Source organism: Phodopus roborovskii, unplaced genomic scaffold (assembly GCF_943737965.1).
Source record: "Phodopus roborovskii unplaced genomic scaffold, PHOROB, whole genome shotgun sequence".
Lineage (NCBI taxonomy): Eukaryota > Metazoa > Chordata > Mammalia > Rodentia > Cricetidae > Phodopus > Phodopus roborovskii.
The window spans coordinates 6,606,729-6,893,006 of NW_026126651.1; the positions used below are offsets into that span (position 1 = coordinate 6,606,729).

Genomic DNA, 286,278 nt, shown 5'->3' on the forward strand with positions numbered 1-286,278 from the left:
AGCACAAAGCCAAAAAACCTCTTCCTTCTCATCCCAGCCATTCCAAGCCTGGGCCCACAGCTCCCTCACACAACAAAGCTAAGGGTTCAGGTATCAGACAGCCGGGCAGTAACTCTGGCTCAACTCCTGGGCGACCTAGCCCAGGCACAGCTGGGCCCACCCTTAGTTCTGGCGCTACGCCTAGGCGCCAGAATGGCAGCTCCAGCTCAGGACCTGAGCAACCTGTCAGTGGGATCAGAAAGCTGGCCAGCAGTTCGCATCCTTCTGGACGGACAGTCAATGGCACAAATGGTCCTGGACGACCTGTGAGCAGCTCAGCTGGCCCTGGGCGACCCGTTAGTGGCCCCAGTGGTTCTGGAAGACCTGTGAGCAGTTCTGGAGGTCCTGGGCGGCCTGCAAATAGTCCACATGACATTCGACGACCAATGAGCGGCCTCGGCTCCCCTGGACGGTCAGTCAGTGGCCCTGGGAGATCCGTAAGTGGTTCCGTTCCAGCAGGACGACCTGCCAGTTCAGGTCCTGGAAGACCAGTGAGCAGCTTAGGACCCGGACGAACAGTTAGTAGCCCAGGCCTCCCCATAAAACCCAAGTGCACTGTTGTCTCAGAAACAATTTCTTCAAAGAATATCATTAGTCGGTCAAGCAATGGACAGATAAATGGAATGAAGCCTTTCCCGTCTGGCTACAGATCTGCGCAAGGTAAAATTGGCCTTTATCCTAAAGAGTGTGTCACCAGACCATCGGGAAAGTACCTAGCTTTATATAACCGGGGACGCTGCGACCACTTCCACGGGCCCTGTAACAGTAGAAAAGAGGCTGTTCGTACCGCCACCCTGTCCTCTCACGAGGCAGGTGATGCGGTGGCTAGGGTAGAATTTTACACCAATACCACAAGACTCAGAGACGAGGGGATGATATGAGCTCGAAGCCATGGTGCTGTGTTCATTAAGCACATGTTACCTAATACCTATCGTGTCCCGGCAGCTATTTAAGACTGTCCTGAGTTGTGTCCCTTTAATGGGCAGCGTGAGGAGCCTTGTCACTGGTTCAGAGTCGTGGATGCCTCCACCAGCTGCTTGCTGTAGCTGCTGCATGCTGCTCCGACACTTGTTAAAGTATTTGTTGGAGTCCATAGAGAACAAAAAGAAACCGATACCCAAATCCCTTGCTTTAGATTTCAGAGACTAGAAGGCTGCTCTCGGACACTGGTCTGGAGCTCGCTGTACAGCTGCAGGCGACCTTTAATGTCTGATCCCATCTCTGCCCCGAGTGCTGGGATTATAAGTGTGTGCCACCCCGCTGCCCTGCTGTAGAGCTGAGATCCAGGCCCAGGGCTTCTCTGCTGAGCTACATCCCCATGCCTTTTTTTTTTTTTTTTTTTTTTTTTTTTTTTTTTTAGTTTACCCGGCAGAAATAGGATAATAAAACGAGTTTTTCTTGCAGTCATACTTTTTAACTTTCTTTGAACAATTATAATTCTAAAAATGTTTTATACGTGGGACTTTTTCTTTTCTAAGGTATGGCTCTGGCTATGTTGCCCAGACTTTCAAACTGCTGGCTCAACCTCCAAGCCCAGACAGCTGTAGCTACAGGCATGTGCAGGGTTTTGATTTTTTTTTTTTTTTTTTAAGAGAAATACAAGAAAAATAGGGAGCTGCTTCCGGTGTCTTTATTTGGCAGAATTAAAAATTAATGATTCTGTGGCAGTTTGTAACTTGACTCCGTTTCAGAAATCTTACTGCTATTTCAAATCCCAGAAGTATGTGTAACTCAGCCAAACCTGTGACAAGGTAGTACAGCTCGCATGCCAAGTGCGCCCCTTCTGATACTTCACCCAGCAGGGATGGCGCAGCCTGTGCGGAGAGCCGGCCGAACGCTCTGCTTCCGTGGGTGCCATCTATTTGGGTTTTCTAGACAGGGTTTCTTTATGTAGCTCTGGCTGTCCTGGAACTCACTCTGTAGACCAGGCTGGCCTCGAACTCACAGAGGTCTGCCTGCCTCGGCCTCTGCCGCCCCAGTGCTGGGGGTTAGAGGCATGGGCCATCACTGTCAGGGGTGCCATCTTAATGTCTGTTTCTCTGACTCCCAGGTGACATAGTCCCCTCCCTGCAAGAAATGCTTTGCCATATAATGTCCTTCTTATAAATAATGGCTTTTGTACGTAGGTCCTCAAAGGCTCCCCTTCATTACTGGCTACAAAAGGCCTCGAGGGTATGAAGAAGAAGATGATGATGATGAATATGACTCGGAAATGGATGATTTCATCGAAGATGAAGGAGAATCTCAGGAAGAAATATCCAAGCACATTCGGGAAATTTTTGGCTATGACCGAAAAAAGTAAGCTGAAGATTTACCTGAGTGTCAACTTTTTATCATTTATAGGAGAGAAGCGTTAACAGTAGAGGCATTGGGTGCTTAGTTAGAAACCTTTGGGTGGTGAGGGTCCTAAAAGGATTTAGTCTTAGAGCAGGTGCTGACTAGTTTTTAATGTCAACTTAACATTAGAGTCATTTGGGAAGAGAGAACTTGAATTGAGAAAAATGTCCCCTGCCAGACTGACCTCTGGGCAAGCCTGTGGTGCACATTCCTGATTGATGGTTGATTTGGGAGGGTCCCAGCATACTTTTGGGCCTAGAGGTCCTGGGTGTTATAAGAAAGCAGGCTGAGCCAGTTGTGGTGGTGCTTGCCTTTAATCCCAGCACTCAGGAGGTAGAGGCAGGTAAATCTGAGTTCCAGGACAGCGACAGAGGGGAGGGGGAGGGGGAGGGGGAAGGGAGGGGCTGAGTAAGCCAGTAAGCAGCCTCTGCATCCCTTCCTCCCTCTAGTTCCTGACCTGCCATCCCTGGATAATGGACTTATAAGTTGTGTGATAAAATAAACCCTTTCCGTCCTAGGTTGGTTTTGGTCACAGCAATAGAGACTGTAACTAAAATAGTGCACATCTAGTTTCTAGTGAATTCAGGGTGTTTTGTGACGTTGTGAGTGAAGAGGCTTTGCAACCTCATGTTGAAGAAATAGATAACTTTGAAGTCAGAATCATTCACAGGGCACAGTAAAAGTCATTCTGATATGACACCTGCTCTTGTTTGGGCTGACGCTCTGCTCCCCTGAATGTGGATGCTGGTGACCTATATGGGACCGTCACCATCACTGATGTGCATGCCTAGGAGCTTATTAAAACCGCAGGCTCTCAGACCCCAGCCTTAGTCCTACTGACTGCACATGTTTTATAAAGCCCCCCCCCCATAAGGGTGTGTGTGTTTAAAAAGCTTGTGAACCATTAATGTAAAGAAACAAAGCTTCACCCTGTAGTGTCTTTACTGCAAAACCAGTTTCTACCCAAACGAGGTGGGAGGAACCCTCCCACTGAGCCGTTTACTTGTAAGCATGTTTGGCTGTTTGTTTGTTTACTAAGAGGCCGTGGCTCGTTAAGGAAACTGAACCTCTGTTCATCTTTGACTTTGCTTCCCTGCCAGGTATAAAGACGAAAGTGATTATGCCTTACGTTACATGGAGAGCAGCTGGAAGGAGCAGCAGAAGGAGGAGGCCAAGAGGTGAGCAGGAGAGTTGGGACTTACGGAAGAGTGGCCTAACTGAAAAGCCTGCAGCCCTGGGGGTTGGGATGGGGGCTGGACCACGGAGGCCTCCGCATGGCAGTGCTGCTGGCTGCCTGTGTAAGCCTTAGACGGTGCCTTTGCTGGTCCAAGGGTAAAATGAGGGATGGCTTTACTCACTTTAGCTCTGTAGGGATGCGGACAGTCTGTAGCCGCGGGTCTTGCGGTGTCTCGTGTAATGTACGGTAAAACTAGAGGTCTCTCTGAGTCTGCCACGGGCTGTGTTTGTTTCTTTGCCCGTCAGGCTTGTCTCGGTCTTGGAACTCGTGGTTTTATTTGGTTCCCTCCACCACCTTCTCGTTTAGCTGCCCAGTCATGAGACTCTGAGAGTTTCTTGGGTAGGGGCAATCAATGATGACTTTGCTTATAGTGTTAATAATTTATAATTCACCTCAGTTCCAACACAAAACGGCTTGCTTTTGGCCCTCCTTCCTGTAACTACATAAAATGTCAAGTGTTAAAGAAGAATATGGATTGTTAGTAATGAATGAGTGAATTGTACACTCGAGTGTGTGTGGGTCGGTTCCCTTCTGCTAAGGATCAAACTCAGATCATGAGGTGTCATTATTTGTAAATGTTTTTGAGACGGATGGTTCTCAGTGGTTAAGGAGAACTGGCCTGTGACTTCAGCTTCATGCAGCCTGCCCTCTTCTGGCCTAGACAAGCACCTGAACTCACGTGCACACACCTAAAAGTGGGGGGAGGGGTCCTCTGTGTAGTCCTGGAAGTCAGAGATCTGCGTATACCACCTTACCTGGCCTCACAGCCAGCCCCCCCTTTTCAATTTGAGGTAAATGATGTCATTTTAAATGTAGATATTAAGGCTTTGTCATTCTCATTGTAAAATCTTTGTGTCTGTGACCCTGTTTTAGATCGTGCGTTTTATATATATATATATATATATATATATATATATATATATATATATATTTGCAAACCTCCCTGTTACATGAGCAAGCTCAACAGGAGAGATGCCGGCCTTGCTTTTTGTATTAACAAATATCCTTTAACACAATCTCTCTGTAGTTTAAGACTGGGTATGCAAGAGGACTTAGAGGAGATGAGGCGTGAAGAGGAAGAAATGAAACGTCGGAAGGCCAAGAAGCTGAAGCGACATTAGCTGCTGCTGAGTCTGGAATTCTGGGGCACCGCTGGAAGATTTCCGTCTTCAGACGGTTTAGATTTCCTTCTCAGTTTAGATTTCCGCGTGGACACTGGAGAGGAAGGGATGAAGGAATGCCGGCTGTCATTTGAGTGAACAGTGTCTTCAGATAGTCCAGGGTGGAATCTGTAAGCAGACGATAGCTACGCCGCTTGCCGTGTGCTCTGACGAGTTCACCATTCACGGGGCTGGCTTTGATCCCGAAGAGCTCTGCTATGCATACCAATGCGGGGCCAGTCACGTCCGCTGCTCTTGTACTGTTCCTTTGCTACTTTAAAGGAGAAAAAAGATTGAAGTGTGACTTGTCCCTCAGACCTGCCCTCATGAAGGGCCCGGCCCCGGCCCCTGTGAATGCTGCCAGCAATAAAGTGGCCTGTCCCAGTCTGTTTGAATTGAAAACCCAGGGAAGAGTAGGCTGTGTAGGTATTAATTACATGGTTGCCATCCCTGTGATTTTGACGTACAACATAGAATTAGATTGTATTCAGCATTATTTGTGCATTGGATGCTAAGCATTCTTGATTTATATGATTAGGTAATAAAATTTTTCTAAGTTAAAACACAAATTTTGCCAGAACAAGAATATTCTTTCCCAGTTCTCCTTTCAGGCTTTCCCTGTCACACTGACCTTAGCGTGACGTGGGTGAGGGCCCTACTATTATTGTGTTGTTTTGTTTTTGTCCTTTTTCTTTTAATTCCTTTTTATATTAAAGAAAGTTATTCAAATATTAGATTTGAAAGAATAGTAGTTTAAAAATCAGCAAGTGACATGTGTATGAACCCTGTGCTTTATTCCCCCCATTATAAAAGATATTTTGGGACCCTAAAGTGCCCCTGTACCTCTTGATGTTAATAACATTGCTTCATTTTTAGCTTAAATTTCTTAGAAAGCGTTAATGACCAAAAAACCAAAAACGAAATATTTAGTGTGTCAAGAGCACCACCTTCTCTGTATTGCACTTTTATTTCTAACTATGCACTGTGACGAGACATTTTCCCCTGTTGTTGGTGTTTTACTGAGCTGTGAAGCTTCCTCAAGTTCTACCCTTCCTAAAGTCGGACCTGTGGACTTTATGTCACTTAGGCCGAGAATCCATCCGGGCTGATCTAGGGTCTGGCCAGAAGGAAGCCATGTCTCAAGGACAGTCAGCAACAGAAAATGAAGTAGGATGCTAGAGACCCAAGGGCTGGGGGCAGTCAGAATTGAGTTTGTGGGACAGTTCCACCGTTAATCTGGCTGTCTTCAGCTATTAAGCCATGAGGGATGGGGCGCTGGAGAGGCTGTTCTACAAAGAACTCTTACTTTTTAACAGGCCCAGACTCCATGTATTTTGTCTATGATGACCTCATTCTTTAAGCTTGAGTATTATGACTGATTATTTTTAGCCTTCCTTTGTGGGACCATTTGACCCAGTCCTTAAACCGTGATCATTTTGAATTGAGTTTCAAACTTTGAAAGTGCAAGGATTTAATTTTAGAGGTTCTAATATCCTAACTCTCCATGTAGGCTTCTATATACTGGCAGCAGACAGCTGTTGACTTTCCCTTCTCTACCTTGCTGTTAATTTAAAGGGAGTATGATCTTCCATCTGATAAAGCAGGTTTGAAACATTATTTTATTGCTATCACTTGCGTGTTTCCCCCCTCCTTCGTGACTTTCTTGGATAACCTTTTTTTCACTATTCATACTTTGGAATTTATAATTGCGGTCAAGGGTTTTGGTGACTGAAAGTACTGTACTCAGTTTCAGGGTGCAGCTATTTGCACAGAAAGGAGCCATTATGCTAGATTAAAGTTTCAGAACTTGGTAAAGAATCAGGTTGTAATGTCTGTCGTGTCTGAATGCATTTCTGTAACAGATATGCATCAACTTTATGTTGGGGGGAAAAAAACCCACAGGAAAGAGAGATTGTAAGTCCAAATCATGTCTTCCGTTTTTCTCTTCTGTATTTCCTGACCACTTAGAAAAGCTCACAGGCCTGTGAAAAGACAGGAGCAGGCTATTCTTTTTTCAAGGTTTACAAATTAAGTGCTTGATTTTTAATGTATGCTCTCCACTGTTTTGATTTTGATTCAATGTTTGAAGATGTGCCTTTTATTGGGTGATGTTAATTCTCGAATGTAGTAATGTTTCACGATTGTAATGTTACATGATCATGGGTGTGGCATTTTCTAACAAATTATGTGACAAGAAAGTAGTTTTCATAAAACTTGTGGCTCTGATTGCACAGTTCCACTTGCTAAAGCAAAGGGCACTTTCTTTCAAGGCTACTTCAGAACTGGTCTTTGTACTTTCTGTATGCAATGGAAGCAGTTATGTCCACATGTCATGGGCAGCCCTCTGCGTACCGTGAGAAAGTTCAAAGACTGTTGACAGAAAGTCTAAGGGAACTCGGAATTTCATTTTTGTAATGGTAACCCCCCCCCAAGATTTTCTCCAAGAAATAAATTATTTTGTATTTTATAACTTAAAAGCAGCTAGTAGTACATTTCTGAGATATAGCAGGAGACCAAAACATTTTTGGAAAGAGAATAAATATATGAACAGAGACTGGTTGTTTTATTTTCAGTGTGCTGAGTAGACTATTTATTTTGTGAGTGGATGTGATGAAGTAAATATTCAGGTGTTCAGTTTATGATTAAGAGTGGAATATAGATTTCTTTGGAGTTATTAAATCCACAATGTCTTTCACATAACGGACAGATCAAATGTAAAAGAAGAAAATTTTCACATAGCTTAGCTTGGTTTCTGGTGCTGTTGACCTGCAGAAGAATATACTTTTGCAAATACAGGTGAATGTTTTGCAATTTGTGTATATAAGAAATTGTAGGCATTAAAATATTTTATTGATAATTTTTACTGGTTTTCATTTATTGATCTAAACTTGAAGCTACTCCTTATCACCTGGAACACTGCCCCTGTAGACTTGGTAGGTTCAGAAGTCAGGCTTGTCCCTTACATTCTTGAGACTCTTCAAGCTGCCCCCGATTTCTCTTCCTCCAGCTAGAGTGGGTGCTGGAGAAGTAGCTCAGGGTCTCAGAGCGCTCTTGCTCTTGCGGAGCACTCCGGGTCCAATTCCCAGCACCATCGCGGTAGCTCACAACCAACCATGCGTGATGCCTGTTCCAGGGCATCTGACACCGCGTCCTGGCCTCCGCTAGTACCAGGGGTGCAGGCAAAACACTCAAAACAAAATAATAACTGAAAGTGGTTAGGGCAATGAACTCTCGCTTTGTGGCTCAGGGTTTTGAAAGTTTATTGACATGAAAGACAAACAACAGAGCTGGTATGTAATTCCTCTTGTCAGAATTATCAGGTTCAAATCCCCTATAACAAAGTAAGTTTGAGGAGCTGGAGAAATGGCTCAGTGGTTAGAGCACTCGGTACCACCATGAAGACAGGAATAACATGTAGAGCACCACAAAATGAGCACCCTGCACCCACTTGTAAGCCCAGCTCCAAGAGTGGCAGAGACAGGGTTACTGGGGCTGACTGGCTTTCAGTGTAGCCTAGAAAACAAAAGCCTCCAGTTCAGGAAGAGACTTGGCCTGGAAGGCATAGAACAGTGATAAAGGAGGACACCCAGGGAGTGCCTTGTGGCCTTCCTCAGTATGTGCACTCACAGGATGGATGGATGGGTGGATGGATGGATGGATGGATGGATGGATGGATGGATGGGGTGGGGGTGGATGGATGGATGGATGGATGGAGGGGGTGGGTGGGTGGATGGATGGATGGATGGATGGGGTGGGGTGGATGGATGGATGGGTGGATGGATGGAGGGGGTGGGTGGGTGGAGGGTGGGTGGATGGATGGATGGAGGGGGATGGATGGATGGATGGGGTGGGGGTGGATGGATGGATGGATGGATGGATGGATGGATGGATGGATGGATGGAGGGGGATGGATGGATGGATGGGGTGGGTGGATGGATGGATGGATGGATGGATGGATGGATGGGGTGGGGGTGGATGGATGGATGGATGGGGTGGGGATGGATGGATGGATGGGGTGGGGGTGGATGGATGGATGGATGGGGTGGGGGTGGATGGATGGATGGATGGATGGATGGATGGATGGATGGGGTGGGGGTGGGTGGATGGATGGATGGATGGGGTGGGGTGGATGGATGGATGATGGAGGGGGATGGATGGATGGATGGATGGATGGTGGATGGATGGATGGATGGATGAATGGATGGATGGGGTGGGGGTGGATGGATGGATGGATGGATGGGGTGGGGTGGATGGATGGATGGATGGGGTGGGTGGATGGATGGATGGGGTGGGGGTGGATGGATGGATGGTGGGTGGATGGATGGATGGATGGATGGATGGGGTGGGTGAATGGATGGGAGATAGTCCTTAGGAAAGCACACGGGGCTAGTGGACACACCCATGCATACAGAGAACGCAGATAATCTGACCCACTACAACGTGCTGATCTAGGTCATGTGAGAAGCATCGTGTCTAGAGTCCTAAATTAGTAAGAATTGCATTCATGGATCTTGGACTCTTTTTCCTTTCCACAGGAAGGGCAATCTTAGGGGCTAGGGCGATGGATTGCTGTGTAAAGTGCTTGCCAACAAGTGGGTCTGAGTTCAGGGCTGCAGCCCGCACATAAAGGGAGGCATGGTAGCATACATCTGTGACCCCAGCATGGCATTGCAAAGGGGTGGATTTTGTGGCTCACTGGCTGGCCATGCTAATCCAAATGGCAAACTGCAGATTCAGTGGGAGACTGTCTCAAAAATAAGGTGGAGGATGTTAGTTAACACCACACGTTGACCTTTGGTCTCCATGCAGGTGAGTGCACAAATACACAGCATAATTCCTGGTGCAGAACCTCTTAACTAATGGTAAGAATGCCAAATGAAATGTTTTCTGTGCAAAGTACAGGGCTGCTTTGCTGGGCACATCTGTTCTCTTGAAGAGTGGAGCCATCAGTCACCAAAATACGTCTCCCTCCTTTCTCCCTTCCCACCAGCACCTCACCCATCGCATTTTCAGAAGGTTTAAGATCCCAGAGCTCAGATTCCTGACTTACTGACTGCTTATCATATGCTTAGCTTCCCATCCCTGGACTCAAATTCACTGCATCGTGTTGAGAGCTGAAGTTAGGTTTGTGTCTACGTATGTTGTCTTTAAAACGGTCATCAGAAGTCTGGGGTGACTTGGGTTAAGAGCACAACTCCCCAAGAGCTCTTGGAGAGGATCTAAGTCCATTCCCTGCACCCATGCTGGGCAGCTCACAAGCACCTGTAACAAACTCCAGGGGCATCAGAGGCCTCTGGCCTCTAAGGGCATTTACATTGGGATGTACAGACCTACACATATGAACCTATAATTAAACATAATAAAAATCAACCTATGAAAAGAATCATTGGACAACTTCACTTTGGAGGTGAGGGAGATACTCATCCAGCAAGACTGGTCTTGTTTGACCATTGCTTAGGGAAAAGGCATGTGTCTGCATGTCTGCTATGTTCAGGTCTGTGCTGGCAAGTCACCTGAGCCTCTCAGCTCCTCTTCGGCCACTTTAGAGTGAGGCAGTGTCCAGCTTCAGCTGATTTGCTAAGGGTTAAACTAACACCTTAGCTCTGGGAGGTGGTGGCACATGCCTTTACCCCCAGCACCTGGGAGGTGAGTTTGAGGCCAGCCTAGTCTACAGAGTGGGTTCTAGGACAGCCAGGACTGTTACACAGAGAAACCCTGTCTTAGAAATAAATAAATAAATAAATAAAACCACTGTAACATCTCTCCTCTGTATTTAAATGAGCCTCCCATGGGGCAATTTTTACTTTTGGGTTCTGGATTTGGCGTATATTATTTGGGAGTTGGGTCTAAAGCTCATTACTTATGATTACCCAACAGGGGACAATTCAAGAGTTGTCTTTGCCTTAGAGGCTTTGACAAATAGGACCTGGTCATCACCCACTCACTCCCACGTACCAATTCACCCTGTGTCTCTGGTCAGGAGAATATTGTCTTTGTTCATCTTAAAAAGTGTGGTAACTACACAGAATATGACAAAATAATGTGCGATTACTTTATGTGAAACCTACAACAGGAGCCGTCCAGTCGGGTGGTCCTCACAGCTGCATGACTTCGCCAGGGTCATCTTTGTTTGCTTCCAAAGGGGTCTAGGAGGGAGGGGGAAAACACACACACACACACGTCAGGAGACTGTAGAAGTGATCTGATCCCGTTACCCCAAAGCTCTGATGCTCGCCACCAGCGAGTGCTCAGCCCTGTGGGGACTGTCAGCTCAGCACAGAGGTGTCTGCCACCCGAGCCCCAGTTTGGGTTGGTTCCCAGAAGCGGGGTGATGTAGGAAATACTATTGAAGGCTAAACATTTTTTAAAGGTCTTGTCAGCGCTACGCAGATAAGCTTTGACCTCGGGCCACAAATACTCTCAACCTCCAGTGTTTGAAACATAATGTACGTGAGCCTGGGCGTGGGTGGCGCACGCCTTTTGTCCCAGCACTTGGGAGGCAGAGGCAGGTGAATCTCTGTGAGTTCGAGGCCAGCCTGGTCTACAGAGCGAGTTCCAGGACAGGCTCCAAAACGATACAGAGAAAGCCTGTCTCGGAAAACCAGAAAGTATGTGTAAAGTACATGAGATGCTTTGGTGTGGTTCACATGATAGCTGCATGCAGGAGGCCCGATAATCTCAGCAGTCAGGAGGTGGAGGAGGACCAATGCTAGCTCATCCCACTCACGTCGGATCTTTAAAAGTACATGAAAGAAACCTGGAAAGCTCCCAGTTCTGCGTAGCTAACAGTGGAAGGGAGCAGGCAAGTTATGTTATGGGAACTTTTCCTCAAATACTAAAGAGAATACGAGTTACTAGGGTTACATTTTCATGCTTCCTGAATTAATGCCAGGGACTCTTTGGAAGTAAGAAAAAAGTCAAAAGTACACTTACCCCTCCTGGGGGATATTTATATCCCTTCCACATCGTTCCTGCAATGAGAACCATCCATAAGACAACGATCATTGTGGGCCTTCTTGGCTGCTGCTGGTGGGGAGCGGTTATTGGAAGTCCTGGTTCTATTCACAGAGTCCTGGGAATCTGTCTGGCTTCATTCCAGACCAGATGGTGGGTGGTCCAGCATGGCAGTTCCTGACCGGTGAACTTTGCGGTCTAGTCTAAACTAAATTGGCCATTTTGGGAGGCAAAACTCAGACAACAATTATGACATCAGTTCCTGTGACACTGAGGCCTCAGGGTGAGAGCGCCAATGGGTTGGCCGGGACAGAGGTGCGTTTGGATGAGAGAAACCCCAAAAGGGGGTACTCTCACACCTCAGTTTAGAACTTTCATAAGCCATTACATGATACGTATTGGCTTAAACTCATCAAGGGCAGGAAGAGGCTGTTGTGAATAACACATGAAAACCAGCGGCATTTATTGGGGGATGAACGCACTAGGTGGACAACAGCTTTAGGCTACCAAGTTATCTAAAGAAGTAACCTTGCACTTTGTAAAATGGCAATCCAGCCCTCATGCGGCCTAACCCTCCCTCCTAGACCCTCCCCTGGAAAGGACCAGAAGGAAGACATTGGTGACTTATGATGCTCTTCCACAGCGGGGGAAGCAAGCACAAAATAATTTCAGTGGCTTAGAGTCACATTCTACGACAGTGGCTTGGCTAAGCAAGTGTCACGTCCCCCCCCCCCCACACCCACACAGTGTGACAGCATTGAACCAATGAGGCTGAAGGAGAACCAGAAGCCAGCTATGGTTTCCTTACTACTCCCCGGGGCTGGGGCCTCCATCCCCTGCCTTCTGCAGCAGCTTCGCCCCAAACCCTTCTGCTCTTGGGTCAGCACAGTAAGAGTTCCAAGAGGACCCAGGTGGCGGTGGCGGATGCCTTTAATCCCAGCGCTCAGGAGGCAGAGGCAAGAAAGTAGATCTCTGTGAGTCTGAGGCGAGCCTCGTATTCAAAGTGAGTTCTAGGACAGCCAAGGCTATGGCAACTGCTCTGAAAAACAGATGAAATGGACTGCTGGAAGCCCAGGAGAGGGTTTGCTGAAAGGCTATCACCCTCTGTTTCCAGTGTGAGATGTTCAGAGGTCTGGCTTGCACACTCACACACACACACACACACAGATGGTTGTGTGGTGTTATGTGTACCCAGTACCCAAGGTCCCTGTCACCAATCAATGCTTGCTGATAGGTACGCATTTCACTGAGTTAAATTTGTAGTTTACTAATATTCATTTGGATCCCCAAATGTGATGTTCACAAAAATAGTAAACGATAAAACTCACACTCAGAGGATTTAAGCCTCTCGAGTTCACACAGTAAGTTGCAAAGTTAGGTGTTGATCTCCGGTTTATGTCAACAACAATAGTTTCACAAATCCCCAGATGGGGCATTACACGCGCTAACCCTGAAATGATCCGTGTGAGACAGTTACTAACAACCATGCTGACCGAGCCGGTTAAATGCCTGTACATCTTTCTATCGAGGCCATACCAAGAGTGGGTTTAAGCCTCCAAAATGTCTCTTGATGGGAGATGTCATTCTGTATATGTTTCTCATACTGGTTAATAATAAAGCACTGTTGGCCAATAGGAAAGGAAGATAGGAGGGACTAGAAGACAAGGAGGAAATAGGAAGTAGTAAGGAGGAGTCAAGATGGAGAGTCTGAAGAAAGCAGTATGCCGCCGGCTCCCCGGTAAGAGAAATACATAGATCAGCAGAAATGGGTTAATAATTAAGGCAGAGCTAGCCGATAAGAAACAAGTAACCGGGCCAACAGTCTCTTAGTGCCCAGCTCCAATGTGCAGTGCTTCCAAAGACAAAAGCCACAATTCCATCAGTTGGGGGGGCGGTCACAGCAGTGAAGGATTTGGGGTGACCTAGTAACATCTGTTCTCCTGCAAAACTCAGCATGTTTTCAAGATAACACATGACATTTTGATTTGCACTTTATCTCAGTTTCAGCTTGCACAAACATAATCACTCTGGTTAAAATGTCTGGGTCACTGTCGGGAAGTGTCGCAGGATACGTCTATTATGGCTGTTCCAGGGTAGAAGGCTGAGGATGGTCAAAGTAGGCACAAAATAAAGATGTGACAAGATGGCATATTCCTGGTCATTTCAATCTGAGCTGTGTATGACTATATCCCTGACACTCAGGAGGCTAGCCTGACGTACGTAATGAGCTCCAGGGCTACATGGCGAGTCCTTGTCTCAAAAATGGAAGAGAAAAGGAGTAAGGAGATGAGAGAGGAAAGTGAAAGTAAAGAGAAAGGTTTCCACGATCAAAGTCTGCTATACACATGGGTATATGGACTTTAATATACCTGTTATATGTGTGTGTGTGTGAGATGAAATGTTTCATACAATTAACACATATGCTACTATCAAATAGTGTCTGTGAAAGAGTGGAATAAAACGGGGGATTTGATCAGAAGGAACCCTGTGAGGGCATGGTTATTGACAGGAAACCGACTCAGCCTGCTTTCGCCAACAGTACCCCCAGTCCTTTGCCCTGACTCACATCTCACGCCATTCCCCCTCCTCCCCAAAAGGATAAAACGTCCCCGGAGACTGCAGAGCCTTCTACGGATGGGGACTCAGCCCAACAGACCTGACTCCCCACTCACAGCAGCAGCAGCTCCTCCTCCAAAGCTTGACTCCTCCGTCGAGCCTTGTTCTCCCATACAGGCAACCTCTCTTTCCACCTTAGAGTCGGAGGCTGAGTCAGAAAGAAAGTTAGAGGTAGACAGGGCCCCACTCACTGACACCCCCCCCAGTAAGTCAGTGTGACTGGAGGAACTCCTCAAAGAATAACCCCCTGCCCCCAATCAGTGTCTGAAACAGAAAGGGACTGCTCAAAGAATAACCTACCCCTCCCTCACCCCCAATCAGTGTGCGAAACAGACTCCTCGGCTACGTGACCTGAACCTCTGAAGTTAAGTCACTGTGACCAGCAGAACCACCAAAAAATGCTGTTAAAAAGAAAAACAACCAAAACAAACAAACTTGTAAAAATGTCACAAAGCCTGGATACAAGCGACATTATCCAAGCAGGCGGGCAGCGGGGGACATTAAACCCTCCAAAGAAGGATGCCCCTAGGAGATGAGAATATACTTTCGCATCCTGACTTCCAGTTGGTTAAAAACCCTCAACTACCTTTTCCTGTTTGGTCAGAAATCCCAGGATGGGGACACGAGGCTGGGCCAGAGGTAGCAGGGATGCAAGGCTTGTGCTTACCATCGCCTCTGGAAATGTACCCATGTAGGATGCAAGCCCAACAAAAAGCATCCAGCCCAGCACGATCATCACTAAAAGAAAAAAATAATTTCTGAGCCACAATCACACGGTGAGGAGAGACTGTCCGCCAAGATCTTGACAAAGGAGCGAACTCATGAGACCTTCAGTTGATACACGTGTCGCATATTAGTTCTATTCCTTGGTTCCAAAGGATCCGAGACTCTCTAGTGAAGAAGTCGGAGTCTGAGAAGGCATTGTGACATCACTGGTCCTGTAGCTTGGATTCAATACGCCATAAATACATTCCCCCAGGCAGCCCCCCGGCACCGTTAAGTTCGCGTCCATTGCTGCACGGCACTACCGATTGGAACAACCCCATTTCACTAGCGGGGGAATCAAAGTTCAGAGAGCCTAAATGACTTACACCGGGGGCACCAGGGTCCACTACCATGTGAGAGCAGATTTGCGAAGCTGTGCCGCTGTGACAGATGCCAATGAACCAAACCGAGAGATGTCCGGGAGAAGGTACACCTCTCTTGTTTTATTTTATTGTACTTCATTTTGAGACAGGGCCGCATGTACTCCAGGATGACCTCAAACTTGCTGGATAGGTGACACTGTCCTTGAACACCCCAGCCCATTTCTTCCACCTCCCTCTTATTTTTATTCCTACAGGACCTCTCCTCCTGTCTTTAAGATGGGGTTATGGGATCAAAAGTGTATCAGATTACTGGGGCTGAAGAGATGGCTCAACAGTTAAGAGCACGGGCTGCTGTTCTAGAAGGATTTGATTCCTAACATTCAGAGGGTTCACACCTGCTTGTAACTCCAATCCCTCTTCCTTCCGAAGGCCCTTGTACACATACGGTGCATATAGACTCTCAAAAGCACACATAAACACGAACGAATCGTTTATTTCTATTTTATTTGCATCAGGAGGGGAGTTTTGCCTACATGTATGTCTGTGTACCACTTGCAGACTGTTGTGAGCCACCGTGTGGGTGCTGGGAATTGAACCCAGGTCCTCTGGAAGAACGGGCAGCGCTCTTAACCGCTTAGCCATCTGCCCCAAATAAATAAATTAAAAATAAAAAGCCAATCAGATTACATCACTCTTTTCTACTTAACTGTCTCCCAGTGGCTCCTCTTTGTTAGTGATGGCTGAGAAAGAAAACAGCAGTCCCTGACATATATATGAAGCCTGATACACACACACACACACACACCAAGCTTATTACATAGCCAAGGGCAGCATTGACGGAATTCGACCTGTGGCTTCCAGCTGGATCAGTCCGTCCTACTAGTGGACAGAGACATCCCACAGAATACTAACACTAAACAAGGTCCCTGAGACCATGGTAAAGTGAGACACAGCAGGGACACTTGATCGTCTTGCCTAAACAGAGATGGCAACAAGGAAATACGAAACAGCCCCCTTTCCACTAAGCTACACGAGTGCTGCTACCCCGCCAGTCAGAGCCTTCTCATCATCCCATCATCTTATGCAGGGTCTTCATCCGCAAATTACTTCATCGGCACACAGCCCACAGGGAGTCTCCTTTCCTCACAGCTAAGTGTCCAAATCCTGTAACAGAATTCGAACGCTTCACTCACCATCTGCATGAGCTATACTAATGTCCCTCACCAACCAGTGTATGTGTGTGCAGAAATATACAAGGCATAATTAGAATCTTATGTGGCTTGAGGACGGATGATCTATAACATTGATTTTTAAATGTGGTGGTATGCTTTATTATCTATAGGATAGGATTACCCTATGGTAAGCGGTGTTATAAGGTCGTTTGTGAGATGAAAGCCATTTTGCCATGCATAGGCCAACACAAGGTTGATGTATTTTGATCCTAAGCATAGCTTACTAGCCATTGTAACTATCTTGTTTGCGACACTTGTCAGGGAAGAGGATCTAACTTCCGCGCACTTGAGTTTTGGTCAGTCATGTCAAAATTATCTTTAATTTATTATTACTTTATGTGCTGCCAAGTAAGTGTATGTAAGCGCACCACGTTCATGCGGTGCCTGTGAAGGCGAGAAGAGGCCATGAGGTCATCTGCAGCTGGAGTCACAGACGGTTGTCATGCGGGTGCTTGAGAATCCAACTCCTCTGTCCTCTGGAGGAGCAGCAAGGGCTGCTGAAACTTCCTCTCTGCAGTCGAAATTCTTGACTCTTAGTAGGAGTTAACCAGTCTTTTTATCATCTGCCTCAGTAGCTCAGGTATGACAAGACTCCTCTAGATTTCTCCCTGTCTACTCCGAAACTTTGATTCTGAACATCCAAACCCAACTACAATTCTTGGCTTTGACAGTTGGTTCGCCGCTCGCATTCTGGGCTGAAACCAAGTCAAGTCTTCCCGGAAATTCGCACGCTTGCTTGCACCTGTTTGCTCATGGGGTCTTCCCAGCTAAGCTTCCCTGGGCAAGCAGGGGTGTGTTTTGCATTTGTTTTTGTTTTGTCCCTCCGGCTTGCTTCCAGTCGCCTGCTTTTGGGCGAAGCCTGGGCTCCGGGTACCGCCCGGGCGTGCATCCTCACGGGAGTGCGCCCGCGGGAGGGGCGTGGACCGTCCTGTGCGGATGTTTGGGCCTCGGCGGCCCCCGTCCGCGGCGCGGCGGCTGCGCGCGCAGGGCGGCGGCACTGCCGACCATGGAGTTCGACCGCGAGGGCGTGCGGCGGCTGCTGGGCAAGGTGAGTGTGCACGGGCGGCGGGAGGGCGGGCTGGCGCGGCTCCCACCCGCCCCACGGCCCCCTCCCGCGTCCTTTCCCCCCCCCAAGCCTGGACACGCCGGCTCACACTGCCGCCCGGGCTGGCCGCGAAGTTGCGGCCATCCTCCTGCCTCAGCTCCCGGTGCTGGGGCCCCCGGGCAGAGGTGGGGAGTTCTCTGCTCCGTCCGCATGCAGTCCGGGCCCCTTGTTAGAAACCCCGCCGGTTCGGATCGCCCTTGCAAGAGCTGGCTTTCCTGGCCGTGGGCATCTGAGAGCTCCAAGAGTTAAATCCTGGCCGTAGTCGGTTCAGACAGTTGGCTTTGCAGTCCGAGGTGTGGGTTGCTTGGTTGCGTTTGGTTGCCCCGCAGTGTGGTCAAGGCTGCATCCCCTCCAACTCAAGGCAACACTTCTGCCTCAGCCAGCCCTGAGCGTTGGGGTTGCAGGCTTGAGACACTGGGCGTGGTGGCCACGCCTTTAATCTCAGCACTCAAGACTCTGTGAGTTCCAGGCCAGCCAGGGCTACATAATAAGAACTTGTCTCAAAATACAAAAAAAAAAAAAAAAAAAAAAAAAGAGAGAGAGAGAGAGAGAGGTCTCCCTTTTGAAGCACAGGAATGTTTATAGCAGAATTATATGAAAATGAAGTATCTGAAACAACCCAAGTGTTCTCTGACAGGAATGTTCTTTAGGAATGTTCCCTAATTGCTATATTCTATTTCCTGATGAACCATCATAAAGCATATATTTAGCCCGGACTGTGGTGGCATACACCCTTAATCCCAGCACGTGGGAGGCAGAGGCAGGTGAATCTCTGAGTTCAAGGCCAGCCTGGTCTATAGAGCTGGTTCCAGGACAGCCAGATTATTACACAGAAAAACCCTGTCTTGAAAATCCAGTGTGTGTGTGTGTGTGTGTGTGTGTGCATGCATGTGTGCGTGCATGTATGTATAGACACATATATATTGAATGCTATTAATTTTAGATGTAACCAGTGTATGTGTGTGCTACTAGGGACGTTATAGCGAAGGATATAGTGCTAGAGTACCACAAGTCTAGGGAGTGGATATTATTTCCCTTGGCAGGGAAGAAAAATAAGTTAAAAGAAGTTACATGATGTCTGCAGGGCTACAAGACAGGCAGGAGGAGGCAGTTCTCCTCTTGTGGCAAACTTGCTGATATTGATTTTCCCCTAGCAACCTAGGATACAGGACTAGAGGTGGGAGGGAGAGTCAGGATGTCTCTAATGAAGGAGGCATTCCAAAGAGAGTCAGGGACCCACAGGATGGTTAGACACCCGCCACGACCATGGCAGCCTTGAATTTGGTCCCAAATGGTGGCAGGAAAGAACCAACTCCCGGAAGTTGTCCTCTGCCCTCCACATGTCCACCCACGAATATAGAACTACACTAAATAAATAAATTAAAATGTAATTTTTAAAAAAATACATGTTTCAGTAGTGATGAGTGGTTCATCCTGTGCTGTCTCTTTGGCTTTCGGGGATACTTAGAGGCATTTAGATTGTACTAATCACGCATAGGTGTTGGGGTTAAGTTTGGGCTTTACTACTTGGGATGTGACTTTGCAAATTGCATGGATTCTCGGGTTTTGTTTGTTTTTATAAAGTAGAGCAGTTGTAAACTCTCCTTACTCCTTAGCACTTGGTGATGCACACCCGTGATCCTAGCGTTTGCGTGGCTGAGACAGGGAGGTGGCCGAGACAGGGAGGTGGCCAGCTCGAGGCCAGCCAGAGCCACAGAGTGAGGGCCTGTTTCGATTGGTAATGAGTGGAACACTGCTGGCGTCTGCAGCGGTAAAGCCCCGCGCAGGGCCTGGCGTACATCAGGCCTGAGTCCTGTTCACAGCTCTGTTTTCATCGCGTGTTCATGCTTCTCGTTTCAGTACAAGTTCAGGGATCTGACTGTGGAAGAGCTGAAGAATGTGAACACGCACTTCCCACACTTCAGATATTCTGTGGACACCTACGGTACAAGTAGCATCCTGCACCGCACCCTCTAATCCTTGCTGCCTTTTTTAGATTACTAATTACTTGGTGTAAAGAGCTTCCAAATCTCAGGACTTGCCATGTAGCCAGGGATAGACATGGACTTGTGATCCCTGTCCTCCATCTCCTGAGTGTTGGGATTGCAGGCAGACACCTCCATTCCCGGTTTTCTTTGGTCACGGAGGCTGAAGCCAGGACTTCATACCTACTAGCCAAATACTCTACCAACTGAGCTACGCTCCGGCCCTTTTGTGGTTTTGAGATGGATATGTACCCCCTGGCTGGCCTGGTACTCATTATATAATATAAGCTGGCTTTGAGCTCGTGGCAATCCTGCCTGTACCTCTCAAGGGCTGGGGTTACAAGTGTAGGTCACCATGCCTGGCAAGCTGCATGCCTCTTAAGAGGGGAAGCTGGGCTTCAAACTTGGATTTCAGTGTCCAAGTGTTACGTTCTTACATTTCTCTCTCTTAAGATGATCTATTTAGGCATTTCTGTATGTGCAGTCACATCCTTTAATTACTGTTCACTCTGTTCCTCACCGACATTTTGGAACTTTTTTTTTCTTCTAGTTTTCAAAGATACTTCCCAAAAAGACCTGCTGAATTTCACTGGGACAATTCCTGTGATGTACCAGGGTAAGCACAGGGGCTGAGGGAACTGGGACCTCTCTGCGGGAGCAGCCCACTTAACAGGAGCTTCGTTCCTTGAGGCACACCGCTCTGTTCTTATGTGCGCCTGAGATCTGTCAGGGAAGGCCTGCATTGATGTTAATTCTGCTTACCGAATGCTCGTCAGTAGTTGTTCAGTAGGCTGGTAGGGTCAGCACAGAAGAAGCTCCAGTTAAAAATAGCTCCCTGAAGCAGTGGCCACGGTCCCACCGCTCTGCATTTGCTCTTGCTCTGTGTGAAGTAGGACGTTTGTGATCCTGGACCCAGAGCTCTGAGACGGGGGAGTCTCAACAAGAGAAATGTCATTCATTCATTCGTGGTACAGATCAGCCCAGAGAGAGCACCACCTGGAGTGACTAATACATCATAACTAATGCTAGAAATTCCCAGTAAGTGTTCCTCCTGACTTAGTTTACTTGATTGCTGACTGGAGGGCATAGGAGTAAATGAACTCGACAGGAGGAGCTGGTGCCTGAGAAGAGGATTTTGGGAGACCCAGTCAGATAGGAAGAAAAATCTCTAAAGAAAGGGTTCAGCATTGACAGTGAGAGTTTGGAGGACTTTTTAAAATATCATGCATTTCCCTGTGTTAATTTCTTGACCAGGGCAAGCGTACCTACTTCCTGTCTCCCCAGCCAGTGATGTGTGGAGGCTTTTTTCTGCCTATGGTTGGAGATGAAAGCCTTGGCCAGAGGCTGCAGAGGCTGCAGAGTGGGAGGCAGGGCAGGCAGGGCACATCTGTGTTTCCTTCCTTCTCTCCTGCCCGACCTCAGCCGTTTTCTGCCTGTCACTCATGCCTGTGAGTTGTGTTCCCTACTTTCCTTGGTTAGATGCTAAGAAGGAAGGGAAGGGAATGTGTTGAAACTGGTTCAGGTCATTTATTTCGAGTTAGAGGATACATTTTTTTTTTTGTCTGTTTTTGTTTTTGTTTTTTCAGGCAGGGTTTCTCTGTATTGCTTTGGAGCCTGTCCTGGAACTCTTATTTATATGATAGACTTATTTAGCAGCTAGTATATTAGGCATGATACCTGATGTTGGGGATATAGAAACAAATGAGAGAGAATTTACGCTGGAGTAGGAAAGCAGGCTTGATAAGTAAATAATTCCAGTGTAGAATACATACAGAAGTAGAGGAGCTACAGTATCTCTGCTTGGGATGGGCAAAGGAACTACATGGGAAGTATTTTGTGTCCCAGGCTTACAATACAGCACGTCCTGTAAATTGCTTCTGAATTGAAAAGTTGACTGCTGTTGGTTTCACTGTGTTAATGCTGGTGCTGTGGTGGGAGCCTCTTCCCAATGTAGAGAAGATAAAAAGCAGGATGATTTCCACCCATCCTTTACATACAAACTTGGATACCCTTTTCCTTTTATTTCAGTACTTAGGATTGAACCCGGGCCTCACACACACTGGGCAAAGGCTCTACAGCTGAGCTACATATCGGCCCCCTTTTTATTTTGAGGCGAGGTCTAGACTGGCTTCAAACTTGCAACCCTCCTCCCTTAGCATCATTAGTAAAATTGTAAGCTCTTACCGCCATGCCTAGCTACCTACTTCTAAAATCCCATCTAGCTGCATTATACATGCATACGTATATGTCACGATTGTTTATTTGTCTCAAATAGGTAATACATACAACATTCCCATTCGCTTCTGGATCTTGGATTCTCACCCTTTCGCTCCGCCCATTTGCTTCTTGAAGCCAACTGCAAACATGGAAATCTCAGTGGGAAAACATGTGGATGCCAAAGGCAGAATATACTTGCCCTATCTCCAAAACTGGAGCCATGTAAGATCAACCTGGATTTTCTCTAAGTTTTATTTTTCTGATTATTTATCTTTGATCTTGGTAGTACGAGTAAACATACAGTGTCTTCTTTCCTTTCTTATTGTTGTTTTGTTTTTGAGTCAGGATCTACCTTGTAGGCCGACCTCAAACTCAGAGATCTGCTGCCTCTGCCTCCCAAGTGCTGGGATTAAAGGCGTGCGCCACCACACTGGGATAATCTTTCAATTACATTCTTCATATGATCTTTAGAAATAGTTTGAAGTTAAGCTCTCTTGAGTCTCTGACGTTCCCAAAACACTGATGACATTCCCTGTACAGCTGCCTTCTCCAGGTCTGGGAGCCAGCCAGTGTTGTTTTATTATCATTTACCACTTAAGGGGGGGGGGTCTATAAAAATCTGTTAGCAAAATACTGGAACTCTACTTCCTAGTTCCTGCCTATTAATAATTCTTATGCTATGTAGAGATATGTGTAATTTTGCATGCCTTTTAACTTTGTGTAAGTTCATCATACACTATGTAATCTGAAATGTGCTTTGTTTAACTGAGTGTGTGTGGGTAATAGAGAAAGAGGGCCTGAAGCATGATAGGCAAGCACTCTGCTGCTGCGTTTTGTCTGTACTGGCCTTGGCCTGTGACCTTCCACCTCACTCTCTGAAACAGATGTGATTACCGTACTCCAGGCCAGGCCTGTACAGTCCTGTACTCCAGGCCAGGCCTTGCTCATTCCAGACAGACACTGTACTGCTCAGTTACACCCCTACCTGGCATATTATGTATTTATTGCATGTGTTTATATGTGCACATATGGTGTGTATATGACATGGCATGTGTGTGGAAGTCAGTTGTTCATCATGTGAATCCCAGAGATCGAACTCAGATTGTCGAGCTTAGCAGCAAGCACCCTTGCCTGCCAAGCTCTTTTACTGGCCCCTTGTTGTTTGTTTGTTTGTTTGTTTGTTTGAGGCAGGGTCTCACGCTGAACTGGGGTCTTCTGATTGGCTAGGCAGGCCTGTCATCAAGCTCTGGGGATTCTCCTTCTCCAGGGTTAGCAAGCACACATTGTCACCTTAGCTTTCAAACGGCTGCTGGGGATCTGACCTCAGGTCCAGTCTTGTACAGCAGACGCTTAGTTGCCTGCGCCATCTCCTCAGCCCTGTCTCTTCTTTTTGAACTGTTTTCATAAAACCGTCTTCAAAATATATTTCGATATCTGTGTTGTTTCAGGATCTTCCCTTTAAGATTTATTTTATAGGGGCCAGAGGAGTAACTCAGCGGTGAAGAGCACTGACTGCCCTTCCACAGGATCTGGTTCAATTCCCAGCACCCACATGGCAGCTCATAACTGTCTGTAGCTCCAGTCCCAGGGCATCCCCCATTCTCATAACTGTCTGTAGCTCCAGTCCCAGGGCATCCCCCATTCTCATAACTGTCTGTAGCTCCAGTCCCAGGGCATCCCCCATTCTCATAACTGTCTGTAGCTCCAGTCCCAGGGCATCCCCCATTCTCATAACTGTCTGTAGCTCCAGTCCCAGGGCATCCCCCATTCTCATAACTGTCTGTAGCTCCAGTCCCAGGGCATCCCCCATTCTCATAACTGTCTGTAGCTCCAGTCCCAGGGCATCCCCCATTCTCACACAGTCACAATAGCAATGCACAGAAAACAAAAATAATACATGCATCGTTTAAAAAAGATATATACATATGAATGTTTACTTGCATATATGTATGTGAATCCCATGTATGCCTGACACCATGGAAGCCTGTCTGGGCATCAGATCCCCTGGAACTGGAGTGATGGGCAGTTGGGTGAACCCCAGTCCTCTGCAAGAGCAGCCAGTGCTCTAACTGCTGAGCCGTCTCTCCAGCCCCTCCCTCTTTCTTTTGTAAGGGAATACACAGTAGAAGATTGAGGGATAAAGGGCTCCCGTCGATAGTTTATTTTTGCGTGTTTCAGGAAATAGATGTGGGGTAGAATGAGGGTTACCAGCTGGATGGCAGATCTGTGCTATTTTTGCAGCTTCTCTGTTAGTTTAAAATGACTTCAGTTCCAGGACAGCCAAGGCTACACAAAGAAATCCTGTCTTGAAGAGCCAAAAAATAAAGTAAAAGTAAACCACACATGGAGCCACTTACATGCAACAACAATGTAAGCAAACATACAGTTAAAGCTGCATAAAGTGAGCTGTACCATGTAGAATATTATTATACCATTGAGGCTTCCCTCTGCTTTTAGCATGTGAAGTTTCTCGTGGCTCTCTCATTATTTAAAATTCTGTGAAATACTTAAAAAAAAAAAAAAAGACATGGGATGGCTGCCAGGCATTTTTCGCTATACGTAGATCTAGCATGCAAAGTGTGTGCTGTTTTTGTTAGTGGTATGACCTCAGAGGCTGTGGGTGTAGCTCAATGTGAAGTGCTTGCCTAACACACACGAGGCTGTGAGTTCGGCTCCCGGCGGTGAAGAGGAAAGAAAACAGGCAGGGGCTGTAGTGAAGGTGAAGAGCAAACAGGTCCTCCATAGGAAGGAAGTCTGGGGGGAGTCGGTATGCATAGGTTTTCAACTGCGCATTGTTCAAAGATCGCCTTGACTGACTGACGATATAAAAGCTGTGTTCTCTAGAAAAAGTGGTGTGTAACTTTTCCCTTTGCCTGTATTCTTCAGCCTAAATCTGTCATTGTTGGATTAATTAAAGAAATGATCGCCAAGTTTCAAGAGGAACTTCCTCTTTATTCGGTGGCATCATCCAGTGAAGCCCAGCAGGCGGACTTGCTGGCCTATATTTCAAAACTCACTGAAGGTTTGTATTGTCAGTCAGAGCACCATGAAAGTAAAGGAGTTAGTTCCTCAAAAAAAAGCATTCTGTACTCTGTGCTACTTAAATTCAATAAATAAGTGTGTGTGTGCGCGTGTGTGTACATAAATAAATTCCTGTATATGAGTCATAAGGCATTGCCACAGAGTTCCAATTAAAGCTTGTGAAAATATAAAAATGTTACTCTTACATAGACAGATAAAATAGTTCTTGCTTTGTTCAGAGCCCCTTATAAATTAATTATCCAAACCTTTGTCATTCATGCTTCTGTAGCTTTTTGGCTTATTCAGTATATGGAACCAGAGTCTGAGTTTTCTTTTTGGGGGTAAGACCAACTACTCATGCCTAGAAATTTTCAGTAGGATTTTTGTGAATGTTGAGGTCAGAGGTCAGTGTCGAGTGTCTTCCTCCGTCTTTTACTAGCAAATAACAATTGGGCATAATATGGGCTTTCAGTATGACATTTTCATACATGTAAACAATGTATTTATTGGTGTTTTGTTTGCATGTATGTCTGTATGAGGGTGATGGATCCTGCGCTCTTAACCAGCCCCAAATAAAAAGTTTTAAATGTTTATAATACTGTCTTTAAAAAGGAGACCCTCAATGTAAAACAACATTCAATATAAGGCTCCCGTTTTTTCCTGGGGAGAGGGAATGCAATGTGTTTGTTAGTTTGAGATGGGATCTCAGGTGATTCTGACCGGCCTCAAACACTGTGTAGCTGAAGATCACCTTGAACGCCTGACCTTCCTGCCTTCTCCACGTTGCTGGGATTACAGACATGCCCGGAAATGCCAGCCTCCTCCCCTTGCGCCTCCTGCTCCCTATACAAGGTGTCACCATGCGCCCCAGGCTCAGCCTCAGTCTCCCGGTTGCTGGGATTGTAGGAGTGAGCTGCCATTCTTGGTTTCTGTCCTTGCCTTCGTTAGTTCAGCGAGTTGTTTATTTTTTTAATCTATAGAATCTCTACCAGAGCTTTTGAAGTTTGTTTATTTTTAAGATGATAGAAAGGGTTTTTTGGAGGGAAGGGACAGGGGAACAAGTCATGCTATGTGGTTCAGGCTGGTCGTGAACTTGCAATCCTACCTCGGCTTCTTGAGTGCTGCGATTATAAATTATGCCACCTCACTGAGCTTGTAAAATGTTGAAAAGATTTTTTAATATTACTTTTAATTTTCAAGATGAACTTTTTTTTCCCTCTAGGTGTTTCAGACATAAATTCAAGGGGCTGGACAAATCATGAGAATAAAATGCCCAACAAAATTACTGTGGTCGGAAGTGGAGATTTGGGTATTGCCTGCACATTGACAATTTCAGCAAAGGTAGGTGAACCTAGTGGCTGGAAGCGCTTCTATACTTTTTCATTAGACTTTAGTTTTTTTTTTTTTTTTCTTTTTCCATTTTTCATGCGTGTGTATATGGAATGTGTGTCTAGGCATTTCTGGGAATGTGTAAGTACACATTGTACACATTGTGGTACTTACACACGTGGTACATGGACAGAAGCGTTTTTATGCATTTGGAAACCTGAGGTTAATGTCAGTCGCTGTTCTACTTTATGCATCAAGGAGCAGGGTCTTTCAGTCAAACTCAGAGCTGGACAGTATGGCTAGTCTCACCAGCCAGTTTACTCTGGGAACCCCCTCTGCCTTCTGAGGCTGCAATTAATTGTGGGCTGCCATTTCCTGTGCACATTTATTTGCATGGGTTTCTGGGGATCAGAACTTATAGTCCAGATCGTTACCAGGGTTTTGCTGTGCAGCCCTACCTGCTCTTAAATAGTCTTCCTTTCTCAGCCTCCAGAGTGCTGGGACCACAGCATTGACTGCCACGCCTGGCTTTCAGAGTGGCGACATTGGCATCCCCTAAGAATTGGCTAGAGATGCATCGTCCTCTGCTAGATCTTTATTTTCCTACAGCATGGTGATCAGCACCTCACAGGTGACTCGGCAGTCCGGTACAGCCTGAGCCCCCTTCTAAAGCTCTGTCTTGTTTGAAGCTTCTTGTCTTGTTTGAAGTGAATACCTGGGGGTCAGTTCTCATCTTGAGTATCTATACGTACTGTGTTATTTTTCACATGCACTAGTACTAAGTCTCAGACAAGCCTAAGAAAGACAAGGACAGTACCAACAACAGATACTCTGGCATTAAAAGTCAAAATTCAAAAGGAACGGTAGTGTACCTACCCAGTGCACCATGTTCCCTCTGCCATTCATTCCATGAAGAGAAGAAGTAGTTTGCCCCCTGAGTAAGCCATGCCACTCCAATAATGGTGTCTCGTACATGTCCTTCGTCACTGTCGCAGCAGGCCTCCTGGAGTCTTTCTCACTGAGCTCCTATAGAACGCGGTTCTTGTTCTAATTTCTCCACACAGGGAATTGCAGACAAGCTGCTCCTTTTAGACCTCTCAGACGGGACTAACCAAGGGACGATGGACCTTGATATCTTCAGCCTGCCTAATGTAGAGATCAGCAAAGGTTTGATTATTGTTATGTTACTTGCTCTAGCAAGTGAGTCTTACATTGTTTATTTATGGGACTGGGATTTAAGTCCTAGATTTTTTTTCAATAAATATAAATATATTTTCAATTATATTTTTACCTGTGGGACATGGGCACACATGTACCATAGTATCGTGTACCTCTGAGAGCTGATTCTCTTCTTGCACGTGGGTCCTGGGATCAAACTCAGGTTGTCAAGTTTAGTGGCAGAAGCCTTTATCTCTCAACATTGTAAATTGAGTTTTGGGGCTGGAGAGATGGCTCAGAGGTTAAGAGCACCGCTCCTCTTCCAGAGGTCGTGAGTTCAATTCCCAGCACCCACATGGTGGCTGACAACCATCTCTCAGGGTCTGATGACCTCTTCTAGCATGCAGGCGTGCATGTGGACAGAGCACTTACACATTTAAAAAGAGAAAGTGTGTTCATGCGCCATCCCCCGTGGTGCATACAAGAGTGCTAAGCCAAGACTAACAAAAAACACTCATTTCACGTTGTCTGTACTCAAACCATGCTTATCGTGAGCTCTAATGAGAACAAAAAGGTTGTTGTGTTATTTTAGGCAGTTGGAGGTATAGAACAGTGGTAGAGGGCTCACCTGGGGTGTATGAGGCCGTGGGTTCAATCCCAGCATCCACAAAAAGAAAAAGAAGTGCCTTTTTGCTGTGTCACCCTTTTGTGTGTGTGAGCCTCAGTGTGGCTGTTCACCTGCTCCTCTCCTCCCCCCATTTAGTGGAGACTGTAGGCACCTACCACCTAGGCTGCTCTTCTGCCTTTTAAGAAGGCATCCTTTTATAGTGTATGAAACGTCATATCATTACAGGTATATTTACCTAGACCTAGGTAAACACCATGTTTAGGGATGCAGGTTTAAGAATATCTTACCGGGAATGCATAATTTTAAAAACAAACCCACCAACCCTGGAGAGCCGTCCCAGTGGATGAGATCACTTGCTGCTCTTGCAGAGGACCCAAGTTTGGTTCCCAACACCCAGATGAGGCAGCTCACAATTGCCTGTAGCTCTAGCTCTAAGGGTCCCAGCTGCCTCCGTAAGCACCCACACATGTGGCATACACACAGATACATAACATTAAAAGTGAATTTTAAAAATCAAAATAATAAAACAGGCCATTGAACAAATGTGTTTCCCAAAGCATTTCTACCAGTTTATAGAAAGACCCGCTTGTACATGCCACAGTGGTGTGGGCATCTTTTGTTTTCCCTGAGGTCTCCTATATTCCTTGACTGTTTTGCAAATACTCTATAGAGCAGTCCCACAAACTAGGATGTACTGATTGATGGTGGTCAGAGGAGTCGGCTTGTCTGTCTGTTCTAAAAACAGTACATCAGTGTTCAGCAAACACTCTGGTCCCTGGAGGAGACAATTAGCTCGTTTTCCTCATCAGAGAGAGCACTGCTCTAATGGCCGTGTAAGGCTCCTTGTGGAGCTGGGTATTCTCTTGTGTCCATTGTTCCCAGCCCTGAGGTTCCTAAGGGACCTTTTAACTCTCCAGACCCTGTAGGATAGACTCTTAAATGCCCAGTCCTAGAGGCAGAGGCTCTGTGTGTGTGTGTGTGTGTGCGCGCGTGTGTGTGTGTCATTAGCCATTGATAACTGGTGAAAGACTTGGAATAATTGAGACAGGAGCTTTGGAAGAAATGTACAGTACATGGTACTTGCTGCCAAGTAGGGACTCAGAATTACCTGTGAGAATGAGGACATTTGTATCATTCAAGGCAGAGGAAGCCAGAGGAGGAAAAGGAGAAGGATTCTAACAAATTGGGTTGAAGCCAAGGTGTAGTTTTCAAATTGAACTGGTCGCTGGTTTGGTTTGGTTTGGTTTGGTTTGGTGTGGTGTGGTGTGGTGTGGTGTGGTGTGGTGTGATGTGGTGTGGTGTGGTGTGGTGTGGTGTGGTGTGTGGTGTGGTGTGGTTTTTTGAGGCAAGATTTCTCTGTGTCGTTTTGGAGCCTGTTCTGGAACTTGCTTTGTAGATCAAGCTGTCCTCAGCTCACTGAGACCCACTTGCTTCTGCCTCCCAAGTGCTGGGATTAAAGGCGTGTGCCTACGCTGCCTGGCAGTCACTGACTTTCCTAACCTCTGCAGCTACCAGTTTTCAGTTTTCCAAGGAGGATTAATAGCATACATGTGAAGCCAGACTCCTGGGCCTGAGTCCCAGCCCCTCTGCTGACTCGCCTTCACTCCTGTGTCCTGTCCTCCCGTTCGCCCTGGGTTGTGTCACATCACTTTTCAAGGGATCCAGTGGCTGCCGGCTCATTTTACCCATAGCATATTACTCATTTCCCCTTTAAGAATTGTGAACTCCATAGAAAATTCGGTCTTCGTGTACTGTGCTGGCTCTTTCTAACTCCTGCCTGTCTTATTGTGTATCCCAGGCTGGCCTCCACTCTGAAACCATTCTGCTTCTACCTCCCAAGTGCTGGGTCACACACAGCTGTGTATCATCATGCTCGGGCCTGGCGTCTGTGCTGTTAACTCTTCAGCATTCTGATTGACAGCTATAGGGGATGCCTACAGGCTCTCTGTTCATAGAATAGAGAAACGGTTTTATCGTGTACTAGCATTAATTTATACTACGTTGAACTCAGACTGTTTCTTTTTGTTCATCAGATTTGTGTGCCTCTGCTCATTCCAAGGTGGTGATCTTCACAGCCAACTCTCTGGGTGGTTCTGAGTCCTACCTGCATGCTGTGCAAAGCAATGTGGACATGTTCAGAGCTCTTGTCCCAGCTTTGGCACATTATAGTCAACATGCTGTCTTCCTTGTTGCATCTCAGCCAGGTAAAAGGCTTTATTCTAAATTCAGGTGATGGCCCGGATCATCAGTATAGTTGCTAGTTTTATAAAAGGGTTATTCAATGAGACTAATGTTACCATCAACAGTATGTATGTGTATATTCTGTCAACTGTTATTACTGGGGTTACAACCCAGTTTTCATAAAGTGTTGCCAAGAGAACCAGCTCTCAGCAGGTCAAAGACACCAGAGAAGAGGTGTGGCATTGGTTAACTGCATACACACATAGGCTTTTCTGAGGGCCAAAGCTTAATCCCTCATTTTACTATTTTCTGTCTGCTGCTTTTTCTAGTCTATATTTCCCCCTTATCCCTTTTCTACCAGCTAAAACAGAGACCTCTATGCAAGGAAAGATTACCTCATAACCACAAGTTACATATTTTCCAAAAGCAAATTAAAATCTTTGCATAAGAAGAAATCATATTAAGATCACAAGTTACATGTTTTCCTTAGACGCCCACAAGTAGGTAAACATTTTCCTTTGTACTGGTTTTCCCACCCCAAAGCAATGATTCTTTTATTACCGATTAACAAAGTTTTTAGCAAGCCAAGTATATTTCGGCCAGCTCATGTAACGGATTCTTACCCTATACAAAACTTTAAATGAGTGGTCTAGCTAACCATCTACACTTTTAATTCTTTCCACACAATGGAATCATTTAATTTCCTTTCCAATGTGCATACCAACACCTGTGATTCATTCTGTAAACTACATCACCAAGGAACTCGGGTCTAACCCTGAGTGTAGGGGCATAAGGGGAAGGTGACTACTAGCTTATTTTTGTCTTTTTTGTATCTTTTATTGGAACAATAGGCAGAATAGCCTAAATCATTTTCCTAGTCATCTTTACTAACTGTCCCAAGCACTATTTTTTTTTTTTTTTTTTTTTTTTTTGGTTTTTTCTGAGACAGGGTTTCTCTGTGGCTTTGGAGCCTGTCCTGGAACTCGCTCTGTAGACCAGGCTGTGCTGGTCTCACAGAGATCCACCTGCCTCAGCCTCCCAAGTGCTGGGACTAAAGGCGTGCGCCACCAACACCCAGCTTTCCCAATCACAATCTTTAGGCTGACCTGTGATTAAATTGCCCAGTGTGGAGTGGGATTTTCTCATGAAACAGATACAGTATACTAGGTACAGTGGGTTCCTTTCATAGAGTGATCACCATGCCAGAAACAAGAGGGAGCCGGCAGCTTCAAGCAGGAGGACTCACAGCAGAAGCAAGGGAGGGGCATTCTAGAGATACACCTGCCCCCGCCCCCGCCCCCGCCCCCGCCCAGGGCTTTGCTTCTCCAGGGTTTGCTCCTTGTGGCTTTGCTATTCTGTGACTTGAACTCCAGAAGTTCCATTGCTGGCTGCAGCTTCTCTGACATGGCCACTGACAAAATGCGGTATGTGTGTACGCACCCACTGTGTGTGGATGTCAGGGGACAGCTCTGCCTTCACCCTGTGGGCTCTGGGCATGGAACTCAGATGGTCAGGCTTAATGGCAGCTGCCTTTCCTTCCTGTGCCATCACCGTCATCTTTAGCATTTTATATTTTGCAGATTGTTTAAAGACGTGAATGTTTGCAAAGGGTTAGGTGGGTAGGGCTCAGTCAGTGAGTGTGTATTTGAAATGTTCCAGAGTTCTCTGTTTCATTTATAATTGTCAGAGACGTTGCTCTCTTTGACTCATGGGAACCTTTTGTCAAATAAGAACAAGGCAAGTTGTGAGGTTTTTTCTACGTGCTGTAGTCATAACAATATATGAACTGGTATTTTAATTTAAGCCCAGAACAAAAGAAATTTATCAGTGAAAGAAGATTATTGGGCTGGGGATATGGCTTGATGATACACTACGTGCCTCGAATGCATGATGCCCTGGGTTCAAAACCCTGTATGTGAGTGTGCATGTACACACACACACACACACGCACACGCACATACAGTACCAGTGCTTTATTGAAATGAAATTATTATTTTCCTATTTTCTATACCCGGTTTTCACTTTTCTTGCTTAACTGTTCTGGAAACTTACTGGTTTTCTACCCCTGTTTTATGAGAAAATAATACGAAAATGCCTTACCCTAGCTAGTGTTTTCAATGTACTTTGGAAACATACTACCAGCTCTGTAATCCCAATACTCGGGAGCAGAGGGAAGAAGATTGGGAATTCAAGGCCAGCTAGACTATATAGCAGAGCCTGCCTCAGAAAGTCTAATGCTTCAGCGTGCAAGACTTTCAGAGGCTCTAACACGTTCACTAGTGAAACAATACTTTCCTTGTGAGCTAGGATAGAAACCTTTTTTTTTTTAATCTTTAAATTTTCTTTCTGTGTGTAACATTTAGTGGAAATCATGAGCTATGTGACGTGGAAACTGAGCACATTTCCTCCAAATCGAGTGATTGGGATTGGATGCAATCTGGACTCACAGAGATTACAGTACATTATTATGAATGTTTTGAAGACACAGACTTCAGGCAAAAAAGTATGGGTTGTTGGTGAACAGGGAGAAAACAAAGGTAAGTAAGTACATTGTTATTAATTTTGCTGCTGATGCTGTGAAACTCATGGCATTCAGATCTATTTGGGACTTAAGAATTAGGCAGCTCAGTGATTGCCTTTTCCGGGGTCATTTGCTGGCTGTGTGTATGTGTGTGTGTGTCTTGGTTGCTGGGAATTCAATCTAGGACCTCAAGTGTGGTTAGGCAGGTACACTACCACTGAGCTAAACCTGGCCCCTGTTATACTCATTTATTTGTTTTCCTTGAGCTTAAGACCCCTTAGTCAAATTTTATATTTTTAATTGCATTTTGGAGTCTAGAACTAATTTAAAAGTTTTAATTTTCTATTTAAACATTTCAAAACACCCGAAGCATTTAGAAGTCCCCATTACCCTCTCCATATATTTTTCTAGACTCATCTTTCTTCCTAAATGAATGCCTCCTGTTTGTTTGTTTGCAATGAATTTTCAGCCTGTGGTCCTTTTAACAAACCCCTACTTCTCTCGCTGTTACAAAAGCATCACTTTTGAGATGCCTTCCTTGCACCTTGTTCTGTGTTGTGAGCCAGGCTGGTCAGGAGCCAGCGCGGCAGCTGCCCTCAGTTAATCACCTGCACCCGTGTGACAGCCTCTATGCTGTGCTGGCTGTTGCACTAGGTGCCGTGTAATGTGGAAGGGTTTAGAGAGGAGACATGTCCCTTCTTTTAGCTGACAAGGCACAGGATACTCCTTGATTAAGGATTATTTTGGTGCTTAGACGTTTACACATTTGACATTGGTTGAAATCGTTAGGAAAAGAAGAATAATACCTATAGTGCCTTGAAATCAGGTGAAGGCGGTCACTGAACTAGGTGTTGGAAGAGTGGGTGGTGTTGGAAGAGTGGGTGGGATTTGAATAGATGTGAAGAATGGTGAAAACATCCCAAGAGTGGGAAATCAGAACCAGGCAGAGGCACTAGCCAGGAACTGCCCACAGGTGGTGTTAAAAATGGTGTGTGTATTTAGCCAGTGCCACTAATAAGATGATGTAGTTCTTCATGTATAATAAATATTGAGTTGAATGAGAACAATTCAAGGCCAGGCAGTGGTGAAGCATACCTTTAACCCCAGCGTGTGGGAGGCAGAGACAGGCAGATCTCTGCCAGTTCCAGGCCAGCCTGGTCTACACAGTAAGCTCCAGTACAGCCAGGGATGTTATACAGAGAAATCCTGTCTCAAACCACCACCCCCAGCCCCCAAAAAGAACATTTCAAGGTACATTGTCTTATGGAGTTACTACGTGACCTATTCCTTCTCTGTCGTGTGATCAATAAACTATTCCTAACAGCAACATAATATGTGCACATGTACAGTAACTCACAAAATCACAAAAACATACATATATATAGGATGGTGTCACTCAGTAAATGTAGCTGTTCATCTTCTTGTACTCTGTCTAGTTGAAGGGAGGAAAATGTATTTAATAGAATTTGAGTTCTTTAAATAATAATTTAAAATCTCCTTAAAAAGTACTTTGTTTATTAAGTGCCTTTTATTTCAAATATAGGAATTTATAGCATGTCTCTTTTTTTATAATTTATTAAACTTTATTTTATCCACATTGGTGTGAAGGTGTCAGATCCCTTGGAACTGGAGTTACAGGCAGTTGTGAGCTGCCATGTGGGTGCTGGGAACTGAACCTGGGTCCTCTGGAAGAGCAGTCAGTGTTCTTAACCACTGAGCCATTTCTGCAACCCCAAATGTAGGGATTTACTACAAATGATCACCTGTGTTGCCTGAGATACTGTGGTGACCACTAGTGACTCATCTGGAAGCTTAGAACTTCATGTAGGAGAGACCACCTATCCATGCAGGATAGGTTTATTGCCAAGAGGCAGTAAAAACGTAGGCAATAGACATGGTACTTCTAACTTCCGTTCTCAGCTGAGAACCAGGAACAGAAGAATATAGGAGAATGCAAACTGGGATTATTTAAATACAGTGTTGTATATTTGAAATGTATGTGTATAAACTGTCTTTTCCAGTGCCAGGACCTATTCCAGGGATGCTATACTTATTACACAAACTAACCACAAACCTATACCTTTGTGCAGTCTTCAACACTTGGTTCACAGTGGTCCTAAAGGCAGAAATGGATCAAAAGCTCCCTCTGCTGGCTGCGTATTAATACCAACTGATGATAATTTTTGCATAAATGACAACAGTAATATGATAGAATTAATTTTTTTTTTTTTTTTGGCTTTTTGAGACAGGGTTTCTCTGTATCATTTTGAAGCCTGTCATGGAACTGGCTCTGTAGACCAGGCTGGCCTCAAACTCACAGAGATCCGCCTGCCTCTGTCTCCCGAGTGCTGGGATTAAAGGTGTGCGCCACCACTGCCTGGCCTCTATGGCTAACTAGTATGGCTAGCTTTGCACTCTGATCTTCAGGCATAAACAAAATATCATCACACTACAGGCAGTATTTTTACTTAATGAATTTTTGAGACAGGGCCTGTACCCAGGGTAGCCTTACCTTGGTGTGTGGCTGAGGATGACCTTTGAGCTTCTGACCCTCCTTTCATTACCTTCTTAGTGTGCATTCCACTGAATAAGCTACAGCCAGTGTCCCCTATGGGCATTTTTTTTTTCATTGAAATTTTTGGAGTCTGTTTTTGAGTGTTGGGGAATAGATGATAAAGGTGATTAAATGCATTGTTTTAAATGTATTAACCAAGGGTGGGTCTACCTCAGAATGTAAAGGATTGGGCAGTAAAACTCCTGACTGACTTTATTTTGTTATAAGCAGGTTTGAACACTAAACATTTTAACATATGAGTCAGGGCTTCTGTAGAGGAAACATTAAGAGGTTTGAGACCCACAGGGCTGGAGAGCTGGCTTGGAGGTCAGGGGCACTTGTTGCTCCTGCAGAGGGCTTGGGGTTGGTCCTGAGCACCTCAGGGTGGCTCACAACTGCCTGGAACTCCAGCTTCAGGGACTCTGATGCCCTTTTCTGGCCTCTTTGGGCACAGCTTCTATGCACACACATGGATGCAGGCTTACCTGTTAAGAACATTGGCTGCTCTTCCAGAGGTCCTGAGTTCAATTCCCAGCAACCATATGGTGGCCCACAGCCACCTATGTAGGATCTGGTGCCCTGTTCTGTCCGATGCCCTCTTCTGTCATGCAGGCATACGTGCAAAGAGAGCATTCATATACATAAATAAATTTTAAAAAATTAAGTACAAAGAAGTATATGAGATTCCTATTTATCTTACCTGTCCCATCTTAACTATGCATATTGGAGCAATACTCAAAATTTTCTGGTTATTTTATCTCCTTTGTGAACCTTTTTTCATGCCTATCTTACTATTTTTTTAGTTGTCTGTTTTGTTTTGTTTTTCGAGACAACTCTTTACAGTCTTAGAACCCTTTCTGTAGACCAGGCTGGCCTGGAACTCACACAGATCCACCTGCCTCTGCCTCCCAAGTGCTGGGATTAAAAGCGTGGGCCACCATTGACCTGCCTACCTTACTATTTTCATTTATCCTTTCAAGATATTTAATTACTGTATTTCAGCTAGCAAACGTTTTCTATGCCTCGGTTTTTAATTATTGTTAATATATTAATAATACAACAGAAAACTTAAGTAAATAATTCTTACATAACCACCTAAGTAGAACATTTTTAACATTGCTTGGGCTTGGCATGGCAGCTTATACATTTAATCCCAGCACTCAGGAAGCAGAGGCAAAAGGACCCCGGGAGTTCAAGGCCAGGACCTTGCCTCAAAAACCAAAACAGTAAAAATCATTATTGAAACATTCCTTAGGCTCCTGTATGTATTTACATTTTCTTGTAACAGTTTTTGATTTGTGTTGTTTTTTACTTGCACAGTGGACCATGGGTTGTTTGTTTGTTTGGTTGGTTGGTTTGGAGGCAGAGACGACAGGACGTAGATTTTAGTGGTGGAGCACATGCCCAGAATGAGCAAGGCCTAGGTTCAATCCCGGCATTGTAACAAAGCTTGAAGCTTCCCCGTGTTTTCCACGTTAACTATTACACATCCAAATATAATCTTGAACGGTGTGTGTGGTTGATTGTTCCTTAGCTTCTGTGTCCACAGCACCATAATAGAGACATAATAGGCACAAAAGAGGAGGAAGTGGTCCCTGCCCCAGGGAGGCGTCTGCACTCTGCCAGATCCATAGTCACTGACACATCACTAAATAGTCCGGTCTTGTTGTTTCTTTCTAACAGTTTAGAGTATGTGACTCTTAGACGTGAGATATTCTTCTATGGCCAAATGTGCTTTTGCTTTGCCTACCCTAAAAGAGATTTTCATTAAAGAAGTTTTTATATAGATGAGTACTGGAATGGTTCAAATGTTGCAATTTCAGGCCAGTAGTAAAAAGCAGCACAGATAGCCAGTTTGTGGGTGCAGCACAGATTCCGGTTTGTGGGTGATTCGGATGCAGTGCCTTGACAAAGTGCATGCTTACCATGTGCAGAAAGAAGGCTTCAAGTCCCCTCATGCTTTAAAAACTGCTGCTTGTTTGTGCTGAATCAGGGTTTTTAATTTTCTTATACATTGGTTAGAGGATGTGGGTAACCTAGAAAGTGTTGCTTCTCTTACAGTCGTAGAAATTCCATCCTGAAAGTTATTCTTTAGTCAGTGTTCCACAGCAGAGCAGATGTCAAGGTCTTCTAGCATTTGAAAGCCTGCTATGTGCAGCCACCTGGGGAAACACCTCTTCCTGTGTGAACAGTGAAGTGGCCCGTGGATCTTTGCTGATGAGTGAGAACAGGCAGAGAAGCCACTTTAGGGATCACATTTTTAGGAGATTTAGAGTCAAGATCTTTCTTGGCCCAGCACAGAAAATTCAGTGCCATCAATTGAAAACTAACTGCTCTTAAAGGACAAAAAAACTATAAAAAGATTGGGTTCCTTGACTGGTTGTCACACTTTATGTATTTATTTTTTTTAAAATCAGTGTTTCACCTGTGTATCCCTGGCTGTGCTGGAACTTACATAGATCAGGCTGGCTTTGAACTCAAGGAGATGTCTTTTCCTGTCTAACTCCTGATGGCTGTAATTAAAAACATAAGCCATCGCTCTCAGTCATATATCACATCTTAGTCTTAAGAAAATCATTGGCAAAATATAACTAATTCCTTGTTTAATTTTAGTGTGCTCATGGAGCGGCCAAGACGGAGTAATGAGTCATAGCGCTCAGGCAGAGCTGTCCAGCAGGTAACAGCGCCAATTTTCCAATATCCAACTGAGTCACGTGCTTCGTGGCTGCTCAGGCAGCTATGTACACAGCAGTTCTCACTGGCTGCTGTAAGCAGGGTTAGCTAACAGGAAGTGTGGCCGCACGAGGGGCAGTGCTGTGCAAGCTTGTTCAGGCATTTAAAGTGAGGAGCAGTGCACTTACTTGAGACAGTAGTTTGCATCCTTACATCTAATCATCTAATGCTGTTAATGTGGAAGAGGATCCATCTGTGCAAGCACCTAGAGGTGGATATAGACTGAGCACACACAAATCCATTTGGAAATCGGCCTAAGACCAAAGGGTTTCATATTCTTATCAGAGGGCAGTGCGGGACACAGACACTATCTGGAGGCCCTCTGCGGTTGGCACATAGATTATTTTCAGACCATTTGTCATTTGTCCATCACTCCTTAAGTCTGGCAGGGTAGTAAAGTGTAGATGTGCAAATCTTCAGTTTGGGAGTTTTAGCACATGTAACAGTAGTAAGAGAGGGAATGTAAAAACAAAACTGCATTGTTGCATTACAGATTCTTCTATTTTGTTGTTTTGTGGTTTTGTTTTGATGGTGCTGGAGGTTAAACTCAGAGCCATGGATATGCTAAGCATGTGTTTTTACCACTGAATCATGCTCCCTACAGTTTTTAAATGGGATAAATTTAGTTTTAATTTACATACATTTTTTTAACAAAAAGTATGCCTATTATAAACTTCAAACATCACAGCTGTTTATAGAGTAAAAAGCTGAGATAATTCCATCTTCTAAAGACAACTAGTTTAATGTCCACATATCCCTACTTTGTAATATTTCTGCATATACAGTGTTTATTTATAATAGATTATACTGTCTGTACCATCCTACAGCCTGATTAGTTGTAAAGTTAAATACCTTTCTATAATGTACATGTAAGTCTGTTTTCTTTTTTAGGATTTATTTTGATTTTATATGTATAAAGATTTGTTTGCATGTGTGTGTATATATACATACATACATACACATTACATGTGAGTCTGACACATGTGCAGGCCACACAAAGATATCAGATCCCCTGGAACTGAAGTTACAGGCAGTTGGGAGCCGCCAGCTGGGTGCTGGGGACCAAACCTGGGTCCCCTGTGCCCTTCACTGCTGAGCCATCGCTCCATCTCTCCTAGTGGCCTCTGTTTTGTTTTGTTTTAGTTTTTTCAAGACAGGTTTCTCTGTAGCCCTGGCTGTCCTGGAACTCACAGAGCTCTGCCTGCCTCTGCTTCCCGGGTGCTGGGATTAAAGGCGTGGCCCGCAGTGCCTGTCTTCCCAGTAGACTCAGTAAGAGTGTGCTCTCTGTCAGACAGAGCAGCCGCAGCTTTGGTGCAAGACACAGGAGGGTAGTATTTTAGCACATCCCCAGCTCCGAGTTTAATCCCCAGTGCCACCCAGACAACACAACGTGGAGACGCCTGTTAACGCCGTCACCCCTGTCTCAGCTGTTGCCCGTGCTAGAGCTCACCGCTGGTGATGTGAGACGCTGCACCTTACTACCACGCCAGGCGGGACAGCATTGTTGACGGTGGGACAGTGGTGCCGGCCTCCCTTCTTCCCTGCGATGTGCCTGTGTTGCTGTATGTGTGTGCGTGAGGAGGGTGTCTGCTCCCCGGGGCTGCAGTGACTGGCAGTGGGAGCCTCCTGGCACCTGAACTCACTCGCTCTTCTGGAAAAGCCGCCTGTGCTTTACACCAGCCTCTGAGCCATCACTCCAGCCCCAGCCTAATTTTTGTAAGGGCCGTGGTGGTGGGGCATGTGGCGATGATTCGTTTAACCAGTCCGCTTCTCAAATGCAGCAAACACGATCGTATGCATGCCTTTGCACGCTTGGCCCATGGGACAAAGGGCGAGGAAAGGGGTTTCTGCATCCGTGCCGCTTTATGATCCGAGCAGGGCTTATAACTGCTGCTTTCTTCATTCAGCAACCAAAACTAGTTATCAGTCCTTCCTATCATTGTCAGCGTTGATAGGCTGAACGCATATTTACATGGCTTTTGTTCAGTCGTTTTTGTTGTAAGGCAGAGTTAGCCCTGTCTTCCTGTACCCCCCAAGTGCTGGGGTTAAAGGTATATGCCACCACACCCAGCTGGTACTTACTGTTCAGTACTATTTAGTTAAATCTTCATGATGGTGAGCATCTTTTTTGTTTTATGAGGGTATTTGTGTTTCCTCTGTGAACTGTGGACCTGACATCTTAGGAAAAGCTTAAGTAATAATTACATTATCTGCAAGCCTTCTTAAATCCTAACATTTTTTCCCTCTCTCTTGTATTCTAGAGCCATGGGACTTTTGAGAGTTAAAGGTCAGAGGTCGTGGTCTGTTGGACTGTCTGTGGCTGACCTGGTGGACACCATTGTAAATAATAAAAAGAAAGTGCATTCTGTATCAACTCTAGCAAAGGTAACTTACCTTCATTCAGGCACTTTGGTGTCTTTGGTATTAACCGTATGAAGGCAGCAGGCGTGCAGTGTCAGGACCAGCAGCTTTGGTGTAAGACATGGAAAGTCTCGAGTTGCTTCACTGTGGGAATCTGCATGATGAGCTTGCCCTTTCACTCAGGTGTGGCTTGGGAGACATTTCCAAGGTGTTCGTATAACCTACGCTTTTCCTGGTAGCCATCTCTCTCCTGTGCCAGCAAGTCACCCAGCAGCTTTCTCTCCTTTACCAGAGCACAAATTCTGCCCAAAACACAGCTAACGTGAGGTATACATGCTAGGGAAGATTTTCTTGAATACCAGGAGGGAAATACAGTATGGGGAGAAAAAAATTTAAAATAATCTTTTGTAGGCTGGAAAAATGGCTCAGCCGTTAAAGGCGAGGCTCACAACCAAAAATATAAAATAACTTATTGTGTGTGGCTGTGCCCAGAGTCCATGCTGTGCTCCCCAAAGCAAAGACTCTACTGTCCATCTCTGGGTTAGCCTCCAACTACTGACCATATTGCAGACAGCTAGTTTACCTCCCTGCAAAGAGAGTGTCTCTGACAGGCTTCTCCTGTCTCAAACACTTTCTGGGGCCATAACTTGAGTTTAGAAAATCAGTAAAGGGCTGGAGAGATGGCTCACAGGTTAAGGGCACTGACTGCTCTTCTAGAGGTCCTGGGTTCAATTCCCAGCAATCACATGGTGGCTCACAACCACCTATAATGAGATCTGGTACCCTCTTCTGGCCTGCAGCATACATGCATGCAGAACACTATACATATTAAGGTTTTGTTTTGTTTTAAAAAGAGAAAATCACAAATTAAGTTTAACTTGTATCACTTTGTAATAGAACTAGAAAATCAAGGGAGGAAAAAAAATCAAGGGAGAATTCTTTTCATTATTTTGTTTTTTAAGTTTGTTTTTATTATTTTTAATTATGTATATATGGCAAGGGTTGTGTATGTGAGCTGTAGGTGCCCATGGAGGCTGTACCTTCTGAAGCTGGAGTTATAGGCACTTGTGAGCTGCCCAACATGAGGGCTGAGGATGACTCAGATCCTAGAAGAACAGTACACACTCTAACTGTGAACCATCTCTCCAGCACCATGATTTTAGTATTTTGTGGTAATTCAGCTTTATTATAATCCCGACTTTTTCATTTCAGGGATATTGTGGTTTGGATAATGAAGTGTTTTTAAGTTTGCCATGCATCCTGGGAACCAGTGGAGTATCTGAAGTCGTCAAAAGCACAGCAGCAGAAGGGCCAGTGACTGAGACACTCCAGAACAGTGGGTCCTCAATCCACAGTCTCCAACAACAGCTGAAACTGTGATTCCAGAGTGCAGTCACCTGAAGGGGAAGCCTACTTAATGCCACAAACACACATAGTTTTGGGAGCTTTTACAAATTATTGTAAAATTACAAACAGCCCTTATAGTAGATGGCTTCTTGGCTAGCTTTTTAATTTGAATCCTTGAGAAGTTAGAGGGTAGGAAAAGATACAGTTCCTTTTGGAGTTTTTAACATACCTATACTGTTGTTTAAACCTACAGCAGGGATAAATATTTGTTTGTATTATATATCATTTATAAATTGCATGTCCTAACTTAAGGCACATTTAGCACTTTAGAGATTTTCTGAAAGAAACTCATTTCTTAAAGATTTCTATCAGACGTTTATTTAAGCATGGTAAGCTCAAGGAAGGATGGGCACAAAAATCTGTGGTCGGTACACATTCAAAGATGCCTGCTTTATGGGTTAATTTGCTTCTTTTGCAAGATCCAACTGATGGTAATGGCAAAGCATTTTATTTTCTGTCTTCAAATTCACTAGCTACCAAAAATTGGAAAGGATTTTAACATGCATTTTAAGTTGGTTAAATGGAATTTTAAATTTTAAATGAAAAATAATATGCGATTTAATTTCTAATGAAATGTCCTTTCTGAAAATTTCTATAATAACCTCTTCCTGGGCTAGAAGACCTCAAATGTATCTTAAAACTGTATTAGTAGAGAAGAAGAAATGTGTTTGTCTATGGCCATAGATAATAATAGCCAAGCAGTATATTTTGAGACAAAAATATGAGGCTTTCCTAAAGAAAAGTTGGTCTTAAGGGAAAGAAGCCTTGGTCCGCTGCTTCTGGACAAGCCTTAGTCATTGCAGAGGAGAGTTCTGACTGTCCTTGGTGATTAGTCAATCAGTATTTCCATGGCGGGGAAACAGCATGGTGGCACCTTACATTGCATAGTGAGCTCCTTACATTGACTGGCTGAGGTAGGGACTGCTTATCCTCATTTTAGAGGAGGAAGTTGAACTTTGGTTTCTAAGACTGCACAGGTTCTAAGGTGCATTTACTTGCCTGAACAGCATCTACTTTGTATAGGTAGCAACGAGAGCTGAGGGGAGGCCTTGAAGCCTAAAGCCAAGTTATCACAAGACACAAAAATTGAGGCTTGGGATATTATGAAAGGATTATTTTCATGTATAGGTGCTTTTTTGTTTTGTTTTGAGATAGAGCTTTTATGTAGTCCTGGCTGTCTTGAAGCTTACTATTATAGAAGTATAGGTCAGGCTGGCCTTGAACTCACAACAAACTGCCTCTGATACATGCTAGGCAAGTCCTCCACTGTTGTAATTAATCCACAACCTCGTTTCTATAATCTAACAACTCTTGAACAGTAAACCCTCTGCAGAATCTTGTAACAATGAACTGCCAAGAACTATGTTAATTATGGAAAGAAATGTCAACATTGAACACTTACTGTTATTCCAAGTGTTTTGTTAAGAGTTTGACCTCAGCCTCAAAGGGCCATGGTACAGAAGTCACTTTCTGTAGCACACACTTCCTTGCGTTAAGCAGCAATCCTAAATTCCACTTGCTTTGATTTGGTGACTATGTAACAATCACAGGGATCTTGTCTGGTGAATTTCATTTTCTCTGAAGGCTTTAATGATGTTGACTTGACTAATCTATATATTGTATCCATCTCAGAACCAGTGGGAAATGTTCAGTGTTTATGTATTTCTCATCTGAGGCACAAGAACAAGACCTGTAGTAGTGCCATTTCCTAGGTAATATCTACAATCTGGTAAGATTCAGTTCTATATCAAGTTATAAATCCTAACTGATTTTTTTACATTATGTTCTGAAATTCAGGTTTTTGTGGAAAACTAGTGAAAGATTTATTTGCTCATTTAAGGAGCACTATGTTAAATGAAAGGTGTTTTCTTCTTTGCCATCTGACAGGGTGGGGGAGACTTTAACTTTCCCAGAATCATGCAGTACCTCATGGTTTTTAATGGGGCTTGGATTAAAATATTTTTTGATACTGTAAGGTATATTTTTCATTTTCCAATTTACATTGTTTTCCTTAAATATAAAAAATAATGGACCAAATAAACTTTGACTTTAAAAGGACATGTGATGTCTGGTTAACTGAAAGAAAAATACATTCAGATTAAAGTGATTTTTTTCCATGTCATTCTCAGAGCACCCACATCCAGTATCCATGTAAGTGGCTGAAGTGCAAAGTGAAGAAAATGGCCTTTACCAGTTGTTTACAAATTAAAAAAACAAATGGTTTGGATAGAAAACTTTAGAAAGAGAATAACGTTGTATAGCCTATGCAAGACTCGATCTTTTGATTATCTTGCCTTAGCCACCCAAGGACTTCAATGACAGATGGCCACACCTAGCTAAGAAAACTTCAAAAGCAGTGTGTTACTTAGCACTCCCCAAATCCACAGAAACAGTTGCTCTAGTTAAAGGCATTTCTAAGTTAAACTACAGCTTTAAGAGCATTTTGGAGTATTTTAAACGCATGGGGGAAGGAGCAGGAGGCATTCGGTGTACTCCTCCATCACTCCCACTCTATTCCTCCTCCTGAACCTGAGACTCACCTGAGTCTTTGCCCCAGAGGTCCTTCTTACCCCTCTTGACGCCAGTGCTAGAGATGTTACAGGTGTGGCTAGGAATACCCTGTGAAATCTGAACTTGGGTCCTCATACTTGTGAAACATGTACTTTTAACACTAAGCCATCTCTCCAGCTTCCAGTCATGCTTTTAAACAACCCGAAACAATGGGTACAGCAGGATAGACTGAGGTTTGTCAAGGCTGATGTTACCTATTGGGATGAGCTCTTTTTACCTTGGGCCTCTTGTTCATGACATTTGGCTTAGAAGGGAATCGATACCATTGCACTATATACACAGGACCATCCAGATCTCCTTCACTACTGTCTCTCCTAGGCTTTACACTTTGGGTGACTGTGCTTATAAAATAAGTAGGAATTAATGGTTGATACGGCACTAACACTTCTTTGAAGATTATTTTATGGGTATGAGTGTTTCGTCTGCATCGTATATATGTGTATGTACCATCTGCGTGCCTGGTGCCCACTGAGGCCATTGCATCCTCTGTAACTGGGAACCTAAACGTGCCCCTCAGCAAGAGCAGCAAGTGCTCTTAACTGCCGAGCCATCTCTTCAGCCACTATGACAAACTTTTATTGGAAATGGAAATTCAGCTGAGCTCAAATACCACGTCTTATAGTCTACAAGGTAATTAAGGTCTGACGGTAGGAAGCCCCCACTTTAGGCTTCAAAGCCATGTTATAGTAAAGACAGACTAGGTTTGTTCCTGGTGGTTGTGATTGAATACGTTACTCCGGGATTGGGCTTTGCCCCGCCTGTAACTCCAAATGGCTCTGCACCGACTCTTCCGGGATATGGCCGCGTGTCGTGACCACCTTTTTTATTTACTTATTTCTATTTCGTGTGCATTGGTGTTTTCGCCTGCATGCATGTCCGCATGAGGGTGTCAGATCGCCTGGAACCGGAGTGGCCGGCGGCAGGCTCGGCCGCCGGACCCTGCGTCCCCGGAAGTGGCGCGCCGGAAGCGGAAGCGCGGCGGGCGGGGCGGGGCGGGGCTGCGGCGATTGTCTGGCGGCCTGGGCCGGCCCGTGGCGCTGACCGTCTGCCCGCGGGGACGGAGGCGCGCGCCATGGCGGTGTCCGAGAGTCAGCTGAAGAAGATGATGTCCAAGGTGAGCCCGCCGCCGCCGCCGCCGCCCGCCGCTCCCTCCGTAAACAAAGGCGGCCGGGCCCGGCTCTCCCCTCCTCTCCCCTCCCCTCCCCGGCCCCGCTCTCCCCTCCCCTCCCCGGCCCCGCTCTCCCCTCCCCTCCCCGGCCCCGCTCTCCCCTCCCCGGCCCCGCTCTCCCCTCCCCTCCCCTCCCCGGCCCCGCTCTCCCCTCCTCTCCCCGCTCTCCCCTCCCCTCCCCGGCTCCGCTCTCCCCTCCCCTCCCCTCCCCGGCCCCGCTCTCCCCTCCTCTCCCCGCTCTCCCCTCCCCTCCCCGGCTCCGCTCTCCCCGCTCTCCCCGCTCTCCCCTCCCCTCCCCTCCCCGGCTCCGAAGCTCTCGGTGCAGTTGATCGCTGCGCTGCAGCAGAGCAGACAGAAAGCGTAGACTGCCAGCCCCTCCCCACTCTGGAGAACTCGCAGCCCGTTGGTTCCATTGCCAGCATTAACTGTGCTTTACTCGGTTGTTGGCTTGTTTACTTTGACTGGCACCGGAATTGTGTCTCCTTCCCTTTTGAAAAAGGGCTTTTTAGATAGCATACATCCATACATACATACATACATACATTCATACATCCATACATACATACATACATACATACGTACGTACATTTTTTTTTTCTTAGTTTGATGATCACACGGGGCGCCTGCTCCAGAATGCTTTTTGTAATTTGCCAGATTTAATTGGGATAAAAATCTGGGCAGTGGTTGAGCCCTAACTCCTCCAGTTCGTCGACTTGGCTTTGATACTTTCTTAAGACGTTTTCATTTACAAGGAAACACTAGTACACTGGGCGTGGTTGAGCAGGCCTTTTCATCCCGGCACTCGGTAGGCAGAGCCGGACAGATTGTGAGTTGCAGACCAATCTAGGAAATACAGACCCTGTGTCAGAGCAAACAGAAAATGATGTTTTAAAAAATGAAAAACGTAAAAAAATAAACGCTTTTAATCTACTAAATTCATGCCCATAGTCCTTGAAGACCAAACCTCTTAAGTGTCTTAGTTGTCTAACCGTATCTTCTAGGCGACTTGATTTCTTTTTTCCCCCTGTAGTTATTCCTAATAACAGGCGGGGTAAGGGTGAATCTTAGTGTGGCTCTTGTAAGATCTGTATATTAACGTTTATCGTCATTTCTTTGTCAAAGCTCCTACGTTAAGTGTTTAGAGCAGTGATTCTCAACCCCCTCATGCTTGCCCTCTTTAACACAGTTCCTCGTGTTGTGGAACCTTAAAATTATTTTGTTACTGCTTCAGTAATTTTACTACTGTGGTGGCTTGTCACATAAATATCTTGTGTTTTTCAATGGTCTTGGGTGACCTTTGGAACGGTTCATTTGACCCTCAGAGGGGTTGTGACCCAAAGGTAGAGTTTTAAAGGAACTTGATGTAGCCTATTAGCTTCATCTGATTGGGGACTCTCAACCCTTATCAAAATATTCGGCCCTTGGGGGAGGGGAGGAGAGTTTTAATATTACTACAGATCACTTTTCTCCTTTGATGTTAATCTTAAACACATTTTTTTGTTAACGTTGGTTGTGATTTTTATCAATTAAGTATATTTCTACTATTAGTCCATCTCACTTTATGCAAATAATTTTGTTCATACCAGCAGCCTTTTGTTTTATGCATCTCTATTAACTGGGTAGAAAAACGTGGTCACATTAAAAGTTGCTGTTGAGCTGAAAATGGGGGCATACACCTTTATTGATTAGGAGGCAAAGGCAGGCAAATCTGAGTTTGAGGCCAGCGCCTAATCTTAATAGTGAGACCCTATCTTTAAAAAAAAAAAAAGGTGCTGTGTACCATAAATTGTGAACAATTAGACTCAAATTGAGCTTCTGAACTTAATCACATAGACACTAGTAAGTATCAAAATCGTGGTAATAATACTGAAAGGTTGATAACAGCTTTTGAGGAAAGAAAGTAAATCAGAAAGAAATAGACAACCATGATAAGGCCGTAGTTCTCGGTCAGGTAGTGAGGGGAGAAGTCCTACTTGAACAGGAGCCTGACAGTAAGGAAACGAGCTTTGGGGCGCTCTGGGGCGAGAACATTCTAGGAGGGAGGGAGGAAGAATGCGTGCACAGGCTTGAAGCAGAAGTCTGGGCAAGAGTGGTGTGGCGGCTCACTGAAAGCAGGGCAGGGAGAATGGGGTTGCCAGTGCGCATGGGTGATGTGGGGACCGGAGAGTACTGCTGCCAGTGACGACTTCATTTCACCGGGTTATGATAGTAAACAGTTGAAGATTTTTAAAATTGTGTGTATGGAGCCACATGTAGTGGCCCACACCCCTGTGAGTTCAAGGCCAGACAAAGCTACACGGTGAGACTCTGTCCCCCTTCCCCTCCCCAAAAAGCAAGTGTATGGGGTATGTGTACATGAGTACAGGTGCACACGGAGGCCGAAGGTGTTGGACCCCTCTGCAGGGTTACAGGCTTTTGTGAACCACCTGAGCGTGGGTACTGGAAACTGAACTCTGGTCCCCTTCAAGAGCAGTATGTGCCTTTAAGCACTAAGCGGTGTCTCTAGCTTCCTCCTCACCCAGGACCAGACTGACCTTTAGCAGAAGCCCACCTGCCTCCGCCTCCCTCCCCTCGGAGACTAAAGGCCCAGCTGATGTAAATTGTAGCGGGATTGCTGTGGGTGCTATGGTGGGACTAGGGTGTAAAGTGGGCTTGAGACAGTTGCTGCTGCCTTAGACCAAGGCTATAGCTGTGAAGGCAGAAGTCAGGTTCTGGAGATGGGTGTGTATATGCATGTGTTAAAGGATTTACTTGTAAGCGTGTGTGTGTGTGTGTGTGTGTGTGTGTGTGTGTGTGTGTGTGTGCGCGCGCGCCTGCAGAAGCTAGAGGAGGGCATTGATCCCCTGGAGCTGGAGTTACAGGCAGTTTTGAGCCTCCCAGTGTGAGTCTTGGGAATTGAACTTGGTTCATTTACAAGAGAAGCAAATGCCTTTAACCGCTGAGCCATCTCTTCAACCCAAGATTTTGGATATATTTTGAAGGTAATGCTGAGGAGGATTTGCTGTGGATTGAGAGAGATGCTCAAGGATAATTTCCAAGGTTTGGTACAGCTGCAAGAGTTAGGATGAGGTAAGAATAAAATTAGGAGGATGATAAGGAGTTTTGTTCCTGATCATTTTAATGTTCATTAGATATGCAGCTGTCAACATGGTAACTGGTGTATTGTATACAGCACTCCATTTTCTACCCATGGGCAATACTTTCCAAGACAAAGCAGACACATTGAACCTGAATATATTGTGGTTTTTTTTTTTTTTTTTTTTTTTTTTTCTTCCTCTGCATGCATCCATGTGAGAACATTTAACTTAAAAGTTAACAGCTGGGTGGTAGTGGTGCACACCTTTTGTCCCAGTACTTGGAAGGCAGAGGCAGGCGGATCTCTGTGAGTTTGAGGCCAGCCTTGTCTACAGAGCAAGTTCCAGGATAGGCTCCAAAATAATACAGAGAAACCCTGTCTGGAAAAACAAAAAACAAAAATAAAAAAAAAAAAATTGCAAGTGAAATGTAGGAGGTTAATAACAAATGTAACATGGTACAGCAGTATATAAAATATATTCTAATAGAATATCTGGAGTTATTATCCTTGAACTTCAGGCCCACTGAGTAAAATAGTTCTTTGAACACAACACCGGACACTTGATCTTAGCCTGTCAGTCACTAACAGATGGGGTAGCCTATGTAGTGTGGATTTGCTAGTTAAAGAAATGACTCACTTCCATCAAGATACCACACTACTTAGAAATGCAATTTAGCTAGATAGTGGTGGTGCACACCTTTGATCCCAGTCCCAGCATTTGGCAGAGGCAGGAGGATCTCTGAGTCCCAAGACAGCCAGGGCTATACAGTCTCAAGAGGAAAGGAAAAAAGGGAAGAAAAAAAAAGAAGAAGAAGAAGAAAGAGAAAGATATGCAATTTAGCTTATATGAATTATTTCTAGAATTTCCTATTAAATATTTTAGAGTTGCGGTTGACCATGGATCACTGAAACTGCAGAAAGAAAGGACTACTACACATGTCTGCTGTTTATAGAAGAGGTTCAGAATGAAAGGTTTTAAAAAGATGTGCATGTGTACAGTGGTGCACATATGCCAAGGTGAGCATTTGAAGGTCAGAAGGCAAGCCACCAAAGTCTGTTCTTCTCTCCGCCTGCCTTGTGCGTTCTAGGGATCAAACGTGGGTGGTAACCTTGGCCAGCAAGCTCCTTTTCTTACTGAGCCATCTTACCAGCCCTTTATTGGAAATCTTTAATGTGGGAGTTTTAACATTTAAAAACACAAGTGAGAACACAAAGAAGTAAAATTAGAGAAGACAGAGTCCTGTGGCTCAATCATAATTGATTAGAAGAGAAGGATGAAAAGGAAGTCAGGCTTTGATGCTTTAAAAAACAAGTGGACATGTGTCCTGTTCTTTTTACTTTTTCAGTACAGTGTGTGTGTGTGTGTGTGTGTGTGTGCATGCCCTCACACATGCGCGCGCACGCGCGCGCGCGCACACACACACGTGTGCACTTACACATGCAACAGTGATCATATGGAGATGACGGTATAATTTGCCGAGTCCATTCCTTCTTTCTACCTATGGGTCTTGGGGGATTAGATTCAGACTTTCAGGCCTTAACCTACTGACCCATCTTACCAGTCTGAGAACACGGTTTAAAAGGAAGAAATGAACTTGGTCAAATACCACTTAAAATGAAGGCAGAATTGGACACACCATGTAGCAGGTATTGGTGACTTTAATAAGCAATTTTGATGAAGGTTGATGTTGCAAAAATTATAGAAGCTACCCTTGAGCCTCTTTTCCTGTCACAGAAAATCCTACCTCACTATCTCCATGGTAGAATGTTCAAAACTGTAGTAGGCTTAAACACAGTCGTTCTAAACACTGACCAGTGGTTGCTGTCACCACAGAAATTCCCAGACATGCCTCTTCCCAGTGAAGAACCGTGACCATTTCTGCAATGGACTTGCTAACAAGAAGAGAAAGCATAAAAATCTTGGCTGTCATAACTTTTAGATTAAAAAACTAATTCAGAGAACCAAGCTTAAAGTGATGCTTGCTGGCTATAAGTAAACTTTGCAATGTTTTCTTTTCAGTACAAATACAGAGATCTGACTGTCCGTCAGACTGTCAGTGTCATCGCTATGTACAAAGACCTCAAACCTGTATTGGATTCGTATGGTAAGTCTGCATCGAGCATATCCATCACCATGATCCAGTTTGTTCTTTGTGTTTTCCTTTCCAGTTTATTTCCAATTGAGGGGTTGACTTAATCTAAAGTGTGAGGAAACAGAAGAGTATAAATCTGAAAAGGGGTCTGTTGAGTGCTTCCAAGTCTTGAAAAGCTCTACTTTGACACAGTACTACACAAGTTTAGGCTTAGGGGACATTTGTTTTTCTGTGCTAAGGTATCAAACCCAGAACTTCCTACAGGCATGCATACCTCCAGCCCATAGGAGGGAATTTTAAAGATAATTTAGTTTATCATTTTCCAAAATACTGAGAGTGGGGTCTGTGTGTGTGTGTGTGTGTGTGTGTGTGTGTGTGTGTGCGCGCGCGTGTACACATGTGAGCACGCTACAGCATGCATATGGTGGTCAGAAGACAGCCTATAGGAGTCTATTCTCTCATCATGTCAGTTATGGGGATTACACACAGGTCATCAGGCACTGCAGTAGGTGCCCTTACCCAGTGAGTCATCTTGCCAGGCCATTTACCAAAGTTGTGAAGATGGTTGCTAAGAGCAGCTTTGGGGTAGGTTAAAGGTAAAATTCTGTGGTTAAGTGTTAACAGTTACAGATTAAACAAAATTAAATGCATATCCTGGAAACATGAACCTGAGAGCTCAGCTACTCAAGCTGGAATATGAGGATTACCTGAGCATAAGAATCTAGGCCAGCCTGGGCAATAAATGTCATTCAGTCAGTCTGTCTCTCTGTTTCTGTCTCTGTCTGTCTCACCTCCCCGTCATCTCTATTAAGACTCCAGTTCCAGGGGACCCTCCATGAGTGCACGCATATATGGTCCACTTACATGCAAGAAAACACACACACAAAGGTCAATCCATGTTGAAAGAGGGTGTTTGTATTTAACTGCAGACACCTCTGTTTTCAATACTGTAGTTTGAGTCCCCCTTGGGATTGAGAATGACGGGATTTCTGTGTAAATGAGGATGGTCTTGAACTTACTGATATCCTGTCTTCACCAAGCGCTAGGATTAGAGGCTTGTGCCACTGTGCCCAGTTTATACAGTGCTGGTGATGGAACCCGGCAATTCAAGCACCTAGACGAGCACTCCCAGGCCAAGTGAGTAGGCCTTCTAAAGTGAAATGATGGGACGCTAGCTTTTAGTACGGCATCACTTGGCAGTGACCTCCTCCTCATTTTTAGTGGCATTAGGCAACAAGCCCAGAGTCTTGATTTTAGATAAGTGCTCCATTGAACTATACTCAGCCTTGATGGTGGTTTTTATTATTTACTGACCTATTCTTGAAATTGTTAAAAAAAAAAAACAACTTTATTGAGAACACAATTTTGGCATATCATTGGCATCCATCTCAGGCCTACAGCTCAATAACTTCAGACTGTTTAGGGCTTTTTGTTTGTTCTTTTGGTTTTGGTTTTTCAAGATAGGGTTTCTCTGTGCAGCCGAGGCTGTCCTGGATCTAGCTCTGTAGAACAGGCTGCACTCAACCACCTACCTCTGCCTCTGCCTCCCAAGCGCTGAGATTAAAAGGCATGTGCCACCACCGCCCAGCCTAGAGTGATTTTTAAATGAGCTTAGAATCATGTTAGTTGGAGACCAAAAGCTCATATTTGGAAATGCGGCACTCACATCCATTTTTATAAGTAACCCAAAGCTTTTTAAACTACATGCGTTAACGAAGGAATCTTATTACTGAACACTGACAAGCTAATGTCATTCCATAGTCAACTGGTGTTTCTAAAAGAGTAACTTACAGAACGACCTCTACAAAAATGCTCATGATTAACTTTTGTTTTTTCCTTTCAGTTTTTAATGATGGCAGTTCCAGGGAGCTGGTGAACCTCACTGGAACAATCCCTGTGCGTTACAGAGGTAAATAACACATTTATATTTTCATGGTAGATGTATCTGCTGACAAGGAGTTAAAAGTACATTTAGTGTCCTTCTAACGGTCTTGACGAAATAGGGGTTTTTACCTTCAGTTCTCCTTCAGCTTTATTTGGCATCACCACCTGTCAGTTTGTTTGGTTTTAACAAAACAGGCTATCTTGTTATGTCAAGATTCAGCATCAAACAAGGGCCTCGCACTACAGGAGGGAAACAAGGGCCTCGCACTACAGGAGGGAAACAAGGGCCTCGCACTACAGGAGGGATTTGACGTTGCATGGAATCATAGCACTGTAGAGGGACCTTAGCCGTCTGTCATTTGCTCCCCTCACCATTCACAGCTTTCTGACCATGGGAAGCTGTAGTGTGCAGCATCTGAGGTGATACTTCAAAGTCGGGACAGAGTTAGGTTTGAGTTCCTGCTGCGCAATCTGTTTTATGACCGTAGGCGCCCGCTGCATTTGGGGAGTAGTACCTAGCTCTGGTACTGACGGTTCATGGAAGTCACACATGGAAAGCTAGGCACATAGCCTAGTCTGTCTGTCCTAAACAAATTGTAAAAGGCACCTACCTGTTACTTATGGTTGTTCTCTTGGTAAGGATGGGTTTGGATGACTAGTCTCTGTTGTCAACCAGTCGACTCTCTGCTAAGTGCTAAGTGAGGAGTGAGCATTCAGTTTCTTGAGTCTGTTCTGCTCTGGGACAGTCGTGTTTGTCCTAGGACATATATGTCCCCAGAGAAGGGGCCTGGCCAGGGACCAGAACAACCTTGCTCTGTAACCGAGGCCCCAGAATATTGCCATCCTCTGGGAAACAAGTGTTTAGAGCTTGGACCTGTGGGGCCGTTACATAGCAGTTCTGTGATTGCTGTGCTGTGCGGTTAAAAAGGAGAAGGGCACATGGGAAGATCGACCATGACAGTTGTGGCTGGCATAGCCCTAGGGGAGAAAGAGTAATTAACTGAGAGCATCTGTGATGAACGGAAGCTTAATTACTAATTTCACCATTCTCTGGGGAATGAGCTCTGGTGAGGGATGCATGTTGTGGAAGTGTGTATGAATATTGATTTCATCTAAAGTAAGTCTCCCCTTTTCCTCAACTATTCTTCATGAGTCAGAACATACAGGTCCAAGTTACTGGAGGATTTGAATTTTTTTTTTTAATAGAAAGCAGGGAATTCTGGATGTTGGTGATAAACCTAAGGCTTTATGTACTAGAGTTACACATTGTAGATGTGTTTGGGGGCTGAGGAAGAAAATTGAAGCTCCACTGGTATCTGATTACTTTCTGTGAAACATGCTTACATGTGTCAGTGTGCTGTACATTGTAAAGATGAAGCACATGTAAGTTTCTCCAGTGTTGAAATGGTTGCTTGGAACACTGGGCTTGGAGAGCACTAAGGAGTGGCTGCTTTACATTTAATGTGGTGACTGTTGCATCTTTTGAGGTCCTTCCCTTTGACTGCAGGTAGTCAAATTTCTCAGTGGAGATTCTACTTCATAAACAAGAAGAGAGGATAGCAAAAGTGATTCTGAGTAATTACCACTGAGACCGACATACACACAGCACCTGTGAGCTTTGGAGAGTAGAGACTGGCTTTTGGAAGGGAGTGGGTACACCCATCCCTTCTCCTTTCCCGTCAAGGCTCTTTTAGCCGGAGTCAAGAGTCAAGCAGCAGACATTAGACTGAATCAAAAGAACGTTGTCCGTCAGTAAGTAGTCACCACGCTTACCTTTCAGCTGTGGCTTACAAGTCAAAGCTGCAAGAAGCACCTTAGAGGGAGGCAGACAGTACTGCTGGCGCTGGGGGTGATGCCCCTGGAAAGTAGTAAATGTACAGTAATTCAGGTTTCTTCTTCCCACTCAGGTAATACATATAATATTCCAATATGCCTGTGGCTGCTGGACACATACCCATATAACCCCCCTATCTGTTTTGTGAAACCTACTAGTTCAATGACTATTAAAACAGGAAAGCATGTGGATGCAAATGGGAAAATCTACCTACCTTATCTACATGACTGGAAACATGTAAGTAGAATGTGGTTCTTTGAAGTGATTGCGTGTATTTTCTGCTCAAGTGATTGTGTGTATTTTCTGCTCTCGAGAGTCTGTCTTCAGTTAACACTTCAGGAAGATGCCGGGGACGGTAGTTAAGTTCAGATAATGGACTAGCCACTGAACTGACTCAGTTAGAAAAGGCTCTCGTTTAGTCCTTTGTTTGGTTTTTGGTGGTGGTGGGGTTTTTGTTGTTGTTGTGTTGTTTTGATAGAGTATCATCTAGGCTGGCCTCGAACTTGTAGTGATCCATTCTGTCTCAGTTTCCTAAATACTAAGATGACAGATAGGAGCTGTAATGCTAACCAGCTGAAAAGGTTCTGTAACAATTTATAATGCTTATTCACCATTTTATTTATTAAGCTTTGAAAAACAGACAAGGTTCAGAGGTAGATTATTATTTTCAAAACTAGGTACCCCGGTGGGTTATGTTTATGGAACTCAGATCTTAGCTTCAAAGCTTTGCTGTCAAGGATAACAGCCGGGAACTTGTGATTCTTTGCTGATAGTGGAACTGTCAGAGCAGTATAGTAATGATTTTCTCTAGAGGAACAGAACCAATGCAGTGAATTTGTTAAAATGGAAGTTTTGTTGTTTTTGTTTGTTTGTGTTTTTTTTTTTTTTTTTTTTTTTTTTTAAGATTTACTTATTTTAGTCAGGCATTGGTAGCACAAGCCTTTAGACCCAGCACTCAGGAGGCAGAGGCAGACAGATCTCTGTGAGTTCAAGGCCAGCCTGGTCTACAGACTGAGTTCCAGGACAGGGTCCAAAGCTACACAGAGAAACTCTGTCTCAAAAAACAAAACAAAAAAAGATTTATTATTTTATTTGTGTCTGAGTGTTTTGCCTGGGTGTGTATCTGCACCACATGTGTACCTGGCTCCATGCTGTCGTGTACCCATTGTCTGAGTTAAATGTTGGTGTGTCCAGGCAAAGAGCTGGGCCAGGCGCATGATTTTGTGATAAGGGCACAGACCTGGTGCTGTGAGTTTGATTCCTAAACTCAAGTGAAGATGGAAGGAAAGAATTGGCTGCGGAGTTGTCTTCTGCCTTCTACCAAGAGATAGCCAATAAATAGCCAAGAGAGAGAAGGTTGTCAGACTGGGTTAAAACTAACAGCAGCAGCAATGGGGGAGATGCCAGACCCCGGTATTTTTCTGAGTAATCGTTATAGCTGACATGATTCCTTGGGTTTTAGCCACGGTCAGAGTTGCTGGAGCTTATTCAGATCATGATTGTGATATTTGGAGAGGAGCCTCCCGTGTTCTCCCGGCCCACCGTTTCTGCTTCCTACCCACCATACACAGCCACGGGGCCACCAAACAGTAAGTACAGTCACGGCCAGCTTTTGAAATGTATAGAAACAAACAAGCAAAAAGCCTTGTACAACTCTTAAAATAATCTTACTTTGCTTTTTAGCTTGTCATGTTAGTGGAGCTTTTGGAAATATCCTGAGACCCCATGTCTGCATATACAGGTTCCTACCAAAGACTGGCATTTGGGCTTCCATCTGTGGGTAGAAATCAAAGTGTGGATGTTCTGGATCCCAGAGTGGAAGAGATGATGCCAAAGAGAGCTAGAAGTTTTAAATTATGCATGCCGAGGAAAAGCCTTTTTAACCACCTGGAAAGCAAATGTAATTTGAAAGATAGCCTGAGGCCTCTCTGTGACTCCAGGACAAGTGTTGTAGAGAATAATTGCAGTCAACAGCTCATTCCCTTGAGCTAGCTATTCTGGGTATACACAATTGGACATCTAGCTCTGGGGTGCTTCTCTATGGTACAGCCAACTTTGTGACTACCTTGTTGGCAGGGTGGGGGCATGGGGACAGTACTGGTCCACCCCTGGACAGCTCTATCCCTGTTCTGCTACTTCAGATTCACCCTGGGTAATTGGGAGTTGGTTGTACTTGCTTGTTTTGATGTTTTTGTTTTGGGATGATTTTATTGTGTTTTAAGTTGTGATTCTGACAAGCTTCTCTTTGAAGACTAACTATGTGAGCTTTATTTCTTTCTACCTAAAGTCATCTCTTGAGTCCGTTTTTTAGTGAAGAGTATCGTGATCCATGGGCAGAATGGGACTGTAAAAGAAGTGACTGCTCTTCTGTCCCTCCTCTCCCTCCCAGGCTAAGCTTGACTTTAGGACTAGTGCTTCCGTATTAGGAATGTTGATTTTTTTTTTGTTTTGTTTTTTTGTCTTAGTAAGTCTTGTTGACTGAGTGTTTTTACTTTAAAGTACCAACTATTTCCTAGTCTGATCCCCTCATTTATTTGCTCAAATAACTTAAGAAACATTTCTGTATTTCTTTCAGTTTCACATTGCCTTTGGAAGTACAGTATTCCACAAAGAAACCACACTAGTTAGTGTTGCAATCCAGTTATGTACTCACTCTTTCATGAAGCACCCAAGAACTAGTTTAAGTAAATCATTAAGAGAGCACTGTGCTGTCCGTCTATTCCAGTTTTAATGACATCTTAGACATTTAGGCAATGTCCATCATTATCGTCAGGTGTGACTATGAACAAAGATATGTATTGCTCCCATGCATATACTAAGTAATAGCTAAGAGGCTTTGATACACATTTGAATAAATATTTAGCAGTCGAGAAATCATTGCTCAGCATTTTTTTAATCACTTTTCAAGGTAATTTTTGAATGATGAGTCATGTTACAAACATTGTTGAAAACAAGTACGATATTGTGTGCCTGTAGTTCCAGACACTTTGGAGGGTCAGCCACAAGAATCGTGTGAGCCTAGGAGTTCAGGGTCGATATATCTGGGCAGCACAGGAGACTAAAAAGTCAGCGTTGCGGACTAGAGGGACACCCCAGCCATTGGGGACACTGGTCGCTCTTGCAGAGACCCCACATGGCTGCTCTCAACCGTTCCGCTTCTCAGGGATGCAGTATCCTCCTCTGACCCTACGGGCACCAGGCACACATATGGAGCACATGTGCAATTGCAGGCAAGACACTCAGACCCAAAATTAAAGCCGACATTCTGTCCAAACCTCAGTTTTTAACAACAACAATAAAAGATTGGTTTTAACCCTGAGTGTGTCTATGTGGGTATGTGCACATGAGTGTGGGCGCCTAAAAGGCCAGAGGCATCAGATCCCCTGTAACTGGAGTTGCAGTCACTTGTGAGCTGTCTGGTGTGGGTGCTAAGAATACAACCCAGGCCCTCTGCAAGAGCAGTACTTGCTTTTACTTACTGAGCCATTTCTCTAGCCCAAGCTCTGTGGGGAGGGGGAGGGGGGGAGGTCTCTTGACCATGGAGCCATCTCTCCAGGCCCTGAAATAACCAGTTTTTAAGAAAAGGAAAATTGCTTTAATTATGAAGAAATTACAACTCTGAGATACTCGTTTGTACATTGGAGAAACTAGCATGGAAATGAGTAATATTGACCGAGTGTATTGCTAATACTTAACTGTGGACTCGCCTTTTCTAAGAGATACCCATAAATGTCAACTGTGCCTCCTGCTTGGAAAGTGTCTGTGTGTGAAATGGAATTGTGACATTTGGGAGCTTTTTTGTTTTTTAATGACATACTGAATTTCATCCTTCGTTATTCTTAGGGAAAGTATTATAGCATCTGCTGATACATCTAACAAGGCGGCTCCGACCCTGATGTGTCGGGCTGGTAAAGGCTTGCAAGCCTGTCGTTTAGCCCAGCATACTTCTTGCACGTGCTTATGTTCTGTCCTCTAGGTCATTCTCCACAGGCTCTGTGTCTCTTTCCTCAAGTTTCCATCTGTCAGCTCTCTACTAGATCACTTCTGCTTTCTCGACCTCTTAGATTTAGATTAACCCTTTCCTGGATGATCCCACGGATCATCTGTGCTTTCCTGTAGGCACGCACAGTTAACAGAACATGGCCACTTGTGACTCTTTGTCTCCAACTAGATTCTAAGCAACATGTGGCCAAGTGTTCCTTCTTGTCTCGTGCCGTCCCTTCTCACCACCCTCTTCTTTATTCTCCCCTTTCTCCATCTCTCCATCAAATCCCTGGTTGCTGTCACATAAATGCAATAAAACGTTTGTTTATTGATTTATGCGCTGAGTCATCATTTAACTAATTAGGAAAGTTTGAGTAAAATTGACTCTGAAGGCAAGTCCTTTTCCATCGAGGCCAAAGTTAGCCTTTGGCACCACTGGCCTTATGTAGTTCTGTGAATAAGTGAAGCATTCTTGAAGACTAATGGCTTTTAACTTTTTCCCCCATAGTATTTCCAAGCTTTTTAAAACGGTCTAGATGAGTGTGCTGTAAGTTTTTTATGGGGTTTCTTACAGTGATTTGGAGTCTTAAGTTCTCAACAAGCCAACAAAACCAGCTGTGCAAATCAGTCAACATGGTCTTCAGTGTACCAAGATTTCTTAGATGCGGAGGCAGGCTACCTCCTAAGAAGCAGGTCTCAGAGCAAATGGGGCAGCGCTACCTTCTAAAACACATGAACGTGAGGCTGTAGAGCTGACCAAACTGACCTGTCTGCCAGTCATTTCCTGTTGGGATTTGCATGAGTGTTACCACTCACGTTTAATGATCTGGGAACTAAGTGACTTCAAAATATTTATTCCTTAAAGAACTGTTAGTTCCTTAAAGAAAGACAGACGTTGGTTTTGTTTTGAACCTGAGTTTGGATGCATAGTGTGAAATTTTGCTGTGGTTTGACAGTGATGCATGTTACCCTACAGCCTTTATATCCAGGACTGCGCACATGACTTTAAAATGTTAAAAATTATTTTTAGCCTCCTACATGCCAGGCATGCCGAGTGGAATCTCCGCATACCCATCTGGATACCCTCCCAATCCCAGGTAATGAAAATTCTATTATATTTGGAACCAAAATAATGCTAACTGGGGGATTAGATAAGGTTAGTTGAATTTCAGTGAGAGGTTGGTTTATTGGTGTTTGTTTTGAAATAGGTCCGCTCTGTAGATTCGAAATCCTAGTTGGGCCTTGGAATTAATAGGCCTGGGCTGCCATTCGTGGCTTATTGGTGGCATTTTGTGGAAGATGTTATGAACATAATTCCAAAAGAGTTCTAGGTTGTCTAGAGAGATGCAGATTTGTTTCATTTACTAAATAAAAGAACAGAACAGAAGTAGGGTTGGTAATGACAGTGATCTTGATTAATCTGGGGCCTTGAAATGTTTGCTTTTTCCTTTTTGAGAAGTTTGTGGGTTTTGTAGAAATGGCTCCTTGGTTATAAGCATTCTTGATTTTTCCAGAGGGACCTGAGTTTGGTTTTCCCAGCACCCAAACTGGGATCCAGCATTCGCTTTTGCCTCCACTGGCACCCACACATGTGTACGCATAAGTAAAAATAGCTGGGGTCAGCACCAGAGGCAGAGGCAGGTAGCTCTGTATGAATTCCAGGCCAGCTGAAGATAAATAGTGAGACCCTGTCTCACTACGTAAGAATACTACCCAGAAACAGACATTTTTTTTTTAAACTTTGTGAAGACTTGCTTTCAGACTGAATGTTTGAAAGTGTTGAAGGTTACCAGTAAGCACCAGGCAATATTTAAGTATTATCATTCCATAATAGACCAGAAGTCAGAATAAAAAATTTTATTGTTTTGTTGCTGTTGGGGTCTTATCCTTAGGAATATTCTGCCTCTGTGAAGGTAACCTTATCTAATCTGAGTCGAGCAAGAACATTTGAGACCATTTACTATTTCTGATATAGGAGCTAACATTTTTTTAAAGATGTGTTTATTTTATTTTGTGTGTGAGTGTTCTCGTGTGTGTATGTCTGTGCGTATCTTGCCCTAAGAGGAGAGGAGAGGGTGGTGATACCCTGAAACTGAAGTTATGGACAGTTTTGAGCCACCATGTGGGTGCTGGGAATTGAACCTGGGTCTTCTACAAGAACTGAGCCATTTCTCCAGCTGGTCTGGAACTCACTACAGACTCCCAAATGCTGGGATTATAGGTGTGATGTTTTATAGGTTGACGTTTGTTTGTTTTGTTTTTGTTTTTCTAAGAGTGTCACCATGTAGCCTGAACTGGTCTGGTCACATCTCATTGTTTTTGAAACAGTTCTCCTGACTGTCCTAGAATTCTCTGTGTAGACCAGGCTGGCCTCGAACTCAGAGAGATCAGCCTGCCTTTACCTCCCGAGTGCTAGGATTAAAGGCGTGTGCCACCAACACTACACCTGACTTTTTTTTTTTTTTTTTTTTTTTTTTCTTTAAATGTGCATGAGTGATTTGCTTGCATGAATCTCTAAACCATATGCATGCCTGGTACCCACAAAGGTCAGAAGAGGGTATCAGATCCCCTGAAGCTAGAGTTATGGGTAGCGAGTGTGGGAACTAAACCTGGGTCCTCTGCAAGAGCAGCCAGCACTCTTAACCATCGAGCCTGCCCCCTGGCCCGGGCCTCGTCCTCAAAGCACCCTCTGCCTCTTCCTCCTTCCAGATTCTAGGCACACACTGCCGTCGTCGGCCTTAACAGTTTGCTTTAACCCAGTGTCACTGGTGGGATTTGCACACACTGTTCCCTGAATAAACGCCTTCATCCCTTGGTCTCTAAGTTCATAAATTGGTAATACAATGTGTCACGTTGAACTTTCTCAGTGGGTTTCTCGTAGCCCTGTAGTGTTGGGTCGTCTTCATGTTTGGTGTTCTTTCCTATAGTGCTTATCCTGGCTGTCCTTATCCATCTGCTGGCCCATACCCTGCCACAACAAGCTCCCAGTACCCTTCCCAGCCTCCTGTGACCACTGTTGGTAAGTATTCTGAGCATTTACGTTGGTCTACATAAGTCTGTGAAAAGTGTGTTTCATTTTTACATGTAAAATTTTAGAATATTCTTCCATAGCAGAAAGTCTGTAGTGATCACAGTGTCCTGTAATTTGAAACTTGATGTGATTTAACATCAGTAGATGAGCTTTCTGCTATTTGGAAGTCAGTAACACTTTTCTGCTTGCCACATTCTTAGTGGTGAACCTCACGTGTGTTGAGTCGAGGGTCTGTGGGTCACCTTCACAGAAGCAGGTAACGGCTAGACTATTCCTAAAGAAAAAGCCCCAAAAGCAAGGTTGGGTAGGATTAGCGGGTCGTAGGGCTTTGTGGCCTGGCTGTGGAAACGCGACAGCGCCCTGAGTTGTCCCTGAAAGGGTCCCTAAGGTGGCGCTTGCTCTTCTTTAGAGCTGCCTGAACCCAGAGGAGCCCTGCAGCCTGCCCCGCTCAGGGTGCCCCCCCTCAGGTGCCCCCCCCCGCCCCTCCCTCAGGGTGTGTCATGTCCCCCCCCCTCAGGGTGCCTCTCCCCCCCCCAGGGTGCCGGCCCCCCCCCCCCCCCCGTGCGGTCGCCGCTGCACTTGCTTGTGTTACTCAGCTGCCTTTGTCTCTGCAGCCGTCTAACCTGCACTGGGTCTCACGTCAGCCATTTCCCTTCTTTGCTGCCTTTGGCCTAGGAACCTGTGAAAGCTTGAACTCACTTCCTTGTTTACGCCACCCCGTTTCTCCTTGGCAAACGTCCTTGAGACTGCAGTCTGCCCTTGTTATTCTCCAGCCCTTCTCGCCTTCCCTCTACCACTCTTTAAAACTGCTTGTCAGAGCCGTAGTGGCCTCTCTGGTTTAAATGCAAGGGCTGGCGACTGCTGTCTTCTTGGTGTGTCTGGTGTCTGACACGGGGGCTGCTGCCACTTGATGTTCTTTCCGGGGACCCACGCTTGGCTCTTTCCCTCCTGTTTCACAGGTTCTTGTGCTCAGTCCCTGCAGGGTCTTAACGTTGGAAACCCCGATTAGTTTTCTGCACTTTGATTCCTTACACTGTGTCTTTAAACGCCCTGTCTGTGCCCACGGTTGCTGACCTGTGCCTGTCTGTACCTCTCCTGACTTCCGCAGTCTTCCATTCAGCTGGCTTCTTGCTGTCTCCACTTGTGTTTAACAGACATCTTAAAGTCAACATGACTCACATTGAACTCAAGTCTTTCTACCCAGTTTGCCCGTCTGTATTGATACCTATTCCACAGCCTAACTCAGGTCATCCTTGACTCCGCTAGAATCCTGTCTTCCAAGTCTGTAGACTCTAACCATACCTGTTGCTAGTACAGGTCACCATTTTCTCATCTAAATTACTGCATGAGAACCGTTAGCCCCTGACTCGTTATTAACATGAGCAGCCCGAAAGAGCTTACTCAGGCTTGAGTCGATGATGTCACTCTGCTGAACGCCTCATTTCGCTGAGGTCAGTATAAACGCTGTAGGCTTAGAAGGCCTCGTTATTTCTGTTACCTGCTGTTCTTATGCCACAGACTTTGTCCATTTCTTATTCCCTTTGTGTTACTGTCAGACTCACTCTTACCCGTCTGTGCCACCACCTCCTCACACAGCTGCTGGGCCGGCTCACCCGAGCGTAAGTCACTAAGGGCTCCATTGAACGGAGGATGATGTGAGGCTGTGTTTGTTGTGCTCTCTGATGTCATGAAGTCTGATACCAGGGTCTCACGTCTGTGCCTTTGCTACCCAGACAGCGTCTGCTTCTATTGTCATTCTCTAATGGCACGGCTTTGATATATTTAAATATGCTTGTCGTTTCTGTGATGGACTTTCCTTTATAAAGTAAACTTTTTGTTTTTGTTAATTTTGAGACAGGGTCTCACTGTATAAATGGCTGGCCTGGAACTCGTTTGTAGACCAGGCTAGACTTGAATTCACAGAGATCTGCCTGCCTTTCTCTGCTTCCCAAGTGCTGGGATTAAAGGCGTGTGTCTATACACCTGGTCCTAAACAGTATAATTTACTCGAATAAGAAATAAGACTGCTGGTAGATCTTTAATCCAATCTATAAGTTTAAAAAACAAAACCAAAAAAACCAAAGTACTAACTTTGAGGTTGGAGAGATGGCTCACTGGTTAAGAATACTGGGTGCTTTTCCAGAGGACCCAGGTTTGATCCCCAGCCCCCCAAATGGTGGTTTAGTTTACAACTCCAGTTCTAGGGGATCTAATGCCCTCTTCTGGCTCCCACAAGTACCAGCCACACAAGAAGTACACAGAAATGATGCAGGCGAGCACTCATACACTTAAAAATAAAAAATTAAAGAAAACAGCAACACTTCTTTTTAAAATCCACTTTTTGAGTTCAAGCAGCAGCAGCACAGGAACGAGAATGGAACAGTTAGTTACCGTATTTTTTAAATTATACAATCCCTTCCATCTCACTTACAGATGTTTTTGTTTGTGTATGTGTATGCTCAGCACTGGTTTGGGGCATTTGTTCTCACTCCACTGGGTCCAGGGATTGAACTCGGGTTGTTGGTTCATTGGCTTAGTAGCTTACCTTTTGCCCATAAAAGACTTTTGCAGTTGATTAATTTCAGAACATTAGACTTAATCCATTTATCTTTAAATGGGCTTTTGTGGAAAATGATAGATTTAAATTTGACTTGAGATTTGGAAAGAGTAATCACCTCAGCAAATCATGGTTTTAGAAAGGTACCAGCCATGCCATAGCCATTTTGGCTGTGAACTCAGGGTGGCCATGTGTGGTCACCTGTACAAGACTAGATCTCACAGTAATACGTTGGTGAGTGATGGCCGCTGGGGGTTCAGCCTCCTGCTAAATTATCATGCTGTTGTTGCTGGCTTCTTCTCTGTGCTTCGGTGTGGTCATACAAGCCTTGGTTTCTGTGCAAGACAAGTCCTGTTGCTTGCACGGAGCTGGCATCTGTTGCAGTCAGAGCCATCATAAGCACTGTGCTGAGTTCCAGGTTGGCATTCAGTGCTGTAAGTAAAATTCTGTGCATGTAGTTCTTTGGAAGGCTTTCTCCTACTTCAGAAAACAGCTTGTTGTGTTGTTATTATAAGAAGCAGCAATCCTTATGGTCTGACCCACTTCTGAGCAGACAGTTTGTGATAACCCAGGATCCAAAGTTACTGACCGTACAGGAAGTATTCTCCGGTGTCTGTGGTTGTGTTTCTGACACTTTCTACCCACTGTCAATTCCAGTCCCAAAAGTGTCTATTTTTGTTGTTGTTGTTTTGTATGTTTGTATGTATGTACCTATGTGGCGTGTGTTTTCAGATGTGTACACACATACGAGGGGAGGCTGGACGTCAACCTCAGGTGTCTTTAATTGCGCTCCACTTTTTGAAACAAGGCTGAGAAGCAGTTTTGTGGATCATGGTTTAAGGGTGGAAAATCAGAAAAAGTTGGGGCAAAGAGATATTCAGTTGTGAAGAGCGCATGCTGCTCTTTCTCAGTACACGCTTGGTGGTTTACAGCCGTCTGCAACACCCATTTCCAGGAAATCTGACACCCTCTTCTGGCCTCTGCAGGTACTGGATGCGTTTGCAGGCAAAACACCTATATATACATGATAAGATATTACTATTACAAAGGCTCCACTTCCAGTTGCCAGTGCTCACATGGAAGGAAGCTCACAACTCCTGCACCCTTTCAGGTGATCTGCTCTGAGCTCCTGTATGCCCTTGGTGCACATAAGCTCACACAAAAGCAAACACGCATCACATAAAGAGATAACTTCCTACAAAAGTGTAGTGCCTCCCCAAGGGACGGAAGACCAGTGGAGATGGTTATCTTATTATGTGCCCATTTGACAAAGATACATTAGGAACAGGAGTTTTAAAGTCCTTAAAAGACTCTGGTTCTTAGACAGGCTCTGGTGGTACATACCTTTAATCCCAGCACTCAGGAGACAGGCATGTGGATCTCTGGGTTTGGGGCCAGCCTGGTCTACTGAGAGAGTTCCAGAACAGCCAGGGTGGTTACAACAGAGAAACCCTGGGGGGGGGGCATCCCTAATAATCTATATGATATTTTATTATGCTTGTCAAATGCAAAACACCCTTGTCCCAATGGCCAGGTGCCCAGATGGTAATAGTGGCGGCACCCTGAATTACATTTATCTGTGCTTTGGAAGTTACCTCAACTAGCAAAACTTAAGGGTCTTATCATAACACAAACACCAAAAAGTTTTGTTCAAGTTACCTTGTCTGGTCTAATGGATCATATCACACTGATGTTAAATTTCAAACTCCCTGTGTTAGAGACCACATGTTTAATTTTGGAATTTATATTGTTCTTACAAACTAGGTCAAAAGAGTTCTCCAGAAAGAACAATGCTGGTGTCATATGTAAAAACAGCACAATACTGGCATAAAATGGGCATGGAGGTCCATGGAACAAAGTAGAGAAGTCAGAAATAACCGCACATCTACCACCATGTGATGCCAAAACATGAAAATCCAATGTTCCCATGTAGAAGATGGAGTTAGGTACCTATTTCTCACCTGCAAAAAAAAAAGATCATCTAAATGGGATCAATGACTTTAAGACCTGAGCTGAAATTTCCAGTAGCAAACGGGAGACACTTAAAGGTCAAGAGTATGCAATGACTTTCTGAGCCTGTCGTCAACAGCTCAGGGAATACAAGTAACAAACAGGACCACGTGAGATTAAAAGGTCTTGCACAGCAGAGTGGACATCCCACGGAACAGAGGAAAATCTCTGTCAACTCTAGTATACCTAACATTTAAAAAGAACTTCAAAAATTAGGCATCAAGGGAACTGTAGATGTAGCTATGATGGTTAATCTTTTAAAAAAAAAGTATTTCTGTGCATGTGTGTATCAGTAAACACCATGTGCGGTTGCTTGAGGGCTCCAGAAGAGGGCGTCCCCTAGGGATATAGCTAGAACTAGAGGGGGCCGCCTAACGGGGGTGCTGTGATCTGAACTCAGGACCTCTCTTAATTGCGGAACCGTTCATTACTCCTGCGTCTGAGATGTCAGTCTTGACTGTCAGTTTGACAGGGTTTAGAATTACCATGGAAAAAAAACCTCTGGGAGACATGTATTTGATGAACTTTCTAGATTAAGTTAATCAAGGTGGGAAGACACAAATGTGGGTGACACACACACACACACACTCAGAACAAAACAGTCTGAAAACTAAAAGTTAGAATAGAAAATTCCTGGGTTTTTGAAGTAGTTCAAATGATGAGGCAGAGAGACAACTCTGGTTGACAGGATTTACTGCACGTACAGGAGATCTGGGTTCAGTTCTCCGGGTCAGTACAGCAGCTCACGGCCACCTGTACTCCACAGGGCATCCACACCCTCGTCCATACAAATGAAAATTAATCTGAAAAACATTTCTGCACTTCAGTTCAAAATTAGTGAAATCCAGCCACTGAAACAAGGAAAGGTGCCGGCGCTTCTCAATTGTCAGTGGTTTCAAACTTTGTTTTAGTGGCTTAGACTACATCTTACGCTGCCCGAATCTACTGCAGCAAGCCTGACAGTTACTTACGCAAGAGAGCCAGGTTTCAGTTTGCAGGACTGTGCAGTTCTACAATTCTGGATTAGCAAAAGAGGAGGTCTGGGCAGTGGTGGTGCACACCTGTAATCCCAGGAGGCAGAGGCTGGCAGAGTAAGTTCCAGGGCAGCCAGGGCTACACAGTGAAACTGTCTCGAAACACACACACACACACACACACCAAAAGAAAAGGAGAGAGTAAGTGCTCTTAACCACGAAGCCACCTCTCCAACCCCTCTTCCTTTTTAAAAAAGTTCTTTATAAACTAGTATAACTGCAGATTTTGTAGCACTGGCTGCCCTCCAGAGGTCCTGATTTCAAGTCCCAGCAACCACACACTGGCTCACAACCATCTATAATGAGATCTGGTGCCCTCTTCTGGCCTGCAGGCAGACATGCAGGTAGAACACTGCATACATAATGTAAGTAGATAAATCTTTTTAAAAAAAAAAAGAAATACAGCTCTTTGACGTGTTCAGCAGGCGAAGAAATGTCTCCCTTGTATTTTGAATGGGTGTGTGTGGGGGGGTTGGTTCCTGCCTTCTCTGGTTGAAGCAGGGTCTCTTGCTTCTGCTGCTGGCCTGGGAGCTTCCATCCAGTTCTCCTGTTGCTGCCTCCTTTCTCAAGATAGGAGAGCTGGAATTAGATAGCGGCCACTGCATCCAGCTTTTCACTTCGGTCCCTGAAATTGTACTAGGGTTGCCTGGCTTAAGTGGCAAGTGATCAGTGCTCACAGATTTAGCAGTTCCAAGGCCACCTTCAGTTCTAGCCTTCTGTAGAAGGATTTACCCGACTCTCTGCTTACAGCAGAAGGATACAGATTGTTGTCTCTGTCCTTGTGGGGCTGTCCAAAGGTTCTAAATGCCCAGCAGCTCCCTGAGTCTTTGCCTTACCTCCTGCAGGTCCCAGCAGGGACGGCACCATCAGTGAGGACACCATTCGAGCATCTCTCATCTCAGCAGTCAGTGACAAACTGAGGTGGCGGATGAAGGAAGAAATGGATGGTGCCCAGGCTGAGCTCAATGCCCTGAAACGGACAGAGGAAGATCTGAAAAAGGGCCACCAGAAACTGGAAGAGATGGTCACCCGCTTAGATCAAGAAGTAGTGAGTAATACATGGGAGACTCGCATCTAGGGGCCTAATTATAGACCTGTGTGTACAATAGGTGTGTAAAGGAGAACTTAGTGGACAGTGGATGTCTGCAGACACTAACGTAGCTGTTAGACAGGAGTGGCGGGTGCTAAGCTCCTATAGTCTCTCTTCTCGGGCTGAGGCAGGAGTTCATGAGTAGAGGACGGGGGAAGGAAAGACCTCAGGTCTCATCTGGTCTGCTGGGAAATGTACAGTTCCTCCGGTGGAAATTGCTGCCATTTACCAGGAAATGCGAATTATAGAGCTCCGTGAATGGTAAAGATCAAACTACTTGAGAGAATTGTATTTCTAAACGTTTGAATTACTATTAAAATATCTTTGAAGCCAGATGGTGGTGGCACACGCCTTTAATCCCAGCACTTGAGAAGCAGAGGCAGGTGGATCTCTGGGTTCCAGGGCAGCCAGGGCTGCACACAGAGAACAGTACCTTTGAGGGGCCTGGAGAGATGGTTCAGGGCTAAGAGCACACACTGCTCTCCCAGCACCCAAACCAGGGTGCTCACAACTGCCTGTTAACTTCAGTTCCAGGGACTCTGACGTCCATTCCTGGCCTCCTTAGTATCTGCATGCTTAGATGTGCATGCATGCGTGTGCACGCATACGTGTGCACACACACAGAAAATAATAGAAAAGTGTCTCTGCTGCTTCCCTGGTTTCATCATCCAGAGGCATTTGGGGCTTCGAGAGCTTGATACCAATGCAGCCTGTGCCCCTTCAGGGTTTTTCTTGTGTGTGTATGAAGTAGCAGCCATTTCAGTTCGGGAATGTGACTCCAGTGGAATAATGGAATGTAGAGTGTGCGACCGCCACATACGTGTCTTGACACTGGAGAACAACGTGTTGTAACTGAGCATTGAACCCTTTGCATAGACAGGAGGAAGTCCTCCAGTGGGAAAGCCTTGTTTGACGGTTGTGGGGTTGTGGGGAGGGACTTCCTTTTGGAAAGCAACTTGTGTCACCTTCAGGGAATTTCCACCATCCCCTCACACTTTTTTTTTTTTACCAGTAAGTTGTTGGAAGCATCAGTCAGTCAGCTGCCCCAGGTAGTGTCTGAGGCTGAGTTGTAGATGTGCCACAGCAGGTGATCGTGTGCAAATCAGTATAAAGTTATGCATGGACTGTTCTGTTTCCAGGCTGAAGTTGATAAAAACATAGAACTTTTGAAAAAGAAGGATGAAGAACTAAGTTCTGCTCTGGAGAAAATGGAAAACCAATCTGAAAATAATGACATTGATGAAGTTATCATTCCCACAGCCCCACTGTATAAACAGATTCTAAATCTGTATGCAGAGGAAAATGCTATTGAAGACACTATCTTTTACCTGGGAGAAGCCTTGAGGCGGGGAGTGATAGACCTGGATGTGTTCCTGAAGGTAGGCATGCTTACGCTCCATGCAGGCTTTGCTGCAGGGTCGCTGCAGGGCAACTTGAGATGAGTATCACTTCAGACTAATTCCTCCTCCTGTGTGGGTCAGAGTGCTCCTCAGATAGGGCCATTTTCTCCCCAGTCACACCACCTAAATGTGAGATTATTGCCTACCCCCATTTTGTTTTATTTTGGTTTTAATCTGGTAATGGTCTTAGAGTTGGGTAAATTTAGACCAGTTTTTCCGGATGACAGAGATGGTCCTAGAAGGAAGTGGGCTATCCTTTTTAATGCAGATTCTCTCTGGCTTGCTAACCCTAAACAGAACGGAAGGTCTAGTAAGCTTTGCTTGTTGCTGTTTGTTGACCTGGCTCCTGAGCAATAGCTCAGTGTTTATGCAAGCTGGGCAGGGCACTTGGGTAAGTGGCTAAACCATGCCTCTCAGGTCTAATACAAGCAACATGGGTGATGTAAAGCAGAAAATATATATATGATTGCTAGGTGCTCTGTGACCCCCTGCCTGGATCAAAGCCATTCTAACTGTTAACCTTTTCCTTCCTTCTAGCATGTCCGCCTCCTGTCCCGGAAACAGTTCCAGCTGAGAGCACTTATGCAGAAAGCAAGGAAGACCGCGGGTCTCAGTGACCTCTACTGACACCTCAGCTGGAGACGGGCCTCCTCGTAAAACGCTCTGTTCTTCTCCTTTCTCATCAGTAGAACCCAGAATAAGTTATTGCAGTTTATCATTCAAGTGTTAAATATTTTGAACCAATAATATATTTTCTGTTTCCTTTGGGTAAAGACTGGCTTTTATTAATGCACTTTCTACCCTCTGTAAGCTTTCTGTGCTGTGTTGGGACTGACTGGGCTAAATAAAATTTGTTGCATAATTTTTTTTTCTTGGACTTGAAAGATGCACAAAACCATGTCAGAAGTCCGGATTCTCGTTACCAGTGTCCATCGTGAGTTGCAGTTCACTATTCTGTAGGATAAAGACAGTTCTCTTTAGTGTGGAGCATAACACAGAGAAATCTGTATATTGGAGGATATGTATTTCTTTCAAGAACCAACAGCTATGACTTTTTTTTTTATCAAAAACTGCCATTGTTAACTAGACAAATAGTGTGTGTGTGTATGGGGGGGGGGGAGGTTACAGATTATTCTTATGGCTCATGTGGTATTAGGGGGAAAACCATAACAAATTTTGAAATGTTTGAAATGAAATTTTTAAAAAGCTATGTCAGGAGACAGAAGCAGGTGAATCTCTGAGTTCAAGGCCAGGCTGGTCTACAAAGTGAGTTCCAGGTCTACAGAGAGAAATCCTGTCTTGAAAAACCTAAATGAAATAAGTAAACAGTGAAAAATAGAATGCTATAATTTGTGGGATGTAGTTTATGTTGTATTTAAAGGGAAATTAATATAGGTTAGGCATCCCTAGCCCAAAATCTGACATGTTCCAAAGTCCAAAACATTTGGGGGAGGAGGGATAGCTTTTCAAACCATTTCAGATGAGGGCTTGAGTAGCTAAAACCTATATCAAATATTCCAAAATCTGAAAAATTATGAATCCTGTGTCATCTGGTACCAACCATTTCAAATAAAGAATACAAAAACCTATAGTAGTAGTAAATGCGTATTACAAAACCAGAAAGATCTTAAATTACAGCCCGGGCTTCTACATTAAGAGGCAACAATACAAGAATATCACATTGAAGCAAAAAAGAAAGAAAGAATATAAATTATGGTGAAAATAAAAATGGAATAGCCAATAGAGAACATTACTGGCACTAAAAACAGGTTCTTTGAAACATGAGCAAAGCTGAAAAACCCAAACTAGCTGAAATTTAAACAAACAAAAAAAAAACTTGCAGGTATTTGGGTGAATGCCTATAGTCCCAGCATCAGGAGGGCTTCAAGTTCAAGGCTAACCTGGTCTGTGCTATGAGACTCAGTCTAAAGAGAGAGAAGACAAATGATTAAGATCAGGTATGAGGGGGCTGGAGAGATAGCTCAGAAGTTAAGACACTGGCCACTCTGGCTGCTCTTCCCAAAGGACCCAGATTCAATTTCCAGCACCCACATGGCAGATCACAACTATCTGTAACTCCAGCTAAACTGCCCAGACCATCAACCGCTGGAACACTATCCCACACTCCCAATTAAAGGCATAACTAAGCTCAAGCCACCTCCCCCACCCTCTCTCCAACTTGGGCTAAGGTCATCCAACAAGCGCTCCTCAGCTTTACTGACCCCCCTACTGCACACTTTTCTCTTCACAGCCCTCCATTACTCTCAATCCCTCTCACCGACGATACCCTAATTGTCAATGCCCTACCCCAACTAAGACGGCTTGTCTCCTTCACAGTGCAAGCCCCCTTTGGTAACCAAAGCCAAGCTCTCATCCTTTGCACACCAGCCCCATAAAACTGCTACAAACCATCCCTCTCCAGGTTTGCCAAGAGCCTCTCCCATCATCCATGTCCCCTCTGCCTTGCTAAAAAACCGCTAGATTACATTCCTAAAGCCAGCTCCCAAGGTCAGCCTCCTCCTGAGGCTGACTACCAAGATCCCGCTGTGAACGTATTGAAATTCTGCGACCAAAAGCCCCCTTAAAATGGAACATCTCATCCTAACACAGGGTTTCCCTTTTACCTTAATAAACCGCCATCTTCCTATGTGCGGCGCCTGTCTCCTCCCTATCAGAGGCAGTTGTCTGTGTGTCCCCCACACCCGGGGCGGGTACCCCTCTCCTCCCGTCTGCTCCTTTCTCCCATCCTCCTCCTCCCCCTTCCTCGCTGGTCTGCCCCTTATGCCCGCTGCCCCTCTGGGGCAAATAAATCTCCTTTGTGCTGAGAACTTGGTCTTGGGGTGTCACGCCAACTTGGAGGTTCCCTACGGAGTATACCTCAGAGGCTGGTAGGCAGGTGGCTGTGAGTTGACTGACACGTTGATGGGAACCAAACTGTTATCTGAACCACTGAGCAGCTCCCCAGCCCACACAGCTGCTATTCTTGGGGCCCTGCGAGTACTTAAGACAGCCATCTGTGACCCCAGCCCCGGGCCGTCCGGAACCCCCTTCTGGCCTCGGCGAGCACTACACAAATCACGCATGAATGTAAAATTAAAATAAATGAATCTTTGTGGATGCTTATGGCACCTAGCCTGCCCTTTAGTCACCGTACCGGTGAAAAGGGTTGTGGAAGGACAGTGTGAAGACGCTGCCTTCTAGGAGGAAACGCGGGGAGTGGGGGAGGGGTTGCTGCCCAGGGCTGAGCAGTGGAGAAGGTGCCCTGCTGGTTTAATCCTGCTGTGATGAAACACCATAACCAAAAGCCATTTGGAGAGACAAGGGTTTTGTTTGTTTGTTTGTTTGGCTCACACTTCCACAGCACTGTTCATAAGCGAAGGAGTCAGGACAGAAACTCACACAGGGCAGGAACCTGGAGGCAGGAGCTGATGCCGAGGCCACGGAGGGGGGCTGCTTATTGGCTTATTTCACCCAAGATCACTTTCCCAGGGGTGGCTAATTTATCCCCCATCAACCACTAATTACGAAATGCCCTGGGAGCTGGAGGGATGGCTCAGCAGTTGAGAGCACTGACTGCTATTCCATAGGTTCAATTCCCAGCACCCACCGATGTCTGTTACTCCATGTTCTAACAAGCTCACATCTATACAGGAAAAAATACCAGTGCAAATTAAAAAATATATATATTTTAAAAAGAGAAACTGTCCTACAGGCTTGCCCACAGCCCATTTAAGACTGGGCAGTTTCTCAGTTGAGGCTTCCTCCTCTCTGATGACTCTAGCTTGTGTCAAGTTGACAAGAAACTGGCTAGCACAGGTGAGTACTTACCAACTTGACACACACAGCATTGTTAATCTATACATTTTCCTTGCATGAACGCCACTCGCGATGCACTGCCTCCAGGTGGCCAGAAGAGGGCATCCAAGTCCCCAGAACTGGAGTTAGAGCCAGGCCGTCTCCTCTCTAACCATTCTTACTACACACATGCACAAATACAGAAATACAACTCTGTGCGTTGCTTGCATGCATAGTTTGTTAGGGCTGGCCATTTGGTACTGGATAGTCAGGGCTCATCCGAAAGTGGTTTTAATGTGTGACTGGAGAAATGGTTTGGCAGTTGAGAGCACTCGCTGCTCTTACAGAGGATCCGTTTCTGCTCACGATTTCCTCTGACTCTAACTACCGGAGATCCGTTGTTACTCTCTTCCGGTCTTTTCCCTTACCTGCATGTATGTGGTGCATGTATGGGCAAGCAAGCACACACACACACAGAGAAAAAAGTCCTTATTGTAAAGACAAAGCCCACAGAAGAGTCTCTACACCTGTTTTAACAACTATATGTAACGTTGGCCATGTCACAGCAGCCTCAAGTTGCAATTGAAGTTCCAGGTGTTAGCCCACCGGAAGGGCCCCAGGACTGCAGACCCTGGAGTGTCCTTTGCTTCTGCTGTGCCTTACATGTTTTCTGAATCTCTCTTCCTCTGTTGTCTGGCGTGGTGTCTGGCAGGTGGCACCTGCCTGTAATGTAGTGTGTTTATCTCTTAGAAACATCCTGTTCTTCTAGGCATTTTTTACCTGTGGATTGCCAAGAAGATGATCCCTCCCTAAACTGTATTGTCTAATTTGATAACAATGGTAGCTTACACAGGGTTTGGGTGACTAAAAAATAAACACAAGGATTTGTTTCATAGCCCAGGTCTGTGAATTACACCTAGGGAGCTGCATGGTTCATAGCTCAAGTTAAGGATTAACAATTGAGTCCCAGTAGCTTTGGCTGGCCTCGAACTCACAGAGATCTGCCTGCTTCTGCCTCCCTGGTGCTTGGATTAAAAGTATGCATCACCAAAGCCCAGTCAGTTTATTTTATTTTAACCTTAATGTCGGGAGAAATGTGTTTGCAGGACTTGGAGTGCATCACAAGACTAAGATGTTTTTGATAAATAGCTTTGAGGTGAAAAACCCCAAGAAGACAGTCTAAAGTTTTAGAAAGGCTCATGGTTAAAGGTGAAACTCTCTAAGGTTTCACAAGAGCAAAGCAGCTGAACTATTACTGGGTGATGTATTCTCCTTGTTAGGTTTTCGTTTCTGCCCTCAATCTCTGTGTGTTAGTGTGTGGATATGTACCCTAAAGATTTAAAATAGACCTAATTCTTTTTCGTATATGAAAGTTTAGGTTTGTGATTCCTTATAAGATTACCTTTCAAAAAAAAAAAAATTACCTTTCAAGCGGGGCGTTGGTGGCACATGCCTTTAATCCCAGCACTCGTGAGGCAGAGGGAGGCGGATCTTTGCGAGTTCGAGGCCAGCCTGGGCTGGAGTGCCAGAACAGGCTCCAAAGCTACAAAGTGAAACCCTGTCTCAAAAAAACCTTAAGATTACCTTCCAAGGTAAGCAATAAATTGGCCCTTTGTAACTGCCAAATGCAGCAAGAGCTGACAAGAACACTAATCTATGACAAGTTGCTTGGCTATGAATTATGTGGATTCTTGGGGTAATTTGTTTTTCACCTGTAAATAGAAAATGTTTAATCATGTGAGGGAGATGAAAAACATGTTTTTACCTAAAATTGTTCATGTGAGAAATGAAATTCAACTGGTTTGACTCTTGTACTGCCTAGAAGATTCTGTTGCTGTAGTAAAGCTATGTAAAAAAAAAAAACACATGAAAAGCCAGAGAGAGAATAGAGAAGGGAAGCAAGACCTTGTGAGTCCCTAACTCCCCTCAGATAGAAAAGTTTGGCCCCGACCACTCTGCATTTCTGTCAAAGTCCTGAGCTGCCCCACCCCCACAGCAGTTACTCAAGGGAGAGACCGACCGACCGGAATGTTCACTAGGTAGATGACAGCCAGGACAGCAGGGCTACAAGGCTATGAGGGTGTGACTGGCTGACCCAGTGGGACCGTCACTACAACGCGGGCATCCTTGCAGCCTGTGTGTCTGTCTGGTTTCCTGAGAGTCCTGCCCTATTACTGTGTCGCATTTGGTTCCTTAGTTGTTCTTTGTATGTTTCCAACATCTGCTTCAAGCTCTTCACGAAACCAAGTTAATGGTATGCATGTGCAAATCAGCAACAGCACGGGCGGGCAATCCCACCTTGGATGACTGACGGCTCTAGTGTTAGTCATCCATCCCTTGTTGATGCACCCTAAACACTGGGGCACAGCAATGCAGTAGCAGTTTGTGGAGCAAACCCCCCCCCCCCCCCGTCTCCTGGGCCCTGGCATCACCACGTCCAGCCCTGCCCTTCCAAACATATACAAAGGACGTCGAAATGGCAGAATTCCAGCTGGGCATAGTGGTGCATGCCTTTAATCCCAGCATCTCAAGGCCAGCCATGGCTCTGTGGCAAGACCCTGTCTCAAAAGAAAGGGGAGGGGCGGGGGGAGAGGCCGGTGATATGTCATTCATTATGTCTCTGATACTTTGCGTAACTCTTTATTACATGGAAAGACTTGAAATGTACAGTATGCAAGCATATAGCTATACAGTAGTCCAATGGTGATGCTTTTATAGTTCCAGATCCTTCTGGACTTTCCAAAGTGTTTCCGCACTCTTCCTGAGAAGGGCCTCCTCCTCGGGGCTCAGGTTAACCTTCACAATGTCTGTGATACCATTTCGTCCCAAGACACAAGGGACGCTGAGGAAGATCTCTTCCTTTATCCCGTATAGGCCCTGAAATGCAAGGTCACAACACTGGTTGGTTCCCTTGGCAACTGTGCAAGAGAGCTTCACAATAAGAATGCCCAGGAGACCAAGCGGAGCTATGCGGGAGGGGAAGGCAAGAGGGATCTTTGTCCTGGACCACAGGGGTGGCCGTTAGCAAGAACAATGTGCCAGATAAAAGGACCAAGGAAAGGTAAAAAATCTCCCCACCTCAGCAGACACCTTGATGTCTAAAGGGAAGGGTATAATGCTCTCTTTATGTGAACTTTTTTTTTTTAATGATTTATTTAACTGGAGTTACAGACAGTTGTGAGCTGCCATGTGGGTGCTGGGAATTGAACTCAGGTCCTCTGGGAGAGCAACCAGTGCTCTGAACCACTGAGCCATCTCTCCAGCCCCTTTGTGTGAGCTTTTTATCCCGTTAAGGGCTCAGAGCAAGCAGCCTCAGAGTATACGGAGGGCACCGCTGAGTTCGGACGCCACTTGCTACGGATGACTTCTCAAGCCTCCAGAGGTGGAGCCCAAGGCTGCTCTGACACGCCCAGCATAGGACGTGGGAACGGGTCCTTTGAGATGTAACCCTGCCTTTCTGTACCCCCTAAACTGCCACCTTCCCTGGAGAGCCACCTTAAGACTTCCAGGCTGGAGAAGGACGTGGGAGAGGCGTAACCACACACATCACTGTGGATGTACACATCTACATTCATCACTCGGCTGTGGAATTCTGGCCAGTGGCCCCAACATTCCCTCCACCCCGCTAGCCAAGGCTATGGGAACAGCCGTGGAGACACTGTTGTAGTCTGGGCAACCTATAGGTCTGTCTGCATAAGCCAGAATCTGTTGTCCCTTACCACCTACCCCACCCACCAACCATTCCCGGGCAATGAAATGCCCCATGAACCCTTCCCATCTTCCTGCCCCTCGCCGCCACTCCTCCCTCTGGGGCACTTACGCGTTGAGTGCACCCCAACCTCCCACACACGCCCAGTCTTTCCTGCGAGCACAGGGTGAACCCCTTACTCCTTCCTGTGTTCTTCCGGTGCTCCTTCCCGCGGGGAACTCTCTGTCACCTGGCCCATTCTGAAGTTATGTTACACAGGTGACCAGGAGTGATAGATGAATGACCATTTCCTCCCGGCGTGCGTACCTTAACCAGTGTGGAAACTGGATGCACCCTCCTAAGATTCTTCACCATTGACCCTGCCAGATCGGTCACAGACAGCCCAATAGCCCAAGATGTGTAGCCCTTCAGCCGGAGGACCTCATATCCGCTGCGGTTGCACGCAAAAGGAAATCGAAATCATGAGAGGTCAGCTTAGAGACAACACGCTGCTGCTGCTCACATAACCCTTCTGAAGCATCTGTGTGTCTGTGACATTTTCTCCAAGTTCCTCTGTAAGTGCGTATGGCTTTAAACATACATCTCCGCCAGGCATGGGGTGGTGGGCACAAGTGGATCTCTGAGTTCCAGGCCAGCCTGGTCTACAGGGTGAGTACTGGGCCAACCAGAGATATACAAAAATATAAGTCTCATAAAATGTCATTATTACTTTAAATAAGACTCAATTCAGTGTCAGGCATGGTGACATATGCCTTTAATCCAAGCACTTAGGAGGCAGAGGCAGGCGGATCTCCTAAGAGTTCTAGGTCAGCCTGGTCTACATACAGACCCTGTCTCACAACATATCAGTTCCATCTCTAGTCAAAACACTAGTCCATATGCACCGCAAGGTGAAATTATTTTAATTTTTGATTTTTCAAGATAGTGTTTCTCTGTGTAAGCCTGGCTTTGAACACACAAAGATCTGCCTGCCTCTGCCTCCTGAGTGCTGGGATTAAAGGCTTTTTAAAGATTTGTTTACTATGCAGAGTGTTCTGCCTGCACACCATGAGAGGACACCAGATCTCAGTACAGATGGTCGTGAGCCACCGTGTGGCCGCTGGGAATGGAACTCAGGACCTCTGGAGGAGCAGCTGGTGCTCTAACCTCTGAGCCATCTCTCCAGCCCTCAAAATGTATCCTTAGTAACAATTATTTGGGGCATTAAAAAAAAAAAAAAAAAAAAAACTACTGTCACCTCTCCACCACCTGATTGTGAATTTTTTTCCAGTGCTCCTGGTCTGAGTCGGTTCCTAATGCTGGGTTCAGGGACTTCAGAGACATTCCAGCAACGTTCACACCACTCCATAAGGGCACTAAGGGAAACAAACAAAACAAAAAACATGCAACTCTCCACATGGGCTCCTCAGTTGGTTGCTTGAGTTGGGTTCTGGGGTGTCTTGTTGGGGGCACTTGGGATTCTGCTCTGTTTTTTTGTTTGGTTCTTTTGAGAAAGGTCCCAGCTGCCTTTTAAATTCATATCTTGCTGCCTTTGCCCTTAGTTCTGGATGGCAAGCCTATGCTACCACACTTGGCTAGTGTTGGCTAACAGGTGTTGGTTTTTAAGAAAGGGTATCATATAACTCAATGAGTAGCCAAAGGTGACCTCAAACTTCTGATCTTCCTGCCTCCACCCCAACCCCAAACTATTAGAATTTAGGCATACATCACCACTCTTGGCTCTGATTGGTGAGTGCTGAATGTTCGATGTACCTGAGGGGATTTCTGTGAACCCCTGATGTTCCTGTCCCTAAGTGCTGCCATTACAAGTGTTCAACACCACACCTTGATGTATTTTTTTGTTTGAGTTTTAAAATTAGGATGCTATCTCACATCATATATTCAAAACAAGGCATTCTGGTTTTCCTTGTATTTTATTTATTATTTTTGTTTGTATTTTTGTGATTTTTTACTTACGTGTGTACATGTGTGTCTGTATGTGGGTTGTGCACATACATGCCAGCAGAGCCCAGATTGAGTGCTGGATTTCCTGAAGCTGGCATTACAGATAGCAAAGAGCATGTACTCTAACTGCTGAGCCATAAGTTTTAAAGGACAGAAAGCGAAATTACGAGAAATAACATTAGAAAACACATAGTTGAATTATCTATAGCTGTATGGCACAGGAAACATTTAAAAGCAATATATAAAAAAATGCAGATTTTTTTTACAAAGGGATTGCTAAGAAAGTGAGTTGCACATTATACCACATTTCCCCACAGCAACAGAGCTGAGGAGCAATATGCAGCTACATAGACTCAAACCGTCTCCAAGGAACAGGAGGGTGAAATCCAAACACCTTTGTATAAACAAGGGAGCAAGCAGAAACAGCGTTCCCCAGTCAAGCTGACTATGTGGACTAGCCAGAATTGGTAGAGCTCCAGATTCAGTGAGAGACCCTGATTTAAAAACATACGGTGCAAAGTAATGGGAAAAGACACCTGACATCAGCTCTGGGCCTACTCGCATGCGCACACACAAATAGACATATAAATAACAGAGTGGGGTGTAGAGCAGAAGAAAATAATCTATAAGTTCTATTTGATGCCAGGAACATGTCAGTAACAAGTTCGAGTAGATGTGCCAACTGTTCAGAAGATTTGACCATGTAAAGAGAAAAACGGAATGTTCTTTACATCACTCCATGTAAGCGTAAGTCAAAACCATGAGTCAGTCGTGGGTGGTGGCCGTCAGCCTCCGGTCATGCTTAGTTAGCAGGGTTGGAAAGCAGCCCCTCTGTGTCGCTAGCCTTCAGTGGAGGCCACACTCATTTAGAAGAGCAGTTATATGGCCTGCTCAAACAAACAAACCAAACCAAGAAAAGCTAAAGACAGGACAATGAACTCGCAATGAGATTCCTCTCTCCCTAATCAGAGTGGGGTAAGGGGTAAGGAAGGCCAGCAAGGCTGTGGAGAAAGGGGGACATGCATGCCCTGCTGATGGGAACGTGAGTTGACACACCCGTGTGTGAAAAACCACCAACATACAGGTGCCTCAAAACCTAAAACTGGAATGATCCAGCACCCCGTTACTGGGCATGTCATACAGCAAAAAAGACAACAGCAGCTGCCCGCCCAGAGTTACTGCGTGTGGTCCTATGTGCACCCCCCCCAAAGACTTACTGAAAAGTCTGTGTGTGCTGGGGGGGGCGCTGTGCATGAATGAGTGCGTGTACATACATGTGTGTGATGACGCAAGCAATAATACTGCTCAGCATCAAAGGGATCCAGTCTTGCCATTTGTGATAACCTGAGTGGAACTAGAGCTTACGTTCAGCAATGTGAGCCAGACACACAGAAAGTCACCGTGGAGCGATGTCATCTAAATGTGAAATCTACAGAAGCGGACACGAGAAACTGCGGAATAGAGGTTATGAGTTACTGGGGAAGAGAGGGGTCGGGGGGCGGCACAGGGATCAGAGGAGAGGCAAGTGCTGGAGCTCTGCTACAGTGTCAGGGGACTGTAGTTAGCAATTAGGGCTCTTGCGCTGGGCACAGGGTTTAGCTGGTGGAGTGCTTGGTAAATAAGAGGCAGGGAGTGGGTCAGGCTGATACTGAGCAAGGCTCAGGCCAGCCTGATAGTCAGGAGACCTACCTGTCCCTTATTGACAAAGTCCCGATGGTCTCTGGCTGCAGAGAAGGCCCCTCCCAGCACCCACACCAGTCAGCTCACAAGCACCTGTAACCCCAGGTCCAGGAGGTACTAAACCTCTGGCCTATACAGGCACCTCCACTCAGACATGCATATGTACAAATAATTCAAAATATTGTCTGTCTCACTCAAACCAGCCAGGTTTCTAAATGTCCTCGCCACAGACAAAGCCGATGACATAGATTTGGTCACTATGTCACATACATATGCACCAAAAGTCATTCATCTCAGTGTGTATAATCAATCACAACCGTTCCTCATTGTTTCCAGACAGGGTATGGTTTTGTAGCCCAGGCTGGCCTAGAACTAGCCATCCTCCTGCTTCTAACTCTGTAGTTCTGGGATTCCAGGTAGACACTACCAGGGCTAGCTCAATTAAATAGTCTGAAGAAAAAACGTACACCAAAGGAAATACAGCTACATCGACTGACGGCAGCTGGTTCACTCACCGCTAGAGTCACCGTGTTCTCCAAGGACCCAGCCGTGGCAACTTGTAGGGTGGACACCCAACTTCTCTCCAATCAGGTAACGGAATCGGGCAGAGTCTAGGTTACAGCCACTTCCAATTACACGACTCGCGGGGAGGCCACTTATCTTCCACACCACGTAAGTCAAAATATCCACTAGGAAGAACGGTTTCAAACAATGTCTGAGAAAAAGAGCCGTAGCAATTTCTCTTTACAGCTGCTTTTATCTATGAGAGTCAGAGTCCAAGCTACGGTGAATATGAAAAGCGGGCATACTCAGAGCTTTTTTTTTTTTTTTTTTTAATGCTAAACCATTCACGAGTAGAATCTTAAAGGGATTTTCAGCAAATCTAATAATAATGGGTTAGCTCCAACCCGTTTAGCTTCCTGGGCTTCCTCCCGTCACACACATTCCCTACCTGAGCTATCAACATGTTACCTAGAATGATGCTTGAACAGCACGCAAGTGTGGGCAATGCCGACCGAACTCATCGGATTTGCTCCTATGGTGAAGCTCTACGCAAGTGGCAAGTGATGAGTGAGGCAGTCATAAGCTGCCCAGCAAGCAGGGTACTGAAGACACACCCAGGGAGGAGGGCAGGCAGGGCTGGGGAACTGGTTTAGTCCAGCCATTAACTGACCGCCAAACCAAAGCAATGGAGACTGTGCCTTGTAGGGCAAAAATCTTCAGACTCAGATTCATGAAATCAAGAAGCAACAACAGACTTGGAGGTGAGGAGGATTTCATTTGCAAATCTTTATTGTTTGTTTGTTTTTTTTTTTTAATGGAGGGCTGGTGGATGGTTGTGCACTGGGAACCAGATTTTGATTTCCAGCATCCAAATGATGACTTATGAGCGTCTCTAACTCCAGTCCCAAGGAAACCAACACCCTTTTCTTTTCTGACAGGTACCAGCCATGCATGTGGTACACAGACATGGATGCACACAAAATATCCATATTTACCAAAAACTAAAATGAAGAAAAATGAACAGAGCTAGGAATCATGTGAGATTAATTTATCAAGGGTGTTGACACACATTATCTGGCCAGACTAATCTTCAAAAATAAGACACTGAGGCTAAACTTTTCAGAGGCTGACGAACACAAGCAACAGAGTGCCGGTGGGAATGTCAAAGAAAGGCACAGGACTTTGATAACCTTTGTGCAGCTTCTAACAGGGCACATGAATATTGCCATCATCCTTAAATACCCACCACGGGGGGGGGGCCTCCGGGGCTGGCTTCAGTGGTTAAGAAGAGCACTTGCGGCTCTTGCAGAGGACCGAGGTCTGATGATTCCAAGCACTCACTTAAGTTCCAAGCTATCTTACACCCTGTCCTGGTGTCCGTGGGTACCAGGCATGCACATGGTACCCATGCATACATGCAGGCCAAACATTCATACACAAAGAAACACCAGCAGGTGAAGAGTATTTGGAATGTATAGACAGGACCTGCAGAGATGGATGGTTCAGTGGGTAGAGTGCTTGCTATGCAAACATGAAGACCTTTAAGTTCAGATCCCCAGCACCCATGAGTGAGGAGATGGCTCAGTGGTTAAGAGCACTGGCTGCTTTTCCAGAAGACCTGAGTTCAATTCTCAGAAACCACGTGGGGTCAGATTAAAAAAAAAAAAAAAAAAACTTACATAATAGGGCTGGTGAGGTTTCGCGGGGTGTAGAGATAGGACTCTAGCCAAAACTGCAAGCTCCAGATGCTGGAGAGGTGGAGGAACATACCAACCTCTGGCCTCCACGAGGGCGTGCAGGTGCACACACATGCTCATCACATTGCACATACGTGGCAACATAAACCAAAGACTCCAGCAATGCAGAGGCCCAAATCCCTGACAAATCCCAGACATAGATGAATCCAGAATAATTGTGCTGTGTGTCAAAGGGGCTGGGTAGAAAAGTCTGTGCTCTGTTGGCTTCTGCTTTGTTTTGTTTCTAAAGCTCTAGGAAGCAGGAGGATGAGGAGTGACCCACAAATCAGCCCACTGCCGTGCAGCCATGACAGAGATGCTCCAGCCCTTACTGTGACGGCACCACGATGGCATATATCAGTGGCAGGTAATCAGTGAAGCTTATTACTCACAAACGCAACCGTAGGATGCAAGTTTGGAATGGAGCAGTATGGGCCAATCACCATTCAGAAAGTGGGCAGGGTCCTCACCTGGGTTTGAGACAATCAGTATTTTACAGTCCGGGCTGTTTTGGACTATGCCAGGAACAATGGATTTCATGATAACAACGTTACGCTGGACCAAGTCGAGGCGCGTTTCCCCCACCTTCTGCCTCGCACCAGCTGTGATGATAACTAATTTGGAGTTGGCCGATACACTGTAATCTAAGAAGGAAACAGAGGACGGTACTTGGGATCAGGACCAGGACCGACAACCCCAGCTTTGCTTACTTAACATTATCAGATTAGCCCTAACCCTGAAATTGAACAGTCTTGTTAGTAAGGACCTTTACCACACTTTTAAAACAAGACCACCACTATGAGAAAAACAGCGTCTCAGGCTGGAGACGGCTCAGCCCTTAAAAGCACTTTTAGAGGACCCACATTCAGCTCCCGGCACCACATACGGTGGCTCCCAACTTCCTCTAACTTCAGATCCGGGTGACCCAGTGCCTGCAGAGGCCTGCACTCATGTGCATACAACTACGTGCAGATAAATATACAATATACACATCATTTTAAAAGTACTGAAAATAGGTAGGGTGGTGTGGTGGGTCACATCTTTAGTCCCAGCAGAGAGAGGCAGGAAATCTCTGTGAATTTGAAGCCAGCCTGGTCTACACGGTGAGTTCCACAACGGCCAGGACCATGTACACAGACCCTCAAAAAGAGCAAATAATGGTAATAGACAGATGGATGATTGATAGATGATAAATGGGATGGTTTAAAGGCTCTTTTCTGCTTAACTTAATTTAGTTTATGATAGAATCTTTTTGTTGTTGTTGTTGTTGTTTCAAGATAGGGTTTCTTTGTGTAATAGTCCTAGCCATCCTGGAACTAGCTCAGTAGACCAGGTTGGCCTTGAACTCACAGATCCATTCACCTCTGCCTCTGGAATTCTGGGATTAAAGGCATGTGCCAGCACAGGTGGGTGGTAAACATTATTATTTTTTAAAGAACATTAATTACAATGGGGGACATTTGGAAGACAGAACATTACAAAATCCCTTAGGGGCTGGAGAGATGCTCAGGGGTCAAGAAGACTTACTTCTATCTACCTATGCTATCCAAATAAGCCATAACACAGGAATGACGGAATACTTCTTACAGAGCTCTGAAAGTAAGATTATAAAACTGAGGCTAACCTTTTCCAGAGACGATTTTTGGAGTGTTGAAGAAGAGACTGCCGTGCTGGAGGTCCATTGTCTCACCTTTCAGTTTGTTTGCATCAGTATCGATGAGAGCAAGCTCATCGGCCAAGTCCTGAAACAGAGAAGTTACAAATGCTGTGCTCCAATACTGACGCTGCTAACAAGGGCTTCATTCAGGGCAGAGGGTGTAAGTGCAAGGCCGAATCAGACCTCCAGCGTGGAAGAACAATGATACATTTTTATATGACATCATCTGATCCCTTGATAACCAAAGGGATCTTGTGGGGTTTTGTTTCTTTTTGTTTGTTTGAGACAATTTCTCTTGAGTAGCCCTGGCTGTCCTGGGACTAGCTCTGTAGACCAGGCTGGCCTTGAACTCAGAGATCTGCCTGCCCGTCTTCCTCCTGCTGGGGTTAGAGGTGTGCACCACTGCCTGGTCAAACCTTGTGTCAAATAGAGTTGCTGAATATGCACAAAATGACCAGAAGTTCAGGTGAACAGTAGACTGTAGAAGTATCAACCGATTTTCTTTACAAAATGATAATTTTACAGAATTGTGTATTTTAAATATATCTAGATTATATTTTCATTTTTATTTGCATGTGGGTATCTGTGTGGTGTGTATGTGTAACGTGTGTATTGCTCAGAGACCAGAGGAGGGCGCCAGATCGTCTGGAGCCGGAGTTACAGGTGGCGATGAATAACAAGTGTTCTAAACCACTGAGCCATTTCTCCATCCACCTTTAAATGACACTTTAACCACAATGAAAAGTGTGCAAGGGTTGGTTTCCCACTGGATTTTGATGAATATATTGGTATATTAACTAAATTAAGCCAGACAATCCATTTTGTCAGACGAGGGAAATTAGCTCCCAAACACACACGGGTGGAGAGAGGCTCCTCTGCCAAGGCAGCTGATGGGGAGAAGCTAGAGGCTTCTAGAAAGAGAGATGACCTCCAAAATAGGCAAAATAACAGCAAGTGGAAAGGCAGTGGCCAGGGGAGGGAGGGGAGGGGAGGGAGGGGAGGGCGGGGCCAAGGCCCTTGCCTCTGCCTTCAGCTTCCCTCTAGTGTTAACTGTTGAGGAGCCTAACAAACAGTTTTTGAGTGACAGTTTCTGTGTGCATGTGTGGGTTTGTTTTGCTTTGTTTTGTGCCACCAAGCCCAGTGTTATATTGTTGATCAAACCTGGGGCTAGGCAAGCTTTCTCCAGCCCTGATAGTTTGAGTGTTGCTGTGTTCAAATAGGGTCTTGCTATATAGTACAAGCTGACCTCGAACTTGTAATCCTCCTGCCTCAGGCATTTATCATTTTGTCTTTGTTTCCTTGGGGGGGGGTTGGGGGCGGCAATGGTTCAAGACAGGGTTTCTGTGCAGAGGGTTATCTTAGAACTCTGGCCAAAGCTACAGAGAAACCCTGTCTTGGAAGAAAAAAAAAAAAAAAACTTCACCAGGATGGCCTTGAATTCGCAAAGATCTGCCTGCTTCTGCCTCCTAAATGCTGGGAGCAAAGTTGTATGCCACTACCACCCAGCTTGACCTTTTGCTTACATTAAAAAAATAATTGTATTTTCAGTACTTACAAAAAACTTAAGATGGTGGTACACACCTTTAATCCCAGCACTCCGGAGGCAGATGGATCTCTGAGTTCAAAGCCAGCCTGGTCTACAAGAGCTATTTCCAGGACAGGTTCCAAAGCCAGAGAAACCCTGTCTCCAAAAACAAAAACAAAAAAAAAAAATTTATGTAATTATTTCTTCCCCTTCTAGTTTCCTACCTGAATTTTAATTAAACAAACACGATGGTTTCTCTATTTCCCCGGTGAACGGGGTAAACTAAACTTCAATTAATTTACACTGGGGAAAAATTCTAAGTTCCCATTCAACTCTTATAATTCACACTAGGGAGAAATAAAGGGACCAAACCCTCATTCCGCCCCCTGCTTTAGCAGCCATGACAGGCTACAGAAAAGACACGTAGGCCTCTGACTCAGCAAACTTCAGATTCCCCTGGCCTTCCTGGAACCTAGGGCCAAAAACACAAACTCCAGACTCCCCCAGCTTCCTACATGCTTGGTTCCTGGAAACTGGCCACAAAAGAAAGAAACCTCCCCTGCAGTCTCCAGGATATAGTTCTAAAAAACTATCGGTGTCTATGATCAACAAGCCACCTGCAAGTAACATAAAGCCATAGAAGCCACAGAATGTTCCCTATCAGCACTGACCAATGAGAATAATTGGTGCACATGTATTTCATGCTCCACTATGACTTTGAGAAAGTCCCCTGATTGTTCCCCAAATGTCAACCGATCAGAAGAGGTCCCTGACATGGTTGGATGAACAATAAACCTTTTATGCATCTGCAAGGGTGGGTGGGTGGGTCTGTCTCTCCCTGGTGGTCTCTTTGGGGATCTTCATGACTTGGACACAACACCCAGTGGTATATTTCTTAAGTTGTTACTTTTATCTTTGTGTACGCAGAGTGCACATGCCACAGCACACGTGTGGATGTTAGGGGCAGTACCCTGAGGTTATGGACCCTTGCCTTCCGCCATGCTTGAAACAGTCTTTTTCTCTGTTGCATACACCAGGCTGATTAGCACATGAACTCCCAGAAAGCCTTCTGCCTCCACTTCCTATTTCTCCGTACAAGCGCCGGGGCTCGGGGCACTACCATGTCCAGCTTTATGTGGGTGTCAGGTCCTTAGACCTGTGTGGCAAGTGCTGTACACATGGAGTCACCTCCCGAGCCCTGACAGTGTGCTTTCTAATTGTCTGCTCACAGCAGAGATAACTTCTTCCCACGGCCAGGTGGGGTGTGTGTGAGAGGAAAGAGAATGTGTGTGTGTGTGTGTCTGTGTGTGAGAGAAAGAATGTGTGTCTGTGAGAGAGAGAGAATGTGTGTGTGAGTGTGTGCGTGTGAGAGAGAGAGTGTGTGTGTGAGAGAGAGAATGTGTGCATGTGTGTGTGCGTGTGTGTCTGTGTGTGAGAGAGAATGTGTGCATGTGCGTGTGTGTCTGTGTGTGAGAGAGAATGTGTGTGTGCGCGCGTGTGTGTCTGTGTGTGTGAGAGAGAATGTGTGTGTGAGTGTGTGTGTGTGAGAGAGAGTGTGTGTCTGTGTGAGAGAGAGAATGTGTGCATGTGTGTGTGCGTGTGTGTCTGTGTGTGTGAGAGAGAATGTGTGTGTGTGCGTGTGTGTCTGTGTGTATGAGAGAGAGAATGTGTGTGAGTGTGTGTGTGAGAGAATGTGTGTGTGTGTGTCTGTGAGAGAGAGAATGTGTGTGAGAGAGAGTGTGTGTGTGAGAGAGAGAATGTGTGCATGTGCGTGTGTGTCTGTGTGTGTGAGAGAGAATGTGTGTGTGTGTGCGTGTGTGTCTGTGTGTGTGAGAGAGAGAATGTGTGTGAGTGTGTGTGTGAGAGAATGTGTGTGTGTGTCTGTGAGAGAGAGAATGTGTGTGAGAGAGAGTGTGTGTGAGTGAGAGTGTGTGTGAGAGAGAGAATGTGTGTGAGAGAGAGAATGTGTGTGTGTGAGAGAGAGTGTGTGTGTGAGTGTGTGTCAGAGAGAGTGGTGTGTGTGTATGTGTGTGTGTGGGGGGGTAGTACCACCTGGCTGATTAAGATGCACTTTCTTCTCCTCCTCATCCATTACCTTCACTTGAGGCATCTAGCACTTTCAGTCCCTCGGCCTCTGGGTTCTGGAGTCAAGCTGACCTTGCATCTTACCTCCCTCTGCAAGTTCCCAAACACGATCAAAATGACAGTGAGGCACTTAGGACCATGGCATCTGTGCTCAGATGGCCAGGGCCAGGCAAGCTGCTCAGCTGGGACCAGGGTGTGAGCCGCCATACCTATCGCTCCCTCCCTCCCTCTGCTTATCCCTGCTCTCTCCCCTCCCCTCCCCTCCCTTCCCCTCCCCTCCCCTCTCATTCTCCAAGAATTCCACATAGTCCAGCCTGGCCTCAGACTTGGTGCTAGGCATGGTCTTGCCCTCCTGATCCTCTTGGCCTCTGTCTACCAAGTGCTAGGATTACAGACCTGTGGCCAACAGCCACTCTGCCAACATCACGGATTTTCCATATTCCCATTAAGGGGTCAGCCCTGAAACTCTGACCTAAAAGGTTAATTGATTTCCTGTGCCAAAGGCTTTATTGCGGGGCTGGAGAGATGGCTCAGAGGTTAAGAGTGCTTACTGCTCTTCCAGAGGTCCTGAGTTCAATTCCCAGCAACCACATGGTGGTTCGCAACCATCTACCATGAGATCTAGTGCCCTCTTTCGGTGTGCAGGCAGATATGCAAAAAAAAAAAAAAAAAAAAAAAAAAAAAGGGCTTTATTTATTGCTTACCTTCAGTAAGATACTAATAGCACACGCCATGCCGACATTTCCAACTCCAACGACAGTGATCTTACACCGAGAAGCTTTATCTTCTTTTGTTAGGTTCTGAATTAACTGCTCTTTTACAGTGGACATGGTGAACCTAAACAGCAGAAAATGTCAGTGAGCCAGGTGGTGGTGGTGCACACCTTTAATCCCAGCACTTGGGAGGCAGAGGCAGGCCGACCTCTGAGTTCGAGGCCAGCCTGGGCGAGTGCCAGGGCAGGCTCAAAGCTACAGAGAAATCCTGTCTCGAAAAAACAAAAAACAAAACAATGTCAGTGAACAAAGTCTTCAGCCAAGACATTGAACAACCTAGTTTTTGGCGAGAAGAGTAATTGAAACAGGGTTTCACATTGTATCTAGGGCTGGCCAGGGAATCACTAAGTGGTCTAGGTTGGCCTTGAACTCATAGCAGTCCTCCATCCTGAGCCTGCTGGGATTCCTTTCCTCCTGTGCCGCCATACCTGGCTTTGGAGCTATCTCTGGAGTTTGCAGATCTCAGGAGCCGGGAGGAGGGAAGCGAGGGAGTTCCCTATCCAGAGTGTAACTAAAGTTACTACGTGAATCAGCGGACTGTAGAGACAGGTTCCTCCCTCCTGCTGGCTCCTCCTTCCCAGCAGGCTCCTCCTTTCCCCAGAACTACAGGCCCATCACCTCTGAGGCTGCAGAGGTGCAGCCCACAGCTAAAAGTGCAGCTCAGGTGTTGACCACAGGACCACCGTTAGGCTCAGGAGCCAGCGCTGTAACGAACCAGGAACGCGCCAGACACTACGTCACATGCAAGCTCCGCCCTCGGCCCGCCAGGTGTGTGCTGCCCACCGCGTCTGGGAGAGCGGCTCGGCGAGGTTTCCAAGGTCTGCACTGAGACGACTCAGAAGATGGCAGTTAGCTTGGGGATCGCCTCCTAGAAGCAAGCCCGTGGCATCAATTGCGCTACCTTACTTTGCAAGGGAATGCAGAACTTTTGAGACTGAGGGTCATACCCCAGGCCTTTGCCCTTTGTTTGTAGGCATTTAAATAAAACCACTGGCTTGGGGAGATACCTCAGTCGGGAAAGTGCTTGCAAAGCAAGCATGAGGACTTGAGTTGGATCCCCAGAACACAGTGATCCCAGTATTGGGGAAGCAAAGACAGAGGCTCCCCGCAGCCCCCTAGACAGCCAGGCGGGCAGTGGTGGCACACGGCCTTTAATCCCAGCACTCGGGAGGCAGAGGCAGGCCGATCTCTGATTTAGAGGCCAGCCTAGACTACAGAGCTAGTTCCAGGACAGGCTCCAAAGCAATACAGAGAAACCCTGTCTCGAAACAAAACAAAACAAAAACAGGAATAGAACTATCAGAATACTATATATATATATATATATATATATATATAGATAGATAGATAGATAGATAGATAGATAGATAGAGAGAGGGAGAGGATGTGTTAAATTGGCTTACAGGCTGTGATCTGAGTAGTCCAACAATGGCTGTTCCTCACTGGAGAAGCTGAGAATCTAGTAGATTTTCAGTCCACAAGGTTGGATGTCACAGCCGTTCCAAACTGCTACTGAAGGCCTGGAGGACTCCTGACCAGCTGCTCGTCTGCAGTCTTCCCTGGCGTCCTGAAGAAGCTGGTTCTAATACGGGCGACAGCGCGCTGCTGCAGATGGAGATGTCAGCGAGACCGGAAGCAAGCATGCGAAGAGCAGTCTCCAGGCCTTTGATGTGGGCTGCTGCCTGGGTTACGATGAGTCTCCCTGCTTTAAAATATCTAATCTAGCCGGGCGGTGGTGGCGCAGGCCTTTAATCCCAGCACTAGGGAGGCAGAGGCAGGCCGATCTCTGTGAGTCTTGAGTCCAGCCTGATCTACAGAGCGAGTTTCAGGACAGGCTCCAAAGCCACAGAGAAGCCCTGTCCCAAAAATAAAAAAAGAAAAATTTAAAAAAAAAGAAAAAAGAAGAAAAGAAAGTTCCTCAGAGTTCTCAACATTGTGGATTTTTTAGTTGATTCCATGTACAGTCAAGTTGACAGCCACAATTAACCATCACAAGCCCACTTCCTTGTCAACCTGACACTCAGCCACATCTTATGTCATGATGAATTTCCAAGTGACAAAACCAGGTCATAACTCCACCTAAAACCTATCCCACACACAACCACAGGCACATTATACATTTTAGAATAGGTGGTAAGGTCCCGAGGAGGAGTGCTTAGTGTTTTAGTGTCCTGTGATTTAAATTTGGTAGTACAGGTTCTCAGCACTTCAGCAGTGATATTATCTCGGTCGGTGCAGTGTTACATTCCATGATAGGGAAAAGAAAAGGCCGATGGCTTAATATACCTACACATCCACACAAATAGGTTCTCAACAAAATAGGACGGAGGCATATGTGCTTTTTACAGCCCTCGTTTCTGCAGTGGGTTATGTGGCCTTAGCTGGTCCTTTTCATTTCCTCTACTGTTCTTTCTGTTTCTTTCATCCTCAGCAGGGTTCTCTTCCAGGAGGAGAGACCCACACCTCATCAGTATGGAACTCTCAGAGTTTCCCAATAGCCTAATCACAAGATGGTGGCACCTAGAGAGACGTCCTAAAGGATCCCCTGCACCCCAGATTTACCTTCTTACCTCCATTGTGGAGAAGCAATCCCGTTTTCCCCCATGGTGATCTGGATAAATCATAACCCTACTATTCCTTTCTTAGTCTGTGGTGGTGGCGCTGGGGAGTCTGGCTTCATTCAGTTCAATGGAGTGTTCGCTGGTGTCTCCTTGCGGGAGCAGTCCCCTCTCTGAAACCAAAACTCCTAGGCCTTCAGAACGTACGGTTTTAGGGACAGAAAGCAAAAAAACTTCCTACTGAGTCATTACAGGTGATGGTGGGAAGAGCTATTCCTTTTTTCCACACCTTAATTACTGGATTTGTGATTCCTGGCTGTGGAAGAAACTGTACCATATACTAGATGTTGATTTAAATATATGCTCCCTTCTGGGGAACCCTCCCCAGTCCTCCAGACTTCTGCTACCCAATTGGTGCTGCAACCGTGTCTTCAAAGGGCCATTTCACTCCTATCCCGACCAAATGCTTTAGGATGGGTTAGGGAACACGGTAAGACCAGTGGATTTCATGGCTGTGAAATGAGTCAGAAGCAACACTGTATGGACTGTAACAGTGGATTAGGAAGGCCTTCTGTCAGTCTACAGACGGTGGTTTTGGCAGAAGCATTACATGTAGGAGATGCAAATCTATAACAAGTATAATCTCCTCCAGTAAGAACAAGGCATCCTTTCCATGTAGAAAGTAGTCCAATGTAGTCAATCTGGCACCTGCTGGATGGTCACTGTGGAGAACGGTATCATACTAGGGGGCTCAGTGTTGGTCGCTGTAGTTGGCAGATCTGGCACATTCCCCTTGGTGCGTGGAAGTCTATGTTGTCAAGACCACACGTCACATCCATCTCTGCCATCATGGGCCCACTGGACAATGGCAGCGATGGATGGGAAAAGAGGCTGACTGTCCACAGAACAGGTCATTCTGTCTGTTGGTTACTGACCTTCTTCCCTGCCAACATCACATCCTGGTGAGCATTTACATGGGACGAGAGTGTCTTCCCATCCTTCGCCCTTTTGTAGAGAGCTATTCACAGATATCTTTCTCACACCTTTCTAATCTCCTCTATCTGTCGGGAGCAGTCTCCGTGGGGCTGCAATCGGAGCCAGCCCAGCGGCCCCAAGTCCGTACCTGAGTGGGGGAGTGTGGATGAGGGAAAGGCTAGCTATAGACGATAAAGAAAAGACAGAGAGACAGAATAAAGGTCAGGAGGGCAGATCAGTCACTACTGAAATGCCACGAGTTTACTTTTCACCACTCTTACATACCTTATCCAAAAAGGGGATCATGGTATCACGTATATGGAACACACAGACTTTTCTTCCTCACTTATTCTAAGGGTTCAGTACCCACACCTTAGCTCCAACTTCTTGTTCCCTAGCCTTGAGGTCAGGAGTAGCCACACCTCAGATTCAGGTCTGTTGTTGTTTAGACTAAGGCAGCTAAAACATCCTTCTGTAGCCACACCTTTGACCATTAGGTCTTTTATTTTGTTTTGTTTTTGTTTTTCGAGACAGGGATTCTCTGTGGTTTTGGAGTCTGTCTTGGAACTAGTTCTTGTAGACCAGGCTGGTCTCGAACTCACAGGGATCCACCTGCCTCTGCCTCCCGAGTGCTGGGACTAAAGGCATGCGCCACCACCACCCTGCTTGACCTTTAGGTCTTATGACCTGCTGAGGACAGCTTTAAACTCTCCTTGTGCAGAGATGGAGTGCAGCTATTTTTATGGGCACCCACATCTTTCCAAGACCCTGACCCTGCGGCCAATCTACTGGCTACAGCTCATGAATCAGTGAACATTTCTGCTTTCAAGCAAAAATGAACGACCGGCCATGTGCACCTCCCAAAGTTCTTCCCATTTTGAAGATTTCCCTTCCCCAGTGTCTCACAGGGTTGTGTTATCGAAGAAAGGGATTATAATGGTATAGCTCTCTGCTTCCGGGTGATGCCTGTGTAATGTCCAGGACCATCAATAAACCTTCATTGGTTAACCAATCACAGGGAACACCCCACGAGGTGGACACTTGGGAGCATTTTACAGGAGTAGAAACCATAGGCATTTGGGCAACTTTCTCATGTAAATTGCCTGTGCCCTCAGGACCTGCTCAGCCCTGGTCATATTTCATAGACCACTTCTGTTTGTTAATAGATTGCTGCTGTGTACCTCCTACTTTATGACTTGCTGGGTCAGATCCCTTTGGGGGGCTGGACAATTGGTTTAGCAGTTAGGAACACTTGATGCTTTGGCAGATGATCTGTGTTTGTTGTATGTGGGAGGCCCAAAGAGGATGTTGGATCCCCAGGACTGGAGTTACAGGTGGTTTGAGCTGCCATAACCACCATGTAGGATGGGAATCCATTCTGGGTCCTCTGGAAGAGCAGCCTCCACTCTCAGAGCTAGGACTCAATATGTAGGCATGTTCTGTTCAACACCAACAAAGCTACTTCTTCTTGAGACAGGGTTTCTCTGTAACAGCTTTGGTTATCCTGGAACTCACTCTGTAGACCAGGCTGGCCTTGAGCTCAGCTCACAGAGACCTCCCTGCCTCTGTCTCCTGAGTGGATGAAAGGCATGCCCCACCATCACCCAGACTCTTAGCCGAATGGTGGTGGTGCACACAATTCATCCCAGCACTTGGAAGACAGAGGCAGGTAGATCTCTGTGAGTTCCAGGACAGTCAGGGCTACATGGAGAAACCCTGTCTCAAACAAACTAAAACCAACCCTTCCTTTGTTGAAGCCAGCAATTACGAGCAGGTTCTTGCCACAAAGGAACTGTCAACCCAGGCGTTGGGCAAGTTAGGCCTTATAAAGCTAAAACCACAATTACAACATATCAGGTGTAGGCTGAGGTTTTTTTTTTTTTTCCTTTATTCTTTTTACTTTTTAAAATTGGATTAATTTATTTTGAGACAAGAGTACTTCCATGTAGCCCTGGAACTCACAATGTAGATCAGGCTGGCCTTGAACTCAGAGATCTGTCTGCCTCTGCCTCTCAGGTTTCAGAACAAGAAAGGAGGAACCTTTTGATCTGTTAAGCATCTTACAAGCATTATTTCTCAGAAGGGAGAAACTGGTTGTGGAAAACAGGATGTGTTTGCAGAGAGGATGAAGTATGGAGTCAGGGTGACCTCACAGGACCTCTTCCGGGACTCTTTGGGCCAACTAACCTCAAGTCACAGAAATCCCTGTCTGCTCTCTGTGCTGGTATTAAAGGCATGCACGGCCATGCCAGGTGAGTATGTGTCATAGTGAAGCCCACACCCATGTTGTTAGGTTGGTTTTTCGAGACAGGATTTCTCTGTTAAGCTTTGGAGCCTGTCCTGGAACTCACTCTGTAGACCAGGCTAGTCTTGAACTCACAGAGATCCTCCTGCCTCTGCCTCTGAGTGCTGGGATTAAAGGCGTGCGCCACCACTGCCTGGCAAGAAAATGTCTCTTAACCCCAGTGCCTAATCCTACACTAAAATCCACGAAACCCAAACTCCGCCTCAAAAAAACAAAACAAAAAAAAAAAAAAAAACAAAACTTGAAAAATAAGGTGAAGCTGATGGGGTTACAGGTTCACCACCCTTGTAAACCCAACACTTAGGAGGCAGAGGCAGTAGAATAAGGAATTCAAGGTCATCCTTGGCTACAAGCAAAGTTCCTGGCCAACCTGGGCTACAAGGGATCCTATACTAAACAAAAAATACTAAATAAGCTTGAACTTCATAGCATATACATTATATCCTAACAGAGCTGTTTCTCTTTAAATCCATTATAGAGAAAAGGGTAAATTGTGAAGACTGCCTTGACTGATCTTGTTATTTTACATCAGAAGGCAAAAGAACAAAACAAAACACCCAAATTTCCTTCCCCGTAACAATCTCTCAAGAAGCAAACCCTAATGGGAGCCTTGGAGGCAGAAATGACAACCAGCCTCTCTCCAGTACAACTTTCAGGGTTGGTGTCTCAGCTTTCTATTGTTGTGAAGAACACCATGACCAAAAACAACTTGGGGAAACAGCTTTATTCGGCTTACACTTCCATATCATCGTCCATCATCCAGTAAATGACCGCGGGAACCCGAAGCAGGAACCTGGAGGCAAGAACTGGAGCGAAGGCCTTGGGGAAACTGCCCGCTGGCTTGTTGCCTGTGACTTACTCAACCTGGTTTCTCATACAACCTAGAATGGCCTGCCCAGAGATGTATATTACTACCCACAGTGAAATGGGCCCTCCCACGTCAATTACTAATTAATAAAACTAATTAGTGATCGTTTGGTGCTACACACCTTTAGTCTCAGTACGGGGGAGGTGGGCAGACAGATCTCTGAGTTTGAGACTTGTCTACAGAGCAAGTTCCAGGACAACCAGAGGTACACAGAGAAACCTTGTCTGGATGAACCAGAGAGAAAGAAAGAGAGAAAGAGGAAGAAAAAAAAAAGAGAGAGAGAGAGAGAGACAGAGGAAGAGAGAATGAAGGAAAGAGGGAGGGAGGGAGAAAGAAAGGAAGGAAGGGTCAGAAAAAAAGAAAGAATGAAAAGAAAATGTACCACCATAAACTTGCCTACGGGCAAATATTTTCAAGGTAGTTCTTGAGTTTCTCTTCCCAAATAACTCCAGCTTGTGTCAAGTTGACCTAGAAGTAGCCAGGAGGCTTAGGTGAGGGTTGATTACAGAATGTGTTGAGGACAGCTGAAGAAATGAATAGCTGGTAGGTGTTAATTCAGGCATTATGCTGGCCTGCCCCATCCATCATCTGGCAGGATGCACTCAGGCAGTACTAAAGACAAAGTTTGCCTACTCAGATATACCAAATAGACAGTACTCAAGTGCTCAGAGACCCGCAGAATATGGCATTTACAGTGTTTTACAAAAAAGTTTTCATAATAGACATGCCAGCTCCTGGCAGCACCCCTATTTCCTCCAAAGATAATGGATGGGCACAGGACCTCGATCCTGAATTTGCTTCACAAGTGGCAGTGCTAGCCACTGAGCAAACCTGCCTTTCACCTCAACTGCTGCTAAGACCTCTTCAGACCTTAGACAAAACAGGACACTGGGATACTGACTGCCTCAAGTTGCCAGCAGAAGTTGCCCTGAAACCTCCGCCCTCCGGGACCATGGAGGACCCTAGGGTAGCTGTCTGGGCAGCCAGCAAGCATTAACTCAAAATGTTATTCTTCTCGAGAACTCTGATACAGTTTGACAACTGGTAGGTTTGCTAGCTTAAAAGCAGCAAGCAAGGCTTCAGCTGCCTTCTGAGGTCTCTGTGTAAAGTTCAGGTCAAGGGCCTCACACTCCTAGAGCTAATACTGGGTTTTTAACCTTGTTACCAGACTCAGAAAAGAGATAAACTCACAAAACAGATTTCAGTATAACTTCTTACCGTTCCTTTGTTTAAGGAAACTTACTTTTTAGAAGGGGTTTAAGATGCAAAACTTAAGATGTGAGTTTCTTAGAATGTTTCAGGGTCTAAGAAAGTGACTTAAGGTGTGTAAATGCCAGGTTATAAAGGTCTAAGGATAAAAGGTGTAAGTGCTGAGTGATTTGAGACTTTTAAAGGAATGGAACATGTTCCAGATTCCTCTCATTAAGCTACTGTTATATTAAGACTCTGAAAGGTCATAGTCTTCACATTGACAAAATCCTGACAAGCCATTAACCTACAATGAATTTCACTAGATTGTAAAGAGGGAAATAGTAATGTGTCTAAAACTTATCTGGTCACAAGCTCAAAGAATTCTTTTAAGTTCAAGGAAGCACCTTGCCAGGCTTCTGTTTGCATGCATGTTCATATGAGCATGTCTGATTTCCTGGGTTAGTGAGATGCCTCTCCAACCGGCTGGAGGCCATTATTCTAATCAGCACAGCAAGGGGCTGTCTGAAACAGGTAAAAGTAGACATCCTTCAGGAAGGCATCTCAAGTTCACCTCCTTTCTACACTCATTTGAACACAGTCAAAGCTGCTTTTATTCTCACACCACTGGGAAATAAGTTCTTGGACAAGTTAACTTCTCAGGGCTGGATTCTTGTTGTTGCCAGGTTCAAAAGCCTCCACAGGCATGGTCGGGTGTGGACATGCAGGTTTGTCACCGGGGAAGGGGTGGGCTTTGGGGTTTCAAATGCCCCAGGTGGCTGCGCTGTGTTCCTTGCAGATAATGGACTAAACCTCTGATGAACCTCAAATGATTCCTTCCTAAGAGTTGCTGTGCTCATGCGTCTATTCAGAGCAATAGAAGCCTTAAAACTCAACTTGGCGTTGTTGGCACACGCCTTTACTCCCAACACTCAGGTGGCTGAGTCAGGCGGATCTGAGTTTGAGGCCAGGCCAGGCTCCAAATGAACACAGACAAACCCTGTCTCAAAAACCAACCAATCAAACAAACAAAAAAGAAACCTTAAGACTCCTGAAGGCAGTTTGATCACAACTGTGGCCACACAGCAAGTTCTAGGTCTCCCCCCACACTGTGCTGAGAGGGCAGGGGTGTAAGCCCTGGGGATCCAATGCTTTACCTTGAGTGTCTCCCCACTACGGAAACTATGGTTTCATCCCGTAGATCCAGCTGTCCTGTAAACCTAGCTAGTGGGCTGAAATGCAGAGATCCACCTGCCTCTGCTGGGATCAAAGGCATACACCACTTTGACCGCTGGCTGCCCAACCACATCTTAATACACAAATAAAATGAACAAAGTAATCACTGTTGGAGGTTTATTTGGTGTTTTCGTTGGCATGACACTTGGGTAGTTGATTGCATCGTCCATATGCAGATCTCACTTCATATACAATATTTCAATGTACACTACATGTAATACACAAAATAACATCCTTTAGAGTAGTTATGCACAAGGTACGCATAATGGATTTGCACACTGGAGCCAGGTTGTGACTAATGGGGAACTCATTGACCGAGGCATGTTTGGTGAGAGTGGGCAGCACAGGCTTATGGGTAACTGAAGCCTGCACACAGTTGGCAGTGTGTCTTGGAGTCTGTGGGACCAGGTCATCCTTGTACCACTTAGCATCAGGGTAGAGCTGAGGTTTTCTCCAGGCCACCTAAACACAACCACACCAACCACAGCTCAGATGAGCAGATGTGTCTGACCTCCATAGAAACCCTGCTGTAGCCTGGACGGCGAAGGACTAGGGTATTGGAGGACTTTAGAACTGCAGCTCTTTCTGGATCCCCCAGAGCGTGTCTGCACTCTTCTTCAAGCGGGCCTCCTCTTCAGGTGTCAGGGTCACCTTCACAACATCTGAGATTCCGTTTTGTCCCAGGACACAGGGGACACTGAGGAAGACGTCATCCTTGATCCCATAGAGACCCTGGATACAGAACGACAAGATTACATCTTGTGCACACACACACCCTCAGGTTTCCTGGGCTTTAGCTCCCAATACCCTTATAAGCCTTTTTAAAAAGAGGAGAGCTAGTCTATTCCAGAGATGCCCAGGCATGATGCAACAATGGATATTGTAATAGGACAGCAACAGCTAGGGCTGGCACATGCCTGTTATCCCAGCACATGGGAGCTAGAGGCAGTTCAAGGAGATATTTATATATGTTCAATTTCTCTGACACTGGTAACTGAGCAGGGTCTCCCATCTGACTCAACATTAACCTTCAGTGTTGACGGGACATTAATTCCACAGGTCAGCTATTTCTTTCCCAAAGGAAAGCATGAATGGATGAATTTACTTCAGTTCAGCCAGTGACTGGGGTGTGGGGGGGGGGGGTGTTCATTTGTCTTCTCAAGACTTTGCAGAGCCAATAAACAACCCAACATGCCTCTCTGCAAACCCATTACCTTAATCATGGTAGAAATGGGATGCACCCGCCTCAGATTCTTCATGATGCTCTCGGCCAAGTCAGCCACAGACAGGCCGATGGCCCAGGACGTGTAACCTTTCAGTTTGATCACCTCATAGGCACTGTGGAACAGAAAGGATGGGAAAGGGTGAAGGGCAGGGAAAAGACAAGGAAAATAAAGGTCTTATGTTCTGAACATATTTTAGAATAAAAACCACCAAGACATGATATACAGTGATGCATGACCTCTGCCAATAAGGGCAAAAGTAAGGCAAAGAGTTTGATCCTCGCCTCCACTGGCTGAGAGTCTTACATTGTCAAAACAAAAGTGAAATAATATTGGGACTGGACCTGTATGCTGTGATCCTAGGACCCCTGAGAGTCTGAGTTCCATGCCCAGCACCTCAGACAATGTGGTGTTTTGAATGAGATGTCCCCCGCAAGCTTGGGTCTTTTGAAGATCTGGTCCCCAGCGGGATAGCTGCTTGGCAAGAAGCATATCGCTGGGAGGTCAAGGCTTTGAGGTTAAGAGGCAAATACCATTTAGCTCTCTGCTTCCTGTCTGGGGTTGGGAGGAGCTCTCAGCTCCTGCTGAAGCAGCCTGACACCCGTCTACCTGTACCTCTGCCCCACCACCATGGACGAACTCCGACCCTTGGGAACCATAAGCCCAAAGCAGACTCTCTTCAGGAAATGGGTTTGCTTGTGGTACCTTTAATCACAGCCAACAGAAAGTCACTAACAGAAAAACAGGCTGAGAAGCAGACTTCACTTATAGCTCTTATAACGTTTATGAATCTAGAATTTGTTTCAGGGCAGCCAGGGACAGAGAAACCCTGCCTAGAAAGAAGCTGGCTGTGTCTCTATTAGTATAGAATAAAATATATAAACACTTTTGTCACACATATCTTATTTCTGGGGGCTGCGGAGGTGGCTCTGTGGTTAAGACAACTGACAGCTCTTCATCTTCAGAGGACTTAGGTTTGATTCATGCCAACAAGGTGGAATATTGTGCCCTCTTCTGGACTACATGCATAAATACGCCCCATAAAATTTAAAATATCCGAGTCGAGGGCAGACGTAACTTAGTTTATTAGATTTTGATTTAAAAAAATATCTTTTTGCATGGCCGATCTGTTTCCAGTTGTAAAAGAACTGCCAAACTCAACCTCCCTAGGCGATGGCATGCCACCTTACATTCCCACGGCGCTACATTGTACACATGGGCGGCGGAGACCAGGCGGGCATCTCTTGCCTGTATCTGTGCTGTCTTTCAGGGTTTTCGCATGCAGCGTTTCGATTAACGGAGCTGGGAAGAAGCTGCCGCCAAGAGCGGAAGCTCACCTGTCAACCACCTGCTTGTGCACCTCCTTCCACTGCTCCTTGTCGGCATCAGTGCCCAGTTCTGGGTTCAGATTCTTCAGAGAGACACCAGCCACATTCACACCACTCCACACGGGCACTGGGAAAAAAAAACCACAAGCAGTTTACGACACTGTTTCCCACAGCACAGGGCATTGACCACGACCCACACTGTCCTACCCTCATCGGCAGAGGAAGGCCAAGATTAACACCAAGATCTGTGCACTCTAACGTGACGGGAGACGACACTGTGCAAATCTGTTTCTTTTATTGGTTAATGAATAAAGCCCTATTAGCCTACAGGAAGGCAAGATAGGTGGGACTAGGAGGCAAGGAGGATTCTGGGAGAGTAGGGGAGTCAAGATGTAGGACATTAGATGTCTGGATCCTTTCTCCATGTGGAAACACTTAGATTGATAGGAAGGAGTTAACATTTAAGACACAGTGCTAGCCAATAAGAAACGCTAGTAACTGCCCAACAGTTTCGTAATGAATGAATGCATCGTCTCTGTGTGTTATTTTGGGACTGACGCAGCTCTGGGATCAGGCTGGCGGGAAAGTGCTCGTAACACTAACATACTTTCCTGATCCACTAACAATAAGATCAAATTCACACTCACAGGGGGTTTCACTGGCATATGAGTCTGAGAACTGCATAAACACAATCTTCGCAGCTGTAGCCTAACAATGCTTCCTCACACCTGATCTGGCTAATCTTGTCTGGGTGGGTGATTCAAGTCAAGTTTAGACTGTTGACTGAAGTAAATGACTGAAGGCACATCTCAGCAGACTGTCTGCTTAGCACACATGAGGATCCTGGCTTCAGTCACTAGCATCAACATGAGTAAATGACAATCAATGAATGGGCTGGAGGTATTGGTTCATTCCAGAAGACAAAGGCCATAGGCTACAATGGAAGACCCTGTCTCAATATTACAATAAACAACACATCCAAGCTTGCTTACTTCCATGGAAAATAAACAATACAGTTTCATTATTTTCCCTATCATAAATGCCATATAACATGGCTAAAATCTTCCATTAACATATACTCATATAATCAGTATATTCCAAAAAACCATACACAACCCTAACTAATGGATACTTGAGTTAAGACCTTTTTTTTTTTTAAAAAGATTATGTATATTCAGTGTCCTATGTGTTGTATTATGTGGTTTGCCTACAGTCCAGAAGAGTGCATCAGATCTCATAGATGGAGCTGCCACATGGTTGCTGGGAATTTTACTCCTCACTATCAGGACCTCTGACAACAAACAGGATCTATGAACATCAGCCAGCCAGTGCTCTTAATCTCTGAGCCATCCTCCAGGCCCAGTTAAAGACCCCTATCCAGTAAAGAAATGCCTACAAGTTTTACACTCCCTTTCTGTTTTTGAAAAGGGGACAGATACTAAAGACTTACCGCTCGAGTCTCCATGCTCCCCTAGGACCCATCCATGACAGCTTAGCGGGTGAACGCCCAGTCTTTCTCCCATGAGATAACGGAACCGAGCTGAATCTAGATTGCAGCCACTCCCGATAACTCGGTTTTTGGGAAAGCCACTTATTTTCCAAGCCACGTAGGTCAAGATATCCACTACAAAACAAAATCCAAAAATTTAGACAACAGGAGGCAAAAGACTATGTAGAAGGTACACTATTTTGACACGGTTGAAGATGGATCAGTATTTTTAAGATCTTTACTATAACTCATGTCTAATTCAAAGTATTATTAAAAAATAACTGTACACTAATTAAGGCAGAATTACTCATAAAGTTGCTCACTTCTCCAAGATCATGAGTAAGAGGCTCTAAACCTTGCAACTCCATTTAGAAGCCTTTGACATTCTGTTTTTAAAACAGTTATTTTCATTTTATGTACACTGGTGTCTCGCCTGCATGTGTTTCTGAGTGAGGGTGTTGGATCCCCTGCAAATGAAGTTACAAACAGCTGTGAGCTGCCATGTGGGTGCTGGGAATCGAACCTGTGTCCTCTGGAAGAGCAGCCAGTGCTCTTAATCCACCTGTCAGGGTAAGCAGGGTGTCTGCGCCTTCACTTTCACAAGCCTCACCTGGGTTTGAAACAATCAGCAGCTTGCAGTCTGGACTGTACTTCACAACGTTGGGAATAATGAACTTGAAGATGTTCACGTTTCTCTGGACCAGATTGAGTCGGCTCTCTCCCTCTTGCTGACGGGCCCCCGCCGTGATAATCACCAGCTTGGAGTTTGCAGTGACACTGTAGTCTAGAGAAGAGAGCAGAAAAGAAGGTCCCTTTGGGGAACTTTGTTGACCTACTCAGCAAAAACTCCTTGCAGACGGAGACCCACTGATGCTCATAACTTCCCTTTGGATGCGCGCTTTTCTAACCGTGGTCTCTTAAGGACTGAGTATCGCTGCCTTTCTCATACTATACTAGTCACATTTTATTGTAACAGGAAGGAATACAGTTTATCCGATCCCCTAACAATTCCTTCTGTGTATATTTCTACCCTAACAGGATATTCTTTCTCCCCCGCTCCTCCTCCACTCCAGACACACACCCCACACCTGGCATTTTCTCTGTTTGCTAGCCACTCAATTGCTGCTGAGAACATAGCAATCTCCTCTTGCGCTCGCTCTCTCCTGTAGGCCCTGTGGGACAGGGCAGCTGACCCAGAGAGAAGCCTATCAGGCAGGAGGCCAAAGGCTTTCAACCCTGGGTTCCTGGCTGGTGCCCATTGAGTGTAAAAAAGTCAAGATTCCGGTGCACAGGCCTCTAACGTGACCTTCAAGTCTGTCAGTCAGATGTGAGCAGGGCAGAACACTTAATAAAGGCGCAGCAAAGCTGGGTAGAGGTAAGCAGCCGGAGCACTGGCCCGGCGTGCACAAGGCCCTAAGCTCCATCCTAGCAACACACACTTGAAACGATGTAGGTTCAGATCTCACTACCTTCTAATTCAGAGGATTTCCACGTAGGTACAAATCAGTTAGTTTCCACTTAGAATCCTTTACCAACCAACTGAAGCTTTGTAGGTACTGAGAACCTAAAGCACCCCAAGCCATCTGTCTTGAATGAAAGACACAGTTGTAGAGATAGGACTTCAGGCCTGAGGGGAGTTGTTTGTCCCCAACCAACCTTTGCCAGAGACAATTTTCGGTGTTCTGAGGAAAAGGCTGCCATGCTGGAGATCCATCATCTCTCCCTTCAGCTTGTCTTCCATGACATCAACAAGGGCAAGCTCGTCTGCTAAGTCCTGAAAGGCAAGTTTTAGTTAAATGGGAAACTTATTGTGAGGGTTTCCAGTCCGTGCAATTTTCCGTATTTCAGGCATAGAAGGAGTCGTTTTTCTTTAGTCTTTGTCAGGATGCATTAAAAGAGCCACTCAGAACCCACCACTTCCCAGATGGCCCCATGCAGAGTTCAGTGTCTGTGGGGGAGAGGCTTAAGTCACTACCGACGGGTACCAAGGCTTGGGAGTAGGCCTGGGCACAAAGCTCAGTGCTAGATTGTTGCCCCCAGGTGAGGGGGGGAGAGACTCAGAATCAAAGAAATGCAAAGCCAGGCACAGCAATGCCTTTAAGGAGAGCAGTGGGGAGGCACACAATGTCAAATCCTGTCTCCAAGAAGAGAAAAACAATCAAGTTATGACTGCTGCACAAGAGAACCCTGTCCTTAAAAAGAAAAAAAATTAAAATTCAGGAGGCAAAGGCAGGCAGATCTGAGTTTGAGGTCAGTCTGGTCTACAGAATGAGTTCCAGGACATCAAGGGTGTACAAAAAGAAACCTGTCTTCACACACACCCTGTCTCAGAAAGTGCTCTCTAATCAATTATAAGGTTATCTGACCAATTAAACTTCAGCTCTGATTGAGATGGATCGGAGGTTAAAGCACTTCCCGCACAAGCCTGGGGAGCTGAGTTTGACCCCCAGAACCCACAAGGTAGAAGCCAAGCTACCCTCTGACCTCCACACATGTTGACATGTGTGTGCTCACACACACACTTTTTTCCAAAGGAAAACAAATACAAGTCAGGGATCCCATTCAGTAGGATATTAATTTTTACCACATGTAAATTTCAATTAAAAATTACTTATGAGCTGGTCATACAGCTCACTGGTTACCCTAGGTCCCTTCAACTCCCTGCACTTTCTTGCTGGGAGAGCAAGCTAAAGCCTGTAGACTATTTTAAATAGGCCTCAGCCTGCTAACCTTTGATACTGTTACTTTGGATAATCCTTTGTGTATCACCATGTTGCAGAATGTTTCACAGACGGCTCTCTTGAATGAGTGCCTGAACCTGGACAGTTTTATATACAATGTGACAATGTAGGGCTCCCCCAAGCATGGGCTTGCGACACGAAGGATCCCCACTTACCTTCATTAGGATACTGATGGCACAGGCCATGCCCACAGCACCAACCCCAACAACCGTAATCTTGTTCTGGGGGGCCTGTTCTTCCTTAAGTAGATTCACAATCAGCTGGTCCTTGAGGGTTGCCATCTTGGACTTTGAACTTTTTGGGACCTAAGGTGGAAACATTTTCTGTCATTGAGGCCTCTCCAAAGTATAAAAACCAAGTCCCAGCCTTTGCATCCATTGGCCTACTTTCCATCAAGTGACTAAAAGGGGCGGAAGTGGGAAATGAGCGTAGCCGCAGCATGGAGAGCTTAATGCCAGGGTCTGCTCTGACACTTTCACATCAAGAAGGTCCTCACCTTGAAATGGAAAAATAATACCGAGGTCTCCGTGTACGTGCAGCCTCCCGAGGACTCGCTCATTTTGACTAACTCTGAAAGGAGATGGCCTCTCCTTGGACACAACCAGAGAACTGCTCTCCCACTCTTTAATGCCCAGAATCCTACAGTAAGTAGGGAGGGTGCCGGGTTGCTCCAGTGAGTACCAAAAACCAAGAGCAGAGGGCGCCAATAACGGCCACAAGGTGCGACCCCAAAGCAAAGCAACGTGTTGATGCCCGCGCATGCGCAGGCTCTCCCCCGCCTTCTCCCCCTCCCCCCCCCGGACGGAACAAGTTTTATGACCAGCTCGGATCAGTGAGACTGACAGGCGGGGCAACCCGATGCGCGTGCGCAATCCAAGAGCAGGGTAGGAAAATAGGTGTAGGGGTTGCTGGCCATGGATGAGACTTGCAAGCGGGCAGTTGGGGGTTCAGATCTCGGACCTTACTAGTCCTGGGCACATGCAAGCATGGTGAGAAGGGGCTAGCGGCCGCCTTGGCGCCAGACTGAGATTGCAAGTGCCAGCACCAGGAAGCAGAGCCTAAAATCCACCCACCAGCCAGGGCGGGGACCAATCACCCAGGATGAGGCCGCTACGGGGAAAATCTCTTCCGTTCCGAAACCGGCATACCGTTACAGAGGTGCTAAGGCCTACAGTTCCCGAACCACGGGAGACACGTCTCCCCCAGCAAGCACCACGTCGTCCACTTTTGAATTTGTTCCAAAAGAGCAAGCGGACCGGTCAAGATCTCCGGGCAGGCAGCCCGGGGCCACCCAGCCACAATCCGGTCTCCTTACAACCGCTGCTATTTCTAGACTAACTACCTTGCAAGGCTTCTGCAAGCTGGGGGCAGGGAAGCGGGGGGGGGGGGGCGGGCTCTTCCTGCCGAGAAGCGGCCTCACCCAAGCCTCGGTCCCGGGCTTCATTCGGCCTGGGAGCCTCCACTTCCACCTGCGACCCTGTGGGAGCTGCACCTCCCCGTGCTACAGGTTGGCCATGCTTCCCGCTCTATCCGCGCACGGCGCGATGCCCAGACTCAGCAGGAGCCCCTCAACAAACTCCATTTAAGCCCAAAGCGCACGATTATCTGCAGGAAGCAGCCACTCCTCCACCAAACCCCCAGCAAGGGAACATGCAAACCGCAGTTTCTCCCAAGTACCCCCCCCCCCGCGCATGGGCTGAGGCCTTTTCGGTCCCCACCGGCTCGAGCAACCGCACCTCGAGTTTCGCACGGCTCTCTCGCATCTATCTGCTCTGAGGCTCCCACCCTCAGGCCAGCCACCGCCGGACTCGCCGCCCCAGGCGGGGTGGGGTCGCCGGCTCCCTTCCCCGCGTGGCGCAGTAACCCACGTGCGAACCCCCGCCCAGGCCGGGACCCCGGCCTCCACCCGCACCGGGAGCATCCCCACCGCATGCAGCGCGGAGCTCGGCCGTACCGCTAGTGCGCGATGGGCAGCGTTGGGCGAGCAGCCGCGGGGTCCGGCTCCGGCGACTCAGACTGAGGCTCCAGCACCCCGAGCTGCAGCGGGCGGGGCCTTAAAAGGGAAGCTCCGGGCTGACGTCAGGGCGGGAGCCCAGTGGACGTGCGGGAACCCACGTGTCCGATGGGCCAGGGACAGGCGTCCGGGCGGGCGGGGCCTCGCCGAAACGAGGGCGGCGCTTGCAGCCCGTTGGCACCGCGCGTGCTGCGACACCGACGTGGTCGGCAGCCTCAGAAGCAGGGTCCCGAAATGCACTGGTCCTGTGCTTCCTTTTCCGTAAAACTTGCGGGACTCAGGGAAACCCCGGTCACTTTCTCCATTGCAGTCCCCAGCCCTTTCCGGCATGCGGCGGGCCCTCAGCAAACACCGAGGGAAAGCAATGCCCGCACGGCGATGTGCTTTTCTGCTGCTACCCTTCCAAGTCCCAGCTTCTGAGGTCCTGTAAGTGACGCGGGCCGGTTTAAGAACATGTCTGCACCTTACCATCCTAGGCATTGGTGCTTCAGCCTTACCAAAACATATCCGTGCCCTTAACTTATTACCAGCTCCTAACCCTCGCCCAGCTTCCCCTTCCCTGTGTGTGACTTCAGGTCCTCCACTACTTTCACGGAATGTGAAATTTGCAAACGTTTTAATTTCCTTAGGGAATAGTGGCTTTCAGCCCTGCTCACCAGCCTCCCAGGAAGAGAGGTGTTCGCTGCAGATTCACATCCATTAAAGTCTTGAACAAGATTGGAAGGGTTCTGGGCGAGCTGGAGCTGCAGCGGGCAGCAACTCCCAGAAAGGATGAAACTCACAAGCCCATACTTGCCCTCTACATGTCTTACATCTGGTGCACATCTATCCAATTGTGGTGTCTTTCATAATAAACAGAGTGGTCAAGGTCAGGACACTTGCCTTGCGTGAATAAAGGCCTGGCCTTTACCCTCAGCAGAGAACAAAAGAAATAAAAACTTAAAAAGACACAACAATTGTGCCTGGAGAGATGACTCTGCCATTAAGACCACAAAAGCTTGTAACTCCAGATCAGGGGATCCAACATCCTTTTCTGGCCTCCAGGAAGCCTCCCTCTCCTATATACAATTAATTAAAATTAATTTTAAAAAGTCAGAACAAGAGAAACAAAATTCAACTTTTAAAATATACAGTAATATTGCGTCTGTGAATTCTAAGGCCAATCCACGCCAGTGGTCAGGACACCTGGAGGAGGGGGACGTGTCTCGTAATTACTTGTGATTCTGGTCTCAGGCTGGGACCTCATGATATTGAGCTGTTAACCTGTGGAGTACAGTGCCCCAAGGAGAATGTGAGCTGAGTTATAGGATGCCCAGCCCAGGCTCATCTGCTAGGAAATTGCTTTATATGTGTGCATAAAACACACACGTGCACACACGCCTGTCCCCAGGGGTACTCTGAGAGGGGTATTGTTTTTTCCCTTAGAGCCATCCATATACCGACAGAGTGGGGACTCTGTCTTCTCACCCCCCCACACACACACTTTGGTCGCTACACCCTTCAGCGACCCCATTGAAGTTAAGAGGGTAGAGTTCTGCTCCTCTTCTGGAATACAGATAGGCCTATTTCCTCTCAGTACTCTTTATTAATAGCAACTCAGGGCCAGACTCCAGAAAGACCTATACTTGTGGATTTCTTGGCTGCAAAGGGAAAATTCACCCCTGTTCCAGAAAAGCAGGATGTCTGTTTAGCTAATCATAACAATTTTCCAGATACGGTTGGATGTCCAGAGACCACACGTACAGCCAAGGGGTGGGGGCACAGATTGTCCCAGGGTAACTGGGGACAGGGCAGCTTTCAACAATGTCTCAGGTCTCTAGGTCTGTGGGACAATGTCCTTATTCAGTCAAGGATGGGACCTGGCAGCTTGCTAAGAGTGTTTGGAAGGAGTGGACTGACAGAACCCCAAGAGTGGGATGTGGCTGAGGGAGTCTCAACAGAGCCCTGTGGAGCTGCCTCAGGCGGGTTCTATTCCTCTCCATCAGGACGCCAGACAACGCCCCCCCCCCCCCCCCCCCCCCGCCAAAGCACAGCCTCCCTCCTCCAGGCACACTGGCCACTTTCTGACTCCAGGATGAACACGACAAATGGCGCTTGCAAGGGGCTGATGGTGGGTGTTCCCTACGCTTGTCTTCACTCTCTTTGGGGTAGACAAGGTCATTCCCATTTTCCAGATGGGAAAACCAGCACTCAGAGAGTACCGACTTTGCCAAGACACTGCAGTTTCTAAACGATTTCAGCCAGGACTTTAATCCGGCATTCACGGGCCCAGGCCTGTCTTTCTCTCTACAAGGTCCTATGCTCACAAAACCCTGCATGGAGCAAGGGGGCTCAAACCAGTGAGGCCAGAAGCCACACAGGAGCTGTGGATGTCTCCCTGCTTCCTCTTTGATGCTGTCCTTTTCTGCACTCACACTGGACTGATACTATCTTGGTTCTGATTTTCAGATCTGGACAGGCAGGACCTTCCGCCACCAGCTTGGAGGTGGCAGATGGTAGAACTTCTCAGCCTCCACAGTCATGTGACCAAGTCCTCACGATGAACCTATGCACTCTGCGGTTGCTTCCGCTTGCCTGTCACAGCCTTCAGAAGGACATCCATCCCCCATCAGAGAAATGTGACTGATGTGACCCACACAGCAGATCCTCTATGCCACACAACCCATTACAATGGCTCAGAAAGCCTGCCACAGTGAAGAGCACATTTCTGAGCCCCGGCCATGTTCGTTGGGTACAGTCTCTTTAAAGGGGAAAAAAAAAAAATCTATGAAGAAATCTTTGACTCAGGCCCAGTCTGGGCTCAAAGAATGCTTGGTACCCAGCATGCGCTGTAAGGTACTTCCTAAAATAGGCCCACTCAAAGGATGTGGCCCGCCCAAAACAGGGTTGTGTCATAGTTCCACTGTCGTTTGGAATCCCATGAGTCCTTGAGAGCATCCAGGGGCTCCCCATTGCCTCCAGGATAAAAGTCTTGGGCTGCATACCAGGTCCTCCATCTTGCTGGACCTATAGCCCTCTCCGACCCCGTCTCCTATTTTCCTTTGTGCTTCCTGTTTGCCAGTTTCAGGGGCCACTTCCCACATCCCTCAAGTGTATCGCGTACTGCTCCACTCCCCACACGTGTATCTCCCCGTTTCCAGCCTTCCACCCAGGCAGTTCCTGCTACCTGAGTGCCCTGTCCCTTGCCACCAGACCTGCCTTCCTGGGCCCACGTCGTGTGGCCAGAGACCAAGTGCTCTTCCTTGAACTCTGCATTAAATTCACTGGTGTCTGATCATCTCTCTCTTTCTCACTACACTCCGAGCCTCCCCGAGTTCACCTCCGAGCCTCCCCGCGTTCACCTCCAGAGCCCGGGCACAGACAGTTTCTGTTTAACAAATTCTATTTTGTATATCTGGGGTACATACTCGCAGTTCCAGCTTCTCGTGAGGAACAGAAGCCGGGAAGATTAGTTTAGGCTCAGTAGTTAAAACCCAAGGCATACCTGTGATCCCCCGCACTTGGGAGGTAGAGGCAGGATGATCAGAAACTGAAGGCTCACAGAAACATAGTGAGCTCAAGGCTGGCCTGGGCTGTAGATTTGGTCTATAAAACAAGCAATCAAAGGCTGCCGAAGCAAAAATAAAATAGTGTCACACTGCCACAAAGAAGTTAACGACTCTGCATTCAGAGGAGACAGCACCAGCTAGTCATCTGAGCAAAGAAACCGGAGAAGGCTTCCTGGAAGAGGCAGCATCGGACGGAGCTTGGGTGAGGAAAAGATTTCAGGGAGCAGATTAGGCATTGAGAAAACAGAGACAAAGAAATGAAGGAATGCGGAGGAGACCGAGAGATGCAAGGCACGCGGGGACATCTTTAGCCTTCAGTCTCAGGCTGAGACATCAATGTGTTTCTTCTGCTCGGGTTTTGGTGGTCGGAAGTCACTGGAAGTTTCTAAAGAGTGGGAAGGACAGGGTGAAGGCAAGATGGAAAGGAGGGTGCCTTGTTTGGTGACTGTACCCGGCACGTGGATAGGACGCGTGAGCAGCTCTAAGGCCTGTAGCCACATCTATTGATGTGTAGCCACACATTTCCCTGACACGCAGCCCCCCTCCACACCCCACAGCCCCTCTGAACACTCACGGCCAGTCTGCATGTTGTCACCTTGTCCATGACCGCAAGGCCGATGGCTTTCCTGAGATGCAGGGCCCAAGATGCAGAGGACCTCATCTGCCTCTGTCCTTGAACGCTGGACAGTGCTGTGTAGGCGCCAAAGTAGAGGTTTCCTCTCTTTCTCTCTAGTGAGACAGTGGCACCTGGCTTGAGAAACTACTTTGTGTCACACGCCCCTCCCCCAGTCCCCAGCCCATCCAGCCCTCAGATGATGACTCCACCCAAGCTTCTCAGGCTTTCCTGGGGCCACCTCCTGGGGTCTGGATGCCTCCTAGGATCCTAAAGCCTCCCCCTCAGCTCTTCTAGGCCAGGGGTGACTAGTGCCTATTGGGACTCGGACTCTGCTTCACTCTCTCTGAGGCTCCCTAAGAGAGTCCATCTCAGGAACCCCATTCCCCTCCACCCCCGTCTTACTTGTGGGGAGAAGGGACAGCTGTGTTCTATCTGCTCTTCCAGGGAGAATGGGGGTATCCCATCAGCAGCCCCTCCCCCCCATAGATAAAGACTGTCACATCAAGCTCAGGTCAGTGATGCAGAGAGTCCCAAATCCCACCCGTCACCAGCAAAATATGGCAGGGAGAGTCAGGAATGCTGACAGTCTTTCCTTCTGAACCGTTGGGTGACATGGCTTAACAAAGATGAGTGCTGTGAGCAGTTTGCTGAAGGGACCCTGGCCGGGTGGGGGCGGGTGCTGGGAGGCCAGCGTGTGGTAGTGCATATGCATAATCCCAGCAGTTGGGAGACGGAGTCGAGAGGATCAGGAGTTCAAAGGCAACCGGAGCGTTGCCATGAATCTGAGGCCAGCTGGGCTGGGTGGGGGTGGGGGTGGGGATGGGAGAGATTTCTGGTAAGAACCTATCATTCTCTGGACTCTGTACAGACGGTTTTAAACCTTCTTCTACCAAATGGAGAACTATAATTCTGAGTCTTGGCTCCAAGAAACAAGGGCAAAGTGTTGAGACATACCGGGTGAAACCAATCCAATTAACAGCATGAATGCAGTCCTAGAGAGGTCTACTTGTCATTTCCTGGGGCTGAAAGGGGAGGGGACAAGGACTGAGCTATGAGGATGCTGGCTGCTTTCCCTTTAAACTGTTTACACAACACTTATGTGGTCACATCTCAGAAAGCAGGTTCTAGCTGGCAAGAGGCAGGGTGAGGCTCTGGGCCCTGTCCCTTGAGCATGCTCAGAGATCTCCTGCCCTAGAAGGCAGTCTAACCTTTTTTTTTATTAGGGGCCAAGGGGCCCTGGCTCTGCTTTGAAGCCTTAGGAAGCCCCTGATGCCTACAGCAGAGACCTGTGGCTGCGGTAGGGCTGTCAGGCTGTGAAGAAGGCACTGCCTGTAGTCACACTAGGTTCCCGGTGTCCTTTCCTTGTGTGTAGCTATGATGGTGTCGTTCCCCACACAGTCTCATTTACGTACGCTTTGTATTGAGACAGGGGCTCATTTATCCCAGGCTGGCCTTGAACTCACTTATGGAACCATGAGTGACCTCCCCATTGGAAGTGCTAGGACTGCAGATGCGCACTATCTGGCCTAGTTTAGGTGGTGCTGGTGATGCGTCACAGGTCTTTGTGTGTGTCTGGAGGCAGCTGCCTCACATCCAGAGCCACCCCCCTCCTCCCCCGATCCACTGTCAAAGCATCTTAACCCCAACTCAGAGACCTTCTGAAACCAGAACTCCATGTCAACATTTTACTGAAAACATTGCCAAAGCACAAAGTACTCAACGGCTTCAGATCACACAACCTGGAAACACCCCGTGCGTTTCAGACATCTATATTAGCTTTCCTTGACCAGTGTTACTTCCTGGACTCTCCTGCCTCGCAGCCCGGGAGGACCGTAGGGAAAACAGTCGCCCTTTGCTCTCTAGATATCCCAGGGCAAAGGTGACCCCGGTCCTGCCCAACAGAATCACCCGGGGCGGTGGCAGGAAGGCACAGGCAGCTCACCAGGCCACAAGGGTACTTTGAGGTCATCTACTCAGCCTCCTTCTCTTGGCATCTCCTTAATCTTGTAACCCACGTGGTTACAAGGCCAACCCCTGCCTACGGTGCAAACACTTGTAGCATCAGGCTGCCACCAAGCGTATCTGAAGGCCCACGCTCATCTCCAGCTGCAGAGTCATGAGACAGACTCTGCATCCAGAGGTCCTCACAGGCTGGACACGCCTGTACTTACTGAATCAGAGCGACATGTGGCTCTGCGTCACTGGGCCCCCAGAGAGGACATTATTAATTGGTGGGCGGGGGGGAGCAGAAGGGAAGTGAGGTGTTCTTGTCTGGCTCGGAGGTCAGACTCTCAGACTCGAGCTTGGGCTTTTCTTGTGTATCTGCAAGCCTGGGCTTCTCCCTGGCCTTAGGGTGTGGCTCTGCTGCCAGCCTCTGGCTTCTGGGTTTTTCCACTGTATCTGGTCTCCTGTAGCAGCCCTTGCTTAGTGGCGGGGGTGGCAACTGGGCATTGAGGATTTGCTCTACAGGAGGCCACACCCCAGCCTTTAAGGCTGCAGGCCTACAAGTTACCTCCCCGGGTCCACTGGATGCAAACTGAGCTAGCTCTGGAGCACCAAGTCCCTCCTCCTGCTTTTCTTAAAGAGGCTGCAGATGGACCCGAGCTGAGCCAGCATCTCCATGGCAACTAAGGCTCACAGCTCCTTGCCATCCTGCCTGGATCAAGCACTTTCTTCCTTGTAGACCCCCAAATTGGTCATGGCCCCGGGCCCACACACCCTACCAACACATGACCAGTGTTTAAGGAGCCTACTCAACCGGGTTGCCTTGAAGACCTCAGAGCTGTTTGAGGAAGGTTTGAAACGGGGAAGGTTAGCAGCTGCCTGTTTTCTTGGAGTTGGCCCAACTGATTGATTTCTCTTGGTAGGCTACACACAGGCTGCAGTGTTTAAGCCTTTTTTTCAGGGCAATGGGTGAAAGTTAAAGTTCCACTCTGTTAGTTGGCTTTAGACTTTGCTCCCTGGACATGGAATGGGGATGACAGAAGATGGTCTGCAAGACTTAGGCCACGTTTGGGAATTTTCCCATCTCCATTCTATCGAAAGGCCCCCCCGGGCTGTAGATTGTGCCAGATTCTCAGCTGGCCTGCTAATGAGTGTGGAATTAAAGAGTCTGGAGTGAGAGAGTGGTCAGCAGGGGAGGAGGGAGGGAGAGTCAGCAGGGAGCAGGGGCTGTTGGGGGGGAGAGGGTGGGGCGTGTCAAGCCAGACCAATGCGCACCCTGCTTGGCAGGTCAACTCCTCGAGGGAGTGGGGGTGAAAAGGGGGAGCACAGCCAAATAGGAGCTCGAGGAGCCCGGATTCCTTCTGGCCCTGGTGCCGGTGTCCTTGGCTTCCAGCTTCGGAGGAGGCAGAAGGCCTGAACATTTTCCATCAGTTCACTGTACAGTCACGGCTCCTGCTTCCGCTCCTCCTCAGCTCCTTCCCCACTCCCGCAGTGGGAGCTGGGTCGTTGTTTGACTTGCTTTTGGGGCGTCTTTGATGCAGAAAGCAGGGTTAGAGACTAGAGAGAACCGCGGCGGGGAGGATTTGGGTCTCTAGGGCCGTTAATTGACATAATAATGGGCTGGGGGGAATTATCTCAGAGGAGGAGGGGTCTCGGAAGAATGGGGCTTCTCTCTGTAGTGAAAACCATGGGTTTGAGCTGTTTTGGATTACTTTTATTTTATTTGTGCATTTTATTTATTTATTTTTTTTGAGACAAGGTTTTGCTGTCCTCAGACTCCCGACCCTCCTGCCTCCGCCTCCCAATGTAAGACTCTAACCATTGCATTACCTTGGTCCTCCTGGTCTAAGCTATTGGCGCCTACTGGGACACTGCAGATGGGATTTCTCACACCTTCTCATCAAAGGGTATTGATGCTAAGATGTAGGCTCACGCTCTCCCTGCTTCCGGCCTCCTGCCTGCCTGCCTGGGTACCCCAAACCCTGATTAAAGGCTCAAGCTGTGAACCTCCCCGCTCTCAGAAAGCACTAGAGGAGGCTTTAAATTATTTTTGATTGTTCTTACTCCGTTGATACAAAAACCACAGCTCATCTTAAGGGGAATAAGAGACAGTTTATTCTGTAGCCATTTTTTGAGTAGCCGTAGCCTCAGAACACATATTAAGGTTATCCTAAGTTTGATGTTCCAACATGGAAGTAGTTTCATGAAGTTTTATAGTTTTTTTTTTTTCTTTCTGTTTTTGTTTGTTTGGTTTGGTTTGGTTTTTTGAGACAGGGTTTCTCTGTGAAACAATCCTGGCTGTCCTCTGGAACTCACTCTGTAGACCAGGCTGGCTTCAAACTCACAGAGATCCACATATCTCTGCCTCCCGAGTGCTGGGGTTAAAGCCTGTGCCACCCCTACCTGGCTAGAAGTTGTATAGTCTTACAGAACAATTAAAATCATAAACCAAGGCAAGTTTAAAATTCACTGGTGGTTTACCAGAGAGGCAGGTACAGAGAAATTGGGCAGTTTTTCCTCTAGGCCTGAGATGCTTTCTGAATTGTGGAAGCTATCTGTAAGTCTCGGAGTGTTAGTTCTGACACAGAGGTGGACCAGGAATGGCCGTCCTAACCTCTGGGCCAGCAGCATTCCAAGTACTGCATTGCTATCAGTCTCTCAGAAACAGCTTCCTTCCAGGAGTTCACTTCATAGTAGGATCACAAACCTCACGGGCCCATCCTTTGTTAAGAACTGCAACAACAGGGCCAGCAAGACAGCTTAGTGGGTATAGGACTTGCTCCAAGAACAGAGTTCTTGATTCCCAGTTTGATTCCCAGAGCAGCTCCCACAAGGTTGCAGGAGCAAGGGGTCCCCAAGGGCACTGGCTGTTCTTACAAAAAGGATCCAGGTTTGATTCCCAGCACTCACATGGTGGCTCATGCCTGTCTTAAGTGAGTTACATTCCAAGAGATCAAACGTTCTCTTTCTGATCTCTGTGGGCAGTGCACGTACACGGTGTACAGATAGATACACCTGCAGACAAAACAGCCATACACACAGGAAAATAAACATCTTCAAAAAGCAAACAAAAGTTACCCTCTGACCTCTGCACATCCACAAGCATCCTCTGACCTCTGCACATCCACAAGCATGGACACACAATAGATTAAATAAAAATTAAGAAAAGAGTTTTGCCAGGCATGGAGGAACATGCCTTTCATCCCAGCACTTGGAAGGGAGAGACAGGCAGATCTCTGTGAGTTCAAGGCCAGCCTGGTCTACAGAGTGACTTCCAGGACAGCTAGAGCTGTTACACAGAGAAACCCTGCCTCAAAAAATAAATAAAAATAAAAAAGAGTTTAAATAATAATCCCTCACACTTATTGGACATTTATATGCAACAACCCTTTAAAACACATTACATAATTCATGTCTTGCATTTATTCTGTTCAGTAGGGAATGTCACCCTGTTTTACAGAATTAGAATTTTAGGTAGTGACAAAGCCAGGCTTTACATGAAATCCGTGTGATCTTGGTGTGTGTCCTCTGTGGAGATCAGGCCTCTAATAACAGTGGGGACAGAGCAGTAGATGTAGCTCAGAGCGAGCATACACAAGGCCGAGTTTCAATCCCTCAGCAGCACACAAACTGGAGAGCTCACAGCTGTAACTCCAGCACTGAGGACTTGGGGGCAGGAGGTAGAGGTCATTCTTAGCTACACAGAGAGTCTGAGCTAGTCTGGGTTCTATGAGACTGCCTCAAAAGAACAAACCAACAATGAGGAGAAAAAAAAAAAAAAGCCAAACCAAAACCCCATAAAGGTAAAGAAACAAAACTCCCAGCAGAGACAACACCTCTTCCCAGCTCCCCCGTGAACAACCAGGCCTCACTGAAGAGCCTCTCAGAAATCTAACCTAGCAGAAAAATCAATGAGGCTGACTGGAGGGACAGCTGCGGAGGCCCAAGTGGCCATCAGGGACAGCTCCTTTCAGCAAGGCTGCTGCTTCACGCTCAGGACCGGGTGCGGGATGCAGAACCCAGGGCCCGGGGCGATGGAGGCGCAGGGCTGGGAGGGGTGGAGGTTGAGACAAGGTCTCACCCCGTGGCTTTGGCTGGCCTGGAACTCACTATGTAGATCCGGCTTACTTTGAAATCACAGAGATCCCAGGTTCGGGAATTGAAGGTGTCCATCTCCGTGTCTGACCTGGTTACATTTAAGGGAAACCCAGACCTCGTGCAGGGTGATTCCTGTAGGAAATGGATTGGGGGTTACGAGTGCTCACCTTTCTAAAGGTTATCTACTTGGGATTACCAGTGAGGTTATGGATTTTAGTCATTCATTATTTATTTACTTAAGGGGCAAATCTTACTCTGTAGCCTAGGCTGTCTTAGAATCTGCTACTATGTAGCTCAGGCTGGCAATTTTCCACCTCTGCAAAGCTCAGAGTTCTTGGACCTGCACCAAGGTTTGTTCCAGTTGCTTGCTCAGGGGAAGGCTGTCCCCAGAGCCTGCCCCGCCCCCCCGCCCCCCCCCCCTCCCCTCCCCCCGCCAAGGAGGAACTGCAGCGGTACTAGAGTCCTATAGTACTGGTTTGGGCTAGCTGAGGGAGGGGCTTCCTGTTTCCTTTTTTTTTTTTTTTTTTTAATGGCATCTCTAATCTATCGATGATGTAAATGCATGAGTTATCATGAATGTTTATGGCTATTGCCACACACTGGCTGGTGTCTGCCACTCTCAAGGATTGAGCAAGGCATTTATTTCCGCAGAAGAGGTTGTGCGTGCAATCACCTCTGATTAGAATGACAGTCATACTCTGTCCACGCAGCGAGGAGAGCGAGGGACACGTCTCTGGCTCCCTTCATACTCTGGACTGAGGAAGTTCTGTGTCGGACCCCTGGCTCTGCCATTCCCTGAGAGAATGTGTCACGTTGCTTGGTTTTGTAGGGTCAGCACTGAATGAGAGCGGCAGCTGCGAGGCTTAAATGTGAAGACTCAGCAGCTAGTAAGCGTTCGATGTTAGTCTAATCCTTTTTGGCTTTCCTGGAATGTTGAACGCACTCCTCAGATGGCTCTCAGGAGCCCACACTCAGAGCTCGCTCGAGACCTTTGACACCATTGCCCAGCACCTGTTGCTGCCTAGTCAGGGGTGGCTTGACTCCGGGTGTGGCAGCTGCTGTCCCTGAGGCTGAGAACCAATCCTCCAGCTGATCGTCAATTACCAGCTACTCCTGTATCCTCAGCTCCTCAGCCTGCTTGTCAGGGTCTCAGAACGAGGTGCCTAGAACTAGCTGCTGGGGAGGCTGGCCCTGCCGTCCTCAAAGGTTTCATCCGATGCAAAGGACTAGGAAAGGCCCAGGCCTGAGGCTACAGATGTGCTTCGAAGTCTGTTCTGATCATACGGCTTGCTGTTCCCGAAAGCACCTACATGCGTGCTTAACACGCGTGTCTAACACTTTTCTTTAGAGTGACTATTTTATTTGCAGTCTGCCTCAGCAGAATACAAACATAGGATGCGCTTGGCTTTCTTTGTTTTTTGTGTTTCCCTCTCCAGGCTGGGATCAAAGGCGTACACATCCCATGCCCCGATGCTTGTACTTTTTTTTTTTTTTAAAGAGTTTTATTTATTTATTATGTAAACAGCATTCTGCCTACATGAATCCCTGCACACCAGAAGAGGGCACCAGACCTCATTACAGATGGTTGTGAGCCACCATGTGGTGCTGGGAATTGAACTCAGGACCTCTGGGAGAACAGCCAGTGCTCTTAACCACTGAGCCGTCTCTCCAGGCCCGTTATTTATTTATTTATTTACTAGAGTTGAAAGCCAGGTGTGATGGATGGCCCGTGTCTTTCATTGTAGCACTCAGGAGATAAACAGAGGCAGGTGGATCTGTGAGAGTTCGAGGCCAGCCTGGTCTACAGAGTGAGTTCCAGGACAGCCGGAACTGTTCCACGGAGAAACCCTGTCCTGAAAAAAACAAAAATATTAAAATAAAAACAAAACCTAGAGTTGAAATCTGTAACTATGATGTGCATGTAGGAGACTGAGCCAGACTTGTGCATGCTAACCACACCCTCCCATGATACACGTCTGTATTAAAACCACGCACATTCAAGACCAGCAAGACGGCTCAGTGCGTAAAGGAGCTTGTCACCAAGCTTGAAACCTGACTGAATTCGATTTCTGGATTCTTCTGCTAGAAGGACAGATCAGCTCTCACAAGTTGCCTTCTGACTTCCGTATGTTTGGCTGTGACATGTCTGTGTCCCTTCCAAAATAAGTAAAAGAAAAGTAATTTTTAAAATGGTTCAATTATTTTTATTTTGTGTGCATTGGTGTTTCGCCTACACTTATGTCTGTGTGAGGGCACTGGATCCGCTGGAACTGTAGGTATAGGCAGTAGTGAGTGTGAGTGACCATGTGGGAATCGAACCCGGTCTTTTGGAAGAGTAGTCAGTACTCTTAACTACGGAGTCGTCATCTCTCCAGCTCTAATAAAAATAATTTAAAAAAGAACCACATTCATTTGTGTTTACTATTTTTTTTTTCAAGGCAGGTTTTCTCTGTGTAGCCTTGGCTGTTTTGGAACTGGCTCTGTAGACCACGCTGGTCTCAAACTCAGAAATTCGCCTGCTTCTCCCTCCTGAGTGCTGGGATTAAAGGTGTGTGCCACCATGGCCCAGCTGCATTTATTATTCTTAATACTGAATCGTGCTAAACAAGCTTTAGGAAACACTGGGCTAGGACTGGAGAGATGGCTCAGAGGTTAAGCTGCTCTTCCAGAGGTCTTGAGTTCAAATTCCCAGCAACCACATGGTGGCTCACAACCATCTATAAGATCTAGTGTTCTCTAGAACACTGTATGCATAATAAATAAATAAAATCTTAAAAAAACAAAACAAAACAAAATCTTGGGCTAGCCAGGCGGTGGTGGTGCATGCCTTTAATCCCAGCACTCGGGAGGCAGAGGCAGGAGGATCTCTGTGAGTTCGAGGCCAGCCTGGTCTACAGAGCGAGTCCCAGACAGGCTCCAAAGCTACACAGAGAAACCATGTCTCAAAAAACAAACAAACAAACAAACAACACTGAGCTAGTGAGCACGAGGAGAAAGGGAGTGTGGTTTAAAAACAGGACCAGGCTAGCTGCCATCAGAGTCAGGGGATGGGTAAGCGGAATAGAGAAGGCAGGGCGGCCTGACAGACAGGTAAGGGGTGGGGGACAAGAGGTCGGCAGACACGATGTTTCCTCATGTGCCTTTTGTCCCCTTTGACCATTTAAACCACGCACATTTATAGCTTTGCTAAAAAAAGTTATCTCCCCACCAAAGCTGAATCATGCCAGGTAGAGCTAATGAGCTTTGGCCTGCAGCCTGGAGATGGTCGGTGATAACGTTTTAATAAACAACAGGCCGCTTGTGGACCTCTCGCTTGGGCACAGGCACTAATGTTTATTAGTTCATTTAATCTTCACAATAAATCTGAGTCATGCTATCATGCCCATTTTTACAAATGAAGAACCGAGAGCACCATCAAATTAAGTACTTGCTCTACCTGTGGGTGCCACGGAGTGTTGCTTACTGGCTTGCTCAACCTGCGTCCATACAGTCCTTCTGTGGCCCGCCCACAGTGAGCTGGGCCCTCCACCATCAATAAAGAAAATTCATCACAGATTGCTCACAGGCCAATATGGCAGGAGCGTTTCCTCGCTTGAGGTTCCCTTTTCAAAAACGAAGCTGGCTTGTGTCGGGTTGACATTAAGAACTAGCCAGCACAGAGAGGATGGCATTGAACTCCTGACCCCCTTCTGCCTAGTGCTGGGATTACAAGCGTGTACAACACCTGGCACCTTTAACAGGGTTTCTCTATGCAGCCCTGGCTGTCCTAGAACTCACTCAGGAGAGCAGACTGGGAGGTCTGCCTGTCTCTGCCTCCTGAGTGCTGAAATTAAGGGCTTTTAAGTGGTCATCACTGGGCAGTAATAGGCATTTCACGGTGGCTCCTTACTCAGTTACTACAGAGGGGCACACGAGAAGGCAAGTCCATGGAAAGTACCCACTTCCTGGCTATCACCAGCAGGCAGGCGAGCCTTGTTCCGATTTGCTTATAACTCTAATTGGTGCATTAGGACTTAAATTTGCAAGTGTGCTATTTTTTTTTTCTTTTCTGTGACAACAGGTTAGTAATAATACAGCATTTATCTGTATTTTCAACTTCAGCCACTCCCAAGCATGGTGGTCAAGTGGCTGGAGAGGAAATTCATGTTGTATTGCATGGGAGGTGGGAGGAGCCCCTATCTTTAAAGACCAGGTATTCCCACATAGCCCTGGGCGGCTCAGAGCTTATGTGACAGAGGCTAGGCTGGCCCGAAACTTGCAGTGGTCCGTCAGCTTCTGCCTCCCTAGTGCTACAGTCACAAGTATGTCACCCTGCCTGGCAAGGGGCTGGGTCTTAACCTATAGTTTGAGAACACCAGATGACAAGGTTCCCAGGTTCTCCCGGGACTTTAATACCCATCCAAACACGGAGGAGGATTACACACATAAGGCTAATCGCTCCTTAATCAGGTTAAGGCAATGTCCCAGCTCTGGGCACTTTAAGGGCTGAAAATAACTAAGACTGCCCTGGCCTCTAGACCTCGAACAGCTGAGTCTTGAACAAGTTAAACTGGGAAAGGGCAGAGGTAACCCTGAGGAATCCCAGGCAAGTCCAGACACTGGAGACAGTTCTAAGTTTAAAACAGGCAGCTTTCCATCTGGCTCTGGTCTAGGCAGCACAGGAAGGTACTTCCCGGGTAACCAGCCACCCATCACCTTTTGAGCTTCCTATGTTGTATAGTTTCAGACCAAAGGAAATATCACGAGGTCACATAGTATGACTAACCCTACTGACCTTAGTTAACTCTGTCAGCTTCTTTGCAGAAGGCAAGACATGCTTTCCAAACTATTCCAACTTGCAGCTCATGGGCTCTACCACCAGGTGGCCACGGAGCGAGCTCTGCAGAGAATAGAACCAGAGCCAAGGCCACAGCAGGATGGCCAAATGAAAAGAGAGTGTGACAGCCTGAGCTTGGGGATGACTGCTCTGTCGGATACTTCATTTCCAAGTGACTGGAGAAGGCTCTGCAGTTCAGGGTAAATCCCAACCTAAAAGTTAAGACTATTTCTATATTATGTTTATTCTCTATATCTTATATTTTTACGTTGTATGCATGTTCCTGTATTAAGTGTGCTGCCTTGTGCATGCTGGTGCCCAAGAGACACCCTGGAACTGGAGTAATGAACAGTTTGAGCTACTATGTGGCTTCTGGGAATCCAACTTGATCCCTCTGCTAGAGCAGCAGTGTTCCTAACCATTGAGCCATCTTTCCAGCCCTCTAAACTCCAAATCTGTTCTAATCTGTAGAGCAATCTTGAGTACCCTCTGCCTTACCGGCTGTTTGAAAAGGGAGTGAGATATGGCCGTTACCTCTGTCTGCCAGAATTTGGAGAGTGGGGTGATACTAGTGGTCCCTTTTCTTTTCCTTTGAGACAGCCCTGGCTGTCCTGGAACTCTCTCAAGACCACCACACTGGTCATTCTATCCTTGCTCCTGCCCCCTCATATAACAGGGCACCACCATGGCTGCGGTGGTACCGGGAACTGAATCTAGGGTCTCTGCTGTGTCAGATGCTAGACAACTAAGCTGCACACCCAGCCCCTGAAGGTGTCCTCTCCTGCTCTGCCGATAGGGCTCCGCCCCTCTCATCTTTCGAGTCCCAATTACTCCAAAGCATGGAAGGTTCTGGCTTCCTCATCTGTCAGGCCTTTGATCTAAATCACAGCCAACCCATAGAAGCAACTTCATCCTCAAACCTTCCCTTCCCGTTCTGCCATGCCTAACACATGGGGCACGGATCTCTTGCTTGGGCATACAGAGCCCTTTACAATTAGAATAAAGCCATGTTTCTAAGCTAGGTCTGGTAGCAGAGAGACACTGCAAATTCCAGGCCACCTCATCTACACAGAGGTCCAGATTAGCCTAAGTATATAGCAAGACCATTTCAAACAGAACAATTAGCCCCAACCCCCACCCATCCTTTACAGGCTAACTATGCCCAAATCTCCAATTTTAACATATTTTCCTTGTTCCTCTTGAAGTTGGGAGTCTTTGAAACCTTCAGCATGCTCCTCCCTAGAACAAATGATTTCCTTCATAACGCCTTAACCCCCAGGCTTAGCTGGAATGTTATAGGTTTTACTTTGTAGCTCAGACTGCCATGGGTCTCTGGAAGGTCCAGTTTCCACCTTGATTGCTGGGATTACAGAAATAAATGGCAAAAAATTTTTAATGGTGTTTATTCCAATTTGCTAAACTTGTCTGTTCTTCCTCAAGCTCCTTTATGTGTATCATTTCATTTTTTTTTCTTTTAAATTTCCTTAAGACAATTTTACTGTGTAGCCCCCCGCTTCTGGAACTCTTGATGTAGACCAGGTTGGCCTTGAATTTAAGAGCTCATCTGTTTCTGCCCCCAGAGTGCTGCTATTAAAGGTGTGCACCACCACACCCACTGCAATATCATTTCCTCTTAACACTCCACTGGTTTGCTTATGCCTGCCTTTCCCAACAGACATCTTCCTCATTTCAAATGTTTTTCCTTATTTGCTTTATGGCTATTACTCTGAGTAACTGTGTTAGTAACATGGCAGAAAAGCACTCTGTAAAGGGATGAAATGATGAGGCCTCTCTTCCATTTACCGGTTCAGAGCCTACGCTTACCAGTGTGATGATCCAGGCAAGGTGGCACAGTACTTTAATCCTAGCACTCAGGAGGCAGAGGCAGGTGGATCTCTGAGTTCAAGGCCAGCCTGGTCTACAGAGTGAATTTCAGGATAGTGAGGGATACACAGAGAAACCCTCTTGAGACAACAACAAAAATGAATAATCAGTGTGGAGCCAGGCAGTGGTGGCACACCCCTTTAACCTCAGCAGGCTGGCCGGGTCTATATGGTGAATTCCAGAATAACTAGGACAAGACCTTGACTCAAAAGAAAAAAATAAGCTCTCTCAGAACAAGAAACCACAGCAGTGTCCAGTTAAAGGGGCACAGCACCTGTGGAGATGTTGCTTTTGTACAGTGTTTAATACAAGTATCTACAGCAGTCTGCAGAGGCAGGAGGTGGCATGGACTTTGGAAACAACACAGGTGCTACCTATGTCAGTGTCACATTTAGACTCTTCTGTGACTCTGCAGTAATTACCATCTAGCCAGGACAGCAGCACTCAAGACACCAAGAAGAGCAGGTATGAGAAACTTCCTTTATTTCTTCTAAACAGGTGAAAATAGCAATTCTTATATTTCTCACTTGTAAGATTTTTAAACTCTTAAAAATGCAATTTCTTCTTTTCAAAGCACATGCCATCTTTAAAAAATTATCAGCAATATACATTTGCACCCAAGAAATACATGCAGCATCACTGTCGCCTGACAACATCCGGCACGAGGATGCCTTTCACTTGGGGCCGAGAGCACACTTCAGTGCAATATTTATTTCCGTAGGAAACGCAGGACCAATGACGTCTTCTGACAACTGTTTCCTGATGGCTGAGCTACAGCCTCCCTTAGCCTTATGTAAAGTACTCTCTTTAATGTGCTGATGTAAGGGACAAGTACAACTCAGTAATATTTGAGGGTCCTGGTGAGGGATGGAGGAGGAATACTTAGGGTTACCCTGTGCATAAACTTAAGAGAAAAAATTTACCCAGAAAACAAAAATGTTTTTTTTTTAATCAATGCACCCTTTAAGTATTTTTTTAAAATTATTTTTTCTTTTAATTTTTGAAAGCAGCTTAACGTGAATCAAAAGCAGTTTCTGAGTAACTGCTGTAAACAGTCTTTAAATACATGTACATGTACACATACATATATATTTGCAACTTAGCTCATTTTGGTTCTGCCTTAGTCTGCCTCCCCAGAGTTAGGTGAATCCGTCCCTTCCTTCTTTTGGCTCTGGGAGTGGGCATGCAGCAGATGTGCCCGGTGTAAGCATCTGCTTGTCCTCAGCCGGGTTCCAGAGTCACTGCAGGCCAGTTTCTCCACCCACAAACCCTGTGAGCACCAAGGATGCTTCACGTCTTCCTCATCAGACGACGTGATTGCCACGAGTGAAGCTTGTTGTAGGCTGTCTGCAGCATCTCTTCTATGTGACTTACCAGCTGAAAGTCACAGGGAGACACTCGAGTGAGCAGTCAGGGAAGCTGAAGCTTCACACCCAAACCCAGCACATCTCAGTCAACAAGGTGCTGTACAAGCCCTCAACACAGGTGCAACCACACACGTGTGCACAAGAGAGGCGGTAGGTACAGTGAGTGTCTAGACAGTCACCTGCTCTGTCTGGGTCATGTACACCTGGCCATTAAGCAGCACCAACATGTGGGAGCTATCACTCCACTGCAGGCTTCCTTCTTATGCGCAATGAGTCAAACAAAGTTGATTTCTATGGTCAGCTAAAGAAAGGCCAGGATGGCAGTAGCAACATTGTTTTTCCTGAAAGGTGGTCTCACCATGGGAGGCTCAGGCTGGCCTTTGTCTGAGTGCAGGCTCACAGGCCTGTCTTTATACTCCTTTGAAGAGTTTTGCCTCCATGGATCTAACAAGTCAAGTCAAAGATCATACTAACTCTTGAGGTTAGAAAGCCTTGGAATGTGTTTCTGTAAAGGTGTGAATGTTCACATGGTTAGTTTTATCATTCTAGGAGGAAGGGTAGACTTGGGGTTCTAGCTCTTTTAGAAGTCAGTGACTCTGATCTAAAATAGAGACTTTAGCATGTCTCCACCCCAGTTTGAAATGCAAGGCAGAGGAGCGTGCTTGCCTAGGATGTGCAGATTCAATCTTCAGCATCCGCTGCCTCTAGAGTCCCATTTTATAGGGAAGGAGAGGTGTCATTATCTCTGTCTGGAAAATGTAACAATTCCTTTTCTGGTTCCACAGGTAGCAGTGGCTTTACGGTACCAGAGAGATCTGTTCCACATCCTACCATGTGGCTACACATGGCCTAAGAATCCTCACACAGTGCTGCAACAGAATCAGCTGAGGCAGCAGAGGGCAAAGACCATGCTTAGTGTGTTTAGCCTGTGGGGACACTCAAAGCTTCCCGGGAAAAATAACAAGTGATGAAGAGTCTGCAAAACCCTGTTTCTGATCAGCCCAGTTATTGAAATGCTGGAGGTTATGTTTGCATTTACTATTTCTCACCAACCAGTATCCCTTGAAGGAATCTCTTCTACATTTGCTCTATTTTTGCTTAGAAACAATGCTAAAGAGCTTGTGCAAAACAATCTGCCCAGTCACTGGCCTGCACCGCTGTAAAGCACCATTCAGTGACAGTTCAGCTTCCTGTCATCAACAATTTAGTTTGCCTGTCCTTCACTGGCACATTTGTGAATGCTAATCAGGTTCTCAAAATTAGTAACAGATTTTTTAGGAGTATATACTTAGTAAATCTATCAAGAAAATTCGGAGGGCTTGGTGGGTAAAGAAAGGCACTTGGAGTCAAGCCTAACAAATGGGAGTTTGATCCCTATATTCCACTTAGTCTAGAGAGACCAGACTCTGAAAGTTGTCTTCTGAGTATGGCATACAAATACTTCTGCCCCGCCTTCGCAACTATGTAAAATAAAAACAAAGAAAACATTGGGATAATTCTTTGTTTTTGTTTTTTTGAGACTGGGTTTCTCTGTGTAGCCCTGGAACTCACAGAGATCCAGCTGCCTCTGCCTCCCAAGTGCTGGGGATAAAGACTATGCTACCATCACCTGTTGGGACGATCCTTTTAAATGCTGGTGGGAGACACTGCTGTACAACTGGATGGTGTACTCAGTATTTCCATTATCTGGTCTCTTACTATGTAGTTCAGGCTAGTTTAGGTCCATGTATTTTATATACTCTTTTTTTTTTAATATACAGCATATTTTAAAATTAAAAATAGTATACTGAGCAAAGAAAAGAACAATGCAGCCATTCATGTGAAAGCAAAGTTAATTTCACCGTTCAATACGAAGAGGCAGAAAGTTTGGGCTTACATTTGTGCTTAAATACTGCCTCCGAATCTTCTCTTGGAATGGGCAGAGCTTTGTGACTTGGAACCGTTCCAAGTTACTCTTCATTTTCACCACCTACAAACGAGAAACAATGGATTATGGAGAAACTCAATTATCTTTAACAGTGATGCCTGTAATTCATATTCCACATATTCAGCCATGCGTGCGTAAACATATGCAGAGAAGCAGTTCATACTATTTTAAAATTTCTCTTTACTTAATGTGAACACCTTTCATTCATTTAATACTTGTTTCAATCTCTGTGTAACAAACAGCCCTGGCTGTCTTGGACTCTTTGTAGACCAGGCTGGCCTTGAACTGGTAGATCTGCCATCCTCTGCCTCTTGAGTGCTGGGATCAAAGGTGCTACCTTAGCTGGCTTCAGAATCACTGTTTTAAATGGCCACACAATGTTTGAATGTACAAACAAACTATGTACTTTCTTAGCCAAATCCCCTTCTGGTAGACATTAGAGCCATTTCACTCTTCAATCTTACATAGTGGCACTAGAACATTCATTCCTCTAGCTAAATATTTATATACATTTTAATTTCCTTAATGTTTACTCACCTCATCTCTTAAGTGACTTTTAGAGTGTTTTGCCTGGTGCCCTCACTAGGAGGGCATCTACTGGAACTGGAATAGATGGTTGTGAGCTACCATAGGTGTTGGGAAACAAACTCAGATCCTCTGCAACTTTCTCCCCCTCCCCCCCTTTTGCTTTTTGAGACAGGGTTTCTCAGTGTAGCCTTGGTTGTCCTGGAACTCACTCTGTAGACCAGGCTGGTCTCGAACTCACAGAGATCCACCTGCCTCTGCCTCTTAAGTGCTGGGACTAAAGGTGTGTGCTACCACCGCCCATAGCAACAAATATTATTTGTTAATTGCCTTTTAATAGTGGTAAAGCACTTGTGTAGCATGCATAAGTCTCTGGAATTAACCCTAGCAGTACAAAAAAAAAAATCCAACCCAGTACTATTCGTTACCAGTCTTTATTTTTAATTTTGGTCAATAACGAAAGTACCAAATAAACAGTGACTTGTGCTGAGTCTCTGCTCTCCAATTACTTATGGTCTGGATGTACGGTGTTCCAAATTATGCTCTGAGTTATGTATCTGCTATGACTCAGTCTCCTAATCTATGAAATGGGTATTGAGTCTAACAGTTATACTATACTATCCTGGCACATGGTAATTACCTGGCACACAGTCATTACTAGAGTAGCTGGCTGTATTTACAATCATTTCTAACCTTTTCTTCTAGGAATGGTGTATTAACAGGAAAACAGGACCAGAAATGACGCAGAAGTTCTCCAACAGCCACGTATAAGTGTTTCAATTCAGACTGAATATCATTTGGCACCATCTCTGCAGAAGGAAGAAGAGGGCCCTAAGGCAACAGCTATTTCCACAATCCTAAACACGACCACTCCAGGTGCTGAGCACCGAGCTCAGGTCTGGGTCGTCATCCCCAAACACACTCCCACAAACCCGCTTATGCTCAGCAAATATTCCAGTCTTTAAAGGAAAGCCAACAGAGTGCTGGTGAGGTGGCTCAGTGGATAAAGCACTTACTAAGAACCTGCATGGCACAGAGAACTGATCTCCACATGTGCCATGGCATTCAGACAAACACCCCACCCCAATAAAGAAATTACCCAACAGTAACTAAGAACAAAGAAAAAGCAAAGAAGCAAGCAGCACAACCTTCCAGCTCCTTAGTACTAACTTAAGCAGGAAGAAAGGGAGAAGGGGCCAGGACTTACGGTTTACGGCTTGCTGCGCTCCTCCCTGCATAAGTGCTCCTCCAGGTGACAGGGCTGTGATGGTGCTACTAGCAGCACTGCTTGAGAGAACCTGAAAGTCATGAATCAGGTCTGCCTCAACAGTGTTTCTATCCCTATGCAAATACATTATGCATAGCAACCAGAGTGAAACACTTTTTTTTGAGGCTAGAAATGGTCTGTGCAGGAAACCCATCTGGCAGGAATACAGTAGATCCCTTAACAGAACCTCTGAAAAACATTGTTTGTACTACTACTTTGTGTTTGTGTGCGCGTTCTCTCTCTGCATTACAAGTGGCTGTGGGTTCTTTGAAACAAGAGTAGCATATATTAGTAGTCTCTGAACTTCTTAACTATCTCTTTGGCCTCCACAATTTTGATTTTTTTGTATTTTAGTTTTCTATATCCAACTATGGACTGACAATATTACATAAGTGCCAACAAGATGGTTCAGTTTGGGAGCTGGAGAGATGGCTCAGAGGTTAAGAGCACTGACTGCTCTTCTACAGGTCCTGAGTTCAAGTCCCAGCACCCACATGATGGCTCACAGCCATCTTTAAGGTGCCCTCTTCTGGCCTGCAGGCAATGCACGCCCAACACTGCATTAATAATAAATAAACCTTAAAACAAACAACTCAGTTTGCAGAAGTGCTTGCTGGCAAGCTTGACAAACCTGAGTTTAATGCCCAGGACACACATGGTGGAGAGAACTGACTCCCCAGGCTGTCCTTGGAGTTATGCAACTACATTGCCTCTCAGTTTCCCAATCTACGGGTCCTGGTTTTACAGACACATGCAATTTAGCTTGTGTTATAAATTTGTATGAAAATGCCTTATGCAACCCAGTAGAAAGAAAAACAAACAAACGTTTGTTCCATTACACAGTTCACTCCCGCTAAGCTCATAACCTCATGGAGCACTACAAGAATTCTGGCCTTTAAACCTACCTGAGTTAACTTGGGTGTATAAGCTTCCATTTCTTGTCTAATACTTTGAAAAGAATTAATAATGTCCTGACTTGTTGCATACTGTAGTGACTGAATTGGAGTAGGACCATGATAATATCTGGAGGTTAACACAGGAGAAATAAACAGTCAGTCTTTCAAATATTTTAGCATCAATAAAACATTACCTCATGGCAAAAAATGACACTACATTTAAGGAAATTTAAAATGTTATTACTCTTTTTTTCTTTTTTTGGTTTTTAAGACAGGGTTTCTCTGTATTGATTTGGAGGTTGTCCTGGAACTAGTTCTTGTAGACCAGGAAGGCCTCGAACTCAGAGATCCACCTGCCTCTGCCTCCCGAGTGCTGGGATTAAAGGCGTGTGCCACCAACGCCCGGCTTGTTATTACTCTGTTTTAAGAATTGTTATTTTTAGTCATGTGGTGGTGGGTAGGTATGTGCCTGTAGAGGCCAAAGGTGGTGGAGTGGATCTCCTGGAGATGGAGTTGTAGGTGGTTGTGAGTTACCTGATGTGGGTGTTGGGAATCAAGCTGGGGTCCTCTGTAAGAACATGCACTTTTCACTGCTGAGCCATCTCTCCAGCCCTTATAATCTGAGCTTGTAAAGTGGCTCCCAGGGTAAAGGAACATGCCAGATACCTAAGCTGAGAAACTAGTGGGAAAAGGGAAAAGATCTCAAGCTGCTGTGACTTCCACACTTTTGTATACATGCACACATACTAGTAAGTGTAATAAAAATTAGTTCTCGGGGACTGGAGAGATGGCTCAGTGGTTAAGAGCACTGGCTGCTCTTCCAGAGGTTGTGAGTTCAATTCCCATCAACCACATGGTGGCTCACAACCATCTATGATGAGATCTGGCATAAAGGCAGAACTGTATATATATAATAAATCCCTTAAAAAATTAATTTTCTTGGCTTTAATCATTTAGGATGCATTCCAGGTACAAGTAAAATTTAAAAAATTATCCATTTTATAGTTGTGCATGTTCGTCTATGTACTGTATTTGTGCCTGGTTGTGATAAAAGGGAAGGAGTAGATTGGATCCCTTGGAACTGGAGTGCCGGGTGAGATCAGCCCAGGCTGGCCTTCAATTTACTGCACAGCCGACAGATACCCTTGCATCGATCCTACTTCTTCAGTCCGCCCGCCCGCTGAGGTCACAGTACATACGATCATACCCAGCTCACAAAACAAACTACTGCATGAGTGTCTCCCTTCCATCAGCCAAACTGACCTGTCTGACTTCTTGAGATTCAGTGCGATCGTTTTCACGGAATTGTTGTTTCCCAGATCTTCATATTCAATGGACTCCTGTAACTTGGCCTACAATTATTGACATGGTATTTTTAATTTTGTCAGAAAGTGACTAAAAACTAAACTTCACAAAGCATGAAAAAAGAAGCCTTCCAGAAACGGCTAAGCCAGTGTTCTCACTGATAATGAACATGAAGTACTTTTTCCTACATCCTGGTCAAACCAGGCTCTCCCCATCACCCCAGAGATAGGGTTTCTTTGTGTAGCCCTGGCTGCAGACCAGGTGGGTCTCAAACTTTGAGATCCACCTGCCTTTGCCTCCCGAGTGTTGGGATTAAAGCCATGCACCACCATACCTGGCTTAAAAAAAAAAAAAAAAAAGTACGCCAGCGATATGTAGTATGATGTATAGACTTTTGACCCTCCTTTATCAGTTTGCTAAAGGCTGGGATTATGGGTGTATACTACCATATTTGGTGCTATGAGCTCTTTTCAAAGCAATATAAACACTATTTTGAATTGGGCCATACATATCCTACTATATCTATCTGAAAATGTGTTTCAAACCTGATAAAGCTATCAAAAAACCAGTAACTGAGAGATGGTACTCATTTATATGTTCTTATTCCTCTCTACAATTTTATTTATTTATTTATTATTTATTTATTCTGGTGTTGGGGAATTAGCCAGCACCCTGTGAATCTTCAGTAAGCTCTTCACCACTAAGCTATCCCCCAGCCCCATTAATTCTAACCAAGTTACAAAGTTATAAGGTCTATGCACACAGACCTCACTTATTAGTATACATACGCCACAGACACCAAACTGTTGCTTTTGTCTCAACTGCAGTCCTGTGATAAGTATTTCTACCTAAATCTTTGTACACTACGCCCATCTTTTCCATAAATGTATAAAAGTGAAAGAGTATAAACCTTTAAACACTTTGTACTGCTTGACTGGCCTCTAAGTAAGTATCCTTTCTGTAAAGGAGAAGGGACTTAGAAAGAAATGAAATAATAAGCAAGTAGCTACTTTTATCACAATTCCTCATTGTCTCAAATGACTTTTTAGTAAGATGTTTTTAACATCGAAATACCAGTTTAATGGGGAGGACCAATTAACTTTCTTTGCTGAAAAAATTTCCTCAGAAAACATAGTCATGCACATACTAGATATACATATATATGGAAGGAAAAACTGAATAAAAAGTATTGATCAGAATTGAGTCAATGGAAAGTTAGCTGACGTCTTGGTTAAAATCAAAACCAGCCTTAGAAAATAAAACAATATAAAGAATTTAGATACGTTATACCCAGAGAAATGCAATCCCCAAATGGCCTAACTTGATGCCCATACCCTTTTGACTGCTGGCTGAAAGCAGTCTGCATCTCCGGAATTTCCATCCATGCTGCTGGGCTCACCATTCTGTCCATTTTGTGCTTGTCTTAAAAACAAATGGAAAACAAGCTCATGTTAAAAACCACGGAATTGAACACACCTCTACCGCCTCACCTGGCTACCCTGAAAGATCAGTGACAGTGTCTCCAAGTGTACTTAACTGTTTCCTGAGCCCCGCAGCCAGGACCATGGCGCTGTGCTGGTTAAATCTTTTGATGATGGCAGCATTACTATTTTCCTTTATGGGTTTGGAATTGGAAGTAGATGGCACGGAGGAAATGCCATAGCCCTGTGAGAAACAGTTCAGTAAAATAAACATCAAGATAAAATTTGATTTATCATGAAATACTGGGTAGCCAGATACGGAGCACACACTTATAACCCCAGGACTGGGATATGGAAACAGATGAGAGCCTGGGGCTTGCTTGCCACTGAGCACACACCACCCAATGAGACCTGGCCTGGACTTTCAGATTAGTGATCTCAAATAACAACCTGGCACAATCACATTATTGCTAGAATAGTGGCATGAATATTATAGGGTGATCAATTTCTTTCTGAGTGGATCCCAGGTCTGATCCACAGGCAACAACTCATGCTGAATACAGAAACCCTGAGAGCTAGTGGTTGGAGATCACAGGTCCAAAGCGGGAAACCACTACTATTTAAACCATTTTCTGAATGTCCCATGTCCACACCCATATACTAATGCTGTCAGATTCAAAGAAGCTTAAGGGAAACAAAACAAAAAAACCAAAACAAACAAACAAAAAACCAAAAGACAAAGCACTCAGGAGCTAGAGGCAGGTGGATACTTAAGTTCAAGGCCAGCTTGGCCTACTGAGAAATCTTGTCTCCCCCCAAAAAAAACAAACAAACAAAAACAACAACAAAAAAACTAAACAAAAAAACCAAAACAACAAAACAAAAAAATTTAAAGAAAAAAAATATATAAAACACACACACACACACACACACACACACACGCTTTTTGAGATTACAATATAATTACACCATTTCCCCTTCCCTTTTTAACCCTCCAAGTCTCCCATATATTCCTTCTTGCTCTCTTCCAAATTTATAACCTTCCTTCATTAATTTTCTTACATACACATATGCAGAAGCTTCTCACTGTAATGGGTGGTGGTCATGAGGTCAAAGGGCTGAAAATAGGGATGGCAGCCTGCCTGAAATAGGTCATCCTCTAAGGCTCAGGGAACATTGTGAAGAAAGGCACAAAGGATAGAGAGCTGGAGGATGGAGAGGCATGCTGCAAAAAGACATCTGGATATGAAGCCACCATTGCGCTCATTTGGCTACTGCACAAGACCCGCATTTCATCACGGGAGGGGGATGAACCCATGACTATTGACAGTTAAATGCCTCTGGGGAAAGAAGTGTTAATTTTTTATTAGCATAGTTGCTGATAAGCTGCCCATACTCCAGTAAATAAACTACCACCTTCACGAAAGAAACCGTGACAAAACTCGGGGTCACCATATACAAAAGACACGAAAGTAGAAGGATTTCTTATTGGGAAGGGTTCCAGCAGGAGGGGGAACGTCAGTGGGTGTTGGAGGTGAACATGACTAAAATTCATCATTCCCATGCACACAGTTGTCTAAAGAAACAGAATGAAAAGTAGATAGAAGCCAAGGAACAATAATTGAGGTTGTGCCTGTCCCTGTACACGCATGTAGAATATATATATACACATGTTCAAATGAACAAACAAGAAGATACAGGTTCAGCTTCTGGTCTTATTATATTTTCCAATTGTTAGTTGAAGCATGTGATCAGCTTTCCCAGGTCTAAGAATAGCCACCTCCAGCCCTGGCAGTTACCCATACCACCCTTCCTGTTTCCTTCACAATTTCATCTTCAAGAAAGACAATACTTTTTTCATTTGACAATTGCCAATCAATCTGCTCTCAGCAAAGTGTAGTTGTCATGAGTCTGCGTACTATTGTTCAGTGGCCTTCCTTAGCACAAGGTATAAATTTTTTGTCATTATTTGGTGAATTGCATTTCATTAATGTCAGGAAATAAAGAAGCTATGAGGCAGCATCATCAACACTATTGGAGGTGAGGTGGTTCAGGATCACCACCTAAGAACACGTTAATGCTTTTTAAAGAGAATATGGAAGGGCCAAGAACAGACTCACGAGTGTCATCAAATGCTGGTTTCACCCTGCATGTGAACTATCTAAGTAGAGGGACTAGAGAGGTTGCTCAGTGGTTAAGCGCACTGCAAGGGCAACAGCCCAGTTCCCAGCATCCACACAGCAACTCACAGCTGTCTGTCACTTTAGCTCTAGGGCGTCTGCTCTCTTTTGGCATTCATGGGCACACGCATACACACGGCACCCGTTCAGACAAGCAGGCAGGCAAACAAAAACAAAAAAAAAAAAATTTTTTTTTTCTCATAAAAAGAAGGAAATATCAGTAGTAAGTACCAATCTTACAGTTGGGTAAATGAGTTGGGACCTTGGGAGTTATATGAGGGCTATATAGGATTCATCATTACGTAATTAGTATTCAAAGAAATGAGCAGGAGGCCTTGGATCATAGCCGGTAAAGGTTAATACAAGTAGAGGCTGGCAGAGAATCAAACAGATGTATGCTTGTTTACTAGAACAAAGGAGTGAGCCCAGTGTCTGGAGAACGGTTCATAAGAAGTTCAAAAACCATTTCTAAAAAGGTTGAGCAACTCACAGAGATACTCAGCTCTCTAGGGCATGTGTGTATGTCGTACGTGTGTGAACGTGGGCACTCAAGTGGAGGTCTCAGGACAACTTTTGGGAGTTGGTTCTCTCCTCCCACTGTGGGCTCTGGGGCTCAAACTCAGGTGGTCAGGGTTGTGAAGCAAGCACTTTCCTGTACTGAGTCAACTCATTCCTATTCTAAGACAATTTTAATGGCAAACAGCAGTACCAAAAAACAAAGTCCTCACCCCCCTTTAAAAGTATGGGGACTCAAACCCAGGGCTTGTTGCATACTGAAAAGCACTTTTGACAAGTTAACAGTATTCTTTTTATTTAGGACATTACAAGTGGATAATCCAAGTTTGGGCATACTTAAAACATAAACAATATTGAAAAGCAAGAAAAGGTTATTATTACTTCTTACCTCATCTAATGGTTTATCTTCCAAAGCTGTCAAATCTAGCATTGGGTTTTTTACTCCTAATGAAACCATTGTTTTTAATCCTAGAAAAATCAATGAAAGCACAGGTTCAAAGTTCACCTTTCTCAGAAATATTTAAAAATTTTTATTAATAGTTCTAATAGTCAAGAATGCCAGGGTGCCAAGGAGATACTTACCCTTTTCGTCTATTTTGGCACATTCTGCAAAGAGATCCTTTGATCCTGTGTTTAGTCGGTCCCTGTGAAAATAATGGGACTGGAAAAATCGTGTCCAGAACTCCTTCTCTGTCATGTTGTGTGGTACGGTTTCTGCATATTTCATTTTTACTGTGGGGAGAAAAAGCTCACATTAGATACCTAATTAGTTCTTAAGACCCTTCCAAATTAGGAACTGGATAAAGACTAAAAGGTCTCATGATACTCATGTACTATAGGATTATAAGTATGGAATAAAATGTTAACAGATTTAGGTGAGGTACCTTCTATGAATTTTTACAAACAATAGACATCATCTACACACTGTGAAGATTTTTTTTGGTAGCAAACCTGGAAATCAGACCTCACTAATAAGGCAGTGTTAGTTAGTAGGAGAATGGAAATTTTTATTACTCATGGCACCTCCAACTCAGCTTTCCTAGAAGCTTCCAGTTTAGTGATTAGTGTTGAGAGGCATTAGGCCTGCCATTCTTTGTACCTCAGTTCCTTGTTAGAACAGTATTAACAGTACCCACTTCACACAATATTTATGATGATTAACTGCATACAGAAAGGACCTTAGAATAGGAAACACAGCTGGGCGTCTGTGGCCCACACCTTTAATCCCAGCACTTGGGAGGCAGAGGCAGGTGGATCTCTGTGAGTTCGAGGCCAGCCTGGTCTACAGAGCAAGTTCTAGGACAGGCTACAAAGCTACACAGAGAAATGCTGTCTTGAAAAAAAAAAAAAAAAAAACCAGAAAAACCAAAAGAATAGGAAGCACTACAATCTGTGCTGATATTCTATAACACTGGTCCCCAACTTGTGAGTTTAGACTGCTTTGGTGGCTGCACATCAGGTATTTAATTATAATTCACAATAGTAGCGAAATTTATAAAGTAGCAATGGAATAATTCCATGAGGCGCTAAGTGTGAAGAGGGTTGAGAACCATTGCCCTAGAGGTGGCAAGCTGGCATTGCTGAGCAAGTGAGACAAGAGCATCGGTTAAGGAGAGATCGGAGAACGAGCAAGCTGTGGCCCTCACTCTTGGCTGCACATCACCAGCCCTCCTCACTCTTGGCTGCACATCACCAGCCCTCCTCACGCTTGGCTGCACATCACCAGCCCTCAGGGCTGAGGTCAGGGTATGGGTGGTGGTGGGGGGAGGTTACTCTGAAGACACAATGAGAGGTGAGGTGAGCTTAGAGTCGGGCAGAACAGCTCCTGGAATCTGCAGCATCCATTTTATTCTGGCTGTGCTGAGTGCTGAAGAGCCACTGATAGGAAGAATGACAATCATCACGTGCAGGAACTAATAACTGCACTGAGACAGAATCAATTACTGAACCCTTAGCATCTACCATGTCAGGGACTGGGAAAGACACTACACACGCTGTTGTATTTAATCAGGAAAAGAGGCTTTTCACGGCTACAAATAGAATTCACCCAAACAATCCCTTTAATCATCTAAAGTTAAAAATCAGTAACTGATTCTTCTTACCTGCTGGATAGGTTCTAAATATAGATTCAATGATATCAGAGGTTAAATTATATCTCAAACCATTACAGCCATCTGTTTGGGGCCGGACATCAGCCTAAAACAAAGATCACAAATATATGTACTTACATACATTTGTTAGACATTTGTGGAGTATGTCTAAGCTCCCAATGGATAATACAGAGGTCAAACAGACTTTCTGAGCAAACTGAAGATAAAGCAAGCCCCATACCCCAACCCTATACATAAAGAAAGGGCTCAAAGAAGCCTGGACTTGCTTACCAGATGCTTTTCAAGTCCAAGTTGGCTAAATAGACACGTTCAAGAGCGGCCAAAATCAGAGATCAATTGCTGCTTTCAAACAGAACTCATATAGTTGCCAAAACTTCTGCGAACCTTGGCTAGTAGTTAACAGACACTGGCAAACTGGCTTCCTTAGGAATGGGTTTATGAATCTGACTTACTGCTAATCACCCAGAAACATACTGAATATATGGAAGAGCTACTCATAGTGTTTAGTTTGTCTGTTGAGACAGAGATTCTATGGGAGCACGGGATGGCCTTGAATGCAAGATCCTTCTGCCTTTTCTTCCCGAGTTCAGGGATCACAGATGCCCACTATCATTCCTGGCCTCCTATTCAAATTTTTGAGAATGAGTAAACAATGCTCTTATTCTTTTCCTATTAAAAAAACTTATTTCCTAATTGAAAAGATAAGGCAGTCCCAATTTTTCTATTAAACGTTTTATAGTTGTATTTTCTCCTAAACAATTGCAGTCTCTACATTTAACTGTATTGTGAGTAAAACGCAGCAATCATTTTATAAAAGTATGAGGGCTGGATGTGGCACAGAGCTATAATCTTACTTCTCTGGAAGCAAAGCAGGAAGATGGCTCCAAGTTTGAGGCCAGCCAAGGCTATACAGCAAGATCTTATCTCAGCCTAAACACTATTTGCATTTAAAAGACTATTTTAGAAGACTACTATTGACAACAATTTTTCCTCCTTTTTGAGACCGGGTTTCAGGAGGTAGGTGCTCTGGAACTCACTATATAGACCAGGCTTCCTTGAGCTCTCAGAGATCTACCCGCCCGCTGCCTTGTGAGTGCTGGGATTAAAGGTGTGTGCCACTATACCAGAAAAGAACAAAAGCTTCACTAACTTACTGCAAAGAAAATGCCAAAATTTTCAAGAGAAATGGCTTTTTTTTTTTTTTTGTTTGGGCTTGGGAAGACGGTGACTCAGTGGGTAAAGCATAGGAAGATTGGGTATCAGTGCCTAGAACCTAATTAAATAAGCTGGCTGCTACAGGAAGTGTGTCATTCCTGCACTGCTGTAAGAAAATGGAAGGTGGAGCAGGAGAAACCCAAAGGAGACTTTGCTTAAGCAAAGCAGAAGTCAAGGACAAACACCTAAAGCTATCCTCTGACTTCCATACGCACACCACGGCACACATGTGCCTGTGTTTATGCACACACTCCAAACCCAGAGGGCTTCTGATTTGTTTTAGACATGTTCTCACATAGCTGAGTGGTGGTCTGAATGAGACACTTCATAAGTCTCAGGCATCTGCATACTTGGTTCCTAGTTAGCTGTTTGGGGAAGATTAGAAGATACGGCCTTGCTGTGGGTGGGCTTTGAAGTTTCAAAAATCTCACACCAATCCCCCTGCCTTTCAGCCACTGTTGTACAGTCTGCTGCCCCATACCTTTGCTCAATTTAACTCTTTTATAAGCTGCTTTGGTCATAGTGTTTTATTACAGCCATAGAAAAATAATTAGATACCGAGACTGGCCTTGAACCACTGACCCTCCTGTTTCTATCTCCTAAGTGCTGGGATTACAAATATGCTCCTCTAAGCCCTACATGTCCCTATTATAAAACTACTCAAGTTTTCCTACTTTTCCCTTCAGAGATCTAGAAAGGTCACATACCAGAAACGCTGCAGAAATGCCAACATCCTGCTTGTGACTGGATGCGGAACTATCTGTTGCATTCACATGTAAACGATTGGCCCAGAATTCCTCAGCACTTATCACTTGGCTCATAACAAGGTCTTTATAGAGCTGGAATAAAACAGGATCTTCTTGGAGCATTCTGGTGACAGAGACAGTAAATGTAAGTAAACTTCTGCGATAGTTACACGAATACTTTCATTTTTAGAGCAATAAATGAAGTACGAATAAAGGGAAGGAAGGGAGTATGAAGAAGCAGACTAACTTTTCTAAGACAAAGAATTGGTCTTACACATATCTGCAACACAAAGTCCACTCTGTATGTGAACAGTCCTCTATTCTCCCACCCATAAGAGGACAAGGGACAGCAGAGCTCCCAGTGCCCATTCATCACTTTGACAATAAGGACCTACAAGGACCAATAACCGAGACAGATAGAAATGAAATAATTTTTTGTACCAGAAAATTCTATAGCTTTTCTATCTCAATCTTTCACAATATCGACTTTTAAATTATTTCTTAAAAATAATTGAATAAAAGTTTTCATTGGGGGGTAAACACAGACCAGGGTACACAGGGAAAAGTACCCTCTGTATGGGGGACCCACGAGTTGAAACCCCACTGTACAGGGATTTCAGGATTTTTATTCACAGACACTTGTCACAGTTAGCACCTTTCTATAGTAAGAGCTGGAGAGAGAGCAGGGAGCCAGTGTTTTGTCCTGTCAGGTCTCCTAATCAAAGGCAGGCCTGATGCAGGCATTGGGGCTGCGTGCAGAGGCAGGGGAGAGGCGAGGAGAGGTAGGGGAGAGGCAGGGGAGAGGAGAGGCGAGGTAGGCGAGGGCAGGGGAGAGGCGAGGAGAGGAGAGGTAGGCGAGGGCTGGGGAGAGGCGAGGAGAGGTAGGGGAGAGGCGAGGGCAGGGGAGAGGAGAGGAGAGGTAGGGGAGAGGCGAGGGCAGGGGAGAGGCGAGGGCAGGGGAGAGGAGAGGAGAGGTAGGGGAGAGGCGAGGGCTGGGGAGAGGCGAGGGCAGGGGAGAGGTGAGGGCAGGGGAGAGGCGGCACAGCCCCTCCACCCGCACCTGTTCTTCTCCTCCAGTTCTTTGTTGGCTTTCCGCTTGAACTTGGGCAGCAGCTGCTGGAGGAGGTCCTTCACCGCATCCCGCTCTTTCACCGCTGTGCTTTCGTTGGAAAAATGGAAGTTTGTTGTGTCTCCCGCATGCAGGACGAGCTGAAGTTGAATTTTAGCTTTTCCTTCTGGACTGATTTTCTGGCCTAAAAGAAGCATGAAGCTAATTAGACAAGGTACTCAGACATCCTAGCACTTTGGAGTTGGAGGCAGGACAGTCTTCCTGGGCTATAACACCAAGCCTGAGAGAAGAGCTTAGGATGTAGGAGGCAGCCACAAAAGCGAGTGAGCGAGAATGGAATGAAAACAACCCGAACACATTGTACACACACGACACTGCCAAAAGGTGTTTTAATAGGAGAAAAAGAAACAACATGAATGATTAAGGAACAACCTGGGAGGCGGTAGCAGTTGGGACTCTTGCTCATCTCCTATGAGGATCTTGTGTTTGATTCTCAGCAATGCAAAAACTTACCTGTCTCTAAATAAATCCCAAGCACACAGGTATTGAGAACATTTGATGTAACCCCTCTGTGGTACATGGAAGAGGCCAGAACCCATAATCAGTGGGCCTTTTTCTTTGGACGTAGGGCCTCCTACAGCCCAGGCTGTTCTCAAACTCTATTTGTAGCTAAAGATGACTTTGATCTTTTGATCTTTCATCTCCCTACTATGTGCTAGGATACAGGATGTGCTGCCATACTGGGTTTATGTAGTGTCGGCAACCAAACTCAGGGCTACACAAGCACCCTACCTACTGAGCTACATTCCTAGTCCAAGATTTTCCTCCTCATCACCACCCCATCCCCATTACCAACACCATCGTATGAAGTGTGAAAGTGCTTAAATAAATGTATATAGCAGAGCCTTTGCTCCTTCTTTTTCCTATGTATTATGTGCACCATGTGTATGGTCTCTTCCGCAGAAGCCAGAAGAGGGTGTTGCATTCCAGCCCAGAATTGGAGTTACAGATGGTAGGGAGCTGGCATGGGGGTCTTCTGCAAGAACAGCAAGTACTCTTCTTTAACATCTGAGTCGTCTCTCTAGCCTCAGAATCTATGTTCTTAACAAATGGCTGTCATGGCAACAGTGCTTTTCCTTTCTCAAAGAGGGATCAGAGATGGAGGGCTTTGTCCCACTAAATAGGCAACTCATGGCAATGTGGCAAACTGCACAGGGTTCTCACGTTTACAGAACAGATTCTCAAATGGCTGTGTATGGGGCCCGGGGAGACACACACACACAGACACACAGGCAGAATGTATCTCACTTTGTAGTCCAAGCTGGCCTAGACTATGAGTGTCATAACCTTGTTTCTCACCAAAATCCTGCTTCTCCCCATATTTATTTCCATCTTTATCGGTACCTTTCTTTGGATACATAACTATAAAAATTTAAACTTTCCATTTTGATATAAATAATGCTTAAGTTTTCCAGAGAGAATGGTAAAATTTCCTGACAGCAATCTCTCAAGTTCACAGAAAGAAGATGGAGCCCCATAACGACGATTCCACTGTTTCACTGAGATGCCTTATAGCTGATAACCACAACTCAAGGATTGGCTTTGGACCAAAACTGCTCAGCACAATTCCAAATTAGTTAGCTAAGATGGTCCACGTTACAACACTCTGGCCAGAGCTTCAGATAAGAACTTCAGATAAGCCTTACTCGATAATCAGAGACTAACTACAAATGTTACAGCTAGTCCTCTTGAGACTTAACCATGTTTAGTTTTTTTTTTTTTTTTTCTTTTTTCTTTTTTACAGGAACCAGTACAGAAAACACTGTCTCCAAGACACTTGGAAGTAACTCTAAGAAAACAATGTCCCCTCTCTAAACATTTGGGTTGCTGGTTTTTTGTTTTTTGTTTTTTGTTTTTTTTCAAGGTTATGGACAACTGTCACCTGTTAAGGGTTGTAAGTTGTAATATGGTTGGGGGTGGAATGTGAAGCTTAGTTTCAGGAATATCTTTTCGAAAAGAAAAAGGAATGGATGGAAGGGATAATAGGTAGATCAGTGTATCTACTTGTGAATTATTTTAGCAATTATTAGTTATAGACAATTTACATTCATTTCAGATTCTTGTATACTGATGCCAACTTCAAATTATATTTGTCATTTGTGTATGTTCCTTTCTGTTTACAATGTTTTTTACACACTAACATGAAAATTATTTATGTCATATTTTATGTATATTTCTACATATGCTTAAGATATTTTATATATTAATACAATTTTAAAATATTTTAATAATATATCACTATAGATTTCTGTCTCTGATCAAGACATTTACATATATATTGTTACAATTTGAGGTCAATGTTCTCACTGCTGCACATATTTTATATGTGAAACCGTTATCCTTAAGCTATACAGGTATTAGGAATTATAGGCTGTAATCACCTATGCTCTTCATACCCAGCTAAATTAGTCAGGTTCTCTAGTTGCACACAGATGTATTCTAAACAGTTATGATCTTAAAATACTTCAAAGACCTAGAGAATATAGCATTTCAATGTTTTGATAATTTGGAACTCCACTGACATGACACTAGCTCTTGGCAGCACCAAGCTATTCCCAAGACAATGCTGGGCACTGGAGACACTCCATTTGGAGTTTGTTTTCTTCTCTGCATAAATGGCCTATTGAGCAAAGAACTGCCCTTGTTTCAACTGCTGACAGTAGGCATAATGTTCAAACTGAACAAGCATGATACAAAACCTTGCCAAGACAGAGTAGGTCAGTCCTTCGAATCTTCCTGCTTCTGGCAATGGTTTGTCAGATAGTCTAGGCCTTAGTCAAAGTTGGTTGCCCTCTGTTTCTGTGAGACCTTGGCTGACTTTCCAGGTAGCCAGCAGTCGCTGCCAAATTTTGCACTTTTTGGAAGTTGCCTGCTTGTACTTCCTGCTTACTCAGGTAATATTATTTTCCTTCTCATGTCTTTGATGGGGTTGAAGACTAGATAGTCTCAGTTACTATCTTTCATATCTTAGCTAAGACATTTTAGGTATAAGACTTAGACTCCTTAGGATAGAACAGTTGTTGGAATAACCTTTTTTATTTGCAAATTACATAGCCTGGATATTTAGTGTTTCTTGCTTGATTATGTTGTTGCTTGTAATTCTAATTTTGTGTGTGTATGTTTTTTTTAACCTTATCTTTCTCTTGACTAATATTCATTCATATTTGTTCTTTTTTTCTCTTAAAGATCTATCCATTCATTCATTCCACGCTCTATCTGCATGCACACCTTTTACCAGAAGAGGGCACCCGATCTCACTACAGATGGTTGTGAGCCACTAGAAACTGGGACTCAGGACCTCTGGAAGAGCAGCCAGTATGCCTGTCTGAGCCATGTCTCCAGCCCTTGGTATGTGTTGTTTTTGTAAATAGTTTTGTATTACATTTAGAACCCTCTTATTTAGACAAAAAGGGGAATTGTTGTGAGAACTCATTCCACCATCAGCCTTTGGGTACCAGTCCATTAAGGTATGGTTTCAGGTGTTACACGTAAACCAATAGGGGGAGCAGAAGCGTGTTCCTCTTCTCTTGGGTGGTAGCTGCAGATTGCATTGAAGCATCCAGCACTTCTGGGCCAAAGATCCTGGCAGTTCTCCATCTTATTTGTCAATTGTGAGTGACTCCCCAATAAATATCCGACTTCCCTTTATCCTGGGCTCTCATGGACTCTATTACAATCATCCATTATAAGTCTCACTATGTAGCAAAGCTGGCCTAGACCTTGAACTTGTAATTCTCCTTCCTTAGCTCTCCAAGAGCTGACATTAGAGGTGTATACATTATTATCATTATTATTTTATGTTTTTCGAGACAGGGCTTCTCTGTATAGCTTTGTAGACCAGGCTGGCCTCAAACTCACAGAGATCCACCTGAGTGCTGGGATTAAAGGTGTGTGCCACCACCACCTGGTTTAGAGATTTATACATTATTTAGAGAAGTTATACTCAGATGTTTAAAGGACACCTGCAATTTTCTGAATTCTCACTATACACGTATGTCTCCAGGGTACACAGCCACTGCTACATCCTTGCTCTGGTTTGAGCTCCTGTTGTGCACATATTCATGAAGCCCAGAAGCATCAGATCCCCCTGGAGCTGGAGCTACAGGTACTTGTAGGCTGCCTGCTGTGCTGAGAGCTGATATCAGTTCTTGAGAAGGGCAATACATGCTCTTAACTCATATCCTTTGGTTTTATTAGCCAACTTCTATTACAATAGGAAATACTGCTCATTTCACATGAATAATCTATTATTTATAACTTTCAATGGCTTCTTTTAGAATGGGCATTTTCCCATCAGTAAATTAAGATGCAAACTGTTCTGATACAGCTCTAGATAGGGGTATGTACTCAATAGCTTATATTGTAGAAAAATGGGAGATTGGCATATTCCTTTCTTTTTGTACACTGTGGACACACACACACACACACACACACACACACACACACACACACACACACGAATATGAGACATCAAGCTTATTTCCTACTTCCTTTCCTTCTTTCTTTTTGGGGGGGTTGGAGTGGGACATGACAAGGTCTCACCATGTAACCCTGGCTGGCTTGGAATTTGCCATGTAGATCTGCCCGTCTCTGTCTCTTGAGTGCTAGATTAAAGGCTTGCACCACCCACCTAGTCTTTTATTTCCTACTTCTAAGTAATACTAATGCAAGTAGCTCCTGGTTACAAAAGGAATTGTTTTGAATATTATTTCTTTGGAAAATTAAGATTCTAAACTATTTCAATAGACAAACGTTGTAGCTTTCTGGTTTTGGAAGTACCATGGTGCTTGAAATCTACACAAGACTTTTATCTATGAGAAAACTCTTTATGTGTAGGGAAATAAGTGGATCTATACTAATGGTTACAGTTAAGACTCTTCTGGGCTTACTCATAATTCAAGATCTTGGGTAAGGGCCATGGCTGTGGCTAAGTAGTAGAGTGCTTGTCTAATATGTAGGAAACAATAGGTTCCTACCCACACACACACAGTTTAGATGATTCTAGCATTGTAGAAACTGCTTTCAAATTAAAGATTTCAAATTTCTGGTATACTTAAGACTAGTGTTCAACTGTAAAATACTACACATTTTGAATAAATTCCATGATATCCTTGCAAATATGGAAAAAGAAGGTATATGTTGACTTTAGCCTTTTGGTCTCTACAGTTGAATGTTCTTGGGCAGGAGATTGTAAGTTGGTGGTAGAGCGTGCACTCAGAAGGCAGAGTCCTTAGGTCTGATTCCCAATAGTCCCCCTCCCCCACATTGTGACCTCAAAAGCTCTTTCTGTATATTTCCCATCCTCCTCCATCATAAAGTTGAATATATTTTTTTCCACAGATAATGGCCATATAAAAAAATTAGGTAACTTGCCTAAATGTAAAATTTTGGTGAAGGGACAATCTAGCATCATCTACTAACCTACCCACAAAACGTCAAAGATATGAGCACATAGTTTTATAATGTGAAACTATTTGTAGTAAAAAAATTCTAAAATAATCTCTTGTCTTTCAAGAAAGAACACTTATATACCAGACTGTATTCAATGGAATATTATGGAACTTATCAAAGAATACATGGAAAAAATTTTTAATATGAACGTAGGTTTACACTATGTAAATCTGCAATGCACACTATATAGTCAATGATCAAATTTTATAATCACCACTGCAAATTTTTCTAATATAAAATACAAAACTGTCAAACTCCACATCAGATGTAGTACATATGACTTACATTTAATATCTGCGTACATATGGCTGATTGTAAATCTGTCTTTGCCTTCAGGTGCCCAAGCAATTCTTTCTGCCATGAGGTACAGCGCTCCATCCTGCTTCTTCTGACGAACCTTCTTCACTATCAGCAACACTTCTTCAGATGAAGTTGCCATAATGGCTACAAGTTGCTAAAAGAGGAGCAAGGAAGAAATAGAAATCAACCACATCAATGTAGGTTAAAAATAAGTAAAATAAAAACAAACTAACAAAAGGCATTCTCATTATTTTATAAACCGTATAAGCCTACATACCACAACCCAAACCACAGGTAACATTTTTGGAACATCCCCAATGCTCCCCTAGTCCTGTTTCTAGTCAATTCTTTCTTTTCTCAAACAGCTAATTCCTGATTTATATTACCCCAATTTTACTTTTAGCATGGAAATTCTATAGTAATAGCATGCTATGAAAGATGCCTGCAATCCCAGTCCTCAGGATGGCGAGGGAGGAAGGAGGACCAGGGGTCAAGGCCAGTGCAGTGGGGAGGGGTCTTGAGGAAGAAGCAATGACAGGAAGTACAAAGTGCCAGTACAGGCTTAGTTAATGTCATGTAGCCCCAACTTAATAATCTTATGAAATGGGCTCAATTGTTAGCTAGGTTTTGTAGATAAAGAAAAATGGATGTGACATGTCAAGATGTTTTTTCTGAAGCATCCAACAAGTGGGACTAGGTTTCTGTCTTTGTCAGGCTGACCTCAGAGTTATACTACATAGATCATGTATATTCTACATGTATCACTAGAAGGATAGGCAATAAGTTGACTCCCCCCTCCCCATATTCTACAAAAAAATATGTTATTTTTGCATTGTGTGAGCTGAAGACCCGAATTTAATCCCTGGATCCCACAAGATGATAACTGAAAACCGAAGAGATCTCGCCTGCCTCCAGAGAGCTGGGATCAAAGGTGTGTGCTACCAACACCTGGCTTTTTTTTTTTTAATTACACTTTTAAAAAATTTAAATTAGATACAATCTTGTTTTACATGTCAACCCCAGTTCCCTCTCCTCATCCTCCCCTGGCCCACACCGACCCCCTATCTCATCCTCTCTGCTCCCCAGGGAGGGTGAGGCCTTCCACGGGGGATCTTCAAAGTCTGTCACATCCAACAGTTGAGTTTTCTATAAAAACGAAATTTGTAAAATTTATGGAGCTATGAAATACCCACCCCTCAGGGTTTCTCTCTGTAGAGGGGCTGTCCTGGAACTTGCTCTGTAGAGCACGCTGGCTTCAAAATCAGAGATCTGCCTGCCTGTCTCCCAAGTGCTGGGATTAAAGGCCTGCACCATCACTGCCTGGCATCTGTTAAATGCTTAAAGACAACTCTGTACAGTTGTTGTAACAAGAAACTAGGAAAAACATAAAATTTATAGTCACCCTGACTACAGAATGAAAAATGTTACTGTGTATTATATAAAACACATTTTAGAAAACATCTATCAAAACCTGTGAAAGATGGGAGGAGTTAGGAGCGTCAGTCACCACCTAATCACCACAATAACAGCAACCACTCGTTTGAAGAAGAGCACCAGCACAGCCAGCCTAGAGCACAGGCTGAGTGGGAAAGGTAAAGCAGCAACGGGTGAAGACAGAGCCTGAAGTCAAGGGAACTGACTCCCAGTACCTAACACAGAAACCGTCTCAGTAAAACCTACTTAAGGCAGGGCCCGCCATGCATGCAGCTCAGAGGGAGTGTTGTCCCAGCATTCTCTAGGCCCTGGGTTAACCCTCCCCATAAAAAATTTAAGAATTCAGAGATAGTTAGTGAACACAGGGCACAACTGTCATTTGCTGCCAAGTTTCTCTGGCCATCTATACTATCTTTGTTAAGTGTAAAGAGGACACCTTAGGGAGAGCTAATAGACCCATTGGGGCCACCCTACAATGGCTTCTGTGATTTTCAGAGTCACTGGAGGAATTTCCTTGAGTCCTTCCCAACCAACTCTGTAAGAGTCACAGTGTTTCTTTTGTGGAAAATATTGCTGTAGGCTACTTTAAATCTGACACGGTCAATGAAGAGATGTGTTATTTTATGGAATATCTGTCATAAGACTTCTTTACAGTTAAGACCTTGCTTGAAGCTGCATGTGTATGACTTTGTTCCCAGAACTGATACATTTTTGTCTCTTCCATCAATTGATTTCATTAATTTTTTTCAGTGCATTCTAATCTCTGAAGTTATCACCGTTTTCTGATATTCTCTTCTTATCACTTACTTTGTGGTGCTGGGCATGTTTTGAGACAGGGTTTCTCTGTATAACAGTCCTGCCTGTCCTGGAACTCTTTCTGTAGACCAGGCTATGCTTGAACTCACAGATATGTGAGGATTAAAGGTGTGCACCTTTACTGAAGTAATTTTCTTGAGGTAGCATGCAGGGCCTTCGTGGGTCTGCACGGGTCCTTTGAGTGTATTATGGCTTCCAGTTCAGTGTTTTATGGGTTCCAAAGTGTGCGAAGTGAATGTGTGGGCCTTCTCTCCGGCTCTGTTCCTTTTGTTTGCTTTGGCAAATTCTGATGTGTTAGTTTTTGTTTTATATTTTATTTTGTTATTATCACTTGGGAGTGGATCCGATAGGGACTGGAAGGAGCAGGGGCAGAGGGAAAAGCAACTGTAATTAGGATATATTATGTGTGGAGAAAATCTCTTTTCAGTAAAAGGAAAAAAATCATTTAATGAAAAAAGTGGGGGACGACACAAAGTAGTCTCCAGAGTCAAGATGTCATAAGTAAATATACAAAATTAAAGATGCACTGCTTTTCAGGACAATGCGAATGTGTATGTGCTGTATAGTTCCTTAATATTTTACAGTGTAAAAGCATGACTAAAAACTTTACTAAGACATCTTTTTTTTTTTTTTTTTAAACCATAAGCATTATACTTCAAAATTCCACCACAAACAAAGCACCATTTAGTTTAAAGCCACAGAGGTCACACTGGGTAAGTGTAGAAAATGCAGTTTGGGTTCATAGTACCATGTTTTTTAAGAAATGGAACCCACGAATAAAGTTCCACTTAGGTAGCTCTCCTCAGACCTAATATCACTGAAGCAGGCACGAAACATTTAATAGTGCTGTTTCATGTTTCTCGGAACCAGCAGCCCAATTTGGTGTTTAGGATATGTGCATACTTTAAATAGTTCTCTTAACTTCCAGAGGTTTCTGACACACTGGAAATCATAGCATGAAATCTGTAACAACTATGGGATCATATGAATTGTATTTTAACTTCCAGCATTAACTATATATGTGAAAAAACATGTATGTCTCCTTTAATAGACATCAAGGTTCAATGTATTGTATTCATTACAAGATAGCACCCAGCATAATCCTAGGAAGGGTCAAATATGTATTTGTGACATGGAAAAAACTTTTATTAAAGAATTTAGTTTTGCCAAGACACAAGAAACCATTGCACATACATCCTCAACCCAATTACAGGATACTACAGTTTTTCATTCATAGACCAGAGTGTCATTTCTCATAAAGAGTCCCAAAATTACATCCTGCCCTAGAAAGAAATGTTAGGAAATGTTTACAATGATTGAACAGTAATCGTTAATTACTGCCTCTGGATTTCCATTCCTACCTCTTCTTCCAAAGTATAAGAAATATTAACTCCTTACCACTCTTGCTTCCTGGGAAGGAGGTTTGTGAGAGTGAGCTATATCTACTAGAATAAGACATGGATATCTGCCCAGGATATCAAGGTCAGAATGAAGAATTGCCACATTCAAGGGCAGCTTGAAACCTAGTACAATCCTATCTTAAAGAAAACAGAGTGATAAGAGCTTGAGAACGCTTGCTATAAAGCAATAAAAAAATTTTTTTATTATCAATAACTGTATAGGAAATGAAAACTTGGAAGTAAGCTGGGTGGTGGTGGCAGACACCTTTAATCCCAGCACTGGGAGGCAGAGGCAGGAGGATCTCTGAGTTCCAGGACAGCCTCTTAAGCTACAGAGAAACCCTGACTGGAAAAGCAAAACCAAACAAAACAACAACACACCTTGGAAGTATGTAAAAAGGAAACAAATGGGGATGGACAGATGGTTGATCAGTTAAGAGCACTTGCTGCTCTTGATGAGAACCTGGGTTTGTTTGCTAGAACCCACGTGGTGGCTCAACTGTTTGTAACTTTAGTTCCAGGGGATCTGATGCTCTCTTCTGGCCTCCTCAAACACCAGACTCACAGGTGGTACATAGACATACATGTATGCAAGACACCCCAACCCCCACACAAAACCAAACCACAAAAATTAAAAGGAAGCAAAAATGGACTGTTATTATTGTAAGGATAGTTTCACAGTGAAGTGTTAAGGAAAATACTAAGTGCACGATAGAAGGGAACAGGGAATTCCCACTAATAAAAACGGCATGCTAATAGGAGTGGCTGATAACAGTAGTATTAAGTGAACTCCAGTGCTAGGATCAAAGGGCATACACCACCACACCCAGGGCTTTACTACTTTTAACTGATTTTTTAACTGCAAGAATCTTCCAAGTACTTTTTAAAAAAGAACCCACAACTCCTTTGTGTTCCCTTCTCTTTCTTTTCTGCTGTGGAATAACCCTTCTGTACACCGTATGAATATATGTTGCTACGATTGGTTTAGTAAACAAGCTGACTGGCCAGTAGGAGAACAGGATACAGTTAGGCAGGAGAGCCAAAATGAGAATGATGTGATGGAGGGCAGTCAGAGCAGCCGCCAGCCAGATGAAGGAGTGAGGACACGAAAGGGAATGGAGGTAAAAGTCACGAGCCCCGGGGCAGCATATAGATGAATAGAGATTTGTAAGAGCTAGTTAGTAACAAGCCTGAGCTATTGGCCAAGCATTTATAATTTATATTCTCATAGTCAGTTATTTGGGAAGGGGTTAAAAAACTGCCTACATTTTTATTTTTTCTGAGACAGGGTTTCACTATGTAGCCCTGGCTACTCTCAAAATACCTCAAACTCAAACTGTACTTTCTATAAGAGAAATTAAAATCCATCAATCCGTTGCACTGCTCAGTTGGCCAAGTAAATACAACAGATGGCTCTCTCCCTTTAAGTGCAGATGATTTAAACTGGGCATGGTGGTTTAATCCCAGCACTTGGGAGGCAGAAACAAGGGTTGCTAGGAGTTCGAGGCCAGTTTGTACTACCCTGGGGAGACCACCCTGCTTCAAAAAGGCCTTAGGTTTGCTAATAGGCACACAATTCTTTCTAGAATTGTCCTTACAAGCCATCAGAATGACACTAGAGGTTATATTCTCTTGCATTATGAACTCTTCGTGTGACTATTCTAGTTCTGGCTTTTAAGAATCTTAAGGCTGCCAACTTTGACTCAGTGGTTTTCAAACTGTGTTTTTAGGAGTTGCCTGCCCTTAGGCATAGGATACCAGTGCACCTAAATTCAGTTTAACTGTAGTACCTTGTTTTTTTTTTTTTTTTTTTTTGAATTCCAGGCAAAAATTCATGGCAGAAACATTCCACTTCTTTTAAAATGTTTTAAAAATCACAATACTGGGATAGGGCATGGTGGTACACGACTTTGGTTCCCAAATCTGGGGAGGCAGAGGTAGGTGGATCTCTGAGTTTGAGGCCAGCATGATCTACACAAGTTCCTGGACAACCAGCAATACAGAGAAAGCTTTTCTGAAAAAAACAAATCAAAAGTCTGGATATTGAGAATAGTGTCTGGAACAGACCTTAGGGTGTTTTTCAAACTCTTTCGTTTTCTGTACCCAGGCCTGCTTGCTTACCAATCAGTCTACGTTGAGCTGCACACACAGTCCTAACTTTTTTTTTTCTTTGTTGGTTCTGGTGATGAAATCTAGTACCTTACACAGGTCCAGCAAGCAGTCTTAGCTTTGAGCTTCATTCCTGACTCACAAACCTGTCTGTCTTACCTTATTTTAAACTGGGGTATTTGAATGAACAACAACAAAACACAAAACAAAAAAACCTCAAAAACCAAGATTAAATTGTGTATGTTCGAGGATACAACTTCCAGTAATCGGCTCTCTCCTTGCCAACACGTGGGTCCCAGGGACGGAACTCAGGCTTCGGAGCAAGCAACCCTCTTACCGCCCCGATGGGCAAAAGTTTTAACATCTTTCTCCCACCCTCGTTTTACAGACGGCAAGAGCAAGTAAGCGCCGTTTCCACCGTAATTTAGCCTCAGGGAAACCCTCGAGAGCTTACGGAGGCAACCACGCACCTCCTCCAGCTACTGATCGTCTACTTCCCATTACAAACGGCTGTCAAAAACTAAAAAAAAAAAAAAAAAAAAAAACAAAAACCCGGGTGCGTGGTCCCCGCTTTAGCAACCGTTTCGGGAGCGGGATGACAGGTGGGGAGCGAAAGGGCACGCCGCCACTAAGCAGAGCGCAGACCCCGAAGTGTCCCCCGTCCCCGGGAGGGCGGGTCTGACCCTGCGGACCCCCCGAGCCCCAGTGCGGGCGGCAGGACGGGACGGGGATGCCCGTAGGCAGCGGATTAAAGGGCCAGGGCGCCTCCTTCGCAGTGCGGGACGCGAAGGGCAGGGCACGCCGCCAGCCCGCGGGGGCGTGGAGACGACCACGCCGGGGCCCGCGCCGCCCGCCGCCCCCGCGGCCTGTCAGACCCTCGCCGCCCGCCCCCATCCTTCCGCCCGGACTCACCCGCTGGGAGCCACGGCCTCCGGCCTGGGCTCCGCGAGCCACGCCCGGTCACGGCCCAGGGCCCAGGGCTCGGCTCCACCGCGCTCTTCACAGCCGCTGCGAGGCCGAAACCGAGCGGCCGCAGCCGGAGCCACCGCCTCTGCGGCCGGGGGGTCCGGCCTCCATCGCTGGCTGCGAGGGCGCCGAGGGGCACGTGACCGGAAGTGCCGGGGCGTGCGTGGCCCCGCCCTCCCCCCTCGGGGGGCCACGTGACCGCCGGAGCGGCCGCCATGACACCTCGCGCCGGCTCCGGCCCTACCCGCGCCGATGCCCGCCTGCTTTGTTTGCCCCGTCTGCGGGCCCGAGCGGCGGCGAAGAGTCTCGGGCATCCCGCGGTGGCTCGCCGGCCGCGCCCTCGAGGGCGCCCGGGCCCGCGTGGCGGTCGGCGCGTCCTCGGGCCGCGGCCGCTCTGCCCCGAGGCTGGGCCGCCCGGAGCGTCATGGCGACCGCGGCCCGAGGGGGCGGGGCCGCCGCGCCACGTGACGAGGAAGCGCCGTTAACAGCGTTTCTGCCCTCCCTCCGCCTGGCGCCCAGGGATGACGTCGCGGGCGAGGGGCGGGGCGCCGCGTCCAGGGCGGTCCGCGCGGCGGGGGGCGGAAGCGATCTCCCGGGCCTCTGCCGGCGTCGCCGCCTGCGCTTCCGCGAGCCCCGCTTCGCTCGCGCTGCTCTCTGTCCTCCGCGGCGGCCTGGGGAGCGTAGTTGCGGAGTGAAGGGAGCGACCGCTCCGCCGCTCGCCCTGCACGCACCCGCCGGTCTCCCTGCTCCAGCCCAGGGCCAGCCAGGTAGGCGCTCGCAGCGCGGGGTGGAGTGAGCGAGTGCGTGCGTGCGTGCCTTGAGCGGGTCGTCAGTTCTGACCGTGACTTCTGGAAGAGGAGGATAGACTCTCTTGCAGGAGTCTGTCAGTCCCCTCTTGCGCGGTCTCTTCAGTTTATGGTGCCTTTGTCTCTGTCGGGTTTTTTTTTTTTTTTTTCTTCTCCTCCCCCTCTCCTGCGCCGCCTCGCCCGGCTGGACCAAGTGCGTTGTGATTTGCATTGGCCGGGTGAGCGGCGATCATCGTCTACCACTCTTGAAGTATCATCAGAATAATCCGGGGAAGTGCCGTTTCCCTCTTTCGTGTGCTCCACTTTCGTTTGTCATTGGGGGAGAAGGTGGCATGCTTGCTGTCACTGGTTCTCTCCATCTTCCTGTGAGTTCTTGGGACCAAAGTTAGGTCACAGGCTTGTACAGCAATACACCATCTCGTGGGACCTCCTTCCCTTCCTCCTTTTCTCGCGTTTTCTACTGACAAGCCTACTTTTGTGAGCGTTGTGACCCTTGGGAAAGCCAGTCTTTTAAAAAGATGTTAGATATTCACCGACTTTTGGCAATCATTTGCCACCCACTTATACGAGGTTAGCGATTTAAAAAGAATTTTTTTTTTAAATCTGCCAGCAAACAAGTAATGTTTGAAGTGGGCTGTTTGGAAAAGTAGGGCTTATTGGTTCAAGAATATTCAGGGGACAGCATAATTGAAACTACAGAAGTTCACATTTATGGGAGGGAGGAACAGGACAGTCCAGGATCATTACGTCATAGGAGACGGGGAAGATGGGAGGTGAAGCTCAAGCACAGCAGAGGTTGCAAATCAGTTCTGTATCTTTTCTAGTCGGAATGCCAAGAGAGAGGCTTTCTCTTCCCCACAGACTTTCAGGGTAGGGGAAAGGCCTCATCTTCATAACTCACTCTTTACTTTAAATCCATGTTCTCTGTCATCTGCCCATAGCACTTTACAGGAGAGTATAAACTCTCCACACTGAACCCTTCAGTGACTTTCTGCAACCAACCCACCTACGTATGATTATGTTCCTCGGCTTAAGGTCGGAAGTGTTTTGTACCTGGAGCCCAAGTTATGGTCACATTTTCATCTGTTGCATTATTTACATCTCACATTTAAGTGAGGACGAAACCTGTATTCCCTGAAGACCGTCCACACTCTTCGCCTCTGTTTCAGGCTTACCTGCGGCTCTTCTCCCTTCCCCATGATAAAAGCTGACCCGGGAATAGTTCTACTCACTTAGGCCATTTTCGGACGTTTGCCTTGACTTACTGTGGCCCCTTATGAGAGCTGTGTGTGAATCTGTGTATATGTATGGTATTTGTGATTTTATCTTTATTTGACTAGAGCTGTTTTCTGGAATCCTTCCTTCGATTGTTTGTTTTTTGGGATAGGGTTTCTCTGTGAAACAGTCCTAGCTGCCTTCCGACTCATAGAGATCCGCCTGCCTCTGCCTCCTGAGCGATGGGACTGGGATTTCTTTCTTTAGCCTATCCTCGCCACTCTCCCTGTTATCTTACTAACTGTTATAAGGTAATGGCTGGGGCTGGAGAAGCAGCTGTGCAGTTAAGAGCCCTCCCAGATGGTGACTCAGTTGAATTCCAAGCACTCACATGGCAGTCCACATCTGTCTGTAGCTCTACTTCCAGGAGATCTGACAGAACATCAATTCATATAAAATAAAAACAAATCCATTTAAAAAGATACGTGACTGAAGAGATTTTCTTGGGTAAGGAATTGTCAAATACTGAGTATAGTCATGCTAAATTTTGTTTGCTTGCTGTAAAATACGATTCTTGTAGAGGTCAAGTTGTAATAAGAACACATTACTAGCAGAGAATAAAGCTCTATTACATGTATGTAATTTTAAAAAATCACAAGAGCGGGCAAGGGCACATTCAGTGATACAACATATGCCCTGTATATAAAGATCTTGGATTTGATTTTCTCATCCCACAAAAGTAAGAGAAGCCACCTCTATATGTTTCTGTGTGTCTTACCACTGCAAGGTGTGCTCTGAGAAGGTTAGGACATTTCTTTTGTTTTCTGCTATTTCCTGGAACAATGTCCAACATATGAGTGATGCTCAGTATAGATTTGCTAAATAGATGGATGTACATCTAAAATACAAAGCATAGGCAAAAAGACAAACAGATGGGTATGGATTTTTAATTTGCGTGTGTGTGTGTGTGTGTGTGTGTGTGTGTGTGTGTGTGTGTGTGTGTGTGGTCATGCCCATTTGCATGTGGAGGCAAAAGGTAGGCATTATCATGTGTCTTCCTTGATGTGCTACCATGCCAGGCTTTTATGTGGGTGTTGGAGATCCGAACTGAGGTCCTCATGTCTGAGCAGCAAACCCTTTACCCACTGTGCCATCTTCTCAGCTGCTGCCTCTGCTGCTGCTGCTCCTCCGTCACTAACATGGCCGGCGGTAGAAGTTAAAATTAACCAGTAGCAGGATTTGAACCTGCCGATGTGCCATCAGCCGTGGTCAGCTCCGCACTGTTCTTTGACATGGCCATCGATGGCAAGCCCTTGGGCCCATCTCCTTCAGGCTGTTTACAGATAAAGTTCAAAAGACAGCAGAAAACTTTTGCACTCTGATCACAGAAGTGATTTGGTTATAAGGCGTCCGACTTTCGCAGAAACTATACCGGGACTCAGGTGCACACAACCTCATGTACCATCATGGCAGTGGTGACAAGTGCATCTGGGGAGTAAAATCTCATGGGATGACGAGGACCTCAGCTTGAAGGTCCTGGCATCGTGTCCATGGTGAACGCTGCCCAGAATACAGGTGCTTCCTTCTTTATCATGCACCCTGTCAGGGTTGATTGGGTGGCACGAATATGGCTTTTGATCGTATGAAAGATGGACATCTTTGAGTCCAACAGAGACCGACAAGATCACCACAAGATCACCAACGCTTTTCCCATGGAAATTGGTGACATTTGATCCCCAACCCCTCCCCCCACAAAAAATATACTTGAAGGTAACTGGATAGATACAATGTTTCATTTGGCAATTACCGCCCTATACTCTTCCTCTGTTCATTCCTCTCTGGCTTCTTTTGTTAAAGCCTTAATCCTTTAATCTTTTCTCTTTCTTTTTTGGTTTTGGTTTTTGAGAGAGGGTTTCTCTATGTAGCCTATATTAGAACTTGCTCTGTAGATCGCAGCTGTCCTTGAACTCACAGATCTGCCTGCTGGAATTAAAGATAATCATCACTATTCCCAGCTTGAGATTGACTCTTTTTTTTTAAAATATTTTTTTTTTTGAAATACGATTTCTGTCTCTGTCTCTCTTTCTCTCTCTGTCTCTCATACACAGTGTCATTACAGATGATTGTAACCCACCATGTGGTTGCTGGGGATTGAACTCAGGACCTCTGAGCCATCTCTCCAACCCTTGACATTGTCTCTTACCGAAAGCTTCCTATAGACAGATGATTTATGAAATAGAAGCACAGTAGGATTGCTACCTTACCTTTGAGGAGCGTGGCCAGTTTTCCTTTTAAGACCTCTCTATCCATCTTCCTTACTTAAAGTGTTCTATGGTATAGTAGGATAGGACTATGGAGGGACTTGAAAAATCAAGGCCTAAAACTCACGCAGTGTGAATGAACTTTTGCGTGTGATTGCTACCTAGGTCTCCCTGCTCCCTCCATGCCAGCCTTCCAGAGAAGGTTGCCTCTTTCTGTGTTGACTGTTAATATATGTTGAATGAGTGGTAATCTTTTTTTTTTTTTTTTTTTCCAGTGAGAAACCCTGTGTCTACTCCAGAACGGTCTTCATCTTTCTGGTTAAATGACTTTTATGCCAGTGATACCAGAAGCCTACAGCCATGTTCTTGCAGAGTTTGAGTCCTTGGATCCGTTACTCACAGCTTTGCGCCTGGATTCCAGTCGTCTAAAGGTGAACTTCTGCTTTGAAAGAGAAGTCTAACGTCACCCTTTACTTTCCTTTATACCCGTGTGTTTGCGTGCTCTGCCATTCCTGCCCCTGCCCCTGTTCCTGCCCCTGCCCCTGTTCCTGCCCCTGTTCCTGCCCCTGCCTCTGTTCCTGCCCCTGTTCCTGCCCCTGCCTCTGTTTTGAGGAATCGTGGGGGCTTTTGCCTGTTTTATGTTATGTGAAGTAACTCATTCTTTGATTTTGAGCTATCGTTTGAATTCTTTCTCAGTTCTGGAATATACTACTGTTGACTTATTTTTCTCATTCTTGGTAATCTTGTCTTCTCCCGAGAAGTAACATGCTTTGTTGGCATTTAAATAGTGTAATGAGCATGCTCCATTTTGGTTTTGAACATGAACTACAGGAGTTACTTTAAGAGGACTTTGATACAACCCTGAATGGGGAATAAGGCAATGCCAGTTAGCTTTGTGGAAAGCACATGGTTCCCCGACACCTCAGGTCCTGACTAAACACAAGGGAGTCATAGTGAAGAATAAAGTCTTAGTCACAAATGATTTTATTCTTAAACTTTTGTTGTTGCCTTAAATTACCTTTTCCTTCCCCAACCCCCCTCCCTCCCCTCCCCATCCCTTCCCTTCCCTTCCTTTCTCTCCCCTTCCCTCCCCTCCCCTCCTCATCCCTTCCCCTCCCCTCCCCTTCCCCTCCCTCCCCTCCACCTTCCCTCCCCTCCCATCCTTCCCTTTTTTAAATCTTTCTCTTTAGCCCAGGCTTGCCAGAAACTCACTGTGCGGCCCAGGCTAGCCCCATGTTCGTGGTGAAATGCCTGCCTGCACTTCCTCAGTGCTGGGATTGCAGGTATAACCCTGATGCCCCAAAGCAGATGTCTGTCCTCTGAAAGGGGAGAAGAAACAGCAGTCAGGCCAGTGCAGTCAACAGTGGTGAAGGCCATACCCGAAACGTTTTCGGCTGCAAGTTCAGCACCCCTTACTGTTGGCACAGTCCAAGCGTGGAGTTGGATGGGAATTCTGAGTGTTTGTGAGATCATGCCAAGAAAACAAGGCGGTTTCTTGAAAGCACAGAATTGTTCTTGGAACAATTCTGCCCCCAGGTGTAGCAGAAAGAGTGAATTGACTTCAGCTGTCGTTACTCACGTGCCTCTATGGAAACATGTTTTTGCATGTGTGGCTTGTCCTTGTGATTGAACACCTTACCCATGTGATTCTTTTTAACCCTCAGGATATAAATTGTTTGATGCTCTGAATAAAGTTGGCTACTGCATGAGACATCTGTAGGTCTAGCTCTTCTAGGTTCATGCTACCAACTAGGGTGGTAAATACCTTTCAAATAGAGGTTCATGCAGTAAGTACATTTATAAGCTTACTGGTTTAGGGTAATGAGGACACTGACAGGGTCCCATCTTTCTTGTCCCATCATACATGTTGGTTTAATTACCGTGCTAGTAGTACAATACCCTGCTTGGCTTTATTCAGCTTGTCTACATTAGTAACTCCAGTGATGAGGGGCCAAGAACAAAGGTTAGGACATTTTCTTCACTCTACTTTTCTTTCATTAGAGAAGAAAGCTTCTCAGGAAGTTTCTAGCAAGCTGAGCTCTATGGCTGGAACTGAGTCCCTCTCAGCGGCCCATTCCAGCAAAGGAACTTACAAAAATGAATACTTGGCTTTGTCAACTGTGTTGGAAAGAAACAAAGTTGAAGAGGATTAGGAATGGTTTTTAGTCAACCTAGTGACTCATTTTGACACAGACTTGTGTACAACATGGCCACAACTTTCTCTGGTAGCTCAGGCAAGAAATGAGCAGCCTAAGGTTCTGAAGAGACAGGGTAACATGGGACCTACATCTGAGACCTCCCAGTCTCATTTGCTATATGGTAAGGGCTGCGGGTGTATGTGATAGCTCTGCAGACAGAAGTATTTAAGTGAGCAAATGATTGAAGTAGCTGTTTTGTCCCTGGTAAATATTACCCCTATTGTGGTCAGCACTGGAGGACACCTGGCCAGATTGGGCAAAAAGTGAGCCGTTTACTAACTGGCTTATAACAAAGAAAAATGACTCATTTGTACAGGTGAACTCAGCCGTTTGAGATTCAACTAAAGTTCTTTGTCTATATACATTTAAGTATTCTAGAATTAGAAACGAGTGCTGTTACATTGTGTCCTTCGTGAACACAGACTTGCAGTGTCCTCATGTTCTAGTGGCTAAGTTCTTTTTATCAGTGTTCAAATGCAGCCTAGGTTCTTGTCCATTACAGCAGGGTGTCCTGAAGCCAAGCTGCACCCCCAGTTCACAGGGTACAGCACAATCATCTCACGCCTGCCTCTGTCCTCAGTGTACCAGCGTAGCTGTGTCTCGGAAATGGTTGGCCTTAGGCAGCACAGGAGGAGGGCTCAATCTTATTCAGAAGGATGGCTGGAAGCAAAGGCTGTTGCTCTCTCACCGGGTAAGAAGGAGGACATTTACGAGTTGGTTGGAGTGTGCTTGGAGAATGTGCATTTTGTCGGTGTCGTCACCCATGTCAAGTGAAAGAAGAATGGAAATAAAGTGTTGTTTGTCTGATGTCCCAGGAAGGTGCGGTCTCTCAGATTGCCTGCTGCCCTCATGACGATGACTATGTTGCTGTAGCTACCAGGTAAGACACTCTAGAATGATGGTCTTTTCTGAATGCATGTTAAGCTGACCAAGTATGCCTCTTAGGATGACAAACCACCTCCTTTCCCTTAGCACGGTGCTGGTTTAGTACTGAACATAGCATCCTGGGGAGCCAAATGTGCTCAGTGCCCAAGCCGTCTGGGAGAGGTAGTCGGCCACCCTAGTGTTTGTGAAAAATTCTGATTTGAGGCAACAATTTCTAGAAGGCCTTAAAAAAGGGAATGGGAACAGGCACTTGTCCTTGAGTCTAATCACATCTGGGCATGTCTTACTTTTCTCTCAGAACCTTCTATTCTTCATGCATAAGCCTATATTAAAATTGATTTTTAATCTTGCACACACACACACACACACACACACACACACACACACACACGAGAGAGAGAGAGAGAGAGAGAGAGAGAGAGAGAGAAAGAGAGAGAGAGAACACATGGAAACAGATGATTTAGTTAGCACATTTAGGCTCTCCTAATTTATTGATTTAGTGGCCAAAACAGGGAAGTGAATGTTATGATTTATACCTTTTCCCCCTACAAACAAGAGTTTACACTGTATTTAATACGGTTAATATTATGGTGCAAGTCAATTGTATGTTTTTTTTTTTTTTTTTTTTTGTCATTGCCATAACTTTTACTGTGGTAATTCAATTTGCCTATAACTTATCTGCAGTCAAGGTCTTGTAATTGTTTGGGAATTAAATCAAGAGCGTCGAGGAAAACCAGAGCGAATTCATGTGTCTTCAGAACACAAAGGCCGAAAAGTCACAGCCCTCTGTTGGGACACAGCTGTTCTGAGAGTCTTTGTAGGTGACCATGTGGGCAAAGTATCTGCCATCAAACTCAACGCTTTGAAACAGGTAAAGGCGAGGAACACTCCAGCTCCGTGTGTGTGCTGTGATGTGAGCCGTTAGTTTGTAGAGCTTGGAACAGAAGGACACAATTTTATTTGCTTTATTTCCTAAGCCTTGGAGAATTTATCTCTTATTGACTTGCTTCAGGGTAGAGTTCTGGCAGAAGAAATGTAACTTTCATTGTCTGAATGGACATACCAGAATATTCTGGCTTGTCTGTTATGACCCATCAGTGTTAATTGATTCTCGATATGTGTTTGATTCAAACTACAATTGAGCAGGGCTGTGGATGCACATGCCCTTAATACCAGCATTTGGGATCTCTGAGGCCAGCTTGGTCTACAGAACGAGTTCCAGGACAGCCAAGACTACACAGAAAAACATAATTGAAACTGTACATCTTACATAGACTTAATTTGCTTTTTTATTTTTATTTAAAAGGAGAAATATGGTCAATAGGTGAAAGTTCTCTTGTTTACTTCAAAACTAATATTTCTTTTTCATTCCAAGTTCACAAATAGAACAGAACAGTGAGAAATTTCTGTCATTAGGTGTCAAATTATTTCACAGATTTTTATTTATTTATTTGTTTGTTTGTTTGTTTATTTATTTATTTTTGAGGCAGGGTTTCTCTGTGTAGTCTTGGCCGTCCTGGAACTTAATAGGTAGACCAGGCTGGTCTTGAACTCACAGAGATTCTCCTGCCTCTGCCTCCCAAATGCTGGGATCAGTGGCGTGAGCCACCACATACAGCCTCACAAATTTTAAATGAGGGAAACTTTAATGTCCTTTTTAGACAATCCAAGTTCTGGCTTATTTCATTTATTTGTTTATTTGTTTTATTGTACAGGTATGAGTATTTTACTCAAGTGTGTTTCTGTGTCTTGGGTTCTTGGCATCGAAGCCTGGTCCTCCATAAGAATAAGTACTCTGTGTTTTGTGACCACGCTTCAGTTTACTCAACTCTGCGCCCAGCTCTCTGTCTGCAGAGCTCTGGGTTAAGAGCTGGAGAATTCTCGCAGCAGCTCTCCTGCCTGTTCCCTGAGCACTGAGTGCAAGTGTGCGCCATCACTCCTGGCGTGTTTCAACAGGTCAGGCTGAAGAGATCGTGTGCATCATTGTGAATGTGTTTCCTTCTCACACCCCTTCTAGGCAGCTGCTGCCTTTGTGATGTTTCCTGTTCAGACAGTAACAACAGTCGACTCCTGTGTTGTTCAGTTAGATTATTTGGATGGAAGATTACTTGTGTCTTCACTGACTCGATCCTTCTTGTGTGACACTGAGAGGTATGCTAACTAACCATGGCACCAGCGATACAGAACTTCAGAGTTTCCAGGTCAAGTACTGCTAGTCGAAAAGCAGTACCCTTCAAGTAATCTTGTAGTTGATAAGGAGCCAGTTAAATGCAGGCTGGAGTTAGAAAATAGAAGGAGACAGACATAGTTGTGGGGGGGCGGGGGTGACTAAGACAAGCAGTCAGGGAGCCAACACTACCCTGTGGCATCACCCAAGTGTCACGGAGCGCCAAGTACTGGCTTCAGTGTGTGGAGTCAAAGGATGCTCTCATTTTCTCTTTTTAAAATTTGTTGTGTATTTAGTGACATTTTACTAACGGGCAAAATTGGATAAGGAATTACATAGGCTGTGTGAAGCTGACAGAATCCCACTAAAATCTCAAGGTGGAGACAGAGGAATGTTCTAGAAGTGAAATATCAGAGCAGATTAAGAAACAGCTTCAATTGAGTATTACCTATCATTGCCAAAGCTCCTTAGCTGTTTTCCGTGCCCAGAAGATTCAATGGCCATTCTTTTCATGCTGACCCTGGTTGGTTTGCTGGCTACCTTATTTCTTAGAGTCATTCCTTTAAGAATTTCTTGTGCCTCCATCTTGGTGAGGTCTACAGCTGTTGGCACTGAAAACTTTTGAGCTGTGACCCAACAACCCCTTCCCACAAATACACACACACACACACACACACACACACACACACACACACACCACACGTATACACAGAGGCACAAATAAAACTTGAAATTAAATGTACAATAAAGTAATGGAATAAGAAATTAAAAACTGACAGTCAGAAAAATCTTTCTGGAGTTAAGAAAGGAAACTGAATGTGGTCATACATGCCTTTAATCCTATCTCAGGAGATTGTGAATTGGAGGCAGGTCTTAGCTAGATAGTGATTTTCAAGGCTATGTAGAGAGATGCCATTCTAACTAAATAAATGAATAGAAAAGATTGTTATGCAAAACTTAAAGCATGCATTAAAAAAGTGAGAATTCTGCAATAAACTAGGCTGTGAATGTTCATTTAATGGGCTACAGCTAGAGCTGAGTTTCAGAAATGTAGAACCTGCTATAGAAATAGCATTTTGAATTGTCTTCTTTTTTAGCTGGGATTCAGTTTGAAGGGTCATGGAGAGTATAATAGCTTAAAAATTCACGAAATTTTTTTTTAAGTTTTAACCCACATTCTATCCAACAAATGGCATTCTCCAGAATTTGGGGCTCCTAAGCTGGGTGTACTGGCACACACCGTAACTGCAGCACCTGAAATAATAATAAACGGAGTCAGGAGGGTTCAGGGTTTTCTTTGGCAACACAACAAATAAGCAGCATAATAAATAAAATTATAGCTTCTTACAGTGCTCTGTATATTTCAAAGCATATTTATATCCATGTTCTTACAGTAAAAACAGTTTATTCACATAGCAAATCATTCTCCAAGAACAGCCTGAGGTCGTGAGCTGAGTGAGCTGGAGCATGCCTGGTAATCCCGGCACTTGGGGACAGAAGTGAGGACTAAGGGACAGAGTTTGAAGCCAGCCTGGACTGTATAGTGAGACCCTGCCTCAAACAAAACGAAACTACTCAGTGCTTTCTGTGGGCCATTCAAGTAGACACAGTTGCCATGTGTGACGTGGTAGTGGATGTGGACCCAGGGTATAAGCAGTATATAATTGAGCAGCTGGGAGCCTGGGACACTCCTCAAAGGGAGAACGATTCAGTTACATCATGCAGAAGACTCATCAGGAAACAAATGGACGAACGGAGACTCTAGACTTGAGTAAAAACATACGCACCTGTGCCTGTACTGTGCCTATACGTGAGCGGCCTGAAGCAGAAGGGGGTTGTTGTTAGAGGGGAGGGGAGGGGCAAGCACTGCATGTCTTCGCGCACGGATATTCTGGAATTCTATATAGACGTATAGTAAAGAATCACATGTACCTGTTTAACTGCACCTGTATCATTTGGCCTGATTAGCAGGTCAAAGCAGACGGGAAGGAAAATAGAAGAGATAAGAGGCTGAGGAGGTAACTGCAAGCAAAGTACATAACACACAGGTGTGCACTGCCAGAGTGAAACCCATTATTTTGTTTGCCAACTAAAAACAATTGTAAAGAGAAAGCCATGCTTGTAATCTCAGCATTAGGGAGCCTGGGGCAAGAGGGTTAATTGCTGAGAGTTCAGATCTCACCTGGCCACATAATAAGTTGTAGGTCAGCCTGGGCTATAGAGGGAGGCCCTGTTTCAACAAAGAAAACCAAAACCCAAGCAGAAAGAAAGAAAAAGAGTAAGTAACAGGAGTTTTTAGGAATAAGCAAGCTGGTCGTTAACCCTCTATCCCATGCAGCTCAGCTCTCATATCTAACTCGTGCTCTGCTAAGGGAGCGGAATGTTCCAAGACACAATTTCAAAAGACCCTGGATCTAAAGAAAAGGGAGAGTCCATCGGATGTTTGTAGTGAGGGAGGGTATTGGAGACAGTTGGAAAGGTAGAGTGAGCGCTTGTATGGAATGTCCACAAGTCATGTTATACATAGTGAGCCATCAGTAAGGCTCACAGGTGAATGGAGTGGTTCTTAGCTGTAATGCCTTGTGGATGTCAAACAGGCCTCCTCGTTCTGTTGATAATGAGCAGAACTGATATGACGACCTTGGTTTCCCGTCACAGAGTGGTTTCGATAATTTGCCATGTTTGGGCCAATTCATGCCATTGTTTTCTGGTACAGTTCTGACAGAACAGAAAAAGGAACAGGGCGTGTGTGTGTGTGTGTGTGTGTGTGTGTGTGTGTGTGTGTGCGCGCGCGCGCGCGCGCGTGTGTAATGGCCTTGCTAATTTGTAGTACTGCTTTCAGTTCTTTAATATGATTGCTTTTAACATTTTTTTTTTTTTTTTGTAAGTAAACCTACTTGGTCCTTGTTTCTGGAAATTAGGGAAAAGTTTTGGAAAATTGGAAATAAGGAAAGAGACGGAGAATATGGAGCTTGTTTCTTCCCCGGAAAATTTAGTGGGAGCCAGCAGCCTTTGATCTACTGTGCACGCCCGGGTTCCAGGATGTGGGAAGTGAGCTTTGATGGGGAAGTGCTAAGTACACACCAGTTCAAGAAGCTGTTGTCACTGCCGCCCCTGCCTGTGATCACTGCAAGGTAGCCAGCCACTCTCGGCATGGGCCCTCCTCTAGGCATTGGGCTAAGGTCTGTGGGGTTGTAGAGTGCCTAAGGTTTGACTAGACCTTTTAAGAGTGAGGTTTAATTTTTATCAAAAGATTTAGAGATACCAGAATACTCAGTCCTTAAGCAGTTGTCTTTGTGCGTGATTAAAATGACTTGAATAAAGGGAGACACAATTTAGGCTTTTGAAGTTGTTTCCAGGTTGAAATTTTCTCTGAAGTGCAGAGTACACTTTTGAGTTGTGATAGGCCATCAGCAGATGTGTTTGCCTTCTAGATCAGAGCCTCAGTATGATCACACAGTTGGATCCTCTCAGTCTTTGTCATTCCCTCGACTCCTGCATCTTAGGTAAGTTTTTCTTTTGCCTTTTTCTCTTTTGTCCAGAAGCATTTGCTTTTATATTCATTTTTCAGTTTTTGTTGTTGTTTTGTGTTTTCAAGATGGTCTCACTGTGTAGCCCTGGCTGTCCTGGAACTCACTCTGTACTTCAGGCTGGCCTCAAACTCAGAGATCTGCCCGCCTTTGCCTCCCAAATGCTGGAATTAAAGTTGTGCGCCACCACCGCCCAGCCTATTTTTCAGTCTTTAAAAATGATGTTAAAGTTCAAATACCAAACCTTGTATAGCTAAGTGATTCTTCTCCCTATAAGCTGAACTCCAACCACTCAGTTTAAATTTTTTTTGTGTGTGTTTCTGGGAATCAAACTTGGTTTTATGCATATTAGGCAAGCAGTCTACCACTTAGCTGAACCCTAGGATAGATTCTTGCTATGTTTTTCAGGTTGACCTCAAATTCTTGGGCCCCAGTAATTCTCCTTTCTCACTTTCCCAAATAACTGGGACTATTGGTACATGTTAGTACATCCAGGCCTTTCAACTTTAAAGGTGTGTGTGTGTATTCTTTAAAATTTTTATTTTGTCTTATTTTACACATGTGAGTGTTTTGCCTGCGTATATGTCTGCATACCATTTGTATGACTGGTTTCAGATCTCCTGGAAGTGGTATTACAGACAGTTAATGAGCTACTACGTAGGTGCCAGGAATTGAACCTAGGTTCTCTGGAAGAGCAGCCAGTGCTGCTAACCACTGAGCTGTATCTCCAGCTCCACTTCCCGTTTTAAAGGTTGTTCTTATGTTAATTTATCTTCTGGAGGTTTGGAGATTTCTGTTTTGCATACAGTGTCCAGTAATAAGAGAAATGAAGAGATTCTTTTCCAAACTAGAAGGAGAGTTTGTAATTGTCAGGGAGCTTTCTGGCAGTTGGTACTCCCTGGGGAAGGTACTTGTTTTCTTATGAACTCCCTGCTTGGTGGAGCTCTGGACTGATCTAGTGTGTTGCTATGAGCATACGGGACATAAACAGTTGTGGGGCTCGCTTCTGAAAGTTCAGTGAAAGTTCAGCTTTCTGCCTTGTAGGTCTTCCAGCAAGTAATGTGTACGAGAGATGAGCTCCAGGCTGACTCAGTTCACTCCCACTTAGAGGTCAGCTCACTGGTGCGTGGGGCCCAGAATCAAACCCTGAGCAGCATGGAGTGCCACTCTGGGGTCTGTGTGCAGCTTGTCCTGCACGGGCAGAGGTGCAGTGTGGGCGCGGTGCTTGAGCTCTGACTACTTTACAGTGACAGGCATTCTTAATAACCAGCCATTGGTGGTGCAGGCCCTTAATCTCAGTGCTCGGGAGGCAGAGGCAGGTGGATCTCTGTGAGTTCGAGGCCAGCCTGGTCTGCCGAGCCAGTTCCAGGACAGGCTGTAAAACCACAGAGACAGAAACCCTGTCTTGAAAAACAAAAACAAACAAACAAACACTGGAATGAAGATTCAGAGAAGATAGTGATTTTCATAGACACCCTGCAATGTGGTCTACTGACTGGGCCCTTTCAAAGGGTAACTAACTGCTCTTTTAAAATTTAGTGACAATGTTAACTTATTTTTCCCAAAGGTTAAATAGACTTATGTCACAATATCTACATCAAGCTATTTTAAGTGAATTGTAGCTATTTTAGCACTTACATTCTTAACCCATTCTGGAAGTTGCTGGAGAAAGGCAGCAACTTTCTTGCTGTTACTTACATGAAGCATTAAAAAGCCCTTCCACCAGTGGTCTCTTTGCACAGCATTTATCACTGAATTTCCCACATTGACACTGTTTGGTGTCGTGTTTTTACTGGGTTCAGAAAGGAGGTGGTAAGGCTTGATCAGCTAGGCCACTGCTGGATTTTCTTTGCATAGTCTGATTTTACATCAGTAGCCAATGAGAGATTGAGTTCAGAGAATTGTAAAGTTCTGTGCTCTGGTAAGCATGAGGTGTCTTTTGTGTGTTTACTTGTTTTTGTTGTGTTTGCTCTGACCTCTTTTCTTTTCTTGTCTAGTGAACAGTGTGTGCTGACATGGACAGAAAAAGGAATTTATATTTTCATCCCTCAGAGTGTTCAGGTTCTTCTTTGGAGTGAAGTCAATGGTAATTCTATTTTTCTTTCTTAGGTAACATTTAATCTCTTAGTTGTGTATGAAAAGTAATTGTATCATGATTAATTTACAATGTGAGAAGTTGAAAATGCAGGGAATATTCACTATTTGTGACTAACAGAAAATCAGTCTCTGTACTTGTGGTTAAAAACAAAAATATGGGTAAGTTTAGCATTGCTGGTAAGAGTCTTTGGCTTTTCTCTTGTGGTCTTTTCTCCAGAGAGAGGAAGGGGGTCATTATCCATCCACATTGGTTTCTTTTTTTCTTTTTTTTCTTTTTTTCAAGACATGGTTTCTGTATGTAGCTTTGTAGACCAGGCTGGCCTCGAACTCACAGAGGTAGCTCTGCCTCTGCCTCCCGAGTGCTGAAATTAAAGGCGTGCGCCGCCGCCGCCGCCGCCGCCGCCACCACCACCCAGCTCACATTAATTTCTTACGGGTTTTCCCCACCCCCAATTGAGGATGTCCTTTGCAAACTAGTCGTTACCTTCTGTCAAGCAGTTCGGCCAAGACAGACAGCTGTAGTTGGTTGATTTTTCTCTTCCTGCTCTTCATTCTTTCGGCTCTTTGTGGGATCTGCCACCCAGGTCCCAAATAAATACACACAGGCTTACTAGTACTTATAAATGCCTGGCCTTGGCTTGGCTTGCTTCTAGCCAGCTTTTCTTAACTTAAATCACCTGGTTTATCTTTTGCCTCTGGGCTTTTTCCTTTCTTTATTTCTGTCATTTCTTTCTTTTTACTCAGTGGCTGGCTGTGCGGCTAGCGTCTTCCTCCCAGCATTTTCTTGCTCCTTCCTCCTCTCCTTCCAGATTTCTCCATTTATTCTGTCTGCTTGCCAGCCCTGCCTGTCCTTTCTCCTGCCTTGCTATCGACTGTTCAGCTCTATTAGGCCATCGGGTGTTTTAGACAGACAAAGAATCACAGCTTCACATAGTTAAACAAATACATGTAACACATCTTTGTATCATTCAACAGATGTTCCTCAACATAAGCAAATGTAACATGCCTTAAAATAATATTCTACAATAGATACCCCCTCATGTGTGATTCATTCATTTATGTACTTGTTAAAATCTATTCATGTGACATCAGATTGTTCACAGGAGATGGCACTTTAAGCTTAGGATTTTAGATCAGAAAGCTGTGGGTCTTTCTTTTCTAATCTTAGAAAAGGGTCTAAATATGATTTTCTTGTTGAAGTACAAATATAGGAAGGAATGAAATTCCATTGAGTCAAATCTGTTTTTCTAAGTCAGGGTTTCTCTGTGTAGCCTTGACTGTCCCGTAGACCAAGCTGGCCTGGAGCTCACAGAAACCTTCCTGCCTCTGCCTCCCAAGTGCTGAGACTAAAAGTGTGTGCTACCGTTGCTTGGCAAGCTACATCTTGTGTAAGATTTTATAAGTATGGTTGCAGCCCATGTAAAAATGGGAGGTTTCCTTTCACTGCTGGGGATCAAGGGTGGAGACTTAGTTGTTCTAGGTAAGAGCCCTATCACAAGCTGCTTCCCTAGCCTAGGCCTTACAAAAAGCGCAAGAGATGTTTGATTAATGTCTTGTCTGTTCACCCTTGTGTGTGTGTGTGTTTTAATAGATATTCAGGATATAGCTGTCTGCAAGAATGAGTTGTTCTGCTTACACTCCAGTGGGAAAGTCTCCCATCTGACCCTGTTGTCTGTGGAGCGCTGTGTGGAACGTCTGTTAAGGAGAGGCCTGTGGGACCTGGCTGCTCGCACATGCTGTCTCTTCCAAAATTCTATCATCACCAGCAGAGTGAGTTACTTTACTTGTGCATGCTAATGATGGGTGGCTCAAACCATCCTTGATTTCAGGGTTCTTAAAGAGTTGCTTTTCTGTATGATTTATGCATGTACAGTTAAAGTCTCCAGAGCATGGTAGTTGTATCTGGGGGTGGGTGAATGATAATAAAGATTGTGTATTTTTTGGTTTTAAGAAGATACCCAAGCTGGGTGTGGTGGCACATGCCTTTAGTCCCAGCACTTGGGAGACAGAGGTAGGTGGATCTATGTGAGTTCGAGGCCAGCCTGGTCTACAATATGAGTTCATGGACAGTAAGGGCTATACAGGGTCTCCCTGTCTTAAAAAACAAACAAACAAAAACAAACAAAAGTCAGATTAACTTACAAATTGTTTTTATTTCAGAGCTTGATTTAAGGCGGATGATTGTGCGTATGGTAACTCTTAAAGTCTTGATATGTTCTGATTAAGTCTTGCTAGCTTACTAAACCTTAAAACACTGGGAAGGCTTATTCTTGTGTGGGCACCTTTGCACTTTGGCTGTTTGGATATAGATGCAGTTACAAATAGTGAGCTGTTCTTTGTTGGGGTTTTCTTATCCTTTTATTAGGCAAGAAAAACATTGACCGCGGATAAATTAGAGCATTTGAAATCTCAGCTGGACCTTACAACCTACAGCGAACTAATTTCTCAACTGGATGAACTGATCTTCAAATTTGAGCCTTTGGATTCAGCTTGCAGCAGCAGAAGAAGCTCCATTTCATCACATGTAAGTGCTTTTCTTTCTAACGTAATTGTTTAGTATGTGTGTGTCGTTGGGGAGGGGATATACACATGCCAGCAATCACAAATGGAGGTCAGAGGACAGCTTTCAGGAATCATTTCTTTCCTTCCTCCATCAAGTGCCTTTACCCGCTAAGCCATTTTGCCAACCCAATAGCTCCTTTAAGAGTTGGATTTTGCAGGGAAATGAGTAAGTGCAAGGATCCATCTTGCTTTCCGTGTAGAGGCATGGAGATGTCAGCTTTTTTTTTTTTTTTTTTTTTTTTTTGTTACTTTGTTAGACTATATGAACTAAATAGTTTGTAAGAAGGGAAAACTTATTTTTGTGTGTAGTTTGAGGAAGTTTAGTTCATGGTTTGTTGGTATTGTCCATTAGACCTTTGCTAAGGAAAACATGGTAGAAGAAAGCTGCTCACCTAATGGCACCCAGGAAGCCAAGAGAAACACAAGGAGGGGATGGGTCCCAGTATCCCATGCAAGAGCATACCCCCAGTCATCCAACTACCCGCCGAGCCCCGCCTCTGAAGCTTTACCACCTCCCAGTTGCACCATAGAATGGGCATCAATATATGAACACATTCAGAATCCAGGATGGAGCAGGGGAGCTTTTTTCCATGATGAGCAGTAAAGGAAAGTCAGGTGTGTTTGAAGCTGCAGTTGTTTATGTCACTGTTTACTGCCTGCTGGTCCCAGATGCGCTCACGTAGTTTCCTGTCTAGGTGAGGTGGTGCTCAGGACTGTCTCATTTCAGCTCCCTTTCTCATTGCCTGCTTTACTGAGGGTAAGGAGGGTAACGCTCCATGCTAGGTGTGAGCTGATGGCCTTCGACTCTAGCGTTAGTATTTTTGCGTCAGTATTATTTTGGAAAGGATGTGTTGTGTTACACAGAACTTTGGTCTTGAAGGGAATCGTTTTCATTTTCAGGAAAGTTTCAGCATCTTGGACTCTGGCATATATCGGATCATCAGTAGCAGAAGAGGCAGTCAGTCCGATGAAGACTCTAGCTCTCTTCACAGTCAGACCTTCTCGGAAGATGAAAGGCTTAAAGAGTTTGCCTCCCCCCAGGGAGATGAGCAGCCAGGGCAGGGCTGTGCTGCAAATAGAAGTGAAGGTAATGAGTGTGTCTCTTGTTGGTCACTGAAGAAAAACAGTTGCTTTCTTTGAAGATCTGCTGGTCACTAAAAGACAGCGGTGTGTAGGTTGTTTATAATCTCTTGTTTGGACTAACATTTGTAAAGATCATGCATCAAAATGCTGGATAGGTTAAGACAGATCATTAGCCAAAACGATGATTTTTTTTTTTTTTTTTTTTACCCTCACTAACCACGTTATTTCCCACCAGGAATGAAAGCTAGCTCCAGTTTTGGGAGCCGTTGCCTTCCCTTTTCAATGTTCCAGCATCCCTGTGACTGAACTGTGAGAAGAGATTAGTAGAAAGTGTAAACCACCTTTGTGGCTTGTGGGGATACAGGGTTAGTAGTTGATAAAGGTACCTGGCTCAGTGTTTCATGTGGACCATCCTTGTATCCCATAAACCCGTGTCCCGTGCTCATTTGTATCTGGGTCAGTTATGATTTTGGTATCGAATCCTTCATTTCCTTTGGTTTATTCATTTCTGAATTTGTTTAGATTTGTTAAGAACAAAACCAAAACCCTCCACGTGACTAGATGTTGTCTCTCCTTCGCCCTGTTTGTTAGACGGCGTCCCCCATGCTGCAGGGTTGCCAGAGACAGATAAGAACGAAGCTTTCCTGCCCTTCAGCATCGCACTGCCATTTCGTTCTCCCTCTCCCCTGGTGTCTCTTCAGGCTGTTAAAGAAAGGTAAACGAGCTAGTCACGTCACTGAATCCCACTTGTCATTTAGCTTCAGTTCTCACATGACACACTGAGAAGGAAAAGGCATTTCAGTATTAAAAAGAAGGTCTCAAGTTATTTCTCTAGTAACCTGTTACTATAAACCGCCGATTCTCCTTTGAGTCTGGGGGGCGGGGCTGAGTGTTCCTCTTCATTGGGGTAGCTGAGTATTTAAGTTGTAGACGTAGCAAGGTTAGATATTTTAGCCTCATCGCTGGTGTACGCCATGGTATGTCCATGTGAAGGTAGAGGTACATCTATCTCATCGGTCCTTTCCTTCTCCTGTATGGGTTCTAGGGGTCCAACGCGTCTCGCCAGGCTCTGTGGCCAGTGCCGTTACGTCCTCAGCCTCTGTCTGGCCCGTTCATCTTTTTTGTGTATGTGAACATTTATCTATTTGTATCGATTTGTGTGTGTGTGCACATGTGCACACAGGCGCCTGTGGAGGCTAGACCATGTCAGATCCACAGGAACTGGAGTTACACGTGGTGGTATGCCTTCCTGTGGGTGCTGGGAACCGAACCCACGTTCTCCAGAAGAGTAGGAAGCACCTGTACTCGCTGAGGTGCCTTGCTGGCCTACCACTCCTTTCTTGTTCCTTTCCCACTTAATGGGTTAGTTCGGAGGACTTTTTTACCCCTCCTTGAGACACGTCCTCAGGCTCTAACTGGCATGGAACTCCATATGTAGACCAGGCTGGTCTCAAGCTCACTGAGATCCACCTGCCTCTGCCTTCTGAGTACATACCACCACACCTGGGAGAATTGGAGATTTAAAAAAATTTATTTATATTTTAATGTTTTATGTGTGAGTGCTCCATTTGTATACCTGCATGGCAGAAGAGGGCATCAGATATCAGATCTTATTGTAGACTGGTGTGGGCCACCATGTGGTTGCTGGGAATGGAACTCAGGACCTCAGGAAGAGCAGCGGTGCTGTCAGTGCTGTGCCATCCCTCCAGCCCCAAATTGGAGATTTTTGAGAAGTCTTTCCAGTTTGCGTATGGAACTGACGGTGAGAGAGATGTGTCTTCTGCCCAGCTACTTGCCCTAGCCCTGCTGGGCACACATTCTTCTAGAAAGGTCTGTTCCTTGTGATTTTCTGACCTGGACATGGCTGATGATCATATGCTTAACCTACCTGAGTTGGAGGAGACATTACATTGAAGAGGCTACTGGATTAGAGACGTTCCCTTTAGCCTTGACTCGCTGGCCTCATGACAGTTTTATAAACACAATGGATCACTTTATTCTAAGTTTTTATGAGCCTCATGCGAATGAATTGTGGTTGATTAGAGAAATTGTTATGAGCAGTCTGTCCTGTTGTCCGGCTCAAGCTGGTTTTGTAGTATTAGTGGAAACACGGAGATGTCAGGAACCAGATTTTTTTACTCTTGACAGTGTTGATATATTTTCACGTTAGGCTTTTGGTGTTTGACTTTCAGTGTTTCTAGCTTTGTACGTAAAACTACGGAGAAGATCGGCACCCTTCATACAAGCCCAGAGTTGAAGGAGGCATTTGAATCCAAGGATGCTGTTGACCAAGTACATGAAGAGGAAGTGGTCGCAGATGCCTGCCCTCTGGCGGAAGGCTCTGAGTAAGCCTTTTGTCTGAGTCTCGAATGCTGGGGGGGGGGGTGCCTGCCAGTGAAGAAGTGGAGCCTGCTGCGGGAGACCCTGTGTGCATGGCACTCTGACTGAAGATTGTAGCACAGCTCAGGAGCTGCAGATTCGCAGCCTACAAAGAATGCCCTTGAATCCCATCAGTTTCTCTCCTCGCCCACCTTCCTCCCTCTCTGACATCTTGTCACTTCCCTGGAATGTCAGAGGAGTGTTAGATTAAGAGGAGATGACTGAGATCCAGGTCCTGTCCTAGCTCTTCTGGCTAGCTTGTAACTTCCTGTCGTCATTAATGCTGTCTTGCCTGTCAGCTCCAGGATGTGCTGTTGCTAATGAGTAAGAATGGAATATTTGATGAAGATATTGGGGGAATAAAAGACTCTTTAAGGCAATGTAACATGTGGCACACTTGACATTTAGTAAGCAGTAGAAGTCTTGGTCTGAGAAAGTTTGGTTACCCCTAAAGGTTGTGAATAGGATTATTTCTTTTTCATGCTTTTCTAGGGAGAAAGACATTAGTCAACTTCTTGAAGAAGACAGGCTTCAAGAGCTCACAGCAGCCACAGCAGATGCAATGTGAGTGGGGGAGGCGTCCAGTGAGTGGGCGGCGGCCTCTGGGCAGCATCAGTAGTGGTCTTCACTGTCTAGCTCAGGGGTAGCCTCATTTGCAATGGATGTTCAACAATCAGTAGTGTACTCCAGAGTCCGTGTTGTCTGTCTTGTTGGCTTGTTGGGATAATTGTCATTTAAAGCAACATTTATTCCAGATGAGTATGCTTTATCAGTTAGGTTTGTTTAAACTGAAATAATCTATTTTTTTTTAAAAAACAACAAATGAGACAATTTTCACATTTATCTAATTTGTATAGGACCAAGTTACTGGACCCTCTGGTTTTATTTGAACCCACGTCACTAAGAACAGTTTTACGTGAGTGGCTTTCACAGTTAGAGAAAACATTTGCCTTGGAGGACTTCACTGGCATTCCCAGCACCAGCAGCCTACCTGTGAAATTGAACCTGGATGTGCACCTCCTAAGTGAGTCAGAAGACAGAGTATTAGATGGAGACAGTGAAGAAGAAGAAAGGAATTCTATAGGCACCGAAGAAACTGGTGGCCATAGAGCCTGCGACTCTGTAAGCGGCCGTAGTGAGCCCTTGGGCGACGTTTTTCGAGTGCATTCTCCGTTCACTATAGCCAGCAGCCTTCAGAAAGACCTGTTGGAATTGACAACGCTGTGCTTGGAGCTGAACGTACTGACCTCCGTAGTGGAAAGCCTAGGTGGACATGTGCTCTCTCCTGAGGATCTGGCTTGTCGGTTCCTAAGGAAGTATTTTTTTCTCCTGGACTTGAAAAGAACAAGGGAGAGTATCAAGCTAAGTTACACCCACAGCCCGTGTGTTTGGGACACTTTTGTTGAAGGACTGAAAGGTAATTATCAGATGCCATTACCAAATGTAGAGGTGTTTTATAATATGGGGGCTTGACAAGGACTTGACTAGAAGTTTTCTAGTCCCTTCTGTTTTCTAGTCAACCCTTTTTCCTTTTCGTTTTTTGTTTGTTTGTTTTGTTTTTGAGACAGGGTTTCTTTTGTGTAACTTTGTGCAGCTTTGGCTGCCCTGGAACTTGCTTTGTAGATCAGACAGGTTTGAACTCACAGAGATCTGCCTGCCTCTGCCTCCCAGGTGCCAGAATTAAAGGTGTTTGCCACCATGCCTAGCTATTTACTCTTTTTTAAATGTTTTTTTATTTGGCTAAGGGATGGCTTAGCAGTTGGGAGCACTGGCTGCTCTTCCAGAGGTCCTGAGTTCAGTTTCCAGCAACCACGTGATAGCTCACAGCCATCTATACTGGGATCTGATGCCCTCTTCTGGCTTATAGGTGTACATGCAGGTAGAGTGTTCATACGTACGTACATACATACATACATACATACATGTAATAAAAATCTTTAAAAATATTTATATGTTCCAGGATAGCCGGGGCTACATAGAGAAGCCCTGTTTTGAAAAAGCAAAACAAAATTCGCATTTTTGTGTATGTATGTGTGCCTCTTTATCTGTACGTGTGCCGTATGTATTCGGGTACTTGAAGAAGCTAGCAATGGGCATCAGATCCCTTGGGGCAGGAGTTATAGGTGATTGTGTGCCTCTTCTTAGGGTGGGATGTAAACCAAACCTATGTCCTCCTCAAAAGCAGCAAGTGCGTTCAACCCCTGAGCCGTCTCTCCACCGTTTCTACTCTTCTAACCCTTTAGAGTGTGTGTGTGTGTGCGTGTGCGTGTGCATATGCTTGCACGCGTGCGTGTGCACGAATGTATCATGGCACAGTTTTGGAGATCGTAGGACAACTTTGGAGTTAGTTCTCCCCTTCCCCCCATGTCAGTTCCCAGGATTGAACTCAGGGGTCAGACTTGGTGGCAAGCATCTTTGTCTGAAACTGAGCCATCTCTATGGTCCAGATTTCCTCTCATTTAAGCTTTAATAGTTCTTTAAACATTGACTTATTTTGTTACTCTAGTATAAGAAATTAGTTCTCTCTCCCTCCCTCCCTCCCTCCCTCCCTCCCTCCCTCCCTCCCTCCCTCCCTCCCTCCCTTCCTTTTTGTTTTTTTGAGACAGGGTTTCTCTCTGTAGCCTTGGCTGTCCTAGAGTATGAACTGTAGACCAGGCTGGCCTCGAACTAACAGAGATCCGCCTGCCTCTGGCTCCCAAGCGCTGGGATTAAAGGCGTGCACCACTACCGCTCAGGCTTGGTTGCTTCTCATGCTAGCTGCTGTCAGTCCTAATAGACTTGCATTCATGTGAGTCACTCTTCTCTGCCTTATAACCCTGTTTTTGAAGTGGTTTTTTTCTTCAGAATTCTGCTTGAGTAACAGATGCCACGTTGTTTCCAGCAACTGACACATTAAACACAATTTTTCTTGATTGTCAAAAGTCAGTTGCCACAGGTACTGGCAGATATTGGGGCCTCTCCCTAATTGGTGACATCAGGGTGTGATGAAGACTGTTGAATGAATGTGTCCAAGAGTACTTGCAGCAAAGAGGTGAAGGGAAAGACTGCTTTGCTTTTCTTTTCAGAGATTGCAAGTTCTAACCCTGCGTACTCAGAAATGGAAGGAGGAGACCTGCCCTCAGGCCTACAGTTACTGGATGCTTCAGTCCCTGCCGATAGTCCCTTGTTAATCGCGTTTGCCACCCGGTAGGTTGTCCTTTATCTTGTTTGTGGCAACCTAAAGGCCTGTAATGTTTTTATGCCTTAGTATCTAAAGTTTGACTCATTTGCATATTGTGCAGGTTCTTACTAGATTATTTTTGCTGGGCGAGATGCACACCTTTGATCCCAGCACTCTCGAGGCAGAGGCAGGCGGATCTCTGAGTTTGAGGCCAGCCTGGTCTACAGAGTGAGTCCCAGGATGGCCAGAATTGTTACATAGAGAAACCCTGTCTTGAAAAACCAAAAACAACAAAAAAAAAATTTTCTCTCTTTCTTTTTTTTTTTTGGTTTTGTTTTATGAGACAGTGTTTCTCTGTATAGCCTTGGCTGTCCTGGAACTCACTCTGGAGACCAGGCTGGCTTCAAACTCACAGAGATCCACCTGCCTCTGTTTCCCAAATGATAGGAATAAAGGTGTGCGCCACCACTGCTGAGCTTTCTTCCCTTTTTTTTTTTTTTTTTTAAGATTTATGTACAGTGTTCTGCCTGCATGTATGACTGCAGGTCAGAAGGGGGCACCAGACCTCATTACAGATGGTTGTGAGCCACCGTGTGGTTGCTGGGACTTGAACTCAGGTCCCCTGGAAGAGCAGCCAGTGCTCTTAACCTCTGAGCCATCTCTCCAGACCTTCCTTATTTTAATTTCTAATGAGTCCATAGTATAACCAAATCATGTTGGAGACTGATGTGCTGCTTTCAAATGCAGGCTGTATGATAGATTTGGGGAGTCTGCCCTTCGAGCCCTCATCAAGTTTTATCCATCCATCTCACCTTCGGACATTGCACAGCTCTGCCGTCACCACCCTGCTCGGTTTTTGGCGTATCTCGACAGTCTGGTGAAGTCGAGGCCGGAAGATCAGTGGTGAGGAGGCTGTGTGGCCTGTGTTCAGGTGGGGCCCTGTTCCGATTGTGCCACCGGCTGTCCCTTTCACTGCCAGCACCAGGAGATGAAGGCACCTGCTGTGGAAGATGAGGATTGGGCCGTTTCGTACCCTCCCAGCATACACTTGGCCTCCCCTGCACTGCATACAGCACAAATGCACACATAGCAGCCTTCACCGCCTCTCTGAGAGCGCCTCGGGTTCTCAGTGTGAAATTAAGTCTCATGCTGGATGGAGAGACGGCTCTGCACTTAGGGGCGCTCGCTGCTCTTGCTGGGGAGCCAGGTCCCATTCCCAGCACTCATATGACAACTCACAACAGACTGTAACTGTAGTTACGGAGATCTGAGTGGCCTCTGAGGGTAATACATACATGTGGTGCACACACATGCAGGCAACACACAGACATAACACACACAGACACACACGCATACACATACGCGCACAGACACACAGACACACACTCACTAATCTTCAGAAAGAGAGTGAATCCCTGACTCAGACAGGACCCCTGTTCCCTGCCAGTGGGTGCTTTTAGCCGCAGTAGCCCGGCTTCGGGGGTGGGTCTCTCTTCCTGCTTCTTCTTTCCGGCTGGCCGTCATTTTTCCTCTACATGGCAGTAAACTCCTGCTCAGATGAAAAACAATCTCATTTTACATACCGATTCCAGTTCCCTCCCCCTCCCCCTCCACCCCCCCAGGAGGGAGAGGTCTCCCACGGGGCCATCGAAGTCTACACTTGTTCCTTTCCCTCTGTTTGCCACACTGGCCTCCCCTCTCCTTCCTCACTCTCTCCCTCTCTCCCTCTCTCCCTCTCTCCCTCTCTCCCTCTCTCCCTCTCTCTCTCCCTCTCTCTCTCCCTCTCTCCCTCTCTCCCTCTCTCTCTCCCTCTCTCTCTCCTTCCCTCTCTCTCCCTCTCTCTCTCTTCCTCTCTCCTTCCCTCTCTCTCCCTCTCTCCCTCTCTCCCTCTCTCTCTCCTTCCCTCTCTCTCCCTCTCTCTCTCCTTCCCTCTCTCTCTCTTCCTCTCTCCTTCCCTCTCTTTCCCTCTCTCCCTCTCTCTCTCCCTCTCTCCCTCTCTCCCTCCCTCTCTCCTTCCCTCTCTCTTCCTCTCTCTCCCTCTCTCCCTCCCCCCCCATTCCCTCTCCCTACCTTCCCCTATCGTTTCCTTATCGACCTTCAGCTAGATCACTCATTAGTAGACTGCTGCCCTTGCTAGCACTTCCAGCTGTTTGTAGTAGAGGAGATTTCAAGTTATCCTTTATTATTTTCTTTATATCCTCACACTTTGCTTTCTCTCATGAAGATTAATGTTTTTTTCTTCTCCCCAACTTGCTCTCAGGCCATCCTTCCTTGAGTTCCTTCTTCAACCAGAATCTTTAAGACTTGACTGGCTGCTTTTGGCAGTGTCCCATGATGCTCCACCACGCCCAAGAACAGTAGACGATGAAGGACATCCCAGGTAAGCAGCCCTCCTCTGTGAATGTCCCTTTGAAGTGGAACTGTTATTTTCCCTTTTAGCATCAGGCTCAGCTTAGGAACAACAGGAGGAAAGCTTAACCCAGCACTTGAGTAACGAGGTTGTGTATCCATGTATATCCAGGTGGTTCTGAACATTGGGAGGCTACAGACCTTGTAAGAATCTCATGGCTCCTTTCAGAAAAAATGCACATTCATGTAAACATTTGCAGGTAGCTTCAAATAATTAAGCTGGCCTCCCTGCAGCTCTTTTGGAGACCCACAGTGTACCGTGGATAGCCTGTTTTAAAGGAAAAAACTCTTTGTTTTCATTCAAAAGATGTGTCAGTTAATTAATTTGTAAATGTTCCCTGAGGATTAGAATAAAAAAAAAACAAAAAAACCCACCAGTATATGCACTCTAGCACGGAGATGCATCCCTGATCCCTATTTCTGGGTTGTTTTTTTTTTTTTTTTTTTTGTTTGTTTGTTTGTTTGTTTTTTGTTTTTTTGTTTTTGTTTTCTTTTGTTTCATTTTGAGATGAACAAGTTATAAGAAAAGTGGCTATTTTTCATTTTTTTAAGAGCAAAACAAATATTTGGAAACTATAATAATGGTATATGATTCAGCTGTAGTCTTACCTATTAGATGGCTACAAAGTACTTTCTAGAGTTTATTTCCTATCTAACTTGCTACACTTTTTCATTTCATAGGCCCCATTCACACTTGCTTTCCTGGGGTTATAGCCAGTTGATCCTTCTTCTGATTAAACTTCCTGCAGACTTCACAACCAAAGAGAAGATGATTGACGTCTGTAGGTCCTTTGGGTAAGTGAGGGTGTTGACGGATGCTGGAGTGGAGATTGGGACCCAGAAGTAACCCTCTAGTTAAGGCCCTGTGTTGCTGTGCTTTGTTATGCAAGGGTTCAATTTGATACTTAAATGTAAATGCACCTCTTTTAATACTGAAACTTTTACTTTCTGTGTATGTCCGTTTTACCTGCACGGATGTCTGTGTGCCACCACAGAGGTCAGAAGAGGGTATCAAGACTTGGGACTGAGTTACAGACAGTTCTGAGCTACCATGTGGGTGCTAAGTACAGAACCCAGGTCCTTCGCAAGAGCAGCCCACAAGCTCAACTCCCGAGCCATCTCTCCAGCCCTATGTTTTAAGTGATGTTAACCATTATCTTTACTTGAAATTCCTGTATTGTAAGAGGAGACTGGCCCTTGTGAGTGTTTTGTGTTCCCTTTGCCCAGTTGCTAGAGCCGGTTCTCAGGCTGTTGCATAGATTTCCAAACATTTCAATAGATAAAGGATTTCCCAAAAGGGGAGATCAGAATAGGTTTCCTGGTGAAGGGCTCCGGAGGAAGGGAGATTGGGAGTCAGCGTGAGGGCTGTGGAGTGAGGTGGGTCTGCTAAGGGAAGCAGAAAGAGGATGGAAGCCGACTCTGCTAAAGAGAGGGCTAGTCACTGTCTGGAGGGCTTTGGCTTCTGCTCCACAGAAGCAGTGCCTTTTAGGAGGGACCTTTGCCTTTCTTTTTCCTTAGACAGAACTGATGCTTTCTTATTTATTCATAAATCAGGGTGAGGCTGGACAGGTGGCAGGTGGTGAGATCATGACATACTCTTTTGGACTAATTAAGAAATAGTGATTTGATTTGTTTTATATATATATATATATTATATATATATGTATATATATATATATATATATTCTAATTTTTCTTATTTTACATATCGATCCCATTTCCCTCCCTCCCTCCCATCCTCCCATGCCCCCAGCCCCCCTCCCATCCCACCCCTCCCCACTCCACAGGGAGGGTGATGCCCTCCAGGAGGGGTCATCAAAATCTGTCAAGTCATTTGGAGCAGGGAGTAGGCCCTCCCTCCTGCCTCTAGGCTAAGGGAATTTGTTTCATTTTTGATTTAATTTTGGAAGGGGGCAGTTGCGTGCTGTGTCATCTGCGTGGATGTCAGAGGACAGCTGTCTAGAGTTGGTTTTCTTCTTGTGCCATATGGATCCCAGGGATAGAACTTGGGTTGTCAAGGTTGGCAACAAGTGCTGTGACTTGCTGAGCCATCTCTGACCCCCTTTTGGACTCTCTGGAGATTATTTACAGGGTCACCCTGAAAAAGGGAAGCCTGCAGGAAGAAGTTGTGTGAGTTATTACAGGGTGAGGGGTTGGTGACTAGGGAGTGCACCGGGGAGAAAGTCTACGGAGTGAGGTTTGGAGACACATTCTCTCTTTTATTGAGTGGTAGAACCTAAAACATAGGAGCTAGCGATATGCTTCAGGGGCAACAGTGAGTGCTGGCTGTTCCTGTAGAGGATCCAGGGTTGGTTCTCAGCACAGCTGTCCAGTGGGTCTGACATCTTATAGCCTCCCCAGGCACCAGGCACAAGCAAAGCAGCCATAAACATAAAAAAATAAAATGAAAAACAAAACTACTTGCAAAGTACATAAAGCTTTGTTTCTTAAGTGCACTAGATCAAGCTGTGGAGTAGAAGTTTGTGTGATAATGGAAATATTCTACTGCGCTGTCCCCTAGCCACTAGTCACATGTCATCACCAATTTTTAGTTACAAAACCGACTTTTAGGGACCGGAGAGATGGCTCAGGGACTAAGAATACTTGCTGCTCTTACAAAGGATCTAGGTTCAATTCCTAAGCATCTACTTGATGTAAGTCTAGTTCCCGGGGATCTGATGATCTTCTGGCCTTTGGGGACACCAGGCTTGTATGTTACTCACAAACATATATGTAGACAAACATTTATACACATAATAATAAATCTTGGGCTGGGTGGTAGTAATGCAGCTTTATTCCCAGTACTTGGGAGGCAGAGGCAGGTAGAACTTTGTGAGTTTGAGGCCAGCCTGGTCTACAGAGTGAGTTCCAGAACACCCAGGACTACACAGAAAAACCCTAACTTGAAAACGAAACAAAGCAATGAGTAAATGCATACATACGTAAGGAAATCTTGGGAGTAGGAAGATGGCTCACGGGTTAAGAGTACTTTCTAGAAGACACAGGTTCATTTCCCAGCACTCACATGGCAGATCACACCTGTCTATAATTCCAGTTTCAGGGGATCTGGAACCCACTTCTGGATTCCTTGGGCAGCAGGTACACATATAATACACAGACATACATGTAGGCATAGTACCCATAGATTAAAAAAAGCCTTAACAGCCAGGTGGTGGTGCATTCCTTTAATCCCCGCACTCAAGAGACAGGACAGGCGGGTGTCTGAGTATGAGGCCAGCTTGGTCTACAGAATGAGTTCCAGGACAGCTAGGGCCACACAAAGACACCATGTCTTGAAAAACAAAACAAAACAAACAAACAAACAAACTAAAAAACAACAAAAAGAAAGATTATCTTAACAACAACAAATTAACTGAGTTTTAATTGTTATTTACTTTTGCCTTACCTTGACCCTTAATGAACAATGTGGCTTCTATGGACAGTGCAGTTCACTGTGCTTTCTCCTTTATTAACTTTGCTCCCTTTAAGTTTCTGGCCTGGATATCTTACACTCTGCCTGGAGCTGGAGAGGAGGAGGGAGGCTTTCACCAACATTGTGTATCTGAATGATATAAGCCTGATGGAAGGGGACAACGGTATGTAAATCTTAACTGGTAACTCCTCATTATGGTGTTCTGGAAGTCTCTCTCTTCAATTCTTGGGAAGCAAATCTGAACATTTTAGTGGCTTTTACGTAATTCTAGATGGCTGCTAAAATTGTGGGGACTTTGCATAGTCTTTAGAATATTGTGACATCTTTTCTATTTAACAACTGCTTAACAGCTGTTTTAAGCACTATACTCACTGTTTTTCATGTACTGCTGTAAATGCGATAGCTCTTGGGATAGATCGCCTCATAACTGGACACCTGGCTTTCATTGGCGCCCACTTTAAAGCTCTGCTTATTTCAGCAGCCAAAATGAGTCCGAAGAAAACACAACAGAGAAAATGCCTGGCAACATGGCTAAGCACGGAAGAGCACATGATGCTCTTGCAGAAGATCAGGGTTTGCGTCCCATCGCCCGGAGCTGGGTGGATCAAACTTGCCTATAATCCACACACACACACACTCACACACACACACACACACTCACACACACTCACTCACACACACACACACACTCACACACACACTCTCACACTCACACACACTCACACACACACTCACACACACACTCATACTCACTCACTCACACACACACTCACACACACTCACACACACACTCACTCACACACACACGCACACACACTCACCAGTAAATTAACTCTTACAAACTTCCGAGTGATGCAGCTTCCTGCCTTCAGTGTAGCCCTTGCACTGAACTCATACACAGTATACGGATACGGGCAGGTGTCCCGGGGGCCTGGCCTGGCATCGCACCTCACTGCTCAGCTACACTCTTACCATTGCGCACTGTTGGCTTTGACACGTCCCCTGGACTCAGCTGTAGTTTGCTGGGCCACCTCCTCTTCATGTCTCCTGTGAATAAACACAGTTCTCCCCCCCTTCCTGCTCCCTCCACACACACATGCTGTGAGCATGTGCCCGCCCTCCTTCTCAGTCTTTAGCTTTTGCTTGGATGTCAGTCACGTCCACATTAGAACCGTTCTCAGATCCTCTGAAATACACCTGCAGTTCCATAGTTCCTTTTTCTTTCCTATCAAATACGTAACGTGGTCCATAAGAAGTGACTCATGAATCTTAAGGCCTTTACTAACCTGATTGCTGCAGGGCTGTAGAGGTTATGTCTGTTTTGTTCCGTGATGCACATTCAGGAAGTGTGAGGGTGATTTTAACTCCGGTGTTCAGAAGGTTTGTGCTGAAGTGAGGAGACTGTTCTTGAATGTGTTTGTTTTGCTGTTAAGTGTTCTTATGGTTCTCATGCTTCATGTATGGAGCCTGTATGCTCTGTGTTTCTGAGTGTAGGGTGGATCCCCGAGACCTTGGAGGAATGGAAGCTTCTCCTGCATCTACTGCAGAACAAGAGCACACGGCCAGCTCCTCAGCAGTCACTAAACGGAAGCCTCAGTGATGGGCCTGCCCCCATCACTGTGGAGAGTGTGGCACTCCTGCTAGCTAAGGCCATGGGTCCAGATCGGGCCTGGTCACTGCTGCAGGAGTGTGCTCTGGCCCTTGACTTGTCGGCAAAGTTTACCAGGACCTGTGACATCCTAAGGATCGCCGAGGGAAGGCAGAGGTAATGCCAGCCTGCCATACACTGCCATACACACACTTTAAGTGGTAGCGGTAGGTAGAAGGGAGTGCAGACATCGTGTGGTCTCAAGCCTTCACCAGCACACGAGGAGACTGACATCCTCATGGCCAAGGTACTCTTCAGGTTAGTGTGAGTGCCCGCTCCATGCTTCCTCCGCTCTCTGTGAAGGTGTTGATACTGGCCCGGCCGGGATCTGTGAGCTGCAAAGACATACAGGGGATTTAGTGAAATCCTGTCTCTCAAAAATGAAAAGGGTTTGGGCTTGTAGCTCTGTGATAGAGCACTTATTTGTTATGCATGAAGGCCTGTGTTGAATATCCAGTTTAAAACACAAAGAAAAACTGTGTGCTTATTTATTACACACACACACTTTTTTAGTCTTTTTTTTTTTTTTTTTTCCTTTGTGGTAAAATAGATATTGTAGAAACAAGAAAAACCAGGGAAAGTATGATGGCACACACCTGTACCCTCAGCTCTGGGGAGGCTGGGGCAGGATAATCGGCAGTTCAGGGCCAGCCTGGACTGTAGCATTAACTGCGTGTCTTTAAGAAAGGAAAGAGAGAAGAAAAAGAAAGGGTATCCATGTGAAAATTGCCTTCTGGAGCATTTAGCCATTCAGTGTATGTGTGTTGCTGCGCAGCCAGTTTCCGGTATCTTTTCTTCTGAATTGGTGTGCTGTAGCTATTGAACAGGCCTCATTCCCATACTTTCTGCTGACTTTGAGCATCCTAGATGCCTCATGTGAGCAGGATGAGAACAGCATAGATTGAGGAGCCCATAGCTAATATACCTGGGAGCGTAAGTATTTCAGGTCTCAGAATCTTTTAATTTGAGAATTTTTGGAATTTTGCATTAGAGCTGCTCAACTCGTTTTTCATTTTCCTAACAATTAGTGACGCTGAATGAACATTCATGCTTACTGGCCTTGTTATCACCCTTTGAGAAATAATTAAGCCCATTGTCCCTTTTAGAATTAATTAGGTTGCTAGTTTAGTTGTGGAATTCTGCCATATCTAAATATCTAGATGCCTCCTACCAGGCTGGATTTTCATCTCTCTCCTCCTATTCCAGATCCTTCTTTTTTCTCACACTGGCCATTGAACCGGAGGCCTCATTTTTGCCTAGTAACATTGCAGTTCCCAATCCACTCTGCTGGTTTCAGCCTGTGTCTTTGGTCACAGTGTAGAGTTTGCTTTGCTGTTAAGAATGAACTAGGACAACTGACTTTGCTTGTTTCTTCTGTGGGATTTCAGAGCGCTGATACAAGGCATGCTTGAGAAGTGTGACCGGTTTCTCTGGTCACAGCAGGCCTAGCGGGACGTCTGTCAGGACACGGTGTCACTTTTGACCAAGTGGAGCCCTGCTCCAGAACCTTCGGAAGGCTTTGCCACAGAGGGAGCGGGGACACTCGAAACCGTGCCTGAACAGAGCCTGTCATGCTGCTGCAGCTGCTGTTACCGCTGTCTCCACCTTGGCTCGTGTGCCTCTGTGACCTCGGTTTGTCAAGCACAGTCGGCTCCTGGGAGAAGTTGGTCATCGTTCACCGGAAGCAGCATGGGCATACTCACTGCCGAGTGGTTTCAGTGCAGACACGGTGTTTACGCTGTTACTGCATCTTCGGGGAATTGCAGGGGATTGTGTCCCACTGTGGCAGATCTGTTGGGAGCAGATACTTTGTTTCGTGAGGAAAGATGATGTTATGAACTGAAGTTCAGTATTGGTCATACTTGTCTGAGGCCATCAAGAAATTACTGAGTTAGGACCCAGAACAATGACATTGTTTTATTTACATATGTAATAAACATTGGAAATTCAAACTAGAATTTTAAATAAAATTGCTTGTATCTTAGTTGAGCTCAATTTAAAGTATTTTTTTCCATTATTTATTTGATATTTTCTATTCTAAACCTACATACATTGACTAATCACTGGAATTATCTGTAATTTTTAAAGTTACCTAAAAGAGTCATGTACTTTGTTTTCCTTTCTTTGCTAGACCAGGTAGACCATGCTGGCCTTGCCCTGACGAGATCTGCTTGCCTCTGCCTTCTGCCCTCCATCCGTGCTCCCAGTTTGCGTGGGAGATCTTGTCCCTTTCCCCTTCGCCAGGGGACCATTTATGTCTCTCGTAGGGTCCTCCTTGTTTCCTAACTTTTCTGGTGGTGTGAATTATAGGCTGGTGATCCTTTCCTCTATGTCTAAAGTCCGTATAGGAGTGAGTACATGCTCACACACTTTTAAAAATTATTTTTAGGCACACGGTAAGAGAAAACACTAATATAAACTGTAACAAATGGTTGTATTATTTAAGCCATGTAACTAGATTGCCATTTATGTGTTTACTTTGTTATATTGGTAATAAATGATGAAGGTTTTGTTTGGACAATACATGGACCTGGAATTTATTTCTGCACAGTATGCAGGAATGTATTGGTTAGTGGTGTTAGACACTGGATAGGTGACCCCTTTCTTTTTCGCCATTTATACCAAACTAGAGAAGCACACATCTGTCATACCTACCCATGACCTTGGATACGATCTGGCCTGGTACACTGAAGTGGTTGTCAGGGAAACAAGGCTCCATAGAGTGGCTTAGGATTTTGTCAAGTGTGGGAAGTCCTTCCCACCAGCAGCACCCAGGTTTGGGATATCTCCGCTGATGCTGAGTGTGAGTCTATATCGTAGTAATGGGAAAGAGCTCTGCCTTCACTTTCGGCTCCAGTCACTACAGAATGGGCTAAAATGCAGCCCAGAGCACATCTCAAGGGAAGCAGATGTTAAAAACTGTTATGGCTGCCATCACATCCTCATCTCCCAAGGCACAGAGAAAAGAAAGCCCTCTTGAGCCAGGCATTGGCATGGGGGTAGTGTTTTCTCCGCCGTCGTTGGCCGCCAAGCCCAGACACCTCGCCTTCACGTCCGTATCTCCATCCGACTGCTGACCACTGCTGCGCGATAGATCCGCCAAGAGCTCGCCCTGTGTGTGGGGATGGCTGCTCGGCCTGGGTATAACTCGACACTAATGACCTCAGGGAGGGACTTTGTTTTTTTTTTTTTTTAAGTTTTGATTTTATGGATTAAAAGATGGAGAGATTTACCACAGGATCTGGTAGAAATGAGTGTGTTTCCACCTGCTTAGGAGTAAGAACTGGCACTGGCATGCAGAACAGGGAAGTGAGTCTTGTTAGCTGTTGATGAAAGATTTGGAGAATATCATTGTCTCCCATAGCAGTAACCAGGTCCCTAGGAAATGGATTTATGGAACCAGAGACAGAGGGAAGAATAACATCAAAGTTAGCAGTTTCCTGCTATGTGAAACTTGTCCTTGCGTAAAATATTGTCATCCTTGCCCCCTCCTTCCCCTAGCTTCACTTCTGATGAGTTTAGTTGAGACCTCTGATTGTCAGTCAGTGGTGTTTTCCATTGTTTGTTTCCCATTTGCCCTCTTACTAACTCACAACGCCATTACTTCCCTTCTTGACCACTGAGGCAGTTCAGGGCCTTTGGAAGGTCATCCTTTCTGCCTCCAGGCAACCTTAGCACATTTCAAGGGAAGCAGCCCTCAGTCTCAGTGCTGGGAGCATCACAATCCCAGCCACCCCAAAGGCTGGACACTGTCCTGACCTGGACTCCGGGAGCTAATGTAACCTGCTTCTACTCGTCACCCATCCCGTATCATTCTTAGACACAGATGCAACATTATTCTAGGCTTTTGACTTTGCTTTTCATGACAAGGTTTCTCTGTGTAGCCCAGGGTGTTCCGAGACTCTCTCTGTAGACCAGGCTGGCCTCGAACTCACTGAGATCCACCTGCCTCTGCCTCCCGAGTGCTGGGGTTACAGGCTTGTGCCACCAATGCTTCAGCTATGTCATAATATTTTCAACCCTCTTGTGTTAACTTTTCATAGTAAACTGTCGTATTTCATGGGTGTGTATGGCTTTGTGGAGTTGCTGTGGGAATGCCTTGGGACTCAGTGGACCCTGGTGCCCCCAGGGTCACCCGTGAGCTCTCAGGGACAGTATCTGCTCTGAACGGTTTCTATAGCAGGACATCCACATTTCTGGCTTCGTGGTACCCACAAATTAGGTGATGCTAAGTGCCACAGCAGATGTGGGGAGCCGTGTGACAAGAGTCAAGGTGACCCCGATGCTTCTGGCTTTCGGATCATCATTCGCGGTGCAAGGCTGACGAACGGTGAAATGGTGGGAGCCATGGCAGCCGAAATGTGGCCCCGAAAGTGCCAAGTAGGAGGTCCATCTGTATGTTCCATGAGCTTCAGTAGTTTGGAATTATCCTTGTCACAGCAGTTTAGCCTTACCTTAATGAAAGACATGAGCTAGAGCCAGCCACCTGTGAGGTGTGCAGGGGAAACAGCTCCAGCTGGCGGGGCACGAATCAGCCTCCCTTCTCCAGGGTCAGAGGGTACTTGTGGACCAGTGTACCAATTCCCAGGACTCTGGGGCTTAGCGTCCCAAAGCCAAGAAAAGGAATGGCACGGCGGTCTTAGTTAGGGTTTCTATTGCCAGGGAGAAGCACCGTGACCATGACAACCAGAGTTTGCTTTTACTGACAACACTGAGCATGTCTTTGGACTTTCTTAGTTTTGTTTTTCTCTTAACTTCTAAAGTGAAATCTTTATTGATCTCATGCCACAATCTGGCACATTGTGGTTAGATGAGTTAGATGAACACGGCTTCTGCTTTTCTGGTCCTTTCCTCTTCATGAGTGGAAAGATAATAGGACTACATAGAGGCTCAGGTCATGACATACCCTACCAGCACTACAAACAGATCGTCTGGGTCCTCAAGTATGGCTTGTTTGATGTGACACTGTCGACTAGGAGCTGAGACAAGATGTCATGTGAATAGGGGGGAGAACAATGTTCTAGAAGAGATAGAGGCGCGATCAAAGGCCATGGGTACAGAGTGATGGGATGAGGGTCGGGGCAGAGGCCCTGAAGAATAAGGACTGGGATCATTGGTCAGCAGCTGATGAAGGGTGGGGCTGGGAAGGCCACCAATGAGTCACCAGTGTCTACTTAGCCCTTGGCTCTAGTGGGCAGGCAGCAACTGTGACTGGGCACGGGCAAATGAGTGGACGGTGAAGACTAGTTGACAACAGTCTGTGAAAGGAAGGCAGAGCACCACACCTGGAGCATTGGCCACCAAGTCTCCAAGCACTTACTGTCCGTCTGTGTGTGTTGTCCTCATAATTGCACTCCACAGAGCCAGTTTTATTTCTGTTTCCCAGATGAAGAGAAACTAAGGCTGGGAGAGGTAGTGTATTTCCCCAAGCTTCTAGAACTAATCGGGAGCTAGACTGGAGAAGGGATGGTAGGGAACCTGGAGTCCACACTCACTCATCTTTGTGCTACTCAGGGTAGAGACTTAGTAAATTAGATGCTACCCCGTAAAGCTCGCAAACATGAAACCCAGTCTAAACTAGCAGCTCTCAATAAGGTGATAAAAAGGGCTTCCAGAAATTCCTACCTTCCTATCACACGACAATGTCAAGGATCTCTTTGTGAAAAAGCCCTTTACTTTCAGGGTACCCATACCTACTGCGTATTTTAAAAGTTGTCAAGCATTCCTTGCCTCTCTTTTAATATTATATTTCCCGTGTGTGATTGTTTTGCCTCATGCATATATGTCTAGTGCTTCTAGGCCAGAAGAGGGTGTCAGACGCCCTGGAACTGGAGACACAGATGGTTTTGACCCACCATCTGTGGCTGCAAAATGAATCCAAATCCTCTGGAAGAATAGCCAGTTCTCTTAAAGCTGAACCCTTTCTCCAGCATCCAAACATTTTCTTAAAGGTTGGATGGGTGCCTGGCTCAAGATGGAGAAGCTTTAGTTCAGATGCATGGGATGGAGTTATTCCTTTTCTTTTTAAAAAAGCGTAGAAAATAATATTTTAAATTATATCTGTAGCCTGGCAGTGGTGGTGCACATGTCTGATACCAGTTTTAGAAGGTAGATGAAGGTGGATCTCTGTGAGCTTGAGGCTAGCGCGTTCTATAGAGTGAGTTCCAGGACAGCCAAGGCTATACAGAGAAGCCATGTCTTGACCCCCCCACCCCCCATTTATAACTATACATGACTTTTTAGTTGAATCAATTTTTTTACATCGACCTGGGATAATTTGGTTTTGAGCAGTGTACAGTCCAGTATTCCCTTTCACAATTGTTTGCAGAGAAGGAGCACCAGCAACTTGTGTATAGGACACAGTCGGTTGGTTATCTGCTGGCCTGCACTGCAGGGCCGGACTCCAGATTCCAGTCACTGTTGCAGGCAGTAGCGTGGAGACCGAATCCTCCCTCCTTCCACAGTGCCCTTTGCCCCGCTTCCTTCCATCATGCGAAGCCTGGCAGGCTGCAGAAGGAAGGAAGCCTGCAGGGCAGAGAAGAGCAGAGCTGGGCACACAGATCCTGCTGGCACCTCCTGATGCCCCCGGGGACCTCCCACCCAAGTCACTGTGGGTGCCAGCTTTGGAAGGGACACATCTCAGTAGAGCCATGTGTCTGTTTCCTTCTCTAAGTCTTGTAGAGCAGCACACACATGACTGTCTTGTGAGTAGAGGATCAAGAAGGACAGACACCCTTTCTCCTGTGCCTCGTGGGTGTAATGGGCAGTCTGGTGCCAAGAAGGAAAGAAAAAAGACAGTAGACTTGGCATCTCTAAGCCCCTGCTCATTCAATTATTTCATTCCTTTTGCCATATTGGCGATTTAGATGACCACTTGTTCCCAAGTTGGTAGAGATGTTGGGACAATTGCAGGTCCTTTGACAGGTGGAACCTTACTAAAGGGATTATGTCACCGGGGGGTGGGCTTTGAGTTTCTGTGCTTGCTCACTGTGGCTTACTCTCTGCTTCCTGCCTGCCTTTGAGATTCTCGCCTCTTCCCTCCATGTCTTTCCAACCTTGATGGATTCTTATTGCCATGAAACTGTAAGTATAAAACCATTCTCTAAGTTTCCAAGTTACAGAACTTTTGTCACGTAAATAGAGAAGTAACTAGGTTTTCACATCCCTCAGAACACATCCCTGTCTTTGAACATGTGTGCGTGCCGGTGCACATGGCACTGTTGAAAATCCTGAATGCACAGGAGGACCGAAGCCCGGATCTGTTGATGCTGTGAAAATGGCAGGGATGCTACTTAGCGGCAGTGGGGACACTCCACCCTACACGTTTTCTTAGACACTATCTCTTCTTCTCCAGGACAGTGACCGCCTCCCGCCATTTCACTAGAGGGCAAAGCCGAACTCATTCTAGGTCCCGGGACCCAACATGGCCCTTCCTCTCAGGACCATGTTGTTTCCAAGTCCAAGGTGCTGGATTTTAAGATCTCTGATGGGAACTCAGGGTCATGGCCTCTCACGGACAGTTTATCTGGTGTTTTGTAACAGGGCTTTCTTTTAGGGATAAGCATGGCAGGGTACCATAGGGACAATGTCTGGGTATTCGGTGCCTGAAGCTGGATTGCTCTGACCTATGGTCTTTTCCCAAACTAAGCCACAATCCTACGATACCCATTTAATTTTGAATGGATGGCCCAATTTCCAGAAAGTTTACTTAGGGAGTTCCCAGATAGAGAGCTCGAGTAAACAGGGTGCTGGCTGGGAACCTGCTGCCAGCCCCAGGGTGCATGACTGACTCCTACAGGCTCTTAGGCTCTCTGTGGACTCTCTACAGGATCTTTCACAGAGATGGATTTAGACAAAGATGGTTTCTTCTTCCTGTGTAACAACATTCTTCCTAGGAGGGGTCATGTCATGATAGAAGGACTGAGTTGACTGTGGGTCTCTAACACATGAATCCCATTCCTTATGGTGAAACCTGAACCCTCTGCCCTGTATTTAAGGTTCACCAAGTACATACTTAGCCTGCAATTTCTAATGTATGTGCTTTTGTTTGGTGCATATTGTGTTACTCAAGACTTCAAATATGTGAGCAAGCACTACACCACTGAGCCACATTCCTAGCCCCTCATTCACTTTCGCATGCTGTATGTTATCTCTGGAAAGAAAATCTTGCTTATAAGTACTTTTTATTAGAGATGTCTCAAAAATATATTATCGCCATATCTATCCCGCTAGCCAGCCTTCTCATTTTCCCACTCTTAACTCTCTATTCTCTCTCTCCCCTTCCTTCCCTCCTTCCCTCCTTCCCTCCTTCCCTCCTTCCCTCCTTCCCTCCCTCCCTCCCTCCCTCCCTCCCTCCATTCTTCCCTCTCCTCTTACATCCCTTCTTGCTTCCTCAAAGGGTAGAGTGAGGCCTGTTGGTTAAAACCAGCAAGGCATCCCCATGATTCACCTTAAAGTTTACTTGATCTTTGCAGGAGTGTGTCATCCTAGTTTCTGAGTACCAGCCACCCACGGAGGAAAAGTCTTGAAGAAGAGAGGCTGCCCTCTGTCTACAGTTCTGAGTATTCATTTCATTAGCTCCTTCATTTGGATTGGCTTTCGGTGCACAGCCTTCATTCAGTGACCAATCAGCATCCCAGGATCTTCTCTCTGGTACCATGATCTCACTAGCCCACCTTTCCCTGCTAACTCTGCCAGCATCACGGACAGTCCCAGTTAATCTACATGCAGCTTTCCCAGTGTTCCATCCAGAGGACAGTTCCTGCCTCATCCAGTGCTCTCTAAGCTGCACTGGCTGCTTCTGAGGACTGCTTTTCTATCCAAACCTCTTCCTACAGTTCCGAATCAACACCCTCAGCCATACAGAGGTACTCTTACTAATCTTGACATCTCCAAAACCAATTCATATTATACCAAACACATATGGCCTTTGTGTCATTCATTTTGTCCACCAATCTGTCCCAGGGTTATCTGCTCCCGAGACGAATGCAGTGAAAGTTTCCTAGCATGAGCTCAGCTTCTGCACTGGGAACTGACAGTGGAAAAGTCCCAGCACCGAGGTCATCCTGTCTTGGCTGTCCCTTCTTCTGACCACTGGTCATGTATCATCCATCTCCTTGCCTTTCAGAATCTGCTCACAGTGTGTACACATCAGTGTCTCCTCACCTGATCCTTCAACACTCTTCTAATTGGGTGATCGTTTACACAAATAATAGCGGCCATTTGTAAGAAAAAAGAAACAGAAACAACAGCAGCATCGTTCTGACAAATTAAATCCACAAGCCAATTATCCAGTCATCAAAACACCATATGTCAAGACCTCCCCAGGTCTCTAGAATGTACATTGATGTACTAAATCCCAGTATGTCCACGGGTGGGAAATGGTATCCAGTTGGATCACACTCTGCAGCCACATGGATGTTTTTCCCCGAGCAGTGCCTTAAATTCTTTCTGCTATTTACTGACCTGAGAACTATACTGTAATCCTGGTTCACGTCTTTGGGATCTTCTCTATTTGTGATTTCTGCTGAAGAGGGGAAAATCCTCAGGACACACAGCTTCTCGTGAATTCTGCTCCCATATCGACTCTGGACTGAGGCTAATGGCTACAAGCGGGGGTATCTATGAGGCTTGCTGTGAACCTGGAGCTCATGTGTTCTCACACAGCTGTGCACCCGTGAACATGTAGAATAATAAATCCAATCGCTGGCTATCGTCGTTTTCTTCATGCTAGCAATGCCCATTATGAGCTCCGAATAAATGAATACTTCTAAGACATCTGTGCACTTTATTGCACTTCCGCCATTCTGACAGCCTTCAGTTCACCACCTTTGCAGGCTACCTGTCTTCCGGCTATGTGCATCGACTGACCGACCATTAGCAAAAACTGTCCCCACCCCATCACAGATGGGAGCATTGTTAGGCGTCAGAGACTCAACACATCTGACTCTACCCAGGTAGTTCCCCATAGGTCAATAACCAAGATTACAGGCACCCGAGCATCTGTACACATCTGGGTGTGTCTCCGTGAGCCTGTCTTTTCATTTCAGCAGGATGAAGCTTCTCATTGCCCTCATTTCCTGCTCCCTGGCCCTGGGGGGGGGGTGTCGGCAGCTGGTTCTCATTTATTGGTGAGGCTTAATCCAGGTAAAGCTGATGTATGAAGTATGGCTTGTGGGGTTCACCGAACAATTTAGAAGTTTTTTACCTACTTCCTTGGGGTGTAATTTCCTGTTTTTTTGGGGGGGGGTGGGGGTGCTATACAAATACAGATTAGTCACTGTAATGTTTGAGTACAGCAGGTGTCAGAGCAGTAGCTTGAACCTTGCTAACCCTGAGACCAGGGCTGTCTGCTTGCGTGGGCATAGATTAGTGTTTAGGTTCGTGTTCCTCCTGTCTTTCCCCTCAGGGGCTGAGGACATGTGGTGAGCCCACTCTTGACAGGAAGGAGGCCAGGTGGAAATATTTCCATGCTAGAGGAAACTATGATGCTGCCCAAAGAGGTCCCAGGGGAGTGTGGGCTGCTGGGGTCATCAGGTAAACACAGTTGGGACACTGGGCCTGGGTAGCAGGGATTGACTATGCTAGGAGACCAGGGTCAGGTGAGCCCAAGAGAAGGCCATGCCTATCTGTGGCCCTCCCCATCTTGCTCATGCGGTTACTTCCTCCTTCATGTTCGGTGTAGATCCTGGTCTTTAGGCAGATCCAGCGCACAGCACAGCTCACGCTGGGTGAGCATGCTTCCAAATGCTGACAGGGAGCGCGTCCAGCCCAGCCTATCTAGTCATTCAGTATAGGGTGGCCCACCTGGTCTAAGAAGGGCTGGGCCTGGCAGGGTCACTGACTGTTCCGCCTTCCTATCCCTTCCCGATTTTCTCCTAAAACCATCCCTTGCCATGTTGAGAACGGCGAGGGTGGGTGGTGAACTATGGTCATGCAGCTCGGTGATGGATCTCCTCCATGTCTGCGTCTCCTCGTGATGTGAGAGAGAGAGAGAGAGAGAGAGAGAGAGAGAGAGCATTCAAAGTCTCATGGGTCATGGACATAGAGATTCCATGGCTTACCAGGAAGCCAACAGATGGGCCACAGTGGCAGAGGTCCCAATTACTGCAGACCCACAGGCCTGCCTGACACACACTGAGCACCTTCGTGTCAGCCTCTGCGGCTGTGCTCTGGAGACGGGACATGGGGTTCTTCACTTCTGTGTCCACTGTGGGTGTGGGGAGCCTACAGCGCAGTGCAATAAATTCGTAAGAGATGAAATTTCTGTCATTGTGTTTTCAGTGTGTGGATCTGTTTGGTATAAAGGATCAGTACTACACACAGTCTGGAACAGAGTCAGAACTTAACGCAGAGAGACAGATCTGACGACCGCCGCTCAGGCTCATGTGACTACTGAAGCCCCTGAAGTTACAGATACCATGTTTACAGACCTTTCCATAGCCTGAGCACCGCCCTCTTTATCTACTGTGTTCTAACAGTTTCCATCTCTCGACACACTAGTCTGATATCGCTCTGCTCTGTGGACAGGGACACACACCTGTGTTAAGATCCCAGTAGTGAATTCTGCCCTATCCACTGCCACCTTCATTCTCTGTCATCACAGCAACACTTTCAAATCCAATTGTTGGCTGCTGGGCTCACTGCTCCGGGTGAGCACTGGGCCAGAGTGCGAGCCCAGCACCACCCCCCCCCCCACCTCCTTGGGACTTCCTGGCTTCTCCCCTTATCTTTGGGCCCCCTTGCCAGCCCTCTGCCAGAGGTGAGTCTGGGACCAAGATGGAGTGTCAGAGGGCTAGTAACCACTGTTTGTGCTGCTCATTATTCCTTGTGACGGCGAACAGGGCGGGCTGCCCAGCTTAGTTGCCAGTGTGTCATGGCCACCCTGAGAATGAGTGGCTGTTTCCCTTTGATGTGCTGGGGTGAAGAGAGCTAGCCAACAGCGAGCAGGCGGCGTGGTGTGGTGCATTCGTTTCTCTCTGCTCTTGTCCAGATGTGGAATGAGGGGCTCCACTCCAATGCTGCCTGTCACCCCTGCGATCAGGAAGGGTAACGTGGAATTGGGAGCCAAATAAACCCTTTCCTGCTCTGAGCCTGTCTTCATCAGGTGTTGTCACAGCAACAGATGTGGGACTGGAAGACAGGGTTAGGGCACCGTTTCAAGTAACAGGGATTCCTTGCGAGCAGCCACAGTGAACAAAGACCTTGGCCTTTCGGAGAGCCGTGCCCATGTCTCACTTAGGCTGTCTGCTGGTGTGATACAACAGCATTACCAAAAACAAGTTGGGGAGGGAAGGAAGGGTTCATTTCAGCTTACAGCTTGCAGTGTCTCATCCAGGGTAATTAGAGAAGGGAGCTAAGACAACATGCCGGAAAAAAACTCTTACAGGCAAGGAAACACTTTATTCAGTATGTCAGCTCTCTCTCTCCCTCCCTCCCTCCCTGTTTCCCTCCCTCCTGCTGGATATTGAACTCAGGGTCTCACACATGCTAAACAAACACTCTACCAGCGAACCGTAGTCACAGCCTGTAACTGCTTATTTGCCAGGAAGGGTTGAGTAAGCGCGCGCGCGCAATCCTGTCAAAGCTTGCTGGAGTTAAAAAGCACCCCTCTCATCACTGTTAAAGTCAGAGGACAGCAGCTGCTCCATGACAGCAAGGTCCTAGCAGCCTTTCCTCCTCTGGAACTATAGGAGAGAAAGGGACAGAGCTGGCAGAGCGTGTGTTGCTCTTATTGTACTCCTGAGATCCATTTCATATATGGCTGGTAAGTTCTAATTGGGAACAGTTACATTTTCTGATGCTTTGCCCTGGAGATAGGGAACCAAGTAGCCCATGCTGGCCTGAGACCAGCCTTGTAGCCACGGATGGCCTTAAGCTTCTGATCCTTCTGCCTCCACCTCCCGAGTGCTGGGAATACAGGCCTGTGCTTCTGGGATCACTTTGTCCGGTGCTGCTGTGGATGGGAGCCAGGGCCACAGACACTGTGCAAATGCAGCCTATAGACTGAGCTCCAGCCCCAGCATTTCGGCACCTTTGTGGTCTGTTCTTAGTAGAAGAGGGACCCAGGAAAGGCTTGTTCATCAGCTTTAGTCACCTTCACTAGGTACACATGGTCTGCAGGCCAGTGATTCCCTGAAACTCGTGTTTATGCAGTATCTGGCAGAGAACTCCTAAAGCCCATCGCTCAGAGACGAAGACTGAATGCAGGGCTGGATTGTCTTTACTAGGCAAAGTGTGGCTGTCTGAGTTTGAGACACAGTCTCACTGTGTAGCCCCTGCTGTTCATGACCTTGTGTAGTAGACCAGAGTTTGGGACTGATGGCGTGTGACTGCTCTTCTGTCCCCGCAGCACCATGAGGCTTGTTACAATCCTTGTCTTCTGCTCTTTGCTCATGGGAGTCGGTGGTGATGGCTGGTATTCCTTCTTCAAGGAAGCCGTGCAAGGTAAGAAGTCGGAGGCGATGGGCACATTTAACCGTCCCAGAGATGCTCTCTGAGGCCACATGCCGGTAGAGTGCAGATAGGCCTTTAAAAAAGTACAAACCAGTCATGGCTGGAGTATGGCTTTGTGTGGCCTCCTGTTTCTACACTGGTCACTTGGCACCGTCACAGGGCTCCTCAGACAGAGGTCACAGGGTCCGGCCTGTGTTGCTGAGCTGACCCAGAGGGATCGGGCTTTCCAGAGCATGTGCTCCACAGAGGGAATTCACAGGCAGCAAATTCCCCAATCTTAGTGTGAGTGGGCACTCTGTATGTCCTCAGAGGGGCATGGGCTTAGTAAAGGTGTGCATGTCTACAGAGTTCCCATCCTGTTCTAGACAAACTGCCAAGATCAAGGGTGCAGAACTCCCAGGAACCCAACGGTGTACATTTCTTTTTAGCACACACTGATCAACCCCCTGCTCAAAGTGTAAGCCAGAGTACAGCCCCTTCCCATGCTGCTTCTCAGGGATTTGGTGGGATGGCAGTTTTTGCTTTTCTTTCGGTGCATTCCTCGTCTCCCCTCACGTCTCAGAATGTCCCTGGATCTTATTCCTGGGATGTCTTTGTTCTTGTTGGCTCTCTTAAGGGACATTTCCACCCCTTCATGGGGCAGAGCACACACAGGTCTGTATAAGTCACAGCCCAGGACGTAACAACTGCCAATCACACCGTAAGGAGAAGTGTCACCCTTATGGTCACCAAGACGCCCTCCCCAGGGACACGCTCTCGCCTCCATGGACCGCTTCAAAGGACTATGCTATCGGGGGCTGAAATGTAGAAATCCACAGAGACTTTGCATTCCCCCACCTCTCCAATTATCCCCACGTTCACCCTCGTATCTCCATTCCTTTGTAGGGACTTGGGACTTGTGGAGAGCCTATCGGGACAATCTAGAAGCCAATTACCCAAATTCAGACAGATTCTTCTCTGCTCGGGGCAACTTTGAGGCCCAACAAAGGGGAGCTGGGGGCATCTGGGCAGCTAAAATAATCAGGTAATATCCTGCTGCTTCAAGCTCCTCACTAACCCTGCCTGTGGTCTACCCTACTACTGCCTATGACTGGAGGTTCCGTGTGGTCTGGAGAGTAAGAAAGGGAGGGAAAGGACGGGGGGGGGGGGAGGTGAGGATGGACCCACACACAAAGGAAATGTGGCCCAGGGTGGGGTCTCAAATGCATCTTGTCACAGGGTGTGGAAAGAGCAGCTGGCGGAGGCGCGAGGGTTGCTGTTTCCTCCTGTCTGTGTCTGAGATTTTACCCCTCCAGTAGCTTTTTTTTTCGGCCATTCCTTGGTGGGAGAGAGGAGGAAGTTTGGAGGAGGGGCTGTCTCTCTCCGGAACTCAACTCCTGTCTTCCCTCCTCGTATTTCAGCACCAGCAGGAAATACTTTCAGGGCCTCCTAAACCGGTATTACTTTGGGATGAAGAACTATGGAATGGAAAGCTTGGAGTCTATCAGGGAAGCCGAGGAATGGGGCCGAAGTGGAAAGAACCCTAATCACTTCAGACCCCAGGGCCTGCCTGAAAAGTTCTGAGCCTGCTACGCAGGCTGCACTGAGTGACCGGGCCGTGAGCTCATCTCTTTCCGCTGGAAAGGATGCCACTGCCCTCAGTGTCCACAGGAACCACAGGGAAGCTAGAGATGCGCAACAAATACTTTCAGATGGGATTTGTCGATGAAATCGGGGAACCCTCAGAAATACTTTCTGGGAGGAACTGCAATGTGTCACATAGAAGATGAGGAGAGAAGGAATTGTGACCACCAGGCACTAGCCTGAAACCATGCAGACCCCCCACACCACCCCATGAAATGTGTCCTAGCCTTTAGCCACACCAGCTTCCCCTGTAAAACAGCAGTGCTAACCTTGCCAGGCTCCTCCACAAGTGGGGTTTGCTCTAAGGTGTGCCCTGGTCACCTGCCAATCAATTTCCTGCTCGTTATATCTCATATGTGTGTCCCCGCCCCCAACAACTTCTGGTCGTGCCCAGGCCTCTCTGTTTGTATTACTGTTGTGCCCAGGCTTTCCTGTGTAATGATGCCACTCAGCCTTATCAGTCACGGTCTGACTCCAGGCCTTATCAGCCACGGTCTGACTCCAGGCCTTGTCCCCTGTGACCTCTTTCCACATAGAAAAAACACTGTCTTGAGATAGTCTCATTGCAACCTTGGGAATCCTAACCTAGACTGCACTGGGGTTCAGGGGTAGAACTCAGTTGAAAGAACGTTTGCTTAGCATAAAACCCTAGAGGGATCCCCAGATCTATGTAAACCTGGGGACGGTACACACAATTCCAGTACTGGGGAGGTACAGGCTGATAGGGCAGAAGAAATTCAAGGCCAGCTTTGGCTATATAGCAAGTTCAAAGTCATTCTGAATAGATGAGACCATGTGATGTAATACAACACACACACACACACTCACGCGTGCACGCGCATGCACACATAACATACTGCTTTTTCATAGGGAAAGTTAGTAGAAAACATACCGTGTAGTGATCGCACACTATATTTTTTTGGGTTGCGAGCCTAGCCTTTCACAGCTGAGCCATCTCTCCAGCTCAACATATTGTTCTTTTTTTTTTTTTTAAAGTATGAAGTAACATAGTCTGAAAGATTCATCCTTAGGTACACATTGATAAGAAAAATATGGTTCCAGTTAAACTAAGATAATGGTTATTTATTCAGAGTCTTTATACTATACTCAATGAAAATGACTAGTTGAGGTATGACCAAGTCCCATCAACACTGTCTGGCTATTAGTAAATTTAGGGCATATCCTAATTTAGGATATTCATAATCAGTGCATGTGCGTTTGAGATTTGACAAAGTATGAAATGTAAGTTTCATCTCCATATTAGCTATCGAGAACAAACAATAAACATTGTTATATTGATGCTTAATTGTGGTTCCAGTTGATTTTTACACTGACATGCCTGGGGGAGGAGCCAGAAGAGGGCATAGCCTGAAAGTAGCTTCTGCACAAGCATACAGACCTGACTTTGGGCCCGCAACACCCATACAAACGCTGGGCATCGGGCATGCATCTGTAGCCGTGGTGCTGAGGAGGGACACAGACCCCTGGGTTTGGAGGCCAGGCATCCAAGTCAAAAAGAGTGAGCTTCAGGTGCAGGAAGAGATTCTGCTTCAAAAACAGAGAAAGACACCAAATACCAACTTCTGTCTTTCCCTTGCACGTGTGCACATCTACCTACCTACACATACACACACACACATGCATGCACACACACACAGATATGGATACACATGAATACATACACCTCATTAAAATAACAACAAAAATGTAATTCCTAAGGTACTGGAGGTATGGATCAGTTGGTAGAGTGCTTGTCAGTCTGTGTGAAATACTGGGTTCTAGTCCCAGAACTACATGGGTTTAGTTGGACATTTAGGAGGTGGAGGCAGGAGGTTCGGAAGTTCAAAGTCATCCTTGAGCACGTAGTGAGTTGTAGATCAGTCTTTGATATTCAAGGCAATGTCTCAAAAAACAAAACAAAACAAATTGTAGGGAAATAAATGGATGGAGCTGTAACAATCTTCCAGAGTGAGGTAACCCGGACTCAGAAAGACAAGCATCACGTGCTTTATCTCTGTTATAGATGTGGCCTTTGAATGTGCAGATATTTGTGTTTCAGTTAGAGTTCCCACAGGGGGCAGGGGTCAGTGAGATGGAGCAGGTGGGCGTGGCTTTCAAGGGAGAGGGGCGGTCAGTTTCCTCTGAGGGTATGAACCCCGGTAGATGGACCACACTCCTGTGGAAGAACACACATTCAAGATTTGGATGACACAAATGGGACTTGATGAGAGAGAGAGAGAGAGAGAGGGAGAGGGAGAGAGAGAGAGAGAGAGAGAGAGAGAGGAGAGAAAGAGAGAGAGAGAGAGAGGAGATGGGTGCACAGGAGATGGGAGGTGGATCTGGGAGGAGCTGGAGAGTGAATATGATCAAGTAAATTCTGTGAAATTCCCAAAGATCTGATAAAAAAAAGATGGGGGGTCAAGAGTGTGCAGGATGGGTGAGCAGATGAAGATTTCTAGAACACAAGTCTCACAGCCTGAGTTTGATCCCCAGAGCCCATGTACAGGTGGAAGAGGAGAACTGAATCCACTAGATACCCTCGGATCTGCAGGGCTGTGTGGTGGAGTGTGTCTACACACGCCTTGAACATTGATAAGAAGTTGGGTGTCTGGAGAGATGGCTCAGTGGTTAAGAATGTAGCGTGCTGCTCTCCCGAACACCTGAGTTTGGTTCCCAGCACCCACATGGGGAGGCTCAGAAGAACTTGTTATCCCAGCTCCAGAGGATCTCCTTTCCCTCTGGCCTCAGTGGGAAACTGTGCTCATGTGGGCTCCCACACACATATAATTACATATAAAGTAAAATAACAAGGAAGAAAATGAGCCTGTCTCGGCATTATGGAGGCAAATTTTAAGTGTGTCTCTAAGGAAGTTTCCTGAGAAGAAGAAAGACCCTCCCTCAATATGGGTGACACCATGCTGTTATCTCAGATGGGCACAATAAAAATAAACGATGAAATATCTATTTTAAGTATAAATCTTAAGTGTGTTTTCTGTTGCTCTATAGAATATTACCCCCTGGAACTTTATAAAATGTGGAAATGTATTTAGGTCATTATTCTGTAGTCTGGGAAGTCCAAGGGTGGAATCTGGTCCCTGGTGAGGGTCTTGTATCACATCCACTCTGCGAACACCACAACGAGAGACTGATCAGACCTGATAGCTCAGGTCCCTTCCACTCCTCACAAAGACATTAAGCCACCATTTCAGGGGAGGTCCCATCTTTATGACTTTTCTGATTTCTTCTTACCTCTGAACCTCAGAACCACACTGCCACCTGAGACTGGGAATTTAATTTCTAACAGGTGAACTTGTAGGGGAGACATCCACATCACAGAGGCTTCTGCCTCTGTTGGGATTCTGTAAGGAAAGAACTGAGTCAGACATGGTGGCAATGGCAGTGTTCCCCAAGGGATAACAAGATGCCTATACAGCGTAGAGAAATGAATCCAGGTAGCCCATTTATTGAACCAGAAATTACCCTAAAGACGGGTGGTTCCTGGAAACAATGAGGGGGCTAGGAAGGGGAAAACACAGGCCATGATATGAGCTAGGACCTTCGGATGAGGGACAAGCTGGTTTGGGGCAACCTCTCTTTTAAGAAGCTATGTGAACAAATCATAAAATCCCTCTTGCCTCTCCCCAGCCCGTGCCATGGTTCCCCATTGGCCAAACTAAACTGGAAAGGGCACAGAGCAGAGACAGGGCATCTGTGCAGGCAGCCTCCTAGGACAGAATACAGAGTCAAGGGCAGAGAGGCTCTGGGGAAGCTAAGGGGAACACCCTCCGTTTGAGGGCAGATTTCCCAATCATAGTACGTGGCGTACCTAACCACAGCCAAGTGTTGCCCAAAGAGTGAAACACTGACCCACCGGATACCATTGAAATCCCTTCTCCCCAGTCCCAAAGTCATGTCTGAAAAAAGTCCTAGATACAGTAGGACACTGGAAGGGCAAGGTGTGTGTGTGTGTGTGTGTGTGTGTGTGTGTAAAACCATGCCTGGCACAGCTAAGGGAGCACACGGAAACTTTGTGTTTTTTTTTCTCCCCTTTTTTATTATTTCTTTGAGAATTGAAACCCAAAAAATATATGTGGGTTTCATATAAAATTTAATAAAATTTGGAAAAAGTTCAGGTTGAAAGGCTGACAACCAATGGATCTGCTACAAGACAGTAAGGCCTTGGACTAACTATAATTATATACGTCTAAAATATTTGAATATCTCTTGGTTTTGTTCATATGTTTGTTCATTTGAGAGATGGTATCTTGTGCCCAGGCTGGCTCAAACCACTATGCCAAGGCTGGCCTTGAACTCTTGTTTCTCATGATTTCCCCGACTAACTACTAGGATTGCAGCTGCATTTCCATTGGTGAAGTACTCTAGTTAGTCTTTTAATGTAATACTGGTCACAGAACTCTAGATGCAGGAAACAGTCAGTTAGGTAATCTATGTGGGTTGGGTGATGGAATATTACTGAAGAACAAGCATGGACTTGAGTTCTTGCTAAAATTATAGCAAAAGTTAAATTTATCCCGTTATGAATTACTTGTAATTTATGCCATAGGATACTTAAGCAAGAGAAGGGTTCTAAGTCTTTTCTAAGACTTAGAGTCACTTCTAAGAACATTTAAAGTAAAACACCTTTAAAATATCCTGTTATTCATAAACTCACATGAACACTCAGTGAAATAAAATGCCATCTTTTCAGCCAGGTGGTGGTGGTGCATACCTTTAATCCCAGCACTGAGGAGGCAGAGGCAGAGGCAGGCGGATCTCTGTGAGTTCAAAGCCAGTGTGGTCTACAGAGTGAGCTCCAGGACAGCCAGGTCTTAAAAAACAAACAAACAAACAAACAAACAGAGAAAGTTGCATTGAGCAAGCCATGGAGAATAAGCCGGCAAGCAGCATTCCTCCATGGAGAGTAGAGGCCAGTGAGCAGCATTCGTCCATGATTTCTGATTTCCAGGAAACTGTCTTGAGTTCCTTCCTCAGTTTCCCCTGATGGTGGATTGTACATAACCTTCACACCATGTAAACTCTTTCCACCACAAGTTACTTTTGGTCATTCCCTTAGTTACTTTTCCGGTGCTGAGACAACTCACTAAAACACTATGACTAAGATGACTTAGAGAAGAAAGCATTGAATTGGGGGCAGGCAGGCTCAGAGTTCACAGGGTGAGTCCATCATGGCAGAGAGCATGGCAGCAGCCAGACAGGCATGGTGCTGGAGCAGTAGCCACGAGCTTACATGTTACGATAAGAACGTTGATGCCGAGAGACACAGCGAACACAGTGGGTACATGGACTTTCAAAAATTCAAAGCCCACCCCCCAGTGACACACCTATTCCAACAAAGCCACATGTCCTAACACTTCCCAAACAGTCCTACCGACTGTGGACCAAGCATTTAAATGTATGAGCCTATGGGACCATTTTCACTCAAGCCACCCCAGTCATGGCGCTATCACAGCAGTACTAAGTACAACTCCTCTCAGATCCACCCTGACTTCTTCTTTTTATTTTACTTATTTTATTTTATTTTATATAACAAAGTCCAATTAAATGAAAACAAACATTTATAGACAATATTTGGGAATTTGGGCGTCGTTCTTTCCAAACTACTTCCTGCTGGTAAGGGGCGCTGTCATGGGGGATTCGAAGAATATTCAGAAATCCTGGCTGTCTCTGCAAGGCTGCTTTGTCCAGCTGTTTTGAATGTAGGATCACCTGGTACTCTGTTTCAGGCGGTCTGGTGTGATCAAACCACATTAGTCTGGAAGGAATCCACATCTTTTCATTTTCTGTGGAAACAAAAATAGAAATCCTTTTCCCCAGTAACTTGTCCTTCAACTTAAATTTTGGAGTCAAAGCATTTTTTTTAAATTTAATTTATTATTTTACATGTTGATCCCAGTTCCCTCTCCCTCCCTCCCTCCCTCCCTCCCTCCAGTCCTCCCTTCCTCCTTCCCTCCCTTTTACCCTCTCTGCTCTCTCACATGCACTCTAACCACCCTCCCCTCCCATCCCCCCACCCCAATTCCATATGTAGGGGAATGCCATCCAGTTGGGGTCATGTAGATCTGACAGGTCCTGTGAAGTAGGGACTAGGGCTTCTCTCCTGTCTCTAGGTTAAGGCAGTTATCCCTCCATGGGGGATGTGTTCTCAAAGTCCTTTTGTGCACCAGGGATACATCCTGGTTCAACTGTCTGAGGTCCCTTAGACTGCTCAGTCCTTCTGGTTGAGACCCATATTCAGGGGGCCTGAGTCAGTCCCATGCTGGCTTCCCAGATATCAGTCTAGTGGCCGTTAGCTCCTCCTTGTTCAGGTAAGCTGTCTCTATGTGTTTCTGCCGCAAGGTCTTGTCCTCTCCATCTGCATCTGGGTTCTAGTTCGACTCAGTGTCTATGTATGCCACCCTGACTTCTATACTTAACTACCTTGTATTCTCTTGCACCAAGTGGCAGAGATGAATAGAGCATCAATCATCCTATCTGTCTTGCACACTGACAATACCATTCAAATTCTGATGATCTGGGCTATCCTATCCTTCCAAAATACCAAGATGAGGAGCCAGCACCAGGGTGGTCAGTGGCTTTCCCCAGAACCCTTGCACCACATGCCTGTCTGACAGGTAGGGCTCTGGGTCAGCTGGCAGGCTGTATCATCTGCTGTACCACCTGCTGGGTGCTGAGGAGTCCTGTTCTTTTCTTCTGAGTACCTGAACCCGCAGGAAGAGCTGTAGCTCCACAACTACTTTTTTCCTCACAGAAGGGAAACTCTGTTCCTATCAGCTACTGAAAGTTCCTACATTCCCCGGCAACTCTAATGGCAGGTAAGCTATAAGGCAGCTCTCAAGCACTGTGGGCTAGCTGTCCCCTCCCCTTCCTGAGTTCCTCCCATGGGCACAAAAGGAGGAGTGAGAGATTAAGGAGAGTTTGGGACTGAGAACCTGCACGCCTGCCTCCTCAAGGACCTTGGGGGCTCTGAGGTCGGGCTCCACTTCTTGCATTCATTCTCCAGGATGTGGAACCATCAGAGCCTCTGTGTCCTCTCTGCTGTAGGCTACAGGGAAGAGGGCTTCATCAGCAAAGTTTCAAACTCGGCTGCTAAAGAAGGCATTGTGCAATTCTGGGACTTCCCTGGTTCACATTTTGAAATTTCTAGTTAGGAAGAAAATTCAGGGTCACACTTAGAGAACATTTTGTACTGTATTTAGATACAAGTTCATTATTTGTGCCAAAATTGCAGGCAGTAATCCAATGCCATGGAATAATCTATGGGAAACGCAGGTTGGGCCCACTTACTGTAAGTTGGTGTTGGGTCTGGTGTGGGTTGTTGCTGCATGTGCTGGAGTGATGCAATGCAGTGTGGATCAATCTAGTTTATTCCCTGTGGGCCAAACTCAGCACCATCCAAACTGGCAGGCTTCACTCAAACCTTTGTGTCCTTTAAAATTCTCTTCCAGTTTTCCCTTTAAGTCTTCTTGTGAGATCTCATTCCACAGAGACACAAGATGAATGAACACAAGTAACTTTGTGTGATAATAAAATGAACAGTAAAGAAAAACCTCCCTGGATATACCTATCACACCCCATCCCCCAAGGCTCAGGGGTCTTCTTGGAGTAGGGAGCAGAAAGAACGTAAAAGGTAGAGGTGATGGATGGCATAAAGAAATGACTGCTTTCCAGACACAGCAGGGCAGTTCCACAGGTGACCTCACAGCGACTGTGACAGTGTGAATAAGACCTGTGCAAGCCCAGCATGGAGGGGCGAGGTGGGCACTAAATCCCATTCCTAGCTGAGAAACTATTGGCTGCTAGGAGGGGAAGGGTCAGATCTCTTCAATGACATGACCGCTTGTTGACCAACATCTAGGGCAGATGCCATCCCCAAGAGTAATTGGCTCAATCATACTGGACTTGATGGAGGGGGAAGAAGAAGAAGAAAGAAGAAGACGAAGAAGAAGAAGAAGAAGAAGAAGAAGAAGAAGAAGAAGAAGAAGAAGAAGAAGAAGAAGAAGAAGAAGAAGAAGAAGGAAGAAGGAAGAAGGAAGAAGGAAGAAGGAAGAAGGAAGAAGGAAGAGAAGGAGGAGGAGACCTATTGAGGTTGGGTGGATAGGTCAGTGAGAGTGGAGTTAAAGATGAGGTGTGAATACGATCAAAATGCTCAAAGAATTAGTTACACTATTGTTAAAAGAAAACATCCGTGTGAAGAGCTCTTCTGAATGTCTAGGAAAGAACTAACTTGCCTTCTAATATTTCTATCAAAGAGGAGGGTGGAGACTGGAGAGAGGATTCAGCAGTTAAGAGCACTGGCTGCTCTTCCAAAAGACCTGGGTTCAATTCACAGATATCACATGTTGGCTTTCACCCATCTATAACTCCAGTTCTAGGAGAACTGACACCCTCTTCTGACCTCCATGGGCACAAGACATGCATGTGGTTCATGTACATACAACCAGACAAAATACACATGGAATAAAATGAAATTGAAAAGGGGGGGGAGAGGGTAGGTCTAAAGAGCGGTCTTGTGGGAAGTGAATTTTGATCCTAGAATGGCTGCGGAGGTCAGTACATAATCACTGCAACAAATGTCTCTCACAAGGAAGTCAGAACAGCAAGGGGGTGGTTTTATATGCAGCCCTGTGTGAAACACTTCCCCAAGCAGGTCCACAATCAGGGATTGTGGGAGGTTGTAGCTGCTGCTCACTGCCTATTGCTAGAACAATATGAGCCTAGCCAGCCAGACCCCAGATCACCAAAGAATCCCTTTCCCAAGGAAATCATGGGAGGAGTAGCCCAATGTGCCTTACAGCTCTCAGGTCATGATGCCCAAAATAACTAAAATACAGATCAAACTTAGAAAAGGCCTCACTCCCAAAATCTCTAATCAAAGATAATATTCTCAAACATGGTGCCCACCCTTGCCTGATTGCTTCATCCTGCATCACTTTTACCAACATCCTCCTCAGCACCACACCCTCTGCCTCAAACAACTGTCTCTTCACGTCCATTCTTCTCAGCGGTTATTCATTTACAACTTTCACGGCTTGTTACATCTGCTTGTTTCTCCAATGAAATATTCACATGCCTCTTCTTGTAAAGATCTCTGAAGAAAAAATTCTGAGCTATTTCTTTCTGGCTGAGCTCTTTTGCCTCTACTACTGTCCTCCGGCTTCCAGCCCAGATCCCTTAAAACCTAGGAACAAATGTGATGTCCTCATCATACCTGCCGGCAGTAGTTATAACCCTTCCTTCTTTAGGGAAGTCAACACATTCAATTATTCTCATTTGATTAAAGGGGTGGGGATACAAAATAAAGGGCAGCCCTGCCCCATGGCCTGAATGGATTTTCTTCTAAGATAAAGTCTGGTAGAAAAACATACTGTTGTTTTCTAGCTCCATTAGCCATTTGGTGATGGTGTCTCCCAGCATTCCTGTGTTACACTTTGCCGCTTTCTGCCTGACTCCACTGTTAACAGAGCAGTCAGTGGGCCTTCCGCATGCATGCTTGTGAGTCACAACGCTGAAGCAAATTCCTGTACTGGTGTTTCATGTTCCTGGCTTCCCATATGTTCCTGGCTTCCCATGGTATCTGCATTTAATCAGCTCTCCTGGCTTCCACAGCAACTGATCGTGAATAAATATTCTTGATTCTAGAGAAGTCCTTTCCCATTGTTGAGTCCACCCATGTTGATGCTAAAATCAGTTTGTGCCTTCTTTTCTCCTGTTTCCTAGGCCCAGCTGAATTCTGAACTACGCTCTGTAAGGACCCAAATTCAGCCCTTGGATTTGCCATGCACCTACATGGTTATTACATACTCAGATTTCTTTTTCCAATGTTCATTTCCCTTCCTTAGAAATGTGCGCTACATCACTGGATGGAAAGTACTCATCCTGATTATCCCAGTCAGGATGGGGAAGACTCAGAAGGCCCTGACTTATCACATTCCTGAAAATGGCTGGATTGCACAATCTGGGAAAAGCAGATCTGTGTGAAGAGAAACATTTAAGTTCTGAAAGCTAAATTACAGCCAAGTGGGATTATGCCAGATCAAACAGGGGGTTGCTCCACTAGCCGAGTGACAATATATATACATCTGTCCCTTAGCCTCAGCCACATCTCCTCAACCAGTCACATCTGGAAAGGAACTAACAGCCCAAGGTAAGTTGTCAGAACTTTCCAACATATGTTCTTTTTAAAAAATAGTTATTTTTCTTTATATAGTGGCTTTCAAATTAAATACCTGAATGTTACATGTATTACATAGAATTGGTTGCTACATTGAATATTCTAATATTTAGAAAAACATTAAGAAACCAGTTTTTTCATAGCTGTCACACTTTAAACATGGTAACTCAAGTTTCATTTATACTTTTAAGATTATGCATCTGTCAGTATAAAAGTTTTTTTTTAAACACATGACAATTTAAAATTGAAAAGCCTGCTAAATATACATCTTCCCAAACACCAGTATGGTTTCTGTAACAACTGCCTCATACTTAATAATAAGTTAATAAAAAAATACGTAACATGTAGCATCCTGCCGAGATGACTTCTTTAGAAACAAGGACAATTGTGAAATCAACATCTTAAGTGTACCGCCACAAATAAATAGAGCATCACAGACTCACAGAAAGCAAAACTGCACAGAACAAGTAAAGTTTCCTTAGGCCATCCATTCTTCAGTTGAGGGGCATCTAGGTTGCTTCCAGGTTCTAGCTATTACAAATAATGCTGCTATGAACATAGTTGAACAGATGTCCTTCTTGTAGGAATGTGCATCTTTTGGGTATATGCCTAAGAGTGGAATTACTGGGTCTTGAGGTAGACTAATTTCCATTTTCCTGAGGAGCTGCCATACTGATTTCCAAACTGGCTGCAAGAGTTTGCAATCCCACAAGCATTAGAGGAGTGTGCCCCTTTCTCCACACTCTGAAGAACACATTTTTAAGCTAATAAACCAGCCTCATGACATATACTTTTTCAAATACATGGAATTCTATAGTCAACCCCTTTCCTCGTTGTAGAATCTATACCCACAATGCACTAATAAATATATACATGTTCTCAGAATCATACAAATATTTCATTTTTATAAGCTTAAATAATTACTGAATGTTAGTACAAGATACATTAATTAATATCTGTATAATTTTACATTCATAAAAAGTTTTCTTCTAGCAGCATTCCTACTGCAAATGAAATGTGACCAAATGGCATTGCACTAGGGCTTGAGTGCAAATCAGCCTGGCCAGCTGCAGTGTCCTCTGCAGGGGACAACTGTCCCCACCTACAGAAGAGCAGTCCTCACAATGCTCCAAAGCCTTGAGGGGTAAAAACATCCCTGACCCTAGACACACCTCCAAGTTTCCTCCACATGACCAGCGAAGTTTATGAAAGTGTCCCCCAAAGCCTCACACGAACTTATGGCGTTGCTCTGAAATATATCTATGTCCAATGTTGACACATTAAGTTAATTCCTAATAAGTTCCTGTGATTCAATTACCAACATTAATTCTTTGTGGATTCTTTTCCCTGCCAGCATTCATTTGTTTTGTTTCTGTGTTCTGTCTCTTTCCTGAATCTAGTAGGTGGATTAGAATTCATTGGAGACTGTACTTTTAGCATGGAGATTTGTTGTATGCTTCTGTGTGAATTCATGGAAGGGTGGATTCATCCTTCCACAGATAGACTGCAGAGAGCTATGATGGTTATAAAGCCCCCACAAGCCTCTCTGGAAACTTCCTATGCCATTGTGGTTTGGCTGGAAAAATTGGAGTGCGATGTGCTTTAAACTAGTGGTCCATTTGCAAAGTCTCAGACAGTGGGATTCTAATGAAACACGTGGAAATGGGGACTGGATAGCTCCCAGCATCCACTGTATCACCTGTATCTACGTGTGCATGTGGGTTTAAGTATGAACTGCAGTGGGGTTTGTTACTGGCATGCAAGGACAGCTCCACAATACAGAAGCGTCCCCCACCCCAAGAAATGGCATATTCATCCTGTGTTTTCCTGGCCCTACAGCACGATGAAGTCTTCCATTGCCTTCATTTTTTGCTTCTTGATCCTGGGCGTTGACAGCCAAAGGTGGTTCCAGTTCATGAAAGAAGCTGGTCAAGGTAAGAACAGAGGATGGGGGCAGGAAGTTGTATCTGTGAGTTCCAAGCACTTACCAGAGCAGGGACCACATCATTAAGGCCAAAAGAGCTTATGACATCCTAATGGATAGAGAAGCAGTGTCGCTCTTCCTACATAGTTGTGAACTTTTCTGGTCAGTGTTGACCTTTTCCTGTGAGGATCCCAAGCCTGAGATCACAGTTTGTATAGCAGCTTCCCCACAGGAATGTAGGAACAATCTGTACTTGAAAGATGCAGATTCAACAGCCAAAGAGGGCATCTGCTGCCCCCGTGTGGAGGATGTTGAACAGCTCACATCCTTGTCTGGTGCTGTGAAATGAAGTGCATCCCAAGTGTAGAGTGTTCCAGGCCAGGCAAAGGAGAACCAGTGCAGTCCCCAATCCACAGTGACAGCAGCCAAGACCAACAGAGCAGTGAAAAGCATTGTGTGTGGAGATAAATTAATCTCGTGGTGTAGGTGCCACGTCTACCTTTTAAGGAAGCCAGGCACAGAGCATACATAAGCTATGTAATAAAACCCCAGAAAAACTACCTCAGGTTGTCCAACTCCTCAGAATCCACTACACAGCTCCCAGAACAGAGAGAGGACTTGATGCGCACACACTCACTGTTTACCTGAGAAGCAGCAGGCCATGGGTTAGGGAAGGCAGCTGCCCGTGAGGAAAGCTCAGATCCTCCACACCCACAGAAGGTAATGACTTAGTTACCTGGAATACAGGCCTGCTGGGGCCGGGACATGAAGTAGCAACTGTCACCAAGGGAAACACCTCCCACCAGCCACTACAGGATAAAAATTAAATGAACCTAGGTAGTAGCGGGCTTCCTCTGTTCTGCTAACTCCTTACATTTAAAGATATTTCCTTTTTAATGCAGGCTGGGTCTGATTCCTTCACTGCAGGGCTCACCATTTCTTCCTTAGTTTAGAACTTTTGCTGTTTGTGGCACCGTCCTGGTGGGCAGAGAAGTGAGATGACCATAAACTGAGTATCGACCATGAACGTCCCATGTGCATTTTCTCCTTTTTTTTCCCCCTGCATAATCACCAAGGTGCCTGCTACTCTTCCCTGCTCTGGAGAGCACATAGAGTTATAAAGCTAGTGTGTCCTTTGCCGCCTGAAGTCTCTGGTCATCCAGCTGTCTTAGTCGGTATCAGAGAACTCACTGTTGTCTTCTGCTGATGGAGTTCAGCGAACTGTGCTGAGAACTGCTCATGTTGAAATAGACCCTGGACATTCCGTGGGCGCAGGACAAAACTGCACTCAGTCTGCCTGGAGAGCAGTTGCTCCCGTTGCCTGTGTTAGTAGAGCGCTGTGGCCGCAGTGGAGATTGTATCGCATGGGAGACTGAGGCAGGAGGATTGTGAGGCTCATGCTGTACAGAGTTATATAGAGATGCATGCTATCTCTAAAGGAAGAGAACACAGGAGAAAGGAAAGGAATGGCATAAGAAGGAAGGGGAGAGGAGGAAGGGAAGAGGCCTCATGTCTCACACCTTAGACAGAAGTATCCCCGGACCTTTACAGAGAGTTTCATCATGGTATGGTGAAATATCCCCTAGAGAGCTCTTCTCCTCAGTATGAGTTTGAGCATTCCAAGACCACCAACAACGGAGTAAGGCAGGAAATCATCAGAATAAACCTCGCTCCGATGCTCTCCTCCTGCACACACAAGGGGAAGTAAGAACTATTCATTCGAGCCGGCGACATTTCTGCAGGCTTGTGAAAGCTTGAATCACTAAACTGAGTTGGAAGTTTTAACCCTCTGGTTTGCTTTAACACAATCTTCCTCATCATTCTCTTCCCCCTCCAGGGACTAGAGACATGTGGAGAGCTTACTCTGACATGAGAGAGGCCAATTGGAAAAATTCAGATAAATACTTCCATGCCCGGGGAAACTATGATGCTGCCCAAAGAGGCCCAGGAGGAGTCTGGGCTGCTAAAGTGATCAGGTAACAGAGGTCTCTGTGAGCAGAGTTTGAGTGCTTTGGACAGTCAGGAGGGGGCTGTTCTCTGCATCCTGTGCACACTGCCTGTTAACCTTCCTCTTTCCTGTGCTTAGTACTGGGAGTGGCTGGCAGCAACGCCTGACCCATCCTCTCCCCCCTGGGGGGCTGCTCGCTCAGCATGAGGGTGACATCCTGCACTGAGCAGGCGCCCACTCAGACAGCATCAGTACCAGCCTCTCCTTCCCTGCCTTTCCCGGGCTCCTCTCACAGCCATCTCTGGGAGAGAGGGGTGCAGAGGATGGGGCTCCTGCCTCCAGTTTGCTCATGGCTCTTCTTGTCTGTCTTGATTACAGTGATGCCAGAGAGGGCATTCAGAGGTTCACAGGACGTGGAGCAGAAGACTCAAGAGCTGACCAGTTTGCCAACGAATGGGGCCGGAGTGGTAAAGACCCCAACTACTTCCGACCTGCTGGCCTGCCTAGTAAATACTGAGTTTTGTCTTCATGTTGTTCCCAGCCATGCAGCCCCCAAGGAAAGAGGCAACTGCTGAATTGAGTTAGTTCCTAAAATCTGGGTGTCCAAGCACCCCAATATATTAAATAAATAATTGTGAAATGCCACGTGTCATTTTGAAAGATCAAAGGGCAGGTATTTTGAGAATCATGGGCCATGGGAATCTCCAGGAAATCCTGCTGTTTTTGTCTTTTTTAAGAAAGAGAAATTAAAAGATAGGAATTGGAATAGAACTGAATGTCTGTACATGGGCTAAAAAAGGTATTATGTATTCCATCAAAAAAGGCAGATAACAAGGAAGCCCTGTATATGATTTCAGTTATGAAGTTAGGAACTAGATAAAATCCAACACATTCTGGGCTGAGGATGTAGCCTAATAACAGAGGGATTGCCTAGCATGCATGAGGCCCTAGCTTCCATCCCCATCCCCTCCCCATGAAACGTCAATAAATTCTTACTTAACAAAATATAAAAAATACTGAAGGCAAAATCAAAACAATCCTGTAATTGTTTTAAAGGATTCACACATTCCTCAAAGAAAGTCTCAGAGCTAGATGTTTCTATACATAATTTTAACCCTTAAAAAAGGCAAGTCCCTGGCATTTTGTAGAAATAGTTCTGGGGAGAAGATGAAATACTCTGCAGCCATTTTCTCTGGGTCAGGAAATCTCCCTACCCACAAGCCTGAAAGAAATTATCAAAAAGCAAAAGTACACTGATGTATGGTGGACTGACTCCTGCAGAGACCAGCTCCAGACTTGAGGTACAGCCTGGGGCTGCCGCCTTTATACAATCCCTGAAGATTCTCAAATCTTGGAAATTGGAGTTGTGTTATTCCATGATGTTTCTTTACCAAACCGCACCCTCTCCTGGGTCACACTGGCTCGGGTAGTCCTTTTCAGTCTAGGCAGCTATGTACTCTTTCATTAGCTGCCTCCTCAAATTCTGGTCTCATGATGGTCACTTCCTGGCTTCAGTGGTCTAGTCCTATGGTTCTTATATCTCTCACTCTCCCCTTCCCTGAGACATAAATAGTTTCTCTCATGGATTGATGGATAGATAGATAGATGGATTGATGGATAGATAGATAGATGATAGATAGATGATAGATATAAATTCTTGCCGGCTGAGGCCAGGTCATGTGGATTAACATAACCGGAAGACAGAGATGATCCAGCAGAAGTGTCCAGTTTCACCTTGTCCAGTATAGTGTTTTTGAAGGCAGCAGATGAGACAGATTCCTGGACAGCCAAGGTGTGCAGCTCCCACATGCAATCCAGGAGGCCTCCACAGGATTGAGAAGCAGGGAGCAAAAACCCTCCACTTCCCAGCACATGAAAAGCATGATTGTGGCCCTACTAGGAGAGCACACATTATCCTTGAGCTGTGAAGGATGCTGTACTGAAACTAGTAGTATCTTGGCTGCCCCCAGGAGAGCCTGGGCCTCAATTCAGCCTTCCAGTCACCTCGAAAGTCCCATATTTATATCATCATCAGCTAGAGTAGCCTGGGCTTAAGCATAGGCAGGGCCACTGCCACTGAGCCCTATGACAGCATTGATCAAATCTGCCTGCACTTCTGGAGGAAGTGAGCTGTCCCACGAGCCTGCCATCCTCCATCTGAGCATGAGTGCATGTGGCATACACAGTAAGCCCCTCCCACAGCACGACTTGGGTGTTGCCTATACAGTGGATGACGTTGGAAGCTGTCAGCTGCTTTTCAAGAGTGGATGATGACAAGGGTCACAGAGGACACCACAATGTGCCTGACCTCAATGTTATCACCAATTTCATTCAGGAAGTAGGGATGATGTGTGGCTTCATAGTCAGGAAGAGCATATCATTGAAGCACACTGTCTCTTTGTTGTGGGGAGTCATGTTCATCCCTGTCCTCCAGATGGCAGAGCATGTGTCTTGGACCACCTCTGGAGAGATGGGCATTGCCCTATGAGCAGCCAGAACAAGACCTCTGCTTTTTGCTTCTGTGATGCCATCTGCTCTCCCCTCTCTCTAAAGCAGTGTTTTGGTGTGTAGTCTAGGACTGCCTTCAAGTATTAATCTTCTATTCTAGCTTCTCAAGTGCTGGGATGATAGGTAAGAGTCAACATTCCAGGTTATTCCAGGTTCCCTTTTTTTTTTTTTTTTTTTTAAGATGGTGGCAGGATATGATATGTTACCCAGACATACTTTAACTTCTGGGCTCAGGTCATGCCCCATGTCAACCCCTCAAGTGCACACCACCCGGTTGACTCAGTTCTAAACTTTCCTCTCTCCTTGCTTGAAGTTTCTACCCTGGGACTTTGTAGCTCAATACACACAGAATATCCCCGTAGCAGGCCTTTCCCCACAGCCAGGTTCAGCCAGGAATGTGAACATCATTTACAACTGGGGACCTCCATTAATCCTCAGGCACCAGCCCAAATACAGTGGATTCTCGGCTTCAGCTTCCTGGAGCTAAGCCTTTGGGACCCTCATCTCCCGGGTCCAACGGCAGCTGGATTAGACATGGCCCCTTTTCTGTAACCCACTCTCATGTGGTTGCCTGTCCTTTCTGTTGGGACCAGCTAGTCCCAGACACCCTGTGCCTCCTTGCAGATATATAATCCTCCACCAATGGACCCACTAGGCATCTGAGGAAAGGATTTCTCAGCTGATGACACGCCAGTTTGTTATTGAACTGACTCACCAAACACTTGTACAACTTGTCCTCTCCTTTCAGATGAACAACAACAAAAAAATCTCCCCCTTTCTGAGAAGTATTTCAAAGCCATGTATCCTTGCTCTCTACACATTCCTCCCTCTAGAAAAGGAGGGGAATCTCACCTGAAGCACAGTGTCCCTAAATCCTGTGTCCCCATAGCACCCTGTCCAGGCCTTGCTGACAATCAATTTGTCTATATCAGAGTTTGGAATGAGTGTATTTGACATCCTTCTCTAATACTAGGTGTCAGCTGAATGACTTGATTGACAGCTCTACTTCCCATTTAGGTCACCCGGGGCCACTAGGTGAGCACAGTTCTCATTCTTATTTTCCTATTCCATTGGATTCTTACACTTTGATTACTCCACCCCTTGGCAACTTTGGGCATAGACAGCTTAAATCACACATTCAAGTCATACAGGTAGATTGATGCTACACCCAACATCGTTACAAATAGCAATTGTATTGATTGACATTTTGGGAACAGCTTTCATAGGCTAGCAATGTATCTCAGCCACTGAGTCATTTCCTATCATGTCCAAGGATCAATTTCTAGGACCTCGGGGGAAAAAAAGACAACACAGCACACACACACACACACACACACACACACACGCAAAACAGCCATATACTTAAACATAAAATGAAAAACAAAACTACTTGCAAAGTACATAAAGCTTTGTTTCTTAAGTGCACTAGATCAAGCTGTGGAGTAGAAGTTTGTGTGATAATGGAAATATTCTACTGCACTGTCCCCTAGCCACTAGTCACATGTCATCACCAATTTTTAGTTACAAACTGACTTTTAGGGACCAGAGAGATGGCTCAGGGACTAAGAACAGTTGCTGCTCTTACAAAGGATCTAGGTTCAATTCCTAAGCATCTACTTGATGTAATTCTAGTTCCCGGGGATCTGATGATCTTCTGGCCTTTGGGGACACCAGACTTGCACATTACACACAAACATATATGTAGACCAACATTTATTTCTTTGTCACCTTTACAATTTTTTTTTATTTTTCATGTTTGTGAATTCTTGTTAAATTCTTTTTTTTATGATAAAATGTTATTATTATTATTATTTTTTTTTTGGGAATTTGGGCGTCGTTCTTTCCAAACTACTTCCTGCTGGTAGGGGGCGCTGTCATGGGGGATTCGAAGAAGATTCAGAAATCCTGGCTGTAGTCTGTAAGATTGCTTTGTCCAGCTGTTTTGAATGTAAGATCACCTGGTACTCTGTTTCAGGCGGTCTGGCGTGATCAAACCATATTAGTCTGGAAGGAATCCACATCTTTTCATTTTCTGTGGAAACAAAAATAGAAATCCTTTTCCCCAGTAACTTGTCCTTCAACTTAAATTTTGGAGTCAAAGCATTTTTTTTTAATTTAATTTATTATTTTACATGTTGATCCCAGTTCCCTCTCCCTCCCTCCTTCCCAACCTTCCTCACTCCCTCCCTCCCTCCCTCCGTTCCTCCCTTTTACCCTCTCTGCCCTCTCACATGCACTCTAACCCCCCTCCCATCCCCCCACCCCAATTCCATATGTATAATTATACTGGGGGCATTTTTTAAATCATTTTGCTGACCCTCAAACATCTCTAAATTCATACAAATAGACATGATAGAAGTAGCTATATGTCAAGTCGGAACTATGTCATGTCTACATTAACTGAACCATGGATTATCATCAAAAGGATTTTGTGTACTAATTTAAAAAAACCATACAAACACACACACACTAAACATCCATCATGAGCCTTTTGCTCATTTTCTCTTTTTACCTAGGAGACAGCTCTGAACACTTGTGTTTCCAAGATACTTGTCTTGTTAGTAAATGGTCAATTGTATACACACCAATTGTACACAGACAACGACATAGTAAAATACATTCAATTATTGTTTCACTAAGCTCATCTTCTTTCTATCGTTCTAGAACCACTCTCATGTATGCGGTGAAATACGACAGCCAGGACCTTGTTTACCTGGTACTCACAAAAGGAGTAGTTCTGTATCAGCAGGACCAATATGGATATGACGCTTTAGATTATGTAATATCAGGACATCGCAGTGAGACCAAAGGGTCACCTCCTGCACCACACCCTTCACACTCTGCCTGACATTCTGAATACCTACTTAGCATGGCACTCCCCCGCCTCCTTCAAACATGGCCAGCGATCCTTGTACCGTGTCCACTTCTGTGCTTTCTGACATGACTGTCTGCCAGGAGCAGTGATTTGCTTCATGCGTGTGGCCACACAGCAAAAAGAAAGGGAAACGGTGGACGGGCATGCGATCTCAATGGATGGACTAGGTCAGTGTGGAGCCATCTCGGCGGCACTCTGGATGTGAATGCGTCGCCTCAGGCCGACTGTCTTATCTGTGGAGGGAAGAGGAGCTCAGAGAAGGGTCAGATTAGCGTGAGTGGCAAGAGGAGGCATTTCCATGCCAAAGGCTATGCCCTTCACATGTGTAGCAAGTGTTCTCTCTCTCTCTCTCTCTCTCTCTCTCTCTCTCTCTCTCTCTCCTATGCTCTTGGATAGGAAGGATCAATATAGTAAAAATGGCAATCTTGCCAACAGCAACCTACAGATTAAATGCAACCCCCATCCAAACTGCAGCACAATTCTTCACATATTTTGAAAAAAAAATTATCAACTTTATATGGAAAAATAAAAGACCCAGGATAGCCAAAGCAACCCTACAACTTTGTACAACAAAGAAACTTCAAACTCTATTATAGAGCTATAGTTCTGAAATCAGCTAGTTACTGGCACAAAAATAGACAGGTAGACCAATGGAATCAAATTGAAAGCCCTGATACTAACCCATGATATAGATAGGAATACTTTGTTTTGGAATGGATTTTCATTTATTGATACAATTTAAGGTCAATTTTGTGATATGTATATTTCTCCTTTTGTTTAGGTATTGTGTTTATGTAGCTCACTAAAAAATGTAATGTATAATTTAGTAAGATTTTAGATAGTTACCTATAATAGTCAACACTTATAGCTAGGTGAGTTAGGTTTTCTAGATATGCAGAGATGTATTTGAAATAGATAGGAATTCTTCAAACCTTTCAAAGTCCTACAGAATATGGCATTTAAAATGGTTTAGGGTTTTTCTTGACAATGAGGCACAACTGCTCCTGGCAACACCACCTGCCTCAGAAAGGAAGATGGATATTAAAAAAAAACATGCTATGGAGTTTGCCTCCAATATGGAAAGACTAGCCATTTGGACAAGATGCTGCTCTTGTCTGGACTGTTTGACTTTATGCTGTATAAACTGGACATACAAGACCCACAGAAAAGTGACTGCTGATTCAAGATGGACATTGCTACAGAGTTCCTGCTTCATGGAAGAGACTGCCAGACAGTCTGCAGGACACAGAGAAAAATGACTGACAAACTGCCTATACAGGTGGACAGTTTAAAGTTTTCTGCTTTGCGCAGGAGTCTGCCAGACACACTATGACCTATGGGCTGAAGATGGAAGATTACAGAAAAACTTCAGGTGACTGACAAGGCAAGATGTCTCTGTCATTTCTAGAGTTTATATATTATCCTTCTGTGGTCTTTGAAAGAGTTGAAGACAGATAGTTATGGTTATAATTTTCCTTAGTTAGGATTAAAGATAAGTTACATATAGAACTTTAGACTCATAAAGATAGAATAGATGATGGAATATTTTCTTAAATCTTGCTAAATGTTAATGAATTAAATATTGTTAACTGTGATTCTTATTTGATAACTGTTGTGTGATATATTTTACTATGTTAAGGTTAAAACCCTTCTTTTTATTTAGACAGAAAAGAGGAGATGATGGGAGATGCCATTATGTATATATGTTTCTCATACTGGTTAATGAATAAAGCACTGTTGGCCAATAGGAAAGGAAGATAGGAGGGACTAGGAGATGAGGAGGAAAGAGGAAGTAGTAAGGAGGGGTCAGCATGGAGAAACTGGGGAGACAAGATTCCAGCCGCCTCTCCCTGGTAGGTGAAACCACATGGAAATACATAGAAATGGGTTAATACTTAAGACAGAGCTAGCAGATAAGAAACAAGTACCTGGCCAACGGAATTATATCTAATACAGAGTCTCAGTGTGTTAATTGGGACTGGCGCGGCGGCGGGACAAGACCAGGCGGCAGGCGGAAAAACCTTACTCCTTACAAACACACACACCTACAAACACCTGATTTTTTGACAAAGAAGCTAAATTTAAACAATGGAATAAAGAAAGCATCTTCAACAAATGGTGCTGGCATAACTGGATGCTGGTGTGTAGAAGACTGCAGATAGATCCATATCTATGGCCATGCACAAAACTTAACTTAGAAGAGAAAGTGGGAGGTACCCTTGAAAAATTGGTACAGGAGACCGCTTCCTGAACATAACTCCAGTAGCACAGACAGTGACATATACAATTAATTAACGGGACCTCCTGAAACTGAGAAGCTTCTGTAAGGTAAAGGACGCAGTCAACAGGACAAAACGGCAGCCCAGAGGATGGGAAAAGAGCTTCACCAACCCCACATCTGACAGAGGGATGATTTCCAAAATATACAAAGAATTCAAGAAGCTAGTTACCAAAACACCAAATAATCCAAATAAAAAGTGGGGCACAGAACTAAATAGAGAATTCTCAATGGAGGATTCTAAAATGGCTGAAATACTGTTAAGATAGTGCTCAACAACTTTAGCCATCAAAACTACTCAGAGACACCATCTTACTCCTGTCAGAATGGCTAAAATGAAAAACACCAAAGACAGTTTATGCTGGAGAGGATGTGGAGAAAGGGGAACATTCCTCAACTGCTGGTGGGAGTGCAAACTTGTACAGCCACTTTCAGTACAGTGGCTCCTCAGAAAAAAAGGAATCAGTCTACCTCAAGATCCAAGAATTCCACTCTTGGGCAAAAACCCAAAAGATGCACATTAATACAACAAGGACATCTGTTCAACTATGTGCATAGCATTATTTGTAATTTCCAGAACCTGGAAGCAACCTAGATGCCTGTCAACTGAAGAATGGATGGAGAAAATGTGGTACATTTACACAATAGAGTACTACTCTTGAAATTCACAGGCAAACAGATGGAACTAGAAGAAACCATCTTGAGTGAGGTTCCCCAGTCACAAAAAGACAAACACAGCATGTACTCATTCATATATGGATTTTAGACACAGAGCAAAGGATTGCCAGCCAACAATTCACATGGACATAAAAACTCAGAAACGAGGAGGGCCCTAAGGGAGACATACATGGTCTCCTGGAGAAGGGGAAATGGACAAGATGTCCCAAACAATTTGGGAGCATGGAGGGAGGGGAGAGGGAGTTAGGAGAAAGAGAAGAGGAGAAGAGGGGAGAGTGGGCATGAGGGAACAGAAAGATTGAGACAGGGAAAGAGTAGAGGAGAACAAGAAAAGAGATACCATAATAGAGGAAGCCATTATAGATTTAAGGAGAAATCTATCACTAGAGAAATGCCCAGAGATTTATAAGGATGAACCCAACTAATCTAAGCAATAGTGGAGAAGGCTACCTTTAATGCCCTTCCACAACAATGAGACTGATAACTACCTTATAAGCCATCCTAGAGCTTTCATCTAGTAGCAGATGAAAGCAGAAGCTGCTAAACACTAGTCAATCTCCTGGAGTCCAGTTAAATGGAGGGAGAAGTGATGAGCAAAGGCTGGAGAAACCCAGAGAATAGGCTGACCTGAAAAAGGAGCTCATGCACCCTAGTCTGATGGCTGGGAAACCAGCATAGGACCGACCCAGACCCCCTGAATGTGGTGTTAGTTAGGAGGACTGGGCAGTCTATGGGGCCTCTGGTAGTGGATCAGTATTTATCCCTAGTGCACAAATGGACTTTGGGAGCCCATCCAGCGTAGAGAGATACTTTCTCAGCCTAGATACATGGGGAGGGCCTAGACCTTGCCAGAAATGGTAGGACAGACTTTGAAGACTCCCCATGGAAGGCATTACATTCTCTGGGAAAGAGAAAGGGTATGGACTGGGGTTTGATGGGGGTGATAGGAGAGGATGGGAGGGTGAGGGAACTGGGATTGACATGGGAAACAACCTTGTTTCAAATTTAAATAAAAAGAGGGGGGAAAAGGATGGAGGAGGAGAAGGGTGATACAAGCAGGCTAAAGAGTCAGACAGCCCTAGCTCACACTGCTTTCTTTTTTTTTTTTTCCCAATGTTTACTTGTGGTTTCTTTATTTAAATAAATTCAGGTGTCTCTACGTGTGTGGATTTATGTCTGGGTCTTCCATTCTATTGCATCCATGCACCTTTGTTTTTATCCAATACTATGCCATTTTTATTACTACAGTTCTGTAGTACAGCTTTGATGGGGGGATGGCCTTCTGTCTGCTGTGAGTATTTCTTTTATTGGTTGATGAATAAAGCTGTTTCAGCCAATGGAGAGGCAGGATATAACGAGGCAGGAAGTACAGGTAGGGCTTCCAGACTAGAAGAAGGCTGGGAAGAGGAACGCAGAGAGTGGGTCTTCGGGAGATCTCATGTAGCTACTGGGAAGGTTGGGTGCCTGGGCATTCTCCAGTAAGCCAAGACCATGTGGATATTCATCATATAGATGAATAGAAATTGGCTAATAATTAAGAGAGAGCTAGTCAATAATAAGCCTGAGTCATTGGCCATTTTATAATTAGTAAAACCCTCTGTGTGTTTATTTGGGACAAAACGGCTCCGGGGTGGTGATATCTCTGGAAGTTCCTTTATTATATAGTATTGTATTCATTATTTTGTTTTTTTTTTGTTTGTGTTTGTTTTCCCATATGGCATTAGTGTTGTTCTTTTAAAGGCTTGTAAAGGATTGTGTTGGCATTTTAATGGGGATTGCTTTGAATCTGTAGAATGCTTTTGATAGGATATCCATTTTTACTGCATTAATCTTGCTGGTCCATGAACATCGGAGATCTTTCCATCGTTTTCACTTTTCTTCTTCAAAAACTTGAAGGTTTTGTCATATACCTCTTTCACTTGCTTGGTTAGAGTTACCCCAAGATATATTATTTGTGACTATTGTGAAGGATGATGTTTGCCTGATTTATTTCCTAGCACTGTCATTTGCATATAGGAAGGCTACTGATTTTTAAAAATCTTTTTATTATTTTCTTTTTTATTTTACATATCAATCCCAGTTCCCTCCCTCTCCCTCCCTCTTTCCCTTTCTCCCACCCTCTCATGCCCCCTGACGACTCTCCCCTCCCACCCCCCCACTCCTCCAGGAAGAGTCATCTAAATCTGTCCAGTCATTTGGAGTATGGACTAGGACTTCTCTCCTGTCTCTAGGCTAAGGGAGTATCCCTCCATGGGGGATGTGCCTGAAGGTCCTTTTGTGCACCAGGGATACATCTTGGTGCCACTGTCTGAGGTCTCTTAGACTGCTCAGGCCTTCTAAGACCCATGTACAGGGGGTCTAGCACAGAGACATTTTTAAAACAACAAACAAAAGACTGAGGGGTAAAACCATTTCATAGCCACAGACCTAAGATTATCAGGGAATCGCATCCATGACCTCTTATACCAGGATAAATAAACATGTGACTCTTATGACCATGCTGCTTATGAAACATGGTTTTTCCATTTTACACTTGTGCTTGTTAAAGATCAAACAGACCCAGCCATGACAAAAAAGAGAAATCTTGTTTCACACCAGAAAACAGTTGATTCAAATACATACATGAAAGGTACATAGGTGTGGGAGTTGTGGGAAGGGCACAGTATCCATGCATGCTGAGACTGGAGGCTAACGCTGGGTGTCTTCTTCAGGTGCCCTGCACTTATAAAAAGAAAAAAAGAAGGATGCATATGGGTGCTTTTGTCTGCATACATATATGTGAATCATATGTGTGCAGTGTCCTCAGGAGACAGAAGAGGGCACTAGATTCCCTGACACTTGGGTTACGTGATGGTTGTTGTGAATCACAATGTAGGTTCTGGAAACTGACCCAGGTCCTCTGATAGAGTAGCAGGTGTCCTTAAAAACATTGAGCTATCCCTCCAGCTCCTCCTCCATGTCATTTTTTGAGACAGGTTTCTCTTCAGCTACCTTACACCTTGCCATGCTGAAGGGCCAACTTGCTCTGATGCCTGGATTTTATGTGGTTTCTGAAGTCAGATTTTCAGGTTTACACAGACAGTGCCAACTTCCTGCACCCCCATGTGTTTTCTGATGCTGCCTGCCCAAATCCAGAGTTACAACTTCACTCTAGAGTTAAGTCTTCATTTTTGATACAAGGGTAAAATGACTGATGTCCTAGGTAGGAGTTTAACAATCTAGGTAGGTTAGGGCATGAAACCTTCATGCATTTGACTTCACAGATCAGAGCTAACATATCTATCCCAGTCTGCCTCCTTCCTCAAGTAGAATAATATTCCCCACACCTGCCTGTCCTATGGAAGTTGGGAATGAACAAGAGGTATCAAAACTATGACACAAACTTCACGGTAAAGAAGCTTGACCCTACTCACCAGCAATCTCTCCTGCTGCCCTCTCACTGAGATCCTTCCTATTGATATTCTAGAAGATTCTGAAGGTCACATCCCAGGCTTTCTTCTCTATGAATCTTCACCAGTAAGTTGGCAAGATCTTCCCATGAGCCTTCTGCACTTTGCTCCAAGGAATCTGTTTCAGTCCATACTGCATGATCTCCTGCTTGAAGACCTTGTTGAACTTCATGAACTTTGAGAACCTTCAACCGGTATAAATAAATAATAATAATAAAAAATAGTCAGGCAGTAGTGGTGCACGACTTTAATTCCAGCACTTGGGAGTCACAGGCAGGTGGATCTCTGTGAGTTTCAGCCCAGCAAGGTCTACAGAGTGATTCTAGGACACACGGAACTACACAGATACACTTGTTGCAAAAAATCAAAGTAAATAAATACATTGATTAATTAATTAAGTTACCATGGTCCTTTAATCCCTGAACTCAGGAGGAAGAAGGCAGAGGCAGGAGGATAAGAGCTTGAGGCAGGCCATGGAACACAAAATGAGTCTCCAAATAATAAGTAAATAGATAAATAAGTAAATAGGCAGGGATGAAATAACCAAAGGAAAAGGAATGATAAATGGACAAGAAGAATCAGCTAGCAACTGGAAAATTGACCACATGCCCTGCAGGTATCAGAAGCAGAGGTTGTCACAGCTTTCCATGCGATCTAATGATGGTTTTGTTCCAACATAAGGGCTCTTAGAGAACAACAGCCCTCACCTTCTTATTTCTTTTCATTTAGAGGATTTTGTTTTCAGCAGGCTTTAGAGATCAGTTCCTGGGCCTTGGGCACACCACACAAACATTCTCACCACTAAGCTAAATCTTCAATCCCGACCAAAAAGATTGAAGGCTAATTTTACAGGTGAAAACTTCCTCCCTAAGACTTTGGATTCCATCATGTTCATCAGTAAACTGGGTCAAAGTGAACTCATCTTGTGCCATCCAGAACTTAGTTTGCACCCACACCCATGCTCACAAACCCATATGTACTCACACATAGCAGCAGGCACGCAGGCAGGCAGGCAGGCAGGCGCGCACGGGAACACACACACACACACACAACACACACCCCACACACACGAGTCTTTCAAGACAGGGTTTCCCTGCATAGCCCTGGTTATCCTGGCACTAACTCTGTAGACCTGGTTGGCCTCAGACTCAGAGGTTAGCCTGCCGCTGCCTCCCAAGAGCTGGGATTAAAGGGAAAAACCACCACTGCCCTGTGAACACACCCACCGCCTTTTCATTCAATATTTTACCAGGTTTTAGGTGCTGGGTTCAACGGCATAGGCCACAAGGTCAGGTATTTCCTTTTATATACATAATAATATTGGCTTTGAGGCATGCCTAGGCACTTGATCTCTGATAACAGGACATGGCAGGGGTGTACATCATCAGATCAGAGGCTTAATCTTTACAGTGTTTTCTAAATAAGGTTTTCTAAATAAAACCACTCCAGTGCTCGCTTCCCTTCCTGGCACATCTCCTTTCTGCTCACATACCAACGCCTTAGGATTGTGATGCTGCACCGAGGGAGGTTTTTATAAGAGGAAGGGTGAAAAGCCAGGCGGTTGGAGTGAGCAGGATCCTTGGCAGCACTTATTCAGGCCAGCACGAGCTAAAGCCTTGGATGCTCCTCTTCTAGTTCTCCTGAGCGGCACTAGTTTCCCTAGGGAGAAAACACACTCATCCTGACATCTACTCTAGTCTAGAGATTGAGCCGGGCAGATCCCCACTCTGGGTCTCCATTGCTTTTGGGTCAATTCCCTGGACGTTGTCTTGGGACTGTGTTGTGACAGGCATCCCTGATTCAGCTTCCAGGTCCCGACCCTCTTTCCTGTCATCCGTCACCTGTCCTCCCGCGCACCCTTCATTGCCGGCCGGCTTCCAGAGATCTCCCATGAAGTCTACTTCAGGACTCCCTCCCTCCTCCCCTTTCTCCAGCAGCATTGCGCCACCAGAGCTCTGTCTGCCTGAAATTCCCGCCGGAGAAATGCTCTGCGCCACGAAAACAACGCCGGTGCACAGATGCTCCAGGGACACCAAGGGCTGCGGGCTTGCGTGACGTCACCCGGCGTGGGAGCCTTGCGTGACGCCGTCGAGCCGCGTCGGGACATGCGCCTTGGGTTTCGCTCGGTGGCTGAGGGAGGGGCGGGCGGGCGGAGTCTGTGTGTCCTGGTGTCTTCAGTTGCCGTCTCCCCCTGGCTGCCGCGGGCGGTTTGCAGGGCAGGATAAGTGAATGTAGGAGGAAGCTGTCATGGAGAGGACTCTGGGGAGAGAGGGGACTAGCGCAGGTAATGGCGCAGGCAGGTTTTCCGAGTCCTTTGCAGGCGTTTTCTTTGTTTTTTTAAAAAATTTTTTTCTAGCTATGATTTCCGCAGTGTAACAGCCTTGCGGTACCTAGAACTCACTCCGTAGACCAGGTGACCTCAAACTCTTAAGATGCTCCTGCCTCCTGCGTGCTGGGATTTAAGGTGTGCGCCACATCCCTTCCTTATTTATTTATTTATTTATTTATTTATTTATTTATTTGTTTCTTTGTTTGTTTTTAAGCAAGGGACTCATATGGCCCTGGCTGTCCGAGAATTTATTCACAGTATTACTACTCACATAGTGTAAAGATGAAGGGGATTTACGTCTGTTTCAGATACTAATTACTTTTACAACCTCATTTAAGGGTCTCTCTTTTTTTATGAATAAAAAGTAAGAGTAGCTTTAGCTGACTTTGGCCTCAGAACACTTGCCTTTTTTAATTATTTTTCCCCTCTGCAGACAGAGTGTCCCTGTGCAGCCCAAACACTTGCTGTGTAGCCTAGACTGAGCTCAGAAATGTCTGACACCCCTGTCTCAGCTTCTGGTGCATTAGAATTTACAGGCCTCTCTCACTGCATCCAACCCAGAAAGCACCCTTGAGACTGGGTCATTAGTTTCTGTCAGTCAGATAAAAGACAAAAAGCAATTCTCATGGCTGTAGATCTGGGACACTGCCCTTATTTTCTGAAGATTGCTGGATCTAACTTAGACAGTGGGTGAGGGGAAGCAGTGTTTTTTTTTTTTTTTTTTTTTTTAATAGTGAGCAGTATGAAACCCTTTAAAGGGAAAAGTATTCTCAGAGAAACTTGGACAAACAGCACCACATCCTTGTTTAACAAACATAGACTTTGTATATCTTTGGGTGTGATCATTGATCATTGTAGCCATTTTAAGCAGTACAGGACATGGTAATGCACATAGCATTTAGAGTTTGAGGCCAGCCTGATAACCCCAGGATGGATATGAGATGCATTTCATTTACAAAGGCCTGCAATTAGTTTAGCAACTATCAGAGAGAGTTTGAGAAAGTGCCCTTGTGAACTCAGTAATGCACACATGATCTCTTCTTTGAGACAGGGTCTCCCTGTACAGGCCTTGTTATCAAGGAACTGGCTGTGTACATCAAGTGGCCACAACTCACAGACACCCGCCTGCCTCTCTCTCAAGAGTGCTGGGATTAAAACATTTTAAAAGATTGCTTGACAAAAATTGTATATGTTTATGACATTTAAAATGACACTTTGAAATGTATATATTGTGAAATGGTGAAACCAGGCTAATCACACAGTAACCTCATATACTACTTGTATTTAAAATTTTAGTGATTTTTTTTCAAGTATGTGATGTTACTGTAGTTACTATGTCATACATTAGATTGTTATGTGTGAATGTTTGATCTTCACTTCTTTAAAAATTTAATTAATTACCTCTTGGTGCTTAGGATCAACCAGGAACCTCTGTACCACTGAGCTATTCCTCCCTCACAATTATGAACTTAGATAGCATAAGATAGTAGTGGACAAGGGGTGTGCTACAGGGAATGAATGCTTGTACAGTGAGGCCCTGAGCTTTGTTCTCAGAGCTGCAGGTAGCGGGGGCTGCGGATAGACAACAGGAAATATGGAAATCATTTTATTTGTTGTAGATTCAAAAGTCGCATGGCTTCTGTGGTTTTGCCAGCCTCTTTCAGGTTATCAGCAGTCTCTCTTTTTAAAAAGAATTAGTTTTATTTTGTTAGTGAATTTTCTTTCTGGTTTTCTAAGTCAGGGTTTCTCTGTGTAACACCCCTAGCTGTCCTGGAACTGACTTTGTAGACCACGCAGGTCTCGACCTCACAGAGATCATCCTGACTGTCTCCCGAGTCATGGGATTACAGGTGTGTGCTGCCATGCCCGGCTCTATTTGGTAGTGTTTTGAGTGAATGTAGGTATGTGCTATTTGTATGTGGCTGGTTTCTGAAGAGGCCAGAAGAGGGCGCCAGATTCTTAGAAACTGGACTTAACACAGATGGTTGTAAGCCATTCTGTGTTCAATGTGTATAGAACCCTGATCCTCAATGAGAATAGCAGGTGCTTTTAGCCGCTGAGCCATCTCTGTAGCACAGTTACTGGAAATCTCTTAATAAACCCTTTTCAACCACCTAGCATAGCTTTGCGTAGCTGTCAGTATATCCCGTGGATCTCAGATTATAGTAGGTTGGCAGGTTCCCCAGAGAGACAGTGCTTACTAAACTATTTACTTTGTAGGAAGGAGGTGACCCCCACTTTATCATCACCAGAAAACAGTGTATGAAGAGAGATCCCTATTAGAATTTTGTGGTTATTATTTATATTAGCAAAGTATTCATAACAACATTTGATATGGATGGATTGAGACAATAAAGTCCGTGCTGATATGTTTGGTAAATTAAGTTTATCATATGGGTGATAGAGTGCATGCCTATAAACCCAGCAGCCAGATAGCTGGGCCAGGAAGATAAAGAGATTGGGGCTCTCTTAGCATACACAATGAGTAAAGAAAATTAATGGTTTCAAAATTTCTGACTTCAGCTGGGTGTCGGTGGCACATGACTTTAGTCCCAACACTCAGGAGGCAGAGGAAGGCAGATATTTGTGAGTTCAAGGCCAACCTGGTCTACAGAACTATTCTCGAAAAAAACTAAAAACAAAATAATTTCTGATTCCTAGGCATCTGTTAGGAGAATTACCTCACAGATGAGCACTCAAAATCTATGGTTTTTTCTTTTAAAGATTTTTAAAAACTTTAAAAGATTTTAAAACTCCGTGTGTGTGTGTGTGTGTGTGTGTGTGTGTGTGTGTGTGTGTGTGTGTTATCCTCATAGGTCTCCAGAGGCAAAGATAGATTGAATATCATTTTAACCAAGTTGTTATTCTCTGTTTGTTCCAGGCTTGTAGCCAGAGGCAAAGCCAGGAATTGTGAAGGTCTGGGTATGGGGTCAGTTCATGATCTGTCCCATGGACAGGTATTGTCCTCATCTGGGCATCCTGGGTGCATGATTTGCAGAGAACAACCTTGCAGCAGAAGGAGCATCTGGCCTGAAGTGTCAGTCCATTTGCAGCACCGAAAAATAGTCAAGGAAGAAGTCAGGGCCTGGTAAGTGAGATGCTCTCCTCCTCACTGTGTACCTTTACACTTAGGTCCTACAGCACTGGGGAAGGCATTCCTAAGTATCAGCTTAAGCAGCAGATTTCTTAAAAAAAAAAAAGGAAAAAGAAGAAGAAGGAAGGAAAGAAAGAAAGAAAGAGAGAGACAAGAATCTAAATTGAGCTACAGTTCTAAATACATGCATATATGCAGTTAAGTGTCCTGGGATTTTACATAGCTACCAATCCATACCTTGATTTTCACATGGCCTTCTCATCAAATTATGCTTGGAAACTTGGATATCCACATGCTCAGGACAAACCTGATTCTGCTGTTGTGGTGGAGCATACTTTTAGTCCCAGCACTCTTGATGCAGAATCACAGGCAGAGGCCTAGGCAGAGGCAGAGGGAGAGGCAGGCATATTAATATGAGTTCAAGGCTAGCATGATGCAACGTAGTTTGTTCAAAACATCAGCCAAGAAAATAAGAGCAAGTTAATAAATAAATGGATTCTTCATTCTCTATTTGACCCCATAAAGTATCAATGCCAAATGTGTCAGAGGTCAATGTGTAACAAACTATTAAACGGTTATTTCCCAGTGTAGCACAGAGTTGAAGGTTTAGGGACAGGTCTGAATGGAGGAAAACAACCATTCCAGACATCCTGGCTGTGGTGGACAAATGGTCTCTCGGGGAAGTAAAGATTTCATTGCCAGCAAGAGAAGGAGTTACTTGAGTGTATTTTGTAAAGACCTGGTTGAAGTCTTTGCTATTGATACCTCAATTAGACAATTTAATATTGGGATTATTTACAATTAGGTAAAATATGTAAATCATGAGAATGAAACAGACTTATTAAAGCAACAAGAAAAAGACATTACCTCACAGATTTACTGACAAAGGAGAATGGGTTCAGGAGGCATCAGGGAAATACATGGTGAACCTGCAATAGCTGCCAGCCTAGGCCAACTAGAAATAAAATGGGAAAGAGCGATGAGGGAGTTTTCAGAAGGAAATGCTGTACTACAACTCTGCTGGGGGGGGTATGGTATGGTTTGCAGCATGGTTGGATATGAGTATGGAGGGTCCTCCAAATGCCAAAACCTTCCCTACCACATGGTTCATGCACACCTTGCCAAAGAACTCACTGTATTTATTAAGCAGGTTCTTGCCCATCAGTGTTGATGGGCATCACTGTGTGCAGAACATTAGAGAACCAAGCATGGTGTCCAACAACCTTGTCATGGATGAAGTACACGAGACGTACCTAGGATGTGAAGTCTTTTCAGCCTTATTTATGCATATCCAACTGGGGCTCGATGAGATGATGGCTCAGCAGATGAGGACACTTGGTCTTCTTGCAGTGCCCAGGATGAATTCAGAGTACCTCATGGCGACTTTCAATCTCAGTGAAATCTAGATTCCAGAGATCCGGTGCCCTCTTCTGTCCTCCTTGGACACTCCACACAGGAAAGCATGGGATGACACGCACACACACACACACAAAATAAAACATTAAATGGATGCTTTCAAACTGGATACAACTTGAGATAAACATAGGAATCAACTTAAACCCATGTCAGTAAGATAGTTCACTTCACAATGGGTGCTTGACTGTGTACATCTGGAATCCTGTATTTCATTTCATGCAATTGCAGGAAGAGCTCAGTCTCAGATTAGTAATGACTAAAGGGCTGTGGTGAGAGTTCAAAGTGGGAGGAAGTATGAAGCAAGCAGGAGTGTGACCACTATACAGTATAAACTCTGAGAAGCATACCATGTTCAGTAGCTAGTATAATGAAACTAAAAGACAAGGAGAATAATTTTATCACCACTACATCTTTGGGCTAATTGCTTTGATATTAAGTAATCACCTGCAGTTATTTAACTCATATGATATACTTATGTAACATGTATTCTTACTTTGGCGATACATACTACTAATAGCCAAGTTACGAGGAAAACCTCCAAACACTCTATACATCTTCTTGGATGAAATAACTGGCTTAAGTTTCTATGGTCCATATTAATATCTTCAAGTATTTACAAGCATAGAAATTATCTGTCGATTTATATATAAATGCAGCCACGTGCATACCTACATATGTACCTGAGGATGAACACATTCACTTAAGTCTTTAAACTTTAGACATACCTGTGTATCTGTATGTATAGCTCACCGTGTTTATGATGAACAGCACTGTGTTCATATGTCTTGGCCAGCCCTTACATTGCATAGCCATAATATCGATCAATTTCCATATCCTTGTCCCTGTGAAGGAAAACGTGCAGTTTGTCCTGAGAGGTGCCTTTGGCAGCACTCTGTCGCTCCTGTTGAGCCCATCTCTTCATGGCCTCCCTCTCTGGCCTCTGCTCTGCTGTGATGGGCTGTGAGATGTCTGGCCCTGGAAGATCGACTTTCCTCCATGGGATAGGTTGGCGGCTGAAGTCTTGCAGCAGATATTGCGTTTGAGGTTTGGGAGGTGATGGGGCCTTGTTTCTGGCAGCAGAAACATGCTCCCTTGGGAGTGAAGTATGAGATGATGCTCTGTAGGGGGCAGGCCCAGTGACAGCTGGCCGAGTGCAAGAATGGATGTGGTTGGTTATGTTAAGTGGTGTGGTACTGGTGGCAGCCGCCACAGCTGTCTTGTCAGAGGCCATCAAAGATGTGCTGGCAGGAGCTGGTTGGAATGGTTTGAATGTGGTAGACTGTGCCGAGTGGGGATGTGGCCTCACAGGGTAAGCTGCGGTGGGCCTGCCGGAAGCCAGGGAGAGCAGCTTTCTGGAAAGAGGTCTGGCTTGAGGTTTGTCCAGGTTTTGGAAAGGCAGAGGTACTAACTTGACCTTCCCAGGAGGGGGCAGCTCATACAGGGATGGAGATGGACACTCCTTGTGAGCATTGCTCTCTGGTCTCTGAGCATTGCCCAGGGTTGGAGCAGGCCCTCGGCCATCATGTGGCTCATCCAGCCGTGATGTGGTGGCCCGTCCTGTCCTGGGATCTTTGTTGCTGCTGGAGTTTAGCACAGCCTGGGAGGAGGAGATGCCAATTTTCTTCTCACTCTTCTTTCCCAGTGGGTGAAAGACCTGCACGGCCTCCAGCATGTGCATGCCGAGGTGCGTTCGAGGCTTTTTGAAGCTGTCCTGGCTGAGCACACTTGGATGCCTCTTCCTCCTAGTCTTGGGGATACTGAGATTGTCTTCTACCTTGGCTCTGGGACAAGATGGCTTCAGCTCCCCAGTTTTCTTGGTTTTGTTTCCTCTGGTCCTCTTGATCTTGTCTTGGCCCTGTGCCCTAGATGTGCTGGCCCTGCTTTGTGCAGATTTGTGAGCTGTGCCATCCAAGTGCTTGGCCAAGTGATCAATACCCATCGCACTGGCTGTAGCAATGCCCACACCCTCTTCTCCCTCTAACAGGACCTGGCACTGGATTCTGGCCTGGGGAGATCCATGAAGGTGATTAGAGGATTTCTGGTCTTTCTTGTGCTCCCCTTTGTCTGTGCTGCTGCCGGTGGAATTTTCCTGGAACTGATCCCTGCTGAAGACTCTGAAGTCTTGTGATTGTGTTGCTGTGGGATGTTCCAATTGGACTAGGTCAGTGAGGGGGTTTAAGAGTTGGGGAAGGGGAATATCTGACACAAGTGTAGTCATGCCTTCAAGATCAATGCTGGACTCCATGACTCTATGCAGAGCCCCTGGCTCTTCCCGAGCAAGGCTAGTACTTCCCAAATTGGAGTTATCAGAAACTGCCTTCTGCCTCAGGCTCCCATCATCAGTGTAGGTCAGTGGCTGCTGTAAACCAGGGTGTGTTAAAGGGAAGTGCTGTGCATCTTGTTTTTCTGTTATGCACTCATAGGCCTTCATGGGTGTTGATGGCTCAGCTGTCATCTCCTCCATACCGTTATTCTCTTTTTGTTCCAGGCTTGGAGCTGGAGGCAATGTCAGGAACTGTGAAGGACTGTGTATGCGGGCAGCTAAAGAGCTGTCCCCAGAGACAGGTGGTGTCTTCATCTGGACATCCTGTGGGCAGGCCTTGCAGAGGTCTGGACTCTGCAGCAGACAGAGTGTCTGGCCTGAAGGTGTCAATCCTAGGGATGTCTGCATTTCCACCACTGAAAAGGAGTGAAGGAAGAAGTCAGAGCCTGGTGAGTGAGATGCTCCCCTCCGTTCGGTACGCCTCAGCACCAAGGCCCAACAGCGTTGGGGCAGGCCTTCTTATGACCTCTGCTTGAGTGTCAAGTGCATCACCTCCCTTTGGAGACACATAGTGTGGCTGAGTGGTTTCTGGTGACCACATGATATCATGCTTTTTCAGATGTTTGTGTATTCCTTCGTGTCTGTGTGGTGTGTGCATGTATAATGGTCCCTGGGTAGTTACAGAATTCCCGTGGTGTGTGCTCCTCCCTAGCCCTCCCCTTTGCCTCTAAAAAGTACCTCTCATTTCTGTGGAAGTTTGCTATTAGGCAGTTTGTGTGTAGGTTCCAAAACTTACATGTCTTTCTTTTAACTTGTTTCTGGTTTCTGTCATTACTACTGTACCCCGAGAAGCTCAGATTTTATTTCAGGTCACCTGATTCCTCCCTCCTGACAGGCCACCAGTTCTAGAACTCTGACTTTCCTCCATATCCATGTTTCAGAGACTTCTTATAAGGGACATGAAAATGAGTTTGAAAACTCCCCATGGAAGGCCACACCCTCTCTAGGGAGCAGAAAGGGGATGGGATGGGGGTTGGCGGGGAGGAAAGGGGAGGACGGGAGGGAGCCAGAACTGGGATTGACATGTAAAATAAGCTTGTTTCAAATTTAAATAAAAACTACATATATACATATATACGTATACATGTACATATACATACATACATACACATTAGTTTAAGGAGGTGAATGCTTTGGGCTGGCAGGTTAGTCTCTCTCATTATTGAGAGTGAAGATGGGTATGGTGAGCCCTAGGCAAGGCTATCCTCTGTTTGGGCATCCGCTACTGAAAGGGAGAGTGGGGTCTCTTTTGAGTGCAGATCCCACTCCTTGCCCTCCTGGCTTTACTCACCTTGAAGACTGGTGTCTGGTCTGGCTTGAACAGAACTGGGATAGTAGATGGCAGAGGTGGAGAAAGGTGTTTGGACATTCGTTGGCTGAATCTCCTTGAACACCATCATCATCTCTGGATGCAGGGCAGAGGCCTGACTCCCAGAGTAGGAAATAGAGCCATAGGCCTGCAGGCACTGCTGGATTTCTCCAGCCAACAGTGGTCCTTGTCGGCTTTGGTCATAGTAATAGTCCTGGCTGCCCTCCTGGTAGGACGGTGCCAGGTAGTTTCCTTCATTTGGTACCTGTGTCTGCGTTGCCTGGAGAAAAGTGGCAGACACTGTTGGACAGGAAGAGACCAAGGCATGGAGATGTAACATTGGCTCACACTGGGCTGTCATGGACAGGGAGGAGAGCGTGGTATTCTGGTGAATGATAGTTTCAGTGAAGACCTTCCTGTCAGTGCTTCCTGTGAGATCCCACTGGAGAGCATCTGGATAGGAGAGTGCCGAGGTAGAGATCTGGCTCTGGTCAGTCAGTGCAGTCAGCATGGTGGTGCCAGCTCTTTGGTAAAAGTAGGCACCGTCCATGAGCTGCTGGCAACAAGTGCTGGAGTCTGATGGCTGGAGCCATGCTGAACTCACAGCTGGGGTGGAAACCCCGGAGAAGTTGCACGCGCTTCCGGCTGAGGGTGTGGCATTCCTCAGCACAGGCACAGATGGCCGCAGAGCACATTCTGTCCCAAAGAAAGGCGTGCTTTGCAAATTTTCTGTAGAAACAAGAGGACAATGGGTAAATGGTGAGATGGAAAGTTTGTAGCTTTCTGTTGAGAGCTGTGTTATATTCAGTTTGTCCTGTCTGGGAGAGTCTAAGACATGTCCCCTCACTTATTCCCAAACAATAATGTTCAGAATGATCCTTGGGCCTGGGTAGGATGACACTCATTAGTTTCGCTGGCTGTCATTGCTGTGTGGACATGCAATTCCTCGAAGCCTCATTTTTACCCTTGCTCTGATCTAGACACCATCTTTTTCTGTCCTGCTGTGCCTACTGTGACACTCCCTCACATCTGTGTCCTAGATCATATGTGTTTATAGATAGGAGAACCTCAGCCAACATGCTTATCCCTGTTCTGTACAGATCTCACTCTGCCTAGTGAGCTGGACAGCAGACTGGCCTGGAGTTCCACAGAATAGCCTGCCTCTGCCTCCAGAGTGCTGCTGTTGTATGTACTTGCCATATCCACTAGGCTTGCCTCTACTCTGAGCTCATGATGTCCCTGGAGTTTCAATAGAACTACTGTAGTTAGCTAGTAATCTCTTTCTCCTCTAGCTCCTCCTGTTCAGCTGTGAATCTTCCTGTAGTCCTGTTACCTCTTCTTATTTTAAAACCATTAATCGCGTATGCATATAAGACTCCATGAATACAATCGCTGATAAAGTGTGTTGTTGCTTGCATCTGCTTCGTGTGGTCTCTTGAGATTGCTAATGCATTAAAGGGTTTCATCTCTGAATACAATTTTCTCAGTTTCACTGTTGGTTAAGTTGGCTCTTTATCAGTTCTTTGGGAACTGGTAATTCTTATAACTCCCCAGTGAGGAATATTGGTGGGAATTGCCCCCACTTTTACATGTGAGTTGTCATTGTGCAGTGAACAACTCCCTGTGCAGTGAACAACTCCCTGTGGAGTGCCCACACGCAGCTCATAATATCCTCCAGGAAGAGTTACATAACACATGAAGAATGTGCAGAAGATGGGCTGCATGGTGTGTACAATCCAGTGTCCACAGGTGGATTGTCTCTTAAATGTGACAGGGAACCTATATCCAGAATACTCTTAATAGTGTGGTTGCCCAAATGTGGTTTGGGAAATGGCAATGCCCTGTGCCTTTGATTTAAATCTGGGGTTGTCTGCAACTCTCTGTTGCAAACTAACTTTGTGTACCTCCAGGGTCATCTCTGCAGCGCACCTTTTTGGGTTTCTATGTTTTATAACTCTTTGTACTTGTTTTCTCCTTTCTCCCATTTCTTGTGGGTCTGACATTTAGGGAAGGGCCTCAATATTTCTTTGACGACAATGGCTGCCTTCTCAGATCCCACAGCCCAGAGAGCCTCTCCCTCTTTCCTTTAGTAAATCCAGAGAAGTCCATTAATTCAAAATATGGTAGTCATTCCCCTTGCATATTTTGAGTGTCTATTTGGTGAGTGTGAACACAGGCTGGTGTAGGACATGTTAGAGTGAAGTGACCTTCATCCAGTCAAGCTCTACATGCTGGGATTTCAGGTGTGTGCCAGGCCACCTGCTGTGAGAATTACATTGAAACAGTTGGAACAACAGGGGGAAACAGAAGTGGAGGGAGCCTGTTCGATTCATGATATGGAGTGTTAAATCTTTGCACACCTCCTTCAGGTTCTTGTATCCTTTGAGGCCTGTACCATCAAGAAGGACTTGGTTTATTTCATTGTTCACTTGCCTCTTAAGCGAGACAGTAGAGACCCCAGAGCATGGTGACTTTGTTTTCTCCCTGACCTGGATGGAAAACACTTGAGAGTAAACTGTCTGTGTAAACTCACTTATCTAGTATGAACCAAAACTCAATGTGAAATAAACCTCGAGATATCTATGTCAGCATTTATAACATCCCCTTTCATGGAAGATTTAAGTGTATATCAAAATAAGGTAAGAAGTGATCAAAAGACATGTTTTAAAGTGTCTTTCCTTACCTGACATGGTCAGGGGGAGAGTATCACCAACCCACAGTACAGTGGATCAAGAAAATCAGTCGTCTTTGTCTGATCAGCAGACCCCAGTGGCAAGTGTGTCCAGTATCAGACAGCGCTCACTGGTCACTGGTCACTGGTCACAGGTGACCTGTTAGGATATAAACTTGTTTACAGGCATCACCATGGAAACACCAAAGTTCTACCAGGCAGCATCCAATAGGAAGTTGCCATTCCAAGCTAAAGGATGGGATTGGTTGGAGAAGATGCCAGGAGACCAACAGTACCCATGGAGTGGGTGGTGTGTGCTAAGTGAAAGGAGGTATTATGGCTTGGAATTCCCACTTCTCATGATTTTCCAATGAGTTGTCCTGACAGTGCTTTTATAATGTTAACTGATGAAGCTGTACATAGTGTGCATGTGATGTGCCCCATCAGCAAACTCTGTAACTTCTTTGGCAAGAAGGAAGGACCACACAGGTTGAGGGAACTCAGTTGAGAATCCCTTTCAGTTGGTCTGAGTTATGAGCTGTCAGCATGTGTCCATGACCTAATGAAGAGGTCAAAGGGCTGTGTGCTGTCTGAGCTGAGTTCATTGAGTGCATCTGAGATATTGGATTCCAAGATCTACTCTTTGGCTTCCATCTCCTGCAAGTTCTCCTTGCTCTTTGCTGCCACAGGCTGAACTCAAACTTCCCTCCTCTGCTTTCCATCCCCTGTTGGTAGAGTCTCATTCTTACCCATCTTGGCCCTGCCAGAATCACTTGTGTGTGATACCACTGTGAGCTTTCAGAAGCACTGGTCTCATGTTTCTTGTGGATGTGCTTGTAATTGGATGCTTCTGGTAGAATACCCAGCTGAGGGGCTGATAGTGAGTCTGCTGCACATGTTCCCTCTCTCAAACTCTTGCTGCTCTTCTACCTCACAGACATAGCTACCTCTGGAATTTTTTTTCTCTGCCTCATCTTTTGTTTTCCTGAGTTAGACTTGTCTCTTTAGCTGCTGTTCTGGACGTCAGTATATATCACACTCAGGCTCCAGCAGCATGGACATTCTTTTTTTCTTTCTTCTCTCCTTATAGTATCAAAGTTGTGAGCTAGTGAATCCGGCTGCCTTCTCTCTTCATCCACAATACAATGAGTGTGACAGCCAGAGAAGCCTCTTCCTCCTCGCAGCTACTTCTGTAGAATCCTAGGCTTCCAGCATCCTCTTCCATGCTTGGGTCTGAGACCAGGATAATCGCAGAGTGGAACACCCAGAGAAAGAACGCCTTTGTTGGTACTGGGTGCTAGGTTCCATGAAAGGAGCATCCTAGATGTTTTGCTCCATATGAGAAAAAGCAATGACCCATTTCCCACCTCAGTGCGTCTTCACAGGCAGGAAAGCCTTTCGTGTTTTGTTGAAAGATGGGGCAATCTTGTGTCTTTCCTCATTTTTGTTTTGTGTCGTATCACCTTTCTGTCCCTCCCTGGCAGGACTATAGACTGTATTATAGTAGAGCTGCAGGAGACATCCATATTGATTCCTCATCCTAACTGCCGCACAAAGCTCTAGTTAATGAGCCAGTGTCTAACAGTCCTTGTTGACACTGCCCGAGGAGCCTGTTCTGCTGTCCCCCTGCGTTCACAAGAGGTGCCAGAGCTCTCCCTCAGGGCTTCTTTCACACTGAGCTAGTGCTGTGGCATGCAGCCACACGTCCAGCCCAGAAGCACTGTTCCTCCGTGCAGATAATGTAATGTTTTGTAGTTCAGGACAAAACTCTGCCATTAGAATGTCCTTTTCCCTAGGGGAGCAGAAAGCCCGTCTTTCACCTTGCCAGATTCCCTCATACCTCACCAGGTTTCAGATACTGTGACACATCCCTGGTGGCAACGACTGAAATTAGGATGGTTCATTCAGGCTCCTGGTTGTAGACATTTCAGAAGGAACATGGTCCTCCAGCTGCACTGGAGGTGTAGGTCCCTGGGAGCAGAACATCACCGGGACTGTGTTATAGAACAGGCTGAGGACAGACAGAAAAGTAGAGATGGGTGAGTGGATGGATGGATGGATGGATGGATGGATAGATGATTGGGTGGAAGGTTGGATGGTTGGATCGATCAATAGATCTATGTTCTTTTATTTGTTCTTGATAGCTTTTGTTTAATTTAAATTTGAAACAAGGTTGTTTTACATGTCAATCCCAGTTCCCTCACCCTCCTGTCCTCCCCTGTCCCTCCCGCCAACCCCCATCCCATCCCCTTTCTGCTCCTAGGGAGGATGGTGCCTTCCATGGGGGATCTTCAAAGTCTGTCATCTGATATGGAGCAGGGCCCAGGACCTCCCCCATGTGTCATGTGTCTAGGCTGAGGGAGTATCCCTCTATGTGGGATGGGCTCCCAATGTCCATTCATATATTAGGGATAAATACTGATCTACTACCAGAGGCCCCATAGACTACCCAGTCTTCCTAACTAACACCACATTCAGGGGGTCTGGGTCGGTCCTATCCTGGTTTCCCTGCTATCAGTCTAGGGTCCATGGGCTCCCTCTGGGGTCAGCAGTTTCTGTGGGTTTCTTCAGCCTGGTCTTGACCCCTTTGCTCATTATTCCTCCCTCTCTGCAACTGGATTCCAGGAGTTTGACTCAGTGTTTAGCTGTGGATGTCTGCTTCTGCTTCCATCAGCTACTACATGAGGGCTCTAGGATGGTACATAAGGTAGTCATCAATCTCATTATCGGGGAAGGATATTTAAGGTAGCCTCTCCGCTATTGCTTAGATTGTTAGTTGGGGTCATCCTTGTAGATCTCTGGACATTTCCCTGGTGCCAGATTTCTCTTTAAACCTATACTGACTCCCTCTATTATGGTATCTCTTTTCTTGCTCTCCTCTAGTCTTTCCCTGACTCAATCTTCTTGCTTCCCCATGCCCACCTCTCCCCTCCTCTTCTGCCCTTCTATCTCTTCTAACTCCCTCTCCCCCCACATGCTGCCAATTTGCTGTTTTTAATTCCCATCATTTTTGTTGTTGTTCCCGTGTATGCAGAACATCACCACAACTGTGTTATTGAAAAGGATGAGACAGAAACCTGGATGGGTGGTTGGATGGGTGTATGTATGAATGTATTCGTATGTATGTATGTATGTATGTATGTATGTATGTATGTATGAATGGATGGATAGATAGGTGATTGTATGGAAGGATGGTTAGATGGATCATTGGATGGATGGATAGGAACTTGTTCTGTTTTTAATTCCCATCATTATTTTGTGGTTTAAAAATTTTAAAAAATTTGTTTATTATTTTATCATATTGAAAAGAAATTATTTTCTTTACCTGTACTGATTTTATTTTCTCTTCTATCTAATCCTTCTAATTGATACCTGAGTCCCCACCATTCAGTACTTAATCCCTTTATGTTGCTATTTTTTGAAGGACAGACTTTCAAGAATTAACAACTAAATATGACAAAATAGATGGCTACCCGATGGATAGAAAAGTGTCCCAATGTCTGGCATAAGAGTCTGAGCCTCACTTGTTCCTAGTTCAGATTACCAGGAAATTCTAAGCTTATATCTATAATGTATACTCGGAAGCCCCGTGTGGACATAAGTAGGCCTATCTGTAGGATAGCAATTAGAACTTTTGTTTTTCAGTTTTGTGTGTGAGACAGTAAGTACCACCTACTTATTCTCCAAGACTTGGTTTGGACTTGTGTCTGGAGAAAGCATCCTCAGACACTTGATCTCCATGCTGACCTCATCTTCATCGTTCTCTTCAGGTCCATTTTGTACTTTTCTCTTTCTTGAAATACTGAACCTTACCTTTCTTTTGCTTTTCAATAATGCTTTATGTTTGGATTTTTAATTGTTTATCTTATACATGCACTCCATGTGTTGTGATCAAAAGTACTCCTCATTTCTTCTACTCCCATCCCTCCCTTATTTACAACACCTCTTTTCATCCCAAGCTTCTCCTTCCTTCCTTCCTTCCTTCCTTCCTTCCTTCCTTCCTTCCTTCCTTCCCTCCCTCCCTCCCTCCCTCCCTCCCTCCCTCCTTCCTTCCTTTCTTTCTTTCTTTCTTTCCTTTTTTTTTTTTTTTAAATATTCTGAATCTATGTGGTGCTGTTTGTATCTACATATGTGCTGATCCATCTTGTAGGTAGCCTCTCAGGAGCCACAGCATGAGGAAATTGGCACTCATCCACTAGCTAACAATTGCCAATTGTGTCTCAGCCTTTCACTCTTCAGGGTTGTATTTTTGTTGCCTCGATCATGTGTAAGTCTTGTGCATTTACTCACAACTGCTGTGAGTTCATGTGTACAACTGCCTGGTCATGTTTGGAAAACACTGTTTGGCTACAGATGTCCACAAACTCTGGCTCTTAAGTCTTTCTGTGTCCTCTGTCTTTCTGTCCCTGAGTCTTGGATTAAAGGGATTGTGGCAGAGATGCCCCATATAGAACAGAAGGCTCCATAGTTTCTTCGAATTGACCAGTGTGTATTTCCATATTAATCACTATGTATTGTAAAATAAAGTTTATCTGAAGAGAATTAGGGAGCTGTTTATTATGTCCATTTTCAGGACAGGAGTAAGATGGTATCTAAGAGTTGTTTTGATTTGCATTTCCCTGATAGCTAAGGATGTTGAGCGCTTTCTTAAGGGTCTTTCAGTCTTTTTGATTTCTTCTATTGAGAATTCTCTATTCACTTCTATACCCCTTTTTTAAAAACAGGGTTGTTTGGTGTTTGGGTGAATAGTTTCTTGAGTTCTTTGTATATTTTTGAGATCAGCCCTCTGTCAAATGTAGGATCAGTGAAGATCTTTTCACAGTCTGTGGGCTGCCATTTGGTCTTGTCCACTGTGTCCTTTGCCTTACAGAAGCTTCTAAGTTTGAGGAGGTCCCATTTACTAATTGTCAATCTCAGTGTCTGTGCTACTGGAGTTATGTTCAGGAAGTGGTCTCCTGTACCAATTTGTTCAAGGGTACCTCCCACTTTCTCTTCTAAGAGGTTCAGTGTGGCTGGATTGATGTTGAGGTCTTTGATCCATTTGGACTTGAGTTTTGTGCATGGCGACAGACATGGGTCTATCTGCAGTCTTCTACACACCATCATCCAACTGTGCCAGCACCATTTGTTGAAGATGCTGTCCTCGCCCCATTGTATTCTTTTATCTGTTTTGTCGAAAATCAGGTGTTCATAGGTGTGTGGGTTAACATCAGGATTTTCAATTCGATTCCATTGGCCTACCTGTCTATTTTTGTGCCAATATCAAGCTGTTTTCAGGACTATAGCTCTATATTAGAGCTTCGAGTTCCTTTATTGTGCAGGGTTGTTTTGGCTATCCTGGATGTTTTGTTTTCCCATATAAAGTTGATTATTATCCTTTCAAGGTCAGTGAAGAATTGTGGTGGGATTTTGATGGGGATTGCATTGAATCTGTAGATAAGATTGCCATTTTTACTATGTTTATCCTATCTATCTAAGAGCATGGGAGATCTTTCAATTTTCTGGTATCTTCTTTAATTTCTTTCTTTAAAGACACAAAGTTCTTATTATATAGGCCTTTAACTTGTTTGGTAAGCATTACCTCAGGATACTTTATGTTGTTTGTGGCTATTGTAAAGGGTGATGTTTCTCTGATTTCTTTCTCAGCCCCTTTGTTGTCTGTATATAGTAGGGTTACTGAGTTTTTTGAGTTTATCTTGTATCCTGCTAGTTTGCTGAAGGTAATTATCAACTGTAGGAGTTCCCTGGTAGAGTTTTTTGGGTCATTTATGTAAACTATCATATCATCTGCAAATAGTGACAGTTTGATTTCTTCCTTTCCAATTTGGATCCCCTTGATCTCCTTTTGTTGTCCTATTACTTTAGCTAGAACTTCAAGTAGAATATTGAAGAGATATGGAGACAGTGGACAGCCTTGTCTTGTTCCTGATTTTAGAGGAATCGCTTTAAGCTACTCTCCATTTAGTTTGATGTTGGCAGTTGGTTTACTGTATATTGCTTTTATTATGTTTAGGTGTGTTCCTGTTAACCATGATCTCTCCAAGACTGTTATCATGAAAGGGTGTTGAATTTTTTCAAAGGCTTTTTTCAGCATCTAGTGAGATGATCATGTGTTTTTTTTCAGTTTGTTTATATGGTGGATCACAGTGATATATTTTTGTATGTTGAACCATCCCTTCAACATAGGGATGAAGCCTACATGGTCATGGTGGATAATTTCTCTGATGTGTTCTTGGATTGGATTTGCCATTTTTTTGTTTTTGAGTATTTTTTGCATCAATATTCATGAAGGATGTTGGTCTGTAGTTCTCTTTCTTAGTTGTGTTTTTGTGTGGCTTCGGTACCAAGGTAATTGTGGCCTCATCAAACGAGTTTGGTAATGAACCTTCTGCTTCTGTTGTGTGGAACAATTTGAGGAGTATTGGTATTAGCTCTTCTTTGAATTTCTGTTAGAATTCTGCACTGAAGCCATCTGGTCCTGGGCTTTCGTTGGTTGGGAGGCTTTTGATGACTGCTTGTATTTCATTAGGGTTTATAGGTCTACTTAAGTTGCGTATCTGTTCTTGATTTAATTTTGGTAAGTGATAGTTATCCAGAAATTTGTCCATTTACTTTGAATTTTCAAATTTTGTGGAGTACAGGTTTTCAAAGTATGACCTGAAATTTTTCTGGATTTCCTCAGTGTCCATTGTTATGTCTCCCTTTTAATTTCTAATTTTGTTAATTTGCATGTTTTCTCTCTGCTTTTTGGTTAATTTGGATAAAGTTTCGTCTATCTTGTTGATTTTCTCGAAAAACCAACTCTTCGTTGCATTGTTTTTCTGGTTTCTACTTTATTGATTTCAGCCCTCAGATTGATTATTTCTTTTCATCCACTCCTCCTGGGTGAGTTTGCTTCTTTTTGTTCTAAGGCTTTCAGTTACGCTGTTAATTCTCTAATGTGACTACACTCCGTTTTCTTCATATGGACACTTAGTGCAATGAACTTCCTTCGTAGCACTGCTTTCAAGGTGTCCCATAAGTTTTGGTATGTTGTGTCTTCATTCTCTTTGAATTCTAGTAAGTCTTTAATTTCTTTCTTTATTTCTTCTTCTACCCAGGTATGGTGCAATTGCGCATTGTTCTGTTTCTATGAGTTTGTAGGGTTTCTGCAATTTGTGCTGTTGTGAGTTCCAACTTTAAAGCATGGTGGTCTGATAAGATACAGGGGACTATTCCAATTTTTTTTTCTGTTGAGGTTTGCTATGTTGCCAAGTATGTGGTGGATTTTAGAGAAGGTTCCATGTGGAGCTGAGAAGAAGATATATTCTTTTGTGTTTGGATGGAATGTTCTATAGATGTCTGTTAAACCCAATTTGGACATAACTTCTGTTAGTTCTTTTGTTTCTTTGTTGAGTTTCTGTCTGGTGGCCCTGTCTAGTGTTGAGAGTGGTGTGTTGAAGTCTCCCACTGTGAGTGTGTGAGGTTTTATGTGAGCTTTGAGTTTTAGTAGTTTCTTTTACGAATGTGGGTGCCTTTGTATTTGGGGCATAGATGTTCAGAATTGAGACTTTGTACTGATGGCTTTCTCCTGTGATGAATACGAAATTACCATCTTCATTTCTTTTGTTTGATTTTGGTTTGAAGTCTAACTTGTTAGATATTAGGATGGCTCCACCTGTTTGCTTCTTGGGTCCATTTGATTGGAGGATCTTTTCCCAACCCTTTACCCTGAGGTAATGTCTGTCTTTGAAGGTTAGATTTGTTTCTTGAATGCAACAGAAAGATGGATTCTGTCTTTATATCCATTCTGTTAGCCTGTGTCTTTTTATAGGCAGGTAAAGACCATTAATGTTGAGGGAAAGTAAGGACCGTTTGATTGTTAATTCTTGTTTGTTTTAGATTTGTAATTGGCAGTGGTATTGTGAATATATTTGCCCTACTTTTTCTTTTGGGTTTTGGTTAAGTGGAATTATCTATTGACTATATCTTCGTGAACATAGTTAACTTCCTTGGGTTGGAGTTTTCCTTCCGGAGCTCTCTGTAGGACTGGATTTGTAGATACGTATTGTGAAAATCTGGCTTTGCCATTGAATCCATTGTTTTCTCTGTCTTTAAGAATTGAGAGTTTTGCTGGGTATACTATCCTGGGCTGGCATCCATGGACTCTTAGTACCTGTAGAACATCTATCCAGGACCTTCTGGCCTTGAGGGTTTCCATGGAGAAGTCAGGTGTAATTTTGATAGGTCTGCCTTTATATGTTACCTGTTCTTTTTCCTTCGCTGATCTTAATATTCTTTATTATGTGTCTAAGGGTCTTTTTTTTTTTTGGTCCAATCTATTTGGTGTTCAGTATGCTTCTTGTACTTTCATGGGCATGTCCTTCTTCTGATTGGGAAAGTTTTCTTCAATGATTTTGTTGGATATGTTTTCTGCATCTTTGAGATGGGCTTCTTTGCTTTCTTCTGCCTATTATTCTTAGGTTTGGCCTTTTCACGGTGTCCCACATTTCCTGGATGTTTTGTGTTAAGGATTTGTTGGATTTAAGATTTTCTTTGGTCGATGAATCTATTTCCTCTAGTTTATCTTCAGTGCCTGAGATTCTCTCTTCGATCTATTGTATTCTGTTGGTTATGCTTGCATCTGTAGTTCCTGATTGTTTGCCCAGTTTTTCTATGTCCATCATTCCCTCAGTTTGTGTGTTCTTTATTGTCTCTATTTCAGTTTTCATGTCTTGAACTGTTTGACTTGTTTCCTTCATCTGTTTGATTGTTTTTTTTTCTTGGCTTTCTTTACTTCCTTTAAGAGATTTGTTCATTTCTTGCATTTTTTCACTTGGTCTTTTTTTCTTCCCATTGTTTGTTTGTTTTTTCTTCCATTTTTAAGGGATTTTTTCATATTGTCTATACTTTTATGAAGTTATTTTTTAAGTCATTCTCTTCTGTTTCATCTGCTTTGGTGTGTTCAGGTCTAGTTGGTGAAGAGTCCCTAGATTCTGGTGGTTTTATGCTTGTCTGGCTATTGTTGGGTGTTTTCTTGTATTGCCACCTTCCCATCGCTTCTTCCAGTGGGTGCAGGTGGAGCCTCTCTCTCTCTACTCTACTCTTCAGGTGGGTGTAGGTGGGCCAAGCATTTGATGTCTGTAATTCTGGATGGTCCAAGCTCTCTAGGAGGTCTCTCCTTCAGCAGAGGCTTGGTGATGGGGTCCAAATGTCAGGCAGGCGGGGGTCTCAGGGTGGTCCCTCATGGATAGGTGGGTCCAGGGTTCTCAGAGCAGATCCAGGAGGTTCCATGGAGGTGGAGGGGTTGTTGGACCCACACTCTGGCCCCATGGTCAACCAGAGCAGTGGAGCAGCGGATCCAGTGGGGGGGGGCGTTGTTTTTCTTAAAAAAGGCTTTCTTGGGTCAATTAATTTTTTTATGTTACCTCAGTTCTTTACCTTTCATGAAAAAACAATGTACCTGTTTAAAGTAAAATTATTCTAAAATGTGAAAGAAATAAGGCACTGACTCAAACTTTCTGAAACTAAACATAACACTTGTGAATCTGGGAAGGGCCTGTCATATGTCTTCTACCTGGGACTGAGCTCTGTCTCCATGAGAGCTCCTGTACCATGCACCCTTCCATTTTAATCAGCGATTTCAGAGCAGCAGTTCCTTCTCGAGGGGAGACAATGGTGGATAATACCGGGAACACACCTGAAGAACAGTGCTCACTCTATAAAGTCAGAGAATGTGGCTGTACATACTTTCACTGGGACAAGGGATAGACATTCATTCACTCACCATAGAGCCAATGAAGGGACCCTAGGAATGACTCCACCCAAGTCCCACAAGACCTAACATTTTAACATTGAGTTTGTTGGGCTTCCTAGCCCACCTAGCACAGGTGAAGGAGATGAACCTCAGTGAAGGGGATAACTGCAAACAGCTGCACCACTGAAAACTCTCACCCAGCATGGATGACAACTTCCAGATAGCTTTCTGGAGAGTGCTCGCCCTTCACTCAACCTCTCACAGTCTATTGAAACCGACAGCTACCAGGACAGTTAAGCCCTTGTGCAGATGGGGAAGAATTATACACAGGTGGCAGGAAGGCATGGTAGGGAGAGGCTAAAATCTCAGTGGAGGGCTTAATGCCCCTTAACACACCTTCCTTCCGTGAGGGAATGCCTTCAGGTTGTCTCTTAGAGGACGCTTGTGCGTAGGTACAGCTGCTTCTAATGAAGATGGAGTGGCCGACAAAAGCAGTTTACAGTGTTTAATTATCGCAGTGCATCCGTATTCTGTGCACCTTATAGTCCTCATTTGTTAATTTATACAAAATTCACACACACAATTTGTACTCTGCATGTGTTTAGTTCATTATTCTGTGTATTGAAGCCTTTCACAAATACAGCATTACACATTACAGTAAAAGATACTTAATGAAAACTCATTTAACAGGGAAGCTTCTAAGTTTGGACTTCTAAAGTTTCATCAGATTTAATCGTTTCTTGTGTGGATGGCCAATATTTCTCTCATAAGATGGAATAAAAACTATTTCTCAACATTAGTGACTTTTCACATGTAATTATTTAAAAATACAAACCACAAAAATTATATAAATATATATATGAAATTTGCTTCATTTTCATATCCCTAACAGTTTCTATCCAAATCAGCAGAATTTTATTTTTCTGAACTATGGCTTTATAATGAATAATTTATGAGACAGTCCCAACACTTAGTGATGACAGACAGAGATTTTGGGTCTTTAGCTCTGACATCAGTTTAATCTTAAGAAAACAGTTAAAGTCCCAGAGTTTCACTTCCTGTAGTTCTGGAAGCAAAAGGGCTTAATGGGCTCATCTATCTCTAAAGGGTTACGGCATCAGCTGAAAAAGCTCCAGGTTGGATATTCAGTTTCTCACCTTCCCTTTGTCTCTCCATTCTTACATACCGTTCTGGTAACATTCATCAAAATTTGAGCTCTGCTTTTCAGAAAGAAGTGAATATCTATTGCTGCTCAGCTTCAGAGAACACAGTGGCCTCTAATAATCACTCATAGTGACACAAATGTCTTAAACCCATGAGTAGAGAAAGGGAACAGCCACAAAGGGACAGGACACTGGCCATCTCTGCTTGCCCCTTTCCTTCTTAGTCTCCTCTGTATTTTTCAGTGGGCCTGCTTGTTCCTATATAAAAGCAATTCCACATTCCAGGTGCACTTTGCTTTTTGTATAAAAGAGGCAACCTAAAGAATAAATCATCCCAATGAAGACAACTATGTAATAGAGCATTATTATTCTATATTTTACTAGGAATGGCTTGTGTGTGTGTGTGTGTGTGTGTGTGTGTGTGTGTGAGAGAGAGAGAGAGAGAGAGAGAGACAGAGAGACAGAGAGAGAGACAGGGAGACAGACTGAATTGATGCTGCCCGTGGGCATGTCTGTGGGCCATTTTAACAGCCAACAAGACTAATTTAATGTTTAATGTGCTATGCATGCCATGTCCTTATCTTTGTTTGGTACCATGTGACACTGGCCTGTGGGCATGTCTGTAGGCCGTTGACTTGACTGATGATACATGTGGGAGGGACAACCCCACTGTGTGTGGTGTGGCACCGCCCTAGGCAGATGTCCCTGGGTTGTATAAGATACCTGCTCAGTGAGACATCAGAGCAAGGCAGTAAGCAGCACTCTTCACTGGGTTTGCCTCAGCTTCTCCTGAGTTCTTGGCTTCCCTAGATGATAGACCAAGTGTAGGACATCCTTTCCTCCCCGAGTTGCTTTGGTCCAGTGTTTTATTACAGCAGTGGAGAAGCAAACTATGACATATAGGCCAACCAAGGACATGACATGTAGAAGTATAGCATCAGTTTCACAGAATCTCTGGGAAGGAACTATTTTCATGGGGTTTCCTAAGCTCTGAGCCTCTTACGTGTGTAATCATGTTTAATCCCTAGGGAAACTCTGAAAACCAATTTATATTGACCAGTGAACATAAACAGAAATTTGCAATACAAGTACACGCACAATTCCTAGTGATAGCAGATCACTGAGTTCATGTCTGAAAGAAAAGCACTTGATTTCTTCATGAACAACCAACAAGACTGGTTTAATTTGCTGGGCACGGCCACACCCTTATCTTTGCACAGTACCAGGTGATATTTGGATAGTTAAAAAGCTGAATGTTATTGTATAATTAGTTGCAGGTTCCACTGACTTTACTTCCTTAAATCCATACATGTTTTATTTTTATTGCCTTGTTTCCTAATATGAATGTACCATATTTGCAATAAGTTTTCATTCACTCATTTGAGACCTTTGCTAATATTCCTTTTGTGTATGCTAGGAATTATCCATGATGAAAGACATTATAGGAAGAATAGTCTTCATCTTTATCAACTCATCACCAAGGATTGTTTAATAAGAAAAATCATGTTATGATTCCTTGCAGCTAGTTAGGAAAAGGTGTAATTACTCTTTATGGGAACATCTGGCTTCTACTCTGCTCATCTGTATAAAGCCCTATATGCTATTCTCTTCTGGCACCTGAGCCTTGGATAGTTCATGACATGTGACTAATTAATTACTCTTTGATGTGCTGTGTTTATTAATTTGCTTGAGGAGTGGGTACATTATCCTATGTAATGATAAGTACCAGGATATTCACAAGTATTAAGACCTAATAGTAAGCTGGGCAGTGGTGGCACATGTCTTTAATCCCAGCACTTGGTAGACATAGGCAGGTTGATTTCTGTAAGTTTGAGGTGGGGCTGGTCTGAAGAGGGAGTTGAGGAGAGGCTCCAAAAGGTACAGGAGAAATCCTGTGTTGGAAAAAGACCTAATTGTGAGGCTAGAGAGCTGGCTTGGCCATTGAAGTCTAGGCTTACAACTGAGAAGTCAAGACCTGACAGCATGGAAAGTTGATCATTGAGTTCCTTTCAGTGTGTGCTTTCCCACTGTTTGTGAAATGAGGGTGATTTTATGTATCAACTTGGCTAAGCCAAGGTACCCAGTAATTGTTAAACACTGCTCCAGATATTTCTCTGAATGTCCTCTTCAGATGGAACTAAAACTTAAGTCAGAACGCTATACGATAAGTGAATTATCTTCCATAATGGAGTGAACCTCGGGGCCTCTAAAGAAGGTGTCAGAGAGAGGAGATGAGAGTCCAGAAGCTCTGCTCTGTACTGAGTAGAGAGTGGACATGTGACATCATCTCGCCATGGTCCTCCAGTCAGCCTGTGTTACAACACTGGGACTTGTCAACTTCAAAACACCTAAAAGCAGCGCCTGAAAAATCTCAGTGTCTTGATAGAGAGATGACAAGTAGATGAAAGGTAGGTAATACACATGGATGGGAGAGTCAGAAGATAGACAAACGATAGAATGTAAATAGACAAAGGATAAAAGCGATGGAGGACAGGTGATGGGTTAAAAGGTTAAGCAAGAGAGCTAAGCAAACTCCTTGCAAAGACCAAGGAACTCGAGGCTGATGCTTTTGGAGTAAATCTTCCATCAATGCAGACTTCATGAGAACTGCGTGGAGACCTAGTTAAATTCCAGTGTCCTTTCTGTTCCCCCTTGTCTGCATCTTACATTACATGCACAGATTTGTGTAGGGAAAAAGGCTCACTGGTCTCTGTTAGTTCCAAATATGGGATCTCATGATTGGTCTTGAATTGTATCAGCCAAATTGTCATTCTTTCCCAGGAAATGGCATGACAAGAATAGGTATAGGACACCCCAGTGTACTATACAGTGTGGTCCACTCATCTGTGTCCCTCAGCAAAGTGTATGGAACATAATTTTTATTTCTGTGCTGCTGAGAGGTCATTAGGATATGCAGGTAGATGAAGCTGTCAATTGTGCTGTCCTAACAGGAAAACTTGAGGGAGCTCTTTTCTATTCTACTGCACTAGCACAAACATCTGATGCCAAGCCAAGGAAAGGCAAGCCCCAGTCTCCAGATTGATGAGCAATGGGTTTCTTTTCTTTATAAATTACTTAGTATACGGTATTTTTTTTTTAAATAGCAGCCAAAGTTGGCTAAGACACGTCTTCATACAGTCAAATAGCCTTTCCTGAGAATTGCAGTGAACTTGAACAGGCTCTTTTATATGTCTTTTGGGAACCATGATGTTATAGCACATGAATATTTGTTCTATAATCCACACAGACATAAAGCAAAGGGCATTCACGTTCTTGCCCTTTAGCTAACGTATCCCTTTGTAGCTGATCTGGCTGTGGTCTGCATAGAAAGTCATGTGGAAACTTTCTGTTCACCTTGGGGGTATTGAAAGGTTGAGCCTTTGCCATTTGGAGATGATTAGGGTGTGCTATGAATGATGTTATCCTGGCAGGAGATCTTGTCAGAATGTCTTTTTTTTCCCTGCCACAAGAGGGCGCATAGAACATGCTGTATAGGTTCATGTGACTGAACATTCATTTACTTCTCTCTAACATTCCATTTCCTGCTTCCTGATACACTGCCCCGTTACCATTATTTCTTAGCTTGGGAACTTGGGAAAGTGCCACGAGAACACTAGAAGAACCAGATTCGAGTAGCTCACTCGTGAGAGTTCCTATTGAAACTCAAGTTGTCTTTGGTACCTATTAGAGGACTCACCTAGCCAGGCTTCTCAATGCCCGGACACGCTGCAAATTCAGACAGTCTGGGCTTCTCTTCCTCTGTTTCTGTCCTTCCCCAGGTCTTCAGCCATGGTCAAAGGCATGCATGCTCCACATGGGGATTTGAGATAGCATGGGTGGCAATAGAAGTGGTGTGAGGACGTGCGTGTGTGTGTGTGTGCGTGTGTGTGTGTGCGTGTGCGTGTGCGCGTGTGCGTGTGTGTGTGTTTGTGTGTGTATGGTGTGTGTGTGCGTGTGTGTGTGTGTGTGCGTGTGCGTGTGCGCAAATCTGTATGTGTGCGAATTCATGTGTACATTTCGAAATCCTAAGATTTCTACGATTGGAATATATTTCTTGTGTTTATAACCTAAAAGTGTCTAGGTTGTCTTTCACATGTCCCCTCCTACTGTGTTATAGTCAGCATCGGCTTTTCTTCCTCTAACTTTAAATCTGTAATGACAGCTATGATTACAAATGCAGCATTGATTTATTAACAGGCTTTACTCAGAGAGGAAAATAAATGTTATGGAATTAAAATTTCATGCAGATTTTAAGAATATTCAAATGGAGAAATGCAGTAATTTTGGGTCAGAGAAATCCGGTCTATATTAATCTCCCGTATGGTACAGGGAAAACCTAGAGGATAGAAATTGATGATTAATTTTTGTTCATTACTTTCCAGACAGCAAGAAAATGGACAAATCATCACTATCAGAAGATGTGTCCCAATTCTCATTTTTTAAATTTTGTTTTTGTATTTTGGATGGCTTTTAGTTTTACTGTCTCAGGATATAAGTTTTTTCATCCATGAGACACTGTAGCCCGAGAATGACAGACTGAGCATATTCAGATAGCCGCACACTTTGGACACAGGCCCATCTTGCTGCTGTACAGCTGTCACTAGTCTGTGGGTGACTGTTTGCGTCTGGATTCCTATGGACTCCTGCTGCCTGGGGCAGACACCTGAATGTATGTCATTGGCACATTCCCAAGTCACAGGACTCTATAGCTACATGATTCACAGAGGTCTGATGCAGTCAGTGAGAGCAGGATAAGGGGGTGTCTGTGAGTCACTTCTGTCAATCAACCTCTGCCCCTGTCTGTAGCCGGTGTCTATGATGCACAGAGCTGATCGCACAGACACCACCGTTAGTGACTAAATACTTTAGAATTCTGCGGAATTAAGAGGCGCTTTTTAGTTCCTTGCTGCTTGTCTTAAATCTTACTTCATGAAAATCTGGAGAACTATGCATTAGATAGACAGACTGTGCTGCAGCTGAGGTCTGAACACTATAGAGGGCTGTTGTTTCACATGCTGAAATATTACTAGGAGTGTTCCAGTCTCTTCCTGCTAACTCACTCATTCCTCATGGCAGCCTTATGAGATGAATTAAGTGCTATTTTAAGTCTTCATAGATGCTTCATAGATTAGAGATGCTAAGTGTAGGGATGGAAAGATGGCTTAGCTGTCAATGGCTTTGACTGACAACTAAAAGGACAAGTGAAACTAAATGATTGCCCAACACAGTGTAGCAAAATACCACTTTTGGTCACAGTTTCCTCTGCTCCCAAACCACTATGATTCCCTGGTAAAGCATGATCCCTGCACCCCTCCCTACCAGGAGGATACCTTATGTCTTAAATTCCTTCTGTGGCCTTTATTGGAGTTTGGAAACATCTTCCAAACATATACCTTGGATTACCACAAGGGGGCAGCCTTAGAACTCTGAGAAAAAATATCCATCAGCCCCAGGAAAGCCAAAGCTCCAGGAATGCCAAACCCAGTGCCAGCAAGGATCCCATTATGTGGGATCCTGTGTAGAATGTGAACATGAAATGTGAACATGGCCCCGAGATCTGCTTTATAGCCTCAGGAATCACAAATTTTAGAACAAATGCAGTATTGTTTTCTTTTACCAAATATTCATTTTCTTAAACTTTAGAACATTGTTTTTTTTTTTTTTTTTTTATTTCTCTGTGCTTTGAAAGCCATAGACGTGACATAGGTTATCATTTTCAGCTGAGAGTCCTGATCTATGAGTGAAGCTTGCAGAAGGAATACAGAAGAGAACGTAAGTGCATTGCACTTATTAGAGACAAAGTTCCTCTGTAAAGGTGGCTGGTTAATAATTTAAAGTGTCCATTGTGCTGTGTGTGAGTAATGGTCAAGCACCCTTAAGCACTTTAGAACAGCTATGAGAGACATCTTCAAATGATGCCTGTCACCATGGCAATGCTTGAGCTAAGTGGGGCAGGGAAATGAAAAGGGGGTAGTTGATCACCACCTTCAACAGGTAGACTGTGCCATGCAATTCTGTGCTCTTTAGCAGGAGGAAAAACAAAACCCCGTGCATTCAGTAATCTGGAAATTCTTTAAGTATATGGAAGAAGGTCAATGGCTTTCTGAGTTTAACAGAGAATTTATTCCTACACTACTATAGTAGGATATTAGTAAATGTATTTATAATGAAAAAAGAACCTGCAAACTGGGAAGCATTTTTTCTGGTGGCAAGTTCTACTAGAACACAGACCCGTCATTAAGACAATGCTTCCCAGCACAAAGAGCATCAGGTGGGCCCCTTCTCGATTCCCTCGCTTACCTTTGTTTGGCTTTAGGAATTCTACTGCTAGGAGAGACTGCAGGCTGAGCAAAAGGTAATGAAAGCTCTGAGTGGGGATGAGCTCAGCTGCTGAGCAGTGGCCTGGATTGTGTGAAATCCTGCACTCAGTAACCTGCTGTACAGTAACAAGATCATGAGGGCGATGTCTTCTCTGAAAGGTCAGGCTTATTCATGGCTTCATCCTTTTTGAAAAGCAGAGCTTCTGCTTTGGAGCCTGTGTCTCCCATTTTAGGTTGGGAACCCAGCAAGCTGAGTCCTGCAAGACCAGAGGTGTGAGACAAGTTTGACTTGTTTCTGAGGAAGAGATTAACAGGATGGAGAAAAACTGTTTTCAAGCAGATGTACATTTCAATAAAACCCACAAGGGAAGAAGGAACAGCTGTATAGAAATCATGTAAATTAGCTCACAGCCATCTATGAGTTGTTTGTACCCTCTAGAGATGAAATGAAATTGCCTGAACCCATGGGACAGATGGCCTCAGATTAGTGTGCACAGGTGATGTTGTCATCACACCACAAACAGTCAACTGTAGAGTCCTGAGTATGTTCCTCTTCCCATGAGTGAGGACAGTGACATTCAATCTACATGCCACTCCAATCCCAGACTGTACCATGGGAGGAAAATTTGATCTGCTCATTCTAGATTTTTTTCTATGAAATGTAAATCTGAGGGAAATTGATTACAGGTGTGTGTGTGTGTGTGTGTGTGTGTGTGTGTGAGAGAGAGAGAGAGGGAGAGAGAGAGAATGTATGCTGCTTGTGTAAGGGATTAAGCAAAACAAATTCAAAACAGTTGTCACAAAGCCAGAGACGTAGTAAAACAACCTCTTTATTATTCAACCTGTGGTAAATGTACTGAAAGCTGAAGGTGCCTTAGCTGCAAATACCACTGGGCGTTCCTTCCTTCCTTCACTCACTCACTCATTCATTACTTGACACCAAGGATCTGGGAAAGCAAATGGACTCACCACATTCCTGTCTTTCCTTCAGTCCTCCTTGGGAATCTCTTAGCTCCAACCCTGGATTAAACTGATGTGAATTTGTACACAGAGCATAGCAATCAGAGGGGAGACAGAATGGAGAGATTTTAAGTGGGGCACACCTGGCTGCCATCCACACACTGGTTATTACCTTAACCACATTGACACCCACTCCTGCCCAGGGAACTGGCAGGATTGCCTTCTAGGAGGGAGGAGTGTCCTCCCAACAGGGAGGACAGACTCAGTGAAGAACTAATCTGTCTGGTCTCTAGATTTAGAGAGTAACTAATACGACACAATACAAACCAAAGCAATAGTAAGCCAGCTAGAGTTAGCAAATAAGAACAAATTGAATTTCAGAATGTTTATACTTGGTAAGAGAGCATCAGATGAGCTGATAAAACAATAACAGTCACTTTCTGTCTGAGTGTGCTTACAGCAATAAGCACAGGAGCCCTGAGCTTAATGGCTGGAGTATGGTGCCCTGTGAAAGGGGCTGCCAGCCCCTACACAGACATCCTCAGGCTTCCTTGTTTACTCTAGGTTGCTGGTGGATACCTTGACCTCTAGCCACTGGGCATTGTTCAAATAGGTCTTGTTGGGTTGTGGGGAGACAATGTTTACCCCATGGAGAACCACTGAACTAAACTGTCACTCTAGCTTTCATGTGCAATCATTTAGTATTTAAACATCACCAGAGGCCAAAACAAATAAGAATCCCCAGTCTTGGAACTTCAGCCTCCAAACTTGGGTGAAAAATTACCCTCTTTACTATACATAGTCAGGTTGCCGTAGGCATTTGGTTATTGTGACTACTGTATCCCAATGCAAGTGATTTAGACTGGGTTCCATGTTCCAGTTTGCACTTGAAGATCCTTTAAAAAGAAGCAAGCCAGTCTTTTTTTAAATCAAGGTTTATCTTATGCGTACTTGTGTGTCTGTGTGTATATGCTCTACATACTCAAGAGTGCCGGTGTCCATGGAAGCCAAGGCCATGGGGTCCCCTGGAGCTGGAGTTACAGGAGACTGTGAGCTGCCTCTTGTGGCTGCTAGAAACCCAGCCCAGGTCCTCTTCAAACACAGCAGGTGCTCATGCACTTTTAACACCTAAGATGTCTCTAAGCATGGAAGCCATCCTAAATGCAAACATCGCAGTATTAAATGCATACTTCATGATGCACTTGCATCAGGGCACTCAGCTAGGAAGTTAAAATGCAGATTCCCAGGCATAGCACAGGAGCCCATGAGCATGCAGTCCCTGGGGTGGAATTTAGGGTTCCACACTTAACAAGAGCTCTAGGAGATTTCTACAGAGTCAAAACTGAACAGCAGTGGATGCAGAAATTGTGGCCTAGCACACTCTGCAGTGTTTTGTTGGACTTTCAAGAGCCACATGGTTATTTCTCAGGGAGAGGGTAATGTATAAAAGGCCCCATTCTGTGCCTGGAGAGTATTTTCTGATATCCCTCTGAGATTTATATAGAAATTTATGTCTTAGGCTTTGAAGTGTTCACAATTTTCTGAGTAAGACCAGTTAGTATATATTTTTGGCTTTGATGGGCAATGTAAAATAATCTTCCATACTGTAAGTTTTGTGTTTGTTTGTAATTATTTGTTCGGCTGTTTTAAAGTTACAGGAACGATCATAACTCATAGGTCTGTAAGAGAAAAGATCAAAACAAAAACTGCAAAGAAAGGCCGGCAAGGAGTGGAGCTCAGCTCCTAGCATCGGTGCGCTCACTCCTCACTGAGCCCAGGGCCACCGTCTGTGCGGAAAGCTCTGTGATCTGCCCTTGCACTCAGGGCCCGATTTAATGTCTGACAGCAGTGTTCTCAGAGGAGAGGCCTCAAGGAAGAGTCCTGCTTATGTGCTGGGCACCGGCACAGCTTCCTGAGACAGGGCTGAGGAGTTCTAATGGTATACCGCAGGCTCTGTTAGGTTACTATTAGGTTAGGGGAAGCCACTTGGTGCATCATCCACCTCCGCCATCATTGTGTTTTCCTGCCACTCCAGAGTTGATTCCATAGCTACTACCATGTCCCACTCATCACTTGATACAGTTCCAAGTGTCATGACTCAAATTCAGAGCGAAAGGCAAGATTGCGTTTGTATGTGTGAGGGAGTATGAATGGAGATACTTAGAGGGAGGGAGGGAGGGAGGGAGAGAGAGAGGGAGAGAGACAGAGACAGAGACATTGACGGGGAGGGAGATAAAAGACCACTCTCTGTGTAGGACAGATCAAGTTAGGTTGCCTACTTATCGACACCCTATAGTGAAATCTGCAATTTTTCTCCTACTTCCTGCCAAACCCTTCCTCACGTTGCTACCCACACTCGTTGCTTTCTTGTAGCCCTTTTTCTTTATACCAGAGATTCTTGAATTTCTTTCACCTTATAATCTCCTTTGCTGGCAAAATTTATATATGAAATAGGTGAACAAACCAAATATTTACTGATACTAAAACATAAACCTAGTTTAACGTAATTCTGTTGTATATGCATAATTTTACTATTTACTCAAAAAGGAAGTTAATTTGCACACTGATGGGAAGGACACACTTGTTTGTTTATTTTTATGCTGAGTGTTAAATCTTCAACAAATCTTTAAAAATCTGGATGTAGAGCATCTTCAATATTTTTATCCATATTTTACTTTGTAACTGTGCTGCTTCACATAAACACTTAGACAAAATGGCAGAAGCGTGTTTAGGGACATTTCTTAAATTGCTGAAAACTCCTAGCCAGATTTAATTTAGTAAGTGTGAGTGTGTGTGTGTGAATGTGTGTGTGTGAGTGTGTATGTGTGTGTGAGTGTGTGTGTGTGTGAGTGTGTGTGTGTGAGTGTGTGTGCATATTCAAATAGCTTGTCTTTAAAAACTTCAAACATTCTGTAACAATATAGCCTAAAATAACTATCTCCATACTTACACACTGAAGAATGCTGGTAGGATAATATGAGAAGTCTCTGTTTTATATAATTAAGCCATTTAATAATCCTACAAGAGCAGAAAACTTCCTCTGTCTAATAACACCCTTGCAGATCATAACGCACTCATCTTCCATCTGGGCCAAAGTAGTTCAGGTAGCATTGGTTGGCACTGCTTGATGTGCTGCTGGCATGTACAGTGTAAGGTAAATGCACTGAGCAAATACACAGGGCTACACAGAAGTTGTGCATACAGCCTGGGTGAGTACTCAAGAAACGCCTCAGATACATTGCATGTTCGGTTTTGAACTAACTTTTACTGGGTTTGCATTCAGAAATGTTTCTCTGCTGTCAGAAATTTCACAACTCCCACATTCAGTATGAGGCTTTGAGCTATGACAAGGAAACACTTTTCTAAATAACTGCCCTCCCCCAACTGGAGCTCTTCTTGTCATTAGAAGTCTTCTGAATCCCCTTCTCTGAAAGGTCCATAGTTTACCTTGTTGTAAGTGTCTAAGACAAAAAAAAAAAAAAAAAAAAAAAAAAAAACAAAAAAAAAAAAAAAAAAAAACACAAAAACCCTAGATGTTAAAATTTTCCTATTTCATTTACCGTCCTCAAATTCAGTCACATAGGATATTTATTATTGATGAATGGTACAAACATAAGTAAAGCATTAATATTTGTAGTTGTCTAAAAGCACAAATTGGTCAAGAGCAAAGAGGCTAGTGGCAAAGAAGAAAGCCTTGAGCATGTGTTTCCATTTTTCTAGTAAGTTTTCTCATCTACAACCTTTGTTTTTGTTTTGTTTTTCAAGACTGGATTTCTCTGTATAACAGCTCTGACTGTCCCGGAACTCACTTTGCAGACCAGGCTGGCCTCGAACTCAGAGATCCACCTGCCTCTGCCTCTGGAGCTTGAGGATTAAAATCATGTGGCCTCTACTGCCCAACCATCTATTGCCTTTTTAGGCACATCTAAACTTCCTTTCTATGTGATTTGTCCTGCAACAGTCACATTAAGAAATGTTTCCTTACATGCTTCATTACAGACTGAAGGCAGCTTTTTGTTTAAGTGGGGTGTTTTATCGGGGGAAAGGGAAGGGTGTTGAGAAAAGGAAGGGAGAGGGGGGAGAGGAGACAGATACCGAGAGAGATAGAGAAGAAGAGAGAGACAGGATAAGTCCTGTCTGCCCCTTCACAGGAACAGTGGGAAAAGAGCCCGAAGGCAGTTTTAGATAAAAAATGTGGAAGAAAATGTTCGCAGCACAAATACTCTTTTCCTTGGAAGATATAAACAGCCTTTATTTTTCATCTTTAAATAAGTATGTATGTGGGTCCCTGCTCATCATGTGTGTACCAGGACAGTATTCTCTAGCCTAGGTCCAAGGGCAGAGCTATGAATAAGTAATACATTAATATTTACTTTTATGTCTGTCATCAATTACTTATTCATATCTTAGCCATCCTAATCTCTGGTTTAACTAGACCAACTCTTGGCGTTGTTCATAAGGTAATACTAAATATATGCAGAAAGAGTATTTTAGAAACAAAAGGAAAGAAAGAGAATAAAAATAAGTACTTGGAAACGCACAAAGAAAGACAATAATCTGCTTTTCTTAACTTTGGCAAAGATTTGAAAGAATGATGGTAACTGATAGGAACCCTGGAATTGGTTATATTTAGGCACAGAGGCATTAAATCCACTGCAAGTAAGATACTTACAGATTATCTTCCTTTTCTTTCCATCATGATCTTGCATGTCCATCTTCAGTTTTGAATTATTACAGCATGCAGTTAATTTATAAACCATGTGTTTAGTGAACACATAACACATAATTAGCCACACTAATGGAATAGTTGTGTGTCTTGCCCTTATCAAACACATTTTTTAAAACTTAATGTATTATTTTACACATTGATCCCAGTTCCCTCTCCCTCCCTCCTTCCTTCCCTCCCTCCCTGCTTCCCTCCCTCTTACCCTCCCTGCCCTCTCACATGCACCCTGACCACCATCCCCTCCCATCCCCTCACCCCAATTCCACATGTAGGGCAATGCCATCCAGTTGGGGTCATGTAGATCTGACAGGTCATGTGAAGCAGGGACTAGGGCTTCTCTCCTGTCTCTAGATTAAGGCAGTTATCCCTCCATGGGGGATATGTTCGCAGGGTCCTTCTGTGCACCAGGGATACATCCTGGCTCCACTGTCTGAGGTCCCTTAGACTGCTCAGTCCTTCTAACTGAGACCCATATTCAGGGGAGCCTGAGTCAGTCCCATGCTGGCTTCCCAGCTATCAGTCTGGGGGCCCGTTAGCTCCTCCTTGTTCAGGTCAGCTGTCTCTATGTGTTTCTGCAACCTGGTCTTGTCCTCTCCATCTGCATCTGGGTTCCAGTTCGACTCAGTGTTTAGGTATGGGTAATCAAACACATTTTTAATATATTTAAATTAAATAATGTATCATAGGAAGAGTAATAAAGTAATATGATTTTTTTAAAAATACCTAGATTTATTTATATAACACAATACAACTATAGAACAATTAAAAGATAAGTTTTCTCTCCTTCTGGGGTTTCAATGCAGAATTCATGGAAACCCTGGTTTTAGTTCTAGAGACTTGAAGTACAGGGCTCATTGGCTGAAGACCTCTGGACCTTAGCCAGATGCCATTTCTAGTACTTTGGCTTTCTTTTCGCAGCCATGGCTCTGGCCACTAAGAATGGCTCCCAGGTTATCACAACAGATAGAGAGATAAATGGTTTTGCTGAACTATGAAAGCAAGAAGAGGATTCTCTAGCCTGGGTCCAAGGGCACTGTTACAAATCGGTATTACATTGATATTTCTTTCATGTCTCTCATTAGTAACTTATCATTCACGTGGTAGCCATTCTAATATCAGGTTTAAAACCGGAATGGTTAAGCTTGAATTTCTGCTTCAAAATTTAATCCTGTAAAAATTTTAGAAAATTACTCTCTGTTTACTTCTAATTTCACTTACAAGACATTAATGATAATGAAATCATGCAGAGTTTTATTATGGATGATATGAGTTCTCTTTTATGAAATGAATATCAAGTGGTACATGGTGAGCAATATAGATATTTGTTTAGAAAATGCTCGGCAGCTGAAAATGATTGTGTATGCCTCATGAAATGGTTACAAAGGTGATCCAAGGGCCGTTCATTGCCCTACGTGTGGAATTGGGGTGGGGGATGGGAGGGGAGGGTGGTCAGGGTGCATGTGAGGGGACAGAGAGGGTAAAAGGGAGGGATGGAGGGAGGAAGAGGGAACTGGGATCGACATGTAAAATAATAAATTAAATAAAAAAAATGAACTTAAAAAAAGAGTATGCCATTATTATATAAGTGCACCAAACTTGCAGGAAGTGCACCAAACTATAACTCGAGATGTAATTTTAAAAGTAGAAAAACGTTGTGCCCAAAATATACTTTTTAGGATATAATTTCACAGGCTTTTTGATTTTTAGTTGGTTGTCTTGAACTTACATTGATATTTTACTTCAAGAGTCAATGATACTTTATTTTACCATCTTTGTTTCATATCTTATAAATTGTGCATTTCCATATATATATATATATATATGCCCCCATTTCTTTTGAAACGAGTGTTTATTTTTACTTAGGTTTCTGTGTATTGCCTATGCGTGAGTGAATGTCATGTGTGTTAAGCATTCACAAGGCCTGGTGAGAGCAGCAGATGATTCAGGACCTCGAGTTCCTGGCCATTGTGAGCCACCTGGATGCTGGGAACAAATTCCAGTTCTCTGGAAGACCAGCAGGAATTCTTAGCTGCTGAGCCATGTGTCTGGCTGTATCCACTACTTTATTTATGAGCAATTATCTGCACACACATTGCATTTTCTCAATGTATGTTTGACATGCTCAGATCAGTGCAAAAGTATGGAGATACAAAAGATGGGCCCACATTGCCTATGAACCTGAATTTGCTCCCTCTGACCATATTGTCCCCCAAATGATAAATGCTCAATACACAGATGTCCTCTCACAAAATGTAAGTGAAAATTATACTTTCATGTAGAAATAATATTTAAATTGCATGCTAACACATATGCCCACATTAATCATCTCTTGTAAAAGTAAATTAAAACCCAAATGAGAACAAATACATTTATTGGCTCAATTTAACACAAAATAAAAACAGCAATGTGTCACCTTAATGCTTCAATAATTTCTCACTTAATGTTCATAATTTATAACAATACGTGTTAAGCTTGGAAAGACATGATATATGTAACCGAAAACAATAAAAAGCATTATCTATGCTTTGTTTTCTATAGATAAAATGGCTTTTTCTTGAAATTAGATTAATCATGTAAATGCACCGTTGTTCAGCCTGCTGTTGCAGACAGTTAACCAGTCTACAGTGAATTATTAGCAAGCTCGCTTTCAACTCTCCATTGTAGGAATGCATGGCAATTAATATGCTTTACTGTGCACACTTTTCTGAATTTCTACAGAGTAGTTTCCTTGCTGCCAATGCTGTCCCTTGTAGGAAGGTACACTGTGAACCTGACGAGCCCTAAGTCTGTTCCAAATGCACACAGCATGCTGAAATAGAGACAAAAGACGCGTTTCTTATTAAGGAGAGTTCAGTGGACTCTACTCAGTTCCATGTGAATGTCCCTCTGGGAACTTGGCAAAGCATTGAAGGTGTCACTGAGTTCATGCCTTTGCCACAAAACTTAAACACCTCTATGATTCCCGACTTCATAAAAGAAATTTGCCATTGCAGTTGTGATAAATATGTTTATCACATCCATATTTACAGATGAGTATACAGTATATCCACAAAACATCTTCTAAGAATTAAATATAGTAGTTTTCAGGCACCCAACAGAGGGCCTAATTCTTCCCACTCTGCCTGTCCCCTATTTCTGGTAGAAATGTTTTCTCAGTATTTAGATACTTTTTCATTATGTGCTCCTTCTTTTCATGTGTAGTTTGTTTCCTAAAAATTGCTGTCCAGGGGCTATGGAGACATCTTAGCAATTAACAGCATATGCTGCTTTTACAGAAGACCCATTTCGTTTCCTTTTCTGGCACCCACATTGAGCTCACAACTGCCTGTGGCTCCAGCTTCAGGGAACCTGACGCCCCCTTCTGGCTGCCGTGAGCAATGCACAAGACAAGGGCACAACACACAGACACAAGCGTAACTGAAAACTAAGTAAGTATTTCGAAAGGAAAGATTTGCCCAGAAGCATTCATATACTATAGATACATGGTTAAGAAGTAAGAATATGATGCAGAATATATGTAACATATATGTGTGTATACATATATATGGATAACATGATATATATGAATATATGGATAGTATATGTATATTATTTGTAGTATAGAAACTGCACATATATACATTGCATGGACACATGAAACAGAAGCTTTTCTTGAATAAAACCTTCTAGATAAGTACATAATTTCCAGGTTATCATTTCTTAAGTAATTTTGCTTATTTTCCAGGAAGGATAAAAATTTTTTTTTAAAGTTAGTATACTGGTGGAATTGTAAATAAGGTACTGCTAGTTACAAATAACCCCCTAAGTAAAATATCACATATGTAACAGATGTTTGGCTTTTGTTGTACAAGCAGAAATATGACCATTCTTTTGGTTGTCTTTTCCAGGTTTTCAGGTTTCCATCCTGAATTGGCCTGTATTTTGATATTTTGTCTTAATCAATGCTAATCTAATGAGAAGCAGAACATGAAAGCTTTGACATGATCAGGCTGGCTATGAACTAATCAACAAATATCCTCACAATCTATTCATCAATATGTTACATAGAGCCAAAATTAATAAGACATTGGATATATCGGATATATTAATAGGATAATTGGAAATATAGAATGTTGGAAAATGGAATATGGCTATGTCCTAGGAATAAGAATGAAGTATTTTATTAGTAATGAAAAAAATGAGAAATCTCAGGATATTTCAAAAGTTAATTAAATATTGCTAAATGAAAATGATCACCAGTGAGTTACTAAATGTATCTTACATTTTCTTGCCTAAATGTAGATTTTTTATATTAAAAAAAGTGACACAGAACTTATATACATGAACATTACAGTGATTGTAAAATTGATGACATAAAGAAGGTAACAGGAAATGGTATTGGTTAAGTTGTTGCCTAATTGGATGCACTGAAAACTGCCGTGCAGATGAGTAAAGCACACTTTCTGGTGTGTCTGGTTTGTGTTATTCACCCCCATCAGGGCACAGATGACAGACCCAGTGAGTTTATCTGTAACTTACGCGAATATGGGTGCCCCACACAGCTGTGTAACCAGAATCCCCACCCAAGCCGGAGAGATTAAACACTAGTTGTCTTAATTTTTCTTTTCCTCACACATTTACGTGTTTTTGGTGTAAAAGGCAATCATTCGCCCTGTAAGTTTCCTTTCTCTCCCAATTAGCAGTGTACTACTTACTATTAGTGTTTCCCAGACCTTTCCATTTCCATAATGTCCTCCCTATATTTTCCTGGATTCCTGGATTCAATCTGCTCAGGGTGTTCTCTATTCTTTCACACAGTGCTATTACTTTAGCGCACACATCACACACACGCATGCACACACGCACGCATGCACGCACACACGCACGCATGCACGCACACACGCACGCACTGTTTATTTTCACTCTTTGGCCTTGGGGGCTCCACCACCCCGCTCCTGAATAAGCACATGGACCCTTACTCTTTCTTATGAGTGCCCAGCCTCAGCTTGGCTTATTTCTAGCCAGCTTTTCTTAACTTATCTTTAGCCTCTGTGCTTTTACTTTTCCCTATTTTGTATATCTTTTTCCCCTTCTTATTCCATGTCTGGCTGTGTGGCTCAGTGGCTGGGCCCTCACATCCTCCTCTCCTTTTCTTGCAACTTGTTCCTACTTCTTCTATTTCTTCTCTCTGCCTGGCGGCCCTGCCTATACCTCTCCTGCCTGCCTATTGGCTGTTCAGATCTTTATTAGACCAATCAGATGTTTTAGACAGGCAGAGTAGCACAGCTTCACAGAGTTAAGCAAATGAAACACGGAAGAATGCAACACATCTTTGAATCACTAAACAAATATTCCACAGAATAAAAGAACGTAACACATCTTTAACTAATACTCCACAGCACACTTTTGCACATGCATGCTAATACTTCTAGGCGTATCCTTAAAGAAAAAGAACCTTGTGTGTTTTTAACAGCATAATACAGGTGGTTTTCTTTTTTTAATTTTGTTTTTTTAAAAACAGTCTTTTTTATTTTACATACCAATCCCAGTTTTCTCCCCCTCCCCTGCCTCTGCTCCCCGCCCCCCCCACCACACCCCCAACTACTACTCAGAGAGGGTAAGGCCTCACATGGGGAGTCAACCAAGTCTGCGACATCACATCGAGGCAGGACCAAGCCACTCCCCGCTGTATCTAGTCTGAGAAGGTATCCCTCTATAGGGAACGGGCTACAAAAAAACCAGTTCATGCGCTAGGGATAAATACTGGTCTCACTGCCAGTGGCCCCAAAAACTGTCCAAGCCACCCAGCACTCACAACATTCAGAGGGCCTAGTTCAGTCCAATGCAGGTTCCGAAGCTGTTAGTCCCGTGTCAGTGAGTCCCACAAGTGTGGGTCAGCTGAGCTGTCTCTGTGGGTTTCTCCAGCATGGTCTTGATCCCTTTATTCATCACTCCTCCGTCTCTTTAACTGGACTCGAGGAGTTCTGCCCAGTGCTTGGCTATAGATCTCTACATCTGCTTCCTTCAGTTACTGGATGAAGGTCCTATGATGACAATTAAGGAAGTCATCAACATGATTACAAGGAAGGTCAGTTCAGGCACCCACTCCACTATTGCTTAGTCTTAGGTGGGGTCCTCCTATGGATCCCTGGGAAATTCCCTATTACCAGGTATTGCGGTTTAATAAGGATCAAGATAAACAAATAGGCCGGATAGATGTTTATTCAGGGAGAAATAACTTACAACCTGGACCGATGAACACCAGCAGGTTCCATCGGATGCTCTCCTCTCAAACTCCCGCCAACAAGAAGGCGTTCCCCAGCTCCTCCTCAGACCTAGTTTCACAGGTCACTTCCGCCCCTGGCTCCACCCCAATGGGCGTGGTCAGTGCCACAGAAGGAGACAAAGTGAACCACTACAACCAGGTTCTCACTAACTCCATAATGGCTCCCTCTATCCAAATATCTTTTTCCTTGCTCTTCCTCTCTGCTCTCCCCCAGTCAACCATCTCATTCCCTCATGTTTTCTTCTCCCTTACTCATCTCTCCTCCCCTCTCTTGCGCCCAGTTTACTCAGGAGACCTTGTCTATTTCACTTCCCAGGGGTTCTGTGTATGCCTCTTTTAGGGTCTTCCTTGTTGCTTAGCTTACCTGGGGTTGTGAACTGTAGGCTAGTTATCCTTTGCTTTATGTCTGACACCCATTTATGAGTGAGTACATGCCATGTTTGTCTTTCTGGGTCTGGGTTACCTCACTCCGGATGTTTTTTTCTAGTTCCATCTACTTAGCTGCACATTTCAAGTTGCATTATTTTTTTTATGGCTGGCTAGTATTCCATTGTGTTAATGTACCACATTTTCTTTATTCATTTTTCAGTTGGGGGTCATCTAGGTTGTTTCCAGGTTCTAGCTATTCCAAATAATGCTGCTAGGAACATAGTTGAACAAATATTCTTGTGATATGATTGAGCATCCTTTGGTAAATGCCCAAGAGTGGTATTGCTGGTCTTGAGGTAGATTGATTCCCAATTTTCTGAGAAAGAGAATCAAGTTGTTTCTTCATCTTATGTTTTCATATGAATAAAGTTTCAGGACAGAGCAGATATGCTTAGGTAGCAATGGGAAGTTTAAAGAGACTTGTTCTTTATTAACTCGAAGCAGTAAATCTCCAGTTACAGATATTGACATTTCCCCCTTCAGCCAGCTCATTTTCATCTACAACTGTGTGTAGGGGTACAACTAGATCCTTGTGGGTAAGTTCCCACCTCTGAATGCTCTAATAGATGAATGGGTTTTTACATAGAATTCTAAGTGTTGGTTTTGATATTAACCTCCAAGATTCTTAACCATGGCTTTCATAATCCTGAAAACTGCATGTAATGACCAACTTTTGAACAGTAAGTTTTCATGCAAATATATATAAAGTTGCTAGTTATGTGCTCATTAAGTGTTTAGGTGAAAGCAAAGCATATCTTCTACTCCTCAATCTGAAGCCCATGGGCCTTCGACTTTCCATTGTTTCCTTGCACTGAGCTCTAATGTGTTGTTTCCCCTCTCAGTTGGCTCATACTGCTGGTTTGTTTGAACTAGCAGCTGTGCCGTCAGTGTTTCTTAGACAAGAGCATACTGTGCTTCAAAGACACCTTCTGTAATGATAAAAGAACATAATCAAAGTCAGAATTCATATCTTGGCCGCCTACATAATGCTCTATGGTACTTGTTCATAATTTCTAAAGGCTGTAGAGGGATCAACCCTGAAAACTGAAAGTATTCCTCTAACCTTCCAGGGCCTCCTTCCTTGTCCAAAACATCCATAGAGCACAGTATGAGTTATTTGTTTCTGTGTGCATGGATTCAGGCCTTTGACTTATTTTTCATTTTTGTTACATGTGTGTAATTATGCACATCAGGGCATGTGTGTGTGGCACCTGTTTTCCAGCATGTGTGTGCTTCAGAGAAAGTGTGTTGAGTAAGAGGAAAATATGTGGAGTTGTTTCTCTCCCTCCACCCTGGAGAACTTTGGGATAGAAACCAGGTCTTCAGACTCAGTCATCTTGAAGGCCTTGAATTTTATTTTACATTTTTATGTGTTATTTCCAATATGTGAGCTCTCTATAAATGTAATGTAAAGGCCACAGGATACTTCTGTTGACTCACTTCTCTCTCTCTACCTTTACCAGGGATGGAACACAGTCCCATGGCTTTAATGGTTATCCTCTGAGCCAACATGACTGTTCTAAGTTTGAATTTTGATAACAATACAAAGAAAACATGAATTACAAATCAGTGGTGTCCAAGGTGTTAGGAAATATGCATATATACAAACATTTCATTAATGTATAATTAGCAAATCTTTCAAGATGAAAATTCTTGCTGGACAGTCACGGATTTATAGAAATTGTAACAATCTTCACATAGTGTAATTCAATGTATTATACTTAATTTTGTCCTTCATTTCATGTTTATTTAGTATGCATTTCTACTGGAACTCTTCCCATATTTCAGGAAGGGAAATGAGCTGTAGATGGCTTGGCTTGTCATTGTTCTGATTAATTTTGTGACAGTGATAATAACAAACCCAGGACTCACCCATGTGCAGTTAGCTGCTGTGGCCTTTATAGCATCAACATTGAGCTCCTGTTATTTTTCATCTTGACATAAAAAATGTTTTTTCAGCTGCCAATTGAAAATTCCTGAAGCAACACTTGGTAGAATGTTTTGAGAAATAAAAGAATAAACAATTACCTGTTTGCTTTGAATCCAGATAATTGGAAAGGGTTGCTTTTATTCATCAAAAGATAAACTTTGACAAAAATATACTGAAATACAAGAGTAGTCAATCTATCTGGCAATACTTACTTGACTTATGAAATTTACAGTTCATGGTTGTGAAAAGTATTTTCATTTACTTGTTTTTCTTCCTTCAGCTATTGGGACATATACCCTGAAGAGTGATAGCCATGCCAACATCTTAAAAACATACAGCGATCTTATAAGTAAAATTCAGGTGAAGACAATGTATTAAGCAAAAATATGAATGTTTACCAGTAATGATAATGAAGATTAATCAGAAAAGACAGGAATGTTTATTCAGGGAATATCTTGAAACTCAAAAGTTCATATAATATTTTGTTTCAGCAATAATAAAATGTATTTGTTTGTGTATTCCTAAACTTGAGTAAGTTTCTGTTTTTAGGAAATTTCTTCACTCAGCCTAGAGTTAATTCTTCATCATACATAAATAAAAACTTGACATATAAAAAACTTAAATTTGATGAAATGTTGAATTATAATGGAATTATAAAATAGCAGACCAAGAAAACACACACACACACACACACACACACACACACACACACACACACTTACTTATAAACATACACACATGTATGCAACAGTAAAAACACTGGCTTGACTCCTTATTTGTTGCTTGTTTTGGAAAACATTTACCTGAGAAAGATTAGAACTAAACTCATAACATCATTGTTTGCAGAAGAAAAATACCCTCCATATCTGATTTTTCACTTGTCAAACAACTTTTCAAGGTGCAATTTAAACACTCAATTTTTTTGTATAATCTTCAAAATACTTATATTCCAACTTTACAGCTTCAGTATCTGTACAATTAAAAGACCAATCACAAGGCACTGGAAACTTGACCTAAAGAACTATGAGTGTATTCTGGGAAGCTAATGTTTCCCTGTAGGTTGTGAGTTTGAAGAACATAAATGTTATTTTCTCAAGGGCTGTCTCACGGCATTGTGTGGGACTCAACAATGTACACCATCATAAAGGCACCAACTATCTATAGAGAATGAGAGGGTGAAATAGATCTTCAGTGCTGTGTTAATGCTTGCTGTATTATCTTCTACATGATTGATGTGTGTCACAATTGAAACATAAATCAATCTAGTGAAACAAGAGGAATGTAAACTGGATAATGAAATTTCATTCCAGAGTCAGTGTTACTATTGAGTTTCAAAGCTGCCCGTCATTATTATGGAAAAGGACTCAGATACATTGCAGGGTTCATTGTTGAGGAAGAGACAGGCTCTGGCTAGTAAAGAGAAATGATCTTTAGCTAGCAATACTATATAGTAATAATAAAGACACACTGGGTCAGGAAGAACATGGCTGCCATTAGAATTCAGGTATTTTGTGGCCCAAAATAAAGTCATATTGCATCAGCATGAAATGAACTTCAAGAAACAGAGACCCACTGAGAAAATATCAACAAAAGGTGATTTTTGCATGGATATCTTTTTTATGACTAGAAAATTCATTCATCTCATTTATTATATAGCTTACTTTAAAAATACAAACTGGTGTTTTCATTGTTTAATTATCTATAGAAAACATCAGAGTAAAGATCAAAATAACATCAAAGTATTACCCCAATCAAAATACAAATCAATTATGTATCTCTCTCTCTATATATATATATTAAACTAAATGAAAGTAGTTCCAAAAACAATGAAATGCAATCATAAATTAACATATACAAAATATGTTTCAAATATTTCAGTAGTGCTCAGTTCCTACAAAAGTGCCAAGATGGGCCATTAGAGCACCATGTTTTTGCTTTGATTTTCTCTAAATATTACTTGTTTGTTTTTACACTTACTGCTTTTAACTATACATGTAAAATAATTTTGTAGCTTAAATTTTAAAATTATGTAAGTGCTATGATTCAATAATAAAAACATATATAGCCATTTATTTGTGTATATGCCTATAATATAGAATTTATACATCAGTCTATAACTGTACCTAGAGTCTATTGAACATTTTTCTATGTTACCTAAATCATTTTCCCTTGTTACATTTTGAAATAAAATTTGCTTTCATTTCATGCTTTTGAGAAATGAAGTTGTATATAGAACTTTGAAAAAAATACTTCTGGCCAAAAAACATCAATAGTAGTATCAATTATGTTTTTGAAGGGTGTTGTCTTGAAGTTTGGAATTTAGTCATTCAATTACATAAACAAGGTAGGTACACATCTTAGGGATTGCCATTGCACCAACTTATGTTTTAATGTATTGTGTTACACTTGTTATGACTGTTAATCTTTTAAAGTGCCAACTAGCTTCTTTACTTGAGGATTTAACAGGTTCTCTAATTATTTGCTTATTGTCCTGTGTTTTTCCCACCTGAATGGAATTCCAAATTTTCAAGAACACATTTCTATTTTCTTTCATTTATTTCTAAAGGTTTTTAAAATTATGCTGTGTGTGTACATATGTAATGCACATGTGTGTGTGCAGGTGTGTTCAGAGCCCAGAAGAAGGCACAAGGTAGTTTAGTGGAAGAAATGCCATTGGTTGTGACCTGCCTGACTTGGCTGCTGGGAGCCAAACCCAAGTCCTCCCCACGAGGAGAGCCATCATGGCAGTTTCTCTTTTCCCTTTTGAAGATGCTTCCTTCCTTGCACATAAGTCTAATACCCATTAAACATTAGCAAAGAGATAACAAATGCAAGTGTGTATGTGAACAGTAACATTTCCCCAAGCACGGTTTGGAGATGATAGTAGAAAATTAGCCTTAATAATTCAATTATTATAAAATAAATTGTTGGAAATCTTAGACAAGATTTAAGATTTTCTTGGTTTACCTTTTATCTACATGGCAGTGTGGACCCAAGTTATGTGAAATTATAGTTTAATAGCTCTCGCTTTTCACACTTGTGTGGCCACAGTAGTCATTGCTTCTGTTAATGTGATTTTCATTTTATGGCACCACTTAATTCATTTCAAGTAAATATTTAAAAGATTATTTAGCTGCCTTTACAATGAACTCACTAAGTAGAATGAAGTAATCTAATTTTTATTCTATTTCCCCATTGTAAAACAGACAGAATTCAGCAATATAAGTCACTAATTACAATTTAGTATGATTTCCTAACATTTTATTTTTCTTATTCATATCATCAGACCTTCGAATAAAATATTGGTAGAAACCTAAATGCTATAAACTCTTTAATAGCTTTTATACAATAATCAATACTTTACCATTAAATTGCTTTTGTCATTAGAAAAACTACATAAATTGATGCCTTAGCCAGCATGAAATTAATTTTAAACTAAATTAATAAATTAATACTAAAATAATACCTCATATTGTTATAGGACAGTGTATTCTTAATCATATACCCTGGCCTTTATTTAACTAAGTCTTTATAGGATTCATTTTCCATTCATTTTATTTGTATGCAGATGTGTGTAATCTCACTCCCGCACATGCGCTCACGAGTGTGCCGTGTGTGCTTATGTGCATGCATGTGCACTGTGAGTGTAGATGGGTGCAGAAGGGGAAACCAGGTATCTTGGATCCAGAATGAGAGTGTGCGTGAACCATCCAAAGTGGATGCTGTGAATTGAGCTCAGGTCCTTTCTAAGGACAGAGAGGATTGCAACTGCTAAAGCATCTCTCTAAGCCCAATTACGGTTTTTATAGTATATGTGAAAAAAAAAAACCACATTCTGACTTAATTATGATAACTTCTGGTGCAATGCGCACATAATTTCTTGAATGATGTATGTTTGTGTGTTGATATTAAATTAGCTTCTTGGTGACTGAGTTGTAACTTGGGAGTTGCTTGGGAAATACATAGCATAGTGCCCTCCTGGTCAACCCTTGAGGAGCGAAATTGGGGGCAGAGTGCAGGCGAGTCTTGGCTATGTGCAGAGTTTGGGAAACAGATCCAGAATGTTCATCAGCACACCCTGGGTGTCTCCTTCCTGCTGCGATCTGTTCTGGGATTGGGTACCTTCCTTCTTTGAGGTAGCTATTGTTTGTTTGCTTTTAGGACAGGGTTGCTCTGTGAGAAACTGATCCTCACTTCATAATAAGATCCCTGGAGAATCACAGTAGGGGAAACTTCATTTGTTTGCTAAAAATATAGATTACAAATCCTTCAAGAGACCCCTGCTCAGTGCTTTATATTGCCTGCCTGATAATTCATAGCTCGTAGGACTTGCCTCTTTCTATTCAATAGAAAGGTCAATAGTGTTTGTTAAAGTACATATAAAGGAAAGTATTCTAAGTGGAGTAAAGTGAACCAGTCTAAATTATTTGGAAATGTAAACAGTTTTTACTTTCAAAAGTCAACTGGAAGTATGGAACTTTGACAAGCTTTCTGTGAGCAATATTAATATGAGCTGTTCTTTCCAGATGGAATTGTTTCTCAGCTTCCAGTAAAATCAATTAAGGCCTTTAGTGTTAAACCGATCTGTAGGTCAATGTGGGAACTTCTTGGCTTCAGTTACTTAGGTCAATAATTCTGAAATCATAGAAGTTCCTATAGCTAATGTCAAATTTTTTCATAAATTAAGGTTGGTAATTTGGGATTTTTTTGGTAACTGGAATGTATCAAACCTCTCACAGATCCATGGTGTAGAATATAAAAGACATATAAAGATAATATATATATATACATATATATATATACATATATATATATTATACACACACACTTAGTTTTAGTTAATTTCTCAGGAGTACTGATGCTATGCATTTGACATTTACACGCAGCAGTATTAATGTACAAAGCACCTGTGCTTTAGAAATTGCAGTGGTCAGAATTCTCTAGTGAAACAGAGCTGACAAAATAGATGTAGTATATGTGTGTATGTATGTATTGTATGCATATATGTTATTTATTAGAGTGGCTTTCCAGCTAGTCCAACCATGGCTGTCTTTTGATGAAAAGTCCAGGAAGACAATAGTTGTTCAGCCAACAAGGCTGGATGTCTCAGCTGCCCTTCTGTGTACATTAGAGTCCTGAAGAAGTGGGCTCTGATGCCAGTGAAGGGATGTGTTTGGTATATGAACTTACACGTGAGCATGAAGGCAAGTAGGCAAAGAGCAAAACCTTTCCCCCCCCCCCATTCTTTATATAATCTTCCACAGGAAGATCTGGCCCAGATTTAGCATGAGTTTTCATACTTCAAGTGATCTGGATTTATGGCGGCTCTTCCGCCTCAAAGAATCCAATTAACTAAAAATCCCTCACAGGTGTACACAGTTGCTTGGGCTTTTAGTTAATTCCAGATGCACTCAAGTTGACGAAAAAGAATAGCCATCGCAGAACTCTATTATCTTTTGATTAAAAAAAAAAAACAATCTTGATTTATGTCTCATTTGATTCCTTCATTTCTTCATTTTCTTACTTCCTCATTTCCTTCTACTTCTTCTTCATCTCTTTCATATTTATGTTTTATAAACTGTTGGAGAATCATAAAAATTGTTTATAATACAACGAGATTTCAGGGTTGGATGGAGGCCCTCTTCTCTAGTCTAAGTGCTGCCTGAATCCTTCTGGGAGCTGTAGCAGCAGAATGCTCTTCCCCCTGTTCCAACCATCCACACCAGCCCCTTCCTGAAAACACATTTATGAGAAGTATCCCCAAGTGTGGATATCACTGAGACATTTAGGGGACCCTTCCCAGTCTGAGACATAACATGACCCCACTCAACCCAAAGGAGTGTTGACCAAAGAGTGAAAGACTAATTCTAAAAGGCACCTAGAAATGTAAAGTTCCCATGTGAACCAAAAGAGCATGTTAGGATCACAGCTAATGGTATTAATGTAAAAAATAAAGTCTCGATGATGAATACTGTTAATTAGGGAAGGGGTGGCCTCTGGACGTGTCATACAGGGATGCAGACCTTGTGAAGAGATTTGAATGAAAAGCTGGTGCAGAGTGACTTTGTCAGCCTGAATTAGACTTTACGGAGTCCTAAGGCCAGGCCGTTTATTGTCGGCATATTTAAAACACAGTGCAATTTGGGAAAAGGTTTCCAGGCAACAATACATCTGATCAGTCCAATTCCAGGTACACAAAAAAGCTTACTGTGTGATTACACAGAAACTCCTTTATAGAGTATGTGTGACCATGAGGGTGGGTTCTATAGCTCAAAGGCTTAGAATCTAGTGTGGCTCTGACCAATAGGGTAGAGGTCAGCAGGCCATAAAGTACATGTCACATCTCCTCTGGGGTGGGTAATGGTCTGGAAAGGGGAGAGTCTGGACTGGTTGTTCTTAGTAATTTAGTGGGTGAGGTCTGTCTCTATAGGAAAAGGTGGGTGAGGTCTGTCTCCACAGATAGAAAAAAAGGTCACCATGTCACCAACAAAATCCACTCTTAGTTTTCTGGATGGAATGCAGGTATCTGATTTTGTCTCTTCCGTTGAGGAGACACCCTGCATGATTGACATTCCTGGTTCTCCGTGAGTACAAGGGCAGTGTGCCCCCAGCAATGAACTAAAGATAGAAAAATGTATGACTAAAGTATTTCAACTTTCACTCTGGTCATTCAGTTTTTCATAAAAGATGTCATCATATTTAAAGATCCCAAGAATATCCGCAGAGATGGTCATTCTCTAGATGAACTCCAATAACCCAGCAACGTCCACAGACTTTACTAGGGGCAGTGACATTTTTATGACTAAGTGACTCAGGACAATTTCTTCCAATGGGTATAGAATATACTGGGTAATCCGAGGTTTGTACACTGTGGCAGACTGTAAGGGGGTGATGCTGGCTTTTCTGAGGTCCCCAGGTAAGCAGAGGCACTGTCTACAGCGATACAATCCACACCTCAGCAGTTCAACAAACTGACTCTAGGCAAGAGAACATTTGTAACCATTCAGTTAGAAAATGCTATGTCAAACACGGAAAAGAAAGTGTGTTTTAACCAAGAGTATGGAGATAGCTAGATGACACCATGGGAGAAATTAAACTTGATTCCTAAACAATGTCCATAAGGTATTTCCAAATCTGTCCAAAAGAATTCTTACCAAAGTAAGAATTCAGTATTTCCATATTAAAAAAATATGTGTATGTGTGTGTGTGTATATATACAACACACTCATGTATATGTATCTTATAAGAAAAAATGCCATAGACTTTACCAAGATATTGATATATAAAAAGAACCATTGGAAAAAAATCTTAAACTTATATGAAATGATTATATTCTGAATATTTTAAACATTATATGTCTTTTGGGTGTCTACATTTAGAAGTCAATGAATCAAAAAAGTTAAATATGACAGGCTTAGTCAGATATTTTGCAGAAGAATATATGAAAGCAAACAATTAAATTCGTAGATACTTAAAACATGCAAATACAGATGACTATTTAAGGATCCCACAATTCCAAAAGGTCTCAGAGGCTTAGAGTAACTGGGATCCCAATGCAATGCCAGCTCAGAATATAAAGTGTTTTAGAATCATTGTGGCAGTTTTAAGTGAGCGAATGCTGGCCATGTAAGACAGTAGTTTTCTAATAAATTTATGAGTAAATCACAAAAGCATAATGTTGAATTAAGTAATTAATGTTCTAGGCAACATGAAATGGAGATAACATGCGCACCATGCGATAGTTTTTTGCTCGTTTGCTTGTTTTTTTCAGGCTCCAGATCTAGGGACACTAAAGATAAAATCCAAAATAAGAGCTTTCAGCTGCAGCCTGTAGAATATGCAGCAGAAAAGTGTTAGGAAACAGTTTGAATTGATGCAGGAGATGCAAGAATTATATATAGATCTTTCCTGGGAAAGTGGTTCTTGGCTATATGCAATTTTAAAGCTTAATGAAAAATGATCAAAATGTGTACATTTATTGGATCTGAGCCACATTGGCAAATGTGAAGTAGATATTAACGAGAGTAGCCACCTAGTTTTCTTAAATACGTTACTTTTTTTTTTTTGCCTACTGTCTGAGCATTGCTCCATACTTCCCACATTTATTGGATAATATTGGGTCCAATAGGTAGAATAACAAATAAGAACAAAAATTTTCTCACCAAAAATATAAAAGATCCCAGGATTCAATTGAGTGTATTGTGAGCAAGTTTTCCCTATCTTAGGACGAAAAACAAACAAACAAACAAACAAACAAACAAAAAACTTTATAAAGGGACTTTAATAGCTCGAAAATACATTGATTGAAGGCTGCAGAAGAAAGATAATTCTATCTGTTTAGTCCTGCTTGGTCAGGTAGAACAAGGTGAGGAATTTTTTTTGCTGAGTTTATGAAGTGAGGTAGCTACCCAATGACAGTGACTTGAGTGAAGATTTTAAGCATTTGTACAGTTTCCAGTCTCCTTAACTGATACCTGGTACTGTTGGAAGCAGCCACCTGGGGTGAGTGGAGAAATTCTATTACATTCATCATTAGTTCCTTACCAAAAAGATATAGAAGAAAAGTAGATCATGTCAGCATTTACATTTCTATGGTTTTCCTATACAGGGTAAAACATGACATTCTTATTACAATAATATCAAGTGGTCAGTTATTCCATAGAGAAAGATAATGCCAAGCACAAGCATGTGTTTTTCAACCTTGGTGAAGAGTAAATAAAGAAGACACGCAGTAATGTGAAGTGACCTAAGAAGAAGAATTCAACATTTTAGAAATTTCAACTGCTTTGAGATGGTTACATGAAATCAGTAGAATATGTGTAACTGTATTAATACATTTTGTTGTTATTTTGATCTTTACTCTGATGTTTTCTATAGATAATTAAACAATGAAAACACCAGTTTGTATTTTTAAAGTAAGCTATATAATAAATGAGATGAATGAATTTTCTAGTCATAAAAAAGATATCCATGCAAAAATCACCTTTTGTTGATATTTTCTCAGTGGGTCTCTGTTTCTTGAAGTTCATTTCATGCTGATGCAATATGACTTTATTTTGGGCCACAAAATACCTGAATTCTAATGGCAGCCATGTTCTTCCTGACCCAGTGTGTCTTTATTATTACTATATAGTATTGCTAGCTAAAGATCATTTCTCTTTACTAGCCAGAGCCTGTCTCTTCCTCAACAATAAACCCTGCAATGTATCTGAGTCCTTTTCCATAATAATGACGGGCAGCTTTGAAACTCAATAGTAACACTGACTCTGGAATGAAATTTCATTATCCAGTTTACATTCCTCTTGTCTCACTAGATTGATTTATGTTTCAATTGTGACATACATCAGTCATGTAGAAGATAATACAGCAAGCACTAACACAGCACTGAAGATCTATTTCACCCTCTCATTCTCTATAGATAGTTGGTGCCTTTACGATGGTGTACATTGTTGAGTCCCACACAATGCCGTGAGACAGCCCTTGAGAAAATAACATTTATGTTCTTCAAACTCACAACCTACAGGGAAACATTAGCTTCCCAGAATACACTCATAGTTCTTTAGGTCAAGTTTCCAGTGCCTTGTGATTGGTCTTTTAATTGTACAGATACTGAAGCTGTAAAGTTGGAATATAAGTGTTTTGAAGATTATACAAAAAAAATTGAGTGTTTAAATTGCACCTTGAAAAGTTGTTTGACAAGTGAAAAATCAGATATGGAGGGTATTTTTCTTCTGCAAACAATGATGTTATGAGTTTAGTTCTAATCTTTCTCAGGTAAATGTTTTCCAAAACAAGCAACAAATAAGGAGTCAAGCCAATGTTTTTACTGTTGCATACATGTGTGTATGTTTATAAGTAAGTGTATGTGTGTGTGAGGAAGGGAGAGAGGGGAGGAAAGACGGAAGCAGAGAAACATGTAAAACTGACCTCAGTATATCATGCTTCCCTGTATCCCCGATTATAGCTGCCTTCATTGGGTATTCATTCACAGACCATGTGAGCACCAGGGTTATTTCATTCTAATGGGGTAACGTTACTCATAGTGTGTGGGAACTAAATTCTTCAGAAATGTATTGAGCTTGCATACTCATGGTCTGTGGTACCAGCTCTCACTAGCTCATCTGAACAAACTAGCTCATCTAGTCATTTTGAGCCAATATTTTAAAATTCTTGTTCTTAAACATTCAGTTATACAGAACAGTATTTTCAAAGCTATGACACATTTGACACACTTTGTATAATTATTTTACTGTTGATGGGCATCAAAGGTGACTCGTAAAACTGTTACAGATGGTTTGACCATTAACATGGAGATATGGGTGTCTCTATGGCACATTGCCTTAGAGTTCTTCGTATATCTATATGACCACTAGGCAAGCTATCATTTTGTCTTATGGTAGATCTAGTCTTGGTTTTTAGAGGAACTACCATATTGATTTCAATAGCCATGAAAGAAATCAATACTACTGTCACAAGTGTTACTTAGGCCTAACTAAAGTCCCATCTCTTCACTTTGTACTTTATCAAACCTTGCATTGCTTTTAGGGAACTTTCAATGCTCTCGTAACAAAACTAAAATAAGTATACTCAGGAGTATTGAATTATATTCTTTGACAATAAATATTGCTTTATCCATTGCTATTCTCTTCTCAAACAGTACCAAAGTTTTAATTATTTGGGTCCTAATAGTAACTCATACGCAGGGTTAGTATTTTGTAAGTAAACCTGTATTACTCATCAACCCAGGCTTGTAATAAAACAAGAGATCAATATGCAATAAAATAATTCAGAACACTGGAGGCGAGGACAGGGTCACGTGCATGAGGACATAGCTTGTATGAGATCTCAGGTGTGTCACTGAGATGATGAAAATGAGAAGAAGGTGACAGAGTTCACCACGTGATGATGTCTTCACTGTATCCCCAGGGATGGCTTAACTTTTGGACAAACTCCACGCAACTCCCCGATCCATGGAAGAGACCATGCACAAGAATAAACTCTCTAGTAGAGACGCATGAAGTAGAGTTGTGTTTAAAAATTCCCACTTCTAATCAACATTACAACGGGAAAACATAAGCCAAGGGAAATGCAGGTAAAGAAACAGAAATCTGTCATTAAGTCAATGACGTTTCCCTTCAGAGTACGCTAACAGGAGAGGTTCTGTTAATCTTACTAGATAAGAATTAGAGCACTACCACAGTTTAATGACAAATTTGAAGCAATCTTTAATTAAGTACTGCCTAGGCTCTGGCCGGATCCATTCCCAGGTTCCCAGGAAATGGCCCCAAGTTATGGTTTGCAGTAGCTTAAGAAGGAAAACACATAATTCATTGGATTTTCCATCAGGTCCAATCAGAGGCAACCATACATCCTGACATATCTCTAGCCTACATCCAATTAGGGGAAAGTGTGCATCCTGTTGTATTTCCTCTCTGCTGGAGAGTAGATTGGCCGTTGTCTGTTTCCTTCCTTGTCCATTCTTGGTCTTCTCCCACAGTACAAAGAGTAATGCATGCTGCTCATCCCTTTGACATCTTGAAAAGCAGAGCTTTCCCCTCCAGAGAGACATTGATACACAGTTGGGTACCATGCTGTTCTCATCCTCGGGTAGGAAGGTGGGCAGAAGAGAGAAGCCAAGTGATATTCTTCAAAGTATGACTCAGACTCTCATGTTTACTGTCAAAACCTAAGGAACCTCTTGCAAAATACTGTTAGTTACTGAATAGGATGGGCATGAATTATCATAGGACATAACAGGAGCAATTTTCCTTACCTGAGAAAGCAGCATAATACTTATTTGCCAATTTCTCCAAAATAATCTTCATTTATGCCCTGTGTAGTGTGGTAAATACTTTTAATTGTAGTGCTTGGTAGTCAGAGGCAGGTGGATCTCCGAGAGGTCAAGGCCAGACCATTCAATGTGGCAAGTCTATGGGCAGTCAGGACTATATAAATATTATGTCAAAATACACACACAGACACACAAAAAACAAAAGAAACAAGCAAGCAAGCAAGCAAGCAAACAAAAAAACTCAGGAAAAACCAAACCCAAAGTACTGCTTTATAAAAAGAAAAAAATTAAGTATAGGTTTACAGCTATTATTACAGTCAGTAAAAAGCTAAAATAAATGTTAAGTTTCAAACACGTTAATGCTGGACCTGGCCACCGGTATGCAAAGAGCTATTCTTTTACTGTAAAGTCCTCAGGGCTGTGCAGAGCAGTGGGAAAACCTGTTTGAACCAGAACTTCTTAGATCCTCTTTCCAGATTAAGCCAGTTCATTTCCTTTCCTGTTGGCCTTCTGCTTTTCTTTGTTAAATGAACAAAGTACTTCAGGACCTTGAGACCTCAGGCTCAGCACAGAGATGTGTTAGTTTTATTTCACCCAAGGCAATTGTCCCCAATACCTGAAGAATCTCTTTAGCAGATTTAAATCCTGGACCCTTGCATTAATTTCTGTTCTATAATTGCATGGTAAAAAATGAAATACAAGTGAAAGGAAAGGATATGAATGCTCCTAGGTATGGTGGGAGAGAAAATTTATTTTAGATGTAGGGGAGGGACTAGTCAGAGGTAGGGGTATGACCAAAGCTGGGCCATATGGGGAGAGAAGGGTGGGGAGAGTAGGGATCATAGGAGGTCAAAGGTCCAAAAAGGGTAGGTAACCAAAATGTCTGGATTATATAAGGAAGAGCCTCTGGAGGAAGGGCAGCCCAGCCTCCGGGCTGGAGAATTCAGGGTCCAAGTGGGATAAGTTTCTCTTATTGGTTGATGAATAAAACACTGTTGACCAATAGGGAGGAAAGATAGTCAGGACTAGGAGACAAGTTTCTGGGAGAGGTAGGAGATCGTGGAGGTCGAGACGTGATCTCAGGAGGAGAGGACATGTGAATCTGGTGTACTTGGTAAGATAAGCCCATGTAGAAATACATATATTAGTTATAGTAGTGGGGAGCAAATATAAGCTAGGTCCAAGTTTTCACCATTAATAAGAAGTCTTCATGTCATTATTTGGGAGCTGGCAGCTCAAAACAAAGTCCGCCTATGCCAGTCCTCTTTTCGAGAAGGTCAGACCTTTTGATGAGGAGCTGAGAGAGGTTATGATTTGATGATTGAGATTAATTTGAAGTTTATGTAAAGTAACTGAAGACGTGTCAGAATTTGATTGTAAATACCATATGGCTGCCACTGATGTGCTAGTTCATGTTGTCAGACAGTTGTGAATTTTTTGTTTTATTTTTAATACAAATATATTTGAGAGAATGCAGCAACTATGCCTTTCTGCATCTAACTAGGCTTCTTGTTTGAATTATGCTTTATTGTCTGTAAAAAAATCTCTTTGTGAACTGCAGAAAAGTTAGCTAACAGCTAAAGCCTCCAAACTAGCATCAAGGGAAAAACTTATTTTTCCTCCCACAGTGGTGAGCTGACTTGTTTCTATTTCTTTATTATTATTATTATTGTATTTTTATTTTACATGTCGATCCCAGTTCCCCCTCCCTCCCTCTCTCCCTCCATCTCTTTCTCCCTCCCTCCTTCTCACCCTCTCTGCCCTCTCACATGCACCCTAACCGCCCTCCCCTCCCATCCCCCCACCCCAATTCCATATGTAGGGGAATGCCATCCAGTTGGGGTCATGTAGATCTGACAGGTCATGTGAAGTAGGGACTAGGGCTTCTCTCCTGTCTCTAGATTAAGGCAGTTATCCCTCCATGGGGGATGTGTTCACAAGGTCCTTTTGTGCACCAGGAATACATCCTGATATACCACTGTCTGAGGTCCTTTAGACTGCTCAGTCCTTCTGGCTGAGACCCATATTCAGGGGGTCCTAAGTCAGTCCCATTCTGGATTCCCGGCTATCAGTCTGGGGGGCCCGTTAGCTCCTCCTTGTTCAGGTCAGCTGTCTCTATGTGTTTCCTTAACCTGGTCTTGTCCCCTCTCTCTGCATCAGGATTCTAGCTCGGCTAAGACTGTACTTTCAGGGACCATTTATATAGTTTGTTTCTATTTCTTAGAATGCCCTAGGAGTTGTAGGCTACAAATCTGGGTACTACCAAAAAGTCAAGGCTCTGCCAATATAGCCAATATAGCCAAGGCCAATTTGTTACAAGGAGGCCTATTTCAGTACAGATTTCTTCCGGTTCTCTAAATTATGTCTGGGATAGAACACTAGGAAAAGGGATCTTTCTGTGATTCTTCTTGTCATGAAGATACCAGTGTAGCCTGGGAGACTCTCTCCTCTAATAACCTCCACACTGGCCAGAGCCGATAAACATGGCACTTGGCTTCTTATAGCAAAGACATTCTGAGCCCTTCGCTCAGACTTTCACGTTCTGCTCACTGTTTTCAGATTTGAAATGTGTCCCAGTCTGCATTTTTATAAGTCCTGTTGGTGTTTAGAACATTATTAAATCCCACCTCCTCCCCCATAGTCTCTGGCTTGTGCCGTCTGAAATGATCCCTTCCCTTTCTACAGGCACTCACTCTCAGTGACGATATTATAAAGTACACAGCTCCCTGACTCTGAGAGTCTGCACTTGGCTGTTCTATGTGTACATGAAGGCTGGACTCTCCAAGTGCGCTTGTCAACACCTATGAATAGAGTCATGAGTTACATAGGACATTGCTCCTCTTTTCCTTAGTGCCAGAACCTCTTCCTTGCCTGGGTCCCTGCAGACTTCAAGCTCCACGCACAGACCGAAATAAAGGCTGGAAAACATGGCCCATAGAATTGTATTTCTGACAGAGATTTTTCCTGAGCATATGATGAGAGTGTCATTTCAACCAGTGGGTATGGAGGAAAGACTTAATTATCTTCCTGTCCTTTGTTGTCTTAGGTGAGACAGACTAACAGTTTATAACCAAAAATAAGAGAAAACAGATTTGTAGAGGTGATTCACAGCTAATTAAATGTTCTAATTAAGTTGCTCTTGGAGATTTTAGAACAACTTGGCATATGCCAGCTCTTGAAAAGTAATATGCTAATTAATATTATCTTGAATAGTTCAAAATGGCATTTACACTTTCATTTTAAATTGGTATGCACTGTAAGCTGTTCCTTTATGGCGTTTTTCTTTGTAAGCAGTTCTGATTGATTTCTCCTGCACACCCCACCCCCATCTCCCTGTTTGTCCATACCTACCTGCCACCTTTGTCCCCCAGGGCCCATCTTTGCATTTTACATTGCATGTGTTCTATTACAGTACCACTCACTTTTCTTTTTATTTATTTATTTATTTATTTATTTATTTATTTTATTAATTTATTTTATTTTATATAACAAAGTCCAATTAAATGAAAACAAACATTTATAAACAATATTTGGGAATTTGGGCGTCGTTCTTTCCAAACTACTTCCTGCTGGTAGGGGGCGCTGTCATGGGGGGATTCGAAGAAGATTCAGAAATCCTGGCTGTAGTCTGTAAGGCTGCTTTGTCCAGCTGTTTTGAATGTAGGATCACCTGGTACTCTGTTTCAGGCGGTCTGGCGTGATCAAACCACATTAGTCTGGAAGGAATCCACAGCTTTTCATTTTCTACCACTCACTTTTCTTAAAGCCTCGTTTACTCTGCCATTAGCCCTTTTCTAGTTTCTATTAGACCTGAGTAAAGACGATCCATGAGCTTTTACTTTATGCATAGCTTTTAGGTCCAGTTATGTGTTCTATTTACTCTGTTCAAGAAAAGTCCTCAAGACGTATGCTCACCCTAGGGAGATTATCACAAATACCTGCGTTTGGCCTCTACATCTTCAAAATGAATATGCAAGCTCCCCACTGGCTGTAAACCCTAGAAAATAGATTGCATAGACTCCTCCCTCACTCCTTGTCTGGGTTTACCACTATCCATCCCTCCCCCTGTTGAACAACTTCCTGTCTTACAGATTCTTGAAATTGTTTGTACTTTCCTTCAACAGAGAACTCACTGTCA

The 286,278-nt window shown here is 44.5% G+C and overlaps 9 protein-coding genes, 1 long non-coding RNA gene and 2 pseudogenes across 12 annotated transcripts in view; 6 read left to right on the forward strand and 6 right to left on the reverse strand.

Moving 5' to 3' along the window:
* The window catches only part of Spty2d1 (SPT2 chromatin protein domain containing 1), an 18,728-nt gene extending 11,098 nt beyond the window's left edge, over nt 1–7,630 (forward strand). Inside the window, exons 3-6 of the mRNA XM_051174220.1 lie at nt 1–699; nt 2,166–2,337; nt 3,477–3,554; nt 4,641–7,630. The exon at nt 1–699 is cut by the window's left edge and continues 840 nt beyond it. Of these exons, the coding sequence (XP_051030177.1) occupies nt 1–699; nt 2,166–2,337; nt 3,477–3,554; nt 4,641–4,734 (1,043 nt within the window). The 3' untranslated portion in view covers nt 4,735–7,630. The remainder of the gene's footprint in view (nt 700–2,165; nt 2,338–3,476; nt 3,555–4,640) is intronic.
* Nucleotides 7,631–10,811: 3,181 nt separating this feature from the next.
* On the reverse strand, nt 10,812–11,890 carry LOC127213829 (uncharacterized). Its single transcript, XR_007833673.1, has 2 exons — nt 11,707–11,890; nt 10,812–10,919 (listed from the first exon to the last, which is right to left on the reverse strand). It is a non-coding gene; the product is annotated as an uncharacterized LOC127213829 (long non-coding RNA).
* A 5,744-nt stretch (nt 11,891–17,634) lies between these two features.
* On the forward strand, nt 17,635–43,913 carry Uevld (UEV and lactate/malate dehyrogenase domains). Its single transcript, XM_051174299.1, has 12 exons — nt 17,635–17,711; nt 19,629–19,713; nt 20,304–20,369; nt 22,029–22,192; nt 24,857–24,992; nt 26,214–26,332; nt 27,385–27,487; nt 30,140–30,310; nt 32,651–32,824; nt 37,976–38,039; nt 40,357–40,480; nt 41,669–43,913. The coding sequence occupies exons 1-12, from the start codon at nt 17,670–17,672 to the stop codon at nt 41,834–41,836; spliced, it is 1,416 nt and encodes a 471-aa protein (XP_051030256.1). The 5' UTR covers nt 17,635–17,669; the 3' UTR covers nt 41,837–43,913.
* A 1,507-nt stretch (nt 43,914–45,420) lies between these two features.
* Nucleotides 45,421–70,457, forward strand: Tsg101 (tumor susceptibility 101). Of its 2 annotated transcripts, XM_051174157.1 has the most exons (11): nt 45,421–45,548; nt 48,584–48,671; nt 50,699–50,783; nt 52,615–52,680; nt 54,563–54,726; nt 55,952–56,078; nt 59,504–59,570; nt 61,401–61,492; nt 67,951–68,153; nt 69,335–69,574; nt 70,133–70,457. In XM_051174157.1, exons 3-11 carry the CDS (start codon nt 50,747–50,749, stop codon nt 70,220–70,222), a joined length of 1,086 nt encoding a protein of 361 aa, XP_051030114.1. In that variant the 5' UTR covers nt 45,421–45,548; nt 48,584–48,671; nt 50,699–50,746; the 3' UTR covers nt 70,223–70,457. The 2 variants fall into 2 exon arrangements, with proteins under 2 accessions (XP_051030114.1, XP_051030113.1); XM_051174156.1 differs by lacking the exon at nt 48,584–48,671 and having other exon boundaries at nt 45,425–45,548.
* A 5,578-nt stretch (nt 70,458–76,035) lies between these two features.
* On the reverse strand, nt 76,036–89,472 carry LOC127213694 (L-lactate dehydrogenase C chain). The gene is made up of 8 exons (XM_051174158.1): nt 89,432–89,472; nt 88,935–89,067; nt 84,588–84,705; nt 83,434–83,607; nt 81,239–81,412; nt 78,337–78,454; nt 77,406–77,529; nt 76,036–76,267 (listed from the first exon to the last, which is right to left on the reverse strand). Exons 2-8 carry the CDS (start codon nt 89,058–89,060, stop codon nt 76,103–76,105), a joined length of 999 nt encoding a protein of 332 aa, XP_051030115.1. The 5' UTR covers nt 89,061–89,067; nt 89,432–89,472; the 3' UTR covers nt 76,036–76,102.
* Nucleotides 89,473–98,236: 8,764 nt separating this feature from the next.
* Nucleotides 98,237–106,973, reverse strand: LOC127213718 (L-lactate dehydrogenase A chain). 2 transcript variants are annotated; one of them, XM_051174185.1, is made up of 8 exons: nt 106,869–106,973; nt 105,070–105,219; nt 103,830–103,947; nt 102,784–102,957; nt 102,135–102,308; nt 100,694–100,811; nt 99,348–99,471; nt 98,237–98,865 (listed from the first exon to the last, which is right to left on the reverse strand). In XM_051174185.1, exons 2-8 carry the CDS (start codon nt 105,193–105,195, stop codon nt 98,701–98,703), a joined length of 999 nt encoding a protein of 332 aa, XP_051030142.1. In that variant the 5' UTR covers nt 105,196–105,219; nt 106,869–106,973; the 3' UTR covers nt 98,237–98,700. The 2 variants fall into 2 exon arrangements, with proteins under 2 accessions (XP_051030142.1, XP_051030141.1); XM_051174184.1 differs by lacking the exon at nt 106,869–106,973 and adding an exon at nt 105,411–105,646.
* A 17,327-nt stretch (nt 106,974–124,300) lies between these two features.
* Gtf2h1 (general transcription factor IIH subunit 1) lies at nt 124,301–152,882 on the reverse strand. The gene is made up of 15 exons (XM_051174128.1): nt 152,862–152,882; nt 146,176–146,344; nt 140,371–140,563; nt 139,272–139,434; nt 137,341–137,434; nt 135,821–135,970; nt 135,627–135,706; nt 132,659–132,786; nt 132,456–132,543; nt 131,080–131,168; nt 129,826–129,943; nt 128,861–128,951; nt 128,347–128,462; nt 127,078–127,170; nt 124,301–125,211 (listed from the first exon to the last, which is right to left on the reverse strand). Exons 2-15 carry the CDS (start codon nt 146,327–146,329, stop codon nt 125,125–125,127), a joined length of 1,644 nt encoding a protein of 547 aa, XP_051030085.1. The 5' UTR covers nt 146,330–146,344; nt 152,862–152,882; the 3' UTR covers nt 124,301–125,124.
* A 4,592-nt stretch (nt 152,883–157,474) lies between these two features.
* Hps5 (HPS5 biogenesis of lysosomal organelles complex 2 subunit 2) lies at nt 157,475–186,732 on the forward strand. Its single transcript, XM_051174140.1, has 22 exons — nt 157,475–157,628; nt 159,976–160,086; nt 160,211–160,275; nt 160,965–161,157; nt 162,298–162,431; nt 165,369–165,581; nt 165,882–165,953; nt 167,975–168,063; nt 169,666–169,844; nt 170,440–170,598; nt 171,537–171,723; nt 172,311–172,434; nt 173,912–174,064; nt 174,591–174,662; nt 174,956–175,515; nt 177,164–177,284; nt 178,006–178,161; nt 179,519–179,638; nt 180,349–180,462; nt 183,157–183,263; nt 184,595–184,865; nt 186,137–186,732. The coding sequence occupies exons 1-22, from the start codon at nt 157,521–157,523 to the stop codon at nt 186,195–186,197; spliced, it is 3,369 nt and encodes a 1,122-aa protein (XP_051030097.1). The 5' UTR covers nt 157,475–157,520; the 3' UTR covers nt 186,198–186,732.
* Nucleotides 186,733–194,801: 8,069 nt separating this feature from the next.
* LOC127213681 (serum amyloid A-4 protein-like) lies at nt 194,802–201,095 on the forward strand (annotated as a pseudogene).
* Nucleotides 201,096–209,865: 8,770 nt separating this feature from the next.
* Nucleotides 209,866–214,535, forward strand: LOC127213682 (serum amyloid A-3 protein). The gene is made up of 4 exons (XM_051174139.1): nt 209,866–209,991; nt 211,858–211,952; nt 213,780–213,918; nt 214,269–214,535. Exons 1-4 carry the CDS (start codon nt 209,873–209,875, stop codon nt 214,405–214,407), a joined length of 492 nt encoding a protein of 163 aa, XP_051030096.1. The 5' UTR covers nt 209,866–209,872; the 3' UTR covers nt 214,408–214,535.
* A 443-nt stretch (nt 214,536–214,978) lies between these two features.
* LOC127213793 (pyrroline-5-carboxylate reductase 1, mitochondrial-like) lies at nt 214,979–216,383 on the reverse strand (annotated as a pseudogene).
* Nucleotides 216,384–233,313: 16,930 nt separating this feature from the next.
* On the reverse strand, nt 233,314–238,839 carry LOC127213794 (uncharacterized protein C2orf78 homolog). Its single transcript, XM_051174249.1, has 3 exons — nt 238,833–238,839; nt 236,132–236,878; nt 233,314–235,226 (listed from the first exon to the last, which is right to left on the reverse strand). Exons 1-3 carry the CDS (start codon nt 238,837–238,839, stop codon nt 233,314–233,316), a joined length of 2,667 nt encoding a protein of 888 aa, XP_051030206.1.
* Between the last annotated feature and the right edge of the window lie 47,439 nt (nt 238,840–286,278).

Excerpts from the sequence above, each read along its gene's own strand:
- Hps5 (XM_051174140.1), top strand. The coding sequence starts at position 157,521 with ATGACTTTTATGCCAGTGATACCAGAAGCCTACAGCCATGTTCTTGCA. Across the intron at positions 170,599-171,536 it reads GAAGCTCCATTTCATCACAT|GAAAGTTTCAGCATCTTGGA; the intron begins GTAAGTGCTTTT and ends TTTCATTTTCAG. Across the intron at positions 184,866-186,136 it reads ATCGCCGAGGGAAGGCAGAG|AGCGCTGATACAAGGCATGC; the intron begins GTAATGCCAGCC and ends GTGGGATTTCAG.
- LOC127213682 (XM_051174139.1), top strand. The coding sequence starts at position 209,873 with ATGCCAGATCAAACAGGGGGTTGCTCCACTAGCCGAGTGACAATATAT. Across the intron at positions 209,992-211,857 it reads AAAGGAACTAACAGCCCAAG|CACGATGAAGTCTTCCATTG; the intron begins GTAAGTTGTCAG and ends CTGGCCCTACAG. Across the intron at positions 213,919-214,268 it reads TGGGCTGCTAAAGTGATCAG|TGATGCCAGAGAGGGCATTC; the intron begins GTAACAGAGGTC and ends TCTTGATTACAG.
- LOC127213718 (XM_051174184.1), bottom strand. The coding sequence starts at position 105,473 with ATGAGCGAGTCCTCGGGAGGCTGCACGTACACGGAGACCTCGGTATTA. Across the intron at positions 103,948-105,069 it reads CCATCAGTATCCTAATGAAG|GACTTAGCAGACGAGCTTGC; the intron begins GTAAGTGGGGAT and ends CTTGCCTTTCAG. Across the intron at positions 99,472-100,693 it reads CACAAGCAGGTGGTTGACAG|TGCCTATGAGGTGATCAAAC; the intron begins GTGAGCTTCCGC and ends TCTGTTCCACAG.
- LOC127213794 (XM_051174249.1), bottom strand. Across the intron at positions 235,227-236,131 it reads ACCAGACACCAGTCTTCAAG|GCTCTGACTTCTTCCTTCAC; the intron begins GTGAGTAAAGCC and ends CTCACTCACCAG.
- Tsg101 (XM_051174156.1), top strand. The coding sequence starts at position 45,507 with ATGGCGGTGTCCGAGAGTCAGCTGAAGAAGATGATGTCCAAG. Across the intron at positions 54,727-55,951 it reads ATCTACATGACTGGAAACAT|CCACGGTCAGAGTTGCTGGA; the intron begins GTAAGTAGAATG and ends CTTGGGTTTTAG. Across the intron at positions 61,493-67,950 it reads GCCTCCTGTGACCACTGTTG|GTCCCAGCAGGGACGGCACC; the intron begins GTAAGTATTCTG and ends TACCTCCTGCAG.
- Gtf2h1 (XM_051174128.1), bottom strand. The coding sequence starts at position 146,329 with ATGGCAACTTCATCTGAAGAAGTGTTGCTGATAGTGAAGAAGGTTCGT. Across the intron at positions 139,435-140,370 it reads GAACTGGAGGAGAAGAACAG|AATGCTCCAAGAAGATCCTG; the intron begins GTGCGGGTGGAG and ends CTCTGTCACCAG. Across the intron at positions 132,544-132,658 it reads GCTGCGGGGCTCAGGAAACA|ACAAGCACAAAATGGACAGA; the intron begins GTTAAGTACACT and ends TTTGTTTTTAAG.
- LOC127213694 (XM_051174158.1), bottom strand. The coding sequence starts at position 89,060 with ATGTCCACTGTAAAAGAGCAGTTAATTCAGAACCTAACAAAAGAAGAT. Across the intron at positions 83,608-84,587 it reads AAAAATCGTCTCTGGAAAAG|ATTACAGTGTATCGGCCAAC; the intron begins GTTAGCCTCAGT and ends TTTCCTTCTTAG. Across the intron at positions 78,455-81,238 it reads AGAACACGGTGACTCTAGCG|TGCCCTTATGGAGTGGTGTG; the intron begins GTGAGTGAACCA and ends TGTTTCCCTTAG.
- Uevld (XM_051174299.1), top strand. The coding sequence starts at position 17,670 with ATGGAGTTCGACCGCGAGGGCGTGCGGCGGCTGCTGGGCAAG. Across the intron at positions 19,714-20,303 it reads ATATTCTGTGGACACCTACG|TTTTCAAAGATACTTCCCAA; the intron begins GTACAAGTAGCA and ends TTTTTCTTCTAG. Across the intron at positions 38,040-40,356 it reads CAGGCAGAGCTGTCCAGCAG|AGCCATGGGACTTTTGAGAG; the intron begins GTAACAGCGCCA and ends CTTGTATTCTAG.